At 42.1% G+C, this 238,062-nt stretch overlaps 4 protein-coding genes and 2 long non-coding RNA genes across 22 annotated transcripts; 3 read left to right on the top strand and 3 right to left on the bottom strand.

Annotated features, from left to right (window-relative positions):
- The first annotated feature begins 11,203 nt into the window (after positions 1-11,203).
- Positions 11,204-30,232, top strand: LOC105487742 (uncharacterized). Of its 2 annotated transcripts, none has more exons than XR_011621368.1 (5): positions 11,204-11,301; positions 12,092-12,180; positions 15,529-15,760; positions 17,438-17,554; positions 30,150-30,232. It is a non-coding gene; the product is annotated as an uncharacterized lncRNA (long non-coding RNA). The 2 variants fall into 2 exon arrangements; XR_011621367.1 differs by having other exon boundaries at positions 17,433-17,554.
- A 6,733-nt stretch (positions 30,233-36,965) lies between these two features.
- On the top strand, positions 36,966-41,813 carry LOC105487741 (uncharacterized). Of its 3 annotated transcripts, XR_011621365.1 has the most exons (4): positions 36,966-37,107; positions 39,571-39,656; positions 40,622-40,908; positions 41,061-41,808. It is a non-coding gene; the product is annotated as an uncharacterized lncRNA (long non-coding RNA). The 3 variants fall into 3 exon arrangements; XR_011621366.1 differs by having other exon boundaries at positions 36,966-38,261; positions 39,571-40,908; positions 41,061-41,813; XR_011621364.1 differs by having other exon boundaries at positions 39,571-40,908; positions 41,061-41,812.
- A 6,265-nt stretch (positions 41,814-48,078) lies between these two features.
- LOC105487740 (toll like receptor 10) lies at positions 48,079-97,850 on the bottom strand. Of its 6 annotated transcripts, none has more exons than XR_011621361.1 (5): positions 76,500-76,765; positions 58,991-59,109; positions 58,339-58,382; positions 54,657-54,876; positions 48,079-53,597 (listed from the first exon to the last, which is right to left on the bottom strand). XR_011621361.1 is itself a non-coding variant. In XM_071093733.1 (2 exons), the coding sequence occupies exon 2, from the start codon at positions 69,101-69,103 to the stop codon at positions 66,668-66,670; it is 2,436 nt and encodes an 811-aa protein (XP_070949834.1). In that variant the 5' UTR covers positions 69,104-69,165; positions 97,797-97,850; the 3' UTR covers positions 66,137-66,667. The 6 variants fall into 6 exon arrangements, 3 of the variants coding, with proteins under 3 accessions (XP_070949834.1, XP_011749691.2, XP_011749689.2); XR_011621360.1 differs by lacking the exon at positions 76,500-76,765 and adding an exon at positions 59,260-64,677; XR_011621362.1 differs by lacking the exons at positions 48,079-53,597; positions 76,500-76,765 and adding an exon at positions 59,260-64,682 and having other exon boundaries at positions 54,591-54,876.
- LOC105487739 (toll like receptor 1) lies at positions 88,917-97,868 on the bottom strand. Of its 3 annotated transcripts, none has more exons than XM_011751386.3 (2): positions 97,797-97,868; positions 88,917-91,531 (listed from the first exon to the last, which is right to left on the bottom strand). In XM_011751386.3, exon 2 carries the CDS (start codon positions 91,462-91,464, stop codon positions 89,104-89,106), a length of 2,361 nt encoding a protein of 786 aa, XP_011749688.2. In that variant the 5' UTR covers positions 91,465-91,531; positions 97,797-97,868; the 3' UTR covers positions 88,917-89,103. The 3 variants fall into 3 exon arrangements, with proteins under 3 accessions (XP_011749688.2, XP_024650512.2, XP_024650509.2); XM_024794744.2 differs by lacking the exon at positions 97,797-97,868 and adding an exon at positions 97,446-97,517; XM_024794741.2 differs by lacking the exon at positions 97,797-97,868 and adding an exon at positions 93,483-93,571.
- A 16,304-nt stretch (positions 97,869-114,172) lies between these two features.
- Positions 114,173-147,908, bottom strand: LOC105487737 (toll like receptor 6). 4 transcript variants are annotated; one of them, XM_071093734.1, is made up of 3 exons: positions 134,402-134,508; positions 133,316-133,417; positions 118,306-120,763 (listed from the first exon to the last, which is right to left on the bottom strand). In XM_071093734.1, exon 3 carries the CDS (start codon positions 120,697-120,699, stop codon positions 118,309-118,311), a length of 2,391 nt encoding a protein of 796 aa, XP_070949835.1. In that variant the 5' UTR covers positions 120,700-120,763; positions 133,316-133,417; positions 134,402-134,508; the 3' UTR covers positions 118,306-118,308. The 4 variants fall into 4 exon arrangements, with proteins under 4 accessions (XP_011749671.2, XP_070949835.1, XP_011749674.2 ...); XM_011751369.3 differs by lacking the exons at positions 133,316-133,417; positions 134,402-134,508 and adding an exon at positions 139,841-139,919 and having other exon boundaries at positions 114,173-120,763; XM_011751372.3 differs by lacking the exons at positions 133,316-133,417; positions 134,402-134,508 and adding an exon at positions 147,820-147,908.
- Positions 147,909-148,002: 94 nt separating this feature from the next.
- Positions 148,003-226,722, top strand: LOC105487738 (family with sequence similarity 114 member A1). Of its 4 annotated transcripts, XM_071093729.1 has the most exons (14): positions 148,003-148,116; positions 158,294-158,649; positions 171,069-171,156; positions 184,777-184,890; positions 185,010-185,116; positions 187,801-187,935; positions 194,226-194,378; positions 202,343-202,466; positions 208,909-209,000; positions 211,285-211,446; positions 212,515-212,654; positions 216,354-216,426; positions 221,615-221,668; positions 224,424-226,722. In XM_071093729.1, the coding sequence occupies exons 2-14, from the start codon at positions 158,302-158,304 to the stop codon at positions 224,523-224,525; spliced, it is 1,692 nt and encodes a 563-aa protein (XP_070949830.1). In that variant the 5' UTR covers positions 148,003-148,116; positions 158,294-158,301; the 3' UTR covers positions 224,526-226,722. The 4 variants fall into 4 exon arrangements, with proteins under 4 accessions (XP_070949830.1, XP_070949831.1, XP_070949832.1 ...); XM_071093730.1 differs by lacking the exon at positions 158,294-158,649 and having other exon boundaries at positions 148,087-148,116; XM_071093731.1 differs by lacking the exons at positions 148,003-148,116; positions 158,294-158,649; positions 171,069-171,156 and adding an exon at positions 183,015-184,088.
- Positions 226,723-238,062: the final 11,340 nt, after the last annotated feature.

Raw genomic sequence — 238,062 nt, 5'->3', positions numbered from 1 at the left:
TCATTCCACACTATTCCTTCTGCTAATTACCTCCCAAAGTGCTGAGATTCTGGGATGAGCCACTGCACCTGGCTAACTATAACAGTTAGATTAAAGGGGTCTAGCCTACAGAGCCATTCTCTTCCTGGTCTTTTGGGCAACGGGTGAGGGGGGTGCTGCACTTCTTACGGTGTTTACCTGGAGTATAACAGTGGTTTGTTTTGTTTTGTTTTGTTTTGTTTTTTAGATGGAGTCTCGCCCTGTCACCCAGGCTGGAGTGCAGTGGCGCGATCTCGGCTCACAGCAACTTCCGCCTCCAGGGTTCAAGCGATTCTTCTGCCTCAGTCTCCCAAGTAGCTGGGACTACAGGCACCCGCCACCATGCCCAGCTAATTTTTGTATTTTTAGTAGAGACGGAGTTTCACCATATTGGCCAGGCTGGCCTTGAACTCCTGACCTAGTGATCCACCCGCCTCGGCCTCCCAAAGTACTGGGATTGCAGGCATGAGCCACCGCGCCCACCTCTGAGCTAGGTATTATTATTCCTGTTTTACAGATGACACTGAAGCTCAGAGAAGCCAGGTAACTTACCCAAGATGTGTTTTTTTAAAAAAATTTTTTTTAATTAGAGATGAAGGGTCTTGCTATGTTGCCCAGGCTGGTCTTGAACTTCTGGGCTTAAGCGATCCACCTGCCTTGGCCTCCCAAAGTGCTGGGATTACTGCACATAAGCCACCGCATTGGCTTTCAATTGTAGAGTGAGGGAGAGGATTATAGAGAGCAGGGAGCGGAAGGAAAAGATATTTTAAACCCACGTCTGAAGTCCCTGGCTCATCTCTGGGTAGCCCAAGCATCAAACTGACCAGAATGAACACAGAAGAAGCTTTGAGAATTGAACTACAGCGTGGAATATCACCACGTTTCAAACTGGCCTCTGTGCACAGCGTGGCTGACCAGAATCGTACTACAAAGCTTCAAAAATTAAGTTAACATTCAAACCACAGCCCACAAAAGTGGGCCAGGATGTGTGCTCTAAATCTAAATGGGTGGACGGCCAGCTAAAATAGAAGATTTAAACAGGAACCAGAGTCTCATAACAGTACACACAGAGTTTCTAAGACATAATCCAAAATTACTCAGCATAGCGAGAACCAGGAAAATCTTACCTTGCATGAGAAAAGAAATCAGCAGACACTACCACTCAAAGGACAGAAACACTGGAATTATCTGAAAAGGGTTTTAAAGTAACTATTATAAAAATTCTCCTAAAAGCAATTATGAACACTCCTGGAACAAATGGAAAACTAGAAAATCTGAGCAAGAAATACAAGACACAAAAAAGAATCAAAAGGAGATTTTAGAACCAAAAAGTACAATATTCAAAAAAAAAAAAAAAAAACCCTGGATGGGCTTAATAACAGAATGGAGGTTACAGAGGAAAGAGTATTATGAAGATAGATCAATGCAAATTATCCAATCTGAGCAACAGAGAGAAAAACAGACTGAAAAAAATATGAACACAGGCTAGGTACCTGTAGCACAATAACAAAAGATCTAACATTCAGAATTCCAAAGGGAGAGAAGAAAGTGCAGGGCTAAAAAAATTTTGAAGAAATCATGTCTGAAAATTCCCCACATTTGTTGAAAGATCAAAAAAACTACAGATTCAAGGTTAGCAAACCCCCAAAAGATTAGACTCAAAGAAACCTCTCACCAGATATATCATAATCAAGCTGTTGAAAACTAGACAAATAAAAAAAGATGAGGGGTCAGACATAACCTGCATGAAGCATGGTATTGAATTTTTACATCGACAACTAGATAAATACTAAATACTAGAACTGTAAGTGGTTTTATTTGTATTAAAACATTTAATATTTTATTTTTGCCAAAAATTAAATAAAACTTCTTAGCTTCTCCCTCTGCCCAATCCTGTTCCCCTGACTTTCATGCAAGACTTCTTTATTGCAGATGTTTTTCCCCCCTTTAAACCACCTGCATGCAAATCTCTGTTTCAGAATGTATTTCCAGGGAACCTGACCTAGACATGTGCCAACTGGCACAGAGGCAGAAAGAAACAGCCCCCTGTCTCCTCTCAGATGTCGGTATAGTGAGACAAGCAAATGGTGAGCTTACTGATAGATATTATTATTAAATGTACAAATGCGTAAATAAATTTATAATTTATTTTAAATAGCTTTGATTTCAAATTGTAGATATTTAAATACATAATGGTGTTTTTCCTTTGTATTCTTGCCCCAGGTCCCACAAATATTTCGAGTAAGTCTGCCCTTCCTTCTTGATTTCTATTATATTTTCTAGTTTCTCGTATAGAGGAACATTATTGGTTTTATAATATCATCTTGTATCTGGCAAACAGGCTGAGCTGTCTAATTAATTCTACTATTTTGTCTAATGATGCTATTGGTTCGCTGTTACTGTTTTTAACACCTGTAATAACTCCAGTAATAACTATTTAATTTTCCCCCAACGCCCCCAATCTTCATATCTTTTACGCTTTTCTCGTTTCTTATGGTATCTGCTAAATTATGCAGCACCATGTTAAGCATTAGTAGCGACCATCTGGCATCCTTGTCTTATAGTGGTCTTCATGGAAGTGTGTCGAAAATGGCTCCAATAAGCACGATTTCTGTTATACCATTTCTGTCATATAACCTTTACCTGGGTAAAACTGGCTCCTTTCCTTTTCTAGTTTTCTGAGTGTTTTCATGTAAATAGGTACTGAACTTTAACAAACGCTCTTTCTACATCTATTTAGATACATTCAGGATTTTTCTTTTTTAGACCATTAATATGATAAATGACAGTGATAGATTTTTTTAATGTAGAACCATCCTTGCATTTCTTGTATAAAGCTTGCTTGTACACAGGATATATAAATATGTAGTTTTAATAAAATGTAAAATTTGGCTAGCCGATGTTTTATTTAGGATTTTATATCCATGGGAATAACTGAAATGAGCTTGTAATTACCTGATCAAGGTTTCATTAACTTCATAAACTGTGTGCAAACGAATGAAGACCAACCAGATGAGAACAGACAAAGGCAATTAATTCAGAGCTTGCTAGTAAGGGAGTCAGTCACCAGCATTTGCATTTTGACAGAGATTCAAAGGCAGGGAAAAGAGGGAGAAAGCTTCAGAGCAGAAAAAGGGAAGGCTACAGGTAAGCCCTTATTGGAGGCTGTTAGCCTGGGGAAGCAGGTTAACTCGAAGCAGGGTATCCTATGTGATTGGTTAGGGTGCATATTTAGCTTTATCTGGTTGGTCCTAGGTGGAAAGCAGGAATAAAAATCAGGGATGTTGGCTGGGCACAGTGGCTCACACCTGTAATCCCAGCACTTTGGGAAGCCAAGGCGGGCAAATCACCTGAGGTCAGTTCAAGACCAGCCTGGCCAACATGGTGAAACCCCATCTCTACAAAAATACAAAAATTAGCCAGGCATGATGGTGGGTACCTGTAATTCCAGCTACTTGGGAGGCTGAGGCAGGAGAATTGCTTAAACCTGGAAGGCATAGGTTCCAGTGAGCCAAGATCGTTCCATTGCACTCCAGCCTGGGCAACAGAGCAAGACTCTGTCTCAAAAAAAAAAAAAAAAAAATTAGGGATGCTGTCAATTATTAATCAAGTCCTGGCTATTTTGGACTGATTGTTACAGGGGTTATTGTTTGCTTCCTAGACTGTTTGCTAGAGATAGTGGTCTGACTTCCTCCAAGTCTAATTTGTAGATTGCAGGCTGGTTTTCTAGGTTGGTTACAATAGGTAACAGGTTAGCTTCCTAGGCTAGTTGCTGCAGATTGTGGTGCAGAGTTCTGTTTTCATATATACCCTGGCCATTGTCTATTTATATAGACCATTTCAACTGAGTTGGACAACTTTCACTCTTTTAGTTTTCTGGAACATCTTATAAAAGGCAGATATTCTTCCTTGAAAGTTTGGTAAGATTTCTCTGAAAAACTGCCTGGGCCAAATTCTGGGCAGAGGGGGTTCTGGCTTAAGTTTGGTAAGATTTCTCTGAAAAACTGCCTGGGCCAAATTCTGGGCAGAGGGGGTTCTTGCTTACCCTTTGAGGTTTTTAAAATAATCTTTACTCTATTGAAATATTCTATTTATTCTTCCACCAATTGTTGCCCTTTATATTTTTCCAGAAATGTACCTGGTTCATCTAAGTTATATTTATTAGAAAACAGTCATAATAGCATTTTACAATTCTTTTAATCTCTAGGTCTATAACTGTTTTCCTCTTTATTATATATTTTGTGTATTTGTGTCTTCCTTCTTTTCTTGATCAGTTTTGCCAGAAGTCTATCTTCCTAATTTTTTTCAAACAGCCAAATATGTTTTTATTAATTAATATCTGAAGTGCTTTGTGTTAGTTTGTTGGTATCTATTCCATTAAATTCTATTTTCTTCCTTCTTGTTTGAGTTTGCATTGTTGTTATATATTTTAATTTGTGGAGATAATTCCTAACTCATTTGTTCTCAATCTTCCTTGGGTTATTTATTTATTTATTTTTCAAACAATACCCGGTTCATGAGGTTTTTAAAGAAATGTATTTAAATTTACTGTATGAGTCTATTCTCACACTGCTAATAAGGACATACCTGAGCCTGGGTAATTTATAAAGAAAAAGAGGTTTAATGGACTCACAGTTTCACATGGCTGGGGAGGCTTTACCATGGCAGAAGACAAATGAGGAGTGAAGTCAAGTATTACATAGAAGCAGGCAAGAGAGCTGGTGCAGGGAACTCCCGTGTATAAAACCATCAGATCTCGTGAGACTCATTCGCTATCATGAGAACAGTATGGGGGAAACTGCCCCCGTGATTCAATTAACTCCACCTGGCCCTGCTCTTGACATATGGGGATTATGACAATTCAAGGTGAGATTTGGGTGGGGACACAGAGCCAAACCATATCAAGTTATACATGTCTTTCTAAGCTCTGCTTTAATTTGGCGCCCTGAATTTTGTCACTTGCGCAGGCAGAACAGTCACACAGAGTGAACCGTTTTGCTCACTGCATAGGTGTGGATGAGCCGGTGAGAAGAGCTCTCTGTAGAAAGGAAGAAATGCTTTTTCTTTGTAGAAAAGGACCTCTAGCTCTCTCCTTCTAGGCCCTCAGGATTGTGACTGTCCAAATCAGGTGCCTCTGTCTGATTCAAATAGAGATGTCTTACAGGATAGTGAGAATCCTGAGGTGGGGCTGTTGCTTAGCCTTAAGCATTTTATTTGTCTTATGATTTTGTTAACCCAGGAGTTACTTAGTAGCATTTTATCCAGTTTCCACGTGTCTGGGATTTTGTTTGAGTAATATACTAGAGTAGATAGGGGCAAATAGACCAACAGGACTGAGGAGACAACTGAGAAATACTGTGTACCCTCACACCTCTGGGCTCTTGAGATGTAAGACAGGCAGTGCCAAACATTAATGGAGGAAAACAGAAGCGCTTTAGGAAATGATGTGAAAAGAACTGAATCACTATTTAGGGAAAAACAAAACTGGATTTTCTCTTTTATCTCCTATGCAAAGATGAATGTCTGGTGGAAAAGAAAGAAACTGAAACCTAGCTGAAGAAAATGTAGGCATTCATCATTGTGAGCTCCAAGTTGGGGGAGATATCCACAAGGCCGAAAATGTATAAACCACATAGCAAAATGTTGATAAGTCTGACTATATCAAAATTAATTTATTTCAGCAGAAAAAGTTAGCAGGAGGTAACAGAGTAGGAGAAGATGTTTCCAATATCTATCCAAGGACGGTCCTAAGAACACAGGTAAATCAACATCAATGACCTCAAAAACAACATTGAGTAAGAAAACTAGAAAAAATACAATAGTTTCCCCTTATCCACAGTTTCGTGCTTTCCACAATTCCAGTTACCATGGCCCAAAAATATTCCATGGAAAATTCCAGAAATAAGCAATTCATAAGTTTTACATTGCATGCCATTTTGAGCAGCGTGATGAAACCCCGTACCGCCCTGCTATGTCCTGCCTGGGACATGAATCGTCCCTTTGTTCCGCCTATCTATGCTGTCTACACTACCCAACCGTTATTCATTTAGTAGCCCTCTAGGCTATCAGATCAAAAAAAAAAAACCATAAAAACAAACAAGCAAACAGCATAGTATATATAGGGTTTGGTACTATCTGAGGTTTCAGGAATTCATGGGAGGTCTTGGAACATATCCCCTAGAGACAATAGGGGACTATTGTATTAATATCACACATCACTCATATAAATTAGAAACACATATATGTACAAAGCTACATGTTTTACAAGAACATAGGCGTATTTAAGATCACAGCTTAAACACAGTAAAGCTGGTATGGATGCGGATAGGAAAAAGGGAACAGAGACTAAGAAAGAAGGGAAAAACGAAAATAAGAGTGACTCACACCTCAGCTCAGAGAGTAAGGTCATCATTAGTCTATCCATGAGTAACTCAGTTCTCAGCAGAAAAAACAGTTTAGACCAGAAAACATTTGTAAAATGTCTATCTAGTACCATCACGTGCTAGTGATATAGTCATGTTAGTTGCTTTTCTACACTTATTGTGAAAATCCATGCCACATTGTGCAACCCAGCCTAGATCTGTTTTTTGTTTTGTTTTGTTTTGTTTTGTTTTGTTTTTTGAGACGGAGTCTCGCTCTGTCGCCCAGGCTGGAGTGCAGTGGCGCCATCTCTGCTCACTGCAAACTCCACCTCCCAGGTTCACGCCATTCTCCTGCTTCAGCCTCCTGAGTAGCTGGGACTACAGGCGCCCGCCACCATGCCCGGCTAATTTTTGGTATGTTTAGTAGAGACGGGGCTTCACCGTGTTAGCCAGGATGATCTCGATCTCCTGACCTCATGATCTGCCCACCTCGGCCTCCCAAAGCGCTGGAATTACAGGCATGAGCCACCGCACCCGGCTATCTGTTTTATTTTTTTAATAAGCAAAAGCGTTCAATCTTACCAGTCAGAATTTCCTTGTTATTAAAAATAAAATGGTAGAGCAAAATGCTGAATTGAGTATTTGAAATGAGACAGGCATCATCTGGTTAATTTCTTTTAAAGACTTCTCTCCCCTAATAAAGAATGGAGTGAACAATTGGTTGTATTTGAGCTTTTAATTAGACCCAATATAATATGCTTACAAGTATTTTGCCTGCCAGGCATCGCAAAAATCACTCTGCTGATTTTACAAGAATTTAATACACGGGAACATAAGTTGGCTGGGATTCAATAAGAGATTATCTTGCTAAGTGAGAATAATGAAAAAAGCAAGGAGAAAACAACTTTATTGGAAGGGGTGGGAGGAAAGGAAAGGCAGGAAGTCACACTGGAAATGAGTTTCAGAAGTACAGAGTTATTTACTCAGGAACAGGTCCTGGTTTTGTGGGGCCTGACGCCTACCTACTTGGTGGAGGCAGGTGAGGGGAGTAAAATATTTAAGAAAAGAATATTAAAATATTAATATGAAACCAGTTATGATTATATTTATATCAAACGAGAAAAAAGTCTCAACAAACTACGAATTTTAAAAGATGATAGATATGTTAAACATAACAAATCTAGACAAATCTCATAATGTTTCTTAATGACTTGCCTGACCATCTCTACAATATTTGTTTTCTACATATTTTTTGACTGTGTAGACTTTATAGCCTTTTTCCGTGACAACAATTTCATAACGTTTTTTATATGGAGAGAATACAAAGACAAGCTAATCTTTTCCCTAGCAGAGATTATTAAAATTTATTTTTTATTACTTTTTATTTTTGAGATGGAGTCTCGCCCAGGCTGGAGTGCCGTGGTGTGATCTCAGCTCACTGCAGCCTCCGCATCCCAGTTTCAAGCTATTCTCCTGCCTCAGTCTCCCAAGTAGCTGGGACTACAGGCATGCCACCACACTCGGCTAATTTTTGTATTTTTAGTAGAGACAGGGATTCGCCATGTTGGTCAGGCTGGTCTCGAACTCCTGACCTCAGGTGATCTGCCCACTTCAGCTTCCCTAAGGGCTGGGATTACAGGTGTGAGCCAGCATGCCCATCCTTGTTACTCTTTCTTTTTAATTTTTTGTTTGTTTTTTGTAGAAACAGGGTCTTGCTATATTGTCCAGGTTGGTCTCAAACTCCTGGCCTCAAGCAATCCTTCCACCTTGGCCTCCCAAAGTTCATGTCAGTGGGATGAACACCAAAGTTTATGCCAGGCATGAACACCACATCGGGCATACAATTTCTCATTATTAATAATCAGATTCATAAAATACATGATTTCACACATAGATTTACTCACTTTTATAGAACTGCTACAGGTTTGTGCCCTATAAATAGAGAAATGTTGATAAAATCTATTTCATATGATTCATTTCTAATTATTATTATTTTTTTTTTTTTTGAGACGGAGTCTCGCTGTGCCGCCCAGGCTGGAGTGCAGTGGCCGGATCTCAGCTCACTGCAAGCTCCGCCTCCTGGGTTCCCGCCATTCTCCTGCCTCAGCCTCCCGAGTAGCTGGGACTACAGGCGCCCGCCACGGCGCCCGGCTAGTTTTTTGTATTTTTTAGTAGAGACGGGGTTTCACCGTGTTAGTCAGGATGGTCTCGATCTCCTGACCTTGTGATCCGCCCGTCTCGGCCTCCCAAAGTGCTGGGATTACAGGCTTGAGCCACCGCGCCCGGCCGATTCATTTCTAATTATATTTGTTGCATTATTGAGTAGATTCTTGACAGGAAAGAACTTCCGCGTGAATCAGATGCTGGTGAGAACTGAGTGCTCTGCTTACCACTGAACGTGCCTGACGACTGGCAGAATGTTCTGTGGGTTGGCCTCTGGCCCTGCATGTTTTAAGCCTTATTTCTCTTCCACTGGCACATCTGGGCCAGTTGGCACAGGATACATTCTTATCACCATACCACCTCTGGTCCTCCAGCTTCATGTCTCCAATCAGGTCGGGTCAACCCAGTGGGCAATGAAAGTATTCCCTGGACATTATTCCTACACCAGGATGAACTGACAAGAACTCAGCATGGAAGTGACGTGAAACACACGAATATATCCTGCAAAACCCAAACGAAATGAAATTTCCAGGTTAATATTACCTTAGATGACCCCTGCAAACTGCCCACAGCTGTTCCAGGCCTCTTCACACTTGGGAAAGTCAGAAAGGAAAGAAACGGCAGTCTTAACCAATGTGCAGCTTCAACATCGAACGGTCCTCAAATAACACCATTTCATTCAACCTTGTTTTCATATCATTTCGAGAGAAAAAAATGGATTTCTGGCCGGGTCTCACCACTGCCTATGTGGAGTTGCACATCTCCCCGCATCTGCATGGGTCTTCTTCGAACACGCTGCTTCCCCACCACATCCCAAAGCTGTGCATACTGGGTTAACTGGCAACTACGTGGTCCCAGATCAAGTGAGTGTCGGGGGTTGTGAGTTGCCCTGCCATGGGATGGCCTCCTGTCCAGCGCCGGTTCCCACCGTGTGCCCTACCCTCCAGGGACTGGCTTCAGCCACCTGCAACCCAGAGCTGGAATAATAAGGTAAATAATTATTTCACTTGTTTTATTCTTTTTTTTTTTTTTTTTTTTGAAACAGAGTCTCGCTCTGTCACCCAGGCTGGAGTGCAGTGGTGCGATCTCGGCTCACTGCAAGCTCCCCATCCCGGGTTCACGCCATTCTACCTCAGCCCCTCAGCCTCCCAAGTAGCTGGGACTACAGGGGCCCGCCACTACACCCGGCTAATTTTTGTGTTTTTAGTGGAGACGGGGTTTCACCGTGTTAGCCAGGGTGATCTCGATCTCCTGACCTCATGATCCACCCGCCTCGGCCTCCCAAAGTGCTGGGGGGCGTGAGCCACCACGCCCGGCCTGTTTTATTCATGTTTCTTAAATGCATGTATAGCTCACATTTATTTCAGTGTTTAATATTAGAAGCGTTTTGGTCTTTATTTAGAAGTTTGATGCTGTTCTTCTGACCAGATATATGCCATGGGAACTTAATTCTTGTTTTTATCTATTAGCCTATGGGAAAATCGGTTTCATTATAGGTTGTTTCACTTAAGGTTGCAGTTTCCAAGAACCTATTGATGACATTGAGTACTTGCTGTACTTCCATAGATTTCACAGACCTCAATGGCAAGGAAACACAGCACAAGGGCTCGTGCCACGACTTGGAAAGCACAAAGCTGCAGATGCCTTAGCTTCACGGTGAATCTGCCTCTGACCCTAGAGGCCCGCAGACCTGGCTGATAATCAAACTCATCTGCAGGCCCTGTTAGAGAAATACGGACCCCAAGGTCCCACCTCTGGAGATTTTGCTTCGATAGTGAAAAGTGAAGTGGTGCTTATGGAAGCTAAGACGTTTGGGTAAGGTGTGCATGGAGGTGGGAGGGAGGAGGGGACAGATGCAACTTACTGAGCCTTCTAAAATCATTCTCTTCAGAGCTGGTCCTGGCACCCTGTGAACTGTCCATCACCTTTTTTTTTTTTTTTTTTTTTTTTTTTTGACAAAGTCTCGCTGTGTGGCCCAGGTTGGAGTGCAATGGTGCAACCTCGGCTCACTGCAACCTCTGCTTCCTGGGTTCAAGCAATTCTCTGCCTCAGCCTCCCGAGTAGCTGGAATTATAGGTGTCCGCCACCACGCCTGGCAAATTTTTGTATTCTTAGTAGAGACGGGGTTTCACCATCTTGGCCAGGCTGGTCTTGAACTCCTGACCTCGTGATCCACCCGCCTCAGTCTCCCAAAGTGCTGAGATTACAGGTGTGAGCCACTGCGCCCAGCCTTAATGAAAACTTTTTTTCCCCTCGAGATGGAGTCTTGCTCTGTCGCCCAGGCTGAAGTGCAGTGGCGTAATCTCCGCTCACTGCAACCTCCGCCTCCTAGGTTCAAGCGATTCTCCTGCCTCAGCTTCCCAAGTAGCTGGGATTATAGGCACACACCACCAAGCCCGACTAATTTTTGTATTCTTAGTAGAGGCGGGGTTTCACCATGTTGGCCAGGATCGTCTCAAACTCTTGACCTCGTGATCCCCCCGCCTCAGTTTCCCTAAGTGCTGGGATTACAGGCATGAGCCACCACGCCCGGCCCTGACTGTTTTTAAGTAAGGGACATGAGTGTCACACAACACACACACACACACCTGTGTCTTCCTCTAAATTACTACATCAGGGCAAATGTTAAATCAGGAGCTGAACCTGTTTATTGGAATCTGGAACTGGTCACTTGGAAACTGGGAGTAGTTGGTCTTCTTTTTGTGTTCTAGAACGGAGGCAATTATACTTCCACTCATCTCCCATGCAGACAGTTCAGGTGAGAAATTAAATCAATCCACTCCACCCCGAGTTCCTAGGAAGCTCCTTAAATCCTAAGCATAGCTTTCCATTTAAAAAATAAGTCTTTATTTCTGCCCAACTGGAGAACAGGCTTATAACTATAAGCCTGAGATATCATTTGAAAAATCAAATACTAACTAAATAATATTCTTAAAACAAGAGCAACCCTTGTCATTATTATTATTATTTATTTATTTATTTTTTGAGACAGAGTCTCGATTTGTCACCCAGGCTGGAGTGCAGTGGCATGATCTCAGCTCACTGCAACCTCCACCTCCCGAGTTCAAGCGATTCTCCTGCTTCAGCCTCTCAAGTAGCTGTGACTGCAGGCGCCCACCATGCCTGGCTAATTTTTTTGTACTTTCAGTCGAGACGGGTTTTCGCCACGTTGACCAGTCTGTTCTCGAACTCCTAACCTCAGGTGATCCACCCGCCTCGGCCTCCCAAAGTGCTGGGATTATAGCCTGGCTCCTTGTCATTAAGTCTGTCTCTCTTTTTGACATCTTTGTGCCTAAGCGTACAGGCTTCAGAACAGACTGCCTTTGTCCACATTCCTGTTTTATTCCTTACCATTATGTCCCCCTTGCAAGCTATTTAAGCTCTCTGAGCTTCAGTTACCTGGTCTGTAAAACAGGAGCAGTTCATAACTAGCTGATAGGGCTGTTAGGATTGGATGAAATTGTGTTTGTAAAATACCTAGTGCAACATTTGAAATTTGCTCAACAAATCAGTTAATATTTTCACTATGTTACTATTCATACTTTCAGAATGAATGAGAAGGACATGCAAATGAGAAAAAAAAGAGAGACATTATCAAACACTGTGAATAGGAAGACCGACAAAGATCATTTAGGAAGTAAGTTGATAGTGTTTATCAAAATTTAATCCGTACATATCTAATTTCTAGGAACCTGTTGCAGATAGATCCAAACTAATTTTACTGGGCAACAACTGTCAGGTTTTCTTGATAAAATTCAGCTGACTGCCGTGACTAGAGGTAGATGATACAACCATACAACCTTAACACGAAGAGCCACACACCTCAACTGTGGGCTCCTGATTAGGCCACTTCAAATACTAACTGCCTCTAGGGTGTAGAGATGAAAGATAAACTATCATACACACTACTAATGCTCATGGTAGATATGCTCAATTGGGTACCTCTTTCTTTTTTTTCTTTTTCTTTCTTTCTTTTTTTTTTTTTTTTTTTTTTTTAAGACACAGTCTCACTCTGCCGCCCAGGCTGGAGTGCAGTGGTGCGATCTTGGCTCACTACAGCCTCTGCCTCCTTGGTTCAAGCGAGTCTCCTGCCTCAGCCTCCCAAGTAGCTGGGATTACAGGTGCGCACCACTGTGCCTGGCTAATTTTTGTATTTGTAGTAGAGGTGGGGTTTCACCATGTTGGCCAGGCTGGTCTCGAACTCCTGACTCAAGTGATCTGCCTGCCTCGGCCTCCCAAAGTGCTGGGAATACAGGCATGAGCCATCATGCCCGGTCAAACTACTCTTTCTAAATATGCCTTCGTCCGGGAGGAAAAAAATCATTTTCCTTCTACGCTTTTAAGTTCTCAGCTGAGGCTCTGACAGGTGAACAGGAAAGAAACAACAGAGGTTTATCAACATGTGTATACACATGGGAAAAATTCAGGGATGAGTATCCCAAACAGGCGGCTAGAACTTGGACTTAAATAGCACCTTTTTAAAAAAAACAATAAATTTCAAAGACATAACAAGACAAAGCAGAAGAACTTTGAGTTTCTAGGGCAGCAAATTGTGGACAGGTAAATATATGGAAGGTCAGCACCAGTCAGTAAAATTTGTTATATGAATCTTCTGATGCTGTCTTTTCACTGATAAGGGTCTAGGATTATCAGCGATTAATTGTTGTACAAATTTGTATCCTGCTTTTAGGCAAATAGGGAAAAGGATGACAGCTTTCCATGTATCTTCTTCTTCTCAGTTGTCTTTAGCTCAAAAGAATCCTTATGCCCAAGCGGTATATTTTGGGGTGGCAAATTCTGCTATCCTTTACCTTCCTGTACCGCACAGTCTAGAAAACTAAAAATTACATTCCCTAGCTTCTCTTGCAGCTGAGATTTGGAGGGAGAATTCGGTCCCACCAAAGTCACATCAGATAATTTCCAAAATATTCCCCCCCCACTTTTTTTTTTTTTTGGATAAAGGCTAAGATGAAGGACGTGCTTAGTGTGAGGTCCAGATGGCCTACTGTTAATAACTGAGGCCCAGGATCTGGCCAGCTTACCTGCCCCCAGTCAGGGCAGCACAGGACTGGCAGTGGCCTTCCCTACTGGGACTGGGGAGTTGGGGCTGAGCTGGTAACATTTAGGGAGGGCCTGCAGAGGCTGAGGAACATCAGTGTTTTTTGCAGACAGCTCACTCCCAGGAGAAAGAAAGGGAAACCCTGGGCTGAGCACACCTAGAACTTTTCCCAAATTTGCCTGCCAGGTTAAACTACCTCTTTCCTCTCCCAGCCACTGCAGAAAGTCAGAGAGGCCCAGGGTGTTACAACTGCACATAGGGGAGAATCACCAAGGAGGGTGAAAGAGTTTAGTTACATATGTTGGCAGGAAGTCTGGTGAAAAGGGACAAAAAGAACTGTCACAATTTACTGTATATACTCCTGTTTAAAATTAATTTTTATAAAAATCCTGTATTCATGTACAATTTGTATAGTTAAAATAGAAAGAAAAAGAAACCCACCACTTTGGTGTAGGATGGAGTAGCCTACAGCACATCAAATATCCTGCCAAGAAAAACTGGAAAATCTAGATTACGGTAATTTAAAAAGAAAAAAAAAAATCTTTTAAATGCATCAGAGGGCTGGGTGAAGCAAAAAGGATTAGAAGAGGCTCCACTCTGGAGAAGGGAAAACTGCAGAGAGGTGAGCTGTTAACTAGCAGCCACTTATCCCGTGGGGGGCCCTCATCCTGCCACTGGGCAGAGGAAAAGTCACTTCCTGGGATAGCCCCATCTAAGGCCAGCTTTCCTCTTTTATTCTTCATCACAACAGTCTCAGGGTTTGCGCTGCAATTTGTCATTAAACGTCAACTTCATTGCATTTTTATTTGCCTCTCTGTGTATACTGTAACCTTCATGTGGGCAGGAAGAGTCTGTCCATCTTGTTCATTGTTGCATTCCCAGGCCTGGTATACGGTAGATGCTTAGTAAATATGTGTTGGGTTGCATTGGAATGAATGCAATGGAATATGAACAGCGAAAGCTTTCCAACTCAGATTTCCTGGATTCTAAAGGCCCCTTGTCTCCCCGGAGGCTCTGTTCCCTTAAGGCTTTGTCAATAGGGCCAAACCTAAGCTCCTTCTGATAGAATGGCATCCTCTGAGTCCTGCTCTAACACCCCCAGGGCTTGGAAGTGGGTGGGGTTGCGAGCCTTATCCGCAACCCTCTAATCTCCCAGGCCACACCCAAGCTAGCACCTCTAGGCCCTTCTCTCCCTAACCACAGAATGCCTTGCAGCTCTAACAGAAAAAGTGTAAGAACTCCTGTTTTGAGGGCCTCCCTGACATCCAGTTTCTGTTTAATTCAACCCGTTTCTCAATCTCTCCAAAGCCCTGCAGGTTCCTCAAGTCCACGTGCTCTCAAACCCTTGCCCCAGATTCTAAAACCAGGCCTGTCCACCCTCAGTCTTATTGCCGGGCCTCTGGGCCCACCTTCCCCATTCTCACTGAACCCTGGACCAACCAACCCTCTGGGGGTCCCACCCAGGGGGAACCCACACCCCATGAGTGAAGACGGTACAGAGAGAAAAAATCTAAATGGAAGTCTGCAGTTGCTGGGTACTTTAAAAATGTCTTTCTAAGGTCGGGCGCGTTGGCTCATGCCTGTAATCCCAGCACTTTGGGAAGCCAAGGCGGGTGGATCACAAGGTCAGGAGTTCGAGACCAGCCTGGCCAATATGGTGAAACCCCATATCTATGGAAAATACAAAAATTAGCCCAGAGTGGTGGTGCACGCCTGTTGTCCCAGCAACTCAGGAGGCTGAGGCAGGAGAATCGCTTGAACCCAGGAGGTGGAGGTTGCAGTGAGCCAAGATCGCGCCACTGCACTCCAGCCTGGCAACAGAGCGAGACTCTGTTTAAAAAAAAAAAAAAAAGTATTTCTAAGTGCAGCTTGACATTCTCGAAACTTTATTCTTGCACATTTGAAGTATTTTATTTTCCTTTCCAGGTGTAAAAAGCCCAAGACTGAAGCCAGGAAAAATGAATTCTGGTCCTGGTTCTGCTGCTATGTGATATTGGACCATCCGTTTTCTGATGGAAACCTGGCTCATTTGCTTTGGGGGTTGGTCCTCTGATATCCAAGCAGGGACTTTGATTTTCTTGTGAGCACTCAGAGGCTGTCAGGCTCAGGGAAACCTACATACGTGGTCCACATTGAAATGAGGGTCTAAAGCCTTGATGTAAGCACGAAAGCGCGCGGGCAGCATGCAGCCCTACAAGCAGGCATTGATCCTCAATGGGTCAATGGGTTAAGGTTTATCCAGCTCCAGGAGGGCCCAGGTCCCCGCTGGACCAGAGAAACCCCTTTAGGCTTGTGTATTAGCCCTTTTTCACACTGCTGATAAAAACACACCAGAGACTGGGCAATTTACACGAGAAAGACATTGAATGGACTTACAGTTCAATGTGGCTAGGGAGGCCTCACAATCATGGTGGAAGGCGAAAGGCACTTCTTACATGGCGGCAGCGAGAGAGTAGATGAGGAAGAAACGAAAGCGGGAACCCCTTATAAAACCATCAGATCTCATGAGACTTATTCACCACTGTGAGAATGGTATGGGAGAACCGCCCCCATGATTCAATGACCTCCCACCAGGTCCCTCCCACAGCACGTGGGAATTATAGGAGTACAGTTCAAGATGAGATTTGGGTAGGGACACAGCCAAACCATATCAGCTTGTTAGGCCTCTCCAGAAATGGAGAATTTTCTTTTATATCACTTTGGTACTTATAGAGGCTTCCTGTGTGCCAGGTCTGTTCTAAGCACTTTACACCTGATGGCCCATTTCATCCTCATGACAAACCTATGGAGTAGATATGCTTTCCCTGCCAAGAGCTCCAAACTGTGAGGCCTTGGGAAGGTAAGGCATTTACTCAAGGTGAGCACTTCCTACAGTAAGAGGCAATCTGGCTCCAGGGTCCATGTTCTTACCCACAGTGCTGGTGATTTTTCTACAGGCACCAGAAGAGCCTCCTCATTCGCGGTTTGGGTTCCCTGGTCACTTGATCCCAGGTGGACAGTGCTAAATGTGGGCATGCCACTCACTGTAGTTTAGTCACACCTTAGTCTCATGGTTTTTTGGTTTTTCTGGAGAACCCTAACTAACACAGTACCTAAAGGGTGTTCTGTAAATATACATGGTTCATCAATGCATGGATTTGATTTTGGTCTTTTGAGTCTCCTCTGGGCATCAGTCTACAACTCATCTTGGGGGTGGGTTATACCTGCAAATAGTCCATCTCATTAACTACTTTCTTCCTAGTTTCTCAGTGAGTGACATTTTCCTGACCTCTTTTCCAGAATCCAGAAGCAATTTTCCAAAGCCCACTTCCTAAAGGAGGCCCTCACCCACAGCAGTATATACCCAATAGAGGTCTTTCCTTTCCTTGAACCCTTATGAAATCTTTCTAGTCTCTTTTTTTTTTTTTTTTTTTTTTTTTTTTTTGAGACAGGGTTTCACTCTTGTTACCCAGGCTGGAGTGCAATAACGCAATCTCGGCTCACCGCAACGTCCACCTCCCGGGTTCAAACTAATCTCCTGCCTCAGCCCCCTGAGTAGCTGGGATTATAGGCACGCACCACCACGCCTGGCTAATTTTGTATTTTTAGTAGAGATGGGGTTAGTCAGGCTGGTCTCAAACTCCCGACCTCAGGTGATCCACCTGCCTTGGCCTCCTAAAGTGCTGGGATTACAGGCGTGAGCCACTGCGCCCGGCCAAATCTTTCTAGTCTTTCAAGAGTAAACGGATATACAGCTCTCCAGTTACTTTATTTGTGTCATTTCATTTAATGGTTCGTTTTATTTTATTTTATTTTATTTTATTTTATTTTATTTTATTTTATTTTTTGAGACAAGATCTGGCTCTATCACCCAGACTGGAGTCCAATGGCGCGATCTCAGCTCACTGCAACCTCGACCTCCCGGGCTCAAGCCATCCTCCCACCTCAGCCTTCTGAACAGCTGGGACTACAGGTACATACCACCACGCCCAGCTAATTTTTGTATTTTTTGTAGAGACAGTCTTGCCATCTTACCCAGGCTGGTCTCCAACTCATGAGCTCATATGATTTGCCTGCCTCAGCCTTCCAAACAGCTGGGATTAAAGGCGTGAGCCACCATGGCTGGCCTTCACAGTTCTTTTTAAACCTCAATCTAGAAGTGGAAATCTCAAGCAAAAGAGGGCAGATGTTTTTATTTAAGGCCCTTAAAGGAGATAAGGAAGTCCAAGAAATTTTCCAAATGGAGTTGCAAGCAGAGAGTATATGGAGACTTAAAAAGGTGTTGGATCTCAACAGGAGCTGTTATTTGTTTGCAGATTTGCCTGTGATCTTCTTGTGGGCCTAAGTACTCCCCATTGTCACTGCTATAGAGCCGGGACCCAGCCCAGTGCCGGGTCAGAAGAAGCTCTATTAGTGCTTATGAACTGTGTTAAATTGGAACTTTCAACCAATTCAATATGGTCACAATGGGTTGGCTCCTAGTAAGCTGCTCAATAAGTGTTTCTTCAGGTGACGATGGCAAATGAAAGGCAGTAAGGCCCATTGATTTCAGATCCAGAGTTTGGGACTCAGAACTATATAATCCTGGGGTCAAATCCTAGCTTTGCTTGCTTCTTTCTGCATCCTCTGAGCCTCTCCCCTGTAGAGAACCTATTTCACAGTATTGCTATGAAAATGACATGAGATCATGCATGTGAAATTTATCATAGTATTGCTCATAATACTACCTTGGGCTGGGAGCTATTCCCAGGCTTTCTCATTTAATCCTCTTGCAATTCAAAGAAGAAGGCACTCTTAACTGCCCCACTTCTTACAGATTAAGAAGTTGAGGAACAAGGGCCGGAGCGGCGTCTCCAAGGTCACAAAGCTAAGAGTAGGTATAGAACGCAGGTGCAGTGGCTGGTCTTTTTATTTTTATTTTTTATTTTTATTTTTTTATTATACTTTAAGTTCTAGGGTACCGTTAAGGGAGAGCTACGAAGTCCCACATGTGGGCAGTAAGTACTCAGTAAAAGTACACTGTTGCTGTTACTGCTGCTGCCGTTATGCTGGACAGCCGGGGAAAGTGAGGGGCAGAGAACTTGGGTCCCCATAGCTACTCCATAACAGGGCCAGAACCACGGGTGGCTCCAACATTCAGACCTGGGGCACCAAGCCTCGTTGCTTGTTTCTTAACTGCTTTCTCCAAGGCCTGCCCTGGGCAGCCACACCCAGAGTTCTCACCACACCCTGGAGCTCTTGCCACCCAGAAGTTCTCGCCACACCCTGCCTGCTCCCGGAAGGTAACAGGGCCATTGAAGAAGGGCTGCATTGTTGTGGCCTTGGCCGCGGCCCTGAAGGCCAGGAGGACAAACACGTTGTCTTCTAAGTACCGCAAATCAATATACAGTAAAAGTCAGAATAAAGGCCCTCTTGAACTTCAACTGACCTCAACTCCAACGACTGGCCCTGAGGACAAATACCCAGGAACCTGATTCCAGGAGAGAATGCCTCCGCATGGCATCCAGTTGCTACCTGGCAGGAGGGTGTTTGCCTTTGGGGGAGGTGGGGGCAGGGGTATCAAGTTCTCCTGGGGAAGACAGGAAGTTTGCCAGTGCCACCCAGAGCAGAAAAAAAGTGTGACGGTATCAATAAAGATGACAATAGCAAGAGATTTCCTTTTTTCCTCAGAGTCCTGGCCTGCATGAATAGGTGAAATCACAACAGCTAAGATTCAGTTAGTGCTTACTGCGTGGGCCACGTGCTGCGCTTAGAACCACATGCATTGGTTCGTTGAATGCGCTTAACAACCCTATGGCATGCATTTTATTATTTTCATTTTTCAGGTGAGAAAATCATGGTACAGAGAAAAGTAAATTGCCTCCCCAGGGACTGCTCAGCCCCCAGGAAGCAGAACTAGAGTCTGAACCCAAGCGATCTTCTATGGCCCTTCCCTGCAAGCTGGCAGTGGGGTATTTCTCTTTATGGTCGCTCTCATTTAATTTTGAATCAGATGTCTTATGCCAAAGTATATACAGAAAGGGCACCACTTTGGAAGGTATACTATAACAAAATACCATAAACTGGCTGTTTTGTTTGGTTGTTTGTTTTTTGACCGAGTCTCGCTCTGTTGCCCAGGCTGGAGTGCAGTAGCACAATCTCAGCTCACTGCAAGCTCCACCTCCTGGGCTCACGCCATTCTCCTGCCTCAGCCTCCCAAGTAGCTGGGACTACAGGCACCGGCCACCACGCCCAGCTAATTTTCTGTATTTTTTTTTTTTTTTTTTTTTTTAGTAGAGACAGAGTTTCACCATGTTGGCCAGGATGGTCTCCATCTTCTGACCTCATGATCTGCCCGCCTCAGCCTCCCAAAGTGCTGGGATTACAGGCGTGAATCACCTCACCCAGCCAACTGGGTGTCTTATAAACCACAGAAATTCATTTCTCACCGTTCCGGAGGCTGGAACTCCAAGATCAAGGCACAGGCAGAGCTGGCATCTGGCAAGGTTCTGCCCTCTAGTTCATAGATTGTGCCTTCTCACCGTGTCCTCCCAAGGTGGATGGGGTGGGAGGTCTCTCTTGGGCATCTTTCATAAGGGCACGCCTCCCATTCAGGAGGCCTCTGCCTTCATGACCTAATCACCTCCCAAAGACCCAGCTCCTAATACCATCACCTTAGGGGGTAGGATTTCAGCATATGGATTTTAGGGAAACACAAACATTCAGACCATAGCAGAGGGGCTAAGAGATCCCTGAAGCCTGCTAGGGCTCCTGAGAGCAGCTGACAAATGTATAGGATTTTGAAGAAACTTTTCAAGTCCCAGGGCAACCAACTTTGTTCCTGCTCTGAGTCTGAGAGGTCCCCATTAAGTTAGCCCTCTCATTCAGTCTTTTTTTTTTTTTTTCCCCTTGAATTTTGAGACAGGATCTCACTCTGTGACCTAGGCTAGAGTGCAATGGCACAACCACAGCTTACTGAAGCCTCCACATCCCAGACTCAAGGGATCCTCCCACCTCAGCCTCCCCAGTAGCTGGGACTACAGGTATGCGCCACCGTGCTTGGCTAATTTTTGTATATTTTTGTAGTGACAGGGTTTTGCCATGTAGCCCAGGCTGGTCTGGAACTCCTGGGCTCAAGTGGTCCACCCGCCCTGACTTCCCAAAATGCTGCCACTACAGGCCTGAGCCCCTAACTCAGTCTTTACTGCAGAGCACTAAAAGGGTGGAAGGAGCGCTTCACTGAGCCGTTCTCCTCCCCCCACCACCACAAGAGGTACAAATTCTACCAAACCTCGTCTCCTGGCCTCTCTGCCTCTGGTGCAGGTTGAGGTTTGGCCTTCAGGGACTGCTTCTGTGAGCTAGTTTCTTGCAAAGGATGTGACAAACGTCACTAGAGAGGACACACCTCAGCACGTGTTCCAAAGGGCTAATGTGGTGAGTTCAGCACTGGCCCCATCAGCGTGCAAACCATGTGAGAGGACTCATGCATGGGAGGCCACCCATGAGCAGGGCTATTTTAATAGAATGTCTTCGGGGTGTGTTAAGAAAAACCCCGGCTTGGAGTGTTTGTGGTTCATCTGGAACCAGGCAGCGCTGTTGTAAGTTTGGGGCCTATAGGGGCTTCTTGGGTTTCTGCTTATTGATACCCATTTCAGGTCCTCCAAGAACGGTCCTGAATCATTCCCTTGGCTATGGCCATGTACCGCATCATTCCTTTGAGTAGTACACTGTAAATACTTAAAGAATGCTGGAGAAAGTTTTGAGATCAGAGCCTTTCCCACAAAAGTCAGGAGTTCCAGCTCTCAATAAGGGGAGGTATCTGTGGTTAGAGGGAGCCCAGAAAATGTGGGCTATGTGCGCCCCCTGCTGGAGAGGGAGGCCCAGGCACGTGGGGCTTCTAGTTCAGGGCCCGGGTCCTCTTGAGGGTTCTCGGAGCACCTCCTCCCGGCTCAAACGGCTCCTCTTCCTGTCCTTTCAGGACTGCCTTGCGTGAGAGCAGGGCTGCTAAGGGTAACGTGGCAATCTAGAACCAGATTGTCGGGGTTCAAATCCTGCTTCTGCAACTGCTGTGTAACTTTCGGCAGGTCATTAAACCTCTCTGTTTAATGATCGTATTGGAGCCTCCCTCACGGAGTACTTATGAGACATAAACAAGATAACATCTCAAACACTGAGGCACAAACGAGGCAACATGTCAAAACACTTAGAATAGTGCCTGGCACACGGGGAGTGTTATGTGTTAATTAAATATTGATTATTGCTATTATTAATATCATCATCATAATTCTCCTGGTTATTAATAAAATATAAGAGAAAGTTTTTCTCCTCTCTCTCAACCCAAAGGGCCACTTTCACGGGCATCAGAAATTCTAACAATCCCAGAGCTAGGATTACAGGCATGAGCCACAGCACTAGGCTCATTATTCTAGATACTAAGAGAAGGGAAGAAACTGCTAACACTATTCCAATAAAAACATCTTCCTCAAAGAAAAAGGGTAAGCGGCCGGGCGCAGTGGCTCACGCTTGTAATCCCAGCACTTTGGGAGGCCGACGCGGGCGGATCACGAGGTCAGGAGATCCAGACCATCCTGGCTAACACGGTGAAACCCCATCTCTACCAAAAATACAAAAATTAGCCGGGCGTGGTGGCGGGCGCCTGTAGTCCCAGCTACTCGGGAGGCTGAGGAGGGAAAATGGCGTGAACCGAGGGGCGGGGCTTGCAGTGAGCTGAGATCGCACCACTGCACTCCAGCCTGGGCGACAGAGCCAGACTCTGTCTCAAAAAAAAGAAGAAAGAAAAAAGGTAAGACAAGCCCCGTGGCCATGCCTGTAATCCTGGCACTTTAGGAGGCTAAGGTGGGAGATCACTTGAGGCCGGAAGTTTGAGACAAGTCTGGGCAACCTAGCAAGACTCCCTCTCTACAAAAAAATTTAAAAATTGACATATGCCTGTGGTCCCCGCTACTCGGGAGGCTGAGGTGTGAAGATCATTTGAACTCATGAGTTTGAGGCTACAGTGAGCTGTGATTACACCACTGCACTGCACCTTGGGCAACAGAGTGGAACACTGTCAATAAATAAATAAATTTTAATTAAAAAGAAAAGGAAAAACGATAGAATAACTTTCACATCAGCCAGGCACTTCCACAGTTTGTTGGGCTTGTTGGTTGTCTCTGATAGCAAAATAATCTATAGACTGCCTTTTATTTCTGCTTTGGGGAAAATTTAATAAAAGTTGATTTCTGAGGTAGGTAGCAATACGTAACCTCAATTTAACAATTTGTTTTCTTGAAAATTTGAAGATTATACATATGTCTGTTCACATGTATGCATATGCCTTACGTATACATACACATATGTGTATTTGTGCAAACATGTATACATCTATATTCCATTTTAGGCATTTGGCATATACTTACAAAGATACATAAACATATATATTGTGAGCATGTTTAAGACTTTATAGGCCAGGCTGCTAGCTCACATCTGTAATCTCAGCAGTTTGGGAGGCCGAAGCAGGTGGATCACTTGAGATCAGGAGTTTGAGACCAGCCTGGCCAACACAGTGAAACCCCGTCTCTACTAAAAACACAAAAAATTTAGGCAGACATGGTGGCGCGCACCTGGAGTCCCAGCTATTTGAGAGGCTAAGGCACGAGAATTGCTTGAACTTGGGAGGTGGAGGTTGCAGTGAGCCAAGATTGCACCACTGTACTCCAGACTGAATGACAGAGCAAGACTCTGAAAAAAAAAAAATTATATAAATACATATATACAGAATGCCTTATAGATGTTTATGCCCCGTTGAGTGGAACAGTGATGGTTGTGGGGAGGAAGGCATACGTGGAAGAGGTAAAAATAGCCATAGGGTTCCCCAGGGGATGATATTTTCAAGAAATTTTGAAGTTCAGCATGGTGCAGCTTAGAAAGGGAGGTGATGGTGGTGATAGTGGTGGTGGTGGTAGTGGTGTCGATGATGGTGATGGTGGCGGTGATGGTGGTGGTGGTGATGGTAGTGGTGATGGTGGTGGTGATGATGGTGGTGGTAATGGTGGGATGGTGGTGGTGGTGGTGGTGATGATGGTGGAGGTGGTGGTGATGGTTGTGGAGGTGGTGGTAGAGGTGGTGGTGGTGATGGTGGTGGTGGTGATGGTGATGGTGGTGGAGGCAGTGGTGGTGGTGGTAGAGGTGGCAGTGGTGGTAGTGGTGATGGTGGTGGTGCTAGAGGTGGTGGTGATGATGGTGGTGCTGGTGGTGGTGGTAATGATGGGATGGTGGTGGTGGTGATCGTGGTGGTGGTGGTGGTAATAATGGTGGAGGTGGTGGTGATGATGGTAGAGGTGGTGGTGGGAGAGGTGGCGGTAGTGGTGATGGTGGCAACAGTGGTAGATGTGGTGGTGATGGTGGTAATGGTGATGGTGGTGGTGGTGATGGTGGTGGTAGTGGTGGTAATGATGGTGATGGTGATGGTGGTGGAGGTGGCAGTGGTGGTGGTGGTAGAGGTGGCGGTGGTAGTGGTAGTAGTGGTGGAGGTGGTGGTAGTAGAGTGGAGGTGGTGGTAGTAGAGGTGGTGGTGGTAGAGGTGGCAGTGGTGGTGGTGGTAATGGTGGTGTTACTGGTGGCAGTGGTGGTGGTGATGATTGTGGTGGTAGTGTTGGTGATGGTCGTGGAGGTGGTGGTGGTAGAAGTGGCAGTGGTCTTGGTGGTGATGGTGGTGGTGGTGATGCTGATGGTGGTGGTACTGGTGGTGCAGGTGATGATGGTGGTGGTGATGGTGGTGTTGGTGGTAATGGAGGTGGTGGTGGTGGTGGTGGAGGCTGTGGTGTTAGTGGTGGTGATAGTGGTGGTACTGGTGGTAGTGGTGATGATGGTGGAGGCAGTGGTGGTGGTGGTGATTGTGGTGGTTGAGGTGGTGGTGGAGGTGGTGATGGTGGTGGTGTTGGTGGTGATGGTGATGGTGTTGGTGTTGGTGATGGCGTTGGTGGTGATGGTGATGGTGATGATGGTGGTGGTGGTGGCGATCCTGGCAGTTGTGTTGGTAGTGGTGGTGGTGATGGTGGTGGTGGTGGTGGTGGTGTTGATGATGGTGGTGTTGGTGGTGATGGTGGTGGTAGGGTGTTGGTGGTGGTGATGGTGTTGGTGGTGATGGTGATGATGACGGTGGTGGTGGTGATCATGGTGGTTGTGGTGGTAGTGGAGGTGGTGATGGTGGTGGTGGTGGTGGTAATAGTGATGGTGCTGGTGGTGGTGTTGGTAGTGATGATAGTGTCGATGGTGGCAGTGGTGATGGTCCTGGTGGTGATGGTGATGATGGTTGTGGTAGTAGTGGTGATCATGGTGGTTGTGGTGGTAGTAGTGATGGCAGTGGTGATGGTGATGGTGATGGTGGTGGTGGTAGTGATGGTGATGATGGTAGTGCTGGTGGTGGTAGTGATGGGGGCACTGGTGGTGGTTTTGGTGCTGATGGTGGTGATGGTGGTGCTGGTGGTGGTGGTGGTCATGGTGGTGGTGGTGATCATGGTTGTGGTGGTGGTGGTGATGGTGGTGGAAGCAGTGGTGGTGGTGATGGTGATGGTGGTGATGGTGGTGGTTATGGTGGTTGTGGTGATGGTGGTGGTACTGGTGGCGGTGGTGGTGATGGTGCTGGTGGTGATGGTGGTGGTTGTGGTGATGGTGGTGGTACTGTTGGTGGTGGTGATGGTGGTGATGGTGCTGGTGGTGGTGTTAGAGGTGGTTGGAGGTGGTGATGGTGGTTGAGCTAGTGGTGATGGTGGTGGTGGCAGTGATGGTTGAGGTGGCAGTGGTGGTGGTACTGGTGGTGGTGGCAGTGATGGTGGTGATGGTGATGGTTTTACTGGTGGTGGTGGTGGTGGAGCTGGTGATAGTGGTGGTGGCGATGGTGGTGGTTGTGGTGGTTGAGGTGATGGTGGTGGTACTGGTGGTGGTGATGGTTGTGGTTGTGGTGATGGGGGTGGTGGTGGTGGTGATGGTTGTGGTTGTGGTGATGGTGGTGGTACTGGTGGTGGTGGTGGTTGTGGCGATGGTGGTACTGGTGGTGGTGGTGATGGTGCTGGTGGTGATGGTGGTGGTTGTGATGATGATAGTACTGGTGGTGGTGGTGGTGATAGTGGTAGTGCTGGTGGTGGTGTTAGAGGTGGTGGTGGTGATGGTGGTTGAGCTAGTGGTGATGGTGGTGGTGGCAATGGTGGCAGTGATGGTTGAGGTGGCAGTGGTGGTGGTACTGGTGGTGGTAGCAGTGGTGGTGGTGGTAGAGGTGGCAGTGGTGGTGATGGTGATGATTGTACTGGTGGTGTTGGTGGTGGAGCTGGTGGTGATGGTGGTGGCGGTGGTGGTGATGGTGGTGGCAGCAGTGGTGATGGTGGTGGTAGAGGTGGCAGTGATGGTGGTGGAGGTGGTGGTGGTGGTGGTGGTGGTGGTGGTGGTGATGGTGGTGGTACTGGTGGTGGTGATGGTGGTAGATGTGGTGGTAGTGGTGGTATATCTTCATGATGCAGCAGGCTGGTAGAAGACCCCAAAAAGTTGATTTCAAGAGTAGCTGGTAGTTGTGGTAGAACCAGTTTTGCCATTCTTTTGCCAGGAAAAACTTGTGCTTGGCATCACTACTTGTGACACACCTCTTCCGAGTCCTAGACTAAGTGCCCTCTCTGAGCCTCCATAGCACCCTATACCACTCACTCCTACCATAGCGTCTGTCGCTCTCTTGTCTGCCCTCTCAGTAGAATGGAAGCTCGATGGGAGTGAGGAGAGCTTTTCCTTTTCACATCTGCATCTCTAGCTCTCAGCACATTGCCTGGCACAGAGTTGGCACGCTGTAAATAGTTGTTGCATGGATGGATGGATAAGCAGACAGGTGGACACATGCATGAATGAATGAACAAATGAATAAGTGTATAAATGAATAAAAGAGAATCAGAGAGCTACATGCCTGGAATTGGGAATTATTCCTACCTGAGGGGTTCCAGAGAGTTAGAGCTAGAACTGGGGATTTACCATCTGCTGGGGTTTGCCTCCTGGTAGAATGACGGATCAGTGGCAATGGCATTTTACCATAGCCCAAGGACATAAAGCGTTCTGATTCAGGAAGCCTCTTTTCTGAGACTGAAGAATCTCCTAGCTGAGACTATATTTCTCCAAAGCAGCCATATGGGAAGTCATTCTGGATGAAGTCACCCTATGATAGTTGAAAAACACAATACGATCAACACCTACTCTGCGATGACAGCATGCATCTTCCCTCTAGCGTTCAAAGCTTACTTTGGCCTTGTGAAGTAGGCATGATCATTCTATAAAGAAGAAGACTGCACCCAAACATGCAGAGTGGCTGGCTAGTAAGTACAGAGTCAGAATTCAAACCAGCTCTGTTGGCTTCAGTATCCCCTGTGGCTACTTGGGAAAGCAAGATTGATGAAAAAAGGAAGAAATTCTGTTGGTTAGAGTAACACTCGCTGCTGTAGCAAACTCTGAAATTTGTAATTGCTACAATAGACGTGTGTTTCTCTCTCACGTAAAGTCTCAAATGGGATTCCTGGTGAGCAGATGGGCCTTCTCCAAGAAGAGATTCAGGAATCTGTGCTCCCTCCATCCTGCGGTACCATCAACTTCAACACGTGACTTCACGTTGCCACGCCCATCTGCTTCGAGCTGGCAGCAGGGAAAAGTGTGGGAGAATGGGAGGTTTTATGGAGCAGATATAAAGGTGGCACACGTCACTTCTAATCACCCTTTGGCTAGAACTCAATTACTTGGCCAGTGCTTACCAGCGATGTAACTTCAACAGAGGCTGCAAAATACAGCGCAGCTCTGTGCCAGGAAAAAGGAGGCAATGAGTTTGGTGAAGCTAGGCAGTCTCCACCACAACTCATACCCAACAATCGGGGACAGCAATGAGATTCCAGGACAGCAAAAGCCCAACTCAGCCCTCCACTCAGGTACAGTAGCCCTGTAGACAAACTTGCAGGAAATCAAATTTGAAGCTCTGTCTTGGGCTGCACATGTGCCCAAAGCCCTGTTTATTTTATCCCCTTCGTTGGGGAACTGTTCCTCTCGAACTTCAGTAATGCCAATCCTAGTATCCCTAGACCCCTAGCTAGAGGTAAGCATATGACTCAGGTTTAAGGGTTGGCATTCAGGGGGTGGTTTAGGGAAGGTCATGTGATCCTAGAAGAGCCTGTTGGCTTGCTTCCCTAACCAATCAAGAAGGCTTTGCTCTTAATTTTCTGGTTACAGGGTTGCAAGAATGGAAGTGAGGAGTGGTCTGACATCATGCCTGCACCCTCAATGAAGAAAGCCAGAAGAAAGAAGGCAGCATGCAGAAAAGAGCAGAGAAAGAGAGAGAAATGACAGCGTTCAAGTCCCTGGCTCTTTGGCTACTCCTCCCCTGCCCTTTTCTCTTTTCTTTTCTTTTCTTTTCTTTTCTTTTCTTTTCTTTTCTTTTCTTTTCTTTTCTTTTCTTTTCTTTCTTTTTTTTGACAGAGTCTCCCTCTGTGCCCAGGCTAGAGTGTAGGGGTGCAGTCTCGGTTCACTGAAACCTCCACCTCTGGGGTTCAAGCGATTCTCCTGCCTCAGCCTCCCGAGTAGCTGGGACTACAGGTGCACACCACCACGTCCAGCTAATTTTTGTACTTTTAGTAGAGACAGGATTTCATCATGTTGGCCAGGCTGGTCTCGAATTCCTGACCTCAAGTGACCCGCCCACCTCAGCCTCCCAAAGTGCTGGGATTACAGGTGGGAGCCACCACACCAGGCCACCCCTGCCATTTCTATGGTTTGATTGTGTAACCCGATATATTCCCTCTTTGCTTAATCTAGTTCCAATTGAGTCGCTTGCAATCCTAAGATTTTTGCATTAACACATCCAACATGCCAGACACCAAGAGAGATTCTAGCAGGTAGATGAGCTTCGACAACAAATCAATATCAACTCCCACAATGCTTTTGTCCAGTGTTAGCTCTGCTCACCTGTATTCTCTCTCTCTCTCTCTCTCTGTCTCTTTTTCACACACACACAAATCTTCTTGCACACTGGGTGTCCTCCCTAAATGATACATTGAAATTCTAACTCCCAGTAACTCAGAATGTGACCTTCTTTAGAAACAGGCCCATTACAGAGGTCATCACGTTGAAACAAAGTCATTATGGTAGACTTAATCTGGTGTGACTTACGACAGAGAGAAATTCAGACACAGACCTGCACACACAGAGGGAAGATAATGTGATGAGACATCATCAGGAAAATGGACAATGCCACGTGAAGATGAAGGCAGAGATTAGGATGATGAGTGTACAAGCCAAGGAACGCCAAAAATTGCCAACAAATCACCGGAAGCTAGGGGAGAGGGTTGGAACAGAGACTCCCTCTCAGCCAACAGAAGGAACCAATCCTGCTGACACCACGATCTCAGACTTCTAAGCCTCTGAATTTAATAAAATCAATGTTTATTTGCCATTCAATCTGTGGTTCTTTGTTACAGCAACCCTAAGAAACTAATACATATACTTACTTTATTGTCAGATAACTGGGGGACTTTGCCAGTGCTATCTGTTCTAGGAGGAAAAGCAATAGGTATTTGTCTTTGTAAGCTCTCTGGAAAGGCCTTGAGAAAATTCATTTCTCTTGTCATACTATATATGTACAGGTATGTGTATAGGTACGCGTATGTATATAAGCATTGTGTGGGAAAATAAATAGAAGATTAAGGCAATGTAGTGTACAGATGGTGTGTGTGTGTGTGTGTGTTTTGGACATGGGGAAGAAGGTTTCCATAATAATGGTAATACTAATTTCCATCTATAATTATCTGCTTTATGTCAGATATTATTCTTTGTAAATTATTTTTTTCTTTTTTCTTTTACAAGATCCTACCGCTAGCATGTTGGATATTATTCTTGGACATAATAGAGACGTGATTTCATTTAATTCCAATAAGGAGGAATGTGTCTTGATTTGAAGTCAGTTCACACCTGAGTTCGAATCTCAGTTCTGCTGTTTACTAGCTATCTGGCCTGAGTCAGATTACTTAACTTCTATGAGCCCTATTCCTCTATGGACTAAAAATTTCTATTCCATGGAATTTCGGTAAAATTAATGCAATGATATATATAAATTGGGTGGCCTATAGGAAGCCCCCTAATAAATGTTTGATAGTATTATTCATCTTCAGAATCACCCTCTATGACAGGCATTTATAATTCCCATTTCTCAGATGAAGAAATGAAGTTCCACCCAGCTAGTAAGTGACAAAGAACTGAACTAGATGCAGATCTCCCTGGTAGCTCCAAAGTCAAGGTCTCTCTCCTACGCAATCCTCCTTGACAAGGAAAAGATGGAAAGGGCAATAATTTGTCAGTACAACACAGTCATGTTTTAGGTGAATTTGAGTTACATGTATTTGAAATTGTGTAATACGGAACATTCATAAGGTCTCATTTTGTGCTCAAAATGAGAAATGGTGCAAATCCCCCGAATTAAAATAAAATCAAGAATTGCTCATGTCAAAACTGCTCAGACAAGTGAATTGTAAACTGTGCCACTTCAGTTCTAAAACAGAAATCCTCTCTTCCTTTGGCAGATATCTCGTAGACTACGCTGCTGTTCACACAGCTCAGAACTCCAAGTGATTTTGGTGACAATCGAAATGTGATTTTGTTAACATCCTATGGCCATGTCATGTGAGCATTCATAACGTGATGGCACATTAAAGCACCAGGAGCAGTGCATTTATTCTGCACTTTAGATGTCATAAAGAGGCTCTGCAGAAGACCAGACAGCCATTATGATATTATATGCTTATAATTCAGCAGATTGATTTCTGCAAAATATCAGAGATCATGCCGAAGAAATGAAAAGCACCATTAAAAAGCAATTATGTACCAACTGGTGTAGATTTATGTGCACTGGAAATCTACTCTTTCATACTTTAAATGTATTAATGTGGGAAAAATTGCTTTGAGTTACATAAGTTTTGGCTAATGCAGTCTTCAGGAATGTATCCATTGTATAAAATAAACTCATCCTAAAGATATTATCATTTACTTCTAAGAACTAAAATACCCAATGCATTTGCTAACTAAATTGCTCATGATAATTTAAAAATAGAAAGTTTGATTTATATACATCAGTCTCTAAGGAGCTTATCATGCGTAACCTCTGGGGACACTGAGGAAAATGAATTTTTCCAGTTTGTAAGCCTAGGGCCTGCCTTTGTACTGTGACAACTTAGCATGCACTAGCATGTAGCATATCTGGGTGGACCTCAGTTTTCTCTTTCCATGTTGACCAAACCTGGACAAGAGCCAAGGCTTTCCGAGAGGCAAGTAGAAGATGTATGGTGGTGTGCACTATACAGTTAGTAATAGGAGCTACCACTTATTGGGTGTCTTTTGTGTGTGTGTGTGTATCAGACATGATTCTAAGTACTTTATGTACATTATTTTATTGACCTCAAAATCTATGTGCATGAACAAATGAATAATTGAAAGCACAGGAATGTTGACTAACTTGTCCAGATTATTAATTGGGATGTGGCAGAGATGATTGTTCTAATATCTCCAATTTACTTTTAAATATTTCCATATATACTCTGGGATATCATATGTACTACTTTCATTAAGCCACAACCCAGGTGGTCAATTCTTTTTTTTATTTTTCATATTTAGAGACAGGGTCTCACTATGTTGCCCAGATTGCCCTGGAGCTCCTGGGCACAAGTGATCCTCCTGCCTCATCCTCCCAAGTAGCTGGGATTACAGGCAAACGCCACTGCGCCATGCCCAGGTAGTCTATCCTTGTTTTTTTTTTTTTTTTTTTTTTTTTGAGACGGAGTCTCGCTCTATCACGGTGATCCAGGTGGTCAATTCTAAGCAAGAATTCTAACCCAGGTGGTCATGGGGCAATCGACCCAGGAAGTCTGTGCCCAAGCAGCAGCTGCTATACATGCTTCAGTTATTTGTATCTTGACAAAGAGCTACTGTGTTGCCAATCAGCACAAGGAATGTCAGACACAGGTTTTTATTTCTGATCCTAATGACTTGTCAAATAGCATGATGGATTTTAGAAATAGGCTGTAATTTGGGCATTAAAGGTATTTAAAATATGTGGCTTGGCTAAAGTATTTTACAGATACTCGCACAATTGTACAAATAGAATATGATGACCTTTGACTCCCGTAGTCTTCACTGTTGCGCTCTAGCTCTGGGCTAAAGCCCTAACTGGTTCCATGTAAAGCCATGACTCAGAGGGTCGCAGATCACTCTCCATCCAATGCCAGCCGTCAAGGTAACAGAATCCTGTCTCTAGAGGTTCAGCATGTCTGCTTTGGATCACCCTGTCACGCAATGTGGTAGATGAAGCACCTAAAGTGACAGAGAGTTGGGGCTTCTTTTAGCGTTAAAGAACCAGTTGCAGAAATGGCTCTGGACTTGCTTGCTAATAAATGTTTGCTAAATAAACAAGCAACTAAATAAATGAATGTAGCAGAACTATAACCTGGAAGCATAATTGTGAGGAAGGGAGTCACTTCAAATCTCTTCTGAGACTATAGAAGAAACCAAGAGCTGTGTCTGACCAAAGTGACTCAGGTGAGTTTTCAACAGAGATATTGAACCCAGAAATGTTTGCCTGTCTCCAGAAGCAGACCTTGCTCTTTAGAGCAAGATCTATGCTGGAAAAAAAAAAAAAAAAAAAAAAAAAGCATCATGGTTTCCACTACAGGGTCTCACTCTGTTGTGCAGGCTGGAATGATCTCTCCTGGAAATGACTGGCATAGTTGAGGGGAGAAAAGACCGGTCAGCTCTCGGTGCTTTCCTGTAAGCCCCTACTGCACTCACCTATTTGGGTCAATGGGTCAGAGATGACCCATACCTTTGACTCATGGAAGTAGGCCAAACCCAGCTGAGATGTTATCAAAAGGAAGTTGGACCAGACATAAATTATGCAGCATGGGATAATTCTTGGGGAGTGGTGTCACAGTTTGAAAACCAGAACACATATTCTCTTCAGGAAGCCATCGTGCTAATCTGCGGAGAGGGGAATGTGTTTCCCATGGCAGGCATCACTTGCTGGGTGTTATGGTCTGTCTCCCTGTCCTTTGCTCCTTAGTGTCCGGGTTTAGGTCTGGGTCTCGATACTGTCTGGCTTCTCATGTCTCCACCCACATCCAATGTGCTGGATTGTAACAAGATGTTGGACAGAATTTCTTTACTTCCGGTTTGATTAGTAAGTTATGGATAAAACTACCAAGCTACCCCAAACTCCAAACTCTGCTTGACAGCGGGGCATCTTAAATAGTCACCTTGCCACAAATTCTGCCTGTCTCTGCTGAGATGATAAATTACGTTGATTTTTGCAAGTCAATCTTGAATTTCCACAACAAACTCCTTGAATAAATAAACTTGGTCACAATGTTTTATACTTTTTATACACGGCTGAATTCTGGTTACTAATGTTTTATTTAGGACATTTTATTTCTTTCTTTCTTTCTTTCTTTCTTTCTTTCTTCTTTCTTTTTCTTTCTTCTTTCTCTCTTCCTTTCTTCCTTTCCTTCTTTCTTTCATCTTTTTTTTTTTTTTTTTCGATAAGGTCTCGCTGTGTCACCTAGGCTGGAGTGCAGTGGCAAGATCTTGGCTTGCTGTGACCTCCACTTCCTGGGCTCAAGTGATCCTTCCACCTCATCCTCCTGAGCAGCTGGGACTGCAGTAATGCACCACCACATCCAGCTAATTTTTGTATTTTTGTAGAGATGAGGTTTCACCATGTTGTCTAGGCTGGTCTCAAATTCCTGGCCTCAGGCAATCTGCCCTCCTCAGCCTCTGTATTAGCCTGTTTTCACAGTGCTGATAAAGATATACCCAAGACTGGGCAATTTACAAAAGAAAGAGATTTAATTAGACTTACATTTCCACGAGGCTGGGAGAAGCCTCACAATCATGGCAGAAGGCAAGGAGGAGCAGGTCATGTCTTACATGGATGGCAGCAGGCAAAGAGAGAGATTGTGTGCAGGGGAACTCCTCTTTTTAAAACCATCAAATTTCATGAGACTTATTCATCATCATGAGAACATCATGGGAAAGACTTGTCCCCATGATTCAATTACCTCCCACTGGGTACCTCCCACAACATGTGGGAATTCAAAATGAGATTTGGGTGGATACACAGCCAAACCAGCCTTCCAAAGGGCTGGGATTATAGCCATGAGCCACCATACCAGGCCTACAATTGGTACTATTTCTTACTTAAAGTCTTTATCAAATTCTCTAGTGAAGCCATTTAGGCATAGAGTTTCATTTGTAGGAAGGATTAAACTACAGATTCTATTTTAAAATGTATTTATTGGACAAATCAGAATTCTCATGTCCACTTTGGCCAGTTATTTTTCTAAGAATTTGTCTGATTTATCTAAAAAGTTTGGCTTTATTATTACTTATAATGCCACTTTGTGATCTATTTAGCATCAAAGGTGAGATGTTTCCTTTTCCATTTCCAGTACTGGTGATGTAAGCCTTCTCTACTTTGTTCATGATCATCCTCATCAAGGCTTTACTTTTCACTTTGCTGAATTGTACAGTGTTTTCTGGTTCATGTGGCTTTTTTTTTTTAAATCTTTGTAATTTCCTTCCTTCTATTATACCTTCTTTAAGTAAAATTTTCTGTTTGTCTTCTAATTTCTTCAGGTTTATTGATTTTTAGCTTTTCTTTTTTTCTAATCTAAATACTTAACACAAATAGAACACTTATGGAAATGTACAATCCTATAACAACAACCAAATTTTGCATCCCAAGAAAAATGTAAAGTTGAGACTGTGTCCAGCTAGACTTATTTATTTATCTTAGAAACAGGATCTAGCTATGCTGCCCAGGCTTGAGTGCAGTAGATATTCACAGCAGTGATCAAGCACATTGCAGCCTTGAATTCCTGGGCTCCAGCAACCCTCCTGCTTCAGCCTCCTGAATAGCTGGGACTACATGTGTGTGCTCTGTCACCTGGGTCTAATTAAAATTAAATTAATGCAGCTCAGTTTATATTTCATCATTACATTATTTGAATTCCATCACTAAAAAGATCCATTAAATTTTGTAAATTAAAAACATCAGGCCAGGTGCAGTGGCTCACACCTGTAATTCCAGCACTTTGGGAGGCTGAGATGGGCAGATCACTTGAGGTCAGGAGTTCGAGACCAGCCTGGACAACACAGTGAAACCCTGTCTCCACTAAAAATACAAAAATTAGCCAGGCATACTGGTGCATGCCTGCAATCCCAGCTACTCAGGAGGCTGAAGCACAAGAATTGCTTGAATCTGTAGGTGGAGGCTGCATTGAGCCAAGATGGCACCACTACACTCTAGCCTGGGTGACAGAGCAAGACTCTGACTGAAAAATAATAATAATAATAATAAATAAAAATAAATAAAAAATAAAAACATCATTTACAGTTTTGCCCCAGCTTCACCAGTCCCACCAAAATAACAGAGAGTGGCTTAAAAAAAAAAAAGATATTAACTCACAAGGACAAAGAGAAAAAGAAAGTAGAAAAGAAAAAGAAATATTTTGGAAGTTGGAGAGCATATGGGACAAGTGACTACCAACTTAGCTGACCAAAGGAAGCTGGAACCAACTGGGGGCAGCCTGAAGTGGGATGATTTGAGACAAAGAACCTCAGAAAGACTCAGGAGTTGGTGGCCCCAGGATGCAATTGAGGCTGAGAACAGAAGACTGCTTACAAGCCTATACAGAGGCGCATAGATGCCCCCAGATCTGCCAACCGCTATCTCCAGTCTCAGAAGTCCAGAGTTGACCCTCCAAAGAGGGTTAGCCAGAGAGACTCCAGCCTCAGTGACATCAGGGCAGGGCACTGTACAGAAAACTGGGGATCAACTGGAGTTCTACATCCTGTGGGCCCTCATCCCCTTCCCTCCACTCCAGTCTCAGAATGCTGGCAGTCAGGTTTATAATTCCCAAATCAGAAAGGGTTTCAGGAAACTGTCTAGATTAAGAGAAAAGACCCAAAGAAACTACAAGATAGGAGTTTCCCAATGAAACAGCCCAGCAAGATCACTCTACAGAAAAGTTCACACACTGGCAAGCTCCCTCCAGCCCTCAACACCACCATGTATGTGCATGCACACACACACACATATGCACACACATATACACATGCATGTACACACACACTACACAACTTACAACCAGCTTTTTAGTGCTTCACTTTTAAATATGAGAAAAGAGTCAAGGATGACCAGATATCTGATAAATTTTCTAATAGGAAAACTGAGATAAAAACAAATAAGATTTTTATAAGAGCTCAGTAGAAGCAGAAATAATCATAATAATAAAGTAGAAAATTTCAAAAAGCTGTAATTGATATGTTCAGAGAAAAAAAAGAAGGAAATTAGAAAGTTACATGAATTAGAAATATCAGAAGATAAAGTTTGGGAAAGTAAAAAAAAATTTCAGAGATGGAAAACATACAAAAAAAAAAAAAAACCCATAAGAAATAATACCAATTTTATACAAACTCTTTCAGAGTTTGGGAAAGTAAAAAAATATTTTGGAGATGGAAAATATAGGAAAAATTAAAGACCTGATGAAGAACTATAATATTCAAATAAATTGGGAGTTCCAGAAAGAGAGAACAGAGAAAATAGAAAGGTTAAAACTATTCAAAAAATAATTCAAGAAAATTCTTCAGGCCAGACGTGGTGGCTCATGCCTGTAATCCCACACTTTGGGAGGCCGAGGTGGGCGGATCGCCTGAAGTCAGGAGTTTGAGACCAGCCTTGCCAACATGGTGAGATGAAATCGCACCACTGCACTCCAGCCTGGGTGACTGAGCGAGGCTCTGTCTCAAAAAAAAAAAAAAAAAAGAAAGAAAAAAAAAAAAGAAATTCTTCAGAGCTGAAGGACATGAGTTTTCATATTCAGAGGCATCACAAGGTCTCCTACATAAGGGGTTTAGAAGTACCACACCAAGAAACATCATCATAAAACGTTGCAATTCCAAGGACTAAAAGAAGATTCTAAATGCATTCAGAAAGGAAATAGTATGCCTCATTAAAAAGGTAAAATATCAGACTTCCCAACAGCTGCACTGGAAGCTAGAAGAGCAGCATCTTTAAATTTCTAAGGAAAAAAGATTTTCAATTTAGAATTCTAATTTCAAATTAGAATTCTAAACCAATATGAATCATGTATGAGGTTGAAAGAATTGTATAGATAGTCATGATCTGGAAGCTTCAGGAGGATGTGTTCACCCAAAATGAAAGTGTAAAATGAGAAACAGGATGTCATGGGACCGAAAAAAAAAGAAAAGAGGCTCCAATACAGAGGAGAACTGAAAGGAATTTTGAGGTTAAGAAAAGGAAATCCCAGGGTGACAGCTGGGTGGCAGATTTTGAGAGCAGCCAGTCCAGACTGCAGCAGGAGGAGAGAGAGCTCCAGGAAGGATATCTTCCAAAAAAAGGTTTACGCTGGCAGAACATACAGAGAGGAGATTTCCATTTCTGATGCAGGGTTTGGGATGATTTCAGTAGAGGTAAGGAGTCTCCTCCTATCTGTGGGGATATGTTCCAAGACCCCCAGTGGATGCCTGAAACCACAGATAGTCTGAACCCTATATATACTGTATTTTTTCCTGTATGTACAGACCTATGATACAATTTAATTAGGCACAGTACTCTCGGGGCCATTATTAAGTAAAATAAGGGTTACTTGAACACAAGCACTGCAATACTGCAACAGTTGATCTGATAACCAAGATGGCTACTAAGCAACCAGCGGGCAGACAGCACAGACCTCGTGGATAATTTTTCTTTTCTTTTTTTTTTTTTTTTTTGAGACAGAGTCTTGCTGTGTCACTCAGGCTGGAGTGCAGTGGTGGGATCTTGACTCACTGCAACCTCTGCCTCCTGGGTTCGAGCTATTCTCCTGTCTCAGCCTCCTGGGACTACAGGGATGTGCCACCAGGCCCAGCTAATTTTTCTATTTTTAGTTGAGACGGGGTTTCACCAAGTTGATCAGGCTGGTCTCCAACTCCTGACCTCAGGTGATCTGCCCGCCTCAGCCTCCCAAAGTGTTGGGATCTCACGGGTACGTGAGCCACCGCATCCGGCCTAAACTTTTTATTTCTTAAATGTTCCACTTAATATTTTTGGGGTTGAACATGTAGTAACTGAAACCACAGAAAGTGAAACCGTGGATAAGGGGGATTGTTGTACATAGAAAACTAAGCAAATAAGAAAAAAATGAGATGATAAACTCCAGTGAAAACAAATAATTGAAAAAGAAAATAAAATATGGCTCAGCTGCAGATATTTTTAAAATCATAGTTATATAAACATTAAATATTATCTTAAAAATTTATGATAGAGATATATTGTCAGATGGCAGGAGGAGATGTTCAGGGAAAGATGTGTAAATGGTGTAACAGAACTGAATCATAATTATTCTATAATAGAGGAGATAATAACAAAAACCGAAAAGTCAATATAACAACAATAGTGCCAGGCACTGTTAAAAGTGCTTATTTTTAATGCATTAATTCCTTTGGTTTTATTTATTTATTTAAGACAGAGTCTCGCTCTGTCACCCAGACTGGAGTGAAGTGGTGCAATCTTGGTTCACTGCAACTTCCGCCTCCCAGGTTCAAGCAATTCTCTGCCTCAGCATCTCAAGTAGCTGAGATTACAGGTACATGCCACTACGCCCAGTTAGTTTTTGTATTTTTAGTAGAGACAGGGATTCACCATGTTGGCCAGGCTGGTCTCAAACTCCTGACCTCAGGTGATCCACCCACCTCGGCCTCCCAAAGTGCAGGGATTTCAGGCGTGAGCCACCGCGCCCAGCCTGAATTAATTCCTTTTAATGCTCACACGAAACTTATGAAGTTTTAAAACTCATTTAATGGATGAGAATATGAAAAATAGTGATGTACGCATATAATTTAGAAATATGGGGGCAAACTCCAGAAGCAACAGCTGTAAGAAACAAAAGTAATTGCCTCCATGGAGAGGAAATTGGATGGAAAAGGGCACGTAGAGGTCTGCTGGTTTTCAATAGAAACCTTGCTTAGGCACAGTGGCTTTCACCTGCAATCCCAGCACTTTGGGAAGCTGAAGTGAATGGATTGCTTGAGCCTAAGAGTTCAAGACCAGCCTGGGCAATATAATCTCATCTCTACAAAAAATACAAAAATTAGCCAGCATGGTGGTGTGTACCTATAGTCCTAGCTACTTGGGAGACTGAGGTGGTAGGATCACTTGAGCCTGGGCGGTAGAGGCTGCAGTGAACCATGATCGCACCACTGCACTCCAGCCTGAGTTACACAGTGAGGAAAAAAAAATAAGACGAAGCCTTATGAAACCATTTTTGTTTTGTTTTGTTTTGTTTTGAGACAAAGTCTCACTCTGTTGCCCAGGCCAGAGTGCAGTGGCATGATCTTGGCTCACTGCAACCTCTGCCTATCAGGTTCAAGTCATTCTCTTGCCTCAGCCTCCCAAGTAGCTGGGACTACAGGTGCACGCCACCATGCCTGGCTAAGTTTTGTATTTTTAAGAGAGACAGGGTTTCACTATGTTGTCCAGGCTGGTCTCAAACTCCTGACCTCAGGTGATCCATCCGCCTCAGCCTCCCAAAGTGCTGGGATTACAGGCTGAGCCACTATACTTGGCCTGAAACCACTGACTTGTTAAACTTTGTACATATAAAACTTTGATAAAACTAAAAAATCAATTAAAAGACATCAATTCAATAATGTATTAATCAGTCAGTGATAATGGTTTGGCTCTGGGGCACCACCCAAATCTCATGCTGAATTGTAATCCCTAGTGTTGGAGATTGGTAGGAGGTGACTGGATTATGGGGGGATGGTCTCTAATGGCTTAGCACCATCTCCCTAGTGATTTCTCACAATAGAGTTCTCACAAGATCTGGTTGTTTAAAAGTGTGTGGCACCTTCCCATTCTCTCTCTCTCTTTCTCTCTCCTGCCACCATTTGAAGATGTGCTTGCTTACCTTAGCCCCTCTGCCATGATTGTAAGCTTCCTAAGCCTCCCCAGCAATGTCTCCTCTACAGCCTGTGGAACTGTGAGTCAATTAAACCTCTTCTTTTCATAAATTACCCAGTCTCAGGTAGTTCTTTATAGCAGTGTGAGAACAGACTAATAGAGAAAATTGGTATCAGAGAAATGGGGCATTACTATAAAGATACCTACAAATGTAGAAGTGACTTTGGAACTGGGTAATGGGCAGAGGTTGGAACAGTTTGGAAGCTTTGGAAGAAGACAGGAAGATGAGGGAAAGTTTGAAACTTCCTAGAGACTTGTTGAATGGTTTTGACCAAAATGCTGATAGTGATATGGACAGAGATGGCCAGGCAGATGGGGTCTCAGATGGAGATGAGGAACTTACTGGAAACTGCAGTAAAGGTCATTCTTGCTACGCTTTAGCAAAAAAACTAGTGGCATTGTGCCCCTGCTCTAGGGAATCTGTTGAATTTTGAACTTGAGAGAGAGGATTTAGGGTATGTGGCAGAAGAAATTCCTAAGCAGCAGCAGAGCATGAAAGTTTGGAAAATTTGCAGCCTGGCCATATAGTAAAAAAAAAAAAAAAAGTTTTCTGGGGAGGAATTCAAATCTGCTGCAGTAAAGATAAGCTAAATGTTAATAGCCAAGACAATGTGAAAAATGCCTCCAAGGCATTTCAGAGACAGAGGGCTGGAGGACTAGGAGGGAAAAATGGTTTTGTGGGCAGGCCTAGGGTCCCCCACTCTGTTCTGTGCAGCCCCGGGACACGGCGCCCTGCATCACAGCTGCTCCAGCTCTGGCCTTGGCGTAAAGGGCCTCAGATACGCTTCAGGCCTCTGCTTAAGAGGGCAAAAGCCATAAGAAGCGTTGGCAGCTTCCATATGATGTTAAGCCTGTAGGTGTGCAGAGTGCAACTGTTGAGGCTTGGGAACCTCCACCTAGATTTCAGAAGATGTATGAAAATGCCTGGATTTCCAGGCAGAAGTCTTCTGCAGGGGTAGAGCCCTCATGGGGAACCTCTACTAGGGCAATGTGGAGGGGAAATGTGGAATCGGAGCCCCCACACAGAGTCCCCACTGGAGCACTGCCTTGTGGAGCTGTGAGAAGAGGGCCACCGTCCTCCAGACTCCAGAATGGTAAATCCACCAACAGCTTGCACCGTGTGCCCAGAAAAACTCCAGGCACTCAATGCCAACCTGTGAACACAGCCACAAGGGCAGTACCCTTCAGAGCCACAGGGGCAGAGCTGCCCAAGGCCTTGAGAGCCCACCTCTTACATCAGCATGCCCTGGATGTGAGACATGGAGTCAAAGGTAACTATTTTTGGACCTTTAAGATTTAATGACTGTCTGCTAGGTTTCAGACTTGTTTTGCCCAATTTCTCCCTTTTGGAATGGGAGCATTTACTCAATGTTTGTACCCTCATTGTACCTTGGAAGTAACTAACTTGTTTTTTATTTTACAGGCTGATAGGCAGAAGTGACGTGCTTTGTGTCAGATGAGACTTTGGACTTGGATTTTTGAGTTAATGCTGGAATGAGTTAAGACTTTGGGGGACCATTGGGAAGGCATGATTGTGTTTTAAAATGTGAGAAGTACATGAGATGTGGGAAGCGGCAGGGGTGGAACGATATGGTTTGGCTTTGTGTCCCCACCCAAATCTCACATTGAGTTGTAATCCCTAGTGTTGGAGGTGGGGCGTGGTGGGAAGTGATTGGATCATGGGGTGGTTTCTAGTGGTTTAGCATCATTCCCCTAGTGCTGTCTTATGATAGAATTCTCACAAAATCTGGTTGTTTAAAAGTGTGCGGCACCTTCCCCTTCTCTCTCTCTCTCTCCTGCCACCATGTGAAGACATGCTTGCTTCCCCTTTGCCTTCTGACATGATTGTAAGTTTCCTGAGGCCTCCCCAGCCATGCATCCTGCACAGCCTGTGGAACTATGAGTCAATTAAACCTCTTTTCTTCATAAATTACCCAGTCTCAGTTCTTTATAGCAGTGTGAGAACGAACTAATACAATCAATCAATATATATTCACAATAAACCATTTTTAATTAACAAAAATCTATGCCTGTTGTAATCATTTCTATGTGAAAAACTCACAGAAAGGAGGTCTTGAATATTCCTCTAGTCAGCCTATGCTTCTGGTGATGACTTTCCCTGGCCTGCAGGTTCCCAGTTCAACCAAACTGCCATCAATCTCCCCCCATGGAAGCTGGAGGAGTTCTGTGGCACAACTTGACCACCACTCTTCTTCCGAGATGCTTAGCAAGTGTGTGCACATAAATCAGATTAAAGACTCAGCCTAAATCAAAAACATGAAGAATCATCCCTACAAATGTTTTAAAAACTATGAAAGCTCTGAACAATCACTTTTCATTCAAACACCCACTGAGAACTATGTGGTCATTTGCTATATTTTCTGAGAATAAATCAAATAAGCAAATGGATGTAATAATATTATAACATCTAGTTTTAATTAAAACAAAATTAAACATAATATTTACTTTGGTCAGTTTTAAGATTGATAATTCCACTGATACTTTTTGGAAAACAGTTGCTAATTAATAATGCTGGAGAGAGAAAAACCAAGAATAATGAATGCTTAGCTCATTATTCAAACTACCCTGGAGTCCTTGTTTTCATCTTGTCCTAAACCATTCATGTTTTCAGGCTGACAGTTTTTCCACTGTCACTCAAGGCAAAAACAGAGACTCCTTAAACTATGTCAGAAATAAATTAGCTCCCAGATAACACACATTCCATGTAAGAAAAAAAGGAAAGAAAGAATAAGTTCCGAGGTAAATTAATTCCTGGTGTACATAATGAAACTTTACCCTCAAGCTCCAATGTAGTGATGCAAACACCACAAATTCTGCCAATGACTGCACAATCTGTTTATTTGTGAGAAGTTTGAGGAGAGAAAAAGAAGAGCACCAGGCCCTTAGACAAATAAGACCATATTGAAATGACCCCTCTTAAAAATGGACTTTTTTTTATATTTATTTTATTTTTTAAAAAATTTTATTTATTTATTTATTTTTATTTATTAAAAATGGACTTTATTTTTTAAAGCAGTTTTAGATTCACAGCAAAATTGAGTAGAAAAAAAAATTGATGAGAGAGTACAGGGAGTTTCCATATTTCCCCTCTCCCCACCCGCCACACGCACAGCCTGTCCCACTGTCAACATCCCCCACCAGAGTGGAACATGTGTTGCAGTTGATGAATCTACATTGACACATCATCATCGCCCAAATAGTACAGGTTTTAAGTGTATAACAACATACATTCACTATTACAGTGTCATATCGAATAGTTTCACTGCCCTGAAAATCCCCTGTGCACCAACTTTTCCTCTCCTCCCTGTCTAGCCCCTGGCAACCACTGATATTTTCACTGCCTCAATAGTTTTGCTTTTTTCAGAATGTCATATAGTTGGAATCATACAGTGTGGAGGCTTTTCAGATTGGCTGCTTTCACTCAGTAATACGCATTTAAGTTTCCTCCGTGTCTTTTCACGGCTTAATAGGATGCTGTTTTTTAAAAGAATCATTTCTACTATAGTATTGGATATTTATAAATATTTATGCCTTAAAACTTTAAAAAAACACAATACCCTTCCACTGATATCCTAGGAGAGCTCTTATCTCTTCTATTCCCAAGGTGGGTTCAGGAATTTGAGAGAGCCCGTGGCCAATCGTTCACTAATGCATTCAGTGTCTGTCATCCACTATTGTTGCAGTTATTATGGATTCTTAACAAATAGCCCCAATGCTTAGTGGTGTACTCCATTTATTATGCTCAGAGACTCGATTCTGCGGGTTAAGACTTTGCCATGGCACACCAAGGATACCTCATCTCTGCTCTACAATGTCGGAGGCTTCAGCTGGAATACTTGAGAACTGGAGGATGGGATCAACTGAAGGCTCATTCATTCACTCATCTATCTGGTGGGTGGAGCTGGCTGTTGGCTGGGGGCATCTTTTACTCTCCACATGAGCTAGTTGAGGCTTCCTCATAACCCAGTGGCTGGTTTCAAGGGTGAACATACCTAGGGAGAGAGCTGCAGGCAGAAGCCTAATTGCTTTTTATAACATAGCCTTGGAAGTCAAGCATTCTGTAGCATTCCAATTATTGAGACAGTCACAGAGTCAGCCCTTCCCAGATCCTGGGTCTCTGGAGAAGACAAACAGATTCTGCCTTATGATGGGAGATGGAAAGTTTGTGGAAGAACACGTGAAACTGGAAATATTGCTGTTTGTATTTTTGGGAAACATGGTCACCTCTGTAGGGCAAGGGCATTGCCCGGTCTGGGGATTCACAGTGAAAGGCTGTGGTTTCTGACCTCAAGACAAGAGAGAGGATCCATAGAGTAGGTTAGCAAGCAACAACACTAATGATTTTAAGTTCTAGACTAGTGAATAACTGAAGCATTTGAGAAAACAGGAAAAGCCTCACTGATATGGACAGGAGTCAGGGAAATACTGGGTAGAAGAGGGTGGTTACCTGGCAAAGGCCCCACCCTCAAATTTGAAGACCCGTGGCCCTAATTTCTGTTTTTGAGCGCAAAACGTTGCCTTTTGGCCCGCCACCCCCCGTATCCTGTACCCATATAAAACCCAAACCCCCAGGCTCCAGAAGCAGATGAGCAGACAAGGAGACAAGCAGAGGAATGTCAAAATGGTGCGGCAGAGAGAGAGAAGAGGAGGAATGTCTCAACACCAAGAGTTCAGCTGGGGGCAGTTGGAGAGACGTTCAGCTGTCGGATGGCCAAACTCCAGGGGAAGACCATCTTCCTACTCGGACCTCCCTTCAGGTTCTCCATCCATCCTGCTGAGAGCCACCTCCGCCATTCAATAAGACCCCCACATTTATCCTTCAAGTTCATGTGTGACCCATTTCTTCCAGGATGCTGGACAAGAGCTTGGGATACAGAATGCTGTCACACTGGCCCTCTGCCCTTGCTTGTTAAAACTCAACCCATTCTCAGACGGCTAAAAGAACACATTGTAACACGTGCCCACTTGGGCTCCTGCACCTGCCTGTCTGCATGCTTCCCTTCCTGTAAGGGGTTTGAGCGGTGTCAGCAATCGAACAGACAAGCCACACCCCTGTCGCATGTCCTGTGAGAGGGGTCAGGGAACTCTTCCGTTTCATCATTACCCAACTTTGGGACTCAAGAAAGGTCTCACAGGGAAATTCTTGCAGAATCTCATGGAAAATCTCACGTGTATTTGTGAAAATACAATGTGGATCTGTGAGATCCCACTTCAACACAGGCCACAGGGCCACCTTCTGCACCCATGTGGGTTGTTGTAAGTCTTCCTTAGTCTCGTCAAGAAGGACATGATGCTATTATGTTGGCAGGAATCTTCCACACCCTCCAAAACGTGACAATATGGGCCAAGCCTGTGCAGAGACTGCGGCTCCTGCTTTGGGAGTCACCTGGAATTGTTGAGAGAGTTAGCAAATCCCAGAACCAGGTTTGTTAGAATTAACTGCTCAACCAGATTGTATTGAAAATGGTCTGAGGTCAAAGATGACAGATGCAAACAGGCTAAATTGCTCAGTTAATTCTTCCATTTCTGTTCCTCCTACTTGTTCCAGCTTCAGGGAGGACTCAGGAGAGCACTGTTTGAAAACCACTGATGTAGTTTGCACTTTCATTTTACAGAGAGGAAACTCAGGGCCACTGAGATTCAAGTGACTCATCCAAGGTGACCCAAACCCTGGGGTTTGTTGTTGTTGTTGCTTTTCACACTATGCAAAGCACTAAAAAAACTTTCATTTGAAACAGGTGAACAAAAGTCTAATTTGTAGTGAGGTCTGGGGGAATGATTGTCCAGTCAATTCCTCAATTCATGAAGGAGCATTTGGGACGCCACAGAGAAACATACACAGGTATCCCTACTCCCACCCAACACCATTCAGGAGGGGTGGTTCCCCCGCCAATGCACTGAAGCAGATTCATTTCCCCCAGGGCTGTGGGAGGCGATTGAGGCTGAGTGAATGATAGAGGCTTTTAATTTGTTTTTAATTGTCGTGTCCTGGTAACCCTTCCAAAGACCCTTCATGGATAGTAGTTTTATTTTTTCCACTTATTAACCGCATTCACTAGACTGGAAAAAGAATTCCCTATCTCCCAAGAACTCTCCCTTTCATTCTTGTAATTCCTTTTTTTTTTTTTCCAGCACCAGGAAAGTAATGTGTGTAAAACTAGAGCCAAGTATATTGTGGTTTCAAATACAAGCCTGTTTGGAGCAGAAGCCCGTGGGATTGCTGCGTTTCAGCCTCAGGGGATGGCCTGCTGATGGCCTCGGCCTGTGAAAGGGAGGGGCTTGAATGGCCCTTTGATTCAGCCCAAATCTGGGGGTGGAGGGTGGGGAAGAGGCAGGCCTGTTATTTGACACTCTCTATTGGGCTTGGCCCAGGCCTCACTCCTTATGCCGGTCCCCCTGAAGCCTGCAAGCCCTCTCTGAGGATGCACTGACTTGGCAAGAGCTGAAATGCGTAACATTCCTTGCTGCTTAGGAAGTAGACCAGCAATCCCCAGCGCTCGCGAATTCCATGCGCTTTGAGAATGGTGCTCTTCATAACCTTCCCCAACCACACACACACAGACACACTCCACACACACACCCCAAACATATACACACACGCACACACACACTCCACACACACCCAAACATACACGTACACACACACTCCACACACACAGACACACTCCACACACACACCCCAAACATACACACACACGCACACACACACTCCACACACACCCAAACATACACGTACACACACACTCCACACACACACAGACACACTCCACACACACACTCCACACACACACAGACACACTCCACACACACACCCCAAACATACACACACACGCACACACACACTCCACACACACCCAAACATACACGTACACACACACTCCACACACACACAGACACACTCCACACATACACCCCAAACATACACACACACGCACACACACACTCCACACACACCCAAACATACACGTACACACACACTCCACACACACACACAGACACACTCCACACACACACCCCAAACATACACACACACGCGCACACACACTCCACACACACCCAAACATACACGTACACACACACTCCACACACACACTTTCAAATATACACACACATGCACACAACAGATACACACCCAAACATACACACACACCCCACACACACACCCCCAAATATACACACACGCACAAACTAAACACACACTATACACACACCCATACACACACATCCAAATATACACACACACATGCACAAACTATACACACACTACACACACCCAAACATACACACGCGTGCACACACACGCTCCACACACACACCCCAAATATACACGCATGCACACAATCCACACATACACTCCATATACACACACAAACCCAAACATACACACTCTACATACACACCACACACATCGCAAACATACACATACACGCTCTACAAACACCCCCACACACATGCACACACACTACATACTCCAAACATACATATAGACTCACACTCTATACACACCTACACGCACGCTCTACACACACATTCTATACACACACTTTATACACATACCCCAAAAATACACATTCTACACTCACCCCCAAACATACACACACACTCCGCACACACCCATAAACATACACATACACACTCTACACACACACACTGCACACACACAGACCCCCAAACATATACACACACTGTACACACACACCCAAACATACACACCCATGCATACATACTCCACACGCACCCCATACATACACATGCACACACTCCACACACACATTCTACACACACACTCCCCATACACGCTCCATACACACACACTCCACACACATACCCCATACACACACACAATACACCCATACACATACACACACACTCCACACACACACTCCACACACACACTCCACACACGAACCTCCTGAAACATACACATACACACTCAACACGCACACACATCCTCCACACACTATACACACACCCTACACACACACCCAAACGTACACACACACACCACACACACACCCCAAACATACACACACATCCAAACACACACATGCACACACACTCCCCACACACACTCCACACACTATACACACTCCATGCACACACTACACACACCCAAACATACACACCCATGCATACATACTCCACACGCACCCCATACATACACATGCGCACACTCCACACACACATTCTACACACACACTCCCCATACACGCTCCATACACACACACTCCACACACATACCCCATACACACACACAATACACCCATACACATACACACACACTCCACACACACACTCCACACACAAACCTCCTGAAACATACACATACACACTCAACACGCACACACATCCTCCACACACTATACACACACCCTACACACACACCCAAACGTACACACACACCACACACACACCCCAAACACACACATGCACACACACTCCCCACACACACTCCACACACACTCTATACACACTCCATGCACACACTACACACACCCAAACATACACACACATGCACACACACACACAAATACACACATACACACACACTCCACACACACCCCCACACACTATACACACACTACACACACCTAAACATACACACACACACACTACACAACACCCCCCAAACATACACATATGCACACACACTCCACACACATTTACACACACACTCTCCACACACACTCCACACACACACATCCCAACATACACTCCACACACACATACTCCACATACACACTTCATACACACCTAAATATACATACACACACACCAAATATATGCACACTGTCCACACTCATATTCTACACACACACTCCATACACACACTCACACACACAGATCTACACACACACCCCAAACATATACACACACCACGTATACACACCCACTCCACACACACCCCAAACACACACACAGACCCTAAACATTCACATCCACACACACTCCCAAATATCCACATACACACACACTATACACACACATTCACACATACAAATCACACACACATACACACACTACATGCATACACACCCCCACACCCCATACACCACACCCTCTCTACACACACACACACACTCCACACAACCCACACATACACACCCCATACATACACACTCTGCACACACACATCCTACACGCTTTACTATGGCATTAACCATGTGTGTGTTTGCTAGCGATTTTAAAGTATTTATTATCGTTGTTTGCATGGAAAACCTGAGAATAGACAGGCATATTATCAGAATTATCAGAATTAATAACAGAGTTTACCAAGAGGAAGAAGTAAATGCAGTACCATGAGTATAGCCCTGGATGCTGGAGAATGAGTTTGAATCCTTGCTTCGCTACTTATGATGGAATCTACTTAAATTCTCTGCACTTCTTTGGACTTCAGTTTCCTCATCTATAAAGAGTTATAATAATAAGATCTCCCTCACTGGGTCATTGTGAGATTGAATGCATGTCATTCATGTAAAATGCCTAGAACAGTGCCTGACACATAGTGAGAGTTATATAGATGCCTGCTATAATGATAAGGTAGTATGATATTCTGCTATGACTTTGAGATCAATATGCAAAAATTGATGGTATTCTAAACACTGCCACAGATAGTGAAAAGATATGATTTGTTAAAGATCACGTTTATATAACTTGTAATAGCATAAAAATAAGGTGCCTAGGAATAAATCTAACAGATGATGTGCATGATCTTTAAAAAGAAAACTATAAAATTTTGTCAAATGTATTTAAAGATACTGAAATAAACAGAGAACTATTCTATGTTCTTTATGAAAAATTTATAACCTTGAACACTTTTCTTCCCCTCATATTACTCTTTAATTCAAAGTAGTTCAAAAAAAATATTGATTGGTATATTTAGTGTACGTTGTGGAACTTGACGAGTTTGATTTTAAATGAAGGCTAAATAGTAAATAATTGAGAAGCGTGGGATCAGCACAGAGATTGACAAATAGAACAATGAAATGGAAATGGAATGTCCAGGGAGACTTTCCTGCATTTATAGAAACTGGATAGATGGCAAAGGTGATATTACAGGTCAGTGGAAATAGGGTGAATTATTCAAAAACAATAATACCGGGGCAATTAATCAGCCATTAGCAAAAACTCAAAATTGGATCCTAGCTTCAGTCATACCCTGGACTAAATATTTCAGTGTGAAAAACAAAACAAAGTTGAATATCTTCCTGGTGACCCTGGGTCAGAGAAGCATTTCTTAAACAAGATTGGAGAGCACCAACCATAAAGGAAAAGACCGATAAATGTGACTATGTTAACATAAATTTTGTTAATGTTTTATTATTTTCTGGTTCACCAGGGTAGGCTACCGTCCCAGTTTTGCACTGTCTCCGCACAGGATCATCACACAGCTATGGCCTTTACATGGTGACTTTGCATCACCTGCCCGTAGGGTGGGCAGCATGCATCGCCACACAATTGAGTTTGAGTCTCACCGGGTGACTTGCTTTGGGCAACAGAACGTAGGACAACATGCATGATGCCCAACCAATTTTTTGTTTTTGAGACAGAGTCTCACTCTGTTATGGAGGCTGGAGTGCAGTGATATGATCTACGCTCACTGCAACCTCTGCCTCCCAGATTCAAGCAATTATCATGCCTCAGCCTCCAGAGTAGCTGAGATTACAGGCATGTGCCACTACGCCTGGCTAATTTTTGTATTTTTAGTAGAGATGGGGTTTCATCATATTGGCCAGGCTGGTCTTGAACTCCTGACCTCAAGTGATTCACCCACCTCGGCCTCCCAAAGTGCTGGGACTACAGGCGTGAGCCACCGCGCCTGGCCCCAACCCGAGATTTTAAATGTGCTTGTGTGGTTTTCTTTGGTCTCTTCTATTAATCATGAGATGAACATGCCCTGAGTAGCTGCTGACTTTGAATGTGAAATATAGACAACAGACTTAAACCAGACCTGAAGTCTGAGGCAGAGCCACCCTGGTTGAACAACAGAACTGTGAGTTAGAAAAATACAATTTTGTTGCTTAACTACTGAGATTTATCTGCAATATTATCCTAGCAATAACTGACTAGTACATTAACCTATTCAAATTTTTTTGTGGGGGAGGGGAAAGGACATCAGGGCTCATAGAATCAATAAGAGGGTAGAGGCTTCGAAACAGGCAGGAACCAGGATATTTCTTGGGGATGAATTTCAAGACCATCAGCAAGTGTAAAAAGCAGGCTCTCGTAAGGCCAGGGCACAACTGCTGGGATGAAATAGAATTATTTTCAGCTTCTTTGATCCTTTGGTCAAAATCCAAGTGCTAGGAAGAGAGTATGTAATTGTCCTAGCTTGGACTACCTCCATCCACGAACTAGAGAGTACAGGTATCTCGGTCACTGTCTACCAGACTACATCCCCTGGGAAGAAAAAAAGCCTCAAAAGGAAATGATGAGCCGGGCACAGTGGCTCACACCCGTAATCTCAGCACTTTGGCAGGCCAGGGTGGGTGGATCACTTGAGGTCAGGAGTTTGAGACCAGCCTGGCCAACATGGTGAAATCTGTCTCTACTAAAACTACAAAAATTAGTCGGGTGTGGTGATGCGCACCTGTAATCCAGCACTTTGGAAGGCTGAGGTGGGCGGATCACTTGAGACAGGAGTTTGGGACCAGCCTGGCCAACATGGTGAAACCACATCTCTACTAAAAATACAAAAATTAGCCAGACATGGTGACACGCGCCTGTAATCCCAGCTACTTGGGAGCCTGAGGCAGGAGAATCGCTTGAACTCGTGGGATGGAGGCTGCAGTGAGTCGAGATGGCGCCACTGCACTCCAGCCTGGGTGACAGAGCCAGACTCCATCTAATAAAAAAAAAAAAAAAAAAAAAGGAAGTGGTATACTTTTTAGAAGAAGAGATTGACACTGACACTGGACAGAGCCAGAAACAGAAAATGGCCAAGACACGTGCTGACCGATGTGCTTCTACACTGAGGGTTCCCAGCTTGTGGGATAAGAGTACCTTGGAGAGCTTTGGGGCTGTTGCAAGAGGCCCTAAGTCTATCTGTGCCACAACCATGGTCTGAGGTTTGGCAGATAACATAATTTATATCCCTATCTACCCTTCCCTGAATATATATAGATGCTATTGGATGTTATTGGCTTAATTCAGTGCAAATTCATTTTCAAGAGTTACTAGATTCACAGTAACAGTTGCTTCCTAGGGTAGACTTCCCTAACCAACAAATACTACAAACAGAATGACTGCCACATGGGAGTCTGCAAAATAGAGATCCCTATTTTGATCTCACTAAATTATTCTAAGGTTCAAATGACTAAGTACATGGAGGTGCTTAGAACAGTGCTTGGGACACAGTAAATACGCAGTAAATACCAACCATTAGCCTTCTGACGATGCCATTTCGTCCCATGAGGGCCTGCAGGAAAGAACTCTGCCAGTGTGTGCACTGACCTGGTCACCTCAGTGTATTTCTCACAGTGAACTCACGCTCAGTCTTAAAAGAAGGCCCTCCAACGCTGTGGCTCGCCAGACTGTCTTCCGGTGTCTGGATGGGACCTAAATCTGCCCTTCTGGTGACTTAACCCAGGTGCTGCTTCCCAAGGAAGGTCATCTTAGCCACTAGGTGGCCTCCCTCCAAGTCTTCTCTAAGGCTAGCATTCTTCTTGTCCTATGGGCAACACATAGTCTAGACAGAGGGTAAGGGACATCAACAGAGTAACAACAAGCAGGTTGGTTGGTGTTCGATTTTGCTTTAGAGATGAAGATGGCTTTATCCTACAATAAGCAGACAGGCAGAGCTGGGGGTCAATTTGAGGGGGAAAATAACCCAAACAGAGCTGTGTTTTAGGAAAATTAACCTTCCTAGGGTGTATAGGTCGAAGAATGAAAAGGAGACACTGTCCATGGACGCTTTTTCTCTATAGTGTAGGTTTTTCAAGCTAGAAGAATAACTATAACAACTTTCTGAAGTCAGTTTCCTCATCTGCAACTTCCCCACAGTCTCCCATCCAAGGCCAAGGTAGCCTGATCCCACTAATCATCAGAGACCAGATGAAATCAGGTGTGCTCGGGATTGCACGGTGTGCTATCTATAAAGCACTTGGGGTGTGCTTCTACACTGGGGGTTCCCAGCCTGTGGGCTAAGAATACCTTGGAGAGCTTTGGAACTGTTGCAAGAAGCGCTAAGTCTATCTATGCCACAACCGTGGTCTGAGGCTTGGTAGATAATATAATTTATATCTCTATACTACCCTTTCCTGAATATATATACATAGATGTTATTGGATGTTATTGGATTTAATTCAATGCAAATTAGTTTTCAAGAATTACTAGATTCATAGTAATAGTTTCTTCTTAGTGTAGATTTTCCTAGCCAACAAGTAGTACAAACAAAATGACTGTCACACAGGAGTCTGCAAAATAGAGATCACTATTTTGATCTCACTAAATTGTTCTAAGGTTCAAATGACTAAGTACATGGAGGTGCTTAGAACAATGCTTGCGACACAGTAAAGATGCAGTAAATACCAACTATTATCATAAAGCGATTCTCATTCTTGAAAGGTGGGGCTCACTCATCTAGACGATCTCTAAAGCCATGCTTTGTGCCTTTGAGTTTTAATGGCTTTACACATTTTATGAAAAATCTTGTGATGGGGGCAGACATTCTTTGAGATCTGTTGCTGTTGCTGATGCAGAAAGTGCCTTAGCCCATGAGCCATTCTTCTAAGCTTGGATAGAAGGCGTCCTTGGAAGAGGGCCCATATCTCTTCAATTGACCGTGTGGTCCAGAGAGACCACAGTCGGAGACCTCTGGGCACTAACACAAGGGCAGTCTGTTTCCTCCAGGGACAAATGAACCGACTTCTGTTCTGTCCCACGCAGCTCGTCCACTGCGAAGCTCCCCGAAAAATACTAATGTGACCGCAAGGTGGCACTGCAACCCAAAAGTTCACACAAGGGTGCACCGTTACCCTCAGTTCATTTTTTTTTTTTTTTTTAATTTTTTTGGTTAATTTTTGTTTTTTGATCATATCAATTATTTGTATTATCTTTAGAAATGGAAATGCAAAACTTAAGAATTTTGTAGAGAATTTGAGTGACTTTAAGAGTGTGTCCTCAGAGTCCGGTTTAAGAAACAATTCTTCCGACCCGGAGGTCCTGGAGTTGCAGGAACTACCCTGCCTTCAGGTGAGGGTCTCAGAGGTCATTCATTCCTGAAGTTGGGTATTTGCAAGCTTTTCAAAGCTTTCAGAGCTATCAAAATCAAAGGGCCACAAGATGGAGAAGGCACTGCTTGAAAAAAATATCCTTTTTTCAAGGATATTTTAGGAAAATAATTTTTCAAAAATTTTAATAGGTTTCAGGGGAACCGATGGTGTTTGGTTACATGCGTAAGTTCTTTAGTGGTCGTTTCTGAAATTTTGGTGCCCTCATCACCCAAGCAGTGTATGCTGTACCCAATTTGTAGTCTATTATCCCTCACCTCCCCTCCCACCCTTTCCCCCGAGGCCCTAAAGTCCATTGTATCATTCTTACACCTTTGTGTCCTCAAAGCTTAGCTCCCATTTATATGTGAGAACATGCGATGTTTGGTGTTCTATCCCTGAGTTACTTCACCTAGAATAATGGTCTCCAATTCCATTCAGGTCGCTGCAAATGCCATTATTTTATTCCTTTTTAAGGCCCTCAGTTCATTTTTTTAAAAAAATGATATGTGATATTTTACATATTTATGGAGTACATGTGCTATTTTGTTATATGCATCAAATGTGTAACGATCAAGTCAGGGTATTTGGAGTCTCCATTACCCTGAGTATCATTTCTATGTGTTCTCTCTTCTAGCTACTTGGAAATCAACAATACATTAGTGTTAACTAGAGTCACCCTACTCTGCTATTGAACATCCCCCCACTCCACCCCACCAAAAAAAAAAAAAAAAAAAAGGGATTGTATTGCTCTGCTTGTTTTTAAACTCTTCTTTCTCAGACTTTACCGTGCATAAAATCCAGCCAGGATCTTGCTAAAATGCAGCTTCTGAATCAGTAGGCCTGGGATGGAGCCTGAAATTCTGCATTTCTGACGTCTCTCAGGTGATGTGAACGCTGCAGCCTGGTTTTAGCTGGAGTACAGCTTTCAGCAATTCTCTGTTGTTGTTTCTGATTAGGGACAGGAGTCAGAATTAAGAAGACCAGAAAAATGGCTCCTTTCTGTGCCTTTAGGAGGTGATGAAGAGCAAGAAGAAAAATCAGAAACAACCAAAGAAAACCAGGGCAGCTTTCTCTTTCCATTCCAATCCCATGAGATTTGCGGTTCTGCCCTCAGAGACAACTGATTCAAGGTAGCAGGTGCTCCAGTGAAGGTGAGTTGTGGAGAAGGTCAGACCTTCCCAGTAGGGTCTTTCTCTGACACAAGGACTCCTTCCAGAATTTGTTACAGAATTTACAACACAGGAAGTGACCTGATGCTTCAGCAAACACTTCATGGCTTCCCCCAAAACCAAAGTTGGGGTTCCTGAGAGAGTGCATAGAAAGTCGGGGTGGAGGCTGGGCCCGGTGGCTTATGCTTGTAATCCCAGCACTTTGGGAGGCCGAGGCAGGCGGATTACGAGGTCAGAAGATCAAGACCATCCTGACCAACATGGTGAAACCCTGTCTCTACTAAAAATACAAAAATTAGCCGGGTGTGGTGGCGTGTGCCTGTAGTCCCAGCTACTCGGGAGGCTGAGGCAGGAGAATCACTTGAACCCAGGAGGCAGAGGTTGCAGTGAGCCAAGATCGCATCACTGCACTCCAGCCTGTGACAGAGCGAGACTCCATCTCAAAAAAAAAAAAAAAAAAAAAAAAAAACAAACAAAAAAAACAAGTCTGGGTGGAAAGAGCCAAGCTCAGAATTGAAGAAGTGTGGAGTCACAGGAAGAGGCACTCTGCCGGCAGTGTTACTCTTGCATACATAACGAGATTTATTTTAATCCCATGAACTTCTGCTTTCCACAGTGAGAAGGCCCTGTGGGGAGCAACCAATGAAGTGAAACTGCTTCTACCCCAGTGCTGGGTGTCTGTAGCTATTCACAGGCCCTTGCTTTAAGGTAGATGCATGTGGCAAAACGGGAAGTTGCATTATGGTTGCCTCCTGCTGGGGTTCTTTTTCTCCTGGTATTTTAATTTTAATTTTTTGGATTTGGTTTGGTTTTCCTCTTTAATGATCTTCATATATCATTTTTGTCATTTTTGTTCTTCAGCCTGAAGCTAAGTTTTGAGACAATAAAAAAATTCAAAGCCAAATTTGATCTTTTAGTTTTTATCTATTATAATGATTCAGGTTAAAGTTTGTCCAGCCACCTGCTTGTAAGGGTGAAGGAGGAAGTTGGCTCTATGTTTTCTCTGAGGCTCTGACAATGGAGTTCATTTCCCACCTCTCCCAGGCAGCCTTAGGAGACAAACTTTCCTATTTAATTTGTAGAAAACATGGATCAGGGTGTTCCGGCTGCACCCAAGCCCGGAGTAACAGTTTGGCTTTTATTTGGGTAAATATTACTCCTCTCCGTCTGTGCGCATGAATTGATATGTATAGGTGGGTGGAAGGAGGAGTATTTGGGGGTTGGAAAGGAAGGGTGGGACAGAATCGGGACAGTGGAAAGGAGGAGGTGCTGTGTCACCCTTCTTGCCCCCTTGGGCTGGTTTGGAACCCCCGCGGAGGGAGGAGTGAGAGCTGAAGAAATGGACTACATGAGAAACTCGGAGAGATGGTGGATCCCTCTCTCCACTGGGATGCTGAGAGGTTGACACACAATTTTGAGGAGAGAAACACCGAACCTACTGCTAGCTCCGTGGAACTCGGCATGGCTCCTCATCTCAAGAATAGTTGCATTTGTGATTACTGGGAGAAAGCACCCTTAGCATGGCTGTTAGCATCATCGAGAAAGCACCTTCATTTAGCAATGTCAGTAGTGAGAGACTCTTGCAAGGATCTGCAAAGGGCCCAGGGGTAGCTGCTGCGAGCTAGAGGGGAACGGAGCTGACAGCAAGCTGTCCGGCACCTGTGAGAATCTCAGGTTTGAATGGAAATACTCGTGTGCACGTTTGCAGGAGGGCGAGAGGCCCCATTTCAGCAGGTGGGAGCGGGAATAACTGGGGTCACTGATGTTGTTGTGCCTTCTTTGTAGCCACAGGCTAGTGAGGATTGGTGGCATTTGGATTTCAAACGTCATAAGAATCGCTCTTCCACAACGAGATACCTCCATTCAAGAATAGGGTCTAGCAGGAACAAGTATGTCCATGTTACTGCACATAGGAAAAAAATGAATTCTTCAAGCCACCAAGCTCTTGCTCTACCAGTGTAGAAGAGCATCTGTGAAAGCAGGCTCTGGGCCGGACGCGGTGGCTCACGCCTCTAATCCCAGCACTTTGGGAGGCCGAGGCAGGTGGATCGCCTGAGGTCAGGAGTTTGAGACCAGCCTGGCCAACATGGTGAAAACCCATCTCTACCAAAAATACAAAAAAATTAGCCGGGTATGGTGGTGTGTACCACCTGTACACACCTGTAATACCGGTTACTTGGGAGGCTGAGGCAGGAAAATCACTTGAACCCAGGAGGCAGAGGTTGCACTGAGTGAGACAGCACCACTGCACTCTAGCCTGGGTGACAGAGAGAGACTCCATCTCAAAAAACATAAAAATAAAAAAGCAGGCTCTGTCATCACACTGTCTCACTTTTCTGTCACTAGCCATGAAACTTTGACTTCTGGTTGGGGACTTTATCTGTTAATAGGAATAATGATAACATTTAACCCTTAGATCTATGTGATTTAACAAGTATAACTCATGACAGACTTAGAACAGTGGCTGGCACGTTTGAAATCTCAAGAAGGGCTGAGCATGGTGGCTTATGCCTGTATTCCCAATGCTTTGGGAGGCTGAGGTGAGAGGATCACTTCAGGCCAGGAGTTCAAGATCAGCCTGGGCAATATAGCGAGACCCTGTGTCTACAAAACAATTAAGATACGAGCAGAGCATGGTGGCATGGGCCTGTTGTCCCAGCTACGCGGGAGGCTAAGGTGGGAGGAATGCTTGAGCCCAGGAGGTGGAAGCTGAAGTGAGCCGTGGTCATGCCACTGCAACCCAGCCGGGGCAACAGAGTGAAACCTTGTCTCTAAATAAATGAATAAATAGTAAATCCTCAAGAAAGGTTTAGTGCCTTGTATTGTTAAGTACAAGGCCAGGATGCTAACGACAGCATCATGGAAACTTGTTTTTCCAGAAATAAAAGAGCCAGAAAGAGGTTGAGGGCTCAAGAGTAGTGAGTCCAGGAATCAAAGATATCGATCCTAATGAAACATCAGAGCTAACCTTGCACACATTCTTTCAGCAGCTTTCTCTGGCCTGTTTTTTTCCCCAGGGCCAAAGGTATTGCTGCCAGGAAAGACCCTTAAAGTCCTTAGGTCTAGAAGGTTCCTGGGCATGACCAAGGATCTAACTTTCTTCATAGGGAGAACACAGTCTAATAATGTGGTGCCTTAACCCATCATGGCCTAAAATAATAAAGGCCTCGTCTCCTTTCCATTTTTAATAAACACCACAGGAGGAACATCCAATAAACTTAATATTGTGGTATTAGAATGTGCCTGTTCCAATCTGTCAGAGCAACCCATCTTACCACCGAATTTCACCACATCATACATTAGTACTCGAGATAAAAACTGTCCTGCTGCCAGCGACTTCCTCTGAAACAGAAACAAATCATTGTACAGCTAAGAAATCAGAAGCAATACACATTCTGGCTGCAAAGCCAAGATATTCTCCTTCTCAGGACTGTGTAGCACAGGGCCCCTGTCTATAAAATAATTTGATTAAAAAAATATGTTTTGGCAGGAAGTAGTGGCTCACGCCTGTGATCCCAGCATTTTGGGAGGCCAAGGTGGGCAGATCCCCGGAGGTCAGGAGTTCGAGACCAGCCTGGCGAACATGGCGAAACCCCATCTCTACTAAAAATACAAAAATTACTCCAGCGTGGTGGCGTGCATCTATAATCCCAGCTACTCAGGAGGCTGAAGCAGGAGAATCACTTGAACCTGGGAGGCAGAGTTTGCAGTGAGCCAAGATTGTGCCACTGTACTACAGACTGGGTAACAGAGCAAGACTCCATCTCAAAAAAAAAAAAAAATGTTTTGTGGCCAGGCACAGTGGCTCACGCCTATAATCTCAGCACTTTAGGAGGCCTAGGCAGGCACATTGCTTAAGCCCAGGAGTTCAAGACCAGCCTGGGTAACATGGCAAAACCCTGTTTCTACCAAAAAAGATACAAAAATTAGCTAGGAGTGGTGGTACACACCTGTAGTCCCAGCTATTCAGGAGGCCAAGGTAGGAGGATCACTGGAGCCCTGGAGGTAGAGGTTACAGTGAGCTGTGATTGCACTACTACATTCCTGCATTCCAGGTGAGAATGAGATCCTGTCTCAAAAAAAAAAAAAAAAAAAAAAAAAAAAAAAAAAAAAAAAAAGAATATTTTGAAATGGATGGACCCATGTGAAGTTCAGTGAGTTATTAATGAGAATTGGTACAGAAGAGACGTTTGCATATTGTTTATTTTCTAGCTGGTACCTGTGAGGATCTTTTGCAGCATCCAAGCAACATCTCTTCCTGTTCAAACCCAGGAGCCATCTCTTCATGCATTTTATTGTCCAGTGTGCTGTTCTTGGTTAGTTGTGTCTCTCACCAAGAAGAAAACAGCAGCAGTGTTGTAATTAGTCACAAGGCAGCTCTTCAGAACCTGCTCACATTAAATTACGTACGTCTTCTTGCCTCTGCAGTTCCCTGACAGTATGTTTGTAACGCTGGTTGAATTATTACTCATGCTGCCACATCATCTATCCACCCTGGCTTCCTGTGACTCTCAAAGGTTGTTGCTGTGCTTCATGGATGCAAGCCTTCCCCAGAGGATGCAGGGAAATGTGAGCCTGTACAGTATTCATTTTCCGATTCTGTTAAGTTCACCATTCAGAATTTTATAGTATAAACATAGAACCACAAACCATCCAGCCGCATTTTCTCTTGGCCTCTTGAGGTGGTAACCATTGCATTCCTACCATGGAAGTACTTTTGATTTTGACAGAACTCCCGCCTTCCACACAAGGGTAGGCAAGGGGTCAGTGCACAAAGAGAGAAGAGCAGTCCCGCTCCTGCAAGAAACATTCCTCCTTCATCAGGCACAGCTTAATACTGACTGGCAGAGCACCATGTAACCATGGGAGGCAAGAGAGGATGTGGATTGGAAGGCCCATTGGTGTTCAGTTTTGAAAGCCATCCTTGAAGGACTGCCTGGCACATGGCTCAGAGCATACAGCAATGGCAGCTACTACCCTGGGTGCCCGAGGCTGGGGGCACAGGGGGACGCAGGATAAAGGACACTTGCCAGCACACCTGCCACCCTCAGGTGTTATAGACAAGAGGTGGCACCACAGTCAAAACACAGATGGGCATAGGTCCACACTGGTGGCTCCAGCCCAAGGGTCAGCGATGAGCTGCTGTTAGCCAATGCCCTGAAGTCATCTTGTGTTCAATGTGAGAGCCACCCCAATCAACATGTCAGCAGCATTCTGGTGCCCAATCCTAGGTGGGCCTGTACTGCTTTCCAGGCCACCCGCCTCAGATGGGGACCCAATCACCAGTCTCTGAGAGAACCCCAAAGATGTGAATTCCAGAGCTCCTCAGGCTATCTGGTTGACTCCATGTTTGCGGTAGAGGGTCAGAGGTCATCTCAAAGGGAAGAAATAAAGACTGGGGTCCATATGGGTCTGCATCTGGGCTGGGGCATCCCACTTGGGGAACACTGCCAGTCCTAGCTGTACCAGGCCCTCAGAAGAACTTAGAAAGTTCAAGGGAGACCTTCCGAAGCACCGGGGCAAGGGGAGATCTGAGGTATGGACCCGCAGCAGGGCTTCATTGGCCCAGTGCTGCCCCTTCCCCTCTAAAAAGGCTAAGGCAGCAAAAGAACAGGAGAAGTAGTTGGGGGTCGTGGAGCCAGGTACCCCATTTGCAGTGATTCATATAATCTGCAGACTCCAAAATAGTTAAAGGGCTGCCCAGAGCAAGCCCCTGAGATCCGGCAGCTTCCAATAGAAGGAGGCAAAGAGAAGATTCATGAAGTGTGCGGGGATTGGGGGAATCACCAGGCCAGTGATGGCACATCCCAGAAAGTGTTAGCAAAAATACAGATGGTGAGGGATGCCCCTTGATATGGTTTGGCTGTGTCCCCACCCAAATCTCATCTTGAACTGTGGCTCCCATAATTCCCACATGTTGTGGGAGGGACCCAGTGGGAGGTAATTGAATCATGGGGCAGTTTCTCCCACACTGTTCCCACGATGGTGAATAAGTCTCACGAGATCTGATGGTTTTATAAGGGGTTTCCCTTTTTGCTTGGCTCCCATTCCCTCTTGTGTGCCACCATGTGAGATATGCCTTTCACCTCTGCCATGATTGTAAGGTCTCCCCAGGCACATGGAACTGTGAGTCTATTAAACCTCTGTTTCTTTACAAATTACCCAGTCTTGGGTATGTCTTTATCAGCAGCGTGAAAATGGACAAATACACCCCTTTACGAGTAAAATCTGTATCCTTGATTTCCAACAACAAGCACTGACACTGAAGGGGGCAGCCTTGGCAACAGAGGCCCTGAGGGACTTCAGAGAAGCAGAGGAGGCTGATCAACAAAGGGTTCACAGAAAGAAAATCCTTGGGGAGTGGACCTGTGCCAGGCACTGTTCTAGGAAGAGATGGAGACAATATCTGTGAGCAAAACAGAAAAAAAAAATCTCTGCTCTAAAAGAGTTTGCATTCTAGTGGGGGAAGACAGGGAATCAGCAGGATAAAGAGAAAAATTAGAAGTAAACTTAGAAGATGGCAAATGCTGTGGAGAAATAAAAAGCAAGGAAGGTGAACAATGAGTGCCGCCATTTTCTACTAGGTCATCCAGGAAGTCTTCAATGGAAATGGGATTGGAGCAAAGATTTGAAGGGCAAAAAGAATACTGAAATAAATGTCTCAGGGAAAATGTGAATTGATTTAGAGTCCACTCCACTGGTTTTTCATTAAGTATGTCAAAATGATGATTAGAATGTGCATGTGTTGTTAGAGGATTAACAGTTACCCTTGAGGCTGCTCGGACACCACTAACAAGACAAGTATCTCACTGTGAAGAGGCAGACATGGGGCTGCTGTCGGGAGTTGTGCTGGCCAGGAGCCCCCACCCAGCCTCCCTAACCCTAACCCTGAACACCCCTACTGTTGGCTGCATCTTTGTCCTTGAACACCTGGAACGCAACGTTGTCCAGCAGCTCAGAGCCCCCATCTGTGAAAGAGGGCAGTGTCTCAGCAGCTGGCTGTTGAATAGGTGTACAGGTGTAGGCCACTTCCAGACCCACAGTCGGGAGTTTTTCACTGTGCTTGTCCCCTGGGGGACTTCAGGATGCACCACCAGATCCACTCCCTCCCTCAGGTGGGTCCTCAAGGAGCCCTGTCCAGGGTTAAAAGCATCAAGGGCAGCAGCACGTCATGGGTCACAGCAAACCAGGTGGAAAACTGAGCTCAGGGACCAGGGAATGTATCCCCAGCAGGGTGCTAGTGATTAAGTTGCCTTTGAAACCTCCAGGGGAGAAGAGGCTCCCCATTATTTCCCATCCTTTACGTAGAGAACATTTTCGGGCTCCTAGACCAGGGGTGGCTGACCTGAGGAGCAGTCCCCATTGCAAGTTACTGATGGCAAAATAATGTTTTTATCAGGGATGGAATCAGGTGGCAAATACAGGAAGACTGTATTTGGCCATGGAGGAAGACTGCAGAGAGAGTCTAGACCTCAAGTGACTTTGGGGAATATAGATGGGCTAATCAAAGTGTCCCATCCAGGGCTCTGTTCTTGAGAATTGCAATAGAAGGAATGAGAGAATAAAATGAAATGCAAAAAAGAAAGGCCACTTGGTTGTGGATTGGAAGGAAAAACTTTAGGAGTTAAAAGACTATGACCTGGGCTTGGGTGGGTCATTTAAAATTCTAAAGCCTCAATTTCCCCATTTGAAAGTGAGAGTTATACTTGACAATCTCTAAATTCTCACTCACTTTTGATATGTCTAATCTATGCTTCTCTTGAATGGTTCATCATAATAGATAAAGGAGTGAATTTTGGGGAACCATTGCCAAAAATTAGATGTAAAATTCCTTCTTCCCACTAATCTGTTGGGAATTCAAGGATTGCAATTCCATTTCAGTACAGCCCTCTTTGCCACATTTGCTGAGAGAATACAGACCATTCTCAACAACTCAACTGTTGACGTCCAGAAAGGATTGCAATGTATCTGTAGAGATGCTAAGAGATTGTGAAGGCCTTCTGAGGAATGCACAGAGAGACTTCACTTAAGAGCTCAGTTTCCTCGGGGAAAATAAATGAAAGAAGTTCCAGGTTGACAAATAGCAAGGAAATAAAAAGGAACTTACAAGCTCCAGAGTAATTTTTAAAACATGATCGGAGTTCATGACACTGGCTGCTGTTACAGCATTCAGTCTGGGTACGTCACTTCCGCATCAATGTCGTGATTCAGAACAGTGGGTCTTTGTTGAAATCTGAGATTTCTTGGGTAAAAGTATATCATCAGGTTTGTATGAGGCTAGGTGTTACTTATATTTCAAGCCTCAAAAGCAAATAACATTCAACTCATGTAAAATTTATTTTTTCTGATTGTAAGTCATAACAGTCAAAACCAAGCATATTAGGAAATTTTGGATGGTATTTAAGTTTCTGAGAAAGGAACAGCACAATGATTTGATAGGTAAGATTTAAGGATTACCCAGCTGTGAAGTTGCTGAGAGCTCAGCCTAATGTGTTATTTTTAAATTTGTAATAAAACACATCTATTTTTTAAATGGTATTGCTAAACTGAGGGTTCTACCATGAAATGACTAAATCCTGGTGACTTTAGGTCTAATCTTACATTCTTTGCATGTTCCAAATTAATTAAATGTGAATTAATTAATTAAAGCTGAATTAATTAAGCAAAGGTGAATTCATTAAATAATTAAAGGTGAATTCATTAACTAATTAAAGGTGAAAGTCTCATTTTGAATAATTTACTCAAGATTTACAAACCCTCATGCAGAATCGGTCTCACTCCTCCAGAAGCCAAGAATCACATTTACATCAGTGTCCCGCCCAGGAAAGACACCTTCCCCATGCTTTGTCCCCACTCCACTGTAGTTTCCTTGGGTTTCCCCTTCTGCCAGACAGACCATGGGCTCACCAGGGAAGAGAAAGAGAGATGCTCAGCCCCGAGGCTGCTGGATTCTAGCTCCTCAACTCCAGCTACTAGCCAAATGGTAGCATGGCCTGGCTTCTAGATCAACACCCAGTGCCCTCCCTGTACTCTCGAGTTGGCCTTCTTGAGTACAAATTTTAAAATAATCACTAGTGTGAGGAACTCATAAGATCACAAACTATAAGAAAATGAATTAGATGCAGAATCCAGTTTTAACTTGTTTAGGGGATTAGTCTTAGTAGATGGTGTGATGGCTAATATTGACTGTCGACTTGATTGGATTGAAGGATGCAAAGTATTGTTCCTGGGTGTGTCTGTGAGGGTGCTGTCAAAAGGGATTAACATTTGAGTCAGTGGAATGGGAAAGGGAGACCCACCCTTAATCTGGGAGGGCACCATCTAGTCAGTTGCCAGCATACCTAGAATAAAAGGAGGCAGAAGAACATGACAAAACTAGACTGGGCTAGCCTCCCAGCCTACATCTTTCTCCTGTGCTGGATGCTTCCTGCCCTCAAACATTGCACTCCAAGTTCTTCAGCTTTCGGACTCGGACTGGCTTCCTTGCACCTTAGCTTGCAGATGGTCTATTGTGGGACCTTGTAATTGTATGGGTAAATACTCCTTAATAAACTCCCATATATATTGCGTATTGTGTGAGTCAATACTCCTTAATAAATTCATATATATATGAGCTTATATATCCTTATAAATTTATTTATATATATATATATATATATATCCTATTAGTTCTGCCCCTCTAGAGAACCCTGACTAATACAGATAAAATGAGATTTTTAAAAGTAGATGCTTTTCTAGGTCAAGAGCAACCAAATTTTGGCAATTTCACATGACTTGAGCTCTACTTAGGAATCCTTCAATTCTGGATTCTCTGTCTTCTTACCTGAGTTTAACCTATTCCTGCTCTTCCTGAGCTTCTCAGAATATGCCTTCAGATTCCACCATCTATCCTTAAGCCAGTTGAGTTCCCGCTAAGCTCTTCTAGCCAACCCAACATCCATTCCATAAACATTCATTGAGCACCGGTTCTGAACCAGGGAATGCTGCAGACACAAGGTCAGATGTATGTCTGTCTTAACCTTTGAGGAGTTCATAGTCTAGTGAGAAACAGAAACTTTAAACATGTACATAATTAGGTTAATGATAGAAATATGTCCAAAGTGTGGAAGAGAATCAAGAAGCATCATGCTTATGGGAAAGAGTAAGGAAGATTTCAAAGAAGAGTCAATATGTGGATTGTGTCCTGAGAGAACTGTAAGATTTCCTGAACAAACCCAAGAAGGGAAGGCATTACAGCAGGCGCAATGTGAAATCTGGGCTCTGGAGCCATGAAAGAACACTGAAAGTTCTGGGGAAGGGCCAGTAGCTCCATAGGGCCCAATGATAGGATGCAAGGAGGGGCTGGGTGTGGTGGCTCACACCTGTAATCCCAGCACTTTGGGAGTCCAAGACAGGAGGATCATTTGAGGCCAGAATTTCAATACTGCAGTGAGCTACGATCGAACCACTGCATTCCAGCCTGGGTGACAGAGCGAGAGCTAGTCTCTAACAATTAAAAATAAAGAAGATGCAAGGAGATAAATGGAGATTGGTGTCAGATCTTAAAGGAGCATGACGTTCTCTCCCTGAATCATGTGTTTAAGCCACAGAATTTTTTTCTAACCAGAAAAATGACATGGTATTTATAAATTTGCAAAATTATAATTTTTTATATTTTATGCTTTTCTTCCTGTGACCTGCGAGACCAGAATGAAGAATCAAGCCAAATGAGTAGGATGTGTAGGCTTTAAAAACTATCTTTATTGTTTTTTTCTACTTATAAAAGAAATACAGATTCATTCTAAGTAATTCAAACATTATAGAAATATACAACATAGAAATCAAATGCTCCCTGTAATCCAACCTCCCAGACCCAAACCACTGTTACTACATCTGGTGTAGATTTCTTTATACTTTTATTTCAATGGCAAAAGCCACAATTAGTTTTGCACCAACCTAATAGTTTATAACATATTAATATGTTTTTTCCATACCAGTAAATATAGAGTTACCTCATTTTTTTAGTGGCATGTAATATTGTATTACATGTATTTGTTGAATTAGACCTTATGTTGTGGACATGAGGATGTTTTCCATTTTCTTTCTTTCTTTCTTTCTTTCTTTTTTTTTTTTTTTTGACACGGAGTCTTGCTCTGTCTCCAGGCTAGAGTGCAGTGGCTCAATCTCGGCTCACTGCAACCTCCACCTCCTGGGTTCCAGCAATTCTCCTGCCCCAGTCTCCCAAGTAACTGGGACTATGGGCGTGTGCCACCATGCCCAGCTAATTTTTGTATTTTTAGTAGAAACGGGGTTTCACCATGTTGGCCAGGATGGTCTCCATCTCTTGACCTCGTGATCCACCCACCTTGGCCTCCCAAAGTGCTGGGATTACAAGCATGAGCCACTGTGCCAGGCCACATTTTTCATGATTATAAACAATCCTGGGATGAACACCTTTTTCCATAAGCCCTTATAAACTTGTGAAGGTGTTTCTATAGGATACATTCTTAGAAATCCTTCCGGAAACTGATATGAAGGGAATAACCATTTTTTATTTTAATGAGTATTGCCAAACTGCCATCATAAAGGTTATATCAATTTACATCCCAACAGTGTGTGGTCCCCAACTTCCCTAGGGCTGTGGGATTTTATAGACAGTCTGTTCTCATCAGAGAGACTGTAGAACCTCGAGACTCTTCATTTAACTCTGTGAATGTCTGCAGTTCATACATTTCTCTGGTGGCTGATATGTTAACATTAATAGCAACTCGAAGGTTTGCCCAGAAAAGCCCACATTTACGCCTATCCTTGGGCCATTCCAAGTATGCTTTTTTTTCCAGGAGAGTTTTCAGTTTATGACACCTTGTGGGAATGCAGTAGAATGGAATGGGTTCCAGTAAGATAAGAATTATATGATCAGAATTTTCATGGAAGAGATTGTGGTAGGCAAAGTAGAATTCATAATGGCACCACTCATTCTGGACAAAGTTGGGAGACAAAACAAAGATGGACTTATAGCTTTTCTCAATGAAGCTTACAATATTTTCACTAATGCTCTTGCCAGGGTCAAAGTATCTTTCATAAAGGCAAATCAAGATAGAACCATCTTCTTTCTCTAGATTGGGGATCAATTCATTCTTCACCCACAGAGAATCATGTTCACTGTATGAAATAAATGCGTGGAATCGGACATTTCTCTTGAGTTGTTCTTGAGTTGTCTTCCTAACCCTGTGCCATGTTTGTGTGCATTGACCTAACATCCTGAAATACCAGGGCAGATCAAAGTGGAGACAGCAGAAGGCCACAGCCAACCCCAGAACTAGCATGATAACCACAATGGTGACAATCAACAGAGCTGTGTTGCAAGATAGTTCAGGGAGATGAACATCTTTTAACCGAGTGCCCCTTAGGTTTAAAGGGTATTCACAGGTGTAAGAATCTGACCATCCAACCATCATGACCTCTGAATATGTTTCAAGCTGAATGAAATTTTTTAATTCACAAGTACACCGGAATGGATTTCTTCCCGCATTTAGAGTCTTAACTTCCTGGCAGCTCTGAACAAAATCCAGAGATGGGCTGAGAATTAAGTTCATTTCAACGTTCAGAATTGAAAGTCTACTGAAATGACTGCACCCAGGGAGATCAGTTAGGAAATTAAAAGCAATATTTAGCTCTCGTAAGGCCATCAGATGAATAGTCTCTTTAGGTACAGTTTGGATTTGGTTATTATTTAGGTCAAGTATTTGAATACCTTTGGGCAAGCACCTGAAGACAGAATCAGACAATTTATTGTATGACAGATTCATGTTGACCACAGTTTCTGGCCATAAGCAATTTTCATCATTTTTATGTTGTAATAGATTTTGACTCAGATCCAAGTGTTCCAAGGGTGTGTTGTTAGCAAAGCAACTCACTAAAGAAAGTGTCTCCAGTTTATTGCTATTCAAAAGGAGAGTTTTCAAGTGAGGCAGTTGGATAGTTCTTTTAAACAACTCGTCTGTTAAGATATTATTGGCAAAATTTAAATATTGGAATTTTGTAGGATAATTAGGGAAAAGCATATGTGGCATTTGTGCATTTGATATTGTCATGTTTTCTATGTCCATTTTGGTCAAAAGCAAATAGATGTTATCCTGTTGAATGTAAAACACTCTGAAATGTACATGCTCCAATTTTATAGTTCTCATTACAGTATTTGAGTAGTCAAATGAATTGTGGTCAAGATAAGCCTTACCACCAAAAGTCACATTTTGGATCTGAAAGTGTTCCACTGATGTATGCCAAACAAATTGTAAGATATGGAAAAGGTCGTCCCAGAGTAAATCAACTTTATTAAGTAATAGAACTGATGTCTTAGCATTTTCTAAACTAATATTTCGTTGCATTTCATAACTTACAAATTGGCTTTTGCCATCTATATTTGTCATTTCTAATATTTTTGAAGTCTTGATTCCATCACGCAAAAGAACCCAGAAATTTGTGTCCATTGGTAAAACAATGTGCAGTTTTGTCGTGTTTAAGATGGGCAGGCTACCTTCTTCATAATGAGAAAGAGTTCTGAATCCTAAGAAGACAGTATTTAGATGCAGATGAGCAATTTTCTGGAAATCTGATTTTTGTATTTTTGCCCCACTCAAACCTAGGATTTCCAGGTGTGACATGTTGCCAGCTTCCTCACAGATAGGCATGGTGTCAAAGTCATTAAAAGAAAGATCTAAATACCTGAGACCTGCCAGTAAATACCAAGTTACGCTCTTCAGTCTGTTATTAGACAAATCTAAATATCTTAACTCCTTGTTGAATTCAAAGGTTTTGAGATTCAGCTGTTGAATTCTGTTATGGTGTAGAATCAACACTTTCAGTTTGGAGACAGAATGAAAATCTGAACTCTGGAGTTGAAAAAGGAGGTTATAGGATAAATCCAGTGTGGTTGTGGCTGGGGTCAAGTCTGCGGGAACCTTTCTTAGAGACATGTTGGAGCAGTTGGTCATCAGTTCCCTTTCTTCTGGCAGCTCTGGAGCCTCGCCCTCTACTGTCATAACAATACTACAAAATATGTAAATGTTTCTGATGAGTCTCATTGTATTTCCAAGGATTTTACCACTGATTTCCTCATATGAATGATGAAGATGAGCTCAAAACCCTAAAAAGACAGTATATAATGTTAGGTTTTTATTTGGTTAAATCCTGTAGGACTTTTATTTGTGAAAAAAATGCCAACATCTGACTATATTCATCAAGAGGTTGGAATAGGGTCCCAATCTGTATGTTGGGTCTTTGACTTGATCTCAGAGCATTGGCTGAGAAGTCTCCAAGCTGGCTACTGTGCCATATCTCCGTTGTTGAGGCAAGTCAGGATTCTCAGAGAGGAGAAGCATAATGGCCCTTCGGTTTAAGAACCGCATTGTCAGGTCAGACTCAACACCCTCTCTCACATCTCCTTTTGATAGCCTGAAGATTTCAAGAAAATTGAAAGTAATTTGTTTTATTACCAGACACTGTGAACCTTTGACTTGATATCAAGGAGTTATCCCTCAATTTTTGTATTTGTGGATATAGAAAGTCCCTGGAGCTAATATTGGACTTTGAACACTTACCTATACAGATGGAAGTTTCAAAACAGGAAACAAATAGAATGATTCCTGTCCTTCTGCCTCTATATGTCTTCAGGTTAGTGGCAAAAGCAATCTGGATCACTGCCAAATAATAGTATTAATGTTGAGAAACAATTTCCAGGTGTGACATGTTGCCGGCTTCCTCACAGATAGGCATGGTGTCAAAGTCATTAAAAGAAAGATCTAAATGTCTGAGACCTGCCAGTGAATACCAAGCTACAATCTTCAGTCTGTTATTAGACAACTATAAATGCCTTAACTTCTTGTTGAATTCAAAGGTCTTGATATTCATCTGTTGAATTCTGCTATGGCATAGAATCAAAACTTCCGGGTTAGATTTCAATGTGTCAAGACACATACTAATTGCTTCGTGTATATTATTTATTTATCACCATACTCTGTGAGGGAAGTACTATTACTCCCATTTGATAGACAAAGAAACTGAAGGATATAGAATTCTGAGGACTTTGGGAGACATGTTAAGCTTCATGTGGTTTGATTAGACATAGAACAGAGGTAGTTGGAATACTAAGATTTTACAATATTCATTATTCAAGATATTTATTAAGTACCTATTCTGCCTTTTCTAGGCACTGGGGAAGTAGCAGTGAAAAGAACAGATTTCTGTTTTTACACAGCTTACATTCTAGAGAGAGGGTAAGAAAAGAGAGACTGCAAACAACACAATACATTTATATGTTATGACTCACAATTCCACATGCCTGGGGAGGCCTCACAATCAGGGTGGAAGGCGAATGAGCAGTAAAGTAATGTCTTACGTGGCAGCAGGCAAGAGAGTGTGTGCAGGGAAACTCCCCTTTATAAAACCACAAGATCTCGTGAGACTTATTCACTATCATGAGAGCACGGGAAAGACCTGCCCCTATGATTCAATTACTTCCCACCAGGTCCCTCCCACATATGGGAATCATGGGAGCTACAGTTCAAGATGAGATTTGGGTGGGGACCAATATCAGGCAGTGATATTGACTTGAAGGAAAAATAACTACTATAAGGGAAACAGAAAGAGACTGGGGAGTGATTTTTTTGTATAGAATGATCAAAAAAGGCCTCCCTGATAGTGACATTCATACAGAGATCTAAAGCAGGTGAAGAAGCAAGCCACTTGTTGTCTAGGGAAAGAGTATTTTGGAGAGAGAGAACAGCAAGTACAAATTTAAAGATCCTGATGTGCTTGGAAAATGTGAGGAAGGCCTGGAGTGGAGTTAGGGGAGGAAATCAGAGAAAAGGTCAGATCTTGTAAGAACTTGGCAATTTTCCTCTGACTGAAATAAGAAACCAGCAGAAGATTTAGAGTCCAGGAGTGGCAGGTTCTGGCATACATTTTAAAGATTCCTCTGTTTGAGGCAACCTACAGAATGGGAGAAAATTTGTGCAATCTATCCATGTGACAAAGGGCTAATACCCAGAATCTACAAAGAACTTAAAAAAATTTACAAGAAAAAACAACCCCATCAAAAAGTGGGTGAAGGATATGAACAGACACTTCTCAAAAGACGACATTTGTGTAGCCAACAAACATATGAAAAAAAGCTCATAATCACTGGTCATTAGAGAAATGCAAATCAAAACCACAATGAGATACCATCTCATGCCTGTTAGAATGGCGATCATTAAAAAGTCAGGAGACACGAGATGCTGGAGAGGGTGTGGAGAAATAGGAACACTTTTACACTGTTGGTGGGAATGTAAATTAGTTCAACCATTGTGGAAGACAGTGTGGCGATTCCTCAAGGATCTAGAACTAGAAATACCATATGACCCAGCCATCCTATTACTGGGTATATACCCAAAGGATTATAAATCATTCTACAATAAAGACACATGCACACACATGTTTATTGCAGCACTATTCACAACAGCAAATACTTGGAACCAACCCAAATGCCCATCAATGATAGATTGGATAAAGAAAATATGGCACATATACACCATAGAATACTACACAGCCATAAAAAAGAATGAGTTCATGTCCTTCGCAGGGACATGGATGAATGTAGAAACCATCATTCTCAGCAAACTATCACAAGAACAGAAAACCAAATATCACATGTTCTCACTCATAACTAGGAGTTGAACAATGAGAACACATTGACACAGGGAGGGGAACATCACACACTGGGGCCTGTCGGGGGATGGGGGGGGTAGGGGACGAATAGCATTAGGAGAAATACCTAATGTAGATGACGGTTTGATGGGTGCAGCAAACCACCATGGCATGTGTATACCTATGTAACAAACTTGCACGTTCTGCACATGTACCCCAGAACTTAAAGTATAAAAATAAATAAATAAATAAATAAATAAACAAATAAATAAATAAATAAAAAGATTCCTCTGTTTGTTGGGTGGAAATGACTGGGAGCCACAAGGCTGGCAGGGAAGACTCCTTGGGACACTATAGAGTAACTTGTGCCAGAGAGAATGTATCAGTGCAAGTGGAGAGAAGTGGTTAGATTCCAATTGCAAATTAGTAAACAATTTAACTACACATGTCCCCACCCCAGGCACTCTGAAGGTACCAAGGGCAGGTGATAAGTTAGTGTGGGAGTTTTTCTGCTTCCATTTGTATGTATCTGTTACACACTGACCCTCAACCTCCCTCAGACAGGTCACTCCCATAGACAAGCAGAGGGAGCAAACGACATGCTCAACAGAAAGAGGATGGGGTAGAGAGACTTCTCTGTGTGTGTCATGCTCCCAGCATTCTGAGAGGCTGGATGGGAGGTGGGGGAGGCGGTGGGCACACCCACCCACAGGAATGCACACAAACATGGCGAGGTAACAAAGGTGGGGCAGAATCAAAACATACAGCCACTTAGAATGTTACCTCTCTCTCATCTGTATTTCTCTTCTCTAGAACCTTCCCAAGTCTGGTTTTTTCTTGAAGTAAAGAAATTCCAGAAAACCTCTGGAGAGCAGGGAGTGGGAGGGCCACTCCCAAGTTTTCCATTAGCGGCTGATACTAGTAAAGGAAAGAGAGCATCTTATCTCTAATCTTGGGAACACATACGATCATAGTTTCTTTGTGTGAACTCCCTTACATCGTAAACTTGGAGAATTCTTTTGTAAAAATATTAATTATCCACATTGATCATGTAATTTTTATATTTTGTAAACTTTTCTGGTAAGTGTTCTCAAACATCTTGGAGAAAAAGCAATAATTTTGGTAAGGTCACCATATTTAGATGATTTCTCAAAATACCAACTTTTCAGTCTGGGAGACACAGCGAGACTCCGTCTCAAAAAAAAAAAAAAAAAAAACACCAACTTCGAAAAACATGGTCAAATGACTTAGATGCCTCTGGCCATATTTTTCTTTGCTAACATTTCAGTGACTCCCTACAGTGTAATACATACTAAAATATTATACTGCATTAATATGTAAATATAACACAGTATAATTATCAGAAAAAAACAGGTGAATATTCGATTTAATTAACTTAGTTCCTGCTGGATTTTTTAACTGTTATATATTTAAGGGTAAGTTTTCTACATCTACTTTTAAATATTTCTAATAGAAAATCAGTTTACAACTGTGGCCTGGAAGTGTAACTACTACTCAAATTATTGTGTTCATAGTATCTAATGTATAATGATAAACTTTATATTTTCTTTCAGTTTTCTTAAAACTATGCATTAAATTTCAGAATATCTTGATGTCCATGCCACTAGAAGCAGAAAATAATTTTCCATGAATTCATGATCTCTTCAGAATGACCTCTTAGTAAATAAACTTTCGTTCATTTGTTTATCAACTGTCCCCTCTCCATTCATTCCCATGATAGCTGTCTGTCTTGTTCACTTCTGTATCCTCAGCACATAGAATAGTGCTTGACACGTGGTGCCAGCTCATTAACTACTTGTTGAATGCACATATGAATGAATGAATCCTTGTATGTATGAATGTCAACATTTTAATCCTTAGCACAACATGAGGCATAGTATGCTCTCATAAATATGTGTTGAATGAATGAATTTATGTTGTGAATTCCCGATATAGTGCAGGGCATGATGGTTAAAGAATGAGTTTGGTGGGCCGGGCGCAGTGGCTCAGGCCTGTAATCCCAGCACTTTGAGAGGCCAAGGCAGGTGGATCACGAAGTGAGGAGATCAAGACCATCCTGGTTAACATGGTGAAACCCTGTCTCTACTAAAAAAACACAAAAAAATTAGCTGGGCATGGTGGCACGCGCCTGTAGTCCCAGCTACTAGGGAGGCTGAGGCAGGAGAATCGCTTGAACCCAGGAGGTGGAGGAGGTTGCAGTGAGCTGAGACGCCACCACTGCACTCCAGCCTGGGCAACAGAGCAAGACTCAGTCTCAGAAAAAAAAAAAGAATGAGTTTGGTTTTAGGGATTGATGGATCTGTGTTCAAGTCCAGTGTTAACCATTCATTAGCTATGTAACTTGGACCATTTATTTAATTTCTGAAAGGTTTAGTTTTATCATCTGTAAAATGGAGCCTGTGAAGAGGCGTAAGACAATGTATATAAATCACTTAGTACCATGCCTAGCATATCACACTTAATAAATGGTGGCAGTTATCAGGTCAAGACTTGGGAGCAGCGAGGAAGGCATAAATGTTAAGGGGATCCCAAGGAACTCAGGAATCAAGATAGTGTTTACATGAAATATTTTTTAAAATGAAAATTAATGCCAAAATTGATGTTGAACAAAATATCGACATTTGTCATAAAGACAGGATCAGTATTACTGATTGTTTCTTTTGCCTCAGGCTCTATTATGGCTTGATAGGACCCTGGCGGTTATAATCATTAGGCTGACAAAGGTGCTTTTAATGTTATCATCTCATAGAGTGCTTAATTTGTAGCAACTGACTTTAAGCTTCTAGGTCTTACAGCCATGGCCCCTTAAGAATGCAGCAGAATCTAACCAAGTTGCTTTAGCTGGAACTCTCTGGGCTGAGAAGTCAGAGTTTCTCTTACCCACTTCTTCCTCCTGCCCAATACTACAGTCTTATCTGGGACTGTAATGGAGAAGAATGAACTCTTTTTTAACTTCTCTTAATATAATAATAATAATAATAAAGGTCCTATCTCTCAGGCAATACTTACGCATTATGACATTTTATAAAAACAACATTTATATAGAGACAGGGTCTCACTATGTTGCCAAGGCTGGTCTTAAACTCCTGGCCTTCAGCAATCTTCCCACCTCAGCCTCCCAAAGGGGTGGGATTAGAGGTGTGAGCCACTGTGCCTGGCCTCATTAAAGCAATTTTAAAAGTAGGACGCAAACATTTTTTTTTGAGATGGAGTCTCACTCTGTTGCCCAGGCTGGAGTAAAGTGGCGTGATCTCAGCTCACTGCAAGCTCCACCTCCCAGGTTCAAGCGATTCTCCTGCCCCAGCCTCCTGAGTAGCTGGAATTACAGGCACCTGCCATCACGCCCGGCTAATTTTTGTATTTGTAGTAGAGATGGGGTTTCATCATGTTGGTGATGTATTCTATCAACAGTATATATATGTTAATATCATACCCCTACTACTATGTTAAAAGCAGGTAAAAAAAAAAAAAAAACAGGGAATGACCTTCCTTCATACATCTTTAATACCTTATCATTTAAAAGCCCAAGTCAAAAGACAAATGACAACTAGCGTTTTACCAAAGAATATTTAATCATCTAATTTCTCTTTTCCCAATGATATAAAGAAATAGAAAAGAGATTAAGAACCTATTGAATGTTGAATGATCTTTGCAACATAAGTGTAAGAATGACTTCTTTTTAGTATTTCCTATGTATCTGACATGGAGCTAAGTGTTTTCTGTCCATTATCTTGTTTAATCCCTCAACAACTCAACAAAATGGCGGCCATTATTATTCATATTTTACAGATGGAGGAGCTAAAGCCCAGAGGTAAAGTAACTTGCCCAAGATGGCCAATTGAAGAAGCAGAGATTTGAACCCAGACCTGTTTGTTTCCTTCTGGATGGTAGCTAAACCCAACTGGAAGGCACCTCAAACCTTGAAATGAGGTAGCTTAGGATGTAATCACATCCTAAGGACCAAATCACGGAGGTTGAATCCATTGATCTGACCAGCTGCCATGGCGGCCACTTCCTCCTTTCTCACCCCATGCCCCTCTCTCTGAAGCTTCATGCGGCTGCTGTGGGACACTCTGCTAGGTGCCACAAAGTTCAAGAGACTTTGCCTACACGTGTATATATTCTTAGGAAAGTTATAAGTTCACAAGAATTGAAATAAAACTCGAAGTGCATGCTATTCCTAATTAATAGCTCAATGTAGGTGGTCTGCGAGAAAGCTCATGAAGAAATCAAATGCTCACAGGTTGTTAACCATCCTCTTCTTCACAGCAACCACATATGGCCCTCTTTGTCCACTTCTGAAGGAAAGGGAATAAGAACTGCAATGTACAAGATCCATCAGATCTGCCCCTACCTTTAAACAGGTAACACAAATGCAGAACTTTTCAATGGGGTAAAGGAGCAACAAATATGCCTTAAATAGCCAAAGGTTTCACCCAGCAGAGGTGAACATACACCATGGGGAAACAAGAGCTAGAGAAAACTTGCCACAATGCATGGGACCGTTCAATCTGAATAGAAGGGCTGACCAGGTTTGATCCGCAATCAGTGAAAAGGAACCCACGATCTCAAGTATCTGCAACAAATTCCTCAGATCAGTAGCCCCAAGGTCACTAATCATTAATCTAGACAAAACAGTAAATACTAAAAATCTAAATAACCCTACCTCCCTCCCCTCAATATTAGCTCGAATTATCTCCTCTTTAAAAAAGACCCATGCAGCCCTTATATCTTTTTAACGAGAGTTACAACAAACAAAGCTAAGGTTCTTACCCCGGGGCTTGCACGGTCTCAGCAGAGCTGCAGGTGTGTGGATGACTCGTTGACACGGTCAGAATTGGCTGCAGGAGCGAATTGAATCAAGTTTTTCTGTAACGCTTAAACCTCATCCGCCCTCTTCTGCATGGTAGTGGTATGGCATGTTATATATATTCATTATAATCTTAGCACTTTTTAAAATTTTGGTAAAATACACAAAACAGAAAAGTTACCATGTTCACTATCTTTCCATTTTATTTTTTACTTTATTTTTTATTTATTTATTTTTTTTTTTTGAGATATGGTCTCACTTTGTTACCCAGGCTGGAGTGCAGTGGCGTGATCACTGCTCACTGCAGCCTTGACCTCCTGCGCTCAATCCATCCTCCTCAGCTGCACAAATGGCTGGAACTACAGGCGCTCACCAACTGGCCTGGCTAAGTTTTTCGTATTTTTTGTAGAGATGGGGTTTCGCCATGTTGCCCAGGCTGATCTGGAACTCCTGAGCTCAAGTGAACTGCCTGTTTTGGCCTCCAAAATGCTAGGATTACAGTGTGAGCCACCGCGCCCAACATAAAGCAATTTTTTTTTTTTTTTTTTTTGAGACGAAGTCTCTGTCGCCAGGCTGGAGTTCAGTGGCGCGATCTCAACTCACTGCAAGCTCCGCCTCCCGGGTTCACGCCATTCTCCTGCCTCAGCCTCCCGAGTAGCTGGGACTACAGGTACCCGCCACCACGCCCGGCTAGTTTTTTGTATTTTTAGTAGAGATGGGGTTTCACCGTGTTAGCCAGGATGGTCTCTAACTCCTGACCTCGTGATCCTCGAGGATCCTTTGGGATCCTCGGCCTCCCAAACTGCTGGGATTATAGGCGTGAGCCACCGTGCCCAGCCGAACTTAAACATTTTTAAATGTACAATTTGCTGGCATTAAGTACATTCACACTGTTGTGCAACCACTACCACTGCCCATCTCCAGAGCTTTTTCATCATCCCAAACTGAAATTCTATGCCCATTAAACAATAATTTCCGATTTTCCCCTCCCCTCAGACCCTGGAAACTATAATTCTACTTTCTGTCTGTGTGAATTTGACTGCTCTAGGTACCTCATGTCCGTGGAGTTATACCATATTTGTTTTTTTGAGACTGGCTTATTTCATTAAGCATAATGTCTTCAAGGTTCGTCCTTATCATTTCTATTATTATTACATAGAATAATAGAATCTTTCCTTCCTTTTTTAAGGCTGAATACTATTCTGTTGTATGTACGTCCCACGTTTTGTTCATTCATTCATCCATAAACGGACATTTGGGTGGTTTTCACCTTTTGGCTCTTGTGAATAATGCTGCTATGAACGTGGTGCACAAATACCTATTTAAGTTGGTGCTTAACATTCTTTTGAGTCTATACCTAGAAGTGGAATTCATGGATCATATGACCATTCATTCTGTTTAATTTTTTGCAGAACCACCATACTGGTTTTCCACAGCATCTTAGAGCACTTTGACGATGCTTTTCTTCAAGGTGCAGGTCAGTTATCCCTTTCATCAGTTGGGTAGGGCAGTCATGTGATGATGGGCAGGAATAGGAATGGTGACTCCATAATTTCAGCAATCAGGCAGGAGAGGGTGGGAAGGAGTTATCTAGAGCAGGTGTCCTCAACCCCTGGGCCACAGACAGGTACCAGTTCACGGCCTGTTAGGAACCGAGTCACACAGCAGGAGGTGAGTGGTGGGTAAGCAAATGAAGTTTCATCTGTATTTACAGTCACTCCCCATCACTTGCGTTACCACCTGAGCTCCACCTCCTGTCATATCAGTGGCAGCATTAGATTCTCATAGGAGTGTGAACCCTACAGTGAGCTGCATATGGGAGGGATCTAGGTTGTGTGCTCCTTATGAGAATCTAATAATGTCTGATGATCTGTCTGCCTCCCATCACGTCAGATGGGACCATCTAGTTGCAGGAAAACAGGCTCAGGACTTCCACTGGTTCTACATTATGGTGAGTTGTATAATTATTTCATTATATATTACAATGTCATAATAATAGAAATAAAGTGCACAATAAATGTAATATGCTTGAATCATCCTGAAACCATCTCTCCCCCATCTCCAGACCCGGTCTGTGGAAAAACTGTCTTCCATGAAATTGGTCCTGGTGCCAAAAAGATTGGAGACCTCTGATCTAGAGGTCTTTTCTTGAAGTGAAGTGATAAAACAAGCATGGTATTTTAAAACAATGTAGATTGCAAAGTACAGATCAATTTTTAAAGCAACATTTTTGAGGTTTTTTTCATACTTGACTTAAGATTTAGGTGACTGCTGGAGATCATGAGTAAAGAAGAAAATTTCCAAATGGATTTGTCCACAGGAGGAATGATCAATTTAAACATGAATGATTATAATAGATTTATGTCATGTAAAATTGGGGAGTGCGTGGGTTCTTAAAATACATTTTTTTTTTTTTTTTTGAGACAGAGTCTCGCTCAGTCGCCCAGGCTGGAGTGCAGGGGTGCGATCTCGGCTCACTGCAAGCTCCGCCTCCTGGGTTCACCCATTTTCCTGCCTCAGCCTCCCGAGTAGCTGGGACTACAAGTGCCCGCCACCACGCCCGGCTAGTTTTTTTGTATTTTTAGTAGAGATGGGGTTTCACAGTGTTGGCCAGGATGGTCTCGATCTCCTGACCTTGTGATCTGCCCGTCTCGGTCTCCCAAAGTGCTGGGATTACAGGCGTGACCACCATGCTCGGCCTTAAAATACATTTTTTTGACTACCATGTTGGGGTTTCTAAATTTAAAATGTAGTCCATGTCTTTCCACATGTATTGTAGGGGGAAGTCACACAAAATATAAATAAATGTAAAAAGAAAAACAACAGCAAAACAAAACCAGTTCTGCTGCCCACCTAAACATATACAAACATGTCTGTATTACACAGACGGAGGAAGACAGGTGCTGGCCGTACACCCGTCAGGAATGTTGGAGAGGGTATTCCCAGCTTGTTGGATGAACTAAGCTCTAAAATCTTTTTCATTTCAGAAATTCTCAAGCTACTATGATCAGCACACTCACATTGTATATTGCCCTCTCAAGGAAAAATAATCACTTGGGGTTTTTGTTGTCCAAAGACATATTCTTCCTTTTCCCAGAGATGGACATGTTTAAATACTTTATTGTCAGTAAACAGAGAAGTTTTCTTTAAGTGTTTTTACATTTGTTTACCAAAAACAAGTTGAGCCAAGTAAGGAGTTGTCGTCTGTGTCATCTAATCATCATCATTAAGCTTGCATTTACTTCCTAAGTGTAGATAGTATTGCACACAAGATATGGGCTAACCATCACCACAAACTACATAGAACATATACTTTATTCCCATTCGTCAGATGAAGAAACTGGTTGAGAGAGAACAAAAAACTTCCACAAGGTCATCATCCAACAGAAGAGGGAGCCAAGATTCAAAACTAAGTAAGTCTGGTTCCAAAGTCCACAATTTTTTCACGACTCCAGGTGCCCAAGAGGTTATGTAATACTCTCTCTGCCTTCACCTGAGATTTCTAAAACGTTTAAATCCTTATTCACAACTAGCAACCAAGAATAGTATGCTCAGAACCATATGTGCTGATAACTTTGAGATGTAATATTTTTATTCCTTTTAAAAAAACCTTCCCCCGGCCCTACACACATGCATGTGCACACACACACATATACACACACAAACACAAACACAAACACACACACATTTCCCTCCTATGTCTTCCTCTGATTCCAGAGGTGGGTCTTCTATGATTCTGCTTTCACGTAAGTTGCAATGAACAGAGAGCCTTGGGTTACCACAAGGGGATGGAGGTTTACTTTAAGGACACGAGAGGCTGTAAGGAAACAGAGCAGCACAGCCCGGCCCTGTAGAGACCTGGAGCAGTGGCTTCTGGGGACTCCCAGAGCAGCCGTGGTGGTCAGCCTGTCTTGTTGGGCTGCTCTCCACTTTAGCTGTGACTTGAATTCTCTTTGACTCTTCCTCAATCTACTTCTCTTTCTATTCCCCACTTCTCTTTATTGCTGCCTTTGCTTCTGCATGTGTCTTCCTACAGCCTTTTCCCAGGCTCATGGCTTACAGTCAGGGCTGAGGCTCGCTCTGAGAATACCTCCCCCAAGATGGGAAATCTGTTCAGATCTTTGCCTCACTATGCAAGAGGAGTGTCTCTGTTGGGTGGAGGATTCATGACCACCTTACAGGCGGCTAGCTTATTTTATATTTATTATTATTTTGAGACAGAGTCTTGCTCTGTCACCCAGGCTGGAGTGCAGTGGCTTGATCTCAGCTCACTGCAACCTTCTCCTCCTGGGTTCAAGCGATTCTCCTGCCTCAGCCTCCCAAGTAGCCGGGATTACAGGTGTGCGCCATCATGCTCGACTACATTTTGTATTTGTAGTAGAGACGGGGTTTTGCCATGTTGGCCAGGCTGGTCTTGGACTTCTGACCTCAGGTGATCCACCTACCTTGGCCTCCCAAAGTGCTGGGATTACAGGCATGAGCCACCACGCATGGCCTATTTTTATAGTTCTTGCCTTTAAGAGGGCCTTGGTCCCTGATCCAGGCAGGTGGGAAAGTCACATGACCTAGAGCTGCTGCCGGGTAGAAGGCAGGGCCTGGGCTTGCATTCTCCCTAAGGGCACTGTAGGTGGCTCAGGGTCTAGTATGGAGCATGTGTTAGCTGGGGAAAGTTCCTTTACTTTAATTACTGGTATCAGTAAATGAAAACAGTGACAACTTTTTTTTTTCTAAATCCTATTTCTGAAAAATAAATGAAAAGTAATAAAATTCTCACATGGTTAGAAAATTTAAATCATTTGTCATTCATTTACTACATTTGAGTATACAGAGGGGAGAACATTTTAGTTCAAACAAATAAAATGATCCTGGCCCGGCATGGTGGCTCACACCTGTAATCCCAGCACTTTGGGAGATCAAGGTAGGTGGATCACCTGAGGTCAGGAGTTTGAGACCAGCCTGACCAACATGGTGAAACCCTGTCTCTACTGAAAATACAAAAAATTAGCTGGTCATGGTGGCACACACCTGTAATCCCAGCTACTCGGGAAGCTGAGGCAGCAGAATTGCTTGAAACTGGGAGGTGGAGGTTGCAGTGAACCGAGATCGCACCACTGCACTCCAGCCTGGGTGACATGAGCAAAGCTCCATCTCAAAAAAAAAAAAGAAAGAATAAAATAAAATGATCCTAGGTATGTTCTAGGAACCTGAAAGACCTTGGAGAGATTTGGTAACCACACTAAAATGACAGAAGAAGGTGAAATTAATTTTAATAATGTATTTTATATAATTCACCACATTAAAATATTATTTCACTAATACTCAATATAAAAAATTACTAGCAAGATATTTGACTTTTTTATATACAATGTCTTTGAAATTTGGTATGTGTTTTACACTTATAGCACATTTCAATTCAGGCTTGTCACATTTCAAGCATTCAATAGCCATATACGGCTAGTGGCTACCATATTGGACAAACAGGACTAGAGCCTTAGGTTAATAAATGACAGTCCTACAATGAACCAACAAACTTGAACTCTAATGCACCCAGAAAACTTTCCCTAAGATACCAAATATTGATATTTCTCCCTCTCATTTCCCCATGTGCTACCTCCTGACTCCCACTCCCACTTCCCCTCTCAACTGACCCTGCTCACTCTGGGATTGGTCCTGTTGTAAGAGCCATCACTCAGAACCTGCATCTTCAGAAACTCTCCCAAAGGCTTTAGGAAGGAATATGTGTATCTGTTAGAGGTGTCATGGGGGAGAAAAGGAGGACAAATAAATATTAAAGAAAATTTAAAGAGAAAAAGAGAGAAATAGAAGAGAAAAGCACCACAAGGAGAGGATCAAAAGGAGAAAGCAAAAAAGAGAAAGAACAGGGGAAACACAAATAGAGAAAATTGGGATGGAAGGCAAAGAACAGGAGAGAAATAGAGAGAAAAGGAAGTGTATAATTTTCATCTGTTGTAGTGGAACTCATCATCCAGTAGTCTCCCGAAAATGCATTGATGGTTAATTTGGAGCCAGAATTTGACTGTCATGCCTCATATTTGATTGATTGTTTGACTGAATATAAAGTTACAAGTTGCAAATGATTTTTCTATATAATTTTGAAGGTATCGTTCTATTATCTTCTAGCTTCTAGCATTGTACTGAGAGATGCATGGCCATTCTGATTTCTGATTCTTTGTATGTAACCTGCTTTCTTTTTTCTTTCTCTCTCTCTGGAAGCTTTTACTATTGTTGTCCCCGATGGTCTAAAATTTCAAGAGAAAGTGCCTTGGTTTGGGTCTTTGAACTGTTCGTTTTGCTGGGTACTTTTAGGAGAGATTCATGTCCTTCAGTGGGATTTCTCTGTCTTATTTATTTATTTTTTATAATGTCTTCACCTCATCTCTTTTTCTCATTCTAGAATACCTATCAGATGGATGTGGACTTCCCAGACTTAGGCTTTCACTTATTTTTTCTCTTGCATTGGCAATTAGTCATTTTGTTCTAATTTCATAGAAATTTCTTTTTTTTTTTTTTTTTTTTTTGAGACGGAGTCTCGCTCTGTCCCCCAGGCTGGAGTGCAGTGGCCGGATCTCAGCTCACTGCAAGCTCCGCCTCCCGGGTTCACGCCATTCTCCTGCCTCAGCCTCCCGAGTAGCTGGGACTACAGGCGCCCGCCACGGCGCCCGGCTAGTTTTTTGTATTTTTTAGTAGAGACGGGGTTTCACCGTTTTAGCCAGGATGGTCTCGATCTCCTGACCTCGTGATCCGCCCGTCTCGGCCTCCCAAAGTGCTGGGATTACAGGCTTGAGCCACCGCGCCCGGCCAGAAATTTCTTTAACATATTTTCCAACATTTCTATTTGTTTGGGTAAGGGGCTATCAAACTTTTTAAGTTCTAAGAAATATCTGTAACTTCAAGTTGTCTTAAAGGAAAGATGAACATCCTCATAGGTCTGCCTGTGACTATATCATTATTGGTGGTACTTCTGTCCCCTGGCTCTCAATCTTGTTTGGGACCTTATTGATTAACTTTGATAATGAATTTTTATTAAGGCTTGTCATTCACACGGGTGGGTGTTTATTCGGGGAATTCAAGAAGCGACTGGGTCCTAGTAGGATAAAGTCCATCACACAGTTCCAGAACAGTCAAGGAAGGCAGTGCGAACTGGTCCAAAGTAACAGGGAGCTACCAGAAGAAGCAGTTCAGAAGGAGAGAATGTGAGAGTCAGCCAGGAAGTCCAGCTCTTCTCTGAAATCCTCAAGAGGAACTGTTTTCCTGTAACCATAAGGGTTGGGGACTTGAGTCATTTTACTTAAAATGAAAAGGAAGTGGTAACTCGAAAAACGAGAAACCTTGGGGACACTTGGGCTGCATTAATGAGGTTGAAATTTTTCATAAGTTTGTTTTCTAACTGGATCCTGTTTTGAGCTGACCATGCTTATTGCCCACATATCAATGGAGATCTTAGTGCTTTTCTATTTCACTCTATTAGTTCTTGATATATATGAATTTTATCTCTGATATTTGCTAACAGTTTACTTCCCACTTTCTTATTTCCCCATTTGCCATTTTTAGTTGTTTTGTTTGCCTCATTTGTTCATTTGCTTGTTTAACATGGAGCTGTTCCCAGTTTTTCTGTAACTTTTGTCTCTTTTCTGATTTTATTTCATCTTAGAAAGCCCAGGATAATCTAGATGAAACAAAATCAGCACCTCAGCTCCAGTTCCATATTTGGTGGTATAAGATAATAAGGACAAGAAGAATGATGATAATGACATAAAAATAACTAACATTATTGAGCTTTTGCTTAATGCCAGGAACTGTTCTATAGACATTATCTGTATTAACTCATTTAATCCTTGTAACAATACAGGAGACAGGTATTTTCATTACTCTCATTTTATATCTCCACAATAATAAAGCAGAGAAGGAGTACATAACCACCCAAAGTCACTAGAAGAAGGTGGAAGAAGCCAAATTCAGGCGGAGATCCGAGAGCTCCTCCTCCCCACTGTGTCCGCCACCTCTAGAGTAAATAGCCACGACCCTAAGATAAGTCAATTACATACATTGTACCACTGATTTCTAAAACAACTGTATGAGAAAGGTATCAGTATTATGCCCATTTTACAGATGAGAAAAAGGAGGTTAGGAAGAGTTAAGGAATTTATCTATGGACAGAGGATTTGTGCCCTCTCTTTTCTCTTCTACAGAGAAATTGAGCCAGGATTTAATCCCAGCATGCCAGTTTACAAAGCCCAGCTTTATAACATTTATTCTCTACCGTTCCACTGGGAGAGACCTATTTTTGGTCTCCTAAGCCCCATTTCCTTATTTGTTTGTTGTAAATTTTTTAGGTGCCGAAAAGTATAAAAACAAAAACAAACACCAGTTGTAGGCAAGCAGTGATAATTTTTTAATATTTCATCTAGATCATTTTCTATGCATATTTTAACCTAGTTGAAATCATTGTGTACATATACTTTTGTATCCTATGCTTTTTATTTATGTTGTAACATAAGCCTAGGTCACTGCAGCCTCAAACTCCTGGGCTCAAGCAATCCTCCTGCCTTAGTCTCCTGAGTTGCTGGGATTACAGAAACTGAGCCACCACACCAGGCCCTATAAATTTTTTTAAAATTTGTAGTGAAAATGACATAATATAAAAATTACCATCTTAATCTTATACATTATATTAAATGGTTGTGCAATATGTCATTAAACACATTCCTCCATTGTTAGAAATTTGGAGTGTCTCAAATTTTCCATGGTTGCTAACAAATAAATATTTGTTCACATTTAAACTTATTTTCTTAGGATACATTCCTAAAAGTAGAACTGACAGATCAAAGAGCATGAGTATTTTCAAATGATATATATATATACACACACACACATATATATATATCTCCAAATTACTTTGCCCTCCTATTATTGCCATATGAAATGCCCATCCCACTGCAGTCTCGCTAGTATAGCAGGCTGATAAAATGGAACTAGGTTAGTCTCAATTTTGGTGGAGGTCCCCCAAGTGAGGTGTGAGACTAGATAACTGGTTTTGTGACCTTTGCTAACTATCCATCTCTAGCCAATGAAGGGGATTGGAGAGACTGAGAAGAGTTATATATTACAAGAGGATTTTGGAGAGGTTTTCGTATATTACGAGTTTCATTTACCCTCAAGAAGGATGGGTCCGGTGTGCTCCCTCTGACCTAGGTTCTAGGGAAAGGGCTTCAACAGTACCACTTGGAAAGCTCATTATGTGAAAACTGTAGTTTGGCGGACATATTTGACCAGTCTTTTAATTTATAGCTGGAAATCTAAAGGTCTTAGCTACATACTCTAAGACTATATTTTACAAATAATGAAATCTATGCTTAGAACGTTTAAGTAACTTGTCCAAGATCATCCGCAAATACATGATGGAGCTAGAATTGAAACCCAGACTTGATTCAGGGCTTGCATATTTACCCATTCTGTAATACTTCCTCTCATTTATCTGTGAAATCGCTCTTATTATTGTTGATATTTATCTATACTTTGTCCTGAATTCTTCATCTTCCAACTTTGAATTCTTTGGCAGAAGACTCCACCAATACAATTTCAACCTCCCTCCAGCGTCCTTAAAACCACTTATGAGATCAGCTATTTATGTATAGGACTGATCTAATGTCTAAAAATTTTGAATTTGTTAAATAAACTCTAAGTGACTTTATGTTCCTTTCAGGGAATTATTTTCTGGATTTACAGGGTGTAACAAGTTGAATTGTGTCTCCAAAAATTCATATGTTGAAGTCCTGAACCCCAGAACCTCAGAATTAGACCTTCTTTGGAAATAAGGTTGTTGGGAGATGTACTTAGTTAAAATGAGGTCATTAGAGTGGGCCCTAATCCAACGTACTTGGTGTCCTTATTAAAAAAAAAAAAAAAAAAAAGGAATTGTGGACACAGAGACAGACAGACAGGCATAGAGGGAAGACGATGTGAAGAGACAGAGAGCAGACAACCATCTCTGAGTTAAGAAAAGAGACTGGGTTGTCCCCAATAGAAATGGATCCTTTCCTCTCTCCTCTCAAAAGGAGCCAATCCTGCCAACACCTTGATTTTGGACTTTCAGCCTCCAGAACTATGGGAATAAATTTCAGTTTAACAACACCCAGCTTGTTAAAATAGACTGTTAAAATAGATCTTGAAAATGAATACACAACTGCTTGCTGAGAAGTTGAAACTTGGTTATGAAATCTTGAAGTTCAATACAGAAAGTGCAATCATCCTAGAGAAAATGGGAAAATCCAGTTCTTACGATTTTTGCAATTCTGTTACAGAACAATAGTTTTCCTATTTTTAGCATACATTTCATGGTTTGAATTTGCCTCCCACTATTATGCTTCAAAGAAGTTTAAATAATGACTTTCCCGTATCCCCAAGCTCTAACTCCATGGTTTGACTTTCAAGATCTTTGACAATATAGTCTTAATATAACTTTCCACACTCCTATCCTACTGTTGTTTTTCATGAACCTCATGGTCCAGTCAAACTGGGACACCAGTTCAAGAATAGGCCCAGGTATTCCTGCCTTTGCTCTCTTTATCTTTCTGTTTAGAATGGCCTTTTCATTCTTCATCATTACACATTGAAAAATTCAAAGTTAAAGTCTTCCTTCAAGACCTAATGGAAAAAAACAAAACAAAACAAAAAAAACCCGTCATTTCTAAGAAGATTTTTTTTTCCACTAAATTTAAGCAACCTCTGAACTTCTATTTTATAGCTTTGTTTCATTGATTTTATTTTAGTTATTTGGATATGTGCAGTGTTCCCTGATTGACTGCAAGTTCTTTAGGCCAAGAAGCTAATAGTATATGTATGTGTTATTTGGGCTCCTTCCCACTCAAAAAAGTAGAGACTGGGTAACAGTTTTGTGTGCTGGTCATTTGTAGGCTTTTTGTTGTTTGTTGTTTTTTATTTTATTTTATTTTGTTTTATTTTATTTTATTTTCTATTTTATTTTATTTTTTTTCTAGACTCCTTGAGTTAAGGGAAGGTTGCTTGTTTGGAGAAGTAATCTCAGGGCTCAAGAGTGAGGGGAATGGGAAGAGTGACCAAGGAAGAATGGAAAGTCAATGCAAAAGCAAGTTACTGAGCTGGTTACCCTGTGGGGAAGTAAACCACAAAGCCACTGGGGATTGTTTGAGAAAAGGTATTGATTATACCTCATTTTTCAACCCAAGAATAGAAGAAAGGAGCATGTATATAATGCGTCCCATCCCATAGTGATATTCCTGGTGCTTCCAGGTTTATGCATGTATCAGAATGGTTGAACAGGCTTCTGCAAGCATCCCATGCAGTGGTATCAGTGAAGTCATGCGGGGCATAAAGTGAAACATACATGGTGTAGTCATGACAAGGTTTTTGTCATGACAACGTTCTTGTCATGACTACACCAGCCCAGAGCTGGCTCCTGGAGTAAAAAGGTAGACTGACAGGATGTTTGATGGGTATGAAACATCAGATATATCCATTCCTTACACTGCCCCATCTGCTCATGCTCAACTTTAATAGTTCCCTAAAGAGACAGATGCTATATATAGAGGCACTATATATCAACTATATTCTTCCTTCTAATCAAAAGACCAAAGGCTCTTGTGCATGTTAGTTCATACAACCAGAATCTCAGTGAGATCTCCAGCCACAGAAAACCAGACTCAGAATTTCCATTTGGACTGAGGTGGAACACTTTCTTGGTATGGGCTCCCTCATAAGTAGACCCTGAGACAAATATTCAGTGGCAAGTAGTTTATCACAGAGGTGATCCCATGGAATACACATAGAGGAATAAGTAAGTGAGAAAAAAATGGGAAGGAAGCGAATCGAGAATACTTTATCAAGACAGTGGACAACCAGAATTTTATCTTACTGGGGAACTCAGGGAGAGTGCAAGGTATACCCAAGATTTATCTTAAAAAATGGGTGAGAAAGTTGGGGTATTTATCCCCCAGCTCTTTCTGACATTGGTTGAGGGCTGTTTCCAAGGACAACTTCCAGCTCTTCTGAACCGCCCTTTGTGTGGGCATCATGGTCGGGGGTTGCGGGGGAACCTTCAGGCATAGTGTCTCCAGCATTATCAGTGAGCAGCCATCAATAGGTTGAGTTGAATGCACCATGGAACTGAGGAAAGCATCAAAAGCTGTAGAAATCTGCTATACAAACCCAGCTATACTCATAAAAGTCATGGCGTTTTCCAATATTGACCATGATACCCCGGAACACACATCACTGAAGAGAAACAGATGCTTCCCTTGACTTCATGATAAACTCAGAACTCAGTTATAGCAAAGAAACAAGTGGATACCTTATGTGTCAGAAATCAACTGCTTAAATCAAAGTTATATCATTCGTTAATTTTTAATACCACATATAAATGGTGAACTGGGGCCCGAAAGTACATATTTTTACCTACATCATACACTCACAATTGTGTTTGCATTTGTGTTGATGCAAAATAAAGTCATTGTTGGAACTTCCAAAAGCAGCAACATCAACAGGAGGAATATTTTTCGCTTGATGTGTAATCTATTTTTTTGCTTGCTCTGTCAGCTTAATATTAATGGCTGCCCTTAGGTTAGCCCAAAAAAGCCCATGTTTGCTCTTTTCCTTGGGCCATTCCAAATAAGTCCTCCTGGCCATGAGATTTTTGAGCTTGTGATAGCTGCTAGGAATGGAGTACTGCGGAATGGGTTCCAGCAAGATCAGGATTAAGTTATTAGATCCTTCATGAAAGAGATTGTGATGGGCAAAGTAGAGTTCATAATGGCACCACTCACTCTGGACAAAGTTGGGAGACAAAACAAAGATGGACTTGTAACTCTTCTCAATGCAGTTGATGATATTTTCCACAATGCTCTTGCCAGGAACAAAGTTTCTCTCATGAAGGCAAATCTGCATACCTTCTTTCTCTAGGTTTGGTAATAATTCATTCTTCACCCAGAAAGAATCGTGCCCACTATATGAAATAAATGCATGAAACTGGAGATTTCTTTGGAGTTCTTCTAAGGGTACATTCCTGGCCCTGCGCCGGGTCTGGGTCCACTGGCACACCATCCTGAGATACCAGGGCAGATCCAAGTAGATGCAGAGGAAGGTCACAGTCACAGCCAACACCAGCATGGTGGCACCGATGGTGATGATCAGCAGAGTTATGTTGCAGGATAATTCAGACATGTGAAAGTCCTTTAGTGGGGTTCCTCTATAACTTTCTGGGTAGTCACACTTATAAGAATCAGGCCAGCCCTCTACCACTTCACTTGATACTTGCTCTATATTTTTGACAAATTCTCTTAGCTCACAGGTACACTGGAATGGATTGTTTCCTGCTTTTATTGACCTCATCTTCTGGCAGCTCTGGAAGAAATCAGCTGATGGGTGCGAAACTGAATTGTGATCAATGATCAATACAGAAAGGCTGCTAAAGCTGCCACATCCAGGAAGGTCAGTTAAAGAATTGAAAGCAACATTGAGTTCTTGCAAAGCTTCCAGTTTTATGACTTGTTTAGGAATGCTCTTTATTTTATTGCTGTGAAGATCAAGTACCTTGATCCTGGGAGGTAAACATTTGAAAATAGTGTCAGTAAGTATATTTGAAGACATATTTAAACTTAATAAACTTTTAGTCCAAGAGCAATCTCCTTTCTTTTCATCATAGCTTACAGAATTCTGGCTAATATCCAATTGTTGCAGAGACTTCATCCGTGTAGTCATTTCAGCTATTTTTGAAAGTTCTTTTAATTGATTCATTTGTAAAATAAGTGTCTCCAACTCAGTAAGGTGCCCACAATTTTCAAAAACCGTGTCTGTTAAGAGATTATTGGAAAAATCCAAATGCAGGAACGGGCTGATTTTGGATGGGCAAACCATGTGGATCATGCGTGTACCAGACACTGTGAAATTTTTGATGTTCATATTTGAAAAGATTTCATAGATATCCCTTTGTGGAAAATTGAACACATCGCTGACGACTTGGTGTACAGACAAGGCCTTCAGGGAAGTGCCAGAATAATCAAAATCTCTGAAGTCCAGTTGACCCTGTAGCTTCACATTTGAAATTGAGAAATACCATACGGTTGTATGCCAAACCAGCTGGAGGATCCTAATGAAAGAATTCCAAGTTGTTTCAATGTTGCTTAAAGTAAGACTTGATAACTTTGGATTTGTTTGAAGTTTTGCCAGAATATTTAGGAAGTAAGAACATTCGTTATCTTCTAGCACACATTTGATATTAGATAGTTCCAGATTTGCTACAGTCCTGACTGACACATCCAAAATAAAATTGAATTCTTTGCTTGTTGGGAACACAATGTGCAGACTCTCAGTGTTAAAGTTTTGAAGGCCCTCAGGGTCTTCTTTGTCCCCATAATGCTCTCCTAAGACCAGCAAGACCTTGCTGATATTCAAATGAGCAATTGGCAGCACAGTAGATTTTTCTAAGTGTGTAGTGCTCAACCCCAGAAATTTTAGTTGAGACATATTGCCAAACTCTTTGCATATAGGCAGGGCATCAAATGCATTAAAGGACAGGTCCAAGTGCTTGAGGTTCACAGTAGGGTGGCAAGAAATTTTCGCCAACTTGTTGTGGGACAAATCCAAGTATTCCAATTCCTGGTTGAATTTGAAAACACTGATATCAAGATACTGAAGTCTATTATGAGAAATTATCAAAATCCTCAGCTTTGACAGTGATAAGATGTCAGAAGTCCAAAGCTCAGATATATAATTTTGTGATATATTTAAGATTGTTGTTTTCTGGGATAGGTCTTTAGGAACGTGGATGAGACTGTTTTTTGACCTATCAACTAAAAATTCACTTTCTTCAGATAATTGTATTCTGATCTGAAGTGTTAACATAAAGATAATGGCAAAATGGAAGATGCTAGTCATTCTGGAACACTAGACATTCCTAAAGGTAGAATCTGTTCTTCAGATCATCTTGATACAGATACAGATTCTAGAGAGAAAAAATACATGAAATGATGAAATACATTACATACATTTTTAAAATACATGAAATTAGTCATGGCTGATATTAAACTTTTTTTTTTTATTAGAGACTCATAAAATGGAGGATACATTCTTTTGGGTTACACAGCCTAAAACTAGAGAAGTATATATATTGGTAAATAATGATGCCAGTTCTAATCAAATAAGTTTTAATATGGATGGTGTAATAGATTGAATGGTGGCTCACCAAAAGATATGTCTACATCTTAACCATGTGCTAATCCCCAGAAACCATGAACGTTACCTTCCTTAGAAAAGGGGTCTTTACAGAGATAATAAAGTTAAGGATCTTGAGATGAGGAGATCATCCCAAATTATCCAGGTGGTCCATAATTCCAATGACAAGTGCTCTTCTAAGAGAAAGGCAGAGGGACAAGAGAAGAGACGACTAAGAAACAGGGGAGAAGGCCTCGTGACAGTGGAGGCAGAGACTGGAGTGCAGCAGCTACAAGGCAAGGAACAGCAACAGCCGCCAGAAGCTAGAGGAGGCTCTGGAGTGAGGGCAGCCCTGCTGATGCCTTGAGTTTCGACTTCTGCTCTCCAGAACGTTGAGGGCAAAGCCACCACATTTGTGATCATCTGTTACAGCAGCCTCAGGAAACTAATACAGGTGGGTTCATAGAAAGTTCTCAGGCCCCAAGCTTCCCAAAATTATTTAGAACTCTAGCTAAGACTCGACTGCTGTACTTTCACTCTTCGACATGTGTCTCCCCATGACTTTCTCAAGAGGTGTCCCAAATGGTGGTATTGGGACAGCTTTTCTATTACCCTTTATGACCTATACACGGTTTGGGTCTAACTTTGGTCTTATTCAAAAGGTAATTAGATCATAATAAAAGGTCTCTCAGAAGATCCATTTATTCATCCATTTATGTATTCAACCAGTATTGACTGATCACCTACTGGCCATGTTTTAAGAACTGGAGATAGAGCAGTGAACAAGATATAGTCTGAATTCTCAAGGAGTTTTTGTCTAGTGGGGAGACAGAAAATAAACAAATGATTAAACTCAAGTTCCTGTAGTGATAAGTTCTACAGAGAAAAATAAATCAGGGTAAATTGTAGGTATAAGACAGTGCTTGGGGATGGCTATTTTTGAGTAATGAGTTAGAGAGGGCCTTTTTGAGATGATGACACTAGAGTAGAAATCAGAATGAAGTGAATGAGTAACCTATGGGAAGGTCTGGGTAACCTATGGCATTTCTGGCAAAAGAAAAGGCAAGTATAAAGGACCTGAGATGGAATTGAGCTTGGCTTGTCTGAGAAGGAATGGGAAGTTCAATGTTAGCATGGAGTTAGGGAAGATGAGAGGAGTTAGGGCCAAGATCACTCAGGCTTTGTTGATCATTGTAAGGAGTTGGGATTCTACCCCAAAAATGACGAGAGGGTGGCGAACACTGGGAGGTTTTGAGAAAGGGAGTTGTTTCCTCCTCTCTCTTATTCAGAATACTTTTTTTCATTCATTCATCAAATACATATTTATTCTCTATGCAGTGACAGGTATTGTTCTAGGTTATGCCTATTGTACCAGTATTCAAACTGCTCTAGCTCAGACACTATTTCGTGGTCAGCATTCCAGTGGCATATGAGAACAGAGGGAGCTGTGTTGGGATGAACTCTAGAGTGTGCACTACTCACCTCCAGAGACCCTTTCAGCTGCGATTACACAGCTACCCAGTTCTCACAAGGAACGTATTCAAAATCCCCTAGAACCATTAGACAAGCAGGCCATCAGTATCAGCAAAGCACCAAATTCCTCTTCATATATCCCCTTCCATATCTCAATGAGCACAGAGAACCTAAATAATTCAGCTTCTAGAAACAACCTTCAGTTACAAAAGTTCCCCAATTTAGACATGCAAACTTATCTGGGTTTTTTGAGCCTTCCTTGGACTTACCCTTTTGTAGAGGTGCCCAATATGCCTTTGTTATCCTGATTTCTTCTAACATGGAAAAGGGCCTGATACCCCCATTAGTGTTCATGAAGACACTGAGCAAGGAAGATGATGCAGACATTAACGTTCATGTTAAAAGTCAAAGTGGTGTTTTTATGACATTGATTGTATTTGGCTGAAAGACCCAGAAATTTCCCAATTCTTCCTCTCCAGCTTCCTGAAAGAGCTGCTCACACAAGGAGCAATACTTCAATGGATGTTATAGCTTCAGTGTTTGTGCCCTGTGAAATTCTTATGTTGCAATCCTAACCCCCAATGTGATGGTATTAGCAGGAGAAAATTGGGAAGTAATTAGGTCATAGGAACAGAGCCTTTATAGTACCCTTATAAAAAGGACCCCAGAGAGCTCTCTGGCTGTCTTTCTGCCATGTGAAAATACAAGGAGGAGGCATCTGCAAACCAGAAGAGGGCCCTCGCCTGAACCCAACAACACTACCATCCTGATCTCAGACTTCTACCCTAAAGAACTGTGAGAAACAAATGTCTGTTGTTTATAAGCCACCCAGTCTGGTACTTTGTTATGGCCATTTAAATGGACTCAAATAATGGGAATAAAAATAATACCCTGGGGTAGTGCCTAATATCTCAAAGCAGAGCTACCTGTTACAAGATAGGTCGAAACAAAAGTGGCCTGGCCTTAAGGCCCAAGTGGGGTTCCCTGCTTATTCCTATGCCTGAATCCAGATCAGGGCTCTTTCCACCTCCTAGCCAACTGCAGAGTTCATGGAATCAGTGATCAGCATGGTATGCAAAAGTGATCAGAGAGACAGGGGCAGACAGGACCCCATGTATGGGTGCAAGTGCTTGGCTCACAGAACCTACCACAAGCAAGATGAAAGTTGTCCTTTTTTCCTTAACAACAGCCATTGTCACAAAAATATATACATTTATAAAACTGCCTGTCCGCAAGTGTTAGAGCAGGTACTTAGGCAGACATGAGCAGGACAGGAGAAGGGCCCCCCAACCAGGATTATCAGGCGACCATCAGGTGATGATCAGGCAGTTGTTAAACAGTCTCTCTAACCCGGGGGCCGTGGCTCATGCTGTAATCCCAGCACTTTGGGAGGCCGAGACGGGCGGATCACCTGAGGTTGGGAGTTCGAGACTAGCCTGGCCAGCATGGTGAAACCCTGTCTCTACTAAAAATACAAAAATTAGCTGGGTGTGGTGGCAGGCGCCTGTAATCCCAGCTACTGGGGAAGCTGAGGCAGGAGAATTGCTTGAATCCAGGAGGCAGAGGTTACAGTGAGCTGAGGTCATGCCATTGCACTCCAACCTGGGCAACAGGGCGAGACTCTCTCAAAAACAAACAAACAAACAAAAACTAAAAAAACAGTCTCTCTAGAATAATAATTGGTTGTAGCCAGCACCAGGGAAAGTCAATCTCCTAATAGATAGAAAACACGCCTGAGCTGGTGGTTAGCAGCCTCCTGATAAAGTCTCAGGAGTTGGGCAAGCAGGCTGGAGCATGCATGCCAAGAGGCACAATGGCAGACTTCAATGGGTATGTGACCTTCCTCTAAGAAGGCTTGTCTGGCAAGGGAAAAGTGTCTCCAGTGAGCATGTGTACAACTTCAGTAAACACAGTGTGCATGCAGCCCCTCCCAAGGGCTGGCAGGCCACCACACGTGCAGACAGCCCATCCCAAGGGAAGAATCAGGGAGGAAGAGACACAAAACTCCAGAAGCCTGCCAACGAATAAGCCCCAAGTCAAAGGTTAAACTGGGCACTTGGATCTCTCAAGTTGCCCAGTTGGTCCTCTTCCAAGTATACTTTACTTCCTTTCGTTCCTGATCTAAAACTTTTTAATAAACTCTCTGTAAGGAATATGGCTGTGCTTTGGACAAGGACAGGCTAAGGTAAACATCCAGAGTAACTCAGCGAATTTAGAGTGCAGGCGTGTAACTCATTTTTTATCATAGCCATGTAGACATAGCATAGAGAAGCTTACCACCATCGCCATAACATAGGTAAGGTTCATCCCTTGGCTCTAAGCCACTGTTGTCTGTAAATGGTATAATTACCCTGCTGACACCGTACCCTGCATTGGCACCCAGAGAAAGAGAGAGAGAGAGAGAGAGAGAGAGAGAGAGAGAGAGAGAGAGAGAGAGAGTCAACGCTGTCTGTCTTTGTAGACGGACTGAGGGGAGCCAGGACACAGCTTGGCGTGCTCATGCCCAGCCAAGAGAAAGAGGTAAGGTGCTGACCCTGAGGGCAAGGGAGAGCCGCACGCACAGCTGTGCGTGGAAGCTGCCAAACTAAGCAGCCAGGACAAGGCGGACAGTCTGAGAGAACTACTGTAAGTAAGCTGCTGATGAGAGCTGCTGCTGAATAAAATCACCTTTCACCTGCCTACGGCCCCCTGAGTGTTCTTTCAGCTATCTGCTCATCCACCCACTCCCCTCAGACCTCAGTATGGGCTGGAACCTGGCCCTGGGCGTGACACTCTCAATCTGGCTCTAAAACTTGCCTCAGTCTCTCACTCTGCCGAATGCCCCTCAGACAAATTCTTTCCACTGAGGAGGCAAGAATCAAGTTCCAACAGACCCATATGGATTTGCCACCGCTAACACAAGCATTTAATGAAAGCATAGCTTCAGTCTTATGTCGAGTTAAATTAATTGACTCACATATCTTCTATTTGCCCAACCTCCGTCTTGCCCTTTCATTTAAAGTCATTAATTTCATGTACTCAGTTTACAAAACCATTCTTATTTCTATAATTAAGAAATCAAATGTTATACACAGGAATAACTGATTTTTAGTATTTTCAGGATCTTTGAATTTTATGTACCAAACTTGCTAAATCAATGAAAATCAATGTCTCAGTTTCCTAGACCAAAGCATTTTTTGATCAAAGTCTTAACAACCATGACTGAGCCTCATCTATTTTAGAACCTTAAAACTCTTTTACTACCCAGAAAATAAGCTGAGCAGTAAAGGATGCTTTAATTTGAAAGTGTAAAATGCCTCTAGGTGTGCTTCTGTCAATTTTCATTATTATGATAGGTTTAGCCTCACTTTATATGATACAATGAATCAATACATTTAATTTGTCTTCGTTTGGAGATTTTGGAGGCATAATATCAAGGCTTTGACTGGTCTTAATGGACAATACCCATGCAATCTATCTGGCCCATTGAGTTTAGTCCTGTAAATATTTACTAAGGGCCTTCTCTGCACAACCCTACTAGCTATTAATTGCAGGTTAGAAGAACTTGAGACAGTTCAAGAACTGTTCTGCTTTGTTTTCTATGTGGTTTTGAGAACCTTTGCCTTTTGTTTGTTATAAAAGCACGTTCGCTTTCAAGTCTTTTGACCAAATTGGGTGTAGCCTGGGAAACATTTTCAAAACCTGCAATTCCACCTGACTTCTAGCTCCCCAGAACCATGTTAGTGGTCTGAGAAACAGAAGGACTAGCTAGTGGGAAAGCCCAGAGAAAAAAACTGAAACAAACCTGCCCACAAAAACAGAAGCACTGAACAGCAGCATTACCTCCAGGAGTAACTGACTTATATCTCATTTTCCTTAACACTGCGAAGAGAATACGAATGGTTGGATGGGGTGAAGAGAAATGCCGTCAAAATCAACAACTAGCAGCTGCTCTGGAAGAAAATCAGAAGACGTGTGTGACCCAAATATTTCTTTCCCAACTCAAAAATATTTCTTGTAAGCAAATCACACACGAGGTGTTATTCCCAGAGCAGCGAGGGGACTTTCTCTGATTTAGGACTCAGAACTGATACACAAATGCCAGTACAAACTACACAGTAACTATGTACATATCAGAAATATAACCCACTTAGAAAAACACCCAGGACTTACACAGATTTTTGAGAATTCTGTACTTAATAACTAGCTATACAATTATTTTCTTTTACAAAATAAAATAGTATGTTGCTTACCAAGACAACCTGCTTGTCTGTTCCGTTTGGCAGTCCATAAGAAATTCAAGCACTTCCTTGAAGATTTATTTCACTGTTAACCACATTTAGTGTTGAAAACAAAACAAAACAAAAAGGCTCTTTTATGCCACCTACCGAATTCCACTGGAATTACATTACATAATTAAGAATAAACATTTTCTCTTATTCATATGTAGCATAGTCTGTGGGTTAACCAATAAGCCTGTATTAAAATAGAATCATATTTCTATGGTTCCAAATTTCACTACAGTCAGTTTACTATTGTCTACACTGATGAAGTAAATGAGGTGTGGTCCACAGATCATAATTGGCTGAATTCAAAATGCTTACCGTCGTGGCTATGCTGCTGAAGTGTGCGTCTGGGTGTGTTTCAGCTGCTTTGTTTTTCCTCTTGCCTTTTCATCTATCCACTGTTAAGAGTGGAAAGAGGAAGGCATCAAGATTAAAGTTGTGCTGAAACACATTCGTAAAGAGGGAAGATCATTCATGCGCTAGTTACAGGATGGATGTTAATCATGTCTTTTTTGACAAGTTGATTTGCAGAGAAAATTTGATGCTGAATTTTTTTCCACTGATCTTTTCAAGCTTTCTTCAAAACATACTTTTGTAAACCTAAGTGAAAAACATGCTAAGAAGAAAACAGATTCTTAGCATGATTTTCACATAGGGTTTATAAAAATCCTGGGATTTGTTGACAGCATGTTCAAGGAAGCCATTCTCATAGTTCTATTCTTGCCTTTTCCAGTAATAACAACAAAATAACAACACAATAAACGGGCAAATAAAGTTACGGGATTCCAGCTGACTGCCTCTGAAGTTGATCTCAGCCTGCATGGTGTCCAGTCAAAACCGGATGTGGGGATGACAAAACTGCCTCTCTTCCTTCCCTCCACAGTTCTCTCCCATACTCAGCTTTTCTACCACAGCGCGAGCAACGCCAACTTCCCTAAACTAAGAGCGCTGAGATTCTTTTTGACTTGCAATGTTCTTACTGTCTCTCTCTGTTTCCCCTTACCTCAGAATTTGTTTAATAGAGGAAATATGTTATGGCTATAAACATTTTCTGGAACTGAAAGAATGAAACTGCCCGCCTGCCATTTCCTCCCTGAGACCCCTAACTGGACAGGAGGGAGGTGTCCTTGACCAAGAAATTAGTTCCTGGCTCCCAAAAGCATTAACTTTGTGAATCCAGGCCGAGGGAGCAATGCCCAGGGGAGGGAAGTGGACATAGCAGTAAGGGAAGCTCCTCAGCACTCTGAATTCCTGTTTTCCCCCCCACAGACTCATCCCCACCACTAGCAGTTGTGTACATGATTACAAGTGTGTGTGTCTCTGCCTACCAATAGCCCATACGTGGGCATTTCTTTTTGGATTCAGGGCAGTAAAAATATGCTGTCAATTAGATGTGATCTGTAGTTAGTTGTGTGTGTGTGTGTGTTTTTTTTTAACAAAATTTTATTGAGATATGATTCACAAATCATAAAAAAGTTCACCCTCACCCGTTTAAAGTGTATAATTCAGGCCGGGTGCAGTAGCTCATGCCTATAATCCTAACACTTTGGGAGGCTGAGGCAGGCAGATCTCCTGAGGTCAGGAGTTCGAGATCAGCCTGGCCGACATGGCGAAACCCTGTCTCTACTAAAAATAAAAAAAAATTAGTCAGACCTGGTGGCGCATGCCTGTAATCTCAGCTACTTAGGAGACTGAGGCAGGAGAATCGCTTGAACCCAAGAGCTGGAGGTTGCAGTGAGCCGAGATCCACACTACTGCACTCTAGCCTGGGTGACAGAGCGAGACTCCGTCTCAAAAAAAAAAAAATAAAATAAATAAAATAAAGTGTCTAATTCAGAGGCACCCACCTGCCTCTTTTTCCCCCTGTTGTCCAGTGGGTCACCATGGAACAAACACAGTGATAGGTGTAATTATGTATACCTATCAGTCAACAAATACACACTTGTAATCATGTACACCCATCACTCAACAAATACACACTTGTAATCATGTACACCCATCACTCAACAAATACACACTTGTAATCAAGTATACCCATCACTCAACACATACTTCTAATCATGTACACCCATCACTCAACAAATACACACTTCTAATCATGTACACCCATCACTCAACAAATACACACTTCTAATCATGTACACCCATCACTCAACAAACACACACTTCTAATCATGTACACCCATCACTCAATAAACACACACTTCTAATCATGTACATCCATGCATTGACACAGCCTCATCTCCCAGGGAGAACTTCCATTCTCAGAGAATACAGCTTCTTTTTAAATTTTAAAAAATATTTTGTTTAGTCTAATATATCCAAACATGCAATGATTATAAAGCATTATTAATGAGATATTTTACTTTTTTCATTCTAAGTTTTCAAAATCCAGTGTGTGTTCTATACTTACAGAACATCTCAATTGGGCTATACCATTTTGGGCACTCAATCACGTTTGGCCAGAGGCTACTACCATCTTGGACAATGCGGGTCTAGAATAGCGTTATCACAGCCATGCAAATAAGTACAAGCCTAATTCCAGTTAACAGCAGCACACGGAGTTAATTCAAAATAAAGACTTCATACTTTATACTCTAACCAACCCCAAACATCTCTTCTTAGCAGTTTCTCTGCCCATCCCTATCCCATACCTGGGCACTTCTTTTTGGATTCAGGGAAGTAAAAATATGTTGTCAATTAGATGTGATCTGTAATTAGTTGTTGTTTGTTTTTTTTAACAAAGCTTTATTGAGTTATAATTTACAAACCATAAAAAAATTTCACCCATTTAAAATGTGTAATTCAATGACTTTAGGCATATTCACAGAGTGGTGCAACCATCCCCAAATCAATTTAGAACATTTTCATTACACTGAAAGGAAACACTATACTCCTTAGTCATCACCTCCACTTCTCCACGCATCCCAGCCCTAGGCAACCACCAATCTACTCTATAGATCATACTGATCTCTATAGATTTGTCTATTCTGGATATTTCACACAAATGCAATCACATAAAAAGTGGCCTTTTGTTACTGGCTTCTTTCACTTCGTGTAATGTTTCCATGGTTCGTCCATTCAATATTTCACTTTTTTATTGCCAAATGATTTTCAAGTGTATGTGTGTACATTTTATTTATCCATTTATCAGTTGATGGATATTATGGCTCTTATGAATAATGCTGCCATTGACATTCACGTACAAGCTTTTGTGTAGACATATTTTCTCTTGTGTATATACCTAGGAGTGGAATTGCTGCTGCATCACACGGTAACTCTCCATTTGGCCTTTTGAGGAACTGCCAGACTGTTTGAAAGCAGCTATACCATTTGTTCTATAAAACAGCCATATAGGCAAAGCAACCCCCAAATGCCCTAGGAGCTGAGAAACCAAAGAACTGAGCAGAAAATCCAGTTTGTCAGTAAAGGGTGATTTACCTGGGGAACTTACCCACAGAAGCATGGCCAAAACAGGAGCAATACAGGTAGATCTCTGCAGCATTCCTGTCCAGACCCAGGACTTACCGACACCTTATGTAGGGAAAGGAAGTACATGCTCTATAGAGACAGCGAAAGGCCACCTTCCAGAACAGGCAAGACTGTTATGTGCATGATAGTCTATAATATGTGTGATAACATCAATGTTGCTTTGATCTAAAGTCAGGATCTATAGTGAGTTCATGTTCTTACACTAAGGACAGTAAATAAAGTAGGAATCAGGAGGCATTCAGGAGACTGGAGCTAATCAGAAGTCAGCATGGCAGATTAGCATCCAAGATGGAGCCACATTTGCCTTCACACTCCACCCCTCTGATCCAGCTCTTACAACCTCAAGCACCCACCTCTTCCATGATGGGTCCTGAGCCTCTGGGGGAAAGGGTTTGCTGCAGTCATTTTGGTGATGTGGGTGACACATTGCATCGGTTTATTTTCTACTTGTAAGCAGAGGCTGCAGCAACAATACAAACAACAGGCAATGATACCTGTGCCAAGTATGAGACACAGAATTAATCATGCCTTTGACATCGTATTTTCCAGAATCCAAACCAAGAGGCATTTTGCAGGGCAGGGCAGCAGCAGGAACAGAAGACTATGGAAGGAAATATGAGTGTCGAGTAGGTACTTGGCAGGGCAGTTCTTCCCCATCAGGCAAAATGGCTATAGTAGCTTCATCTCTTTTAGTTATGACACAGACAGCCCGAGGACTATGGGCTGAGGGTGCACACCAAACGTGTTGCCTGAGGGCAAGGGTAAGGTCACAGGGGCAGCAAAGAAATATACCAAGCGGCCACCAAGAATGTCCTTTAAAAAGGGCCATGTTCAGAGTATGGCTATGTGGAGCGTCTTGGTCCAGACTCCAGCAGGATCAATGAAGACCTCTTTAGTTGCCAAGGAATTCCCCATTCTCTAGTAAAAACAAAACAAAACAAAACAAAAACAAACAAAGAAAACCTTATCCAACCTGGGGAAGATTGCCAGTCAAACTTCCATTCAAGTGTTCCCTCCTCTGCCTCAAGGTCTTGGGGAGTCCCAAATAATATTTGCTGTTGGCCTTTTACCAGCTCCAGTAGAAATTTGTCTGGCTGGACTTTGTTTGCCACTATGGTTAATGGACCATCCTCTACGGTAGTCCTGAGTTGTTGGTGTGGTACCAGCCCTATATTTGTCTCAACTGAATTAAAGTTTTTAATGGCTTTGAGGTAGAAGGCAGGACTCGACTCCAGGTGCGGGGCTCAGACACTGGACCAGACTGAGGACTCGCTAAAACAGGGATGGGGTGAAAGCAGCTTTCAATCAGACACACCCGCCAGTGTGCCATGTCAATTTACCATTGCCATGGCAACAGCCAGACATTACCACCCTTTTCCATGGCAATGACCCAATGATTACTAACCCTTCCCTAGAAATTTCTGCAAAAACTGCCCTTTAATCTGCATGCAATTAAAAGTGGGTATAAATATGACTGCAAAAGTGCCCTAAGTTGCTACTTTGCCTATGGGGTAGCCCTGTTCTGTGGGAGCAGTCAGGGAACTGTAACACCACCAGAGATATAACACTGCCTGTTCAATAAAACTGTTTTCTTCTACCTCCAGCTTGAATTCTTTCCTGGAAAAAGGAAGAAGCCAATTCTGCTGAACTTAAAAAGGGAAGCCTGAAAGGCCCAGTTAGAATTATCAGGAAACAAATGTGGTATGATCTGATCTCAGCTGCAGTAGGCAAAGAAAAAATAGATGAGCAACCCAATGCCAGAATAGTGGGCCTTTGAAAGACCTGATTCTTGATCAACAGCTTAGACCCCTTCCTACTGTCTATAGTGAGAACACTAAGGATAGTAAATAAAGTAGGAATCAGGAGACATTCATGGGACTGAGGCTAATCAGAAGTCAACACGGTGGATTAGCACCCAAGATGGAGCCACTTTTGTCTTGATATCATTTTATATTCCCATCAGCAATAGTTAAGAGCTCTAATTTCTCTACATCCTTGCTAACTCGGGAGGCTAAGGCAGGAGAACCACTTGAACCCAAGAGGTGAAGGTTGCAGCTAGCCGAGATTGCACCACTGCACTCCAGCCAGGGCAACAGAACAAGACTCTGTCTCAAAAAAAAAAAAAAAAAAAAAAAAAATCTTCTGATTCACAGGCATGGGATGTCTTTTATTGATTTTGGTCATTAATTTTTTTCAATGGTCTTTTAGAGTTTCAGAGTATGTGTTTTGTATTTCTTTTTTCCAACTTATTTCTGAGTATTTTTTGATGCACTGTTCTTCAAATTTTTGATTTGTTCATTGCTGCTGTATAGAAGTATCATTGATTTTTATATAGTGATGTGTATCTTGCAATCTTTCTGAACTTGTTTATTGGTTCTAATGGTCTTTTAGTGGTGTTATAGACTTAAATGTGTGTACTGCCCCAAAATTTATATGTTGAAATCGTAACCCTCAATGTGATAATATCAGGAGGTGGGACATTTGGGAGGTAATCAAGTCTTGACAGTGGAGCCTTCATGAATGGGATTAGTGCCCTTATAAAAAAAGACCCAAAGAGCTTGCTAGTCCTTTTTCTGCCATGTGAGGGTACAACAAAAGACAGCAGTCTACAACCCAGAAAAGGCCCTCACCAGAAGCCAACCATGCTGACACTCTGACCTCAGACTTCCAGGCTCCAGAACAATGAGAAATAAATTTATGTTGTTTATAAGCCACTCAGTTTCTAGCACTTTTTACAGCAGCCCAAATTGACTAAGACAAGTAGATTTCTAAGTATTTTCTATAAAGAAAATAACATCATCTGTTAGGAGCAAGCCTCCCAAAATATGACCATAAACTGGCCCCAAAACTGGCCATAAACAAAATCTCTGCAGCACTGTGACATGTTCATAATGGCCCTAACGCCCAAGCTGGAAGGTTGGGGGTTTATGGGCATGAGGACAAGGAACACCTGGCCCGCCCTGGGCAGGGTGGAAAACCACTTAAAGGCATTCTTTAGCCACAAACAATAGCATGAGCGCTTGATGCCTTAAAGACTTGTTCCTGCTGCAGTTAACTAGCCCAACCTATTCCTTTAATTCCGCCCATCCCTTCGTTTCCCATGAGGGACACTTTTAGTTAATTTAATATCTATAGAAACAATGCTAATGACTGGTTTGCTGTTAATAAATATGTGGGTAAATTTCTTTTCGGGGCTCTCAGCTCTGAAGGCTGTGAGACCCCTGATTTCCCACTTCACACCTCTATATTTCTGTGTATGTGTCTTTAATTCCTCTAGCGCCGCTGGGTTAGGGTCTCCTCGACTGAGCTGGTCTCAGCATCATCTGCAAATAGAGGCAGTTTTACTTCTTCCTTTCCAATATGGATTCTTAACTCCTAATTGCCCTGGTTAGTACCTCCAGTAAAATGTTGACTAGAAGTGGTGAGAGCAGGGCCAGGCACAGTGGGTCACATCTGTAATCCCAGAACTGTGGGAGGCTGTGGCAGAAGGATCACTTGAGGCCAGGAGTTCAAGATAAGCATATGCAACATAGGGAGACTCTGTCTCTCCAAAAAAAAAAAAAAAAAAATTAGCCAGGCATAGTGATGTGTGCCTAAACTCCCAGTTACCCGGGAGGCTGAGGTCGGGGGATTGCTTGAGCCTGGAGGTCGAGGCTGCAGTGTGTTATAATCACACTACTGCTCTCTAGCCTGGGTAACAGAATGAGATCTAGTCTCAAAAAAGTAGTGGGAGCAGACATCCTTATCTTGTTCCTGATGTTAGGGTAAAAGCTTTAAGTATATCTTTTACCATTAAGTATAATGTTAACTGTGAGTTTTTCCATAGATGCTTTTTATCAGTTGAGAAAATCCTCTTTTATTCCTAGCTTGTTAGGTGTTTTTATCACGAAGGAGTAGATAGTATGGTTTATTAATCAATAAGGAAAGAAACAAATGCTATAGGTACAGTGTCATAATTTGTGAAGTGCTTCTCGCAGTGAGGTTAGCACTCACATCAATGTGCAGAATAGTGATCTTCCTTTCCCTCTTTTCCTCCCTACTGCCCCTACAGAGTCCTATAGTTTCTCTTACCCACCCGATCCTAGAACTTCAAAATTGCACCCTGTAAACGTGTTGGGAATGAGAAATGTCATCACTTGGACATTTATCTTTTAATAAATTCTCCCTTAATGACCTAAAGTTTTCCAGCCAAATGTTTAAAATTGCCACTGATATATCAGTACCTGAGTAAATCTTAGCTCATGACCAGTCATCCTCAGCTCTGTCTGAGGGGAGATTTGCCCTTTCCATTTCACAAAATGTTATAAGCACCTTTGTACACAATCTTGGTCTGAATCTTTTACTATTGCTTTAGGATAAATTTCTGGGAAAGAATAACTAGGTTGAAGAACATGAGCATTGTTACGCTACATACCACCAAATGCTCTCCATAAAGTTTGTTCCACTTTACCTGCCCTCCAAGAGTGTGCTGGGGTAGACATTCTATGCATCCTCCACAAAAATAACACTTTAGAGATCTGTTAATTTGATACATGTAGAGTGACATCTCATTATTGTTTTATTTTTATTTTCTTCTTTTATTGGCAATATGTATCTTTTTAGTGAATTACCTGTTCATGTCATTTACTTATTTTTCTTTCAGGGTTCTGTTTTTTACTGTTTAATTGTGTAATAGTCCATTCTTGCACTGCTGAAAAAATCACCTGAGACTAGGTAATTTATAAAGGAATGAGGTTTAATTGGCTCACAGTTCTGCAGGCTGTACAGGAAACACAGTGGCTTCTGATTCTGGAGAGGTCTCAGGAAACTTACAATCATGGTGAAAAGTGAACGAGAGAGCAGGAACATGGCCAGAGCAGGAATGAGAGAGAGAGAGAGAGAGAGAGAGGAAGTGCTACATGCTTTTAAACAACCAGATCTCATAATATGATAACTCACTTACTCACTATCATGAGAACAGCACCAAGAAGGTAATACTAACAGATTCTTGAGAACTCTACCCCCATCCAATCACCTCCCACTTGGACCCACCTCCAACATGGGGGATTACAATTGGACATGAGATTTAGTGGGGACAGAGATCCAAAGTATATCATTCCACCCCCAGCATCTCCAAATTTCATGTTCTTATCATATTGCAAAATACAATCATCCCTTCTCAACAGTCCCCCAAAGTCTTATCTCATTCCAGCATTAACTCAAAAGAAGTCCAAAGTCTCATCTGAGACAAGGCAAGTCCCTTCCACCTATGAGCCTATAAAACCATAAGCAAGTTAGTTACTCCCAAACGGTGAGGGTACAGGCACTGGGTAAGTACAACTGTTCCAAAAGAGAGAAACCAGCCAAAGGAAGGAGCTACAGGCCCCATGCTATTCTGAAACCCAACAGGGCAGTCATTACATCTTAAAGCTCCAAAATGATCTCCCTTGACTCCATGCCTCACATCCAGGGTACACTGGTGCAAGAGGTGGGCTCCCAAAGCATTGGGCGTCTCCTCCCCCGTGGCTTTGCAGAGTTCGGTCTCCACAGTTTCTCTCACAAGCTGGTGTTGACTGCCTGAAGCTTTGCCAGGCACAAGGTGCAAGTTGCCAGTGGATCTACCATTCTGGGGTCTGGAGAACAGTGGCCTTCTTCTCACAGCTCGTCTAGGCAGTGCCCCAGTGAGGACTCTGTGTTGGGGCTCCAACCCCACATTTCCCCTCCACACTGCTCTAGTAGAGGTTCTCCATGAAGGCTCCAGCCCTACAGCAGGCTTTTGCCTGGACATCCAGGCTTTTACATACTTCTTCTGAAATCTAGGTGGAGGTTTCCAAGCCTCAACTCTTGCACTCTGCACACCTGCAGGCTTAACACCACGTGGAAGCTGCCAAGGCTTATAGCTTACACTCTCTGAAGCAGTGGCCCGACCTGTACCTGGGCCACTTTGAGCCATTGTTGGAGCTAGAGTGGCTGGGATGTGAGGAGCAGTGTCCCTGGGCCTGGCCCAGGAAACCATTCTTCCTTCTTAAGCCTCCTTAGGCTTGTGATGGAAGTGGCTGCCTCTAAGGTCTCTGAAATGCCTTCGAAGCCACCTCCCCATTGTCTTGGCTATCAGCATTTGCCTTTCTTTTAGTTATGAAAATTTCTGCAACCTACTTAATTCCTCTCCTGAAAGTGGGCTTTTCTTTTCTACCATATGGCCAGGATACAAATTTTCCAAACCTTTACACTCTGCTTTCCTTTTAAATATGAGTTCAAGTTTCAGGTCATTTCTTTGCTCACACATATGAGCATAGGTTGTTAGAAGTTGCCAGACCACATGTTGAACACTCTAAAACTTAGAAATTTATTCTGCCAGATACCCTAAATGATCTCTCTCAAGTTCCAAGTTCCACAGATTCCTAGGGTAGGGACACAATGTTTCCAAGTCCTTTGCTAACACTTAACAAAAGTGATCTTTGTTCCAGTTCCTAATAAGTTCCTCATTTCTGTATGAGACCTCCTCAGCCTGGACTTCATTATCCCTATCACTATCAGCATTTTGGTCAAAACAATTTAACAAGTCTCCAGGAATTTCCAAATTTTCCCTCATCTTCCTGTCTATTTCTGAGCCCTCCACACTCTTTTAACCTCTGCCTGTTACCCAATTCCAAGGCTGCTTCCACATTTTCAGGCATTTTTATAGCAATGCCCCACTCCTCAGTACCAATTTTCTGTTTTAGTCCGTTCTTGCACTGCTATAAAGAAATACCTGAGACTAACTAATTTATAAAGAAAAGGGATTTAATTGGCTCACAGTTCCACAGGCTGTACAGAAAGCATAGTGGCTTCTGTTTCTGGGGAGGCCTCACAGAGCTTTCAATCATGGTGGAAGGCAAAGGGGGAGCATGGCGTCTTCCATAACAGGAACAGGAGCAAGAGCGAGTGTGGGGAGGTGCTACATACTTTTAAACAACCAGATCTTACAATAACTCACTCACTATCACAAGAATAGCACTAAGGCAATGATGTCAACCCATTCATGAGAACTCCTCCCCCATGATCTAATCACTTGCCACTAGGCCCCACATTTAATTTTTACATAAGCAAGTAAGTTCCCCTTTTCTTTGCTATCACTGTCATTCAGATGTGTGCTGGTAAAGCAGGTTCAAAAGAAAAGTCTGATCTGTAGCATTTGCTGATATCTGCAGTATCAATATTCCCACTATTGCTGAGGGCTAGCTACCAACTAATTTTTTGGCAAAATTCCTGAATATTTTATTTTTATTTATATATTTATTTATATTTGATTTTATTTTTTGAAACGGAGTTTCGCTCTTGTTGCCCAGGCTGGAGTGCAATGTCATGATCGCGGTTCACCACAACCTCTGCCTCCCAGGTTCAAGTGATTTTCCTGCCTCAACCTCCCTAGTAGCTGGGATTACAGGCATGTGCCCCCACGCCTGGCTAATTTTGTATTTTTAGTAGAGATGGGGTTTCACCATGTTGGTCAGGCTAGTCTCAAACTCTTGACCTCAAGTGATCCACCCGCCTTAGCCTCCCAAAGTGCTGGGATTACAAGCGTAAGCCACCGTGCCTGGCCCTGAATATTTTAGAATCAGATTTAACAAATCTGTACAAGCAAGCTCCAGTACACCATGGCTACCCAGCTTTTAGATTTAGAAAGTTTTTCTCCATAACAAGATAAGATAGATATATGTGTATGTGTTCTTCTCAAATGTATTTTTTTAGTATTTTAATTTTCAATTATCCAAGTAATAAATGTTTACTGAAGAAAAATCAGGAAATATAAATAAATGTTAAAATATTTAAATAAATAGTAATCTCACCAAATAGAATCACACCAATATCATTTTTAGAGCAACCATGCAGTCATTTTTCTCTATATATTAACATTCTTTAGATTCTTGGCTCCTACTGCAAATTGTGGTTCAGAAAGTTTATAACAATTTATCTACTTACACATGCCCAAGTGCATGCACACACACATAGCATCATACTATGTATACTGTTTGTAATATGCTTGTCTTAATCTATAATCTATCATAAATATTTTTTCATGCCAGTAATTATCCATCTACAATTTCATGATTATTGGCTGGATAATATAACATTTTATTTATAATGCAATTTTTAATATTTTCATTTATAATGTATTTTACCAATCTTCTGTTGTTGGATATTTAAATTACTTCCAATTTTCACAATTAGAAATAACTCTGCAATAAGCAGCAATATTGCCTTGGGATGTGTATGAACAATTATTTTCTTTTCTTGTTTTTGAGACAGAGTTTTGCTCTTGCTGCCCAGGCTCGAGTGCAATGGCACTATCTCGGCTCACCACAACCTCCACCTCCAGGGTTCAAGCGATTCTCCTGCCTCAGCCTCCTGAATAGCTGGGATTACAGGCATGCACCACCACGCCCGGCTTATTTTGTATTTTTAGTAGAGACAGGGTTTCTCCATGTGGGTCGGGCTGGTCTCGAACTCCCAACCTCAGGTGATCCACCCACCTTGGCCTCCCAAAGTGCTGGGATTACAGGCATAAGCCACTGCACCTGGTTGAACAATTTTTTAAAATATATATTTTATAAAGTGGACTTTTTGAACCAATAGACATAAACCAATACCATTATTCTTTGCCTTTTTTTCTATTACTACACACGAAAAGTCTTTTTTATTAATTACTTAACCCAAATTTAGGATACTTTTTTTAGATTGCTCATCTGCCATATAATTCATAGCCTACCAACAATTTTGGTTTCTCTTCTCATCTGTTGGTCATACTGATTACACAATAAGGTGTTGACTGGAACTTTTCCTATGACTTGTGTCCAAAACTGAAGACAAAGAAGTATTATGTACCACATTCTATAAAAGCTGCTAACAACTGGAGCATGTCCCCCAGGGCATTCTAAGAAACAGTTGAACCAGATAGCACTGTCCACAGCATCGCCTCACCCTACCTCCCTCATTCACCTGAGAATGCTGGGGAGGGTGGCAGGAGAGTCAGCAGCACCAGGAGATGAGGGTTTATGATGTAAGCCGGCAAGCTCTTCTCCCTGTGCAAGAGATGACATCTCTTTCTCAAGCCAAGTGAAGGGGGAATAACAGTAAAATTACTCACAGACACCGAACAGGCAAATCAGGCATTTCTTTACTCAAGAGGATGCTTGTTTTGATGCAGCAATGTGCAGGATCACCCTCTGAGGTTGATCCCCCCTGCCCCTCTGAGCAGTCTTAGAGAACATGACACGTGCTCCCTGGGGGTTCAGGAGTGTAAGTTAGTAGAGGGACTGGTGTCTACTCTGTTGGAGATTTCCATTGGACCAACCCTTGCCAAGTGGCAATTACAGACTGCGGTATCAGGTACCTGGGAAAGGGGGTGTATCTCCATCTCAGCATCCCTTGGGCCACACACACACAAAAAGGCACAGGAAGGCTTCATCAGCTCCTGTGGCTCCATGCAAGGGAGAATGGAGGCCATAGGATAAGACCAGAGCTATAGGAAAGAGAGCCATCCAGTCATCCTGAGCCTTTGAATGACTTTGTGGAATAGACACAGCTTACCTATTCTAGACCTCTTAGCTATACTTTTTCTATTATATGAGAAAGAAAGAAACCTCAATCTTATTTAAGCCTCTGTATTTGAGGTCTCCCTGTCCAGCAGCTTAGCCTATACCTTAATCAACACAATTACAGAAAAGGATATCCTCCTTCTTACCACTCATCCCTGGTCTCCACATCAGAAAAGCTAGATCTGGGAGAGGGAGGGGCAAGAAGAGTGTATCTCAGATAAACCATGCCTACCTCCAAAATATATGCCAAGGTTGAGCTACAGACCTAGCCTGTGATATGCAGAAAGAAGGCGAGCTTTAGATGGAGATGGAGATTTAGAATTTTAAACTAGATTGCAGTATCAATATCTCAAAAGGACTGGAGAAGTATTAAATCTGCTCAAGATATCACTAAGGAGTGACAAGGGGAGAATTTCAGAATCCAGTTGATGGAATGACTGAGAAAAATAAAAATTACTGCATATTTGGACTAGATGATGTTGAGATTCCTCATAAACTAACTGTAATTGAAACTCTCAGAAAGTCCCTGTGGTTTTAGAAATCCCCTCAGGTCTTTTACTCCCTGTAGTTTAGTCTCATTCCTTTCTAATCAAATCAGTCTCCAGAAACCTAGGCAGAAATACTTCCTCCTTTCCCCATATTTGTGGCCTCACTCTCTTTAAAACTCACACACTCTCACCATTTCTATCCCAGGTCTCTATCCACTGTCTCTTTCCTATGCTCTTACATCCATCCACCCTATTCTCTTTGCCTATTACTCCTTTCTTTGTACCTCTGACTTTCCAAGCAGCTTCTTTCAGAGTCTTCACTCTTTCCAGGATAGCATTTCTTTTCTGCTGCCACACTCAGAACTGAGTCTCCAGGGCATCAGAGATGGTCATGCCAACCCCAGAGGACTGGGTTGAATAGTGTCCTCCATCCACCCTCCGAGCATTTATGTCCATTTATTTCAGATTTATTCTGAAATCTCAGAATGTGACCTCATTGAAAAAAGAGTCTTTGTAGATCTAATTAAGTTAAGGATCAAGATGTGATGGCATCAGATTAAGAAGGCCCCTAAATCCAACTAGAGTGTCCTTGTAAGAGACAGGAAAAAAAAAGACAGAGGCTTGGAGGAGAACACCATGTGAAGACACAGGCACAAATTATTGATTATTTAACCCAAATTTAGGATGCCTTTTTTTTTTTTTTTTTAGATTGCATATCTGCCATGTAATTCAATAGCCTACCAATATTTTTTGTTTCTCTTCTCATCTGTTGGTTCTACTGATTACGTAACAGGGTGTTGACTGGAACTTTTCTTATGACTTGGGTCCAAAACTAAAGACAAAGAAGTATTATGTGCCACATTCTATAGAAAGCTGCTAACAATTGGGGCATGTCCCCCAGGGCGTTCTAAGAAGCAGCTGATGCATCTGCAAACCAAGGGACGCCAAGGTTTGCCAGCAACTACCAGAAGCTAGGAGAGAGGAAAGGGATGATTTCTCCCTGACAGCCTCTGGAAGGAACCAACCCTGCCAACCTTGATTTCTGACTTCTGTCTTCCTGAAATGGGAGAAATACATTTCTGTTGTTTTAAGCCACCCTGTTCATGGTAATTTTTTTGGTAGCCACAGGAAACTAACACATCCAACAACACTGCCAATTTGATGTTTTCTTTGCTTATGGTGTTCTTTCACTTCCAACTTTGCACTCACTGTGCCCTCCCCTTTGAAGGGTCTTCCCAGCCACATGCCCAGGACCCTTTCCAGCCACATGCCCAGGACCCCCCTGATGAAAGACCTTTCATCAAGGCTCATCCTAGCAGCCCTCCCTGGTCACTAACCTAGGTTTCTCTTCCCTTTTGCTATGGTCTGGATGTTTGTGTTCCCCCAAAATTCATATGGTGAAATCCTAGCCCCTAAAGGGATAATGTAGTCAGCCCTTCATATCCATGGGTTCCACATCCATAGATTCAAACAACCATGGATTGAAAATATTCAGTAAATGAATAAATAAATAATAACAATACAATAATACAAAATAATAAAAATAAAATACCATATAGTATAACAACTACATAACATTTACATATATTGTATTAGGTATTGTAAGAAATCTAGAAATGATCTAAGCATATGGGAGGATGTACATAGGTTATATGTAAATAGTACACTTTTTTTTTCAGAGTCAGTGTCTTGCTCTGTTGCCCAGGCTACAGTGCAATGGCATGATCATAGCTCACTGCAGCCTGGAATTCCTGGGCTCAAGCAATCCTCCCACCTCAGCCTCTTGAGTAGTTGGGACTACAGGCATGTGCCACCATGCCCATCTAATTTTTGTATTTTTTCTTTTGAGGAGGTGGAGTCTCACTATGATGCCCAGGCTGGAAGTATGCCATTTTATATATGGACTTGAGCATTCACAGACTTTGGGATCTACAGGGCTCCTGGAACCAATCCCCTGTGGATATGGAGGAACAGCTGTATTAAGAGTTGGGGATGTTGGGAGACAATTAGGTCATGAATGTGGAGCCTTCATGAATGGGATGAGTGCCCTCCCCCATGTGAGGATACAGTGAAAAGACAAGCCATCTCTGAACCAGGAAGTGGGGCCCTCGCCAGGCACCAAATCTGTCAGCAGCTTGACCTTGGACTTTACAGCCTCCAGAACTATAAGCCATATATTTCCATTGTTTATAAGCTACTCAATTTGTGGTACAGTCATGCACTGCATAACAATATTTCACTCAGCAGCCATGGCCCTATAAGATAATAATGAAGATAAAAAATTCCTATGGCCTAGTAACATTGTAGTGCAATGTATTACTCACATGTTTGTGGTGATGCTGCTGTAAACAAACATACTACACTGACAGTCATGTAAAAGCATAGCACATACAATTACATACAGCTCATAATACTTGATAATGATAATAAGCAACTATGTTACTGGTTTCTGTATCTAGTAGACTATAATTTTAATCATTATTTTAGAGTGTACTCCTACTTGTTTTTTAAAAGCTAACTATAAAAAAGCCTCAAGCAGGTCCTTCAGGAGGTTTTCCAGAAGAAGGCATTGTTGTTATCGGAGATGATGGCTCCATGCATGTTATTGCCCCTGAAGACCTTCCAAAGGAACAAGAGGTAGAGGTAGAAGACAATGATATTGATATTGACCCTATGTAGACCTGGGCTAATGTGTGTCTGTGTGTGTGTGGGTCTCAGTTTTTAATAGAAAAGTTTAAAAAGTGAAAAATAAAAATAAAAAAATTTAAAATAGAAAAAACATAAAATAAAGATATAAAGAAGGAAAATATTTTTATATAGCTGTAGAATGTGTTTGTGTTTTGAGCTAAGTGTTATTACTAAAGAGCCAAAAAAATTTTAAAGCAAAAAGTTGATAAAGTAAAAACATTACAATAAGCTAAGGTTAACTTCTTACTAAAGAAAGAAAAAAATTTTAATAAATTTTGTGTGGCCTATATGTACAGTGTTTATAAAGTCCACAGTGGGATATGGTAATGTCCTACGCCTTCACATTCACTCACCACTCCCTCACTGACTCACCCAAAGCAACTTCCAGTCCTGCAAGCTCTATTCATGGTAAGTGCCTGTATTCGTTCATTTTCACGCTGCTGATAAAGACATATCTGAGACTGGGCAATTTACAAAAAAAAGAGATTTATTGGACTTACAGTTCCGTGGAGCTGAGGAAGCCTCACAATCATGGCAGAAGGCAAGGAGGAGCAAGTCACATCTTACATGGCAGCAGGGAAGAGAGAGAACTTGTGCAGGAAAACTCCCCCTTAAAGAACCATCAGATCTCATGAGACCCATTGGCTATCACAAGAACAGCACAGGAAAGGATCGGCCCCCATGATTCAATCACCTCCCACTGGGTCCCTCCCACAACACGTGGAGATTCAAGATGAGATTTGGGTGGGGACACAGTCAACCCACATCAGTGCCCTCTACAGGTGTACCAATTTTTATCTTTTTTACCATATTTTTACCATACCCTTCCTATGTTTAGGTAAGTTTGGATACACAAATACTTAGCATCGTGTTACAATCACCTAGAAGCAACAGGCTAAACAATAAGCCTAGGTGGGTAGTAAGCTATGCCATCTATGTCTGTGTGAGTGCACTCTATGATGTTCAACCAAAGGCAAAATTACCTAACAACACACATCTCAGAACACAGGTAGTAGAGCAGCCCAAACGGCCTGACACCTTTTCTCATCCAAGCCCATCTTTGCCACGCCCCATTCCTTTTAACAGGTCATCTTACTACGGGATCTACTGTTTATTCTTATCCCAGTGTTAAGAACTGAAAACGTACTGAGGCAAACTTAACAAATTGTGGCATTGGATGGGGGAATGAGAAGGAACAGCGCAAACATGGATAGAGGAGATACTTTATATGTATGGATTTTTGTTTTGTTTTGCCTCCTTTTTGCTTTTGTTTTTTGTTTTGTTTTGTATTTTGTTTCAGGTATTTCTGGATCAATTTTTCAACCTCCCAAAAACGATGGCAGGGAAGATGCATGACCCTCAAAACAAAAGCGCGCGTCCTACCGGGCAAGGGTCCCGTGGGACAAGTTGCAGGGCCGCTGTGGGGCGGGCAGGTGAGGAACAGGGAAGGGCTCACCCAGCCTCGGAAAGGCAGTCGTTCCCTTCTCTCAGTGTCCTGCTAAACCTGGAGCCGCGTCACCCCAGCGTCTTCCAGTGGCGGATGGGGAGGACACCGCGAAGGTGTCCATGGCCAACGTCAGGCACTCGGGCAGCCCAGGCACTGCGGCGGGGACGAGCGGCCAGGGGGCAGCTCAGGGTGGAACTGTAGCCCCGCCACCCCTGCCCCCACCTGCCTGGGATTTTTGGATAAAATCCAGGACTTCATGGACATTTCCTGCATGGGACCGTTTCAGAGTCATTTGCTCATCCCACGAGTTTTTACTGCGCATCTACAGTGGGGTGCGCAGGGTCCCCTCGGCACTGGGGAAGGGCAGGGAACAGGTGGAGAAGGCTCCCGTTCTCCTGGAGCTTATACTTTAGAGGAGAGAAAGAGAAAACGAGTAAACAATTAAGCAAACAAGATAATTTTAGACAGTTATGTGTGCTGCGAAGAAAAGAAACGGGAGGAATGTGACAGAGAAAGACTGTGAGGACCCTACTTTCCACTAGGATGAAGGGACGCCCCTCCGCTGAGGGGATGTAGGTTTAAAAAAAAGAATTAATGCTAAAATTCTGTATTTGCAATGTCAACAATATTTTGTGGGAAACATTGATACCATTTAAAAATACTTGATTATTTAGAATCTGTGGCAATTTTTGTTGTTGTTGTTGTGGTTGTTTATTGTTTTTATTGTTTTTAGGCAACAGTTCAACAAATCTGTTCAACAGGGGTTGTGGAAGAATGTGCCATTTGGGATAGAGCCTACGGAGGAAAACAAATGTTGTTCTCCTGAAGAGAAAGGAAGGGCTAATGCAGACAGAAGATGACGCTAATAAAATGTCATTAAGGCTTATTTTGTTACAGCTATTATGAAAACAGTTTTTTCTTTTAATTTTTTTGAGATGGAGTCTTGCTCTGTTGCCCAGCTCACTACAGCCTCTGTCTCCCAGGTTCAAGTGATTCTCCTGCCTCAGCCTCCCGAGTAGCTGAGACTACAGGTGTGCACCACCACACCCAGCTAATTTTTGTATTTTTAATACAGACGGGGTTTCACCACGTTGGCCAGGCTGGTCTTGAACTCCTGACCTCAAGTGATCCGCCTGCCTCATACTCCCACAGTACTGGGATTACAGATGTGAGCTACCGTGCCTGGCTGAAACCAGTTTATTGAATGAGCTAAGTCCAGAAAGCAAGGGCTTCGTTTGTCTCTAACCACTGCCTTACAACAAAGTTCTGTTGGATCTCCTTCAATCATCACTCCTGAATCTTGGGCAGATACCATAAAGTTTAGTGACAAATCTCATTTTAGTCCTTGCACCTCTATATAAGGGATTAAAATGTCCAGGCCAGTCCAATTTAACAGCAATCTCACACCTCATTCAAAATTCTGCTTGGCCTTCCTTGCAGTGAAATGAAGAACGAATACAGTCAGTTTACTCTTCCTCCATTGTCTCTGTCTTCTCTATATTCTAGATGTCCCCACGCCATTGCAGGGGAAGAGGGCATTACACAAAGAGGAGCAGATCTTCCTGTAGTTAACTATTGAATAAGGCAGACAGGCCAACATGCTCCTGCCAGTTACTATGGCAGAGTCCAAATGCTGGCTTTTTCACAGGGCACATCTGTGAGTTATTGGAGGGCCTTGAGTGTACCCCACATTGCACAGTTCCATGATGCAGGGGCACATTATCTGGCTGACCTCTTGCAGCAACCTCCACCCCAAACCCCTCTTCTGCCTAACCCCATGTCCTCTTACTGCTATAGTCTCTTTGCACAACAGGCTACCCTATTGACTGATATCCCATCATGACAACGCAAGCCCAGCTACTCTTCCATAGTCAAAGCCATGTGAAGAAATTCATATCCTTTTACCATGCCAATAATGGAAGGGCAGGTTGCTATCACTGCTTCTCTTCCCTCATCCTGCCATTTTGGGTTGCTCAAGCCAACTTTCACCTTCTGAATTCCCCAGGTGGGAAGAACTCATCTATTCATTCAACAAATATTTATCAAGCACTTGTATTTGCTAAGCACTATTTACCAGTCTCTGTGTTCCCAGTGCCCACCCTCATCCCAAACTCCAGCAAACACTCATCAAGCTCTTCCAAGAGTTCTCAAGCCACACCACATTTGCTGCACTGAACCCGTGTGCTCCTGTTACTCTGCAAGCTTTCAGTCTTGGAGTGGGATGCCAGGCTACTTTCTACTGTGCCTAGAGTCCCTCACATTTGTCTGCAAGAAATTCAAAGCAACCTCCCTATGGTCTAGAACCTCCGCTTAATGACTCTTTAATCATGCTTTTGACTCTAGTCTCTAGAGATGGATAATACAGACAGGGAGTCATTGGTCTCTTTCTGCTCTTTTGATAAGTCCAGGCTGGCTGTGTCTAGTATCATGTGGGTGCAGTTACTGTCTTGTTAGCTTTGAGGCTTTAGCCAGAATTCTAAGACAACCAGAAAAGTCCCATTCAATACCCAGTTACAAATAAATTTGGCCCTGAGTTTTCTTGGAAAGCAGGTAAATCCACGTCTTTCACCTTAACAGTTTATGACTAAGTCCATATTTCCCTTTACATACATACACTATTACGTCATGAGTCCTCATTGGTTAATTACATATTTGTGTAGCAGGATAAAAAAATAAATAAGTTATTACACATATGTGAAACAAAAGACTTTTTTATATGCCGTAGCTGATCTAACTTTTTCCCCAAGCCCCAAACTTGAAGAGAATGATGACGCTGACCCAGAAACCAATAGGATTCACAGGGCACTCTGAGGACCAGTGCATGTGACGCTGAGGTTGACTGTTTCCTTGCTGCCATGAAGCCATATAAACTCTTGGTCACACAGAATCCATTTGGGAAAGCAGAGTGGAGAGGGGCTGAAAAACTGAGAATTCACTCAAAAGAGATTGTTTCAATTTGAGACATAATGACTAAACCAGAAGAGACCGGGCTGTCTCTAACTGGAAAGTTGAGTACCACCTCACCGCCTAGCCCAATTCCCCAGATGAAACATTGTTTTTGTTAAGTCTTTCCCAAAGGCATGAGGATAATGGAGGTTACTTAGAACTGTACTGTTCACCATCATCCAAGTAAATATGGTTTCTTAAGTTGAGTTTTTTTAAGATTTCACATCATTGTTTTCAGTGACTAGTGTTAATTTCACATTAAAAGTGGCTCTAATGTTAGCCCAAAAGAGCCCACGTTTGCTTTTCTCCTTGGGCCATTGCAAATAAGTCCTCTGAGTCATCAGAGCCCTCAGCTTGTGGTACTTGTTGGGAATGCTATTCTGTGGAATGGGTTCCAGTAAGATGAGGATTAGGTTATTAGATCCTTCATGAAAGAGATTGTGATGGGCAAAGTAGAGTTCATAATGGCACCACTCACTCTGGACAAAGTTGGGAGACAAAACAAAGATGGACTTGTAACTCTTCTCAATGCAGTTGATGATATTTTCCACAATGCTCTTACCAGGAACAAAGTTTCTCTCATGAAGGCAAATCTGCATACCTTCTTTCTCTAGGTAAGGTACCAATTCATTTTTCACCCAGGCAGAATCATGTTCACTATATGAAATAAATGCATGAAACTGGAGATTTCTTTGGAGTTCTTCTAAGGGTACATTCCTGGCCCTGCGCCGGGTCTGGGTCCACTGGCACACCATCCTGAGATACCAGGGCAGATCCAAGTAGATGCAGAGGAAGGTCACAGTCACAGCCAACACCAGCATGGTGGCACCGATGGTGACGATCAGCAGAGTTACGTTGCAGGATAATTCAGACATGTGAAAGTCCTTTAGTGGGGTTCCTCTATAACTTTCTGGGTAGTCACACTTATAAGAATCAGGCCAGCCCTCTACCACTTCACTTGATACTTGCTCTATATTTTTGACAAATTCTCTTAGCTCACAGGTACACTGGAATGGATTGTTCCCTGCTTTTATTGACCTCATCTTCTGGCAGCTCTGGAAGAAATCAGCTGATGGGTGGGAAACTGAATTGTGATCAATGATCAATACAGAAAGGCTGCTAAAGCTGCCACATCCAGGAAGGTCAGTTAAAGAATTGAAAGCAACATTGAGTTCTTGCAAAGCTTCCAGTTTTACGACTTGTTTAGGAATGCTCTTTATTTTATTGTTGTGAAGATCAAGTACCTTGATCCTGGGAGGTAAACATCTGAAAACAGAGTCAGTAAGTATATTTGAAGACAAATTTAACACCACTATACTCTCAACCCAAGTGCAGTTTTCCTTATGTCTACCAGATTCCAAAGAATTCCAGCTAACATCCAGTATTTCCAAAGATGGCATATCCTTAGTCATGAGACCTACTTTGAAAAGGTCTTTTAATCCATTCTTTTGTAAGATAAGTGTCTCCAATTTAACTAACGTGGAACATTTTTCAAAAATACTATCTGTGAAAACATTCTGGGTAAAGTTCAAAAACTTGAATGTGCTTGGTGCATGAGGACACAGCATGTGTATAAAAGGTGTATCTGAAATGGTTAACATCATAATGTTCATCTCAGAAAACACAGTGTACAATGCTGTCTGCGAAAAGATAAAAACTTGGTTCGTGATATGTTCTATTTTCAATGCTTTCAATGTCGTTTTAGAATAAGTAAAATCTTCTTCATGAATGCTTTCAATTATTGTTAAATTGTAAATATTGAGATATTCCACAGGTTTGGGCCAAAGAAATTGAAAGACTCTCACCAGGCATTTCCAAGTTGTTTCTATGTGATTGAGAGTAAAATTCAGTAAGGTTGGACCTCTGGTGAGTTCTAATAAAAATTTAATGAAAACTTGACAGTTGTCATCATTCAATTTAATATTAGTCAGTTGTAAGCACCCTAAAGTATTAACTGATATGTTCACTTGGATAGAGAATAAACTAGTTGGGTGAAAAACAAGGTGAAGTGTTTTTGCATTCAGAATTTGTAGACTTTCTGTCTCATTTTCTTTTATATAATAATTTCTTAAATCCAGAAGGATGTAACTTAGATGCAAGTGAGCAATTGGCAGTAAATCTAATTTTTGTAACTTCATAGCACTCAACCCCAAGAAATTCAGTTGTGACAAGTTGCCAAATTGCTTACAGATGGGCAGGGCCTTGAAGTCATTGAATGAGAGATCTAAATGCCTGAAACTCATAATAGGATGGCAGGATATCTTTTGCAACTGATTATGAGATAAATCCAAATATTCCAAGTCCTGGTTGAACTTGAAAACACTTAAATCAAGTAGCTGGATTTTGTTATGGGAAAGTCTCAAAACTTTCAACTCTGACAGAAAGCTTATGTCAGAGACCTGAAGCTCAGCTATGTAGTTGTGAGACATATCTAAGACTTTGGTTTTCGGCGGTAGGTCTTTTGGAACATGAGTAAGACCTCTTTTTGACTTGTCTACTGCAAATTCACTTCCGTCGGAGAACTGGATTCTGGTTCCAACTATTATGATCATAAGGCAAACAAAATGGAAGCTTTTAACAACAGGTTCTTTGTCTTTGGTCATGATGTTGCAGTGGCTATCCTAAAGGGTTGTTGTTCTTCAGAGCATCTAGATACGAGTCCAAATTCTAGAAATATAATACACACTAAGATTATTAAAGATCGGATGGTTACTCTCAAACCTCCACTTACTAACCATAAAATCTAAACGATTTCTTCATTCACTAGTAGAGTCGTTTCTGTTCCCATAATTTAATATGATACTTTTTATAATCAGTTATATAGCTTGCTCATGCCAGAAGGGGCAATATAGGTCTTGTTATCAAAGAATTGTGGTTGTGTGTTTTGACCTGTCTGGTTGCTGCCTAAGGGATTCACACTCAGGGGCTTGCCTTTGTTTTGTACACCTTAGAACTTTCTCAGGTCTGGAGCAGCCTTCTGGGTGGTGTTTGCTGTAAACATTTAAAAAGGCAAATATACTAGCTGCAGCCACCTGAGCAAGGGCTAAGAGGGGGCAAGCAGCAGACACATCAAAAAGCCTGGGAAATACGCAAAGATATACAGAAAAACATACGTGGGAGAAAAAAGGCTTTGGAAATCTCTGTATGTACCAAGTAGTCTAGAAGTCCACTCATGTGCCCAAGGCTGGACACATGTTCAGAGGAGACCTGAGAAAATCCTAAACTTCACCTCTGGCTCATCTTCAGCTTCCATGAATGCAGGAAGTGAAGGCTAAGGTAGAGCTGTGAATAAGCTGGCTAAGCATTGAGAAAGTAATCCAACACAGCCAATCTGCAAAGATCAGGGGAGTTTTTGTTTTTGCTCCTGGTATTTTGTTTTGTTTTTGTTTTTGCTCCAGATGTTTAAAGAAATCTCAAGTCACTGGCTGACCACTAAGCTAACTGGACAGAAAATGTAATAGCCACACATGATAAAGAATAGTCTTTATAAAAAATATTTAGTGAAGTCATTAAACAAGCAACTATAAGCTACAAAAAAGCAGCAACACACTCTGGGAAAGGGAGGCCAGCCACAGTGGCTCAAGTTCTGTAATCCCAGAACTTGGGGAGGGCAAAGCAGGGGGATCACTTGAGTCCAGGAGTTCAAAGCCAGCCTGCACAACATGGTGAAACTCCATCTCTACAAAAAATACAAGAATTAGCTGGGCATGGTGGCATGTGCCTATAGTCCCAGCTACTTGGGAGGCTGAGGTGGGAGGACTGTTTGGGCCTGGGGAAGTCGAGGCTCCAATAAGCCTGCACTCCAGCCTGGATGACAGAATGAGACTCTGGTCAAAAAAAAAAAAAAAGCTCTGGGAAAGGGGGACAGAATTTGATTTTTAGAGTTACCTCATTACAGTGTTTTAAATGTCTGATTTTAAAAAATAAAAATCAAAACAAAATAATCACTAGCCCCCAGATTTGCCAGTGGACTTGCTCCGGGTTTTGCCCTGAAATAACACAAACCTTGCAAAAAGCAAATGGAAAGAGATTGTTGTCTTTTTGATTGTGTAACTTGGCCTTAAAGGAATCTCTAATTTATTTGTTTAAAAAAATTAGCCATGCAAAGAAACAAGAAAGCATTGTTTATTCACAGGAAAAGAAATTAAAAGAACAAAGTCAGATAACTGACACCATCTAACATTGAGGCTGGCTACAAAGCTACAGCAATCAAGGCAGTGTGGTTTTGGTGAAAGAATAGACAAATAGATCAACTGGCCAGAATACAGAGCTTAGAAATAGACCCACACAAAAATAATCAACTGCTGTTTGACAAAGGAGCAAAGGCAACTCAGTGGAGAATGGATAGTCTTTTCAACAAATGGTGCTGGAACAATTAGACCTCCACATGCAAAAAAAAAAAGAAGAAGAAGAAGAAGAAAGAAGTTAGACACAGACCTTACCGTTTTCACAAAAATTAGCTCAAAATTAAGCATAGACCTAAATGTATAATGCAAAACTATAAAACTTCCAGAAGATAACACAGGAGAAAATAATCTAGGTGACTTTGGATTTGGTGATGATTTTTTAGATACCACATCAAAAACATAATCCAAGAAAGAAAACACTGTTAAGTTGGACCTCATTAAAATTAAAATTTTTGCTTTGCAAAAGACACTACAAGAGAGTGAAAAAGACAAACCATAGATTGAGAGAATATATTTGCAAAACTCATATATGATAGGGACTTGTATCCAAAATATGCAAAGAACTCTTAAGCTCCACAATAAGAAAACAAGCAACCTAGTTTTTAAATGGGCACAAAAATCTAAACAGACACCTCACCAAAGAAGATCTATAAAGAGCAAATACACATATAAATAGTTATTCGACATCATATTTCATCATGGTTTTGCAGATGAATACAGCAATGAAATTACACTACACTTATAAGAATGGGTAAAATCCAAAAACAACATCAAATGTTGGTGAGGATGTGGAGCAACAAGAACTCTCTTTCACTGTTGGTGGGAGTGCAAAATGGTGCAGCCACTATGGAGGGCAGTTTCTTATAAAACTAAGCATAGTCTTATAAGATCCAGCAAATCACATTCCTGGGTATTTAACCAAAAGAACCTAAAATTTATGTCCATATAAAAGACTCCATGTGGATGTTTATAGAAGCTTTATTCGTAACTGCCAAACATTGGAAGCAACAAGATATCCCTCAACAGGTAAAAAGATTAACAAACTGGTACATTCACACAAGAAAATACTATTCAACAATTAAAAAATGAGCTGGAGAAGCATTAAAATGGTTGAATAGAGGCACCTAGCACTCACCCCCTCTGCAAAGAAGGACCAAAACAGTGAGCAGATAATCACACATTGAATGAGCATCTAAGAGAGAACACTGGAATTCAGCATAGAAGTGACAGTGCACCTCTGAGGCATGGGAGAAGAGGGAAGTGAAGCAGCCAGCCCAGCTGGGACTAGCTCAGAACCAGGAGGAACTTCCCATTCCAGGGAAAGGATAACTGAGAGATCTTCAGAGGTCCACATTTCCACTATGGACTCCTGTAATTCTGGCCATGAGCTAGCTCCTTGGCCCTCACATGCCCTGAGGCTGTCTGGAACCTATGCAGTGGCATTGTTTCACAATGGGACTTCACATTGGGTCCCACATACCCCATACCCTGAGACCCAAACAGCTTCAGCATAAGGCTCTTTTAAGAGCCCAGCCCTCACCATACACATCTTGTTCTGGGGCCCAACAACCCTGAATCTCCATACCCCTGAAACCCCACTGATATTCTCCTACATCCACCTAGAGGGCTACAGCATTGATGCCAGCTAAGATCAGCAGTGCAGCTAGGTCCTCAGCACTCTAGCCCATGCAATGCCCTACATCCCAGGAAACAGGAAGCACAGTGCACCTAATGGCTCTCCCTGGGACAAAGGGAGTCAACGTGTGCATTCCCCAGAGCCTAAGAGCTACCTGCCCAGGGCCACCACCACTTACAGCAACCCCACCTTCTCTAGCAGCAGGACTACCACACATCTACACATGCCTCCAAGCGGCCTGAGGACAGGTCCACCATGCCCTCCGCTACTAGTGCCTGCCTGCCACTGCCATGGCCAACATTCATCCACACATGCCACATGGGGTCCTGGGGACTGGCTTGCCCAGCTTGCTGCTGCCACTGCTGCTGCCTGTGCATACCACTTGGGGGCCAGAGGGTTGGCCCACTTTTGCTACCTCCATAGTTGATGCTACGCAAATTGTACAGGGGCCCAAGAACCTACCCTCCCACTTGGTCCATTACTGCCACTGCACACATCCAACTAAATCTCCTGTAGGCTCAAGGACCCATCACCACCAGTGCCCACATACATCACGTGGGGGCCTGACAACCGGCAAGCCTAGGCGACTGCTGCCACCACTGGTGCCTGAGAAGAGGCCTGCCTGGTTTCCCCATTCCCAGCAAAGTTTTGCCATAGCATCTGCTAACAACTGCAACCTAAGCCACTCAGGAACCCCAAATGCCAGCGATACTGATGACAGCTGAAGAAATCATACAGAAACTACACTGCTGTGCCCACTCAGAATCAAAGCCAAAGCACCCTATACTCAACTAACACTATAAAAACACCTAGAGGCAAAAGTCTTTCCCTGTGAAAGTCAATCCATAAAATTGGAAGCAGCAGCTATTACATCAGATGCATAGATATCAACATAAGGACAGAAGAGATACAAAAGTGCAAGGAAACATGAAACCTCCAAAGGACACAATAATTGTCTAATAACAGATCCCAACAAAAAGAAAATCTATAAAATGCCTGAAAAATAATTCAAAATAATGATACTAAAGAAACTCAGTGAGTTACAAGAGAGCATAAATAAATAATACAAAGAAATCAGAAAAACAATTTATGATCTGAGTCAGAAATTCAACAAAGAAATATATATTAAAAGTAGAACCAAATAGAAATTTTGGAACTACAGAAGTCAATAAATGAAATAAAAAAATATAATCAAGAGCTTGTACAAACAATAGACTAGGCCAGTTGCAGTGGCTCACCTCTGTAACCCCAGCACTTTGGGAGGCCGAGGTGGGTGGATCACCTGAGTTCAGGAGTTCAAGACGAGCCTGGCCAAAATGGTGAAACCCTATCTCTACTAAAAAAAAAAAAAAAAAAAAGAAAAAATACAAAAATTAGCTGGGCGTGGTGGCGGGCACCTATAATCCCAGCTACTTGGGGGGCTGAGGCACAAGAATCACTTGAACCTGGGAGGCAGAGGTTGCAGTGAGCCGAGATCGTGCCATTATGCTCCAGCCTAGGTGACAAGAGCAAAACTCCATCTCAAAAAAAAAAAAAATATATATATATATATATTTAAAAAACAAGAAACAATAGACTAGATTGAGCAAAAGAAAGAATTTCTGAACTGAAAGGTCTTTTGAAATAACCCAGTGAGGCAAAAAAAAAAAAAGGAATAAAAAAGAATAAGGAAAGCCTATGGGACACCATTAAGCAAACAAAATTCACATTTTGGGAGTTCCAGAAGGAGAAGAGATGAGCAAAGGGATAGAAAGCCTAATTAATGAAATAATAGCTAAAAACTTCCCAGGTCTTGAAAGAAGTATAGACATCCAGATACAAGAAGCTCAAAAATTCCCAAATAGATTTAATTCAAAAATGTTCTCTCTGAGGAAGATCACAGTCAAACTCTCAAAAGTTGAAGACAAAAAGAGAATCCTAAAAACAGCAAGGAATAAAAAAGTCAAGTCATATATAAGAGTCTCCCCATCAGACTAAGATTTTTCAGCAGAAACTATAGGCCAGGAAAGAATGGGATAATATATTCAAAGTGCTGAAAGAAGAAACTGTCAGCCAAGAAGACTATATCCATCAAAGCTATCCTTCCATAATGAAGGAGAAATATTCTTTCCCAGACAAGTGACAACTAAGGGAATTCATCACCACTAGACAAGCCCTACAAGAAAACCTTAAGAGAGTAGAACATCTGGAAGTGAAAAGATTATATCTACCACTATGAAAACATATGAAAGTATAAAACTCACTAGTAGAGCAAATACATAAATGAAAGAGAGAAAAGAGTTGAAGTTACTACTACAGAAAACCACCAAAGTTCAATGATAAACAACGAGAGGAAGAAAGGACCAAAAGATATACAAAACAACCGGAAAACAATGAGCCAACTGACAGAAATAAGTCCTTGCCTATCAGTGATAACCTTGAATGTAAAAAGATTAACTTCCTCACTTAAAAGATATAAACTAGCTGAATAGATTTTTTTTACTTATCCAACTATATGCTGCTTACAAGACACTCACTTCACCTTCAAAGACACACATAGACTGAAATTGAAGGAAAGGAAAAAGATATTCCCTGCCAATGGAAACCAAAAGCAAGCAAGAATAGCTATACTTATCAGATAAAACAGACTTTAAGTATAAAACTATTAAAAAAAGACAAAAAAGCCATTATATAATGTTAAAGGGATCAATTCAGCAAAAGGATGTAACAATTCTAAGTATATACGTGTCCCACACAGGAACACCCAGATGTATAAAGCAAATATTATTAGATCAAAAGAGAGAGATAGACTCCAATACAGTAATAGTTGGGAACTTCAACATCCCACTCTCAGCACTGAACACATCATTTAGACAGAATATCAGCAAAGAAACATTGGATTTAAACTGCACTTTAGACCAAATGGACCTAACTGATATTTATAGAACATTTCATCTGATAGCTGCAGAGTACACATTCTTCTCATCAGTGCATGGAACATTGTCCAGAATAGACCGTATCTTAGGACACAAAACAAGTTTCAACAAAGTTTTAAAAATCAAATCATATCAAGTATTTTCTCAGGTCACAATGGAATAAAACTACAAATCAATAACAAGATGAACTTTGGAAACTGTATAAATACATGGCAATTAAGCAACATGCTCCTGAACAACCATTCGGTGAATGAAAAAATTAAATAGGAGGTAAAAAAATTTCTTGAAAAAAATTAAAATGCAAACACAGCACACCAAAGCCTGGGAGATACAGCAAAAACAGTGCTAAGATGGAAATTCATAGCAATAAATGCCTCCATCAAAAAAAGTAGAAGGATTTGAAATAAACAACCTAACAATGAACCTCAAGGAAGCAAGAACAAATAGAAAAGCAAGAACAAACACTTCCTAATATTAGTAGAAGGAAATAAATACTAAAGCTCAAAGAACTAAACAAAAGAGATATTTAAAAATAGAAAAGATCAATAAAACAAAAAATTGGTTTTTTAAAAAGATAAACAAAATCGATAAACCTTTAGCTAACCTTAATAAACCAATGTCCAATAAACCTTAGACTAACCAAGACAAGAAAAGAAAGAAGACCAAAATAAATAAAATCAGAAATGAAAAAGGAGACATTACAACTGATACCACAGAAATACAAAAGATTGTTAGAGACTATTATGAACACCTATATGTTAACGAATTGGAAACCCTACAGGAAATGTGTAAATTTCTGGGTACATACAACCTACCAAGTTTGAGCCTGGAAGAAATAGAAAAATATGAACAGACCAATAATAAGTAATAAGTTTGAATCAGTAATAAAACATTTCCCAACAAAGAAAATCTCAGGACTGGATGACTTTACTGCTGAATTATGCAAAACTTTTAACAAATAATTAATACAAAATTTTCTCAAACTATTCAAAAAAATTGAAGATGAAGGTATTCCTCCTAACTCATTCTACAAAGCCAGCATTTTCCTGATACCAAAACCAGACAAGGGCTGTGTGTCATGACTCACATCTGTAATCCCAGAACTCTGGGAGGCTGAGGCAGGCAGATCACCTGAGGTCAGGAGTTCAAGACCAGCCTGGCCAACATGGTGAAACCTTATCTCTACTAAAAATACAAAAAATTACCCAGGTGTGTTGGCAGACACCTGGCATCCTAGCTACTCAGGAGGCTGAGGCATGAGAATCACTTGAACCTGGGAGGCAGATGTTGCAGTGAGCTGAGATTGTGCCACTGCACTCCACACTGGGTGACAGAGTGAGACTCAGTCTCAAAAAAAAAAAAGAAAAGAAATCAAGAAAGTAATCCTATTTGCATAGTTACAAGACAATTACAATACCTAGGAATAAACTTAATCAAGAAGGCAAAAGGTCCCTACAAAAAGACTACAAAATACTGATGACAGAAATTGAGAACACAAAAAATGGAAAGACATCCCATGTTCATGGATTGGAAGAATTAATATTGTTAAAATGACCACACTACTCAAAGCAATCTACAGATCCAATGCAATCCCTATCAAAATACCAATGATATTATTTACAGAAATATAAAAAATAATCTCAAAATTCATATGGAATGAGAAAACACCCTAAATAGCCAAATCAATACTGAGGAAAAAGGACAAAACTGAAGGGATCATACTACTTGACTTCAAAAGATACTACAAAGCAAAAGTAGCATGGTATTAGTACAAAAACAGATACATAGACCAACAGAACAGAATATAGAACCCAGAAATTAATCCACATATTTACAGTCAATCAATTTTCAACAAAAGTGCCAACAACACACATTGGGGAAAGGCCACTCTTCATATTCAGTCATATGTATAAGAATGAAACTAGACCCCTATCTCTCACCAAAGAATGAAACTAGACCCCTATCTCTCACCAAAGAATGAAACTAGACCCCTATCTCTCACCATATGCAAAAATCAATTCAAAACGGATTAAAGACTTAAATGTAAGACTTGAAAGTATAAAACTACTAAGAGAAAACAGAACAAATGCTTCAGGACATTGGTCTAGGTAAAGATTTTATGGCTAAGATTTCAAAAGTACAGGCAATGAAAACATAAATAGACAAATGGGACTATATTGAACTAAAATCTTCTACACAGCACAGGAAACAATCAACAAGGTAAAGAGATAACAGGGTTAAATGGGCAAAAATATTTGCAAACTATTCATCCAATAAAGACTAATAACTACAATATACAAAGAACTTAAACAACTCAACAGCAATAATAATAATAATCCTATGAAAAAGAAGGCAAAGGATTTGAATCGACATTTCTCAAAAGAAGATACACAAATGGCCAACTGGTATATGAAAAAAATGCTAACCATGAATCATCAGGAAAGTGCAAATCAAAACCACAATGAGATATCATCTCATTCTAATTTAAATGGCTATCATCAAAAAGATGATAAATAGCAAATGCTGGTGAAAGTGCAGAGAAAAGGGAACTCTTACACACTGTTGGCGGGAATGTAAATTAGTACAGCCATTATGGAGAACAGTATGGAGGTGTCTCAAAAACCTAAGAATAGAACTAACATACAATCCAGCAACCCCACTTCTGGATGTTTATCTAAAAGAACAGAAATCAGTGTATCAAAGGGATACCTGCACCTCCATGCTGATTGCAGCACTATCCACAATAGTCAAAATATGGAATCAACCTAAGTGTCCATCAACAGATGAATGGATTAAGAAAATGTGATATATATACACAATGGAATACCATTCAGTCACTAAAAATAATTAAATCCTGTCATTTGCAGCAATATGGATGGACCTGGAGGTCATTATGTTAGCAAAATAAGCCAGGCACAGAAAGACAAATATTATGTGTTCTCATTCATCTGTGGGAGCTAAAATACTCATCTCAGCAAGGTAGAGAGTAGAACAATAGTTACCAGAGACTAAGAGGTGAATTGGGGAATGAAGAGAGGTTGGTTAAAGGATAAAAACATACATTTAGATAAAAAGAACAAGTTCTAGTGTTCAGTAACACAGTAGGGTGACTATAGCTAACAATAATTTATTGTATATTTCAAAACAGCTAGAAGAGAAGATCTGAAATGTTTCCCCACCCACATACAAAATTATAAATGTTTGAGATGGTGGGTATCCTAAATACCCTGATTTGACACACTGTATGCATGTGTCAAAATATTATAGCTACCCCATAAATATGTATAATTATTTTGTGGGGAAGGAAAGAAGAAAGAAAGAGAAAAAGAGAAGGAAGGAAGGAAGGAAGGAAGGAAGGAAGGAAGGAAGGAAGGAAGGAAGGAAGGAAGGAAGGAAGGAAGGAAGGGAGGGAGGGAGGGAGGGAGGGAGGGAGGGAGGGGAGGAAGGAAAGAAGGAATGAAGGAAGGAAGGAAGGGAGGAAGAAAGGAGAGGGAAGGAAGAAAGAAAGAGGAGGGAAGGAAGGAAAGAAAGGAGGGAGAGAGGGAGAGAGAAAGAGAGAAAGAAAGTTGAAGAGAGAGAAAGAAAGTAAAAGAGAGAAAGAAACAGAGAGAGAAAGAGGAAGGAAGGAAGGAAGGAAGGAAGGAAGGAAGGAAGGAAGGAAGGAAGGAAGGAAGGAAGGAAGGAAGGAAGGGAGGAAGGGAGGAAGGGAGGGAGGGAGGGAGGAAGGGAGGGAGGGATGGATGATCCCTAAATCCATTTTGTTAGGTGAAAGAAGTAGAAGATGGCTTGGGCCCAGAAGGCAGAGGTGGTTGCAGTGAGCAGAGATTAAAAGGAGAGAGAGAGAGAAAAAAAAAAAATGGAGACTTTTTCAATAAATGAAGAGAAGTCCTTTTTGTCCATCTGCATTCATGAAAGATAAAATTTCTCAAGCTCTCAGCTCTCTGGGCAACTATATATGTGGTGGTGACCCGTCACAGTTTTTGATCAATCACATCAAAGGACTTAGGTTGCCCATCATGGTTTGACAGTGTGGATGGCAGCAGCAGTTATATAAGCCATTTATTTGTGAGCACGGTTCATCTGTTCATGAGTGTTTATGCTAACTGCCCTTAGAATATCTGAGTGTTCATGCTTGCAAAAATATGTATGTCACTATTATCTATTTTACTGCGTAAAGTGACTTATAAAATATTGTAATGTTTTCATGTTTCTCAAATAAATCTCCTTTCAAAAATGTAAATGAATGTCTTTTAAAGAATGTTTAAAAATGTTTTTCAGAATTATATTTTCAGGATTTTGATATTCCAGGATTTCAGCATTCAGGATTATGGCACTTGGGATTGTGTCTTTCAGGATTCTGACCCAAACCCAACTTTCTGATCCCCAACCCAATTTGGCCAAGGTGACATGAAAAGGAAAGGAAGGGGAGGAAAGTGGTTGGCAGGACATTGAGGGCTGGCTAGGAGGTGGATCTGCCTGCAACGTGATGGTCAAAGCCCTGTGGAGGACAAGAGGGATCAATCCTTTTGGGAGGGCAGATGAGGACTGGAATGAGGCTACATTTATATCTTAAGGGGAACTACCTACTTCCTCTACCTTCATGAACTGGACCTGACCAAAACTAGCTATAAGTGGCCTGGCAGAAATAATATCACCATTCATGGAGCCAGTGAGAAAATGCAACTAACCCAGGCCAAACTGGGCATTTGTGCTTTGCTGGGGGCTGGTAGCAGGCACACAAGCCCACAGATCCCATGTTTGTGACTGGGAAAAAGCGGTGGGACTAGAATTATTCTAAAGGGAAAGCGAGGAGCCAGTCTCAGAAACTCATATATATGCTTAGGAGTCTATTCCCCTTAGGCTCTGATCTGCACAGAAAAGCATCGTGAGCCCCCATGGAGGGCAAAAGCCAGCATGCCTCTGTGTGCCAGCACACAAGGCCAGACAAGTCTCCACGGCCACCCAGCTCCCACAGGGGCATCCTGGCTGCCTGTCCTCATGAACTAATCACCTTCCAGAGGCCCACACACCTAATACCATCATGTTGGTAATTAGGCTTCAGCATATGAATTTCGGAGAGACACAAACATTTAGGCCATAGCAAGGGCACATATACTGTGCTCTTTTTAATCCCAGGAGTGTTTTAGTTACAGAATCTCATTGTTGACACAATTCCCATTACAATGGGTATTTTTCCAACCTAGATTAGTCTGCAAGCCACAAATTTAGAGAGACAGGATTCAGCACATGATAATCTGAAAACACCAAGTTCCAACAGCTAACACACTGACAAAATGAAAAAGTTTGTCAGGAAGAGATTGTATGGAATTGTTTGTATGGAAGAGATAACTACTTTCTCAGGGCCCGGAAAGCCTCATTGCATTACAACAGATTACAGATGTTGATGTTGGTGACAATGATGCTGAGCGAACAAGAAAAGGTTACCTGGCTGAGGCACGGAGGCAGGTGCGTGAGCCCACACACCCCATGTTTATGATTGAAACAAAGGATTGGAACTGCCAGACTGGCTCAGAACCTTTTCAGGCCCTGTTCTACATAGGAAAGCGTCTGTGAGCTTCTGGGGGACAAAAGCAGTCACCAATATTTTTAAAGTAGGGCTCTGTGTTGCAGAAATAATTAAGAGCAGATTACCAAAATGAGCACTGCTCACTGCTCAGTTTTATTTACAAAGGACCCACTTTTCACCATCAGGGGATATACTGGAACTAGTAAAGCACTCAAGAGATGAGTCCTTTATTTACAAAGGATCCACTTTTCATCATCAGGGGATATATTGGAAATAATAAAACAGGCAAGAGATGAGTCTTTTATTTACAAAGGATCCACTTTTCACCATCAGGGGATATATTGGAAACAGTAAATCAGGCTAGAGATGAGTAGAGTTTCAACCAACCATTCTTTGGAAGAGTGAAAACTGAGTTGGGGAACTTTTGTTACAGAATGGCATATGGTTAAAAGCTCTTCACTGATCCATATAATTTCTCCCAACCGCCCATCAGAACACCCACAGAGACACACATACGTTTGAAAATCCACTTTGCCACTGAAAACAAGGAAGCACAGAAATGTAATGGCAGGATCCAGGAGCATCTTCACTCACAAAAATGTAACTGGAGCTGTGTTAGGGCAAAGCTGCCACACTCAAGCTTTGTCTCAGGAAAACAGACTCCCTGAAGAAAGGCAGGAAGAAATTTGTCCTCTCTCTGTCTGATTCAAACACTGAGGATGAATTCCAACTGGTACTTAATGAGTAATTAAGCAGTGTCCCTTTTACCCCAGTGGTACTGATATAAGTGGATCAGCATGCTGAGTTTTCCTTCTATGGACTGCCACACTCCATTCTCTCCAGACTTTACACTTCGTGATGGACACTACCAGGTAAGAGCTGGGCACGGGGCAGGGAACCACTTTAGGGAGCACACTGCATTCTGAGATGTGTAACTCAGACAACAATACTTACAGATATGGACAGCAACTGGAATGCTGGTAGAGATGTTCATCAGGAATTGCAGTGTGTATACACAATATATACAAAGTATATATTGGTCAAAGTACTAGAGACCTGGGCAATGATAGAAGAAGCGACTACTTTATACTGGTTATATGGTCAAAACAAATAGCTCACAATGACGATGTAACAGATAAGAACACTTATGCAGCAAGTAATATTGCATCAAAATTTAGAAAGTAAAAAATGTTACAAAACACAAGGAGACATTGTGAGCAAAAGTATTTAGCATATTTCTCTGGGTCACTGTTAGATCAAGTAGCAAAAAATAAACCTATATGGACATTTGAATAAGATCATTAATAAAGGATTTAATAGACACATAAATTGTACCCTACAAAAAGAGAACATCATATGTCTAAGTCTCTAGAGTTCACAGAGCATTTACTAAAATCAATGGTTTTTTAGGTCAAATACATATATCTTAAGTATCCCAAAACATAAATTATAAAAGTCATATTTCTGACTATAAAAGAAACTTTTAAAATCACATTTTAAAATGTTCTAAGAGGCCTGGCGTGGTGGCTCAGACCTGTAATCCCAGCACTTTGGGAGGCTGAGGTGGGTGGATCTCCTGAGGTGAGGAGTTCGAGACCAGCCTTGCCAACAAGGTGAAACCCTGTCTCTACTAAACAAATAAAAAAAAATTAGCCAGGTGCGGTGGTGCACACCTGTAGTCCCAGCTACTTGGGAGGCTGAGACAGGAGAACTGCTTGAACCCGGGAGGTGGAGGTTGCAGTGAACCAAGATTGTGCCACTGCACTCCAGCCTGGGTGACAAAATCACATTTTCAAATACAAACATTACAAATTATGATAGTCAAAAAGGTGGTCTGTATATGTTCCAGCTTCCTCTTCTTGCCTTTTAATTCCTGAAATGACCTAATATTTTTTAAAATATTAAGTTATATCTATATCTATCTATTAAAGTTTTATCTATATCAAGGGATCAATAGATAGATCCACAACACACTAAAAGGCAAGGGGACCCTTAGGGGACTGAAACCAAGAAGTCTCTGAAATCTGGAAAGGGACTCACCTATGATGGAATACTGGCCTCCCGAAGATGTCTACTTCTAATCCTCAGATTGGTGAACACGGTATGTCGCATGGCAAAGGAAAATTAATGTTGCCGATGAAATTATAGTTGCTAATCAGCTGATCTTAAAATAGGAAGATTATCTTGAATTATTTGGGTGGCCCCAGTGTAATCACAAGCATCCTTAAAAGTGGAAGAGGAAGGCAGAGAGGATGCCAGGGTGACGCGATATGAGAAGAACTTGGCCCAACCTTGCTTGCCCTGAAGATAAAGGAAGGGGATCATGAGTCAAGAAATGTCAGCAGCCTCTAGAAGTTTGAAAAGGCAAGTACCTGGATTCTCTCCTAGAGCCTCCAGAAAGAATGCAGCCTTGCCAGTCCCTTGATTTTAGCCCAAAAAGACCTGTGTCAGACTCCTATCCTACAGAACTGTAAGATAATAAATGAATATTGTTTTAAGCCACAAAGTTTGTGGTAATTTCTTACAGCAACAGTGGAAAATTACTAGAGACGGGGGCCGGGCATGGTGGCTCACCTCTGTAATCCCAGCACTTTGGAAGGCCAAGGTGGATGGATCACCTCAGGTCAGGAGTTCAAGACCAGCCCAGCCAACATGGTGAAACCCTGTCTCCACCAAAAATACAAAAATTAGCCAGGCGTGGCGGTGGATGCCTGTAGTCCCAGCTACTCAGGAGGCTGAGGCAGGAAAATCACATGAACCCGGGAGGTGGAGGTTGCAGTGAGCTGAGATTGTGCTGCTGTACTCCAGGCTGGGCCACAGAGTGAGACGTCTCAGGGGAGAGAGAGAGAGAGAGAGAGAGAGAGAGAGAGAGAGAGAGAGAGAGAGAGAGAGAGAGAGAAAATTAGTAGAGACTGGTTTGATCCAGCATCCCAACAAGCAGGCTATGAAAATAGATCAACAAGCACTTTCACAAGAAGCCCTAAATACAGTTGCACAATGAAGAAGCATGACACTGCAGAAAGCAAACACCATAATAGAAAGGAGCCAAACTCAAGATATGAAAGAAGTTATTATCCAACAAAACGGAAATAAAAGAGCAGAATAGGCATTTGTAATAGATATCCTCAGAAAGAGCCAAGATTCTTTTAAAAATAGAGTAAAAATAATGGAAACTAAAAACAATTATTGAAACAAAAAACTCATTGGATGAGTTAAGTTGCAAATAGCACCTCTAATGAGAAAATTAATGATAGAGAAGACCAAGGAGAATTTCCCCAAAACTCAGCACAGGAGGCTAAAGAGATAGAAAATATACTAAAATGCTAAAAGACATGGAAGACAGATCCATATCTGAATTCACAGAGGATGGAGAGTTTAAAAAGAAATTGACTCCAAAATAATAAAATACAAGAAGGATTATTTAGCAAAGAAAAGTAGTAAAATTGAGTGCTAAGTAACAAAAAGCATTGATGACAAAAATCTTAATAAAAATCTCAAGCTAAAAACTGCCAATGATAAGAAAGGAGTTGGCTGAAGGTGGGGTAGGGAGGGAGAGAGTGCACTAAAACCATGTAAGGTACTTGTCTGATTGAAAGGAAGCTATAGATGCCAATTAACTCCTGATGTTGTTAGAAAAACATTTGTAAGTATATATATTATAAAATTAAGAGTAATTATGAGAAAATACACATGAAAGGGATAAATTTCAGTCATTTGTGGGGAAGGGATAGAGCTCAGAATGAAGAAACTCCAATCAATCTAGCTGTGTCCTGAAGAAATAACACAATGAGTAATTAGGATGTTTCTGGGATTGTACAAATGGTCTATCATTAACAAGTCTGCAACAATAATTCACATGAGTAGGTCAAACAAGAAAAATAGGTGAGCATCTCTTAAAGGTGAAAAATTCACTTGATAAAATTCAGTTCTCATCTTTGATTAAAAATACAACTTTAAATATTTAAAAGACACTTTGAAAACTTGATAAAAAATACCTCAAAAATACAACTTTAGATATTTAAAAGATACTTTGAAAACTTGATAAAGAATACCTCAAATATCTAACTTTAATCAAAATCCCACCCCGAGGCATTCCTGTTAAAATCAACATCAAGAGTGCACACATTGTTCTTTCTGGAAGTTTTAACCACTGTAATAAAGGGAAAAAAATGACAGGAAGAAATACTGAAATTAAGAAAGAAAATCATTATTATTTTTAGATTATAAGACTGTCAATGTGGAAAACCAAAGAGAAGTCATTGAAAAAAATGTTAGCACCAATAAAAGAATACAGTGCCCGGCACAAAATAAATTATTATCATTACTATTTTCTTAAATACTTTCTTTTTAAGAGATAAGGTTTTGTTCCACTGCCCAGGCTGGAGTGTAGTGGCACAATCATAGCTTAAGATCCTGGGCTTATGCCAGCCTCTCACAGAGCTGGAGTTACAGGTACAAGCCACTCCTTCTGGCAAAAATAAATTATATTTTGAAAAAAATCCCTCAATTATCCAAAAATAGCAGGTTGTCAAATAGATTTTAGTATCTCTGTATAATTAAATAGTACTATGTACCCTTTACAAATAATAAAAATCAAATTGCATAAAAATATTTCCCTATATGTGACAAAATGCAGTTTATTTAAAAAGTACCAAAGTAAATATGTACCTATGCAAGTAGAAAAATTAATAAGATACATATCAAGATATGAACAGTGATTATCCTTGCACAGTAAGATTATAATGGAATTTTATTTTCCTCTTAGTTTTTATCTATATTTTTCAAACTTTTAACATTCAAAATTAAGTTTACTGTACTATTTACTGAATAATTTGCCAAAAATCAATTGCCAATAATATGAATAACGTCCAATCTCACAAAAAATAAAACTGCATGTTAAATCAAAAAAGCACATAACATCTAGATGAAACTCATGATCTTGAATTAGATCTCAGTTAAGACAGACTTGCTACAAAACATATTCAGTAACAAGAGAAGGGGCAGGTTCTATGATGGACCAGCTATTAGACGCTATTAAGAAATACATTTTAATTTTTTATAATGTTATTTGGCTATTTTAGGAAAATGTAATTTTTTTAGAGATAGACAATAAAGCATTTAGAAATAGGTTACCAGAAGCTTGTTATTTTTACTATAAGATATTTAAGCATAAAAAGATAAAGGGGGTCAAAGGAGGATTCTTGTTTCTTAAAAGATTTTTTAAAAGGCAAGATTTTTTTTTCACCTATCAAATAGGGAAAATTTAAAAATATAATATCTGGGTTGGTAGGTGGGAACTAAAATAAGAACCCTCATTTACCACTTAGGCAGGAATGAAAAATTAGTACAACCTTTCTAAAGGGCAATTTGGTAATTTATATACATTTCTTAAAAATATACCTCCCTTTATTTTAGCAATTCCACTACAAGGAATTTTCTAAAGAAATAGTCAAAAATAACACACAAAAGGTATGACTATAAGGATACTCATGACATAATGAAATACTGAAAAAATCAAAATGTCTAATATAGAAAATGGTTAAATCAGTTATATATAATTAAATAATATGCAGCCTCACATACTGTACTTTGAAAAAATGATAATGTTAAATGAATACAGTAATAGAAAATTATGGCCAGGCGTGGTGGCTCACGCTTATAATCCCAGCACTTTGGGAGATTGAGGTGGGTGGATCACGAGGTCAGGAGATCGAGACCATCCTTTCTAACATGGTGAAATCCTGTCTCTACTAAAAAATACAAAAAAAAATTAGCCGGGCGTGGTGACGGGTGCCTGTAGTCCCAGCTACTCGGGAGGCTGAGGCAGGAGAATGGCGTGAACCCGGGAGGCAGAGCTTGCAGTGAGCCGAGATTGCGCCACTGCATTCCAGCCTGGGTGACAGAGTGAGACCCTGTCTCAAAAAAAAAAAAAAAAAAAAAATGTGTGTAGTAGGACTCTAATTTTGGAAAATATGATTAAAACCTGACATATACATAAAAGCTAGAAGACAAAAAATGTGATGAAATATACCAAATACTAATAATAATGGTTCTCTGAATCTCTGAATTATAGATGAATTTAATTTTCTTTCTTATACTTCCAGATATCCCTAAAATGTCTCATTTTGAGCACCCTTTATAATCCAAAAAAGTTATCATAAGACAATTTAAGAGTTGTCTTTATAGTTGTGTAAAAATATTTTATATTTAAAGAAACATGCTTATTTTATTTGCAATACTAAAATATAAAGATGGAGAACTTTCAGGTAATAGTAGATAACTGACATTCATAGATGAGGACCCACCCTACAGGTCCCTAGCAACCAGACCCATGGTGTCTGGGTTCATGAGACTGAAAATCAGCCACCAGATGGGAAAGCTGGTCAGTTGTCCTTATAGTATCCTGCCACAAAAACGCAATACTCCTCCAGAGGCATTCATACCCTGAGGCAGTTCCTAGGGTATACACTAAACGAACAAGATAGTAACTTTTATATTTATTGGGGAAAAAGGAGGGAAAAATGGGAAGATGAGAGTGGAAGATTAGAGAGTTCAGTTTTTTAAAGAAAGTAAAAATAAATAAACAGGTAAAAGCTCTTGATTTTTAAAATGCATCAAATAAGAAGGGTGAGGAAATAGATGAAATAAGCTATATTTCAGAAAAAAAGGGTAGACAAGACCTATGAAAATTAAAACTACAAGGAAGAATAGACCAGAAAAAAAAAAAAAAAAAAAACCATTAAGTGAGATAAGTGGAGGAAAGATCACATAATCCAGTCAACAAATAGGCAAGAAAAACATTGCTTCATTTGTCAAACTGAAGGTGGAGGGACCTGGAGGAAGGCAATTGCTAGACTGTGCCAGATTCAAGGTTGTGAAGGGCTTGGTCCCGGCCACTTCCTCCATTTAATAAATGTTTATTCAGAGTCTATTTTTCTGCCAGTGCCATGCTACGCACTAGGCACCAGGGATATAAATATGAATCAGACTGACATAATTCCTGCTTTCAAAAAGCTTATGAATCAGGGACAGACACAGACTAGCAAACTATTATAGTACCAAACGACAAGGGAGATGAAACACATGTCTGCTGTAAAAACGTATAATACATAGGTGCCATATCAGTGGTATATATAAATTACTGTTAAATGTTACTGAAAACAATAAACTAGAGAAAGATGAAAAGAGAAAATTCACCAGGTCAAAGCAGAAGAAATAAATAACATTAGTTTTTTTCCTCATCACCGCAAGTGCTAGTTGTTTTCCATCTTTTCAAGACAGCTGTAAAGACACTGCTTTTTATCCTGCTTGTGAAATTCAAAGGACATTTGCAACATTTACAAAAAAAACCACTTCAAATCATTTTGCAAAAATTTTAAGGAAACGACCTATTTCCTGTATAATGAATGGTTAGCAAACTTGCTTACTTGAAGCACCTGTGCCATAATGTGAAAAAGTCACAGAAGTCTTTTTACTTACCAAGATCTCTTTTTCAGAAGAAGAGAAAATAACTTGTAAATGAACGGAAATACGATTGTAAATGCTTGACAGACACAAGTTCCTAGTTTAAAATTGAGTAAAGCGATACCTTAGAAACAGATTGGTGCCATCTGTTGGCGCATACTGGAATTACTCCTACGTATATACTTCCCTTTGAAAGGTCAGGAGGTATGTGAGTTAGCAGGCTTTTCTGGGCTACAGACTAAACCAGTGATCAAATTTTCTAATTCGTGTGAGGAAGCAACTTACAAACATTTCAATGTGAAGAAAAATATTTTTCTAAGGTAATACTTCTCTGTAAGAGTTTACAGCCTGGATATTACGTTTGTCACCCAAGTGGAAAGTTATTTTAAACAGCCTGTTTTCTATTATCATCATATTTAACATTTCAAGAATAATTGCAGTTTCCCTTACCAAGTGATTTTGAGCATTATTTTAGCTTGATGAGATACTATAAAATAAAATAAGTGTAGTTCCACAATTTGGGGTTTTTAAAAATCAACTTCTAAGGAAAGTTTACTGGTTGATACACATTTATGATGACATATTTAGCCACATCTAGAAGGACTGATACCCACATTCTGATCAACATTTGGTGTTATTAAATGGTTTAGATTTTAATTTAGGAATAATAAATAACACTGAAATCCTACAGGACTCATTTACAAATCAATTTTCTAAAGACCATTTAGAAGAATTTCAGAATGACATCAACAAAGGCTGATTACCAAAAGTCTCTGGTTAAGCAGAGACTTCCGGTGGACTGTAAACCCTTTTCCCCAGACTTCTCACTTAACTGAGTTCTGAAAAGAACAGAAAGCATGAGTAAAACCATCATTCCATAATTTATCTCACTGTCTGGCACGATCTCATGTTTATTTAAAAAAAAAAAAAAAAGACAACAAGGTAAGACCTTACAATTCGGCTAATGACAAAGTTGGACACCTCGGTAAGAATCACTTCTGCTTTCAGGAGGAAGAGAAAGGCTGACTTCTTACGATTCATCCTTACTCATCAAACATAACAGGAAGTCTCTGGGGAGGCTCAGGAAGAAGTGAATGGATCTCTGCTCCACTGACAAAAGGAGACAGCCAGAAAGCAGCAGGTATCTGTGACCCTGGGAAACCAGATTTGTGAAACAAGCCAAGGGAAAGGGCTGGCTGTGGCTTTGAGGGAATTTCAAGTAACCGTGGACTAACGTCTTAAGAAAACACACAACCATCACTGCAGATCTGGGCACATTGACATGTCATTAGGAGATTGCATCACATCACCAACGTTCAGGAACAAGGAGACCATTTTTGTCGAGGCTGTCATAACTCAGAAACGTCTGCAAGGGGATGACAAAAACACAAAAATCAAGTAATAGCGAAGACAGCAATGACAGTTAAGCAAACAAAGAAACAGACAGTACTGGGCCGAACTCCCCACTTGGCCACTTACTGTGAGGCTTGGGACAAGTTCCTCAACCTCCATTTATTCATCCACAAAATGGGAGTACTTTTAGGAAAGATACTGAATTTAAAGTGGCTGGAATAGTGCCTGACATAGAAGAGAAGTCATAATAGTAAGGAATTTGGTGTAAATAATATGGTTTTTTGTACGCTGAGGGGTAAAGATTTCAGGATATACTATGAAGTGAAGAAAATCAAGGTGCAGGCTGGGCACAGTGGCTCATGCCTGTAATCTCAGCACTTTGGGAGGCTGAGGTGGGTAGACTGCCAGAGGCCAGGAATTCAAGACTGGCTTGGCCAACATGGCGAAACCCCGTCTCTACTAAAAACACAAAAATTAGCTGGGTATAGTGGCAGGTACCTGTACTCCCAGCTACTCGGGAAAATGAGGCAGAAGAATCACTGGAACCCGGAAGGCGCAGGTTGCAGTGAGCCGAGATTGCCCCACTGCACTCCAGCCTGGGCAAAAGAGTGAGACTCTGGCTCAAAAGAAAAAAAAGAAAGAAAGAAAATCAAGGTGCAGAACCGTAAGAAGAGTATGACATCAATTGTATAAAATCTAGCCTATTATACATTTACACAGGTTATCTTCTTACCAGGCATTGCTGTGACTACTTTCCAAGTATGAACGTATTAAGGTGATGTGAGATAAGTACTGTTACATCATCTCCACTTAGCACCCGGGCAGGAGCAGCTGAGTAATGTTTCCGGCTTGCACTGCTTGTCAGTGGTGGGACTGGGGTTCGAACCCAAGCAGTTTGGCCCCAGTGCCTATGCACTTCAGCATTACACCATGCACGCTGCTTTAAAAGACACCCTGTGTCCTCGTAAGACACACAGAGAAGAGAGACACAGAGAAGCGGAGCATTTGCAAACAGAGGCAGAGACTGCGGTATTGCAGTCACAAGGCAAGGGATGCCTGGAGCCGCCAGAGGCTGGAGAGAGCATCACCCTATGAACACCTTGATTTTGAACTTCTGGCCTCCAGAACGCTGAGGGAACAAATTTTTGTTGTTTTAAGCCACACAGTCTGTGGTGATTTGTCATGGTAGCCACAGGAAACTTAATACAAGGGTCTACATACGTGTGTTGATAGAGGCATATGAATCTTTTTTTCTCAAAGGATACATAAGAAATGTTCACCTTTGAGCAGAAGAACTAAGAGAAATAGATTATTGGCCTTTTTTTTTTTTTTTTTTTTTTTTTTTTTTTTTTTTTTGAGACAGGGTTTCGCTCTGTTGCCCAGGGTGGAGTGCAGTGGCATGATCATAGCTCATTGCAGGCTTGACTTTCTCTGCTCAGGTAATCCTCCCACCTCAGTCTCCCAAGGATCTGAGACCACAGGCATCCACCAAAATGCACAGCTAATTTTTATATTTTTTTGCAGAGACAGGGTTTTGCCATGTTGCTCAGGCTGGTCTGGAATTCCTGGGCTCAAACAATCCACCCACCTCAGCCTCCTAAAGTGCTGGAATTACAGGCTTGAGCCACCCCACCTGGCCTCTTCACCATTTTATGCTTTTTGTCCTGTTTGGATTCTTCACTATATATATGTATATATATCTTAATTTTTTAAAAAATAGTGTCACACTGGGATAAGTATTATAAATATAATCTGAGGCCACCAAATATACTGTCCCAATACAGACACAGGCAAAACATTATTTTGATGATTTTTACTTTTTAAAAATGTTCTTTGCCTTTCTCCAGATAATAAATAAATAAATATTAGTGTCTACCAACAGCTTTAAAGTAAGTTCTGTGACAGTTATCAATATCATAAGATACACATACGACAGAGATAAGATTGATAATTTTGGCTGGGCGCAGTGGCCCACACCTGTAATCTCAGCACTTTGGCAGACCGAGGCAGGCAGATCACCTGAGGTCAGGAGTTCAAAACCAGCCTGGTCAACATGGTGAAACCCTGTCTCTACTAAAAATACAAAAATTAGCTGGATGTGGTGGCTGGCGCCTGTAGTTCCAGCTACTCAGGAGCCTGAGGCACGAGAATCACTTGAACCCAGGAGGGGGAGGTTGCAGCGAGCTGAGATCGCACCACTGCACTCCAGCCTGGGCAACAGAACGAGACTCCGTCCCCACACACACACACACAAATTTGATAATTTATATATTAAGTATTGGCAGTAAACCTAAACTTCTCTGCTGAATTTAAAAAAAAAAAAAAAAAAAGACAAGCCACAGTCTGGGAGAAGGTATCTGCAACACGTGTAATCACAAAAGGGTTAATATACAAAATATATAAAGATTTCCTACAAATCAATTTTAAAATGACTAACGACCCCAATGGGGGGAAATGAGCAAAGGAGATCAGCAGATGGATAACAGAAAAGGAAACAGAAGTAGCTCAAACACATGGGAAGGTATGCATCCTCATTAGAACATGGGAAAATACAAATTAAGACAACCAGGAGACACTATTGCACACCCCTAAGGTGGACAAAATTTAAAACATCTCATAATACCAAACGGTGGCCAGAACGTGAAGAAATAGAAGCACACATACATGTCCAGAGATTCTGATGTAAGTGGTCTGGGAGGAGCCGGGCATACGTTTTATTTCGAAAGCTCTTTAGGTGAGTAGATTTCATTCTAACCCCATGAAGATCAGGGGACTGAGACCTACACACTGGCCTGAGCACAACGCCCTCTAGTGGTCTATATTTTCTCGGGCACACCCTTTACATCCCAGGGCCTGGGAGGTGGTGCAGGCCCTCACTGCTACTTCCAGATCACTTTCCTTCCTCCAAACCCACCCCTTCTCGTTGCAGTCATCTACTGAGCCCCATCGCTTCATCAAGTATTCTAGCACTACTCACTATTTCATTCCGATACCACCCTTTTCATAATTTTAGTGATTTCCATAGCTACATAGAGACTCTTCCATTCACCTGGCCTCTGAGTTCTTGGAAATTCTCTCTTCTAATAATCTTGTCCTGCACCCTACCTCAGTCATGCATTCCCTTATGATATCCTAGATATCATCATTATCAGTGGCTGCACCCCCTCCATAATCTCAGCTGCCTGAATCCCACTTTCCATCTGTCACCTCCAACTCTTCCTCTGATGCCAGTGATTCCCCAGCCCCACTGCACTGGATTGAAAGATCATGCTCCATCCTCTTCCTTATTCTTCTGTAGCTACCTACTCCTCTTTCCTCAACCCAGTTTAAATCCAACTCTCCATTAGACTACACTGAGCTTGAGTGGCTGAATACACACCCATACTGACTGGCTTACTTGAAATTTATGACTAGGTTCCAGCCTCAAGAGAGAGCAGTGATCCTCCTACCCTCCTTACTACCCTTCCCTAGCCCCTTCACTCTCCTACTCTCCTCTCTCACACCTCCTCTTGTCTCTTACACTTCCAAAATCTCCTTCTTGTGTCTACGTCCTCTTTATCTCTTTGTTATGGAATACCCAAGGCTCAGTTTTGGACCACTTCTCTTCTAAATCCATGCATTCTCATCCGGGTCCATGGCTTCAAAACCATCTGCTTACTGATGTCTCCTCAATTACCAGCTCCGACCCAGACTTCCCTGAACTCCAGACTCTCACATTCAACAGCCTACTAAATAGTTGCTAAAACATTCTTGTTGAAAACCAACATTCTCATGCAATGATGCTTCATTTTCACAATGAAAATAGATGCTACCAGAGGAGCATTTCCACATCTTCCCCTGAAATTCTACAAGTCTCCCCTGCACAAGTTCTACATGAACTCTCCCTGTCCTTCAGAATGAACTCTGTGCCACGAGCCATCCCCTTCCCACTGAGCACTGGGTCCCCCTCCTGCTCATCTACTCAAGGAAATCACTCTTGCAATGATCTTCTCTCTACTGCATCAACATTTTTCTGCTCTGATGTATTATTCCAATCATCTTTTTTTTCTTTTCTTTTAGATAAGGTTTCACTCCCATCACCCAGGCTGGAATGCAGTGGCACGATCTTTGGCTCACTGCAACCTTCACCTCCCAGGTTCAAGGAATTCTCATGCCTCAGCCTTCTGAGTAGCCTGGATTACAGGTGTATGCCACCACTCCCAGAGAGGGAATGGATGGGGTTTCAAACATATCTAGCATTTTTTTCTTTGCAAAGAAAATTCTAAAATACTGCAAAAAATTTGTTAAATCTAGGTATTATCGTATTCCCTACATTTTTTACACAAATAAGTATTTGTCATATTATTATTTTCTTTTCTATATGTTTTAACTATTCCAGAAAAATTTTAAATGAACTTAAAATGTTTTACAATACAAATAAAATAACTGAAATAAAATCTGGTAGTCCTGGAAGCAGCTACATGAGTAAAAGGGCGAAATCTGCAGTTGGTTAAACAAAAAACAAACTTGTTGCCAGGATAGTTTGGTTTATTTTCTTCATCGAATAGGTGTGGTTTGGGTCAAAGGAGATGAACTCAGCCCTCTAAAAAGAGAAGATCTGATGGGGCTGTTACAGCTCAGCAGGGCAGGGAAGGCAGGTTAGCAAAGGTGCTTGCTGTCTCTGGGCGGGAGCAGAAGTGCCAGTCACAGACGTTTGTGTATATGCTACACCAAAACACACCTGTTGCAAGTGGAACGTAATTTGATAATACTCACAAAGCCAGAACTGGAAGGGATGGTGTAGAGCAATGCTACTGATTGTAGAGGTGGAAAAACTGAGTTACAGAAGCCAAGTGTTAACGTTCAAAGTCTTGCTCAATTCAAAAAGGCTATTGATCTCAATTTAAAGCAGTTTCCACCCACTCTCACATTAAGACAACTTTCTAGTTTTTCTGTGAATTTAAAAATAACAGGCTGGGCATGGTGGCTCACGGCTGTAATCCCAACACTTTGGGAGGCCGAGGTGGACAGATCACTTGAGGTCAGGAGCTCGAGACCAGCCTTGCCAACATGGCAAAACCCAGTCTCTACTGAAAACACGAAAATTAGCCAGGCATGGTGGCAGGTGCCTGTAATCTCAGCTACTCGGGAGGCAGAAGAATCGCTTGAACCCGGGAGATGGAGACGGTGCCTCTGAAGTGCAGCCTAGGCCACAAATCAAGACTCTGTCACCCTAAAAAACATAATAAAATAAATATTCAGTAGCTTAAAAAATTATTAATATGAAAATATTTAATGAAAAATTAAAGAAAAAATATAATTGGGCACGGTGGCTCATGCCTGTAATCCCAGCACTTTGGGAGGCTGAGGTGGGTGGATCACCTGAGGTTAGGAGTTCGAGACCAGCCTGGCCAACATGGTGAAACCCCGTTTCTACTAAAAAATACAAAAATTAGCCGGGTGTGGTGGCACGCACCTGTAATCCCAGCTACTTGGGAGGCTGAGGCAGAAGAATTGCTTGAACCCGGGAGGCAGAGGCTGCAGTGAGCTGAGATCATGTCACTGCATTCCCGCCTGGATGACAGAGCAAGATTCCGTCTCAAAAAAAATAAAGTAATAAATTAATTAATGTATATGGAAGAAACTGGAATATAAGTAACAATCTAATTGTCTGTCAAAAAGAGAATGATTGAATGAAATATAGTTACAAACATATAACAATATGTAAGACAAGTCTTAGAAGAGTGGTTTTGGTTGATATGTATTGACCAAGAAAGATGATTATAATATGTAATAGGGGAAAATTTACAAAATATGTCAACATCTCACCATTTTTATAAAAAAGCAAACAAAAAGCTGTTTATGCACACTTGTATTTATATACGCTTAGAAAAGCTATGGTAGGATCCACACACTATAAAAAATGGTAGTGATATTGAAGAAGAGAGGGTGAGGCTATATTTTCTTTAACTTTGAATTTATAATTTTTTAAAAATAAGAGGGTATGGAGTGGGAGAAAGAAGAGAAAATCTGCCTTAAACACATCGCTCACAAAGAATCACTGTTTTTAAATTGTCTTTCCCCTGACTTTTATATAAAACACAAAATTGTTTACAAAACTAGTTAATACTGTAAACACTGCACTTCCTCTGCATCTGAGTTCATATTAAGCCATATTTGAGGAAGGTCTTACTATGTGGCCTTCCTTCCATGTCAACGAATTCTCATTTTTAAGGGCTACAACATATTCGATGTCTGAAGCTACTGTAGCTTACTTCACCAATCTTACTGGGGGACATTCAGATTGTCTCCAGCTTCCCCCCGCAGAAGCAACTACAATAAACATCCTTGTACATACATGTTTGCCCATTTGACTGCCTACTTAGGACAAATTAGCAAATGTGGAATTCCTAGGCCAAAGCTAATACATCGGAATTTTGACCCACAGCTCCAAACTGGCCTTCTGGAAAGTGGGTTTTCGCTGTTTGTTTGGGGTTTGTTTTAAATCTATCACACTCCCACGGACAGGGCAAGGGAGTGCTGCTTAACGCAGAATCAGGAGCTCAAACTTTAGCTGAACTTGCGCGACCTCTTCCCAGTGACACGGCGGGGGTTTTCCAAGCGCTTTTAAGGAAAGGGATCTGGCGAACCCCAAGACTCACCCGCCCTCGGTTGGACAGGGGGCGCGCTCCGGTTCTCTGCGCTGGCACAGGGGTGGGACAAACCAAGTTTCCAGGAGACTCGCCCAGCGCGGGCCCTGCCCCTCGCAGCGTGGGGGTGGCCGGGCGTCCCCGCGGCGCTCCCCGTGGGGCGGGGCGCAGGCGGGGCGGGGCCCCCTCTCCAGCCGCCCGCCCCCTGCCCGCTCCCCGCCCGCCCTCCGGCCGCGTCCCCGCCGGCCCTGCAGACGTGGCGGGGCGGGACCCACCGGGCACTCCCGCGCGTACTCGGCCGCCTGAGCGGTAAGAGCCCCGGGCAACCTGTCCCCATCCCCTTCCCCGGGGGGCGGGCGAGCGCGGGGGCGGCCGCCCCGGGGTGGTGGGAACACCATACTGTGGCGCCTCGTCTGGGACCCACGAATCCTGCCCTCTGCGTTAGTGAGAAGCCGCGGTCAGGGAGGACCTGGCTCTGGGGTGAGGGTCCGGGGTGGCGCGGCCGAGGGCCCTGCGTGGGTGCGGGCGTGTGAGTGTGTGTGTGTGAGTGTGTGTCGCTCCGGGTCCACGCTCATGCACACACCCACACGCCCACACTCAGGGTCTGCCCCCTCGGCCGGCGTGAACCTCCACGGAGCCTGCCTGGATCTCCCAAACTATCCAGTCCTGGCACCAAGCAAGTCTGGAAAAGTGCCTCAGTGGCTCAGGGCCAAGTCAGAGGCGGGCTGCAGGGCCCCCCAGCCCGGGCACGGAGGGAGCAGGTCCCTGTAAGACGGAGGCCTCTTCCCAGGGTGCGCCTGCCCTCGGCCTTGGCACAGGGAGCTCAGGCCTTGACCTCCCCGCTCCCTCGCCTTACCCCTCCTCCAGCAGCCGACCCACGCCCTGCCTGCTCTTCCAGTCCAGCCAACACTCTAAACAGGCACCGCCTCCATTCGCAGCCCCCGGGATGAGTCCCACTCCCTACCCCAGCTCCCCAGGCCCCCTCCAACCAGTCAGCTAGCCCTCGCCCCTGCCATCCGGTGAGTATTTCCAGGCACCTCAGACCAGGCGCCTCAACGTCACTGCCCTTTCCTAAGTAGGAAGACATCTATCCACGGGCTGAGAGCATTAGCTATGCCCTGCTGACCCCATCCGTTCCCGTCCTAAACATCTTGAAGGACACAAGCAGGTGGCTTTTTAAATCAGTGTCCTCTGAACTCCCTGTGACCTCAGCCAACCTGTGACAACTGAGAATGAGACAGCCTCTGTCCTCGGAGCCTCTTTTGCCCTCTCTGCAGCCCAGTGGCTGCTTCTCTACCTCACTCCTATGCCTGTGTCCCCTCCCTCCGTTCTTCCATCAAGCCTGAGCTTGGGAAATAATCTGATAAACTTCTTACATTGTAACCTTTAAGTGAAGGAATGAGACTTTAGGGATGGATTTGAGGCACAAGTGAGCCAATGCAGAAGGAATTTGAGGGTGGGAGGGGGCCTTCTTGAATCTGAGCGATTCAGACCATAAAAGTAAACTTGTCTTTCTTTATTTGACCAGGCTTATCTCAAACTTGGTTTCTCTTTTATTAATATCAAACACAATATATTTCAATCCAGTAAATATCTGAGGGACAGAAACGAACCTAGATGCTGTTGGTCATAGTCTTGGAGGACAGAATGGCAGAAGTAAATCCTCCATAAATACATGCAATAGAAATCTGTGCAAAGTGCCAAAAACGTAGAAGAGGGAGCAGTTATTTCACTGGAAGGAGTGGGGCAGATTAAGGAAAAATTCACAATGAAAGAGAACATTAGACATTGGGTATCTAGATGAATAGGAGTTTGCCAGGCAGCTGGAGGAAGGGCAGCACCAGGGCAGAGGAACCAGCGTAAGCAAAGGCAGGGAGATGTGAAGAGTTACGGGGAATGGAGAAAAGACTGGTGAGGCAGGAGTAGAGGGCACTGAGAGTTGCAAGAGGTGGAGAGAGATTGGAGCTGGATTATGATGGGAAGTGCAAAGATATTTACACCTAATGGTTTTTAAACAGGGGAGGAAGTAGGTCCAAAAATGCCTGGCAGTCACACAGAGAATAGGCTGAAGCCTGGGTATATAGACTTGTCAAGCCTTATACAAACTCACACAAACTGTTACAACCTGATTAAGAGCCTCTCATACAGAGATTTTATTCCTGGTCCTTCGCTGACCAACACTTTTTTTTTTTTTTTAACTGGGGGAGATGACCTCACACAGGATATCATGCTAACCAAATTTTTATGCTGCCAACTGAGGCCATTTTTTTAAAAAAATCCATCTACTGTCACTACTATTTCATAAAATGAAAGGCATTTTAATACCAAGAAAAAGCACAAAGGCTAAACTTGCAAGATGAAGGCAGTCTTTTACATTTAATAAATTTAGATTTATGAAAAACTTGCGATCTTGTCCTCATTTTTCTCTATCATCACAGACTTGCCCCAGTCCTGCAGGTGGGGTTTGGAAAAAAAGCATCCAAATCAGTTTGTCCATCCCAGCTTTACAGAGGAGCAGGTGTAAGCGCAGTGAGGATGAGCAAGTTCTGTGCCCACAAAGGGATGCTGGGACCACAGGCCACATCTCTTGACGCCTGCAGGGCACAACTCTTCCCACCTCTGAATACCATTGCTCTCACCTCTCATTATTCTCCACACAGCCTCGTGTCCTGGCCTCTCAGACACCTGTCCTGAATCGCTAGAGTCCATCCCTAATGCTTGGACATTTGCACATGCTCTCATCCCACCAGGCTTGAATTACCACTTCAAAGACACTTTCAAGGTTCTCCTTTCACAGGGTCAGTCTAGTTCAGGCACATCTGTCCTTGATTTGCTGTGCTGTTTTGCATCACTTTTTAACTGTTTTGTGTTAACTCCTCAAACAGATGATTCATTTCTGAAGGATAGTGACCATACTTTTTTTATACTTATTTTTGGAGCTGGGATGTTGCTGCTTCAATACCTCGCATAGTACTGGGAGCATTTTTGGTGATGAATGAATTTACTCATGAAAAACTAACTTATTCCCAGCCCACAAAGGCTTCTTTATATGTGACCCTTCCTCTCCTTAGAGTTTCCTGAAGCAGCCTCCTTGTTGCTGTGGGTTGAGTCTCCTTAGCCTCCAGGCCACGAGACATGGCTACAGTGATCAATCTTCCTAACCATAAATCAGGAAAGGTTTCTAAGTCTGGCTTATGGAACACCCAGATGGAGATGGAACGTGTCCCAGGAAACACAGTGCTTGTCATGACTGTAATCCTGGTGGACTCCAGCAGCCCCTGCTCAGAAACAGTTGTGTATTTCAAACACGCAGTTTCTAGTGGTTTCATACAAAAGGGTACAGACTGAAAAATGATTACATTTCCCCCATCATGATAGCATCCACAGTCGATAAAGGTCTACCAGAACAACCAAACAAAAAATGAGAAATTGAAATAGGGCTGATCTTGCATGACCCTTTCTTTTTTTTTTTTTTTTTTTTTTTACAATTAGAAATTGAATTAGGGCTTTTTTTTTTTTTTTTTTTTTGAGTCGGGGTCTTACTGTGTCACCCAGGCTGGAGTGCAGTGGCACGATCTTGGCTCACTGCAGCTTCTGCCCCCCAGGTTCAAGCAATTCTTATGCCTCAGCCTGCAGAGTAGCTGGGATTACAGGCACATGCCACCATGCCCAGCTAATTTTTTTTGTATTTTTGGTAGAGACAGGATTTCACTCTGCTGGCCAGGCTGGTCTGGAACTCTGGCCTCAAGTGATCCGCTTGCCTTGGCCTCCCAAAGTGCTGGGATGTGAGCCACTGTGCCTGACCGATGACCATTTTTAAATTTAACAGATATAAAGATCTAGAATTTCTAAAATTTATAAATTATCCATAAATATTTTAAACAATAATCCATAAATATTTTAAATAATAATCCATAAATATTTTTTAACAATGCCTGTTTAACATCTTATAGCTGAGTTTCTGGGGTATTTCTGAAGAGATGGTTTGTGTTGGTTGAATGTAGAGCAGCCACAGAGAAGAGTTTTATTGCAGCACTTTTTCTACATTTGGGATAAACTGACCTAAGGCAATTTGGCCATCAGACATAGGTAAGGGCTATAGATTTCCTCCTCTGCAACTTCCCTACCAAGAGCTAAATTCCCAGGAATCCAAGTTCACTGATGGAATTCTGCCATAAACCCACACATGTATTAGCAAACAGGCTTAGTTAACCAGTCTGTTCTTATAAGCTCAAGGAAGTCCTAGCTCACTGTCCTTTTAGGCCTGTGTTCTAGAGGCAGGACTCAGCTAAGCTTCTAGTCACCTTCAGGTTTGGAGTCCTGCATTCAGCTAGAGGCCCTAGAAGAACCCTACTCCAAAGGGTAAGTCAGCTGCTGGATTCAGTGCAATCTCATATCTTAGCTGTAGAAGCAGAGAAGGCACCTATACGCTATTTCTTGCCGATCCACATATCTGAGGCATCTTTCATGTCACCGGTGAAAAATTATTTCTCATATCCTTTATGCTAATTAGCATACCCTGAGGTGCCCATCAGAGAAGACGGTAGTTGAACCCTCTAAAAAGAGGTGGACACCTCATTACAGATTTTTAAGGGCTTACTAAAGACCCCTGGATAGTATATTCCTGAATAAGGCACTTCAGATGTCATCCATCCACCCTTAGGGCATAAATTAAAACTAAGTTAACATGCACGTGTCACATAGTATATGCTAAACTATTGTAGGACACTTCATGAACAAGATAACAACACTTGAGGACAAGGCTTGTACATTCAGGTATTCATAATGGTTTTTATTTACCCATAAGTGTTTATCCCAGCCAGATTTATTCTGATGTTCCTGCTTATAGAAAAGTGAAATAGTTTGGGACTTCTTAATAATCCAGATTAATAATAAGAATTTTCAAATCACCTTACAAAGAAATAAAAAGATCAGACAATGTCTACCATCTACTGATTTGAAAAATGAGAATAAAAGTGATGGCAAGGTATCATTTATCCATGAACCCACTCTCCTCATTCTTGTGTCACTAGGACTCATGTGAGGATAATAAAGACAGGGAAATCTTTAGGCCATGGCAATCAAGCGAAGTCCTAGGCCATGGGTAAGCAAACATTTTCGGAAACAGGCCAAATAGTACATATTTTAGGCTTTTTGACTTTGCAGGCCATATGGCCTGTGCTGCAACGACTCAACTCCGCTATTGTAGTGCCAGAGAAACCACCACGGTCCCATATGTAAACAAAGGGTGTATATCTGGTCCAATAAAACTGTTTACAAAAACAGGCAGAGGACAAAATTTGGCCAGCAGACTGTGGTTTGCCAACACCTTGTCCTAGGCTAGCCCTGATTCAGAGAGAAGTTTTCACAAAGATTTTATAAACTTCCAAATGACAACAGCCTTTTTAGCAGCCCCCATCAATTCTACTCACCTCCCATAAACCACCCACAATACTACCCCTTCTCTATGCAGTGGGTTTCTATCATTGTTTGCTATTTCAGTTAGGCTTGAACCTGGCTCCTTGACAGCCCACGGGCAACCTTGAATATCCTAAACTTTGTATACCAGCTCGAGGGAAGTTTGCATTCTTTGCCATTCTTACATGTAGACTTGTTTACAGGAATGTTATCACTGAATTCAAGGTCTGGCAGATATTTTTGCTTATACAAATACATTGTAACTCAATTAACTGGGAGGTGAAGGGAAAAAAGAAAGACAATACGGAAATGTCAAGTCATTTGGAACCATCTGCTGTAAGAAAGCTCCTGAGTGTCTTTACACAAATATTAATATAACTCAACAGGCATATTTGTTGAGCTTCCTACTATGCACAGGAAGCTATGCCAAGTACTATGTAGAATATGAATACAAAACAAGGAAGGTCTTTGTCTTTATAGAATTTACAAATCATAGGAAAAACTGAAGCAACTCTAATCAAAGAGGACTTTAATTGTCTAAAGTAAGATAAACACAAAATACCCTCAGAAGGGTTCAGGAGGAAAATGTTCAACCTGGAGGAACAAAGAATGGAGAAGGCGGTTATTTTAACTGAGACTTCAGTGTGCAAAAGAACAACATATGGAACCAACAGCCCCCTGAGTGTCTCTTGTGGATGTGCCAGGCATTGCACAGGTATTTACACTGTCTCATTTAAGGTTTTGTAGGAAAATGTGGGAGGTAAACCTGGTGGGATGAGAGCACAGAGGTCCCTGGATACCAGCTGAAGCATGTGGCCTCATTTCAGGAGGGAGAGGAAGGGGGAGCTCCTGAGGATGTGTGAGCAGGACAGCCATGTAATTAGAGCCATGAGGTGAAGGATGGAAAGTAAGGGGAAGAGCTACAGTGAACAGGGGAACCCAATACTCAAATAGTCATCATGAACCATAATGAGGACCTTGCCGTGAGAATAGGAGTAAAAGAATGCAGATGGATTCTCAATAAAGAGCCTCTAGGATTTGGCCACTGACTGAATGTAAGAACAGAGGCGGATGGCATTGCTGATAGGGCTCTGATGTGGTTCAGTCTCAAAGTCAGACATGGGCTCAAATTTCAAATGTACGATTTACTAAAAGTGTGACTTCTGAGCTTCAGTGTCCTTGTCTGTAAAAGGGAGCTGATAACATTCAACTCACGGGAGATAATACATTTTAAAAGCATGGATACAGTAAGCACTCAATAAATGATAGCTGTTGATAATATATATTCTTGAGAGGGTGAAAGTGTGGTCAATGACAGCTCTGAGTTATTGGGAAAATCTATGTGTGAGATGGTATCTCATTATGGTTTTTATTTGCATTTCTCTAATGATTAGTGGTGTTACACATTTTTTCATGTGTTTGTTGGCCACCTATGTGTTTTCTTTTGAGAAGTACCTGTTTATGTCATTTGCCCATTTTTTCATGGTTTTTATTTTGTTTTGTTTTTTTTTTTTTTTTTTTTTTTTGCTTGTTGATTTAAGTTCCTTACGGATTCTGGATATTAGACCTTTGTCACATGCATAGCTGCAAATATTTTCTGCCATTATGTAGGTTGTCCATTTACTCTGTTGATAGTTTCTTTTGCTGTGTAGAAGCTCTTTTGTTTAATTAGCTCCCACTTGTCAATTTTTGGTCTTGTTGCAATTGCTTTTGGAGTCTTTGTCATGAACTCTTTGCCAGGGCCGATATCCAGGCTATAGTATTTCCTAGGTTCCTAGGTTTTCTTCCAGAGTTTTTGTAGGTTTTGGTTTTACATTTAAGTCTTTAGTCCATCTTGAGTTGATTTTTGTATATGGTGTAAGGAAGGGGTCCAGTTTCAATCTTCTGCATACGGCTGGCCAGTTATCCCAGCACCATTTATTGAATAGGGAGTCCTTTCCCCATTGTTTGTTATTGTTGGCTTTGCCAAAGATCAGATGGTTGAGGTGTGTGGCTTTATTTCAGAGTTCTCTATTCTGTTCTATTGGCTTATGTGTTTTGTTTTTGTGCCAGTACCATGGTATTTTGGTTACTATAACCTTGTAGCGTAGTTTGAAGTTGGGTGGTGTGATGCCTCCGGCTTTGTCCTTTTTGCTTAGGAATGCGTTAGCTATCTGGGCTATTTTTTGGTTCCACATGAATTTTAGAATATTTTTTTCTAATTCTGTGAAAAGCATCATTGGTAGTTTGATAAGAATAGCATTGAATCTGTACATTGCTTTGGGTTTTAACAATAATGATTCTTCCTATCCATGAGCATGGAAAGTTTTTTCATTTGTGTCATCTCTGATTTCTTTGAGCAGCATTTTGTAATTATCGTTGTGGAGCTCTTTCATCTCCCTGATTAGCTGTATTCCTATGTATTTTATTCTATTTGTGGCTATTGTGAATGGAATTGCATTCTTGATTTGGCCCTCAGCTTGGACGTTATTGGTGTATAGAAATGCTACTGATTTTTGTACATTGATTTTGTATCTTGAAACTTTGCTGAAGCTGTTTATCAGATCTAGGAGCTTTTGGGCAGAGACTATGGGATTTTCTAGGTGTAGAATCATATCACCTGCAAAGATAGTTTGTCTTCCTCTCTTCCTATTTTATTTCTTTCTCTTGCCTGATTGCTCTGTCTAGGACTTCCACCGTTGTGTTGAATAGAAGTGGTGAGAGTGGGTATCCTCATCTTGTTCTGGTTCCTAAGGGGAATGCTTCCAGCTTTTGTCCCTTCAGTATGATGGTAGCTGTGGGTTTGTCATAAAAGTCTCTTATTACTTTATTACTTTGAAATATGTCCCTTCAATGCTTAGTTTGTTGAGACAGAACATTTTTATTACCACTGACAGTTCCATTGAATAGTGCTGCTCGACATGGTATCAATAATTTGTAAGCTTCAAAAGAGTTTTCTGCTTTAATGGCTACATTCCTTATATGGTTTCTACCTCACTTCTTACCCTTCAAGTTTATCCTTGACTATCCATTGTCTAGGCCTTCATCAGCTGGTCCCCAGCAAGGCATACTGTGTGTATACAGGTCTCTTTCTCACTGTGAATTTCTGACAAAGACGTTGCAAAACTAAATGGCAAGTCGTTTTTTGATAAGTGCTCAGGTATTTTCTAGGCTTTTTTTTTTTTTTTTTTTTTTTTTTTGGAGACAGAGTCTCACTCTGTCACCCAGGCTGGAGTGCAGTGACATGATCTCAGCTCACTACAGCCTCCCCCTACTAGGTTCAAGCCATTATTGTGCCTCAGCCTCCTAAGTAGCTGGGACTACAGGTGCGTGCCACCACGGCCAGCTTATGTTTGTATTTTTAGTAGAGACAGAGTTTCACCATGTTGGCCTTGGCTGGTCTTGAACTCCTGGCCTCATGAGATCCACCCACCTCAGCCTACCAAAGTGCTGGGATTACAGGTGTGAGCCATTACGCCCTGCCTTCTTATGCTTATTCTCATTATTGCTACAAATATAATTAATAAAGCCAGATTCAATAATTTTAAAGATACAGGTAATACTCTTAGTTCCCATCGGCATAGTCCTTCATGCCAAGTAAGAGCTCCAGGAAAGTTTAAAGATAGCACTGTAGGTTTGTGTTAGCTTCCTATTGCTGCTGTGACAAATTACAACTAACTTTGTGGCATTTGCCAACACAGACTTATTCTCTTGGAGTTCTGGAGGTCAGAAGTCTGAAATCAGTGTCTATGGGCTAAAGTCAAGTTGCTGGCAGCCTGGTTCCTTCTAGAGTCTCTGAGGGGAGGATGGTTTCCTTTTCCTTTCTAGTTTCTGGTGGCCACCCATATTCCTTGGCTTTGGGGCCCCTTCCTTCATCTTCGAAGTGTGTCACTCCAGCTTCTGCTTCTGTCAACACATCACCTTTTCCTCTTTGTAGTCAAGTCTCCCTCTGCCTCCGTATAATAAGGACACTTGCAATTACATTTAAGGCCAACTCAGATAATCTAAAATAATCCCCTCGTCTCCAGATCCTTAACTTACTCACATCTGCAGGATCCCTTTTGTTATGTAAGGTAACACACATTCCAGGAATTGGGATATGGTTATCTTGGGGGCCATTCATTATTCCAATAGTCCCCAACCTTTTTGGCACCAGGAACTAGTTTTGTGGAAGACAGTTTTCCCACAGATCAGTGGAAAGGGTGTGGGGGGAGATGGTTTCGGGATGATTCAAGCACTTTACATTTATCATGTACTTTATTTCTGTTATTATTACATTGTAATATATAATGAAATAATTATACAACTCACCAAAAGGTGGAATCAGTGGGAGCCCTGAGCTTGTTTCCCTGCAACTAGATGCTCACATCTGGGGGTGATGGGAGACAGATCATCAGGCATTAGATTCTCATAAGAGTGCACAGCCTAGATCCCTCAAACGTGCAGTTCACAATAGGGTTCATGCTCCTATGAGAATCTAATACCACCACTGATCTGACAGGAGGCGGAGTTCAGGTGATAATGCGAGCGATGGGGAGCAGCTGTAAATACAGAGGAAGCTGTGCTCACTCACCCGCTACTCACCCTCTGCTTGGTTCCTAACAGGCCATGGACTGATACGGGGAATAATGCAGGGTTGGGGACCCCTGCATTATTTGGTCTCCCACAAGGTTACATAGAGTATTGGTTAAAAAAAAGTTTGCCCCAGTCAGGCGCGGTGGCTCATGCCTGTAATCCTAGCACTTTGGGAAGATGAGGCAGGTGGATCACCTGAGGTCAGGAGTTTGAGACCAGCCTGACCAACATGGAAAACCCCGTTTCTACTAAAAACACAAAATAAGCCAGGTGTGGGGGCACATGCCTGTAATCCCAGCTACTTGGGAGGCTGAGGCAGGAGAATCGCTTGAACCCGGGAGGCGGAGGTTGCAGTGAGCCGAGATCGTGCCATTGCACTCCAGCCTGGGCAGCAAGAGTGAAACTCCATCTCAAAAAAAAAAAAGTTTGCCCCTACCAGATTTTTTATCCAGGGCTTTGAATTGAAGCTTAACAATCCGATGAAAGCATGAGGTGTTTGTAATTGTGTTGACAGATATTAAAATGTCTGATGATGCTGGCGACACCTTAGCCACTGGAGACAAAGCGGAAGTTACTGAGATGCCTAATAGTGATTCTTTACCTGAAGATGCAGAAGTGCATTGTGATTCAGCTGCAATTTCACATGAGCCAACACCAGCTGACCCCAGAGGGGAGGGGCATGAAAAGGCAGCTGTGCAGGGTGCAGGGGCTGCCACCATTGGGCCCCCTGTGCAGCCTCAAGATGCCAACACCATGGAGCCCCCTCTCAATGGAGAAGTGACTGAGGATACACTTGCTGAGTGTATTGATTCCGTCAGCCTTGAGGCAGAACCCAGATCCGAAATACCCCTGCAAGAACAGAATTATCCGGTAAGAATGGGTCATTCAGTTCACTTCGGCCTAAGTTCTTGCTTATATCTACCATGTGCAGAGCTAGCAGCAAGCTCTGCAGGTGGGAATTGGGAGTTCAAAATGTACTGTGACATCCCCTCTGTCATCAGAAATGTGCTGTGTAGTGAGATTAAACATATACGAAAATAATTTGTCATAATATTTGCATTTTGATAAATATATTATTAACAGTAACAGCCACCAATTATCAGACGCAAGCTGTGTGCCAGGCACTCTGCTAGGCACTTTATCTGTTATGTAATTCACTCCACCAGCAGTTCAAACCTGGGTATTACTAACTCCAGCTTATACATGTGGCAACCGGGCTTAGAGATGGTAGCTTGTCCTGGGCTACTTGGTTGTAAATAGAAGATATTGTAATATCAGACATCATGTCTCCAGATAATTAACAAGCCTGATTCCACCCTAAGCAAGTCAATGTTTCTTTAAGATCACTTAAAATCTGATGTGTACTTACAAATCCATGGTGGAGATCTTCAGCCTTCAGATCACTGTTTTATCATCACACAACACCTTCCAGGGGAACAGAGGCAGAATGCACTCATCACCCCTCCCCTTTCAGTGCCTGCACCTGTCTCTCAGGGTATGAGATAAGCCAGATCTCTCTGTTGGCACCTGGGCCACCAAGAAGACTATCCCAGCAAGGTTTTCCTGGAGTCTTCACCTCCAGCCATGTGGGGCCAGGCAGGGGTGGGAGACGCCCCACATGAAAGGAGGAGACAGGCCGCTCTCCTCATCCTGTCTGGGATGAACTGCCTTCTAGAAAGCGGGTGCAGGAGGGCAGAATTGGGGTCTTCCCTCAGCCAGGCCCAGCCCTGTTCATCCTGAAGTGTGCCACGACAGATCACCCCCTTGAGGTGACTCTTGCGCATGACATGAGGGACAGGAACTAAACAGGGAACCAGGGGCCCTGGGCTTTCACCCTCCCATCTATCATTAACTCCATGAGTTTGGGCCAGACACCCTAATGTCTCTGCGCTTCAGGTTCTTCCTCTACAAAGTGAAGAATTTTCACGTGAAGACCTTGATGCATCCTTCTGACTGATGTTTTATGACTCGTGTATTCAAGATTGGGCTTCCCTCACACCCACTTTCCTCAAGGGGTTTGACCCTCAGAACTGTCTGCAATGGGCTTTCTCAGGGGCAAGGTATTTATTTCCCTTCACTGGAAATGTTTAAACAAAAGCCAAACAGTCATTTTGTAGAGATGTTATGGAAGCAATTTGAGGACCAGCTGGGAGTTTGGATCAGATAGGGTAAACATACACAAAATTTTGTTTATGAGTTTCAGGAGGTCACTGACCCTTTGAAGCCATCTATAGATGCCCTAAATAATTAAGAGCCCCTAGATCAGAAGTTCTCAACTTTAGCTGAATGTTACCAACCACTGGGGGAGATTTAAAATATATTGAAGCCTGGGCAACATGGTGAACCCTGTCTCTATGAAAAATACGAAAAATTAGCTGTCATGGTGGCATGTACCTGTAGTCCTTGCTACTCAGGAAGAGGCAGGAAGATCACCGGAACCCAAGTGGTCAAGGCTGCAGTGAGCTGAGATCGCACCATTGCACTCCAGCCTGGGCAACAAGAGGGAGACTCCATCTCAAAAAATAAATAAATAAAATAAAGTAGAGTATAATGGAATAGAATAGAATAGAAAATATTGATGCTAGGGTCCCAACCCCAAGGATTCTGATTCAGGAATGGGGCTTGGACATCAGCAATTTTTTAAAGTACCCCAAGTGGGTCTAATGTTTGGCCAGGATTGAGAATAATTACTTTAGGATAAAGAATTTTCAAGGTCCTTTTTATGATTCTTTGAGTAGGTGATCTTCAGTATCATTCCAGCTCTAAAATGCTGTAGTGCTACAATAACACTTCAAAAGTATTTGGAGACAGGCCCTTTCATTCTTTTGGCTACTAGGACACTTTTTCATCCGTTAATCTTAGAACAACAAATAGCAATAACAGCCACAAAACGCACAGGAAGTAAAAGTGGGATATTAATAAGCTGCAGGCTTGGCAGTTTGCATGGTATTGGTGAAGAAATGGACCACTAGATTATGTCAAGAATCAGCCCAAATAGGAAATAGCCGAGTGAGGACCTGACTCCAGAGCCTGCTTTGACTCCACACTGTCTTTCTCGTGTAGGGGGCTATGGTTCCCAATTTTTGTCCTAAGTGTCACTGTTAACAAATACCTTGGTACAGTAAGAAAAATATAACTTAGCCACAGCATTCTTACCTAAAATGACTTATACTCTACAAGCTCTACTAATTCAAAATCCATATGCTGTTGATAGATTATACGTTCCAATTTCAGACATAATAATTATAACAGGATTGTTCATGAAGATAGCACAGTAAGGCCGGGCGCAGTGGCTCACTACTGTAATCCTAGCACTTTGGGAAGACAAGGCAGGTGGATCACTTGAGGTCAGGAGTTCGAGACCAGCCTGGCCAACATGGTGAAACCCCGTCTCTACTAAAAACACAAAAATTAGCCAGGTGTGGTGGCACATGCCTACCAGGAAAGGGGATTCTACTATCTCTCTTAGTAGTTTATCCTTTTATTAGAAGTCAATTTTATACCTAGTCTTTGATTATTATTCATTTTTTTCTATTTTATTTGCCTCTTGCTGCATATTCATAAGGAATCATTTTGCATTGATGAAGACAATTCTTTCCCTGTTGCTCCAGAGCAGAGTGAATTATACAAAACAAATTCTTGAATCTAAAGTTCATTACAAGGTGGTTGTTTGGATTGAACACAGGCCACCCCTGAGGAATGGCAGGTTCTGCAGGAAAACAGCCAAGTGCAAAAGCCTATTTGACCCCATGTTCATCTACACCTGATAAATTCTCATCACCCCTTTAAAAAAGTTTCTGACCGGGCACGGTGGCTCACACCTGTAATCCCAGCACTTTGGGAGGCCGAGGTGGCCAGATCACCTGAGGTCAGGAGTTCGAGACCAGCCTGACTAACACGGAGAAACCCCATCTCTGCTAAAAATACAAAATCAGCTGGGCGTGGTAGCATGCCTGTAATCCCAGCTACTCGGGAGGCTGAGGCAGGAGAATCACTTGAACCCGGGAGGCAGAGGTTGTGGTGAGTCGAGATTGTGCCATTGCGCTCCAGCCTGGGCAACAAGAGCGAAACTCCGTCTCAAAAAAAAAAAAAGTTTCTGTGAGAGAATCCTTGCTTTACTAAAAAAAGAAAACTGGCAGAATAGACTTTGAGGACGTACTTCTAGGACACATTAGATTTTGTGATAATGTGCATAAATGTGTGTGTGTGTGTGTGTGTGTGTGTGTGTGTGTACGCACGCATATATATTTGTAAGTACCTGAGTCTGGGTCCCCTTAAAATCCACATCGTTAGGCTCACATTTGCCTCAGGCAGCATGGCCACCATAACTTGGCAGGTAGGGTATTGCGACTAGCAGGTGGCCAGAGTCAAGGATGAGGCCATCTTTCTGGCTGGCACCTCTGCTTTGAAGGACCACACCATTTATGCACTCAGATAAACTATCTCTATCTTTAGGGCTTCTTCTCTTTCTTGTCCTTTTTGACATACAGACTCAGAAGCCACTGAATTTAGCCTTCTCCTGTAGGAACCCACTCTACAACCTCCATGAGAAATTGTCCTCAGCATTGGAGGTTGGACCAGATTCTCTAAGGCCTCTACCAGCATCATAATACAACGCATTATGCCCAGAAACCTGGGTGGTGTAACTATCTTCAGGATGCCGACAGTCTAGTTGAGAAGGCAGTGTTGTATGAAAGCAATGATTACGTGTCCTCTAGTACTAGATAGGACAGGCACAAGGGAGCCTTTAGATGGAGCATTTAAATTCATCTGAAAGAGTCAGAGGAGTCTTCAGCCTCAATTCAAAGATGTTTGTCTTGAGTACTGGTTGGGAGTGACATTTGTTCCCAGAGCTGTTGTGGGACCTTATTATATACTAGCCAGTCAACCCTTAAAAGACCCAATCTAGATCAAATTCCTCTAAATTCTTAACACCAAGAAAGGTTACCCAGAAGTTTTAAAATGTCATCCCTACTGCTCAACACCAACGCATAAGGCCAATTATGCAGAAGGTGAAGAATCCCAATGTTAACGCTGTGAGTACTCTCACGGGAAAACATGGGCGTATGGACCACCATGGATAGTTCTCTCCCTAAAAAAGGAAAAGCAGAATGTTTAAATGCCATAAAGTTGCGGTCAAGAGAGACAAAGAGTAGGGGACACAGGCTGAGACATGACAGCATTTAGCCTCCTAAACCAGATGAGTAGAGTTTTCTCCAGTTCTGTTTGAGTATTTCTCCTTTTAGGCCTGCTGTAAAAGGACAGTGTTCCCTACTGCCTACGTTCCCTATTCTGTGTTCCCTAAACAGTGACACCCAGTTTTGGCTTGGACAGCCCGGTGGATGAAGGTGCCATTCCGCCATAGAGAGCAGTGCTTCCCAGATCTGGTGGTGTATTGGAATCATGTGGGGAGCCTGTTAAAAATTCAGATTCCTGGTTTCCACCCTGAGAGATTCTTAGGCACAAGATCATAGTGGAAGCTGAGACTCTATTTTTAATGAATTCCCCTAGGTGACACTCTTGCAGTCAGTCTATGGACTAGAGTTTGGGAATCACTAACACTAGGACGCAGAAAGAGCTAGTTGGGGTATGGGGAAGAATGAATCGAGAAGATAGTGAGTTCAGTTGGTCTTTGGTTTTTGGTAGAGACGGGGTCTCCCTGTGTTGCCGAGGCCAGTCTGAAACTCCTAGGCTCAAAATCTTCTCTCACCTCAGCCTCCCAAAGTGCTGGGATTATAGGCATGAACCACCGCACCAGCCTGAGTTCAGTATTAAATTATGCCATAGGACATCCAAGTGAAGATTTTTTGTGGACAGTTGGTTAAAATGATCTGGAGAGACAGGTGATTCAGAGGCTATCAGCACCTATGTGGTTATTTCAGTAATGGAAGTGGGTAAGATGGACGAGGTGTTAATATATAAATAACAACAGAGGCCAAGCCCTCAGTCCTGGAAGGTTTCTGTCTCTAAGCCAATTTGGTTCGGCACAGCTCTTAGGGTTTTGTTTTGTTTTTTTAAATAGCTTATGGTAGCTAGCAAAGAAGTTGTAGTACAGTCTCAGCACTACCATATTCTATAAGTGAAATCAAGTCTCAGATCACATTGCACCACACTGACATTTTTAAATGAAATGGTGATTAACAAGCGAGTTGAAAATGGTGTATGAGAACTCTTTCTCATGTAGGCTTGAGAACATCCCATTGTTTAGGTGCTTTGATCACCATCTTGAATGAAAGGTTTACTCAAGGCAACTGCCTGGATTTCAGAGCTAAGGTTTCTTCCCTGATCGCTGGCATCAAGTCACCAGAATTCCCCAGAGTTGAAAGATGGATGGAAGACTATTTACACCGGGCAAAATCCTTTGTAACACCCTATTCATATAAAACTAGAAGGAACAGAAAATATACTTATTTACAAATCTTGCATACTTTTTTAAATTTTTATTTACATTTATTTATTTATTTGAGATAGGATCTCCCTCTATCGCCCAGGCTGGAGTGCAGGGGCGTGATCTCGTCTCACTGCAACCTCTGCCTCCCAGATTCAAGCGATTCTCCTGCCTCAGCCTCCAGAGTAGCTGGGACTACTGGCATCTGCCACCATGCCAAGCTAATTTTTGTATTTTAAGTAGAGATGGGGTTTCACTGTGTTAACCAGGCTGGTCTTGAACTCCTGACCTCAGATCATCTACCCATCACGGCCTCCCAAGGTGCTGGGATTACAGACATGAGCCACAAAGCCTGGCCCCGCCCTTTTTAAAAAAAAAAAATAGAGTCTCTCTCTCTCTCTGTTGCCCAGGCTGGCGTGAAGTAGCAAGATCATAGCTCACTGCAGTCTTGAACTCTTGCATTCAAGTGATCCTCTTCCCTCAACCTACCAAGTAGATAGGACTACATATGCACACCATCACGCCTGGTAAATTTTTAAATTTTTCTGTAGATACCAGGTCTTGCCATGTTGCCCAGGCTGGTCTTGAACTCCTGGCCTCAAGTGATCCTCCTGCTTTAGCCTCCCAAAGTGCTGAGATTATAGGAGTGAGCCACCGAAGCCAGTTCCTTGAATACTTTTATTTTTACCATCTAGAACCCCTTTCAGATATTGAGAATGCTAGAAATAGTCCACCATGTTTACCAATTAAAACCCATTTTTGCAATTCAGTGTGGTAATTGGCAAAGCATCAGATGTTACTAGAGATACAGATAATAGAATCTCTATAAATAGCTGCCTCAAAGTATGGCTTTCCTGATTAGAATGCTGGCTAACCACCCTGGACTCTGCATATTTTATTGGCATGCTGACAGCACTTGGATTGTAGGTTAATCTAAGAAGCACCCATAATGTCACAATATGCATGTAGAAGCATTCTAATGTAAATAACTGAAATCATAATACTAAAAGATGGTGAAAAAGAAAAAAAGTGAGAGTCAGAAGATAGGCCATCAGAATAGAACACGCTAAGGCAGATGGAAAAGTGGATGAGGTTTGGATGCTACCGAGAGGTCAAGTGAATAATAAAAAGACTAAAATGAGTCCACGGCTTTGACAACAGGAAGCCACTTGACCTTGATGAGAATGATTTCCTGAAGTAGCGACACAGGAGTCTTGCTGTGGAGGGAGGAGAGACAAGGGAGGTGAATACAGAAGATAAGCACCTTTTTTTTTTTTTTTTTTTTTTTTTTTTGAGACAGAGTCTCACTCTGCCTCCCAGGCTGGAGTGCAATGGCACAATCTCGGCACGCTACAACCTCCACTTCCCGGGTTCAAGTGATTCTCCTGCCTCATCCTCCCGAGTAGCTGGGATTACAGCATGCACCACCACACCCGGCTAATTTTTGTATTTTTAGTAGAGACGGGGTTTCACCTTGTTGGCCAGGCTGGTCTTGAACTCCCAACCTCAGGTGATCCACCCGCCTTGGCCTACCAAAGTGCTGGGATTACAGGCATGAGCCACAGTGCCTGGCCACTATAAGCACCTTTTTTTAAGAGACAAAGAAGAAAGATGTGAAGCAGACACCAGATAAGTTTGAAAGAAACATTTTGTTCATGTTGTGATTTTCATTTGTTGGCTTCAAGATAGAGGAATCGTGTGCATGATTAAATGTAACCTATATAGAAAGCATGTATAGAAATGTAGCCTGGGCCAGGCACAGTGGCTCACACCTGTCATCCCAGCACTTTGGGGGGCCAAGATAGGCAGATCACCTGAGGTCAGGAGTTCCAGACCAGCCTGGCCAACAAGGTGAAACCCCGTCTCCACTAAAAATACAAAAATTAGCCGTCCATGGTGGTGGGCACCTGTAATCCCAGCTACTCAGGAGGCTGAGGCAGCAGAATCGCTTGAACCCAGGAGGCGGAGGCTGCAGTGAACCAAGATCACGCCACTGCACTCCAGCCTGGGAGACAAAGCAAGACTCCATCTCAAAAAAAAAAAAAGAAATGTAGCCTGTACAGAGAAGCCGCTTGTATAGAAAAAGGCTGAAAAACCAGAAAAGCCAGGAGAGAGTAAAACCAACCTACCCAGGCCAGGAGACATTTAGGTGGAGGTGCTATGGTACCTAAGAGGAAGGTGCATTTCCATAATAATGAAAGGGAGGAGGTAATTGTGAATCGCAGGGTAGTGTACTTAGATTTGTGTTTAGATGGGGTTTTGGTGTAGGCCAGTGTATATTTTGTGCATAAGAAGAACTACTCAAACGTTTAATTGGGTTTAAACAATTAGTGTTCCATCTATGAAGATGACAAACTCAAAAACCCAATCCTTAGGCTTCACGTGAATCTCACAAATCTCACTGTTTAGAAGTCTAGCAAAATCGAACAGTCACTTTTAAGATACTTTTGGTTAATGTTTGGTTTGGTCCTTTTTACCAACTTAAACACATTTAAATATTTTAAACTGCATTTATAATATATTCTACTTCCTTTGTGAGTACCTGAGTTATCTACTTATACAAAACCTTGCTAAGTACTTAATAATTGTTATAAAGCTACTAAAATACATTTCTAGAGTTACTTAAAGACCTCTTAATAATGTGCAGAAACTTGGCATGATTTCAGCTTAAAATCAGAAGTCTAATAATTCAATTATTCATTCTTGACTGATTTTCAAAAACTGTCACTTTAATAGGTCAGATTCCTTCAATATTAGTAGTACAGAAAAGACCAAATATGCACAAAAATATGAATAGCATATCTTCAATGCTTTCAACTTTTCTATATTTAATTTTTAAATCTTCCCAAAGTTGAATGATGCATACTTACCAAGGAAGAAAATTGGCTGGAAATAACTGAGGCCATTTTCAATCAGATATTTTGACAGAGTCTCAGGCTGCAGAGCAATTTTCATCCTCCCAGCTGTCATACTGACCCCCTTTTTAGAGTAGCTATGTCATGAGTTACAAAAATTAAAAAGCGTAGATCACCCTATGAGTTATAAACCCATACGTTTCATTGCCCACATCCCTGGATGCAAGTTATACACAGCACCTGATTCTCGATCTGCTCAAGGAAATAGAACAACCACGCTGCTCCTTCATCTCTAAGATAGGTACATATGTTTTCCATCTAAATGTTAAAGGCCTTTGAATTTGATGGAGTTCTGGGATTTAATTTTTTTCTATCTAATACCTTTAAACTCGATAGCCTAAAATAAATCCTTTTCTATTTAATGATAAAGACATTTAAATGGAATACTAGATATGAAAATGTCTTTCCTATTTAAAGAACATTGAACTTGGGCCAGGTGCAGTCACCTGTAATCCTAGCACTTCGGGAGGCCAAGAGAGAAGGATCACTTGAGGCCATGAGTTCAAGACCAGCCTGGGCAACGTAGTGAGATCCTGTCTCTACAAAAAATCATTTTTAAAAATTAGTTAAGTGTGGTGGTGCACACCTGTAATCTCAGTTACTTGGAGGCTGAGACAGGAAGATCACTTGAGCCCAGGAGTTGGAGGATGCAGTGAGCTGTTATCATGACTCTGTCTCCTAAAAAGAAAAAAGAACTGTGAACTTGATAGAATCCTACATTCTTTCTTAGGACCACACAAAGGTTTAGATGTTTAAATGATCTCCAGTTGAGTTTCGAATATCCCTCTTGATCAAGCCAAATCTAATTTGCTGTTATAAGAGTTATGGGGAGCAGGCAGGAAGTTGAGAGAGTTCTCATCTGATGATTTTCTTTCCTCTGTGTAGTAGGATGTGAAGTTGCCTATTGAAGGAGGTGGAAGTTATGGGGGGAGGGTGAGAAAAAAGTTTTAAAATCGGTAATAAGCAATCTGAGCAGCTCCATGCTGCCTGTTGTAGCGTCTCCTAATTGTGTGACATTAAGTCCATTTGAAGTGGAGACCATATTCATGATGAGATATATTTATAATTCATGCTTAACATTTAGTCCATATGTTTTTATATTGAATATGTGTATTTAGTCATTCAAGTATTTGCCATTTGATAACAAATATTCTTTATAGCTGATCAAGAAGTCACAGCTCAATGTCAAAGGACTTTATTAATAAAGCAATTGAAGTAGTCACTTATTATACAGCAAAAAGTTCTAGACTCATTTAACATTTATTTCCATTTGCTAGTCAATTACCAGCTGTCAGAGCATAATAAATATTATAAATTTGAGTCAGAAGCTGTCACCTCTAATTGTATTAACTCTTCCTAATCATAGGTAGTGATTTGTCCTGTGAAAGAGTGATATTAATCACTGACTTCCATCTGTCTTCATAATGGTGTAAAATTGCCACTGGATTCCATTGCCGAAGTGAAGTAAATCAATGTAGACACCAAAAATGAAAGGAGGCAGTGATGAGTCATGAATATTTCCATTCATGTTAACAAGCTTCTCATTGTTTCCAGACAGAGAGAAAAAAATGACAGCTAGCTTTCAAAGCTTTTTGCTTCTTAGTCTTAAAAGTGTAGTTTCTTCTTATCATTATTTCTATATGCCAGGCACTAAGAAGAGTACTTCTTATATGCCAGGCACTAAGCTCACAACATTATATGAATTATTTCTTTTAATCTTCACAACCACCAATGAAGTTATTGGTTCTTATACTTATGGCACTTATGCTACTGTTCTTTGCATTTTATAATGAGGAAATGAAGGCTTAAAATAACTTGAGTAATTTGTTGTCCGAAACAGCAGAGCCTGGAGTCAAACCCAAGCAATTTAACTTCCATAACTTAGTCTCAACCAGTACTCTACACTGATGGGTGATGTTTGAATCAGTTAGGAATGCTTTTGAGTTGAAGTAACTAAAATCCAACATATAGTAGTTCACAAAATAGTGATTTTTTTTTTGCTCTCACTTAATAGAAAGAATGGAGATAGACAGCTACTTATGTTGGTTTAGTAGCTCAGCAGAGCCAGGACCAGTGACTGTGACTCCTTGGCCTTTCCCTTGTGACAGAAAAAATGACTGCTTCAATTTCAAGCTTCATGTCCACATTCAGGGCAGGAAAAAAGAGAAGGGGAAAGAGTGGGCACTTGCTGTAACTATAATGTATCATGAAAGCAAAAACTATACCATTTATATATCTCATTAGTTGAAAACTGTTTCATATGGCCATCCTTATCTGCAAGGGTAGAAAACAGAAAGGGAGGCTGGGCATGGTGGCTCATGCCTATAATCCCAGCACTTTGGGAGGCCAAGGTGGGCGGATCATGAGGTCAAGAGATCGAGACCATCCTGGCCAACATGGTGAAACCTTGTCTCTACTAAAAATACAAAAAATCAGCCAGGCGTGGTGGTGCGCGACTGTAGTCCCAGCTACTGGGGAGGCTGACGCAGGGGAATCGGGAAATCGCTTGAACCCAGGAGGCGGAAATTGCAGTGAGCTGAGATCGCGCCACTGCACTCCAGCCTGGTGACAGAGCAAGACTCCGTCTCAAAAAACCAAAACGAAACAAAACAAAAAAAACCAGCAAAGGAGTCGGGAGTTAGGGATGACTAATGGACCAGCTGTGAGTCAAAAGTTATGGAATCTACAAACGCTGTAGGAATTTTCCACTGCCTCCTTACTTTCTTTCTGCCCTTCCTCCCTCCCTCCCTCCCTCTCTCCCTCCTTTCCTTCCTTCCTTCTTTCTTTCCTTCTTTCCTTTTGAGTACAAAAGAGCTATGATTCTCCATATAGATAACTCATAGAATATTTATTCTTGCCTTGTTTTCTAGAGTGTGTTCCCAAATAGAAAGAGAAAGCTGTGGTTCCACTACCTGAGTCAGGACTCATTGGTTGCAAGTAACAGAAATATGCACACCTCAGAAAGTGGATGCATTTCAGCCATTTATTTAACAAATATTTATTAAGCACTCATTATATTCCAAGCACTCTTCTAGGCTCTGGAAGTATATCAGTGAACAAAACATTAAAAAAAACAAAAAAAGAATGAGTAAGAATATGAGAGAATCTCATAGAACCCAAAGATCAGAAAGCAGCAGGGCCTTTGGAGGGACAGAAACCAGGGACTAAGAAGCTGTCAGGAATCCAAACAGCAACTCTAAGCCAATCTCCATTCTGCTCACTCTGCCTTCTCTTAATTCTTAGTCTGTGTGGTGGGTATAACATGGTCACCCACGTAACCTGAGTTTTCAACTTCTGTTCATGCACACAGTTCACACTGAACCACAGTCTCTCAGTTCCAATTCCAAAAACCCAGGCAAATGAATTGGAATCCACTGAGGTCAGGGACAGTCTTATCCCTGTGTTATAGGAGTCACTGTGAGTGAAGCGGGGCACCTTGAATCAAAGGTTTCTACCTTGCAAGCCTTCCTGTCACTGCTGCCCATCCGTCTCCAAGCATGTTGATGCTTTTTAGACACTTTGCCCGTCATCCACACCAAAGCACCTGCCTGCTGCACCAGAGGTTTAAAAGTTAACTCTACCTTGAAGAGCACATTTTTTAAAGCCCTGTAAGAATTAACAGGGTCCAGGTCATTTTGAACTTTTTCAGATCACTCTTGTGCCCTCATGTGTATCTTTTTCCCATATAGCCTTTTCCTTGTCTTCTGGATAATACGAGAGAATCGAGGCTCAGTTAACATCAAACTCCCTTCTCACTTCAAACCAAGCCTTCAGAAGCCAAGATCAGCACTAATCAATTTGGTTCCAAAGTACACATTGCAGTGTGGGTCGGGATATTCTTTTATGACCCTTATAAACTATACGCCAATGAGATACGGTTGTTGGTGATTCTTTTCCAAACCTCCTCTTTGTTTCAAACCAATAGGTGTTTTTCCATTCAGGGATATACTGAATTGCTGACCTGCGGCTAATCTGTTTTTCTCCAGGCTGTGGATTCCCCTCCAAGTGGAGGAGGATGGGCAGGCTGGGGATCCTGGGGCAAATCTCTGCTGTCATCTGCATCTGCCACCGTAGGTAAGCATTGTATGTTGCATTGGAATAGACAAAGTCCCGAAGCCTAATAGGATAGGACGTTTTGATCGTACCGTATACTAATAAAGTTTAACATTAGCCCATGAGCAAACCATGTTTAGTGCTTACTATTCTAAGTGCTTCATTTATTCCTCCAATACATTTATTCCTCAAAATAACCCTGTATGGAGGAACTGTCGTTTGCTGCACTTTACAGATAAGAAAGCTAATCAGAGAGAGACTAAGACCTTGACCAAAGTCAGGAATGTCTGGGTTGCAATTTAAAAACCAAGTAGTATGGCTTTTAGCCACTATATTATACGGTCTTTTAAAGTATAATATATTCTTAAAGCTTTGTGTTTATCATTCCACTTGAATTTTTTGTAATGCACAACTCATCTACTCCCAAAAAAGATTTGAGATACCTTGATAAAAGGTATTTCATTAGCAGGATATTAAAATATAAGTAGAAAACAACGTGCTGGTAGGGAGGATATATATTTTATATATTCCACGGCTAATAGAGTTTTTGTAATTGAGTATTGACCTCAACTCTGAGCTGCTTGGATGCCAGTACATTATTTTTCTTTGAAAACAAAATTTTAATTTAAATAAATCTATTTTTCTGGTTTAACGTTTTTAAATACATTTCCTGTGTTTGTTCTTATACAAAGAGAAAATATGATGGACAGCGTAGTGTCTTCCTGAGTGCAAATTTTTCAGGATATTCTTCATGTTACTATTTCTTATATTCTGTCTTCATGAAAACTGAAGGTATAACATCAATATGTCTAAGATAATTTAGCAAAGGCATTTCATCTTGAAGGTGGAAGGTAAGGAGAAGACAGGGGAAGCCACAGGTAACAGTTTTCACATCATGAACTTCAGGTATTCTAAGGTGCAGTCCATGGCCATGAGGATCTTGTGATGGGCCGTGAATTGGTCCACTTCACTGTTACTCCTAAAACCAGAAGGTCTTAAAGCCTTTTGCCCCACCTCAGTGGACCATAACCACAGTGTTAAGGGCCAGATATCTAATGTTATAGAGCTTGGGCTGCCTGAAAAGAACGGATAGATTGCATTCCTCTAATTCCATCTCTGTCAAATATCAGTTTGCTCAGGAAGGCTCTGGGAAGAAGTAGCAGTGGCCAAATAAATGTTGATCTCTCTGGTAAGAGCCTGGAGAGCGGATTTTCTCTATTGCTTATTGAAGGGGATGGATATGCCTTGAGTACCACATATGCAGATGACAAAATTAACTAAATTCAAGTAGAGGCACCTGTTTTGTTTTCTGAACAGGACAGTGTCTCTTCACAAGGGTGAGGACAAGCACCTGCAGGCATCCTCTGTCCTTGGAAAAACGTTTGAACTTTTAGTGGCTATCAAAAGGATCTTGCCGCTGGTGGCACTTAGTCAGAAGTGGCATGCTTTCTAAGCCAAAAGCTAAAAAGGGGGTTCTAAAAAATTGTTTTAATTGGAATAAGTCATGAAAAAGTAAACGATATGGTCACTAAAATTAGACAGCTCTTCTCGTGGTTTATATCATAAAATAGTTATGTGTCCTGGATGTTTCCAGTTTTAACAGCATCCAAACCACTCTGGTTTATAATGAATTTGGTGTTTCGAGGGTTATAATAGATGGAGGATTTATTCTTTCATTAAACTTTTAAATATAAGTTCCTGCCACAGTAAATACAGAAATCATCTGCCCTGTGGTAGCAGCTACAGGTGCTCTTTGTGCACACTTAAAGGTGCAGCTCCCTGTAACTGCTCTAGCCCTCATTGGTCAGACCATTTACTGTTGTTTCTCATTCAGTGTCTGCACCTCATTTGACTTTGGGCTTTGTTGGACCCTCCCAGGATTTCCTGTCCATGGACTGACAGCTCACCCATTGAATTTACTATCCAGCACCTTCTTCGGTGTCTTGCTGTAATCTGACCTTTGCACACATGCAGCTTTGGTTCCAGTGGGCTATGCACCAAGGCCTCTGGGTTTTGTTACCTGGGTCACATGTAACCAGTAGATAGTGCTGACTTTACTGCTTAAAAAGTGGAGTGTGGCCAGGCCCGGCGTCTCACGCCTGTAATCCTACTTTGGGAGGCCCAGGTGAATGGATCACTTGAGGTCAGGAGTTCGAGACCAGCCTGGCCAACTTGGTGAAAACCTGTCTCTACTAAAAATACAAAAGTTAGCTGGGCGTGGTGGTGGGCGCCTTGTAGTCCCAGCTGCATGGGAAGCTGAGGCAGGAGAATTGCTTGAACCCAGGAGGTGGAGGTTGCAGTGAGCAGAGATTGCACCCCTGCACTCCAGCCTGGGCAACAGAACGAGAGTCTGTCTCAAAAAAAAAAAAAAAGCGAGATGTGATTTTCTATGGCAGGTCCCTTTTGACTTGATCTGACGTCATTGTCTTAATCTGCGGCCTGTGCTATGTTTGGGGTTGCTCTTAAAGTTTCTCTGTATCTGAGCCACCATGCAGATGATCAATACTGCATCTTGTTATCCTCATGACAATTTATAAATTCTAGTGGTTCTCATCTGACTCTGAGTAGTAATTGATCCAGAAGAGCCTAGAGAGGTAATTTCCTGTAGGCCATCATGATCATTGTGCCAGTCATATTTTTCATGGCACGTGATCCCTGTGCCATGAGAAATCATATCCCGCTTTTTAAGTAGTAATGTCAGCACCATCTACTGGTAATATTTGAACGAAGTAACAAAACCTAGAAACCTTGGCGCACAGTCCACTGGAACCAAAACTGCACATATGCAAAGATCAGATTATAGTAGGACACCTAAGAAGATGCTGGATAGTAAATTCAATGGGCGAGCTGTCAGTCCATGGATGGAAAAACTTGCCACTTCTCCTCTAGGGTGAGTAAACACGTGGTTTCTCTGAGAATGTATGACATTTGCACATTCCTCATGCAATATCAGAAGGAAGTTCAGTATACCCTCTTGTATTAGTTTCTGTCGCTGTGTAAGGAATTACCACAAAGTTAGAGGCTGAAAACAACATGCATTCATTATTTTACAGTTTCTGTGGGCCAAGAGTTCAGGTAGGGGACAGCTGCTCGGTGTCTCACGAGGCTGAAATCAGGGTGGCAGCCAGCTGTATTCTCATCTAAGGCTCACGTTTGCCTGAGGCAGCATGGCCCCGGGGTTGACACTATACTTGTATATAATGGAAGTTGTGCCTTGCTTGCCTCTCTCAATCCCAAGAGAGTGGCTCAACCTAGACCACAGATCAGGAAGGCACCCATAACTGTGAAGTCTCTGGAGGATAGGGTGGTGCCGCTAGAAGGGGGCCCGGAGTCGAGGATGAGGCCAGTGGCTCTGCCAACTGCTCAACTGGCACCTCTGCTTTGAAGATGCCATCTTTTAGGGTCATTCACGTTGTTGGCAGAATTCAGTTTTTGAAGTTGTAGGACTGAGGTCCCTGTTTCCTGCTGGTTATTGACCAGGGGTCACTTTCGGCTCTTAGGGGCTGCCCTCAGGTCCTCCTTCAAAGCCAGCAGGAAAACCTCTCTCACGCTTCAAATCGCCACCTTCAGGAAGGGCCCCTTTGTTTTAAAGACGTTCCTGATTAGTGCAGGCGCATTGAGGATGATCTCTCTTGTGAGTCACTGAAATTCAGCTGATCAAGGACCTTAATTACATCTGAAAATTCTCCTCATCTTTGCCAGATGGAGTAACCTAATCACAGGAGTGAAATCCCATCCTGTTTACACTCCGGCTCACACTCCAAAGGGAAGGGATCACATAGGGTGTATACATCTGGGGACAAGACCCTTGGGGCCATCTCTCAATATGGTCATGCTTCACTTAACAATGGGAATGCCTTCTGAGAAATGGGTCGTTAGATGATTTAATCATTGTGCAAACCTCACAGAGTATACACAAACCTACACAGCTAGGCTATGTGGTAGAGCCTATTGCTCCGAGGCTGCAAACACAGGACAGCTTATTACTGTACTGAATATTGTAGGCAATTGTAACACAATAATTAATAAGTATTTGTGTATTTCACACATCTAAACATAGAAAAGGCACAGGAAAAATACAGTTATAATCTTATGAGACCACTGTCGTAGATGTGGCCCATCGATGACCAAAAGTTTGTCATTTGGTGCATCCCGCCTACCTTAATTTTCTTCTCATCTCTGTTTGAGATCTTTATCAGTTATACCACCAATTCCAGAACCTTAGTATTTTTTATGGCTCTGGCTATGTGCTGGAATTTTGAAAAGCTAGCGAATCTTGGCATTTTTCTCTTGTTTGCATACGAAATGGCAAAGGGTACATGAGGAAGGTCATTAAAATTTTGAAATATTGATGCTCATTCTAAAAGTCCCTTTGGAGAAATTTTAGAGCTATCTTTAGAAAAGCAGGTACTAAAATTGTCTATCACCACTGATCATCACTACCCACCTCCCCCCCAAAATGAGTGCAATAGAAATATGACTGAAAACCCTGCCTAAATTGCTCTGACTGCATATTTTGGAGATTTCTGATCAGGACATGCTATGACTTTATGTAGCAATAGTAGCTAAAACAAGAGCAATATATATTTCAAAACTGGATAAGTGTCTTTGTAGACGTGTACAGAGCTGAAACATGTAGCCTAACAGGAGGCTGAAGTCATGGGTTCCCAGGCTGGAAACAAGCACTGGTGGTTGGGAGTTTGACTCCTGAAAGGTAACAGGGATCATAAGCAGCCCATACATGGTGCCAGGCTCAGAGCCTGAAACAGGTTGGAATGGAGTTCAAAGATCTCTGTGAACAGAGAATTTAAGGTTATGGGTGCCTTCCTGATCTGTGGTCTATGTTGAGCCACTATCTTGCGATTGAGAGAGGCAAGCGAGGCACACCTTCCTCTATGTACAGGCATAATGTCAACCCCACGGCTTTACAGCATTTGCAGTTTATTATCATCAGGCAAGAAACTTATTGGAAAACAGATCACTCAGAGTAGTAGACAAGCTTTGAAGATTTATAAATTGCCTGTGGAAAGTAAAGAAATAACCACATGCTCAATTGCAATTGATTTCCACTCAGAAACCTTGTGTATACCCCCAGGGTAATTCCAGCTGCAGACAGCGGTGCAAAACATAGTCCTTCACAAAACACAGAGCTGTTAATTGAGCGCTAGAAATGGAAACCATTACTTCTTACAGTTGTTGAAAAACTGCAGTTAGAATAGTTAGAACTGTTGAGAGTTGGTAGGAGAGTAATAGGAGAATAGAAACAATTGGAAAATGGTACTCTTTTGGAATGAGCACTGTACCACGAGTCATAAGACCTGGGACCCGGTCCTGGGTGCTACTAACTTGTGATCACAAGGCACTGTTACTAACTAGCTACACCATGCCCTTAACCTAAGACTCAGGTTCTTTGTATGGAAAAGTGTGCGTGGAAAAACTTGAGAAATTCTAAGGTCTCGTCCAACTTCCATAATATGATGATACCATATTCTGTGTCTATGCATAGAAGGAGAAAGATATTTGTGCCCACTGTGCTAAGTGAAAAAATACAAAAAATTAATTGAAATTATTTGTACTCTTTATTTTTATATTTTATTTTTGCCTCATTTCTTTGACCCTGAGGTTAAGGGAAATGAGAAAAAGTGACCTTCCCAATGCATATACAAAGTCAAACGTTTTTCAGCATATAATTATTTTTGGAGAGGCCTTAACTCTTGTATTAGGCTCAACTACAGCTACACTGTTATCACATTCTTAGAAGATTTGGTCACCTGTCACCCATGCCTTTGGACAAGTTCGTAAAATGAAATAAGCATGGTTATCATTTCCAGGCAGAAATAAGAGTGGAAAACATTTTAGAAAAGAGGGTTTTTTTGGAAGCTGAGGCAGGTGAATCACTTGAGGTCAAGAGTTCAAGACCAGCCTGGCCAACGTGGCAAAACCCCGTCTCTACTAAAAAAATACAAAAATTAGCTGGGTGTGGTGACACGCCCCTGTAGTACCAGCTACTTGGAGGCTGCAACAGAAGAATCACTTGATCCTGGGAGACGGAGGTTGCGGTGAGCCAATATTGCACCACTGCACTCCAGCCTGGGCGACAGAGCAAGACTCTGTCTCCAAAAAAAAGAAAAAAAGAAAAGAGGGTTTTGATAGTAGTTCCAAATCCCACAGCATCTTATAGACCTGACTTGTTCCTAAAATGTATTACTAGGCTAAGAGTAATAGACCATTAGTCAAAATGAAAGTCAGCAATGCTAAAACATATGTAAGTATACAAAAGGAAGAGCTCTATAGTAGGATGAGTCATTTATTTCTAGATACCACCAAAGGCTTAAATGTTTATTTGAAATTCTAGTTTTGACAGTTTTATGAGTTTAAGCATCTTATGCAAGAGTACCTGAGGTTGGGGGTTGGTGTGTACGGAATGTACCTGATCTGTATATTTACTTTTGTTCCCCTTCCTCATCCTCTCCCAAGGTACATAGTTTTTTCCTTCTGCACATTTTAATGAAACTCTTCTACCAGCCCTGTCAGAAATGACAGTGTTTATTACAGAGAATGGCAAACTTGTCAAAATGGTACTAGAATGAGAAATCGTCACTGTGTAAATCACTGTCAATAGGGCATGAATTCACTTTTGAAGGTAACATTGCTGATGATATGAAATTTCTCAAAGATAATTGAGACAAAGAGAATAGGATTAATGCTTAGAGTTTGTCCACCATCCTTTAGATTCTATGAATAAAACACAGGGGTTAATGAGTTTCTGTTGGACTTCTGGGCAAATATCATCAGTTCAGTAACATTTCTTTTCTATTTTGAGCCTAAAGGGAAGTAAGCATCTGATTACAAAGTGGACATCAACCATCATATGGAAAGGAAAGACTATTACAAAGGAAGGTTGATTGGCTCCCTTTTTGCTGCACTATAGTTCGCTTTGGTTGAGCATGGTAATATCAACTTGTGCTTTTCTGAACAATTACTCTTCACAACTTTTTATAATATCTTGAATTCATTGATAGAAGAGTCTGAAACACAGTCAGTGTATATATATGTATACATAGACAGATACAGATATATCTACCTCCATTCAGCGGGATACTATGCAGTCATTAAAAAGACCAAGGTAGATCAGTGTTCTAGGTTGGATGCCCAGCAGAGGGATGAGGCAGAAATTGTGTGCTGGAGTTTTACTGTGAAGGGCTTTCTGGAACAAGCTTTGCAAGACAGCAAAGGATTGGGAAGGAAAACTGAGCCAAGGGAGAAGTTGAACTGCAGTGTCGTTACAGCAGAGGTCTTAGCCTATCCCATAGGGAGCTTGGGGTTTGGGATGAGTCTTAGGAGATGTCTTCCCTTAATCCGCCGGGCTGGGCCTTTATATCAACAGCTCCCTCATTGACCAGTCACTGTAGTATAGTCTTGGTGGAACCAACTCCCTTTGGTCAAAGGCAATTCAAAGGGAGGCATTTACTTAGTTGAGCACTGTCAACAGACAACACTCCCAGAATCAAGGAGAATGAACACTGTGATTCCAGACAGCACACAGCACCCAGCACTATCTCTATGTGCTGAGACTTCAACTGTGAACTGCCAAATGGAAAAGCCAAGTCCAGAAGACTTATATGTAGGTAAATTTGCTTTTACATTCTTGAAAAGAATCACAAGAAATAATTAGAATTATTATCTTTAGAAGGAAGGGGTTGAGGGGAGAGAAAGGGCTACCTTAAGTCTTTCAAAAGCTCCAAGCATTGCTTCTTTTAGAAGTCACTCCTGTATCAGAGCAAATGCATTAGAATGTACCCACATTTCTCCTTAAATTTACTACACACACACACACACACACACATATATATATATCAACTATGTAGGAGTTGAATTTATTTGAATGATATTGACCAACTGATCCAATATTACATTTTGAATACATTTAAGTAAATATTAATTACTATCTAATTTGTAATTTTATTTTTTTCTTTTAAAGCCAACAGCTTTTGCAGGCCTTAATTATTTCCACAGGCCCTTATAAGCTCATACACTCTATTGCTTATTAGTTACTGGAATCTAAGCAGAAAGAGGCTGGTCCACCTTCTGTTATCTATGTTTCTATACTCTTTGGACTTGCTAATATTATGAACATTTTTATTTTTTAAATCTGCACATGAAAACATGCTCAACACCACTAATCGTTAGGGAAATGCTAATCAGAACTACGATGAGATACTACCTCACGCCCATTAGAATGACTTTTTGAAAATTTTTTTACCACTAATATTTCAGTATAAGAATGACTATTATTTTTTAAAAAAACAGAAAATAAGTGTTGGTGAGGATGTGGAGAAATTGGAACCCTTGTGTGCTCTTGCTGGGGTTATAAAATGGTACAGCTGCTGTGGAAGACAGTATGACAGTTCCTCAAAAAACGAAAAACAGAATTACCATATGATCCACCAATTCCACTTTTGATTATATTTCCAAAAGAATTAAAGGCAGGGTCCCAAGGAGGTATTTGTACACCCACGATCATAGCAGCATTATTCACAATAGCTAAAGCACAGAAGCAACCCAAGTGTCTGTGGACAGATGAATGGAAAAGCCAAATGTGGTCTCTACATACAAGGGAATATTATTCAGCTTTTAAAACGAAGGAAATTCTGACATATGTTACAACATGGATGAACCTTGAGGACATTATGCTAAGTGAAATGAGCCAGTCACAAAAAGATAAGTACTGTGTGATTCCACTTCTGTGAGGCAGTTAGAAATAGTCAAAATCATAGAGATTTGAGAACGTTCTGACTAGTGGAATGTAGAATGATGGTTTCCAGGGGCTGGTAAAAGAGGGGTGTGGGGAGTTATTGTTTAATGGGTATAGAGTTTCAGTTTTATACAAGAGAGTGAGTTCTGGAGATGGATAGTGGTGATGGTTGCACAATATTGTGAATGTATTTGGTACCTCTGAACTATTCAGGTCGGAAAAGTTGAGATGGTAAAATGTATGTCATGTGCATTTTACCGCAAAAAAAATTGGAGTAAAATTCAACCAGATATATCAGAGATGTGATATTATGGGATTTTTTAAGTTTCTTTTTAATATATTCATTTTTTGAAAAAGAAGAATAAAAGGAAAGTTAAAAAAAGAAAAAGAAGGAAATATTGTATTAAAAAATAAAACAAGCTAAAAGGGAGGAACCTTCCTAATGAGTTAGCGTGTGCCCTTGTTGTGATCCTTTAGCATATGGGACCAATAGGAAGTACCCATTGAGCTACCCAGTCATCCAAGGTGCTGCAGAGAACTGCTGCTGCTTCCCTGAGTTACCACTTGGTCAGACAGAACTTCCCAGCATATTCTTTTTTTTTTTTTTTTTTTTTTTTTTGAGCTGGAGTCGGAGTCTGGCTCTGTCACCCAGGCTGGAGCGCAATGGTACAAACTCAGCTCACTGCACCTCTGCCTCCTGGGTTCAAGCGATTCTCCTGCCTCAGTCTCCCAAGTAGCTGGGATTACAGGCACCCACCACCACACCCGGCTAATTTTTGTATTTTTAGTAGAGATGGAGTTTCACCATGGTGGCCAGGATGGCTCGAACTCCTGATCTCAGGTGATCCGCCTGCCTCGGCCTCCCAAAGTGCTGGGATTACAGGCGCGAGCCACCTTGCCTGCCCAGCATATTCTTTTTGCAAATTATTTCATCTTGATTATTTCAGATAACCAGCAAATTATTTCATCTATCCAGAAAGAGGAGAGACTTCCCTTCGATGGCTTTTTGATCTTGGTGGAATTCACAAGAAGAGGTCTTCATAAGATCACAGTGCTTTTGGGGAAGAAAAAAATCAAAGTGGATCTATAAGATAGCCCTACACAGTGTCTTGAGAATGCAGCCTGCACAGCACAGGGCTGATCCTAAAAACACTAAGCTATGGCATCACTCGACACGGTTGACAGGGAGAGGGTTAGAGTCAGGTTTCACTGCGGAGGTGACCTTCACCTTGTTCTTTGGTCATGGTAAGGTAAGTCAAGTGCATTTTAGAATAAAACAATGTTTTAAAAAGTAGGAAGCTCCAAACTAAGGATCTGATTTCCAAGGAGTTATAGAAATGGGATTAAAATGACATTTATTCAACTATAAATGGCAATAAAACTTTCTTGACGTAACATAGTGATTACACATGTGGGTTCTAGAGTCAGAAGGACTGAGTTGGAATCCCGCCTTTGTCACTGATTGGCTTTAGGACCTTGGGAAAGTGATTTCACCTCACCAGGTCTCAGTTTTCTCAGTTGTGAAATGAGTATACTAATATCCTAAGGGACCTCATAAGGTCGTTGAGAAGATTAAATGAGATAATGTACTGTACTAAAAGTATTTAATACGGTGTTAGGACATAGTAAGTGCTCAATAAATGTTGGCCTTAGCAGAGGTTTCACATGTTTCTTCTCAATAATCTCGCAAAACTCTGAGAGGTAATCCTCCTGTCAGAGAATGCATAGCAGCAGACATTCAGTGAGGTTAAGCAGCTCACCAGTATTACACAGCTAATACATGACGGGAGCAGAAATCCTCCACAAGGCTCCTGACTCCTAAGTTTAAGGTGTTTTCCATTCTAGTAGAGGTAGTAAATTAAATACCAGCCAATCATTCGGCATTTATTTTAAAATGATACATTATCACAGCATTTGTACGACGTTCTCATCTTCTTTGCAGCACTCACCTTGTATTGCAGTGAGCCAAAGAGTAGAGGATATTCCATCTTTAGAATCATGGAATTTAGAGGGGTTTCAGATTTTGAGGATGCTTGGGGTTTGGGATGACACATGAAGAAATTAATCCGTGTATACTGTACCCTATGGTATTATTCATATTTATTGTTTTTCTCTTATTGGTAGGTCCCAGTCAGTACCTCTGGAGATGACTCCCAATCAAAAGGCAACAGGGGCTTCATATCACTGTTTTCTTGTTCTGGACACTAGATGTCACACTAAGTAAAGTTTTAGAGGTTACTCTCTAGAGTAAGGCGTGGCACAGTGTCTAAACCTTAGCTATGAAAAATTATAGCTCATACATAAATATAAAGCTGAACTTTACATTTATTTTGTGTTTCTTTTTTTTGTAAAGCTGAACTTTATATTTCTAGTAGAATGCAGTAAAAAGGTACTTTCCCTAACAAAACATTCAGAAAAAGAATTGTTAATAAGAAAATGTAGTTGGAATAGCAGCCTATTTTCATTGTTAAACAGATAGATCCCATTTATATGCACATAAAATCGTATTTCCTTCCGGAAACAAAGTGATTTTTCTAGAGGCAGCTCATGTATACATATCTGTAATCATTTATGTTCTGAGATGGGGAGAAGCCGTTCTTCCTGCAAAAAGAACCAGACATTATCCTAACCTGCAAGGGATGGAGAAGGTGAAAGTAGAGATACTGAATATGAGATTCATTATCTCCTGAAACGGTCTCAGGAAAGGGTGTGTGATCATCTTTCTCGCATGGCTTAAGCAAAGAAGATGGAGAAGATGGTGCCTCCCAGCCTCCTTGACCTCATTTTTTTCCTTGATTTTGGCTCTCAGAAATCTAGATGAAAATCATAGGTTGAGATTTGGAGACACATTATTTCCTTTTGGAAAATGCATATTATATGTATTTTTAATGGCAGGGAAGTTGGATGCAGTATGTAAAAGAGTTAGATATTCTATCCTCTAACTTAAATATGCTATTGAAACTTCAATAAGTTTCTACTAGATATATTTCTACTAGAAATATAAAGTTCAGCTTTACAAAAAAAAAGAAACAATGCTTGAAATTCATTGGAAGCTAGAGACAATTAATTCAAGCATTATCAGTCACAGTACACCTTTATTTTTTCAAGTAACTCAGCAATTAATTTGAACTGTGTCTAATCTGCACATGAATAGAAACACATATTTCTATATGTAATTACAGTTGTAAATAATGTTTAACTTTCAGGGTTTTCTAGGTAGTGTATTTCTATTGGACATAATCCCTTCTATATTTGTCAAATATCAGTGCCTTGTTTATGTTAAGATCGCTAGGATAAATAAGGTTACAACTGCTAAAATGCTACTCTTTAGGTTTGGGAGTCATCCATGTCTTCCCCTTTCTTATTCAGGAAATGGACAACTGGTTATTTTAACAGTGCCTTCTAAGACTAGGTGGTTCTAGTTAGCTCTTACATTCTGTTGGGACTTGGGAAGTTTTTCCTCATGTTACTGCCTTGTGTTTTAGCAACCAGAGGTTACCCAGGTCCCGAGAGAAATCTTTCATTTTCTCTGTGAGTGCTCAGGATGATGGCAGCCTGTGCTGTTTCTCCTTCAAGAAGTCAGACAGCCACTTCGGACCATCTGTAGGCTATTCATTCCTCCAGTGGTTTGACGATTCAGAAAAGCTATAACTGATCGTGAAGGCCTCAAAGGGAGGAAAATCTCTCTAGAATAAAATGTAGACAAGACCATGTCCCTGTCAGGTCGAAGGTTGGGGTTTTTCCACATGGGTAGGAAGGTCAGCTCTGTATTTACCAAATAGTTATTGAATAACCATTGTGCCAGGCTCTAGGGAATGTGGGTATTGTCCTTGCTCAGATGGAGTAAAACCTGTGCCCTTCGCCTGCCTGACTACTGTTAAAGCTGATCTATATCATTATTGTTTAAGACAACTGTCAGGGCATTATTGTTTAAGACAGCCGTCAGGGCTGTTGGGTGGCCTTCCTGGTTTCTCCACTGACTTGCCTTTTGATTTTGGGATGTCGGCTCCAGAACCTTCAGTCTCCATGCCTAAAGGAAAGCCTAATGCTTTAAAGAAACACTCTGAGGCTCAGCTGATTTCAATCCAACCAATATTAATTGATAATCTTCCACGTGCTAAGCCTGCAAGGAATCAAAAAAATGAATGAAGAGTATCTTCCATAAGGAACTTACAAAAGAGCAAAGAGGATGAGACAGGTACACTATACAAAGACAGTGTGTTGAGCTTAGAATTCCAGGTTGATGATTGGGTGGTGTGAGAAGCAAAAGCAAACAGTGAAGCATCTGGGAGCACTTTACCTACGTGTATCTCATTTGCACGTCACAATAACTCAATGAGGAAACTGAGTCACAGAGAGGCTGGGTAACTTCTCTAAGGTCATTCAACAAGGCAGGGGTGAAACTGAGCTCCTATTGGAACCCACATCTCAGGGAGCAGGGATTCTTCTTTCTTTCAATCAGGATGTACTTTTACAGACCAGGTGCGATGGCTCACGCCTGTAATCCCAGCACTTTGGGAGGCCGAGGTGGGTCGATCTCCCGAAGTCAGGAGTTTAAGACAAGCCTGGCCAACATTTAGTGAAACCCGGTCTTCACTAAAGGCACAAAAATTAGCCGGGCGTGGTGGCGTGCATCTGTAATCCCAGCTACTCGGGAGGCTGAGGCGGGAGAACCACTTGAACCCAGGAGGCGGAGCTTGCAGTGAGCCGAGATTGCACCACTGCACTCCAGTCTGGGTGACAGAGCGAGCCTCTGTCTTAAAACAAACAAACAAACAAAACACTATGTATTTCTGCAACTTAAAACAGCTTTGTAAGATTAGGTGGCAGACTTGCAGACCGTGGATTTCTAACGTATCCATGAACCATATTTTTATGTCCAACAGGTCATGGATTGACGGCAGTCAAGGAAAAAGCAGGGGCCACTCTACGGATTCATGGTGTAAATTCTGGATTTTCTGAAGGGGCCCAACCAGACACTGAAAACGGAGTCCCTGCAAGTGAGTGATACATCTCCTCTGGGTGTTCCTGGACTTTATTACACCATGTGCATAATCAGAGGGTTTCCAAGTTCAGATCAGCAACATGAACTCTTAAAGGATTTCTTTCTTCTTTTTAGTAACAGATGCAGCCACAGATCAGGGCCCTGCAGAAAGCCCACCCACCTCCCCTTCATCGGCCTCTCGGGGTATGCTGTCTGCCATCACCAACGTGGTTCAAAACACAGTGAGTCGCTGGCTGCTTCCTCTCTTTCCCCTGTATTTCCCAGGGCCTTCTTTTGATATTTCCATTTACCAGTGACCTAGATACATCAGAGAAACGATGGCCTTGCTCAGAACTTTGGATTATGGTTGGTTTTTTTTTATGTTTTCTGCTACAAAGCAGACGTAACCTTGGATTCAAAATAATAAGGGCAAAATGAAATATATTTTATGTTTAAAAGAAAGGAGCTGTTTAGAAGGAACATTTTTCAGTCTGATTTAACAGAGTCCTTTCCAGCTGCAGCAAGGACAGCGTCTGGTTGAGGGGAGAGAGAACTCTTTGTCAGAGCTGGGACAACTGTTTTTCCTAAATGCTCTGCTTATCTTATCCCTAAATTTGAAAAAGCTTTAAACCGTTTAAATAAAAAGTACCAGTTACAAGACAGGAAAAACAGCCCAAATATGTTTCTGAAGTGTTTCCGGAGACCAGCGTTCTTCCCCCATCCCTACCTCTTCATTCCCACCCTTCCTCTTCCCTACATCACCCTAAGTGTACCCCCCCAGATCCCTGCCTACCTCTTAAAAGAAGCTCAATATTAGCAGCTAAACATTGGTGAATATTGAAAAAAGGGAGGCATCTCAACTGAGGTAAGGCAGCTAGCTGGTCCTCAGGGTCGGGGAGAAAGATTTTTTTCTTTCTTTCTTTCTTTTTTTTTTTTTTTTTGAGATGGAGTCTCACTCTGTCACCCAGGCTGGAGTGCAGTGGTGCGTTCTTGGCTCACTGCAACCTCTGCATCCCTGGTTCAAGCGATTCTCCCACCTCAACTTCCCAAGTAGCTGGGATTACAGGTGCCTACCACCACACCCAGCTAATTTTGGTGTTTTTAGTAGAGACGGGGTTTCACCATGTTGGCCAGGCTTGTCTTGGACTCTAGACCTCAGGTGATCCTCCCGCCTTGGCCTCCCAAAGTGCTGGGATTACACATGTGAAGTTTTATTTCTTGCTATGTAAACTAACTAGTTTTTCTAAAAATATGGCTCGTGTCCCATTTATCCATTCATTCATTCATTAAAAGAAAAACAACAACAGAAACATGATTAGCCCTCACTGTGTTCCAAGATCTGTGCTGGATCTTGGATATATGCTGGCAAACAAGAGGGCACAATATCCTGGAGGACTGAGGCGACTGAACAGATAAACACAATGTGATTCGGGAAGAGGTGAGGGCTGCGGTCAAACATGAGAGTATCTCACCCAGACCTTAGGGTCAGGACGTGCCAGAAATATAGAAAATGACCAGTCTTCTCCTTGCTATTTGAGGGCCTCTAGACTGGGGTGGGGTGAAGGAGGAGCAGCAAATCTGTCTTAGGAGTCAAATAGCAATACAAGTCAGCCGCCCCTGTCGGGGGTTTGTGGGATGGGAAATGAATGGAGCTCTGTCAATATCTCTGGTATAAGAAATGAATTCACGGCCTATCTGGGCTACCAAGAGGGCACTCTTGAGTTTGTCTTCAGCAGCCTCACATTCCTTTCTGGGTTCTCTCCAACCTTCTTGACCCCTCTTTCCCAAGTTCCAGACACTACCCCTCCAGGTCTATCCTTAACACAAATCCCTATGTCCTTTCTTCCACCATTTTATTCTCAATAAGATAATTTTTTCGTAGGATGTTAGCAGGCACTAAGTCAAATTACACAGAAGTGTGAATTGCTACTGTCCCATCATCCCCCTGAAGCGTGTGCACTGAAAAATCTGATTTATAGCAAGATTACTGGTTGGCTCCCAAATCTAAAAACAGTCTAAATGCCCAAGATGAAAATAAAGTATATTAATTCTATGAAATTCAGTATTTCTATTTAAATGATAATTATGAAGATTGGAAAATGTATATCAGTAATAATATCATAATAAAATAAAATTTATATCATTTTTATGTATGGTGGGAAAAAACAGATGTATGCATATTATAATTGCAGTTATACAGTTGGAGTGTATGTATGAAAGAGTTGCAAGGAAATGTACACAGTTCTGTTCACTTGAATAGTTTAGTGAGTAAGTCTGGGTTCTTTCAATCTTTTAAAAAAGGCAACGATGACTGACAAAGGGATTTGCAGAAGGATAACTATATAATACACCAGTTTCTAAAGCCAGAAGTACAAGGAAATCAACGTGTCTTATTTCATGGGTATACTAATTATAGGCAGTTATTGCTAGTTTCTGAGAGTATGCAAGAACCGTCCAAAACAGCCTGAAGGTCTTACCCTCCAGGGCCCTAGATTAAAGAAGTCCCTAAATTAGCAGGACTACTTGACATTTTAATAGGCTGCTCCAAGCAACTCTGTTACTTGGGTTAAAATTTTTTTAAACAGAAAACAGCAATTGGGTCACCTGTTAATATTATGTCTTAGATACACATCTATTCATACACAGAGAGCCAGTAAAATTAAAAAGGGATTAATTTTATTTTATATGCTTTTTTTTTCTAAGCATCATTTTTGATAACATTGTATATCCTACAAATTATATAACATATGTTTTTCCAAGGAAAAGAAAATAGGGTTAAATGGATGATAAATCTCCTGATGAGAAAAAATTGTGACTTTATATTGATTTTAATATTTGAAGATAGTGCCAGTTACCTAGGAGTTGCTGACCGCTGCGAAACAGCAAAACCTAAAAATCTAATCTCATGCAGTTATCTCATCTGCAGGGTAAAAGCGTCTTAACTGGAGGCCTTGATGCGTTGGAATTCATCGGCAAGAAAACCATGAATGTCCTTGCAGAAAGTGACCCGGGCTTTAAGCGGACCAAGACGCTCATGGAGAGAACTGTTTCCTTGTCTCAGGTTGGATTATATACTTTTGCAATTTTTTCTTTCAGTCAATAAAATAAATAAGTTTTTATTTATCTTTTTGAATAGCTAATTTAAAGCATGTGATTCAAATCAAATGGCGTGAAAGAGCAGAGAGAGAAAATTGAGCTTCTACTACCTCCGTCTCCTCAGTCATTTAATTCCTCAGAGGAGACAACCACTTTTAACAGTTTCTTAAGGATTCTGTCAGAGAATCCTGGTATAAGAAATGAATTCACGGCCTATCTGAGCTACCAAGAGGGCACAGCATGTAGATATGGATATAGATCTATAGATGCAGCTATAAATATACAGATGTATAAGTATATGTGTATGCACGTGGATAGACATGTACATAAATACACACATACTTTTTCAACCCAATGATAGCATACTAAACACACTCTTCTTCCTTGCTTAATTCACTTGATATTATTTCTTGAAGATGATCCATTTATGTCATGGTGTGCATCCCATCTCTACCACTTAGTAGCTGTGTGACCTTGGGCAAGTTACTTAGCCCCTCTGTGCCTCAGCTTACTCATCTGTACACTGGGGATAATTTACATACCTACCAATAACTTTGCTCTGAGGCTAAGCTGAGTTGGAACAGAACCCAACTCTTAGTAAGCACTCAGAAACGTTAGTTGTCGTCATTGTCGTTATTACATGTCAGTATAATAGGTGGAAATGGTATCTCACTGGAATTTTATATTCTATTTCTCTTGATATGTGCAAGGATGGTCTTCTGTCACACTTGCAGCACTAAAGTTTTCCAGCCCTTCTTGCAAAACATAATACAAAGAATTCAATCTATCTTTGCTTACTTACAATAGTTAAGAAAATTGGAAATAATATTTGTCTTATTTTCCAAATAATGACTCACTCTTCCAGCTGAAACATGCCTAACTTACCGCACAGTCCAGGCATGCCCCAGTCCACCTCCTCCATGAGAGACTGATACACCAGGTCTCTGTGCTTTCCTGAAATCAGAGGCAGCTGATGCAGCAGTGGATTTTGTAAACGTCACAGGCAGGACTTAGTACTAGGAACCCATGAAGGTTGCCTTCATGAACAGCTATCACTGAGAATATGTTCATGGCAACCCCTAGAAGCTTTTGTTTGAGGCTATTTCTTCTTGCCTCTTCTGGAATAACCCAAGTATGAGCACTCTGATGTTATAGTCCAGGGAGGGACTTTGCAGGATCATCTAGACCATCACCCTCCTGCTCCTTGAAAAATAAAATAGATGACTGGGCACGGTGGCTCACATCCATAATCCGAGCACTTTGGGAGGCCGAGGCAGGCAGATCACCTGAGGTCAGGAGTTCAAGACCAGTCTGGCCAAGATGATGAAACCCTGTCTTTACTTAAAAAAAAAAAAAAAAAATTAGCTGGATGTGGTGGCGAGCACCTGTAATCCCAGGTACTCAGGAGGCTGAGGCAGGGGAATTGCTTGAACCAGGGAGGTGGCAGTTGCAGTGAGCTGAGATTGTGCCACTGCACTCCAGCCTGGGCAACAGAGTGGGACTGCATCTCAAAAAACAAAGAAGAAGAGGAAGAGGAAGGAAGAAGAAGGAGAAGGAGAAGGAGGAGAAGGAGAAGAAGAAGGAGGAGGAGGAGGAGGAGGAGGAGAATAGATTAGTATTAGTTAGGTAATTCGCACTAGATGTCATAAAAGAACAACCACCCCCAAGTATCAGTATGACTTAGAACAAAAAGGTTTGCCTTTCGTTCTCACAAAGTGCAGCATGAACATTCTGCTCACACAGGAGACTCATCCCAGGGGGCTCTCATGGGTAGCACACTTCTGAGCCCACATCTTCTGGCCCCATCATCTTGAAATGCCTTACTTCCAGCCTCATGGAGAGGGGATGTGGAAGGCAATATCTGGTATTTCAGAAAGTGACAAGTGCCATGGGGAAAAAGACAAAGTAGAACAGGAAGAGGTGATCAGGAATCAGGAGTATGGGTGTGAGGGGCAGGCTGAGCGTTAAGTAGGATTGTGATTGGGCAGATGATGACATGTGAGCAAATCCTTGAAGGAGATGAGAGCGTTGACCATGCAGGAACCTGAGTAAAGCTCATTCCAGGCCAAAGGAGAACGCATGCAAAGGCCCTGAAGCAGGAGTGTCTGGTATGAACGCAGAACAGCAGGATGCCCGTGATGGAGAGGAGTGAGCTCCGGGTGAGGGTTGTTGAAGAGGACACCAGAGTGGTGATGGGGAGTGACAGACGTTCGTAAGGACCTTGGGTTTGACTGTTAGTGAAATGGGGAAACCATTGCAGCATTTTGAGAAAAGAAGTGACAGAATCTGATCTGTGCTTTAATAGGACCCCTCTAGTTCCTGGGTAGAAAATTGGCTGGGAGGACCAAGGGCAGGGAGACTGGTTAGAATGAGCATCAGTCTGTGCCCTCCCAGAAACAGACACCAAGATGGGCTTACATGGGCTTAAATGTGCAAGGATTTCATTAGGGGAAGTGTGTGTGAGAGAGAAAATGGGGAGGGAGCCCAGGAAGGCTGGGAGAACCATTAGACCAAGATGCCGGTCCCATCCCAGTGAAGGAAGGAGGGAGAGAAAAATGAGTGGAAGTGTCCTAGACTGCAGTGTGGCCTGGGAAAGGCTGGGCGAAGCCATGGGAAAGCCCTTCAGCCAAAGGCTGCTGACAAAGGAGACCTCATCTTCCAGGAACAGGTCTGCCTTAGTGCCCCTGCTGCACCAGTGATTGGCAGGGAGGAGCTGTGGGAGGCTGAAGGCTGGATTTCAAAATCCGGCATGTATGCTCCCAGGAGTAGGAGGGAGGTCTGCAGGTTGCACTGCCACATCCTCCGCTGCAGGCAATTGCACTGTCTAAACAAGAGAGAACCGTGGCCCCGTGCAGCATGGAGGCCTTGTAGGTAGTGAGGAATGGCTGATTCTGGGTGTAATTTGAAGATAGATCCAGATCACTTGTTGGAATGAATGTGAGCTGTGAGATAGAAGGAGTTGTCAGGGATGGCTCCAAGGTCTTTTGGACAACTGGAAAGATGAAGCTCACATCAGCTGACACAGGGGAGTCTGTTATATTTTTCCTTTATACACTTAAAGAAATATATAACTATAGAAACTAGAAGCATGCATGCATGCACTAACTACATTTCTCCCGTATTTTTATCCCAGTGGCACAGGGAATACTCTTTCTTTTTCTTTCTTTCTTTCTTTCTTTTTTTTTTTTTTTTTTTTTTTTGAGACAGAGCCTCACTCTGTCACCCAGGATGGAGTGCAGTCTCAGGTCACTGCAACCTCCACCTCCTGGGTTCAAGCAATTCTCCTGCCTCAGCCTCCTGAGTAGCTGGAATTACAGGTGTGCACCACCACACCCGGCTAATTTTTGTATTTTTAGCAGAGACGGGGTTTCACCATGTTAGCCAGGCTGGTCCCGAACTCCTGACCTCAGATGATCCACCCAGTTCAGCCTCCCAAAGTGCTGGGATTACAGGCGTGAGCCACCGCGCCCAGCCAAGCACGGGGAATACTCTTTAAATAACATGGGGACGGAGGGTCCTTGGATTCCACACATGTAAGTCTCCATAGCTTCTCTGTGTCAGAAATTCTTCCAGGCCAGGATCATTCCCTGCTATTGAAACCAACTTCCCTTTCTTTTCCAGTGGGAAAATAGAACCAGCATCCCTTGTCAAGCTGGTTATCCCTTAGGCAGCTTTAATTTCACTCCCTTGTTTGTTTGTTTGTTTGTTTGTGATGGAGTCTCACTCTGTCACCCAGGCTGGAGTACAATGGCGCAATCTCGGCTCACGGCAACCTCTCTCTCCCAGTTTCAAATGATTCTCCTGCCTCCCTCTTGAATAGCTGGGATTACAGGTGCCCACCACCACGCCCGGCTAATATTTTGAATTTTTAGTAGAGACAGGGTTTCACCATATTGACCAGGCTGGTCTCGAACTCCTGACCTAGTGATCAGCCCACCTCAGCCTCCCAAAGTGCTGGGATTACAGGCATGAGCCACCATAATCCTACTGGCCTACTCCCCAGTTTTGAGTGAGTCCACATCATTCCAGAGTGACCCTTTCCCTTTCTCTTCAATTTCAACCCTTCTTTCTTCTATCCCAAAGCCCAGATTCACAGGTGGAAGCTGGTGTAGAGAAGGGAAGTGATTTCAGTGTCACTTTGTTATTTTATTTTACCACCACCAACCCCCGAGATCAGTGGGGGTAGTTAGTTTTTATTGCCAGTGTTAAAATTTTCCAGTGATGGTTTCATTGGGTTGATTGAAAAACTTTAAAATTCAGAGTCTGTGCTAATTTAGTCTTAAAGACAGACAGGAGAGAGAATTCTCTTTGCGGCCCTGTGGGTTCTTGGCAGACAACCTCAAGAACCCGAAAGGAAATGAGGCTGATTGTTTCACTGGCACACAATAAAAACCAAAGTCTCTTCTTTAGTTCTCTTCCCCTGTGACCTTCTGGTGGTGGCCAGTGTCTTTACAGAGCTCTCCACAGAAATTAAAGAACCCCATAAATGTAATGCCTCAGTAAACTTAATGAGGAATCACATAAAAGATGCTTAGAATCAAAGAACGCAAGTGCAGAAAATCGAGAGTGACTGATGGGCTTGTGTTTATTTGTTGTCTTTTTGTTTAACCAACAAATAACAGGAGAAAAGTTATTAATGGGGGGAGGAAACTTGGTTCACAGTCATATTTCTGGAAACCAGCCTTAAGAATCTACAAGCTAATATTCTTTTTTGTTTTTTTCGTTTTGAGACCAAGTCTCGCTCTGTTGCCCAGGCTGGAGTGCAGTGGTGCAATCTCGGCTCACTGCGCCTCCAGGTTCAACCTCTGCCTCTCCTGCCTCAGCCTCCTGAGTAGCTGGAATTACAGGCATGCACCACCATGCCCACCTAATTTTTGTATTTTTGGTAGATACGTGGTTTCACCATGTTGGCCAAGCTGGTCTCGAACTCCTGACCTGAAGTGATCTGCCCACCTAGGCCTCCCAAAGTACTGGAATTACAGGTGTAAGCCACTGTGCCTGGCCCTAAGTTAATATTCTTAATTGCACTAAGTATATGATGACAAATACATTATGAGTTTATATTTATTTATTTTTAAATTGAGGAAATTTAATAACCACACACAAAAAATTTAAAATATTTTAAAACTCAGCCAGGTGTGGTGGCTCACACCTGTAATCCTGGCACTTTGGGAGGCCGAGCCAGGTGGATCACCTGGGGTTAGGAGTTCGAGACCAGCCTGGCCAACATGGTGAAACCCCATCTCTACTAAAAATACAAAAACATTAGCTGGGTGTGGTGGTGGGTGCCTATAATCCCAGCTACTCGAGAGGCTGAGGCAGGAGAATCACTTAAACCCGGGAGGCGGAGGTTGCAATGAGCTGAGATAGCGCCATTGCACTCCAGCCTGGGCAACAGGAGCTAAACTCCATCTCAAAACAAAGATAAATAAATAAAAAATTATAACTTAGAAAAAATCAGACCAGCTTATTTCTGCTTTGACATCTGTGTAGGTGCAGGACTTAAAGTTAATCCTGTCATAAGAGATTCAACTTTTCAAGCATACATAAAACTCGCTCATTATAGAAAATATGGGGACTTTAGAAAATAAGAAAATTGGCTGGATGCGGTGGCTCACACCTGTAATCCCAGCACGTTGAGAGGCTGAGGGAGGAGGATCACTTGAGGTCAGGAGTTTGAGACCAGTCTGGCCAACACAGTGAAACCCTGTCTCTACCAAAAAATACAAAAATCAGCCGGGCATAGTGGCAAGGGTCTTTAGTCGCAGCTCCTCAGGAGGCTGAGGCAGGAGAATCGCTTGAACCCGTGAGGCAGAGGTTGCAGTGAGCCGAGATTGTGCCACTGTACTCCAGCCTGAGCAACAGAGTGAGACTCCATCTCAAACTAAATAAAATAAACTAAAATAAAATAAAATAAGAATAAGAAAATAAGAAAGTTAATCACACATGTGGGAAACACCTTAATGGAAAGCGCTGTTAAAGCTTTTGGTGTGTTTCTTACCAGTTTATTACCAGACATGGAATTTTTGCTTTGTTTTGCCTTTCACATAATGAAAGTGTAAAATGCGAAGTAGGATATGATGCAAAAGTTATCAATAGCATCAATCAAAAAAATCATTTTTTAGAAATTCTAAAGTGACCAGAATCTCCCCCTCTCCAATACAAAGTCAGTCCTCCCCACCTCCCGCATGTCTTACACAGGAAATGATGCTTTTAAATATACATCCAGAGTACAAACATTGTGTATTTCTGCAGATGTTAAGGGAAGCTAAGGAGAAGGAGAAGCAGAGACTGGCACAGCAGCTCACAATGGAGAGAACTGCACACTATGGGATGCTGTTTGATGAATATCAAGGCTTGTCACACCTGGAAGCCCTGGAAATTCTGTCCAATGAAAGCGAGAGCAAGGTACTTCTGCACTACTCATTTGAAATGGCATGCTTAGTCATGTGTTACTTGAACATGAAAGAAACTGGAAAATCTGCCTTTAAAAGATCTCATTTTTAGAGCCTCATTATTATTGTGCTAAGGTCACAAATACTGTACAATGTGAGCTTCATATCATCTCTTCTCTGTCTGTGCCAAGCTCTTACCCCACCCCAGCTCCAAGAAGGCTGGCACAGTAAGAGCCACCACTATCCACCCATCTCAGGGTGCAAAAGGCTGCTCAGAAATGTGGTTGTCCGGCTTCTGGCCCTCTGCCTCCCTTTGGTAACGAAGTACCCAGGTCAGAGATGCCCTGCCAGCCCACATCTTCATTCCTACCCAATGAAAACAAAGCACTTGATGTTTCTTTTAGACTGCAGGGTTTTAATATATTTTTCTTCTGGGTTATATAGTTATTTATTCAGCCATCTTGTTAGGACTCCTGGGCCACAGAGGGCAGGATTATCCCACTGAAAATTAAGGTTCTGTTAGGGAATACTCCCGTACAGACACCTGGGAAACCCAGCCTACCCAATGACCCTGCACATTCATGCTCCCCACTTGGTCCCAGGAAAACAAAAGATGAATAGCAAAAATCAGCAGGATATGGCGATTTTTTTTTTCCCTTAAAGTATCTATAGTGGGGGGTGTGTATGTGTGTTTATTTAGCAAGCACTTGCATGGCACTTATATAGCCACCATTCCAAATGCCATGAAACTGTTAACTTATTTAACTGTATATATATGGCTGTGTTGTGGATGTCAAGCTGACTGTGCTCCGGAGTGGTTTCCTAGTGGAGGCCACCAGGCAGTACCCTCCGGGCCTCAGGAGAGGGAGGGGCCATGGTGACATTCACTGAGGACAGGCAGGTGCCCAGACAAGAAGCTCAATTTGGCAGTGAGCCTTAGAATGGAGAAGTAGTTTTTGACTCCCCCTAGACCTTATCCTCTTATGTTTGGACTTTGAGCCATCCTTGATGCCTGTCTAATCAGAGAAAGACAACATCTGCCACATAACAGGCAACCAAGAACCAAATAGGACGGAGACACTGTCCCCTGCCCCAGATGATGGAGCTACACGTTACTCTGTTCACTTCCTTCTTTGTTATCCGTGAGCCTTCAGGGAAAGTCTTGTGGTTAAAACTGTTCAAGAATAATTTTCAAAAAAAAGCACAATTGGGACTCTCATACAGATACAAAATGACCCATGTCAAAGAACTTATTTAGCTCATTAATTAATTCAGGGAACCAGGTAGATGTTATAAATGATTCAAAGAAAAAGCCAAAGAAGCACAAATGTGTATGGAGTAGTATGTATGTGGCTATACACCATGGAATACTATGCAGCCATAAAAAAGAATGAGTTCATGTCCTTTGCAGGGACATGGATGAAGCTGGAAACCATCATTCTCAGCAAACTAACACAGGAACAGAAAACCAAACACCACCTGTTCTCATTCATAAGTGAAGTTGAACAATGAGAACACATGGACACAGGGAGGGGAACATCACACACCAGGGCGTGTCGGGGGTTGGAGGGATAGGGGAGGGATAGCATTAGGAGAAATACCTAATGTAGATGATGGGTTGATGGGTGCAGCAAGCCACCATGGCACATGTATACCTATGTAACAAACCTGCACATTCTACACATGTATCCCAGAACTTAAGTATAATAATTTAAAAATATATGAATGTGCCAATAGACACAAACCTGCTTTTCCACATTGGGGAGGTTGTCCTCCCACTGCACAGAATTCATTCACATGACTATTGACAAGAATGACTTTGCATTGTTATCAGCCCTTTACAATTTACAGAGTCATAAAATTGCTCCCATAAATTCAGAATCCAATAGCCCAATAAGATGTGCTCTAGAAAATGCAGTTCTTAGCCAGGCGCAGTGACTCATGCCTTAATCTCAGCACTTTGGGAGGCCGAGGTGGGCAGATCACCTGACGTCAGTTCAAGACCAGCCTGGCCAATATGGTGAAACGCCATCTCTACTAAAAATACAAAAAAAAAAAAGCTGGGCATGGTGGTAGGTGCCTGTAATACCAGCTACTCAGGAGGCTAAGGCAGGAGAATCGCCTGAACCTGGGAGACAGATGTTGCAGTGAGCCGAGATCATGCCATTGCACTCCAGCCTGGGTGACAGAGCAAGACTCTATCTCAAAAAAAAAAAAAAAAAAAAGCAAGGTCTGGAGTCAGGCATTATTTAATTACACACCACGCAGAAGCTGTATGATTTTGGACCCCTCTTACCTCAATCTCCTTATCTATGAAATGGGCATAATAAAACCTACCTCACAGAATTATTAACAGAATTAAATGAGATAATCCACGGAAAGGAATTAGGCACTCAATAATGTACACATGTTGATGACAGTTGATTTTTATATGCATTTTTATGTCATAGACATTTGTTGTTATTGTTAAAAATATCACAGGGGAGCGTGGCCCTGCTGTAAAAAACACATTACAAGATATCATGGTGGTGGAGAATGATTCCATTGTGGTGACTTCCATCACAGCTCTCAGCTGTGAAACAGCCCCAGGCCCCTGCAAAAGAGCCCCAAAGGACTTAGTTTCTAGGAAGAAGTTTTGGCCTTTGGAGGGGCACAGTTTGCCCATTGCCTCCACAAGCTCTGCTTTCTTTCCCTAGCCTGGAGATTTTTGTGATATTCATAGTAAGGAAAATAAATTTTTGTCTTGACTTAGTAATGATAGTTACTGGGTACTATAATAAACAGTCGTACAGGCCGGGCGCAGTGGCTCACACCTGTAATCCCAGCACTTTGGGAAGCCGAGGCAGGCAGATCACCTAAGGTTGGGAGTTCGAGACCAGCCTGGCCAACATGATGAAACTCCGTCTCTACTGAAAAAAAATACAAAATTAGCTGGACATGGTGACGCATGCCTGTAATCCCAGCTACTCGGGAGGCTGAGGCAGGAGAATCACTTGAACCCGGGAGGCAGAGGTTGTGGTGAGCCAAGATTGCACCATTGCACTCCAGCCTGGGCAACAAGAGCGAAACCCTGTCTCAAAATAATAATAATAATAAATAAATAAACAGTCCTGTTAATGTATGGGTCAAAACCAGTAAGAGTTATTCTTCACTCCTGTAATAGTCCAAGATAGGAGTGCCTGGTCAGCAGGCAGCATTCCTGCCTTTAGGGTTTTAGGAACAGGCTGTGTCCATCTTGTGGCTCCGCCAGACCTGGTTCAAGGTGCACAGGCCTCCAGCAAGAAGACAAATGGGGCCTTAGACGGAGGTTGACAGACGTAGCGAATAAAAATACAGGATGACTAGTTAAATTTTAACTTTAGATGAACAATGAATACTTTTTCAGTACAAATAAGTCCCATGTAATATTTGGGACACACAATTATATGAAGAAAATATTCACTGTTTATCTGAAATTCAAGCTTAGCTAGGCATCCTGTATTTTATCTGGCAACCCTACACATACCACGTATTTAAAAGTTAAATAATTTTTGGGCCAGGCACGGTGGCTCACACCCGTAATCCCAGCACTTTGGGAGGCTGAGGTGGATGGATCACTTGAGGCCAGGAGTTCGAGACCAGCCTGACCAACATGGCAAAACCCTGTCTCAACTAAAAATACAAAAATTAGAGCCAAGCATGGTGGTGCTGCCTGTGGTCTAAGGTAGATGTAAAACTGGGTGAGCTGGCTGGGCACAGCAGCTCACGGCTGTAATCCCAGCACTTTGGGAGGCTGAGGCAGGTGGATCACCTGAGGGCCGGGAGTTTAAGACCAGCCAGGCCAACATGGCAAAACCCCATCTCTACTAAAAATCCAAAAATTAGTGGGGTGTGATGGCACATCCCTGTAGTCTCAGCTACTCGGGAGGTTGAGGCAGGAGAATCGCTTGAACCTGGGAGGCGGAGGTTGTAGTGAGCCGAGATCGCACCACTGCACTGCAGCCTAGGCGACAGAGTAAGACTCTGTCTCCAAAATAATAAAAATTTAAAAGTTAAAGAACTTTAGAAACAAACTGTTAAAGAAAATGTATTATGTCCTCCTACCTTGACAAACACTGGCACAATGACCTGGAAGGCCTAGTTCCCATTTGAATTCCCAGACTCCTCAAATTTCTACACTCCGCTTCAGCCTACCTGCCTCCTATCTGCAGCTCTGTATCTCACCCCAGGAAACGTCATGTAGCTGTGGAAGGAGGCCCTAGTTCAAGCTCCACCCACACCCCCTGTAAGCAGCCACCTCTTAGCCGTCCCTTGGGCCAAGGGATACACAGCCAGTGGCACCGTCCCACTGTCAGGAGCACAGCCTAGGGAAGAGTTCCATGCAGGCTGTGAGAGGGAACCTTTGGTGACCTGGAGAGTGTTCTAGAACGGAGATGTGGGCTCTGATGGGACCATTTCTTGGGCCTGCGGACTCCCCTGTGTTGAAGCCTAAAGGCAGTGTCGGATTTCCCTGCCCTCTGAGGCCTTATTGTCTTCTGAGTCGCACCAGCGTAAGGACAGAGTGTAGAGAGGACACTCCCATGTTTTAAAAGCCTTGCCCAGAAATGATGCACATCATCTCTGCTGACAGTCCTCGACTGAAACTCAGACCCCACCATGGAAATATAAAGAATTATTATTGTTACTATTTTACTAGATTGATTCTAGGATGGCAACAGGCATGGCGATGTGGTGTTTGATAAAGGTTAAAGAAAAACTAATCATTTTCGGCTGAGTGCAATGGCTCACGCCTGTAATCCCAGCACTTTGGGAGGCCAAGGTAGGTGGATCACTTGAGGTCAGGAGTTTGAGACCAGCCTGGCCAACATGGCGAAACCCCATCTCTACAAAAAATACAAAAAATAGCCGGGTGTGGTGGCGTGTACCTGTAATCCCAGCTACTCAGGAGACTGAGGCAGGAGAATTGCTTGAACCCGGGAGGCGGAGGTTCCAGTGAGCCAAGATTGTACCACTGCACTCCAGCCTGAGTGGCTGAATGAGACCCGTCTCAAAAAAAAAAAAAAAAAAAAAAACAGGAACACTAATCATTTTCATCACCATTATACTCCATAGTTAGAAATAGCAAACAAATATCTTTACAATGGCAGCACACACCTTCTTCCAAGGAAAAGATTTATGAGACAGCCTCTCTACCCTGTGTCCTGAACAACCCTCAGCACGGTGCCAAGCATATAGTCAGCGTTCCACAAATATTTATGGACGAGTGTGCGATTATGTCTTATTTATTATTGGATTGGACTAAAGACTCAATGCGCATGGCCTTGGCATAATGCAGTGAGCTGGGAGAAAGCAGGAGAGATGCTGTAGTGGAAAGATGCTGACGAAAGAGTGTTCGCTAAAGAGAACCTTTCCCAGGGGTGCCCCAAACGGAAAACCCCAATGCTTCCCCTTTCGGATGATTGCCATCCGCCAGAAGACATGGACAAATGCAGATGTTCCACAGGTCTGCATACATTTTCACTAAGCATGGTGTTCAAACACATTTATTCAATAGTTAATGTTAGAAAACTGCTGTTTAGAAAGTAGATCCGAAGCCTAAGAATACGCTGATGCGCATCTGGGGCCCTGACCCCTACACATGAGTGTGTGAGCTGAAATGAAGAGTCTGAGAAGGTCAGGGCGGAACGGAGTGGCGTGCAGCCATCAGGCTGGGCATGTTTACTTCCACCTGCTGAACTCCACGCTAATGGGTTTTGTGTCGATGACTTCCTGCAGAGCTTCCTCCCAGAGCCTCGGCGCTGGCTACATTATGCCCTGGCAATGTGCTGTAGCAACTTTTAGGAAAATGGTGTCCTGGTATTCCAGATGCCCTCTCTCCCTCTCTCACTTATCCTGATGTGCTCATCTATTAACATAGTGAATATTAAAACCTATTCCAAAGAGGACTGTGGCTCCACTGCTATCTCTCTCTCCAGAGCAAGAGTTTGACCTGCAGAATGAAAAAAGTAAAACTTTACTACTTTATACTTATATTTAATACTTTATAAGGTACCTTCCCTGCACCCTTTTACCATTTTGGAAATTCAAATCAATCTTGAGAGAATGAGTGGCCATCTGTACAAATAATTCTTTATTATTATTTTTTTTGAGACAGGATCTTGCTGGAGTGCAGTGGCACAATCATGGTTCACTGCAGCCTCAAACTCCTGGGCTCAAGCAATCCTCTTACCTCAGCCTCTTGAGCAACTGAGACCACAGGTGTGCACCAGCATGCCTGGCTGATTTTCTTAAATTTTTTTTTTTTTTTTTTGAGACGGAGTCTCGCTCTGTCACCCAGGCTGGAGTGCAGTGGCGCGATCTCAGCTCACTGCAAGCTCCGCCTCCAGGGTTCACACCATTCTCCTGTCTCAGCCTCCCGAGTAGCTGGGACTACAGGCACCCGCCACCATGCCCAGCTAATTTTTTGTATTTTTAGTAGAGACGGGGTTTCACTGTATTAGCCAGGATGGTCTCGATCTCCTGACCTGATCTACGTGCCTCGGCCTCCCAAAGTGCTGGGATTACAGGTGTGAGCCACCGTGCCCAGGCTTAAAATTTTTTATAGAGATGGGGTCTCACTGTGTTGATCACCTGAGCCCTCAAACTCCTAGGCTCAAGTGATCCTCCCGCCTCAGCCTCCGAAAGTGCTGGGATTGCAGGGGTGAGCCACCGCGCCTGGCCTGTGCAAATAATGTTTAACTGTGTACGGAGGATAGTTTCAAAAGAGGGGCTCTAAAGACAGGGAGCAGGGATGACGTCAGTCCCAGCATCACCTCCTCTGTGAAGTCCTCCCTGTGTGTACCCTCTCAGTTCCCCAAGGGGGAAGGACAGCGCCCTTCCTAGTGCCTCCCTCCACTGTACCCTCCTCTCATGCCTGTCATGGTCGTTCTTAATTGATACAGCCTCACTCCTTTAGACTGCAAGATGTTGGAGAAGAAAAATGTGTCTTGTGCATTTTTGTAACCCCAGTGTGATAACCGACATCTAGCAAGTATATATGTGCATCGATAGAATGCTTATTTATTTAAGTTTACATGTGGATGCATGTTTGTTTATTTATTTATTCATTCATTCATTTATTTTTTGAGACGGATTGTCGCTCTTGCTAGGCTGGAGTACAGTGGTGCAATCTCGGTTCACTGCAAACTCTGGCTCCCTGGTTCAAGGGATTCTCCTGCCTCAGCCTCCTGAGTAGCTGGGATTACAGGCACGTGCCACCACACCCAGCTGATTTTTGTATTTTTAATAGAGATGGGGTTTCACCATGTCGGCCAGGATGGTCTTGATGTCCTGACCTCGTGATCTGCCTGCCTTGGCCTCCCAAAGTGCTGGGATTACAGGCATGAGCCACCGCACCCGGCCGTATACATGTGTATTTATAAGTATTGAGCATCACTCAATACTTATAAAAGTATTTTATAAGTATTAAGTACTTTATAAGTATTTTATAAGTATAAGTACTTAAAAGTATTTTAAGTAGCTTACTTCATTTAATCCTCAGAACAACCTTATAAGGTAGGTGCAATTAGTTTCCATTTTACAGATAAGGAAGCTGAGGTATTAAAAGGTTAAGTAAGTGACCGAAGGTCATAGTAAGTGAGGAGCTGATATTCGACTGCAGGGTTGATGTCGAACTGCATTTTTAACCACTGTGATAGAAGAGCTACCACCACCATTTACGTAGCACCTACTGTGTACAGTTGTGCAATGTATTTCACATTTTTTATCTCATTTGCTCCACAAGGAATCTCCCTTTAAAAATGAGAAAACTGAGACCCAGAGGGTTTATCTAACTTGCCCAAAGTTGCACAGTTAATATGCATCAAGCCAACATTCAACCCAGCGATACCTCCCACGCCATGAAGCACGTTGGTCCTGGGAAAACTGGGGACTGCTGTATGTAAACGTTATTAATGAGAATAAAAGATGACAGTTGTGCTGACCTATTTCTTTTTTCAGGTTCAGTCATTTTTAGCATCACTTGATGGAGAGAAGCTGGAACTCTTAAAAAATGACCTAATTTCCATTAAAGACATCTTTGCAGCCAAAGAATTAGAGAATGAAGAAAGTCAAGAAGAACAAGGTAAAGGAAAATAAATAGCAAGACAAACTGTTTGGTATAATCCTTATGAAACTGCTGTTAATGAACACAGCCCTTTGAATTATTTAATTCAAGTGCTTCTCCTCCATGCTTTCAAAATACACTGTGCATCTGCTCTTGTTACAGGAGCGAGTCACATTGATTTATATGACTTTCTTTCACTGGGCGGGAACTCCTGTTGTTCCTCTGGTGTTCGGCACAATCCCTGGCACTTTACGGGCGTACGATAAATGCAAATACATATGGTCAGATGAAGGAAGACTGCAATGTGCTAAACAGAGCTCTGATGACTAGAGTTTATGCTGCCACTTTTTGTCGTTGTTGTTGTTGTTGTTGTTGTTGTTGTTGTTGTTGTTTAGACGGAGTCTCACTCTGTCGCCCAGGCTGGAGTGCAGTGGCGCGATCTCGACTCACTGCAACCTCCGCCTCCCAGGTTCAAGTGATTCTTCTGCCTCAGCCTCCCGAGTAGCTGGGACTACAGGTGCCTGCCACCATGTCCAGCTAATTTTTGTATTTTTAGTAGAGGCGGGGATTCACTATGTTGGTCAGGATGGTCTCGATCTCTCAACCTCATGATCCGCCCGCCTCAGCCTCCCAAAGTGCTGGGATTACAGGCATGAGCCACCGCGCCCAGCCTATGCTGCCACTTATAATTTTTATCTGCATGTGAAAGTTATTTAGTGTGATTAATGTTAATGGTGGGCACATCTTTCCCTGAATTTTTTTGTATATTTTTCTTATTCCTTTTAATTTATAGGTGTAAGAGTTCGGGTATATTTGCAGGTGTCCTATCCTCTACCTAAAAAGTTCAGTTCTGACAAAGGCTGTACCGTTTTCTGACCGTGCACCAGAGCGTGCTACGTCAGGTTGGCAATCACACTTCCCAGTAATCTTCCACCCAGATAATAACTTGACCCCAAGGAGGTTAGAACTTATTTTATGAGAAGCAAGGCTTCCTTAAGAGGGCAAAACTTATTCTCAGGGTTGGGCATGGTTAATGATTCCTTTAGGTTTGTCCATTTGGGAGCAGAAGAGACTAAAACATTTGCTGTGTACATGAAGAGTGATTTCTTAGGACATAATAACCACCACCCCACAACTGTTTTGTGTAGGTTACGCTGAAAGGTCAGACAACCTCAGAGACAGGTCTGGCTTCTCCTAGGACCTTTGGAAGGGTCCCATTTGAAACATTTTCACCACTTTCTTGCTATATGGCCTTAAACAAGTTATATAACCTTTCTGAAATGCAGTATCTTCACTTATAAAATGGACACAATGATATGTGTGTATATATGTGTGTGTGTGTGTGTGTGTGTAGATATCAGGTTCAAGAGCTGTTGTAAGGGTCATATTAGATAATATATGTAAAAACATATATTAGAGTGCCTGGCACACAGAACTGCTCAAAAATGTTAGCTGTGCTTATTACTTAAAGTGCTAACGCAATGCCAGGAAAAAGTAAAGGTGCAATAAAGTATAACTTTCATGTATTATGCTTGCTGTTATTACCCGGCATGCAAAGTAATGAGAATGTGCATTCTCAAATCGCTGGCAGTGTTTTGTGCCCAGACGTGTTTTGATTCCTTTAATCAAAACTCTGACACGAGAGCTCAAATGCTTGAGCCTTGACGTTCAGTGCAAAATTATTCTAAGCATTCAGAAACTGTCATTTAGACACCCTTTCCCTCTTTAGCCCCACACACTGACCTTACATGCCTTCAGCTTAATGAGATTTATGCTCATTGCATCAAAATAAAAGAATCAATTATACTGAAGCATAGAAAGAGGCCGTATCAGAGACAGTTGGGAATCATGTTTTTGAGCATTAGTATGTTCCTCCCAGAGTCACAAAGGATGACAGCCTTGTCTTTGTTTTTCTAATGAAGAAACTAAAACACTAGCTGTTAAAGGTCATGTAGCTCCCCTTGTGGACCCAAGGTGAACTAACAGATGCCCCTTTCTAGCAATCACCAAAAAGAATCAAGCTATTTCTCTTCAAGAGTCATGACGTCTGAGGTAGACCTTGGCCCTATTAAGGGTGTCATTTAGAAAGGACAAAAAGAGAATCCCAGATTCCCCCTAACATCAAGGAGACATTGTTGCCAGTGTAATTAAAGAAGTATTACATCCCCAATTGGTGCTATTTCTTGGAGGGGAAACCTAATTTCAACTTAAATAGAAAATGTTGCTATAAGTGATGTGTTCTAGTCTAGTGTAGACCTTCAATAAATTTGGTTTCTTTAGATACCACACATGCACACATACACACAGAAAAAACCTGAAGTGCTGAACAGCATGCTTTAGCAATGGGAGGTTTGCCTCGCCTTAATTGACAAAACCCTGTTATCTCCCATAATATATCAATTTTCCCAAGAGGGCATCTCCAGATTATCAAAACACTATTAATGTTAATTAACTTAATTTAATAAATAAATGTCATTCAGAAACTTAATGAAGAAGTGGGAGAGAAGAATAGAGACGTTGTCATTAAATCAATCCAATTATCAAGTGTCACAACTCCAGAAAGGTTCTGGGATTATGCAAAAGCTATAGAAAGGAATCTTTGCAGTGGGGGAAATCCAGGAGCAATCCAGCAGAAAATCCAGGAGCAAAATTCTGAAGGAAAACCGAGCATTTTCATCCATTTTTTTCCTTGTAAGCATTACATTCCTAAAAGCCTCCTAACAACTAAATAATTTATTTGGTACTCTCAGAAAATGTAATAAACCATCATTTTTAAATGAATTTAATATCGGTCTCCTCTGCATGTAATAATGTTAGCTAATGATTTGCATGTTTGTTTTTCCAGCAGAGTGTAATTTTGTCACACTGCCATAGATCCCTTAATTTGATTTATCATGGCTGAGAAGAGATTTTAAAAGGCCATTTTCTATTTTTATTGCTCTGGTGAAGATTTTCTCAGTCATGTATACAGACCAAGAATTGTAGTAATAGGTATTGTTTGTTGCAACATTTATTATCATCTGTTTTTATCAACCTCCATTTTTCTCTATGATTTTTTTTTTCTAAAATCGCTTCTAAAAGTTGTTGGTGTATGTTTTACAGAATTAATACACCTTTAAAAGCTGGAGCTCTGCAAAGTGCTTGTATCTTAATTTAGTGTTGATTCCTCCCAAATATTTTTAATCTCCCTATGTTTGTATCAGCGTAGCACATAATTATTTGTTTACATAAAACTTCATGTTTACGAAACACTTTCACGTTTGTTGTAGTATTTGGTCCTTATAACAGCTGTAAAGAGGAGATGGGTGGGTTTTATTGTCCTCAGTTTTCAGAGGAGGCAGTGGAAGCTGAGGAAGCTCTGTGACTGGCCCCAGGCCACAGAACCAGCAGATGCAGGAGCTGGGTAGGACCTATGCCTTCCAAATCCCAGCCCAGGACTCTCTGTGCTCTGCAGCACTGCCTCATACAGGGTGGGGGGCAGGCAGTTTGGGAAGGAGACCTTGTCGATGCTGCCCAGGTGTGCCCAGCCCCTCTCACTGTCCCTCCCTGGGGAAGACTAGACCAAGACCTCTGCCCAGCAGAGAGAATATCAGCTTCTGATGGAATCAATCTAGCTCTCTAGCTCTGTCTCTCTCTCCCCCTCCTTTTTTTTTCAAGATAGAGTCTCATTCTGTTGCCCAGGCTGGAGTACAGTGGTGCAATCTCAGCTCACTGCAACCTCCACCCTCCTGGGTTCAAGCGATTATCCTGCCTCAGCCTCCCAAGTAGCTGGGATTACAGGCACGTGCCAACATGCCTGGCAAATTTTTGTACTTTTAGTAGAGATGGGGTTTCACCATGTTGGCCAGGCTGGTCTCCATCTCCTGACCTCAAGTGATCCAACTACATCGGCCTCCTAACATGCTGGGATTACAGGTGTGAGCCACTGTGCCTGGCCCTCTCTATCTCTATCTCTGTCTCTGTCTCTCTGTTTCTGAGACTGTCTAGCCCTCCAACTCTCCCTTTGTGTGATTAATGCATTCTCATTCTTGAAAGCTCTGTTCAGGCATCACCTCCTCCAGGAACCCTGCTTCACACCCCTCTGAAAACTGGATTATATGCTGCAAAAGTCCCCTTAGAGCACTTACCTCTTTGGGTTAAAATGGTTTGCTTGTTGTGGCTTCATCATGAGCAAAGACAGCCGTCTCTTCCTCCTGCCTGCACACACCCCCCTCACTTAGCTGCAGCCACGCTGACACCCTTGCCGCTCCTGTGGACGAACCAGGCACACACCCTCTTGGACTCTACTCTTGCTGCACTGCTGCTGGAAGACTCTTCCCCTGACATCTTGTGGCTGGCTCATTGCTCTCCTCCTCTAGCACATTACTCAAATGTCACCTTTGTTAGCTTCCCTCCTGTCTTAGTTCCTCCAGGCTGCTATATCAAAATACCATAGACTGTGTGGCTTATAAACAACAGAAATCTATTTCTCACAGTTTTGGAGACTGTAAAATCGAAGCTCAAATTGCTGGCAGATTCTGTGTCTAATGAGGGCTCCTGATCTCTGGTTCACAGATGGTGCCTTCTAGCTTGTCCTTACATGGTGGAAGGGATCAGCTAGCTCCCTGGGGCCTCTTTTGTTAGGGCACTAATCCCGTTCATGGGGGCTCCCCATTTCATGATCTAATCACACCCCTGAAGCCTCACCTCTTATTATCATCACATTGGTATTAGGTTTCAAAATATGAATTTGGAGGGGACAGGGACATTCAGACCACAGCACCTCCTATTTAAAACTCCTAAACCCCAGCTAGCCCTGTTTATACTTCTCCATAAAACTTATCCCTTGCCATCAATGTTTTACTTATCTGTTTTTTTGGTTCTGTTTTTTGGGACGGAGTCTTGCTCTTTCACCCGACTAGAGTGCAGTGGCGCGATCTCAGCTCACTGCAACCTCCACCTCCCGGCAGTTCTCCTGCTTCAGCATCCTGAGTAGCTGGGATTAGAGGCACCCGCCACTGTGCCCAGCTAATTTTTGTATTTTGAGTAGAGATGGGGTTTCACCATCTTGGCCTGGCTGGTCTCAAACTCCTGACCTCATGATCCACCCACCTCGGCCTCCCAAAGTGCTGGGATTACAGGTGTGAACCACCGTGCCTGGTCTGCTTATCTGTTTTGATTATCTGTTTCCCTCATGAGAATATATGAGTTATATGTGTGAGTTACATGAGTTCCCGTATCTGATTATCTGTTTCCCTCATGAGAATGTATGAGTTATAGGTAATAATAAACAAATCTAAGCCAAATGTTTTGAATAAATACCTACAAGCTACGCCAGGCTATCTTCATGGGCTGCAGATTAACGATTTTGTCCATAAAACAGAAAATAGCATCTCCAGACGAGGGCTGGATGCAGTGTTTCTCAAATGGCTTAGTCTCCCCTCAAGGCTCTGCCTTCCCACACTGGCATACGCCACAGTATTTTCTTCTTAGAGAGGTCTGAGAGCATGTAGTCAGGTGAGATAAATGATTCTTTTATTCTCCCCCAAAGTGGTAATAAACCCATGTGGAATCAATTCTTTGGCACCTTTCAGAAACGTTAAAAATGGCATGGCCTTGCAGATACTTCAAAAGAGAAAAGTAAGATTGTAACCTTTAACAATCTCTTTATTGCCCACAATGATCCTAATTTTTTTATTTTATGATATATGATATTTTAAAATGTATACTATCTGTTATATATAGTAATATATCATATTATATATTAGGCACTGTATTAATAAATTATTCTGTAAATACTCATTTTAGCGCCTGTTGTACGTGAGGTATTGTGTTAGATGCTCTGGATTCAAGAGTGAGTGGAAGAAATACTGTCTCTGTCCCTCAGTAGCTTCCAGGGTGAAAGGAAGACAGATCGTTAAGAAATATTGTAGGACCAGCCAGGTATCCTAGGGAACCTTGGGAAATTTCTCCAGAGAAATGGTTGAGACTAATTCAGCTTGTTTAGTACTGTGGCTCTGTGAACATAAAAGGGCACCTGGATATCATTAGGGTCGCAGTGCTAAGCATAACAATATCAAAGTCATAAATATGATGTTGTCCCAGGTCCCTTAGGCCTGAGAAAGGTCATGCCTTTGTTCATCCAGTCCTTCTTTCAGCAAATAGCTGCTGACCACCTGTAGCTGTGAACAAGACAGGGGAGGTCCCTCCTTGCCCTCTTGTTGCCTTTGGGTTGGCCTGGGGGTGTCCCTGCAGTAGCTGCCAAGCAACAAGACTTCAGCGGCCCTGCACCTGGATGCATCTGCTGCCTCACTGCCGTGCTCATGAATGGAAGACATTCATCTTTGCCCGGCGGCTGGCGGGCAGGCTGCTACAACCTCCACTTAGTCTACCCCAACTGCAGATTGTAACTTTGGGGGAGCTGCCACATCCTGAAGGATGAAAAATAAATCACGCTTCTTCCGTCGTGTTCTATTTCTAGGCTTAGAAGAAAAGGGAGAAGAATTTGCTCGCATGCTTACAGAACTTCTCTTTGAATTACATGTGGCGGCCACACCTGACAAACTCAATAAGGTCAGCACTGTCTGATTTATAGTTTCTGGTTAAAAAAAAAAAAAAATGCAGGGAAGAGTCTCTGTTGTAAAGTTCCAGAGATGCATCTGAAATGGAAAACCCCCAAATCTTATAAGGCATAGTGCCGGGAGAGGAGTTTGAGGTCTGTAACTCAGATTTGAGGAGGGGATGGGCGCGGTGGCTCATGCCTGTAATCCCAGCACTTTGGGAGGCCGAAGTGGGTGGATCACCTGAGGTCAGGAGTTTGAGACCAGCCTGGTCAACGTGGTGAAACCCCGTCTCTACTAAAATACAAAAATTAGCTGGGTGTGGTGACACACACCTGTAATCCCAGCTACTCGGAAGACTGAGGCAAGAGAATTGCATGAACCCAGGAGGCCGAGGTTGCGGTGAGCTGAGATTGTGCCACAGCACTCCAGCCTAGATGATAGAGTGAGACTCCATCTCAAATTTAAAAAAAGGGGAAAAGCCTGTAATCCCAGCACTTTGGGAGGCCGAGACGGGCGATCACGAGGTCAGGAGATCGAGACCATCCTGGCTAACATGGTGAAACCCCGTCTCTACTAAAAAATACAAAACACTAGCTGGGCGAGGTGGCGGGCTCCTGTAGTCCCAGCTACTCGGGAGGCTGAGGCAGGAGAATGACGTAGACCCGGGAGGCGGAGCTTGCAGTGAGCTGAGATCCGGCCACTACACTCCAGCCTGGGCGACAGAGCAAGACTCTGTCTCAAAAAAAAAAAAAAAGGGGGGGAAAATGAAAATATTTGAGGAGGCAACATAATGGAATGTGGTGGTGGAGAACATGCTAGACTGTGTCATGAGATCTGCATTTTAGTTGTAATTTTACTAGTAACTACCTTGTGACCTTGAAGAAGTCACTTACCTTTTCATGGCAAAATAGAATGTTATATCGGAGCAGTAGTTATCATCCGATTAGAGGAGGGGGAAAGGGTGCAGAATCACCAAGAGGCTTTTTCAAATTTCACCCCTGACCCCTGTAAAGAAACATGCCAGAATTCGGTAGAGAGAGGCACCTCAGCCAGGTGAACCCCATAGTTCCTCCACCTGGAGCACAGGGGCTTCGTCATGTCTAAGACCATTCCAGCTTTAACAATCTGGGTTCCTCTAACAATACCACGGTGTGTTTTGCAAGTCAGTACAAGGTCTTGCTGTGAAGTTTCTTTAGAGGCCATGATCATTAATTACTTAAAACCACGTGATGTTTTTCCATTCTCTCTCTCTCTTTCTTTCTTCTTTTTAGCAAGCAGTGGTTTACATAGGTACTCACTTATCCGGGTGGGTGAGGAAAAGGGCAGAATGAGGAGGTGAGATGAGTAATTTCTTTATCTCTGATGGGGTCACTGATTCTGACAGGTCAGTGACTTGAACACAGTGGGAAATTGCCTCATTCATCTCCGTGCAGCACCTGCCACCGCTCAGAGGGGGCATGTGGTGGCTCTGAGATTCCACTGGCTTATTTGCTTAGGTTTAAGTCTTTGTCTCTAATAGGGGACACACTAAGGCCAGTTTTGTTGGGTTTTCTCTCCCCAGATCTTCTTGCTGTTAACTTACCATTCAACACTCTGATATTTTTAACTTTGGCGTGTAAGATTTAAGGTGGGAAGTAGGTTTAGTCTAAGCCCCAAAACAACTTTTACTTAAGCAAACAGCTTAAACTATAATGATAAAATTGGAGTGAGTCTGCCCTTTCGTTCTAAATTCAGGGAATAACAGGTAGGGGAGGAGGTTTCTGATTAATTGAACCATGATTTTGTAGGGCACAGAGTGCGTAAACTGCACTCGTGTGAAATTAGACACAGAGCAGCACCAGACCTTTCCAGCAGCCCTTCTCTTCTCCCCCTTGAGGGTGGAAGACCTGTCATGAATCAAGAAACGCAGAGCCTTTCTAACATATATTTTTAAAAGTACTATTATTCTTTTATAGATGGTCATGAAAAGTGAAAAATATACTATAGATTTTTCAATGTGACTGTCATTTTTATTCTTATCTGAATATCATTTTTAAATGCTTTTTAAAGAGTCCTCAGGCCTGCATTGTTCTTTCCATACTTTCTGTTCTGTCCCTTTTTTCTACTTTATATTTGCCAGAAAGCAACAACAAGGTTATCTTTTTAGGGGGTTGAGAAATTGCCCCGTCATCCTCCAAACATACGGAGATCCATTCCTGAAGGCTTAGAGACACTTGATTCTTGTCTTGGGGTTGGAATGACTTAGGTTCCATATTTGCACCATAAAAGGGTTGTTTGGTTGGGGACCTTTGCAGGCCATGAAGAAGGCTCATGACTGGGTGGAAGAGGATCAGACCGTGGTGTCAGTAGATGTGGCAAAAGAGTCCGAGGAGGAAACAAAGAAGAAAGAAAAGGAAGAGAAACCTCAAGACCCTCAAGAAGACAAAAAGGAGGAAAAGAGAACTAAGACCATAGAGGTAAATTTATTCTAGAGTGTCCACCTACAAGGTAATAAGAGTGTGTTCATTTTATTAGCAGCTTAATTTTAATTGAAGAGAGGCCATTTCTTTTTCATTTGTTCCATATTGTAGAAATATAAGTAGGAATGCAGTAAACACTGAAATTTCTCTATGCCAGGATAATTCATGGTTTAACACAGATTTTGTCACTTTTCTCCATAGCTTTACAATTATAATTTAAAGGGACAAAAATCTTTAGGAACATAGTTGATTTATCTTTAGAGTAGAATTTCATCTTATATGCAAATGTGTTACTATAAAATGTCTTTATGCCCTGTAACTAATGAGGTAATTGAAGCCTTTAAAAAAATTCATTGCCATAGCTTTTATTCTGTAATTTAATAAATTTATGTGTGCATAATTTATTTCCTGCCTATGTTCAATAAAGGAGTTTGTAGTAACTTCATCTTACATTGAGTTTTAATTTTGAAGAAAGTAACTTTTTGGCTGAGTGCGGTCACTCGAGCCTGTAATCCCAGCACTTTGGGAGGCCAAGGCAGGTGGATCACCTGAGGTCAGGAGTTCAAGACCAGCCTGGACAACATGGTGAAACCCCGTCTGTACTAAATATACAAAATACTAAAAATAATTAGCAGGGCATGGTGGTGTGTGCCTCTACTCTCAGCTACTTGGGAGAGTGAGTTATCAGAATCACTTAAACCCGGGAGGTAGAGGTTGCAGTGATTAGATCACTGTAAAGAAAAATATCCATTGAGCTCTGTTCATTCAGCCAGCCTTCCACACACCATCTTTAGCACCTGCCTGTTTTGTACCCAGCATTGCTGTAAGCCCTGGGGATGCAGCTGTGAACAGACTTGCCACATCCCTGGGGGCCCTGACAGCACCTCCATTTTCTGGCAGCATTACACTTAAAGTCTTAGATATGCTCGTAGTCTTCAGGTTAACAATTTCATGTTATGTTTGTGGTATTTTTGAAAGAATTATATCACTTCTAATGTCACAGCATTTTTTTAAAAAAAGCATCTGCTCAGTAAAAAATTTCTTCCTTGTGTTTATCCATTTCAGGAAGTATACATGTTGTCCATTGAAAGTCTGGCAGAGGTAACAGCGCGCTGTATTGAGCAGCTTCATAAAGTAGCAGAATTAATTCTTCATGGACAAGAAGAGGAAAAACCAGCTCAGGACCAAGCAAAAGTTCTAATAAAGTAAATAAATGTTACTTTAAATTATTATTTTCCCAGTTCTATATATAGGTACCGTTCAGAAACACACATACACACCCACACCCTCTAAGCCACTAAAAGGTTCAGATTTCTTTTTGTTTGCTTTTGTTTTCTGTTTTGTTGAGATGGGATCTTGCTCTGTCACCCAGGCTGGAGTGCAATGGCATGATCATGATTCACTGCAGCCCCAAACTCTTGGGCTCACGCCACCCTCCCGCCTCAGCCTTCCCAGGAATTGGGACCACAGGTGCACACCACCACATCCAGCTAATTTTTTAATTAATTACAGAGACAAAGCCTAGCCGTGTTGCCCAGGCTGGTCTCGAACTCCTGAGCTCAAGCAATCTTCCTGGCTCAGCCTCCTAAAGTTCTATGATTACAGGCATGAGCAACCATACCTGACCAAATATTCAAATTTCAAGTGAACCAATTCCATTGTTCTATGGTCATCTTAAGAAATAAGGATTTCTTTTTTTTTTTTTTTTTTGAGACAGAGTCTTGCTCTGTCACCAGGTTGGAGTGCAGTGCCACAATCTCAACTCTCTGCAACCTCAGCATCCCAGGTTCAAGCGATCTTCTGCCTCAGCCTCCTGAGTAGCTGGGATTCCAGGCGCACACCACCACACCCAGCTCATTTTTGTATTTTTTTTTTTTTTTTTTTTTTTTTTGAGACGGAGTCTCGCTCTGTCGCCCAGGCTGGAGTGCAGTGGCGCGATCTCGGCTCACTGCAAGCTCCGCCTCCCGGGTTCACGCCATTCTCCTGCCTCAGCCTCCCGAGTAGCTGGGACTACAGGCGCCCACAACCACGCCCGGCTAATTTTTTTTTTTGTATTTTTAGTAGAGATGGGTTTTCACCATGTTGGCCAGGATGGTCTCCATCTCTTGACCTCATGATCTGCCCGCCTCGGCTTCCCAAAGTGCTGGGATTACAGGCATGAGCCACCATGCCCAGCCGGAAATAAGGATTTATTTAACAAATGCATTATGTTAGCAAGAAGAAGAAGACTTAACTAGCCATCCTAGGAATTATTTATGAAGAGATTTAAGGGAAAACACACTAAATCATTCAGAGGCATGAAAATGCTTATTTAATAGATCAGAGTCTTAGAAGTAAAACCTTTTGAGGGTAATTACTTTTCCAACATATATATGAATAGAGAAAGGACACTTTAATGTAACTTCTAGCTAGAGTCACAAAATAGGCAAATATACTCCACTGATCCTGGGGACTTATACCAGCTCTCCATGTTCCGAACTCTGGTGATGATGGTCGCTAATATTAACCAGTTCACTTTTGGGTGGTATGTGTGCACATATGTGTTGTCCTGTATCATGTTCTTCAATAAATAATAGCTATTGTCATTAGTTTATTAAGTAAAATACAAATATATATATATACGTAACACATGTGAATATGCAATCTAGTGAATATACATGAAAATAGTTGATATGGAGTATTCATGAAAATAGTTGGTATGGAGCTGAAAAATAAGCCTTTACCTTTTATGCACATGACTGTATACTGTGATATGGAAAATTAACGTAGGCCTAAGTACCCTCATGTTATTAGACAGACACAGGAGCCAAAATAGAGCCCCTGAAAATATTCAGGGATGGACACACACAGGTCTCAGCACACTCAGTTTGCTAGCTAACTAGTCTTTGCTTATTACCGCTTTGGTATTGTAGGTTGGGGAGTAAGTTTATAGTGGAAAGATCTTCCAAAAAGTCAGCATTAGTGTCTTTTGTACTGGCGGCATTTTTCCTCACTTGTAAAGATCTGTCATCTAGTCTAGATTTCCATATCTAAGAATATAAAAATCGAAGTTATTATGAGAACCACATAATCCGCACCTTAATATTCCTAGAAAGAATATGCACTTGCCTAAACATTTAGAAGGAAGAGGAAAGAACAAAGTCAGAGAAGTTGAAAATGCTGAGGGCAATCTGTAGGTACTGGTTTATCTTTGCAGTACTAATTGGAAAGAAGAGGGCCAAAGTTCAGAAGCCCCTAGGTATGGAAAATGACCTTACTCTTCACTCCTTTCTGATTCCCAACCCTGATTGTCCTGACCTTACCAAGCTGCACCCAGTCTCTGACTTGTCTGTACAATAAGTGCCTCCCCACCCACCTGCCCAAGAACATAGACTGAATGGCTCTGGGATATCTCCTGGCTTTACTCTTGACCCTTTCTGCAGACAAGTTTTGGATAGATGGGTGGGTAGGTGGATGGATGGATGGATGGATGGATGGATGGATGGGTGGATATAGCTCATAAAAATCTGTATATATTAGATAAGGCCTCTTTTATCAAAGCAAAACTTACCTCTACTGACTTTACTAGATCTTTTAACATGTAAGATTCTTAACTTGGGGTTATTTTTCTTCCCATAGCATTTTAATCACTATTCAAGAGAGCTGTATGAACTAACTGATAGAAAACTATCAGACATTACCTACATTATTACGTAATTAGATTGTTGTCCATTTTTGTCGTCATCCATAGTGTTAGGATAAATGTTGTTTTCATTAAATATTTGTGTGTATCTTGCGTTATTTTCTTGGGATAAAGTTCTAGAAGTGGAATGCCTAGCATAAATTCAGAATTTTGGTATCAGTATTAAAAACATATTCTACAGGATCTTTATTCTGAATCATATAATCAAAACATAATCAAAGTATCCAGAGTCACCTGAGTTTGAATCCCTCCTCTCCTGCATGTCCTAAGCAGGTTACCTAACTTTCTTTCTTTCCTTCCTTCCTTCCTTCCTTCCTTCCTTCCCTCCGTCCCTCCCTCCCTCCCTTCTTTCTTTCTCTTTCTTTCTCTTTCTTTCTTTCTTTCTTTCTTTCTTTCTTTCTTTCTTTCTTTCTTTCTTTCTTTCTTTCTTTCCTTCTTTCACAGAGTTTTGCTCTTGTTGCCCAGTCTGGAGTGCAATGGTGCGATCTTGGCTCACTGCAACCTCTACCTCCTGGCTTCAAGTGATTCTCCTGCCTCAGCCTCCCAAGTAGCTGAGATTACAGGCACCTGCCACCATGCCCAGCTAACTTTTTTGTATTTTTAGTACAGACAGGGTTTCACCATGTTGGTCAGACTGGTCTTGAACTCCTGACCTCCAGTGATCCACCCACCTCGACCTCCCAAAGTGCTGAGATTACAGGCATGAGCCACTGTGTCTAACCACCTATTTCTTAAATGTCCAATTTTCCATCTATATAAAATGGAAATAATAATATAAGCCATAAGGTCACTCTGAGGATTAAATATGATCAGGCACACATAAGTGTTTAACATAGTGCCTCAGTGAATGTTCCTGATTATTTTGAAATGACCAAAAAGCTGGAAACCAGCCATCTGGCAAGCGTGTGTACCTCTACACATGTGGAGCTCAAGCCTGGTATTTTCCTGCACATGGTTTTCATTCTAAAAGAGGTCAAATGAGTTGGATGATTATTCTTTAATTAAGCATGGAAAGAAAACCGGGATTAGATTAAACTGTGATTGCGAATCATGGAAGATGATTAAGGAAAACCGTCTGACTGCACATTTCTGTAGAACATCTTGAAGCGTGTGTGGCATTCTTTTAAATGTCATGATGAATTAGTATCAGAAATGGTCATGACAGTTAAATTATTTTACCTTATTGAAAACATCCAAGCCTCATTTTTTTTTCTTCTTTCAGATTAACTACTGCGATGTGCAATGAAGTGGCCTCCTTATCAAAGAAGTTTACCACTTCTTTAACCACTGCTGGGGTAAGATTACAGTCTTGATTTTTTTTTCACCTTTTTTAAGGGAAGTCTGTCTGTGAGGGGCTGTGAGGAAATATGGAGTTGCAGCGCCTTCTTTAGTAGCTCCATAAAACCGAAGCTGTGCCATGATGTAAGCTAAAGTCAGGCCAAGAGCGGCTTCTCTAAGGACAGGCAGCTTAGGACTCTCCTGACTGGGTTCCAGTCTTGAATCTGCCATTTCAGACATACAAGATGTTGGGTGAGTGAGTTTTCAAACCTCTATGAACCTCATTTTCTTTGTTTGTTTGTTTGTTTTGGTGTGTGTGTGTGTGTGTATGTGTGTGTGTGTTTGGAGACGGAGTTTCGCTGTTGCCCAGGCTGGCATACAGTGGTGTGATCTCCCCTCGCTGCAAGCTCCGCCTCCCGTGCTCATGCCATTCTCCTGCCTCAGCCTCCCAAGTAGCTGGGACTACAGGCGCCCAGCTAATTCTTTTCTATTTTTAGTAGAGATGGGGTTTCACCGTGTTAGCCAGGATGGTCTCGATCTCCTGACCTCATGATCCACCTGCCTCGGCCAGGCAAAGTGCTGGGATTATAGGCATGAGCCACCCATGAGCCACGCCCAGCCTGTTTGTTTTTTTTTTAAAGTGTCAGATGAAAGGTTCCTTTTATTACTTAATATCTGTGATATATGTAATTCAGAATCTGTTAAAATGATTAATTTTGAATATTCTCATTCACTGTTGGCCTCAGAGCCTACTTTATAAACCATGCAAGATAAGAGTATTCTTTTTTTCTATTTCTGTCTCATCCTGTTGCCCAGGCTGGAGTGCAGTGGCACAATCTTGGCTTGCTGCAGCCTCCACCTCCTGGGCTGAAGCGATTCTCCTGCCTCAGCCTTCTGAGTAGCTGGGATTACAGGCACATGCCACCACACCCAGCTAATTTTTGTATTTTTAGTAGAGATGGGGTTTCACCATGTTGGCCAGGCTGGTCTTAAACTCCTGACCTAGTGATTCACCTGCCTCGGCCTCCCAAAGTGCGGGATTACAGACATGAGCCACCACACCCAGCCGAGATAAGAGTTTTCTTTGCTTCATTGTAGCACTTGACTTTGACCAAAAGAAAAAAAATGTTACTGATTGGCTCAAGTGTTTCTATTCTCAGGGTAACAAGTCTGAAAGGCTCAGCATTCACTTGGGGGTGTGGCCTCTGGTTGTTTTCTTTGGCAATCAGTCATGTTATATAGCTTCACCTTAGTGAGCCTAGAGAAAAGTGGAAAATATTCCCTTTCACCTTCCTGTTTTTCCCCTTTAAAACTGTGGATGCAAAGTCTAATGATGTTCTCCATGAGAAACAGCAGTTTTACTTCCTATTCTAATTAGGTTGTTTTTTTTTTTTGGTTTCAAGTATATTAGTTTCCTAGGGCTGCTATGACAAAGTACCATAAACTGGGTTATTTTCTCATAGTTCTGAAAGCAAGGTGGTTTTGGGGTCTTGATCTCTCCAGAGCCTCTAGGATTCTTCCTTGCTTATTCCAGCTTCTGGTAGCCCCAGGTGTTCCTTGACTTGTGGTTGCAAAACTCCAGTCTCTCTCTGTGTGTCTTGACATGGCTGCTTTCTCCCTGTGTCTCCACATCACCTTCCCTCCATGCGTGTCTGTGTCCAGATTTAACTCTGCTTATAAGGACACCAGGCCTATTGGGTTAGAGCATAACCAGTATGACCTCATCCTAACTTATCACACCAGCAACAACCCTATCTCCAAACAAGGTCACAGTCTGAGGTGCTGGGGGTTAGGACTTCAATATGTCTTTTTGCAGGGGATACAATTCAAACCATACCAGGAAGCAACAGAAACATGTTCCAAAAAATTTAGACAGAAAGGAGGCTTTATGAAAGGCAGTGGGGGAAATGAACCGCTGTGGGGACCCAGCCCCAGAGCTCATGCACACTCTTTTTTTGTTTTTTGAAACTGTGTCTCGCTCTGTCATCCAGGCTGGAGTGCAGTGGCGCAATCTCAGCTCACTGCAGCCTTTGCCTCCCAAGTACAAGCGATTCTCATGCCTCAGCGTCCTGAGTAGCTGGGATTACAGGCGTGGGCCACCACTCTCAGTTAATTTTTGTATTTTTAGTAGAGATGGGGTTTCACCATGTTGGCCAGGCTGGTCTCAAACTCCTGACCTCAAGTGCTCCACCTGCCTCGGCCTCCCAAAGTGCTGGGATTACAGGTGTGAGCCACTGTGCCCGGCCTACACATACTCTTTCTAAAGTGCTGCTATGAATGTGACTCAGTGACAGCAGCAGTTCCTAACCCTGTGTCGTTCCATTCAAAATCCTGGTTCCTGGGTAAAAAGGTTTGAATAGCTCATCAGCATGGGTCACAGGTCCACCTTGGCTTCATTCAGCAGCAACTGGGGTCAGTGTCTCATTGTGCAGACCTACCTGGCTTCTGGGGCACGCCCCCTCCTCCTCCTCAGGCCAAGAGCATTTCTCAAAAGAAATGAGAGATGACCATGGACCTGGCTGTCACCCAAAAAGACACCTGTCCCCCATACTTCTGTCAATGACCCTGTGAAGAAGGGGTGAGCTACGCACTGCCTATTCATTCTGCTGTCAAGAAATCTGACCTGCTTCTCCTGTTTTGTAAAACAGCACCTTTTATGTTGGTCTGATTTCAGGCCTTCAGCCTTGTATACAAGCAGAATGACAAGGGAGGTGGAAGCTCATTGATATGATAGGCTGGATAAAATGCATTTGCACCCTCGGTGTGGTCCAAGTTACCTGATGTCCATGGACTTTGATATAAACACTAGGCTTGCAGAGTGGTGTGAGGTCTTAAACCTCCATAAACATGGACTTTGATATAAACACTAGGTTTGCAGAGAGGTGTGAGGTCTTAATCAAGATGGAATAGCTTGGTGACTCCAGTTCCTAAGGCTCTATTGTACCTCTTGTCCCCCTTTTCACAGTTTACTAGGTGAGGAAACTGAGGCACGGAGGGGTGCATTGATTCTCCCAAGCATCTCAGTAGATCTCCTAATTCCCAGTTGGTTATCCACCAGATACATCAAACAGAGACCAACTCTTTGGTTCTCCATGTTCGTTTAGGCTTGAGAGTATGAATGTCTGTGTGCATGTTTGTATTATTCTATTTTGCATAATATGTGTTAAACATTAATTTATCTACACGAGTGGGTAGTATTCATGATATTGCTTTTCATTCCTTTTCACATATTGTATCCCAGCACAGTGCTTCTCAAACCTTAAGGTGCACATGAGTCACCTGGAGATGTTGTTAAAATGAAGATTGTTATTCAGTAGGTCTGGGATGAGGATGAGATTCTGTACTTCTAGTAAGCAGTCAGGTGACGACAATGTTCCTGATCCATGGTCCATATTTTATGTAGCAAGGCTGTAGCAGATGGCTGTGCACTTGAACTTACATATATTTATATATACACACACGTACAAGTGTTTGCATGAACAAAATTGGGACTACACAGTTTATCATTATGGGGAAGAAAAACCTGGATCTAAAATAGAATTTAGAAAGGCCATCTCACCACAACAGTACCTCCGATCTTGTGCTGTGATGAATCATTTACATCAAGTCAGTGTTTCTGTTCTCTAAAGCAGTCATTATTCATAACTTGAAGTTAATGAGTGTATATTGCTCTCTAGACTCTATTTAAATTGCTTGCACACCTCATTGATTCTGAAAACCATTGTCATCTTATTGCCCTCATTTGATTATATTTTAGAGGTTTATTGATAATCAAATAAACATGAAAGCAAATACCATAATGGATTTTCTGGTTACTTACTAAAATGACTAGGTTTTTAAAGAGGTTTCTCCCAAGACTCCATTATGATTTCCCCAGGAAGACATTACTTCACCGTCAGTAGAGTAACGTCAATGAAAGTGGGCTGCTCTGGGAAGATATATTTAATTTATGTATTTTTGTTTACTCTGAACTCTTCCAGGTACTGTAAGAGAAGCTAACTTATAAGATTGCCCTCTCTCTCTCCAATCCCTTTAATGGTTTATGGTCTAAGAATAGATTGAACTCTTAGATAGAGAAGACTATTGATTGATAGACCAATAGCATAAGCAAAGATAATGATATCAACTCTGCCTTTCACTTTCATTTTTTCTTTTTAGACGGAGTCTCGCTCTGTCACCCAGGCTGGAGTGCAGTGGCGTGATCTCGGCTCACTGGAAGCTCCACCTCCTGGGTTCAAGCAATTCTCCTGCCTCAGCCTCCCGAGTAGCTGGGATTACAGGCGCCCACCACCACGCTCAGCTAATTTTTTTGTATTTTTAGTAGAGACAGGGTTTCACCATGTTGGCCAGGCTGGTCTCAAACTCCTGACCTCAGGTGATCCACCCACCTCGGCCTCTCAAAGTGCTGGGATTGCAGGCTTGAGCCACCGCACATGGCCTGCCTTTCACTTTTTGAGCCCCTGCTTTATACCAGGCACTGCACTCTGTGCTTTACATATATTTGCGTTTTTCAAATGTAGATCTGCAGACCTGTTTTCAAGTTGCATTTAAGAATGTCTTAATTTTGCTGCTCTTCGGGGAGATGCCCTATAACCAAGTTTCTATGTTTCTATTTAAAAGAAGAAAGAAAGAAAAAGAAGAGTAGACCAGGGCTTAGACTAGGTTAGGTGAGTGGGGGACTTAGCTGCAAAATGGAAGGGAGCCCAAAAAAGAAACAGAAAAAAACCTCAGGAATCTAGATAGATATTTTAATGAAATATATTTTAAAATAACAATGCCAAAATATTATGATCATCAAAATATCAAAATTTTAAGTAAAGACAGCATCCAACCCTCTGCCTACACAACTCAGCCTCCCTCGCTTCACTCTTATCCCAGACCTGCTATAGAATTCACATCGTGAAAAAGGTCTCGGTTTCAATTTCTAGCTATGTGACCTTAAACAAGTTACTCAGCCTTTCTGATCCCTATTTTCTCCTCTTTAAATTGGGGTTATCATGATACCTGCCTACTTCCTAGGATTTCTATTGCAACTAAATAATACTAAAAGGGTGCAGCAGCAGGTATGAAGCCTGGTCTGTAGGAAACATTCTACTTCCTCTCCTCTTCCTCCATAGAGGATCCCTCAACAAAGCCAGTGTATTACATTTTACGTGCCTGTGGTACGAGCACTAATCTGTCAATTTCATACTTCTGATTCCACAGAGCAACAAGAAGGCCGAGGTCCTCAACCCCATGCTCAGTAGCGTATTGTTAGAGGTAAGTGGTCTCTGGAGAGAAAGTGCTCCTGAATCAAAGTAAATGTTAGAACTGCTGCTTCTTTTTTTTTTTCCTTTTGTCTTTCTCCCCCACAGCAAATGTTATTGCAATTCTGAATCTCATCATCAAGTCTTTTTTGAGTATATTTGTGTAGCTCAACCAGCTGTAAACCCTCTGATGAAGCAACAATACCTAATTTTCAAGAATTCCTGATTATAAAAAGAAATGCTAAGCTTGCACGTTATTTCCATCACTGTTTGCTCCAGCAGAAGCAGATTTCTGCTGCCAAATTTGACACTAGATTTAACACTGTGATTATTGGCTGCAATGAGGGGTTATTGCTCATTGGTGATTTTCATAAAAATGGGCACTTCCTTCGATTTAGAATAACCTTTGGTTTAGCTGGGTCTAATCTCCAAGCTGGCAACAATGACCAGGAGAATGTTTAGCCTATGCCCTGTCAGTGACAAGGGCACCATCCTCTGTGCCTTCTCACTCTGCGGACTGCCCGCTCACTAGGACTTTGCAGCATCAGCTGTGTTGATATAAAGCTGCCCCAACCAACACTGCTGTGTCTTTGCCAGAAACAGTCGCCTAAGAGAGAAGAAAAGAGGTCCAGGAAGAATCCTCATTCTTGAATCATAAGCACTGTGTTCTACTTGTAGAGGAAAGGTAGAAGATTGGTAGAGGAAAATCTTCTGTTAGGGGCTAAACTATAAGTGCCCAGGGCACCTAGCTGAAGGCACAAGGTGTTAACAAGCTAAGTTTGAACATGGGCGATGCATATATCATAGGATTTTGCTCCCTGAGGTGGCTGTCCATTGCAGAATTTGGAAATTACAAAAGTTCGGGAGGGCTATTGTATTAGTCCATTTTCACACTGCTGATAAAGACATACCCGAGACTGGGCAATTTACAAAAGAAAGAAATTTAATGAACTCACAATTCCACGTGGCTGGGGAGGCCTCATAGTCATGGCGGTAGGTGAAAGGCACGTCTCACGTGGCTGCAGACAAGAGAGCTTGTGCAGAGAAACTCCCCTTTATAAAACCATCAGATCTCATGAGACTTACTATCACAAGAATAGCACGGGAAAGACCTGCCCCCATGAATCAATTTCCTCCCACCAGGTCCCTCCCACAACATGTGGAAATTGTGGGAAATTCAAGATGAGATTTGGGTGGTGATACAGCCAAACCATATCAGCTACCTATATATTTATAGCATTGTTTGGGGGACTTGCACCTTACTGTTAAGGAAAACGACAAAGGTACAGAAATAACTAAGTGATGGCACTGAATATTATTGTTTAGGATGCAGCTGCGCAGTAGGATGGCATCAGCCAGAAGGAATAGGGCTGTAGGGGCAGGTCTTGGAGGGACAGACACAGCTAAGAGAAAACCCTGGCAGTCAGAGGCAGAGTGTGGTACAAGAAAAATCTCTCCCTAGGCCGGGCGCGGTGGCTCAAGCCTGTAATCCCAGCACTTTGGGAGGCCAAGACAGGCGGATCACGAGGTCAGGAGTTCGAGACCATCCTGGCTAACACGGTGAAACCCCGTCTCTACTAAAAAATACAAAAAACTAGCCGGGCGAGGTGGCGGGCGCCTGTAGTCCCGGCTACTCGGGAGGCTGAGGCAGGAGAATGGCGTAAAAACCCGGGAGGCAGAGCTTGCAGTGAGCTGAGATCCGGCCACTGCACTCCAGCCTGGGCGACACAGCGAGACTCCGTCTCAAAAAAAAAAAAAAAAGAAAAAAAAAGAAAAATCTCTCCCTTGGCCACCCAGAAGGCATAAAATTAACTTACCATGTCAGGTATGAGGAATATGAGGTCAAATGTATTTTCTGTTTCCCCAGTAGATGTTTTCACATGTTTTAGTTACCCTAGCCTTTAAAAGGCCTCTCCATCCAATACTGTGTGTTAGTGCACCACAAAACAGGAATAATAATGTCAGCTATGCCAACCAAGCAGGAAGTACCATGCATAGGAGGATAACAGTGTTCAAGTTTGCTGTGAATAACTGCCCAATAATATCTCCAGTTAGCTTTATGTTGACGATTCTTATTTATCGATCTGTAGGGTAGGACAAACTGACCTCCTTCATACTGTGTTTTTGTGTTATTTCAGGGCAGTAGGGTTGATCTGGGAAAGGGATAGATAAGACAGGAAATACCCTGGGCCAAAAATGTACACACACTGATGGATCTTAAAAGTCCACAGAAGTGGCTCACGCCTGTAATCCAGGACTTTGGGAGGCCAAGGCAGGCGGATGACGAATTCAGGAGATCAAGACCATCCTGGCCAACATGGTGAAACCCTGTCTCTACTAAAATACAAAGAAATTAGCTGGGCGTGGTGGCACACGCCTGTAGTCCTAGCTACTCGGGAGGCTGAAGCAGGGGAATAGCTTGAACCTGGGAGGCGGAAGTTGCAGTGAACCAAGGTCGTGCCTCTACACTCCAGCCTGGTGACAGAGCAAGACTCCATCTCAAAAAAAAAAAAAAAAAAAAAAAATCCATGAAAATGATTTGCCTTATCTCGAGTGAATTATTCTCTCTGTTAGTATAGATAATTGAGAGCTGGACATGCCCCATCCAAAAGCATGTGTTTACACTTGCTTTAAGCACCAACATTGCAAGATAAATACAATCTAGTATTGGGGAGTGGGTTGAAGAGTGGGGACATTATCCAGTTGGAAGAATTGTCAAGGTTAAACTATGAAAATAACCCTTTAATCTCATTTTTCTCCTCTCACAGGGCTGCAACAGCACGACGTACATACAGGATGCCTTCCAGCTGCTGCTGCCTGTTCTGCAGGTTTCACATATCCAGACCAGTTGTTTGAAAGCACAGCCATGACCTGGCCAGACTCCATCCAATTAAAGGAGACAGCTGGCCGCCTTGCCTCAATATGTACCATTTAAGGGGATGTTCTCTGTGCACCTGGCCACAGACACCCATCTGAGGACACTACAAGCAATTTTGCACAGACAATATTGAGAATGCAAATTTAGAGAGAGTTATCATTTCTCTCAGTGTGTATAATTATTTTTACAAACAATTGTGTTTTCTTTAAGTTAATTTAAACTTACACGGCTTATATTGAATATTTCCTTTATCTGAAATTTTTTTACAAATATTCATGTTGATTTTCCTGGTTAAGCATGCTGTATTTAGAAATTCATGGGCAGACCTTAGACGTTTTTTTTTAATCCTTTAAATTTCAACCTTTAAATGTTCCATTCTTATAGTATTACTTTAAATCAATTCTAAAACTGAACTTTGTTTTGTTACATAAATGTCGCAGGCAAAAATAACACTACTTGTAGATTTTACCTATTATGGTAAAAAAAGGAAAATATGGTCATTCTTTTTTTTTTTTTTTTTTTTGAGATGGAGTCTCGCTCTATCACCAGGCTGGAGTGCGTTGGCACAATCTCGGCTCACTGCAGCCTCCTCCTCCTGGGTTCAAGTGATTCTCCTGCCTCAGCCTCCTGAGTAGCTGGGACTACAGGCTTGCGCCACCACGCCCAGCCAATTTTTTTTTGTATTTTTAGTAGAGACGGGGTTTCACTATGTTGGCCAGGATGGTCTCGATTTCCTGACCTCATGGTCCCCCGCCTCAGCCTCCCAAAGTGCTGGGATTACAGGCATGAGCCACTGCGCCCAGCCAGTCATTCATTCTTGCAACAAGCGTTTATTGAGCACCTACTGTGTGCTCACAGTAAAGAAACCTGATCTTATCCCAGTAGAGGTAGATATTCTGAAAGAGAATAATTCTTAAACTGCTTAAAGAAGTCCCTACCCCTAGGCCACAGACCAGTACCAGTCCATGGTCTGTTAGGAACCAGGCCGCACAGCAGGGGGTGAGCGGTGGGTGAGTGAGCACAGCTTCATCTGTATTTACAGCTGCTCCCCATAGCTTGCATTACCACCTGAGCTCCGCCTCCTGTCAGATCAGCAGCAGCGACATTAGAGTCTCATAGGAGTGTGAACCCTGTTGTGAACTGCACATGCGAGCGATCTAGGTTGTGTGCTCCTTGTGAGAATCTAATGCCTGATGAATCTGAACCTAATACCTGATGATCTGAGGTTTGAACAGTTTCAGACCGAAACCATCCCCCACCCCCATCCTGCTACCCCCAGTCCGTGAAAAAATTGTCTTCCATGAAACTGGTCCCTGGTACCAAAAAGGTTGGGGACCACTGGCTTAAAATACCAATAAATTTTTAAACCCTAAAAACTTTGAAGAACAAGGTAAATTCGTGGGGTTTTTTTTAATGTCCTACCCTTTAATTTGTTGTATTTGCCTATACTCTTTACACTATTTTATCCCGAACTATATATATGAGGTGAAAATATATATGAAAAGGGATACTGAAGAGTATTTAGTTTAAAATTAATTTCTTATGATCACAAGCACATGATGGCATAATTACAAAGCTTGGAAGTATTCAGATAGAAAATCAAAGGTGTTTCAATACAGTAGAATCCCAGGACTGCATTTTAAAATCGCTTCACAGATCACACTCGCTGGTGGCAAACATCGTCATTGTTGCCAAAGGACAGAAGATACTGATGTGTGTTTTCACTAACCGGTATATTGATCCATGAGAGGCTGCACAGAAGACCATGCAGCCAGGAGGTGCACTGTCAGTGGCTGCTTCTCCTGAGCTCCACACCTTCGTTGCAGCTGCGTGTTCTATAGAACACACCTGCTTCACAGTCCCATGGACATCCCTACAGGCACTGTCATGTGAAGCCTTGCCTAGTAGCTCCCTCCAGGGCAAATGAAGCTCATAGTTTTGCAAGGGGGAAACCTCTTGTTCACATTTGCTTTGATTCCCCTGATGGAATAGACTGCCTTTGTTCCATACAGGCAAAGTAGGGATATTTTAATATCATCCTACTTCTTATTAGCATTTCATTTGTCTATGTACTGTATTTCATTTGTATGTCTCCTGAAACATCCAAATGGAAAACATAAGAACATTTTATGTACAATCTGGAAAAAAATTACCTGAGAAATGAATTAAAGATTTTTCCCCTTTTCTGATTGCCAGAAATGCTTTTGTTACTAAGTCTAGAGAATGATTAACTGATGAAAATGTTGCATTTACCTCTTCATCAATTTTAGACTTTTTATGTGTAGAGCAGAGGAAAGATTTAGCTTTACAATTTCTTCACGTTGGTTTTTTGTTGTCGTTTTGTTTTTTGCATCAGATGGGTTTAGACATTAACTGGAAATGTAAAAGAGAAACAAGTGGTGGGGCACAGTGGCTCACACCTATAATCCCAGCACTTTGGGAGGCTGAGGTGTGCGGATTACCTGAGGTCAGGAGTTCGAGACCAGCCTGGCCGACATGGTAAAACCCTGTCTCTGCTAAAAATACAAAAAAAAAAAAAAAAAAAAAAATAGCCGGATGTGGTGGTTCGCGCCTGTAATCCCATCTACTCAGGAGGCTGAGGCACGAGAATCGTTTGAGCCCGGGTGGCAGAGGTTGCAGTGAGCCATGATGCACCACTGCACTCCAGTCTGGACAGCAGAGGGAGACGCAGTCTCAATTAAAAAAATAAAAAGAGAGAAAAAAAGGGAAACAAGTATTTTTCAAGGAGCTAGAATCCCAGACTTAGACTTTAAGCCTAATGGCACCTGTGTAGTGCATCCATAGCAAAAACTTTAATGATAAAATGAAATATAAATGTTTAAAAGAATAAGAGATAATTATTGAAAAAGAAGTAGTTGGTGTCATTGGCATTGCACTTACCTTCTAATGCTGGAATGTCTAAGGTTGCCAGGTGAACACAGGCTGAGAGAGGATTCCCTGGGCCTAGTTACATAGTCTGCGAATTACATTATATAAGAGAGAATAATCACTTAAAATAGATCCACCCTCCAGGATTTCTTTCAATACTGTTTTTCACCATCACTTTTAAATAATTGCTTCTTTGCTTTGCTTTAAAACCTGGCAAAGCACAGGATCCAGATCTGTGCAAATGTCAGTTAGTTACTAAATGAATGATTTAACAGGCTTACCTTGGAAGTTTTTTATTCCTCCAATAATCCTTTACATAAATTGGGTTCATTTCATTCTATGCAATTACCCTGAACAAGCAAGCCAGCTTTTTCTTCACATCAAGTGCAAAATAAGATCTAGTCTAAATAATGAATGTAGGCCTGTGCCTGTGTCTTATTAAATAAGAAGCATCAAAAGCAGGTCTCAAATTCAAAGTAAAATGAGTTCGAGAAAAACTGCTTTCAGGTATTGATATAGACAGATCGAAAGGGCAAAATGGAGTCCCAAATCTTAAAGCCTAGGCCTTAGCTTAAATATTGTACCCCACCGAGAAGAGAAGGCTCTGTTTTCTCCGTGTGTCACCCTGGGCTGCACATCAAACTCATAGCTAAATGAGCAGTGCGATGAGCTGAGGCCCTGGCAGGGGTGAGTGAGGATGTGCTACAGCCTCAGCAGTACCAGCTAAGGAACTATGGAGCTCAGCTGAGGGCTCAGAGGGGATGAAGGAAGTTCCAGCCTTGGGCAGGCTGAAGGAAAGTGCTGAATACAAGGAAGAGGCCTGAATAGGGAAATAAGAGCGTTCCTCAGTGGTTTGTAGAGATCAGCTTCCCCAAGGTGCTCAGATACCTGGAAAGTCACCTTCTGCACAGGCAGGCCATGCTGTTTTCATGTTAGAAATAAAGGCAGACAGATTCCAATCACAGCCATCCCGGAGGTCCAGGATATAACATCTCAGGGAAGCAATTCAGCAAAAATTTGAAATGAACATTAATTTCTCATCTTTCCTAAAAACGTGTGTGTGTGTTCGCGCGCGCGCGTGTGTGTGTGTGTGTTGAACAGATGGGGTTGATCATAATACATGACTTCAAATGATATTTAATGTTTTATAAAAGCAATTATTTTTCAGGGTCAAGCTGGTTTTTCTATAATGTAAAAATTGCCCTCTGATCTTCCTCCTAAGTAAGCGTGCCCTACATTTTGATATGCAGATCCAGGCTTCAACTTGGTGTCTTAAATTACTGTGTTTGTAAAGGCTCATCAGAAGAGATCATACTGAAAATCCATTTTAGAGCTTCAATTTCGCTCTGGTTTTGTAGTTGATTAGAATTCATAATAACATAGGAGTGTATTCAGACCAGCCATTCTTCCCATAAAAAAAAATACAGTTAACCATGTGTTTTATCTAGATTATCTCATCACTTATGCAAGTTTATGTTCATTTGCTGTATGTCCATCCATACTGGATGCTGCACTAGAATGTCTACTGCTATCCAATTCTGAGGAAAGACACCATTCTCTCTCTCTCTTTTTCTTTCTTCCTTCCTTCTTTCTTTCTTTCTTTCTCTCTCTTTCTTTCTCTTCTTTCTTTCTTCTTTCTTTTCTTTTTTCTTTCTTTTTTTTTTGAGACACACTGTCACTCTGTCCCTCAGGCTGGAGTGTAGTAGTGCAATCTCAGCTCGCTGCAACCTCCACCTCCCGGGTTCAAGCCATTCTGCCTCAGCCTCCCGAGTAGCTGGGATTACAGGTGCCCACCACCACACCCAGCTTATTTTTGTATTTGTTTAGTAGAGACAGGGTTTCACCGTGTTGGCCAGGCTGGTCTCGAACTCCTGAGCTCATGTGATCCACCCGCTTCAGCCTCCCAAAGTCCTGGGATTACAGGCGTGAGCCACTGCACCCAGCCTTTTTTTTTTCTTAGACCCTGAAAATAATCTGAATTATTCTACCCTTTGAGCATTTTACCTTTAGCAATGATTAAATCATTACACCCCAAACAGTAGGAAATGTATTAATGGTATTTCTGCTATTTCTAGTGTCTGGGGTCATCATAGACCAGGAATAGAAGCTGATTATGAATTTTGTGTTGGGATTTAAACTACATTTACCTTTGGATCAGAGTGAATTTTTCTCCGCCTAAGCTGTCAGCCAAAAAGCAATTGGATTATATCAGCCTGTGGTCACTGCTGACTCACTTGACAGGATTGTCTCTTGTATTAGTCTCAAAGGAATTCTATATTGCAAAAGAAGAATATGTTTATTTCTTAAATGCCTTCACTGAGTGCAGAAGTTTAGGGTGATCCAGAGATGTTCTATCTCCCTGCCCTGGGTTTCACCATGAAGCTTGGAAGCTGCCACTTGGAAGGAAAAGCAAGCGTAGAAGCCAAGGCCAGATGGATGAAACCTGGGCAAAAAACAAGGCTGAGCTTCTGCCTCTGAGTCTCTGCCATCTTTATCCTTTTTCTCTCTTAAGATTTTTTTTTTTTTTTTTGACAGTCACCAAGTACCTGTCTTCCAGGATCAGCTTTTAACATCCTGCCCCTCTTTTCCATATCTCTTATTTCCTTTCTCTTCCTCTACATTTTTTTTGTCTTATTTCCCCATTAACCAGAAAACAATTGGTACAAAAGATTCAGTCATAATCACTAACATGCATTTACTGTGTGCTGGGCATTGTGCTGAGGATTTTATTTGCATTATCCCACTTCATCTCCATAATCACCCTATTAGGTAGATATTATTATCATCTCCCTGCACAAATGAGAACATTGAGACCCAGAGACATTATCTACCTCATCCAGAATTACACAACTAGCAAAAAAAAAGAGCCAGGATTCAAACCCAGCTCCGTTCAGCCTGACTAGCTAGTGTTTTTAAACTATTAGAGCCTCCCAACAAAACAGAAATGTAACATGGTTATTTTTAGAGACACCTGAATGCTTAGATTAGTTCTAAGGTAGATTTGAGTTGTGAGGTAGATTTGTAGCTGAAAGGTTTGGTTGTCGGCTTTGGTTGTTTCCATGCAACTGAGAACAAACTGAGACTAAAGAGACACAGAATGAAGCCACGCGAGGTTATTTGGTCCCTGGGTGGTCCTCACCACAGGCCTCTTCATCATTTCACAGACACTTACATCAAGCAGTTTCCCGGTCATCATCAACGCAGCATCCTGTCTCACAGGTGACTTTGATATCACAAAAACATCTCCATTTCCTTCTCGCTTCCCCTTTTCCGGTGCCAAGGAAGCCCATTTGTACATTACCACCTTCCTGAAAATCCTTAACCCTCTACTACCTTCCCGAAGTGTGGAGTTTTTTACTTATCTAGACAGACTTTAAGCTGAATCTTCGGTACCAAGCCCTGTGAGATACTGATGGATGTTTAAAGAAGTACTGAATAATGCCTTTCTACCCCTGAACTTGTTTCCTGCTAAGCCCAGGAACGCATGATCGCGGTGGTGGTGATAGTGATGTGATGATGGTGGCATACTTACTGATTATTTGCTGTGTTTCAGACACGAAGTATAGCACCTCTACCTCTACAATCTCATTTAATCCTCCATATCAACCTTCGGAGATAGCTACTATTATTATCATTTCCGTTTTACAGACGGAAAATGAAGCTCAGAGAGATTGAGTGATCTGCCTATGTTTATCCGACTAAGAATTAGAAAAGCTGGGATTTATATCCAAGCAGTATATAGAATTCTAGACATAGCCATGGAGAAGCAGACACCTGGTCATAAAGAAGAAAATTTACTCATTTTTTCCTGGGGCTGAGTTCCCCTCTTTCAGCTAATATCTGGGCTCCCCCTCCCCACTCTCTATCCTGTGGCTTCAGGCGGAGACAGATTACTCCACACATCTCTCTGTCAGAGAGCCAGCCACGTTTCTCCTGCCAGCACCCCTGATCCCAGGAGAAAATGAGTGCCCTATATCCCCTGGTATCCCTCGTGTTATAAACTTTGTATGTTGAGGGATTCATTTCTCCTTGAAAAATATGATCGCCTTTTGACATTTCTGCAGGAGAGTTCTAGTCAACTCTCCTTGGGAAAAAAAAATTCCACTGGTGGGAAGCGATAAAGGACAAGAACCCAAATGATGAACTGCAGGACAGAAAGACTCCGGTCTTTTCTCTGTCAGAAAAAATCATTTGTACCCACAGGGTATCTTAGTTAGGAAGGCTTTTCCTCCAGACATCCGATCGGCTTCTTCCCTCGCTTCTTGAAGGTGTTTATTCAAAAACCACCTTTTGAATAAAGCACCTGTCCCGCCTTCGTGTTTTTTCTCTTTGGGACATACCACTGTCTAACATCCTTTATATCCCACTGATTTGTCTGTTACGTGCCTTGCACAAGGATGTAGATTCCAGGAGAGGAGGGATTTTTCTGTGTTTTGTTCTTTACCATATTCCCAGCACCCACAGCCGTGCTTGGCAAATAGTCGGTGCTTGATAATTATTTGTTGAATTAACCAAATAGGTCAAAGTCTTCTGTGTGTGATTTGTAAATGCTGAATGAGAGAATGGAAGTAGCTGTAGTATAGGGTAATTCATGGGAAAATATCTGGTTGGGTTACATTAGGAAATGTTAACTATGAAGTAATGGTGCTCATTTTAATGGTATTTGGTGGTAGAGCATAAATGGGTATGATTGGGGAGCTTAGAAATGAGTAAGATTTTTCCCAATAAAATTAATACAATGTACTCTTTTTTACTTTGAAGAATTCGCTGTTTGAGGGGTCTTTCAAGATTCTTCAGGGTTAGGTAGACTGCAGTGAAAATTCAGAAGCCCTAAAGAAGTTAACGGTGGTGCACCAATACTCTGGAATATTATGCAACAGTAAAAACAAATAAAAAGAATGGAATAGATCCCTGTAGTGACAGCTCCAAGATGTGTAACTGAGTGAAAAAAAAGAAGCTGTAGTATATTTGTCTACAATAACATATTTTTACACACATGAATACTACATACACACACACACACACACACACGCACCCCGCTAAAAGATCTGGAAGGATACACATGAAACTGTTAACATGGCTTATAACCAGAAGTGAAAGGGGGTTCCATATGTGGGGGAAAACATCAGAATTTCACAATAATCAAAAGGGACTGCAATGTTATTTGCAATACTTATGGTTGTATAATGAAACGTATTAATGGATGACTTACATAACTAAATTTTTAAAAATTAAAACAGGAAGCAAAAGAAATTGCTTCTGATCAGGGAGGTAAAAGGATAGGGCCCTGCCCTGCCAGAGGCAGAAAGTGTAAAAATACACAGATTGTTTTTCACTAGAAGAGCCAGAAGTGTCCATGACAGTGTCTAAATGATTTGAATTTATTTGTCATCAACGTGCCTGTAAATCTCTAACATAAAGTTGATGACTCTACAAATCTCTCCTTGCTTTCCTCAGAAAAGCCCAAACCATGTATTTCAAATGCATAATTTGTAAAGATTGTGATGATGTGCACAGAAAAATTTGTCATTTCCATCTCATTGAAAAAGGCTTCTCACTTCCTTAGCCAGATCGTCTCTCTAATCCTCAGACTAAACCTGAACAGCTCTGGGATACATAATGACTACAGAAGCAATTTCAGAAACTTCTGGAGGGAAGTATCACACGAATGATTCTGTGGTTCGAATTATTAGCTTGATGCCCAGATGCATATCATATTTGCAAGAGGCAGTTTACAATCTGCTCATCTTGACAAATGCAGCACAAGGGGATCTAACTCCCTGCATTTGCAATTTCTGTCTCTCCCTCTCCAAATTTATAGTGAAATTGTAGACACCAGTAATGTGTCAGGGTTGAGTGAACTGAGGTCTCTGCTGTGCTCTCACAGCTCCATTTCACTCAAAGGAGAGTAATAAATGGAAAGCAACAAAAAAGTCTCAGCAGATAATGAATCTGCGTCCTAATTACCTTCCCAAACTACAAAATGGATTTGTGATTTACTTGCTATTGCCCAAACCATTTGGTGCCTGTAGTGAGGTGTTAAAAGATTTTGGACATTTTAGACCACAAATGTGCATTTTAAGCAGTTCCTCAATGATTCAAGAAGGCTCCGAAATACCTTTTCCTGTCAAGGTAAAATTCTCCATCAATGACAGTGGAAGACATGTTTCCACTTCCCTGTTTACTGCCTTGATAATGATGTGATTGATTACTAAGGAGTCTTGGTCTGTTCTGCAGACCCTGGGACTACAGTGTGGCCAATTATATAAGATATGGATGTTACAAGCCAATGTGTGGTATCACACATCTGTCTTTATTTTAAAACCACTTGGTCTCTGGCAAGGCTTGTAGAGTGGAGGCTCACATTTATTCAAGGGAAGTCATGTGCAAAATAACATGTTTGTTTGCTGAACAGGTCTGTCACTTGCTGGTCATCTCCATCTGGGTTTGCTGCAAAGGAAGCAGTTGATCGGTCGCTACTAGGGCATCAATACCAAATAGGAATAATACATATGAAATGGTCTGAAATTAGTAGGCTTTAGAAATGAAAAGCAGCTAGGCACGGTGGCTCATGCCTATAACCCCAACACTGTGGGAGGCTGAGGTGAGAGGATTGCTTGAGCCCAGCAGTTCGAGGCTACAGTAAGCTACAATTGTACCACTGAACTCCAGCCTGGAACACAGAGGGAAATCCTGTTTCTAAAATTAAAAAAAAAAAAAAAAGGCTCATTGATTTTTAAAGATCTCTACGTATTACATCCAAATGTTGCCTTTTTTTCAAGCCAGAGCTAAAATGGAAATAAGTCATGAGATAAAGTAAAAGAGAACATCTATTGATTTTCATGAACTCATACTTTTTATTCATTTAATCACCTCTCTATCCATATGTTCATCCAGTCAGTCCACAAACATTTATTACAACTGTTGTACACTTTCCTAAGTAAAATAAAGTTCAGTTTGAAATTCACTTTGCACTTCTTTCATCCAAAATTATATATTAGCTTGAGCAAAGCAATCCACTGGCTATATCTAGGGCTTCTGCAACCACCCACTGTGTGCTGATGACATTCAAATTTCTACATGGAGCCCAGATATCACTCTTGAATTCCAGCTTTATCGTCAACTTCCTACCAGACCCTGGTTCATCAGTGTTTAAGTGTCCCACTAAACTTAATCGAAACCCATCCAAATGGAATTCACCCTCTTTCCCTCTCCTCTTATTCTCTATCTGAGCTGGATGGATAGTGTGGCCTCTGCCAGAAGCTCAGCTATAGCCATAGATAGTTGCTTTTCCTCACCCTCAACACACAGTCAGTTTCCAAGTGCTATTAACTACTCCTTTATGTATCTTCCTACATCCCATTGCCTCGGTCTTGCTTCACTTTCTTCTCACCCTTCCCGCAAACTAGCATGATAGATACCAGCCCGGTCTCAGCACAGGTCTCAGTTCCCTTCTGAACCATCCATGACAGCAGTGTCAGCAGAGTCTCTCAGCAACTGCAGATCTGGTTATTCCTCTGTTTCAGACCTTCACTGGCTCACCCCAGCATTCAGGAAGATGCCCAAACCAGGCCCTTTACGGCCCGGCCCCTGGTTATCTTTTCAGGCACCTCCCACAAGACTCCAGTGTAAAATCCTCAGAAATCCTTGTGAGTTATCCCTTGCACCATGAGCCCTCTCACCTCGATAGAGTGGCAATTTAACTCATGCAGCTACAACTATGCATTGATTAGAGACCCTGAGGGACTCAGATGAATTGAAAGATTCAATAGTATTGATGTCATAGACCAATGCATTCATAAAATCAGCATAGCATCATTAGCACAAATGAAACTGGCTTTAATGGAATTTATCCTGGACTGGATTGTTTTTTAATTTGGCTGGGGTACCACCCCAAAAGAGTAAATGAAATTCCACATGTCAGCCAGGCGTGGTGGCTCACGCCTATAATCCCAGCATTTTGGGAGGCCGAGGCAGGCGGATCACGAGGTCAGGAGTTCAAGAGCAGCCTGGCCATATGATGAAACCCCCATCTCTACCAAAAATGTAAAAAATTAGCCGGGTGTGCTGGCGCGCACCTGTAATCCCAGCTACTCGGAGGCTGAGGCAGGAGAATTGCTCAAACTTGGTTGGTGGAGGTTGCAGTGAGCCGCACCACTGCACTCCAGCCTGGGCAACAGAGCAAGACTCCGTCTCAAAAAAAAAAAAAAAAAAAAAAAGAAATTCCACGTGTCCTCCTCTGTCTCAGTATTCTTACAGTGGTGATTCAAGAACTGCTTTTTAGGGAAAACTGGAAAGAAAACACAATGGATTTTTCTAGAATATGTGTTTGCTTAGCCATTAATAAACTTGTTGTTCCTTAACCATCAGGACTTAGTTTGTTATTATGCATTGGAACTCTCCAAGAGAGGGATTTAAGGAGCAGCTTTTCTCCAGGTTGAACAGGGAAGCTGGGTTTCAGAGCACTGATTAATAGCTCCCCATAGTGATTTTCTTTGAATGCAATCTGGCTTCCCTGTATTCCAAAGTAATAAATCATTCTTTCAGCTGTGCAGTAGCAGTTAAGGACTACCTGCTTAATCTTTAATTGGTTAAGTAGTTACAAGCTCAAATTATATGGTATAAAAATATTGCAATAGATCACAGTATTGTCAGTTTTCTCCTACAGAACTCTGACATTCTCAAACGTAACAAAGCTCACCTCTCTCACATTAATGACTGAAATGTCCTTGGAATAGAGAATGGCATAGTTATTATTTGCAAAGAAAGTATACTTCTGTCTCCTGAATGTCAGGAACCCACACATCATGTGCACGTGAGTGTGTGTGTGTGAGTGTGTGTGAAGACATGTAGACCTTGAATTGGGGCTTCATTTTCTGTACATCACTGATGAAGTAGCTTTATATGTGTTCCCTTCACCCCAGTCAACTTATCTTTTAACTAATCCTGTAAGGATCATTTAACTTATCCTTATCAGATGTGTCTCCTCCTCCAGGAAGTCTTCCCTCACTTCCTTCTTCTACCTAGATTCAGGTGTCCCTTGTCTGGGCTGCCACAGTGCTCCATTCATTGAGTCAACACTTATTGAGTAATTTTCATGTCAGGTACACGGCTTGGTACTAGTCATTTAGAGATGGATAAAACTAGTCCCTCAAGGAGTTAAGACCCAGCCTACCCCTGTCCAAACTACATTGTAATTGTTTGGGTTATCTGTCTCTGGTATCGGACTGTGCCTGGTATATGCTCGATGTCGTATTAACAAATGGATGGATAAATAAAAGACCTTTGCTCCAGCAATATGTTAATATCAAAAGGGAGACCATCCAGGGCTTTAATATGTAATAAATTTCCATTAAATTTCACTGGAAAAACTGTTAATAAACGAGGTCTGGGTGCTAAGATGATGGAGGAGTCTCCACGCTGCTCAACTATTGTGTTGGGGTTAAACAGGCAAGAAACTAGCTTGTTTGGGGTACAGGTGGGCCAACCTGGGTCCCCAGGGAAGACAGGCCTACATATTCAGGGCTCATACAACTGGGTCCCAAGAGAAGTCACATAATCTACTGTTAATTATACTAGGGATGCCATTAAATCACATTCCTTTCCTTATTTAAGAAGAAAGCTAGCTCTCTAGCTCACCGCAGACGACCCCTTTCCCCTTTCCCTTCTCTCCCTTACATACCCACCTTATCTAAGAAAAAGTTCAAATGTTTAGCCAATCAAGTCTAGCTTAGATTGTGCAATCTGACCCCAGCCAATAAAAAAAGAGCACAAGGGCAAAATTTACGTCAAGAACAAAAACTTTCACTCTCCTTTGCTCTGTGTGCTCTCGTAGTGACCAGCCAAACAAGAAGCACCCCTCTGCACAGAAGTAACTTTGCTTTGTTAAGAAATCTTTTGTCTAAGTACTCATTTTCCTTACGACTCCGAGCTTTATTTCCAACATCTACTCTTCTCTTCTTCTCTCACCTCCTGATATGGTTTGTACCTGTGTCCCTACCCAAATCTCATGTTGAATTGTAATCCCCAATGTTGGAGGTGAGGCCTGGTGGGAGGTGATTGGATCATGCAGCAGAGTTCCCATGAATGGTTTAGCACCCTCCCCTTGGTGTTGTTCTCATGATAGTGAGTGAGTTCTCCCGAGATCTGGTTGTTTAAAAGTGTGTGGCACCTCCCCACATCTCTTTCTCCTGCTTTTACAGTGTAAAACACCCACTTCCCCTTCACCTTCTGTCACGATTGTATGTTTCCTGAGGCCTCCTCAGAAGCAGAAGCCATTGTACTTCCCAAACAGCCTGCAGAGCCATGAGCTAATTAAATCGCTTTTCTTTATAAATTACCCAGTCTCAGATACATCTTTATAGTAATACGATAATAGACTAACACACCTTCCTACTGCGCCTCCACCCCCATCCATCCCATCCCATCCCAACCAGCAAAGTCTCTAGAATACACCCTGTGTGATTTCTGTCACCGATGAAATTGCCAGCACTAAAACATGTCATTGAAAAAGTCATTACATTTATCTAATTCTTCTATAAAGAAGCAACAATTAGTAAATCCTGGAGAACTTTCCTTCTAGTATGAGTCTAAATGTCAGAATAAACTTAGTAGAAATAAAGTAGACAATTTTTGTTGGG

This window comes from Macaca nemestrina, chromosome 3, assembly GCF_043159975.1.
Source record: "Macaca nemestrina isolate mMacNem1 chromosome 3, mMacNem.hap1, whole genome shotgun sequence".
Lineage (NCBI taxonomy): Eukaryota > Metazoa > Chordata > Mammalia > Primates > Cercopithecidae > Macaca > Macaca nemestrina.
This window is presented reverse-complemented; position numbering and strand designations above follow the sequence as displayed.

Coding starts and splice junctions, on each gene's coding strand:
- LOC105487738 (XM_071093729.1), top strand. CDS start 158,302: ATGTCTGATGATGCTGGCGACACCTTAGCCACTGGAGACAAAGCGGAA. Junction 184,891..185,009: donor TGAAAACGGAGTCCCTGCAA/GTGAGTGATACA, acceptor TCTTCTTTTTAG/TAACAGATGCAGCCACAGAT. Junction 209,001..211,284: donor CACCTGACAAACTCAATAAG/GTCAGCACTGTC, acceptor GGACCTTTGCAG/GCCATGAAGAAGGCTCATGA.
- LOC105487739 (XM_011751386.3), bottom strand. CDS start 91,464: ATGACTAGCATCTTCCATTTTGCCATTATCTTTATGTTAACACTTCAG.
- LOC105487737 (XM_011751372.3), bottom strand. CDS start 120,699: ATGACCAAAGACAAAGAACCTGTTGTTAAAAGCTTCCATTTTGTTTGC.
- LOC105487740 (XM_071093733.1), bottom strand. CDS start 69,103: ATGAGACTCATCAGAAACATTTACATATTTTGTAGTATTGTTATGACA.